Genomic DNA, 288,358 nt, shown 5'->3' with positions numbered 1-288,358 from the left:
GACCAGAATGAAGACTGTGACATAGGACAACATATCCCCACAATGCGTCATGGTCTCCTCCTCTCTGTCCCGGAGACAACCTGAGGAGCAATCCAATTATCTCTGAGGACAAAGGGAGATCGCCAACACACATGTGAGGACAACAGAACAGACATCACCATTTAAACACACAATGGGACAATGGCACAATAGAAACACACCCAGCATTTTCCTCCCAAGCTGACAAGTTACACTTATTATAAATTGTTACAACTTTGTGAGTTTACATTGGCCATACATATAACTTACATTCATTTAAACAGTATAACTTGGGGACAAACCTATCCAAAATTCACTTGAATAGGTTCAGGGGTTTAAAAGTTAGTATATGGCCCATAATCCAGGGGCAAGAGGCCAGCAGCCAGTCCTCTCCAAAACCCAGTGGCGAGGTTGGTTTCGCCACAATGAGTATGGGCAAGTGTGGGCATTTTTTGCAAGCAGGGTGAGCGGGTAAGTGGCCGCTGAGCGGACTTATTAAACTTGTGAGCGGGGGCACAATAATTGCTGCGCGGCCGCGCACCCGCGCAGCTTATAGGGAACACTGCTATCCACCCATCCATTCAAGGCTATTTTAATCAGGGCAGAATATAGCTGGATCCCTGAGCTCACTCAGAGGCCTAGGCCAAGGAAAGGTGAGTTATTTTAGTGTAGGTCACATCTGTAAGAAGTCACCTTGCTGAGCGAATGGGCTGATTTATTATTTTTAAATAACTAAAATATTTCTGTATTGAAATGATTTATTAAAATGTAAAATACAAGTGCAATAGCACTCTGCAACCAGCATTCTGCCCTGCCTCTATGCTGGATGAGGCATTGGTGTACATTTTGGCCAAAGCGTAACAAGCCACTCACCACGTCAAGGTCGCCTCTATGAGTGGTCCCTAACACTAGTTCCTACCTGTTTATGGGCCATGACAGCCACACAAAGTCCAGGGAATGCAGGTGCAGCATGCACGCCAAGCACACTCTGCTTTTAACCCTGTCCGGTGCCATTACAGCTTTCATCAGATCCAGGGATACAAGTACCAACATGCATGCTGAGTCCACTATATACTTCTCCTGGAGCCAAATGGCTACTGGTAGGTAGGCCATAGCGATGTGCACCTGCATACAGGGTTGTGCTGACTGAATCACCCACATTTATTAAAATGTATTTAAATATTTGCTAAGTACCTCACGTTCATTCATATAGTGTATATTATATACATATATATATATATATGTGTCAAATTTATAGTCAATATAATTAATATTGGCAGGGTGCTACAGCACCTTGCACGGCAAGATCAGCCAACAGTTTCACGTATATAGGGGTCTCTCGACTTTATCCCAATGCCAGATTTTGGGAGTAAGAGGGATTGGGCAGTTGTATTTGTAGTTACTGTATGTCCAATCTTTTGAACCTGTGAGACAGCAACTACTGCCAGAGGTGACTGGGAGAGCCTAAACACAGCAGACAATTATTGGAAACTAACCGTTTGTTATACCTGCTCAGCAGAGGAGGGGAGAGCTGCATTTACATGCAGCAATAACCTTGACTGTATGGGGACGAGGGATTACATAATTTTATCTAGGCATCAGATCACTGTTTCGACAGTACGTTCTGCTTCCCAAAAACAATGATTTAGTCTGCAACAGTGATGCCTTCATACAATTAATGAGCATTTGCTTAATTACGGGGTGTTGGGGCAAAACCCCTAGCTCTATGATTGTCGGGGTCCCAATTGAAGTTTTGTTTATGAGCTCTCAAGAGATCTGACACAGGCACACTGCTGAATCAGATTCTCTCTCTAATTTATTCCACACAAGCATACATTTTTATAACACTACAGATAAGCATAGACAAATCTGGCACACCACCAAAGGGGTGGAAAACAAAACTAATGATTTGATTGGTTATTCATAAAAGGCAATACTTCCGCGCCATACTAACAGAATTCTACTAATTAAAAGTTTCTGCAGCATCTAATCTCAGAGTTGACATTTTTCAGCAGTACATCCCAAACTCAGAAGGAACATAACTCTCTCTTGTATGTCAAACTCTGATAAGGAAGCGAGGGGGCTGCTTTCCTTGGCCTTGCAGTTAGGAACATTTGATCTATATACACAGAGACTCCCTACATCCTTCCAGTTGGCTAATGTTTATACAAAATGGATTCTCATCCCTCACAGGGGTGATCATCGATACCTTAACACTCCTTCCTGATCATTACCCCAGCCATACACATTAGGTAGCTGTTGGCCAAACACTTGTTTGGCTTGCGTCTCTTTCTTCTGACTCCTCCTTACACATGCAAGCTCGGCTCAGGTAAGTTTAACTAGAAGTGGGGAGAAGACCGCTCGTAGGCTCATCTGAAATCCTTATAAATTTACTCATGGAATTAGAAAACTTATTCCACTCTGCATGGTAAAATATAACTTTTTATTTCATAGTATAAATTAAAGAATATGAGAAACTAAAAAAAAAGTGATACTAAAAGTTGGAAATGCTATCCAGTTATTATAAACATTTAGGAGTATATGTCAGTCTTTTTTCTCAGGGGAGCGTTGCCTGGCCTATAAGACTTCATATGCCTACTAGGCACTCTCCAGAAAGAAAAATAAAAAAAATTCTATATACCCCAAGGCCTGTTTAAAAGGTTGAACATTGACTTACCTTACAACTAGTGTGACCAGAGGCACAGGTTCCATTTCTTGATTGGAAAGAGAGCTTATTTGCAAACCTTTTTTTAAGGGGAAGATTGCATATCATATAAGACTCCTTTCACCTACTAGGTGCTCTCCACAGGAAAAATAGTACCTCTCCATATCCTGACAAAGGCCACTCACTGTGGTAATCCAGTTATCTCTATTCTGCACTGCTTAAAAGCAATCACCTCGAAACAGCTGTCAGCAGATGAGATACTGGCTTAGCTATAATCCTAAATTATGTCTCAAAGCCTGTTTAAAAAGTTGAACACTGATTTACAGATTATTGAACTTACAACAGGTCTCGAGGCGCAACTTTATTTTCTTGATTAAACAGAGAGCTAATTTGCAAATATTTTTCACAGGGGAGCATTGCATGGCCTTCAAGACTCCTTAGGTGCTCTCAACATGGAGAAGTAGCACTCTCTGAATCAGTATCAGCTGGTAGTCCATGCTATTCAACTGTATATTACCAACTGTGATGCAAATCACTATTAAAATATCCTTCCATGATAACCCAAACAACATGCTTCACAGTGGGATCAGCGTCCTCAGTGGCATCCCCTGTTATCAGTGGCAGTATACACTGGACTTAAAGATATATGCAGTGGATATAAAAAGTCTACACACCCCTGTTAAAATATCCGGTTTCTGTGATGTAAAAAAATGAGACTTTACCACTCAATTGAAAAACAAACTAAAATATTTTAGGTGGAGGGAAGAAAACAAAAAAAAACTAAAATAATGTGGTTGCATAACTGGGGATAAAGCACTGGGAGCCCCATTTAATCAATTCTCCAGTATTCCAATCCAAATTTGGGGAATGGTTCTTTAACCACCTCAGCCCCCAGTGCTTAAACACCCTGAAAGACCAGGCCACTTTTTACACTTCTGACCTACACTACTTTCACCGTTTATTGCTCGGTCATGCAACTTACCACCCAAATGAATTTTACCTCCTTTTCTTCTCACTAATAGAGCTTTCATTTGGTGGTATTTCATTGCTGCTGACATTTTTACTTTTTTTGTTATTAATCGAAATTTAACGATTTTTTTGCAAAAAAATGACATTTTTCACTTTCAGTTGTAAAATTTTGCAAAAAAAACGAGATCCATATAGAAATTTTGCTCTAAATTTATAGTTCTACATGTCTTTGATAAAAAAAAAATGTTTGGGTAAAAAAAAAATGGTTTGGGTAAAAGTTATAGCGTTTACAAACTATGGTACAAAAATGTGAATTTCCGCTTTTTGAAGCAGCTCTGACTTTCTGAGCACCTGTCATGTTTCCTGAGGTTCTACAATGGCCAGACAGTACAAACACCCCACAAATGACCCCATTTCGGAAAGTACACACCCTAAGGTATTCGCTGATGGGCATAGTGAGTTCATAGAACTTTTTATTTTTTGTCACAAGTTAGCGGAAAATGATGATTTTTTTTTTAATTTATTTTTTTTCTTACAAAGTCTCATATTCCACTAACTTGTGACAAAAAATAAAAACTTCTATGAACTTACTATGCCCATCACGAAATACCTTGGGGTCTCTTCTTTCCAAAATGGGGTCATTTGTGGGGTAGTTATACTGCCCTGGCATTTTAGGGGCCCAAATGTGTGGTAAGGAGTTTGAAATCAAATTCTGTAAAAAATGACCTGTGAAATCCGAAAGGTGCTCTTTGGAATATGGGCCCCTTTGCCCACCTAGGCTGCAAAAAAGTGTCACACATCTGGTATCTCCGTACTCAGGAGAAGGTGGGGAATGTGTTTTGGGGTGTCTTTTTACATATACCCATGCTGGGTGAGATAAATATCTTGGTCAAATGCCAACTTTGTATAAAAAAATGGGAAAAGTTGTCTTTTGCCAAGATATTTCTCTCACCCAGCATGGGTATATGTAAAATGACACCCCAAAACACATTCCCCACCTTCTCCTGAGTACGGCAATACCAGATGTGTGACACTTTTTTGAAGCCTAGGTGGGCAAAGGGGCCCATATTCCAAAGAGCACCTTTCGGATTTCACAGGTCATTTTTTACAGAATTTGATTTCAAACTCCATACCACACATTTGGGCCCCTAGAATGCCAGGGCAGTATAACTACCCCACAAGTGACCCCATTTTGGAAAGAAGACACCCCAAGGTATTCCGTGAGGGGCATGGCAAGTTCCTAGAATTTTTTATTTTTTGTCACAAGTTAGTGGAAAATGATGATTTATTTATTTTTATTTTTTTTCATACAAAGTCTCATATTCCACTAACTTGTGACAAAAATTAAAAACTTCCATGAACTCACTATGCCCATCAGCGAATACCTTGGGGTCTCTTCTTTCCAAAATGGGGTCACTTGTGGGGTAGTTATACTGCCCTGGCATTCTAGGGGCCCAAATGTGTGGTAAGGAGTTTGAAATCAAATTCTGTAAAAAATGACCTGTGAAATCCGAAAGGTGCTCTTTGGAATATGGGCCCCTTTGCCCACCTAGGCTGCAAAAAAGTGTCACACATCTGGTATCTCCGTACTCAGGAGAAGGTGGGGAATGTGTTTTGGGGTGTCATTTTACATATACCCATGCTGGGTGAGATAAATATCTTGGTCAAATGCCAACTTTGTATAAAAAAAATGGGAAAAGTTGTCTTTTTCCAAGATATTTCTCTCACCCAGCATGGGTATATGTAAAATGACACCCCAAAACACATTCCCCACCTTCTCCTGAGTACGGAGATACCAGATGTGTGACACTTTTTTGCAGCCTAGGTGGGCAAAGGGGCCCATATTCCAAAGAGCACCTTTCGGATTTCACAGGTCATTTTTTACAGAATTTGATTTCAAACTCCTTACCACACATTTGGGCCTCTAGAATGCCAGGGCAGTATAACTACCCCACAAGTGACCCCATTTTGGAAAGAAGAGACCCCAAGGTATTCGCTGATGGGCATAGTGAGTTCATGGAAGTTTTTATTTTTTGTCACAAGTTAGTGGAATATGAGACTTTGTATTAAAAAAAAAAAAAAAAAAATCAGCATTTTCCACTAACTTGTGACAAAAAATAAAAAATTCTAGGAACTCGCCATGCCCCTCACAGAATACCTTGGGGTGTCTTCTTTCCAAAATGGGGTCACTTGTGGGGTAGTTATACTGCCCTGGCATTTTCCAGGGGCCCTAATGTGTGGTAAGTAGGTAAATGACCTGTGAAATCCTAAAGGTGCTCTTTGGAATGTGGGCCCCTTTGCCCACCTAGGCTGCAAAAAAGTGTCACACATGTGGTATCGCCGTATTCAGGAGAAGTTGGGGAATGTGTTTTGGGGTGTCATTTTACATATACCCTTGCTGGGTGAGAGAAATATCTTGGCAAAAGACAACTTTTCCCATTTTTTTATACAAAGTTGGCATTTGACCAAGATATTTCTCTCACCCAGCATGGGTATATGTAAAATGACACCCCAAAACACATTCCCCACCTTCTCCTGAGTACGGCGATACCAGATGTGTGACACTTTTTTGCAGCCTAGATGCGCAAAGGGGCCCAAATTCCTTTTAGGAGGGCATTTTTAGACATTTGGATACCAGACTTCTTCTCACGCTTTGGGGCCCCTAGAATGCCAGGGCAGTATAAATACCCCACATGTGACCCCATTTTGGAAAGAAGACACCCCAAGGTATTCAATGAGGGGCATGGCGAGTTCATAGAAATATTTTTTTTTTGGCACAAGTTAGCGGAAATTGATATTTTTAATTTTTTTCTCACAAAGTCTCCCGTTCCGCTAACTTGGGACAAAAATTTCAATCTTTCATGGACTCAATATGCCCCTCACGGAATACCTGGGGGTGTCTTCTTTCCGAAATGGGGTCACATGTGGGGTATTTATACTGCCCTGGCATTCTAGGGGCCCTAAAGCGTGAGAAGAAGTCTGGAATATAAATGTCTAAAAAATTTTACGCATTTGGTTTCCGTGAGGGGTATGGGGAGTTCATGTGAGATTTTATTTTTTGACACAAGTTAGTGGAATATGAGACTTTGTAAGAAAAAAAAAAAAAAATTCCGCTAACTTGGGCCAAAAAAATGTCTGAATGGAGCCTTACAGAGGGGTGATCAATGACAGGGGGGTGATCAATGACAGGGGGGGTGATTAATGACAGGGGGGTGATCAATGACAGGGGGGTGATCAGGGAGTCTATATGGGGTGATCACCACAGTCATTGATCACGCCCGTGTAAGGCTTCATTCAGACGTCCGTATGCGTTTTGCGGATCCGATCCATCTATCAGTGGATCTGTAAAAATCATGCGGACGTCTGAATGGAGCTTTACAGGGGGGTAATCAATGACAGGGGGGTGATCAGGGAGTCTATATGGGGTGATCACCACAGTCATTGATCACGCCCCTGTAAGGCTTCATTCAGACGTCCGGATGCGTTTTGCGGATCCGATCCATCTATCAGTGCATCCGTAAAAATCATGCGGACATCTGAATGGAGCTTTACAGGGGGGTAATCAATGACAGGGGGGTGATCAGGGAGTCTATATGGGGTGATCACCACAGTCATTGATCACGCCCCTGTAAGGCTTCATTCAGACGTCCGGATGCGTTTTGCGGATCCGATCCATCTATCAGTGCATCCGTAAAAATCATGCGGACATCTGAATGGAGCTTTACAGGGGGTTGATCAATGACAGGGGGGTGATCACCACAGTCATTGATCATGCCCCTGTAAGGCTTCATTCAGACGTCCGGATGCATTTTGCGGATCGGATCCATCTATCAGTGCATCCGTAAAAATCATGCGGACATCTGAATGGAGCTTTACAGGGGGGTAATCAATGACAGGGGGGTGATCACCACAGTCATTGATCATGCCCCTGTAAGGCTTTATTCAGACGTCCGGATGCGTTTTGCGGATCGGATCCATCTATCAGTGCATCCGTAAAAATCATGCGGACATCTGAATGGAGCTTTACAGGGGGGTGATCAGGGAGTCTATATGGGGTGATCACCACAGTCATTGATCATGCCCCTGTAAGGCTTCATTCAGACGTCCGGATGCGTTTTGCGGATCGGATCCATCTATCAGTGCATCCGTAAAAATCATGCGGACATCTGAATGGAGCTTTACAGGGGGGTGATCAGGGAGTCTATATGGGGTGATCACCACAGTCATTGCTCATGCCCCTGTAAGGCTTCATTCAGACGTCCGGATGCGTTTTGCGGATCCGATCCATCTATCAGTGGATCCGTAAAAATCATGCGGACGTCTGAATGGAGCTTTACAGGGGGGTAATCAATGACAGGGGGGTAATCAATGACAGGGGGGTGATCAGGGAGTCTATATGGGGTGATCACCACAGTCATTGATCACGCCCCTGTAAGGCTTCATTCAGACGTCCGGATGCGTTTTGCGGATCCGATCCATCTATCAGTGGATCCGTAAAAATCATGCGGACATCTGAATGGAGCTTTACAGGGGGGTGATCAATGACAGGGGGGTAATCAATGACAGGGGGGTGATCAGGGAGTCTATATGGGGTGATCAGGGGCTAATAAGGGGTTAATAAGTGACGGGGGGGGTGTAGTATAGTGTAGTGGTGCTTGGTGCTACTTTACTGAGCTACCTGTGTCCTCTGGTGGTCGATCCAAACAAAGGGGACCACCAGAGGACCAGGTAGCAGGTATATTAGACGCTGTTATCAAAACAGCGTCTAATATACCTGTTAGGGGTTAAAAAAAACACATCTCCAGCCTGCCAGCGAACGATCGCCGCTGGCAGGCTGGAGATCAACTCTCTTACCGTCCGTTCCTGTAAGCGCGCGCCTGTGTGCGCGCGTTCACAGGAAATCTCGGCCATCGCGAGATGACGCGTATATGCGTGACTGTGCGCAGCGCTGCCACCTCCGGAACGCGATCCTGCGTTAGGCGGTCCGGAGGTGGTTAACCAGGGTAACCCCAAAACAACATCAGCAGATAAATTATGCAAAACAAGAAATGAACTTTTCTCAGAATGAATAGCACCCACCGTCATAACTAATTCAATAGTCTGTAAATCATTGTACCCTCCGGCCAATGGTGTGGCGTAAATTCTAGAAACCGGAATGGGTTCAGATAATTTACGTACTATGGGACCCAGAACAGAAATAAATTAATGATTAACAAGATTCACAGCGGACCCTGAATCAACAAATGCATGACCAGTAACAACCCTTCCCTGTGAGAATAAACTTACAGCAGTAGTAATCTAGCACACTTGTCGGGAAATACTTATGCGTCTGAGTGAACTCCCCGAACTTCACTCAGACGCTGAAGTTTTCCGCCTTTGTTTTTTTTAGGACAGGATCGTATCTGATGTGCAGGGCTGCCACAGTAGAAGCACAGACTGTTCTTTTGGCGATGCTCCGTCCGCTGTTGAGATGCCGCAGCGCCAACCTGCATAAGAACCTCGGATTCTTCAGGTGCTCTAGTATTACTGACAAAGGAAGAAAAAGAGGGATAGACACTAACAAACCTCTCACCAGGGGCGTTGCTAGGGTCTGAAGACATCCGGGGCACGAGCCCACGTGAAACCACGCCCCCATCCCATGAAACCACACCCCACCCCATGAAGCCACGCCCTCATCACAACCAAAAAAGGGGGGGCCTTCACAGTAGTTATTAACCCCTTTCAGCAGTCCCCCCTTCAGTGAATGGGGGACTGCTGAATGGGGTTAATAACTACAGGGAAGGGCCTAGCCATCTGGGCAACCCCACAGATCATCCATAACAGTGCCATCCACAGATCCCCCTCCCCATAACAGTGCCATCCACAGATCCCCCTCCCCATAACAGTGTCATCCACAGATCCCCCTCCCCATAACAGTGTCATCCACAGATCCCAGCCCTCCCCATAACAGTGCCATCCACAGATCCCCCTCCCCATAACAGTGTCATCCACAGATCCCCCTCCCCATAACAGTGCCATCCACAGATCCCAGCCCTCCCCATAACAGTGCCATCCACAGATCCCCCTCCCTCCACATAACAGTGCCATCCACAGATCCCCCTCCCTCCACATAACAGTGCCATCCACAGATCCCCCTCCCTCCACATAACAGTGCCATCCACAGATCCCCCTCCCTCCACATAACAGTGCCATCCACAGATCCCCCTCCCTCCACATAACAGTGCCATCCACAGATCCCCCTCCCTCCACATAACAGTGCCATCCACAGATCCCCCTCCCTCCACATAACAGTGCCATCCACAGATCCCCCTCCCTTCCCATAACAGTGCCATCCACCATAGATCCCCCTCCCCGCCACATTATTTTAAACTGTAATCCTTTAACTTAATTTGCTCATAGTGATGATAAATGATAGTAACCTAGTCTAGTCTTACTCAGTCAGAGAGTCTCCCACAGCTAGTCAGCTCCAGCCTCCAGGCAGTGTGGGCGGTGCTCACTCACTGACGTCACGAGCCTGCATCGCCTAGTGAGAGGAGCAGGCGCCTGACGTCAGTGAGCGAGCGCTGCCCGCACTGCCTGCTGTTACCGGAGGCGGAGCTGCAGTAGGAATCACCTGCGGGCTGCGGAATCTTCGGATAATCTTTCAAGTTAAGTCTCTGCAGGCGGATTAGGACATGAGCGGCGGGGCCGGTGTAGTGCAGGAGAGTCAATGCGCCGGCTGGCCCTGCCAATGCACTGCCAGCAATACATTCGGGGTACTGGTCAAAACATCCGGGGCTCAAGCCCCGAATGTTTTGACCTAACGACGCCCCTGCCTCTCACGTTTGCGTTCTCCTATACGCCTATTGAGGCGAATAGCCAAAGACATCGCATCTTCAAGGCAACCTAGGGTGGGATATTTAACTAACAGATCTTTTAGTTTGTAAGACAGACCCGGCCTGAACTGAGACCTCAGGGCTGGATCGTTCCACCCGGAGGCAGCACACCATTTGAGGAATTCTGCACAGTACTCCTCCACAGGTCGCTTGCATTGAGTAAGGGACAAAAGCTGACTCTCAGCATAAGCCGCCCTATCCGGCTCATCATATAACAAGCCCAGAGATTTAAAAAAAACAATCAACCGAACATAATTCAGGGGAGTTAGGTGTCAGGGAAAATGCCTACTCTTGAGGATCTCCCTGTAACAAGGACATAATAATGCCCAACCTCTGAACTTCCGACCTAGAGGAGTAAGGCCTAAGACGAAAGTCCAGTTTACAACTCTCCCGGAATGTAACAAAATTTTTACGATTCCCAGAGAACCTATCAGGAAGCTGAATCTTAGGTTCAACTGACCTAGGAGCAGAAAGGGTAGGGGACTGAGATTCCTGCTGATAAACCCTCTGCGCTAAGTCTTGGACTAGCTGGACAACACCCTCCATCTTGTTGGCTAGGGCTAGCATGGGATCCATAACACCAGCACCCCCGTAGTGGAGGGAAAAACTTTTATGGCCAGTTATACTGTCATGACTGTAGGCAGGGACACGCACACACACAGTGAGCCCTAACTTGAACCCAGCCGCTGACCCTGCCTATTTGCAAAACAAGTCCTAGACGACAAGTCCACAACTGTCGTATACTGGTAAGTGCAAAGATACAATCCAAGTGCCCATGGAACCGCAGGCACCTGTTCACACACAGGACAGACAAACAAATGCCAAGGGAAGTCGTACCAGAAACAGTCAAACCAGGAGATCGATACCAACAGAATGACAAGGCGGAAGGAGGGAGCAATAACAAGCCAAGGGTCAATACCGGACAGGAAGAAGGTACAGAATCGCTAAGCAGAGAGAGAGGTCAAGGTATAGCCCAAGTCAAATCCACAAGCAACAGTTCAATACACACAGGTAGTAGAGCACAGCAAGGGAAACCTGTAACTGGCAAAGGTGATTGCCAGTTGCAGCCTTAAATAGGGAGCTAATCACCTGAGTGCTGACATCACCGGGGGGTGTAGCTCAGGTGTGACCTAAGGGGGCGTGACCAAAGTGGGCGATCGTGAGGGGGCGTGGCCTATACGGCATTGATGCCCATGTTTATGCAAATTAGTTTTTACATGACAAAACTGTATAGAAAGGTTATTGAATATTATGTTAGGACAATCAGAAAACTTTTTGTCGTCCTAATGATATTGATCTAGGTGTGCAGGTCCACCTAAGCCATCCAACAGATGCAAAATAACTTTGAGGTTTACTGGTTCTCAGTCAGATGAGAGCTGGTTTGAAATATCTCATAGTGCACAAGGCTGCCATTGTAAGGTATGCTGGCTGTTATCTGTCTCATGGATAGATTGATGGCTTGCACATACCTGGCTTTTGGCATATAGTCTTTGTGTGGTTGTCTATTGTATGTCGTACATAATAGGAGTCTAAGACGCATCCAGCTATCCTCTTAATGCTGTTTTCAAACCATTTTGATGAGGTTTCCATCAATTTCGAACCTTTTTTTATGAACCAGACACCCTCTTCTCTTCCGAGAAGGGGGTGCCTGGGGTTCTCCTATTGAGTTCCGTTGTGCTCGGGTGCTCGGTAGAACACACGAGCATACCGATGTGTTCGGCCAGAGCACACGAGCAATTTGGTGCTCGCTCAACTCAAATAACTACAACTCCCAGCATTGCTCTGCCTTTCCCTTCACTTACCTCTCCTCATGTAGCAGACATCACCTTAGCTTCTTCCCAGGAATTCTCTTCACTGCTGAGCCCTCCTCCCCTGCACTGGTCACATGATGGTGACATAATCGCAGGTCCTTTTCAGCTACTGCATTTAGAACTGATCACATGGACTGTAATGTCATCACAGGTCCTTCAGCTCTTGCAGGGCATTAGATTCAATTGTATTGCCGTCCTGAGGATGGCAATACAGTTGGATCTATCTGGCAGGTAGGACATTCGGGGCCTGGGACAAAACATCAGGGGCCCAGGCCCCGAATGTTTTAACCTAGCAACGCCCTGTGTATATATATATATATATATATATATATATATATAGCCTTCAGTGATGTCACTAGAGGAATGCCAAGTTGGTGGACCAATCAGAATCCACCTAAGGGCCATGCCTCAAATGTAAAGGACACATGCTTTCTCGGCTGACCACACTATATTGTAGAAGCTTTGGTTTAAGAATGGTGGATGATTTGTGGATTGGAATTTCAAATAATCTTAAAGCTTATTTACAAGGAAATGTGTTCCTGTGTGGAGGAGAAACCATGTGTGGTGAACATATGTCATATTATTTATAAATCTAGAATGTGCGTCTTTAATGGAGATACGGAGTGCATGCATTAATTATCATAAATATATTAAAAACTCTTCTCAGGGTGACACAGTTTTCTACTCTATCAAAACCAAGCACAAAGCAACAGAACAGCACACACAAAATACACAATCACAAAACATAAACTGATGCTATACTCGCTATATAAATGATTGTGAGGTACCTAGCAAATACATTTTGATCAAAATTATTTGTGCCCATCTACCATGGTAAGATGACTTCTTTTAGATGGGAGTCTACTCTAATCGTTACCTCTTTTGGTACCGGCATGCATCCAATGAACTAGGGGAAGGCAAGTTCCAAATATACACTGAACCCACTCTGTATTTTACCTTTCCTGGTGCCAGCAGACCTCCGATGAGTACAGAGAGAGCAGGCTACAGCTTTTATACTACTCTAATTAAAATTAACCAGTGAGAAAGATGGGTTAGTCAGGAATATGTGACCAAGATGCAGATAGCCAGACCTCCAAGTGCATACTGCAAAGAAAAATACAAAGTTATGTGCAGGTGTGCATCACCATGGCTAAAAATACAAAATCAAACACAATGCAACAGGCTTATTTAAATCAGTGTAGTACAAAGATGGAGCCTGCTCCCTCTGTATTCATTAGAGGTCTGTTGGCACCAGGAAAGCCAAAATACATAGTGGGTTTAGTCAATATATATGTGGAATGCATGGCATCCCACTCTTCTTGAAGGGCAGTCCTCAGGTCATTGAAGTTCTGGTGTACAGAGTAACGAGCCTCTACACGGCGACTCACCTGATCCAATAGGTTTCCAATGGGATTCAGGTCTGGAGAAAGTGCAGGCCACTCCATTTGAGGTACCCCAGTCTCCAAAAGCCATTCCCTAATGATGCTACCTCGATGAGCTGGCGCATTGTCGTCCATGAAGATGAAATTAGGCCTGTATTGTTCATGCAGAGGCACAATAACTGGATTAATGATGTCATCGAAGTAGTATGGGCTTGTCACTGTACCATTCACAAAGTGTAGGGCAGTTCCACCACCACCAAAGGCTCATCTGGTGACAACAGTTAGCGCTCTCCTTGACTTCTCCAACATCTTTGGCCGCCATAATTTCTGCTCAGCGTGAATCGACTTTCATTAGTGAACAGCACTGAGGCCAACTGGTCCCTCGTCCAGCGTAGATGCTCCCTGGTCCATAATAGGGATGACGCATGTGCCTGGTGGTGTGGTCAGGTACCCTTGCAGGTTGTCTAGCACGCAGACCACGCTGATGTAAACAGTTTTGAATGGCCTGACGTGACACTTGGGTGCCTCTCACTTCCTTTAAATGTGCCTGGACTTGTGTGCCATTCATCATCCGGTTTTGCAGGGCATTGTTCACAATGAAGCGGTCATCAGTGTGGGATGTGGCCAGAGGACATCCACTTCTATGCCTTTCTGTGACTCTTCCAGTCTCTCTGTATCTCTGATACAACCTGCTGATGACTCTGTGATACTCTCAGCTCAGTGCCCACATCCGTCTGAGAACATCCTGCTTGAAGCCTCACAATGGCGAGGTACTGTTGGTTAATTGTTAGGTGTCGTCTTGGTCTCATAATGTCAAAATGTGAACAGCATGATGAGGAAGACTCTTTAAATACCAGTTCTAATTGAACCAGGAAATCTATTGGGAGATTCATGGATCAAACACCTATTGGGAATTTTGATGTTAAGCTCCCTGTTAGAGAACAGCAAGTTGTGCAAAAAGTACGGAAACATTGAACAGTTGGACATTCAAAAGTTTAGAGAAGGTCACATTAAATTCACCTGTAAAGGTTAAAGTCCATTTTAGGTTCATCTTGAAATGCTACCCACAAGCCAAATATTCCTAACTTTTTGTGAGTAGTGTATGTGATATATCATCTGGTCGATGAAATTCAAGCACTACCAAGTATAAAAGACTTTCAACCAATAATTCATTAAAATCTCCAAATGACTTACAGGAGGTTCCAAAATTCTCAGCTTCCTCATCAAGATGGTGCTGTTTTATAAGACATACTGTCACTGAGCTAGGAAACAATGCAGTAATGTCACTGGTATATCATGAGAGCCGCACGCATCAGACTTCTCAGTAGGAAAGGCTCATGAACATGTCAGCTATCTCACTGTGCTCCAAATGGAATTCTACAGTAGAAAGCCTCTGGGGAAATAGTGCGCCATGGCAATCCATTGATCTCTGTGCCGTGTCCAGACAAATGGCAGTGACAGATATGCGACACATGGGTTATTAGAACATTTCTAATTTATGTCAACTTCTTGGTATTCAGTCCTCTATCCCCATGATCTGTATGTACGCTATGAATAAACCTACATGCATATCTTTATAAAATATGTAAAATAAAGCTTCATATAAAACATTAATCTAAAGTTGTCCACTCCACGGAAAAGTCTTACATGTTGTCTTTGGCATGACATTGCTACGATGTGGGGCATACATTACTATGTAGTGATAGTGGCTAGAAAAAGATGTTCTCACTGTGGAGGACATGGCATTTTCATGAATTCGGAACGAGAAGAGAAGATGAGGGAGTGCTATGCTTATTGGTGGATGAAAGGATCGAGGTAAGTATATTGATTTTAATGTTCTTTATTGGTAAAATGACACGTTTCTGGGCTGTAGCGGCCCCTTCATCAGATTAAACACCAGTTGGAGGCCACGGTTTAGGGTAGGACAGTGCTGTGGGTAGAAGTCAGATCTGCATTGTTTCCTGCATGACATGACACATGCATTAATTTGAATGGCCACTATCATAAATTATATTTTCTCTGCAGGGTGGCTGCATAATGAAGCATGTTGAAGGGGTTGTTTTTTTTGAGATAACTCATGTAGAACACATAATGCTTCATAATGAAAACACCAATATGTATTGCTTGTAATCTCATGTTTGGTGTGCAATTAAGAATTGTGACCAGAGGAGTAACAAGTCACTATATGACAATTTTAATGCACAGGTGTAATGCATTGACATCACAGTATATGGCTAATGTCTGTTAGGTTCTCATTTATCCAGGTCATGGTATATCTGTAAAGAATAAATCAAGGCAACTGGACGTACTGTAGATTTCTTGAAAACGTTTCACTCGTTCTTCCAGAATTGAGAAAGCTCCTTGGAAGAACGAGTGAAACGTTTTCAAGAAATCTACAGTGAGTCCAGTTGCCTTGATTTATTCTTTACAGATATATATGGCTAATGCACACTGTGGTGTCACGTAGGTTGGATAATGTGCTTCTTGATGTCACAGGAGCAATTATGAACACAGTGATGTAATGGCAAGATTATGTAATGTCACAATTAAGCAATATTTGACTAAGACTAATTTCACTCTTGCGGTAGCAGGGTCCGGCAGGCTGTTCCGGTGGGGGAACAGCCTGCCAGATCCGTGCTAACACAAGTGTGAAAGTAGCCTCAGCAACATCAAGAAAAAGGGGCGCACCACTCCAAAATAGGTAGTTAGCAATGCTACATGCTTAATCCAAAGCATGCAAAACCAAAAAACAGAAGACAATAGCAATGCTACCAAAAAATACCATGCAAAATAAATATGCACAAAAAATGACTAAAATGTTTTTAGGACACACCAAAAAATCCAAGATAAATGCAATTAAAGGATAAAAGTACACTGGGTGCACAGGGATGGCATTGCACCATTGTGTACCCAGTGCATTATTGGGGCAGCAGTGGCAGAGTTGCGGTGCTACTCATGTCTTGGGGACTTTCCCACTCCTTACAATGGTACATGGATAATGCAAAAAATAATGAGGCATAATGTGCACAGCAGGGGTAACCATAGGGCTCCATAATAAATCTTAAAATGAGATCACATACAATTATTCATGCCATGCATCATCCATAGTCATCACAGGCTGTACATTAGCTCCTCTAAGTATAGTTAGGCCCCATTATCTGTTGGGTCCTATAGTAACACCAATGCCTGCTACCCTGGTAGTTATGGCCATGCATGTGACGTGTAGCAGTTTCCTTAAAGGGGTTGTGCAAGAACGGATGGGGTTTTGCCAAACCTCCCACTTTATCGGACCTGTAAAGGGAAGATTACCAACATGCTTTCTGGCACTGGTTCCCTGCTCCTTCTTCTCCCAGTCTGCAATGCTCTGCTGGGCTCCCTTGATGTAAACATTCGGTTTGACATAGCTGCAGCCAATCAATGGCTGTGGCGGAGTCCGACTCCCCTTATGTCATGACGAATGGTCCCATGACACAAGTGTCAAACCCCAGAGTGGTATTACCATTCCTACACCCTGCCACCGTCTCTAATGGGCTAACCATAATGTCATCTGTGTATTTATTCCAGGTCCTCTTACGCTGTGCATTAATTATTCTGCCATGAAACTGTTTTGTACATGTAATATGCCTGGTTCACCAGTAGGTGGAAGGCGGATATATGGCAGAGAGATCTTTAGATAGAATAGAACTTACCATTCGGTTCTCACCCTTTTGGGCAGAAGGGGGCTAGTCCTGCTTCCTACCAAGGGGGGTGCTGCAGTAAGTGTTAGTTCAGTTGTTCTAAGCTAGCATTGGATGCAGACATGCCAAGATGTAGCAGCGAAGGGAGGATTCCCTCCTGCAGCAGAAGTCCCTCCATAGGAAAGCAGCTCATAGAGCACCATGACTCCATAACGATTTACAGACAGAATATTGCAAAAGGGTCAACAGCCCAAGGCACCCCACTCCAGAGGTGACAGAATAGTCCTGAAGTCCAGCTGCAAGACTAAAGCCGAGTTTAGCACAGCAGAGAGAGATAAAGCAGAAAACTCAATTTTGCCTACCAGTTTATGCCAAAACTTGCTGGAACAAAGAAAAAGCCTGAATATTGACTTTATTCAAGTTTATTTAAAGGGGTTATCCCATCTTAGACAATGGGGGCATATCGCTAGGATATGCCCCCATTGCCTAATAGGTACGGGTCCCACCTCTGGGACCTGCACCTACAAGGATAACGGAGACGGGGAGAGTTGTGGCTGGAGGACCCCGGGTTTCCCGGGGTCCGTCCACCACCAGGCACAGCTCCCCGCCTCTCCCATTGAAGTGAATGGGAGCGCACCGCGCATGTGCGGCCACCGCTCCCATTCATTTCTATGGGGCCGACGGAAATAGCCGAGCCAGCGCTCGGCTATTTTCGTTGGCTCCATAGAAATTAATGGAGGGTGGCTGCGCATGCGCAGTGCGCCCTCCTCTACTTTCTCCGCTCCGTTCTCCGTGCAGGTGCGGGTCCCAGCAGTAGAACCCGCACTTATCAGACAATGGGGGCATATCCTAGCGATATGCCCCCATTGTGTAAGATGGGATAACCCCTTTAAGTAAATCTAGACTCGACTTATTCTCCATCTCCACCATTACTCTCCCCTTTAGTGCTTCGGAGCCTAACCATGGGGAGCGACAGTATCCAGGTAGGAGCATTGTGACACGCACACAGCACTAGTAAGGACACAGCACCACCACTCGGCATTCCTATAAACCTGGGACACGATAGGCCCTGGGAGGTGGCACGTTGCACAAGGTTATCCGGTCTCCGCCGGCCAGCGACTCGCTGCAGCAATGTCAAACCGGATGTTTAAAGCAAGGGAGCGCAGAAGAACATGACAGACCTGGAAGAGAAGGAATGTGGAATCAGCGACGGGCAGAAGGTAAGTAATCTTCCCTTAACAGGTCTGGTCAAGTGCGTGTGTGTGTGGGGAGGAGGGGGGATTGCATAACCTCTTTAATCTATTCCAAAGCATCTTCTTTCCATTCCCATTTGCATTATATATTGCTGCTTTTACATCTGTAAGAGGGCCACATACAAGGGCATAGCTATAGTGAAAGCAGGGGAAGTGGCTGCTATGGGGCCCAAACAGAGAACATTTTATTCTCAGGGCCCTCTAAACAGTATTATACGCTGACATTTATAGACAGTGGCAGTATATACGTGTAGGAAACAGAACAAGTGGCTGCCTGGACTGGTCTGAAAGAACAATCTTAACAAGATGCAGGAGTGAGGGTTACACGGAAGGAGGGGGTTGGTGATGGGACCCAGTTAAAAAATTTGCTGTAGGGCCCAGTCAGTTCTAGTTACGCCACTTGCTACATGCGTACTCTGGCAAAGGTACCAGTGCCTGTACATTACTGCAAGCTATGCACTCTCCGTAGTTTGTAAACTACACTAGGATACATACTGTATATGCCATTAATGTTTATACAATATAAAAAGTCCTTGACCACATTTTTTAGTTCACAGACTACTGTGTAGAGATGGCCTTACGGTTCGCCCGGTGGTTGTTTCGCAGCGAACTTTGCTAGTTCGCGATTCACCGAACATGCGAACATATGGCAATATTCGCACGCACCATATTTTTTTGCATAGCGCCGAACTTTGACCCATGACACATCCATCAGGTGGGACAGGACAGCCAATTAAGACGTTTCCAACCCTATAACAGAACCCAATCTGGCAGCCATTTTACATTATGTGTTTTGCCAGTGTAGGGAGAGGTTGCATTTTGGAGCAGGGACAGTTAGGGACACCAAACGCTAGCTAATATGGCCACAAATAGGTGGTATAGGTGTGCTATCGAGAGGTGTGATATAGAGGGGTGTGATATACTTATAATATACTTTCTAACATAGAAATTATATTATATTGTATTTGTATTGCGCAGCAATTGTGTGCGGTTCTGCTGCGATACTGCAGCTAGATACGTAGAGGGACAAACGCTATTGGAGTAACTAATTGCAATGGGTGTGATATACCTGTTGCCCCAAAAAAAACTGCTTGAGGGCTGCGATATACCTTCTTTCACAAAATCCTGATTGAGGGGTGCTATATACCTGTTTCCGCCAAATACTGATTGAGGTGTGCTATATAGCTGTTTCTGCCAAATATTGATTGAGGGGTACCATATACCTTCTTCCACAAAATACTAATTAAGGGGTGCTATTGCTATATACCTTCTTCCACAAAATACTGATTGAGGGCTGCGATACACCTGCTTCCACAAAATACTGATTGAGGGGTGCCATATACCTGTTTCCGCCAAACACTGATTAAGGGGTGCTATATACCTTCTTCCACCAAATACTGATTAAGGGCTGCGATACACCTGCTTCCACAAAATACTGATTGAGGGGCGTCATATACCTGTTTCTGCCAAATACTGATTGAGGGGTGTCATATACCAGTTTCCGCCAAAATACTGGTTGAGGGGTGCTATATACCTTCTTCCACCAAATACTGATTGAGGGCTGCAATACACCTGCTTCCACAAAATACTGATTGAGGGGTGCCATATACCTATTTCCGCCAAATATTTATTGAGGGGTGCTATATACCTGTTTCCGCCAAATACTGATTGAGGGGTGCCATATACCTTCTTCCACAAAATACTGATTGAGGGGTGCCATATACCTTCTTCCACAAAATCCTGATTGAGGGGTGCTATATACCTGTTTCCACCAAATACTGATTGAGGGGTGCTATACACCAGTTTCCACCAAATACCGATTGAGGGGTGCTATATACCTTTGTAACGGATCTCCTGGCACCCCGACCGGGTACCTCCGTTGATAGATGCTCCTAGTGCTTCCCGAGGACTCCAAGCACTCCACTTGACACCATAACCGCCACAGACCCCACGAACCGCCGAAGCTTGGTTGAGGTCTCACCGTCTCCTACCCACCCTGGACCTACGACAAGGCTCCAGGCTCCAGTGGGTGAACCTCTCCTAAATCCAGAAAGCAGGAACAGCTCTTACAAGAGCTAATAGTATAGCCAGGGGAGTATAGCAAATCTTCAGCGTATAGCAATCCCCAGTGTCGATTAGTTACCCAAACACCAGCCTCAACATGATGAAGGGTAAAACAGGAACTCTTTATTGAACACACAAGCATTGACTTATACACATTTTCCAACAAGGTTACCACCCACAGGGTTTTGTAAAACAACCAATAAACACGTACAATACAGTAAAACACTCCCACACAAAATCCTCCACTCTGCCTGTGATACAATTACCTCACATGGGTTAATGTAATCATCACAGGCAGGAGAATACACAATGTCTTCTGCCCTGGAGACAACCGAGGAGTAATTTAATTATCTCTCAGGACAAAGGGAAATCGCCAATACACACGTGGAGACAATAGGACAGACATCACTACTCAAATATACAATGTCTCACCCTTTACAGTACACATAGACATTTAATATATCCCAAAATGGCACGAATTAGACCAGGGATTCAAAGGTTTAGCATGGGCTGATGAGAGGGCCCATAATCCTGGGGCAAGAGGCTGGCAAACAGGCCCCTCCAAAACCCAGTGGCGAGGTTGGTTTTGCCCCACATCTCCCCCTCCCAGGGAAGACTAACCGGATACCTGACCTCACGCCGGTCAGTATCTGAGTTAGTCTGGCAGTCCACCCACCACCAAATACTGGACCTGTTGAATTTGGTAGCCTGTCTCTGTACAGTGAGTCCACCAAGGTTATGTTGGTAACTGGTACTCCCGGTCTCTGTGTTGCTCCCTGGCTTGGAGTGGAGGTTGCTTTGTGGGCAGGGATCAGTGCTACTCTGCCCTGGTGCCAGCGCTACCACGGAAGAAGCCTGGTTGGAGCCTGGTTGTTGGAGGGGGAGACCGACTGTCTCCCCTTTGGATACCCAGCTCTGCTGCTGGAGGGGGAGACCAACTGTCTCCCCTTTGGCTAAACAGCCCTGTTGCTGGGGGACAGGACCGACTGTCCCTACCCCCTGTGCTGTAAGTGCAGAGACCACGGTCCCATCTGCACAATTGTGGGGCTTACTGTCTCCCCCTGGTAAGTTAAGCTGCCGCTGGGGAATGGAGACTGGGCTCTCAATTCCCAATAAATCACACAGCCACTGGGGAATGGAGACTGGGCTCCCAATTCGATGTAAATCACACGGCCGCTGGGGAATGGAGACTGGGCTCCCAATTCCCTGCAATTCACACTGCCAATTGGGAAAGGTGGTAGCAAGCTCCTCTCCCATACGTATTTCCAGCCTCTAGGGAGGGAGACCGACTGTCTCCGCTCCCAATACAGTGTCCTGTTGCTGGGGAAAGGAGACTCGGCTCTCTATTCCCTGTAGGACACTCTACCGCTGAGGAATGGAGACTGGGCTCCCAATTCCCTGTAAATCCCACTGCTGATGGGGGACAGGACTGACTGTCTCTGCCCCCTGTAACTCAGCCTGCCACTGGGGAATGGAGACTGGGCTCCCAATTCCCTGCAGGACCGGTGGAGAGACCTCGGTCCCATCTCCATCGGCCACCTGGGTTTCTTCCCAGTAAACATCCACAATATCCTCCCAGCTGAAGGGCTCTGGACCTGGGTCTGACTTCTTGCTGTCCTGCTGAGCCTTCCCAATGGAGTGGAAGAGATCTCGGTAGTCCTGCTCCAGTTCCCACTCCAGGGTTGCTAGGTGAGCCAGGTCTTTCTCTACCTCATGGGGGTAATCCCAATCCTGCCTAGCCTCCCTCTCGTAGAAAATGTCCTGAAGTCTGGAGTGTGCAGGGCTCCCGAAGTCAGGCTCTGCAAAGGACTCCCATAACAAGCCAGGACCATCAAACTCCTCTCCCTCTGGCTTGTCATGCTCAGCTGCCCAGGGTATATACTGTGCCATATACCACCAGAGCGCCTGGTAGGCATCCTCCAGCATTAGCTCCTGCCATACCCGGTGCTCTAGTTCCTTCACCCATTCCTCCAGGGGCTGCTCTCCCAGGAAGGGCATCCACAGAACCACTTGCTTCTGCAATCACTGCTCTCCACTGGGGAGACTCTTGCCTCGCTAGTATTGTACATTATCCAGGGCCTGGTACCAGATGCCTTTCGTTAATGCATCCCGGCCATCCAGGTCTTCCTCATCTGTATCCCCAAAGGATTTGAAGGCTGCATAATTTACCTTCCGTGAGCGGCTCTCTGTACCTCCAGGGGAATGTAAAACGTCTCCTTGTAAAGATCCTGTTCTGGATCCCTGCGCCAAGTGAGTCCTGTTGGTATAATTTATGATTTGAATCACTGCCTCCGGTGTAGGATTTGGCCCCAACAGGCTGATGAATAATCTTAGTTTCCTCTCCAACTCACTGTGCTCTGCGTCTTCTCCTTCCATGCTGCTGTTGCCAGGGGCGCTGTACGGATACTAGCGTTGCCCTCAATATACTCCACGAACACTGTCTCCGAGCTGCTTCTCCTCACACTAGGACGCCATCCCACCGCTTGCCACCAATGTAACAGATCTCCTGGCACCCCGACCGGGTACCTCCTTAGAATGATGCTCCTAGTGCTTCCCGAGGACTCCAAGCACTCCACTCGACACCATAAACGCCACAGACCCCACGAACCGCCGAAGATTGGTTGAGGTTTCACCGTCTCCTACCCACCCTGGACCTACGACAAGGCTCCAGGCTCTAGTGGGTGAACCTCTCCTAAATCCAGAAAGCAGGAACAGCTCTTACAAGAGCTAATAGTATAGCCAGGGGAGTATAGCAAATATTCAGCGTATAGCAATCCCCAGTGTCGATTAGTTACCCAAACACTAGCCTCAACATGATGAAGGGTAAAACACGAACTCTTTATTGAACACACAAGCATTGGTGCTAATCTGCTGATCGAGCTCAAACAGGGCAAAATGACACACGTGCCGTGCATGGCACACGTCATGAACTTAGTCGTGCAGCGATTCGTTGCCAAATACCCCATGGTGCCGGACGTCTTGCGGCAGGCCAGGAAAATCTCTGGACATTTTAGAATTCCTCTGCGGCAGGACAGGTTCTGGGGAGCTTGGTTTATTTTCACCGCGTCAGTGGCTGCTCATGCGCGACACATGCAGACTTCTGCGGCCATTTAATGAGATCACCAAACTGGTCAGTCGCAGCCAGGTCACCATCAGTGACATCGTACCTTACACCTTCTTTCTGGAGCGTGCATTGTGTCGTGTCATTGATCAAGCTGTCGAGGAGCAGGAGCTGGAAGATGAGGAAGTCGCAATGCTGAATGAATTCCCAGGGGGGCGACTCCATCTAAAACAAGTCAGCAGGAGTCTGAAGAGGAGTCAGAGGAGGATGGTGGCTGGGGGGAGGAGGAGGAGGAGGATCAAGAAGAGCAGGCTTTAAACTTTTCGTGGATCCCTGGTGTTGTCCGTGGCTGGGGGGATCGTGACCGATAAGCACACTCGCCTAGCTCATGAGTTTTTTAAATGAATGAGGCATGGATCTCGGAGGAATTCAACACCTATGATTACCACGTGTAATTGAATTTCCTCATGCCAGCCCACACATATCCGCCACCACCCAGAACAAAGAATGGTCCTTGCCTTATGTATATACAGCGGCATAAAAGGCCTTTTATGTCAGGTGAATGCCTAATTTTTGGGGCCTATACTGGCCGACAGTTACATATTTATCCTGTGACCGCCTAATGTACCTCCAGCCACAGAATCCAAAGTTCTTTGCTGTCAGGTGAATGCCTATTGGCTAATTTTTGTGGCCTGTACTGGCCGACAGTTACATATTTATCCTGTGACCGTCTAATGTACTTCCAGCCACAGAATCCAAAGTTCTTTGCTGTCACGTGAATACCTATTGCCTAATTTTTGGGGCCTGTACTGGCCGACAGTTACATATTTATCCTGTGAACGCCTAATGTATCTCCAGCCACATAATCCAAAGTTCTTTGCTGTCAGGTGAATGCCTAATTTTTGGGGCCTGTACTGGCTTACAGTTACATATTTATCCTGTGACCGCCTAATGTACCTCCAGCCACAGAATCCAAAGTTCTTTGCTGTCAGGTGAATCCCTATTGCCTAATTTTTGGGGCCTGTACTGGCCGACAGTTACATTTTTTATCTCTATCCACATAATCACACCCTTGTCTCACTCCTCTGCCTCTCATTATGGTGGCGTATGAACCGCATTCACCATAAGGACCTTCTAATGTCACAGGGTCATGTGACTGTGCCCCCCACCCCGTACTGTGCCCCTCACACCTTTACTGTGCCCCCTTATACCCTGCATTGTGCCCTCTTACCACACCCTGTGCAGTGGCCCTAGACATTCCCTGTGCTGTGCCCTCTTATACCCTTTTATCCGGTCACGGTATGGCGGTATTATCCGGTCACTGTACAGAGGTGTTAACCGGTCAATGTATGGCGGTGGTATCCAATAACTGGATGGCCATAACTGTATCCCTTTCCCTGCCCACCCCATCCTTTTTTAGACCTGGCATGAGTGGGAAAAATATGCAGATTGTGACGCTAAGGACCTTTGCGCCACAATCTGTATTAGAATTACGCCTAACATAGACGTATTTCTATATAATAAATGACCACCTATCTGTATTATTATTCGGGGATAGGGCTAATATCTTTATATTACATAGATTCTAGTGTATTATACTGTGCCCTGTATTTCCCAGTAGAAAATGATCCTTGGGAAATACAGTCCTCATCCCTGACCACCAGGACCAGGAAGCGCTCTGTCAGTACATGGGAGCCTCCCCTCTCTGCCACGCTGCTCCGATGTGTACTGGTGCTTATTCTGACACTAGGGCTGGGTTCACATCCTATTATTACCATCCATTTAATGCATACCAAAAATTTATGCGTTAACAGATGCCTCAGACTGATGCCGTACAGTGGCGTCCGTTCACCATACAGTTCCATGGTAGAAAAAAAAATTATTCAGGTTTTTCCGGGCGCAGATCGTTTGCCGACGCCAACTCCACGTCATTTCCAGTTGCTGATGGATTAGTTGCACATTTCGCTGTAGCCAGAAGCCTTATGGCTAAATCATGGTCCACTAATACCCTTAGGACATATAAGACGGCCTGGAACTTGTTTAGTAAATTTAAACATACCTACCTGCCTGCGGGAGAGGGGCCCTTAACTTACCTACTCGCATTTGTTGCTTTTTGCCACTCTCATCTACACTTGGCCCATAGCACTATTAACCCCTTTAGGACACAGCTTTATTTCACCTTAAGGACCAGGCCATTTTTTGCAAATCTGACCAGTGTCAATTTAAGTGGTGATAACTTTAAAACGCTTTGATTTATCCAAGCCATTCTGAGATTGTTTTTTCGTCACATATTGTACTTCATGACACTGATAAAATGAAGTTAAAAAAAAACTTTTTTATTTATAAAAAAAATACAAAATGTAACAAATTTCTCTACTTCTATAATACATAGCAATACCTACAAAAATAGTTATTACTTTACATTCCCCATATGTCTACTTCATGTTTGGATCAATTTGGGAATGATATTTTATTTTTGGGGGATGTTACAAGGCTTAGAAGTTTAGAAGCAAATCTTGAAATTTTTCAGAAATTTTCAAAAACCCACTTTTTAGGGTCCAGTTCAGGTCTGAAGTCACTTTGTGAGGCTTACATAATAGAAACCACAAGAGTTAATGGCAAATGGTGATAAAATTTCAGAATTTAGATTTTTTGGCAAATTTTCCATTTTAATCCATTTTTTCCAGTAACAAAGCAAGGGTTAACAGCCAAACAAAATGCTATATTTATTGCCCCGATTCTGTAGTTTGCAGAAACACCCCATATGTGGCCGTAAACTACTGTACGGGCACACAGTAGGGCGTGGAGTGAAAGGTGCGCCGTATGGTTTTTGGAAGGCAGATTTTGCTGGACTGTTTTTTTTGACACCATGTCCCATTTGAAGCCCCCCTGATGCACCCCTAGAGTAGAAACTTCATAAAAGTGACCCCATCTAAGAAACTACACCCCTCAAGGTATTCAAAACTGATTTTACAAACTTTGCTAACCCTTTAGGTGTTGCACAAGAGTTATTGGCAAATGGAGATGAAATTTGAGAATTTCAATTTTTTGGCAAATTTTCCATTTGAATCCATTTTATCCAGTAACAAAGCAAGGGTTAACAGCCAAACAAAATGCTATATTTATTGCCCCGATTCTGTAGTTTGCAGAAACACCCCATATGTGGCCGTAAACTACTGTACGGGAACACAGTAGGGCATAGAGGGAAAGGTGCGCCATATGGTTTTTGGAAGGCAGATTTTGCTGGACTGTTTTTTTGGACACCATGTCCCATTTGAAGCCCCCCTGATGCACCCCTAGAGTATAAACTCCATAAAAGTGACCCCAAAACAGATTTTACAAACTTTGTTAACCCTTTAGGTGTTCCACAAGATTTAATGGAAAATAGAGGCAGATTTTCCATTTTAATAATTTTTTTCAAGTTACAAAGCAAGGGTTAACAGCCAAATAAAACTCAATATTTATGGCTCTGATTCTGTAGTTTACAGAAACACCCCATATGTGGTCGTAAACTGCTGTACGGGCACACGGCAGGGTACAGAAGGAAAGGAATGCCATACGGTTTTGGAAGGCAGATTTTGCTGGACCGTTTTTTTTGCCCGCAATGACGCCAGCCCCGCCCTCCCTGCCGCACTCCCCGCAACCCCCCCCCCCCCGCTGCGCCTGCGGGCAGATAACAAAGAGGGCAGCAGGGGGGGGTTAAACATTAAAATAAAGCTTATTTGAAGTTTGTGATCAGAAACTTCCAAAACCGCAGCAGACCGCAGGTCTGAATTGACCTGCGGTTTGCTGCGATCGCCGACATGGGGGGGGTCACAGGACCCCCCGACGCATCTAGCCAAGGTGCCTGCTCAATGATTTGAGCAGGCACCGGGTTCCGATCACCGCCCGCCGGGCGGCGGTGATCGGAACAATACATGACGTACCAGTACGTCATGTGTCCTTAAGTACCAGGACAACATTAATTGACCTGCGGTTTGCTACGATCGCCGACATGGGGGGGTCACAGGACCCCCGGCGCATCTAGCCAAGGTGCCTGCTCAATGATTTGAGCAGGCACCGGGTTCCGATCACCGCCCGCCGGGCGGCAGTGATCGGAACCAAACATGACATACCAGTACGTCATGTGTCCTTAACCACTTAAGGACCACAGGTTTATACCCCCCTAGTGACCAGGCCCTTTTTTCCAAATCGGCACTTCACAACTTTAACGGTTTATTGCTCGGTCATGCAACTTACCACCCAAATGAATTTTACCTCCTTTTCTTCTCACTAATAGAGCTTTCATTTGATGGTATTTCATTGCTGCTGACATTTTTACTTTTTTTTTTATTAATCGAAATTTAACGATTTTTTTGCAAAAAAATGACATTTTTCAATTTCAGTTGTAAAATTTTGCAAAAAAAACGACATCCATATATAAATTTTGCTCTAAATTTATTGTTCTACATGTCTTTGATAAAAAAAAAATGTTTGGGTAAAAAAAAAATGGTTTGGGTAAAAGTTATAGCGTTTACAAACTATGGTACAAAAATGTGAATTTCCGCTTTTTGAAGCAGCTCTGACTTTCTGAGCACCTGTCATGTTTCCTGAGGTTCTACAATGCCCAGACAGTACAAACACCCCACAAATGACCCCATTTCGGAAAGTAGACACCCTAAGGTATTCGCTGATGGGCATAGTGAGTTCATAGAACTTTTTATTTTTTGTCACAAGTTAGCGGAAAATGATGATATTTTTTTTTATTTATTTTTTTCTTACAAAGTCTCATATTCCACTAACTTGTGACAAAAAATAAAAAGTTCAATGAACTCACTATGCCCATCACGAAATACCTTGGGGTCTCTTCTTTCCAAAATGGGGTCACTTGTGGGGTAGTCATACTGCCCTGGCATTCTAGGGGCCCAAATGTGTGGTAAGGAGTTTGAAATCAAATTCTGTAAAAAATGACCAGTGAAATCCGAAAGGTGCTCTTTGGAATATGGGCCCCTTTGCCCACCTAGGCTGCAAAAAAGTGTCACACATCTGGTATCTCTGTATTCAGGAGAAGTTGGGGAATGTGTTTTGGGGTGTCTTTTTACATATACCCATGCTGGGTGAGATAAATATCTTGGTCAAATGCCAACTTTGTATAATAAAATGGGAAAAGTTGTCTTTTGCCAAGATATTTCTCTCACCCAGCATGGGTATATGTAAAATGACACCCCGAAACACATTCCCCAACTTCTCCTGAATACGGAGATACCAGATGTGTGACACTTTTTTGCAGCCTAGGTGGGCAAAGGGGCCCATATTCCAAAGAGCACCTTTCGGATTTCACTGGTCATTTTTTGCAGAATTTGATTTCAAACTCCTTACCACACATTTGGGCCCCTAGAATGCCAGGGCAGTAAAACTACCCCACAAGTGACCCCATATTGGAAAGAAGACACCCCAAGGTATTCCGTGAGGGGCATGGCAAGTTCTTAGAATTTTTTATTTTTTGTCACAAGTTAGTGGAAAATGATGATTTTTTTTTTTTTCATACAGTCTCATATTCCACTAACTTGTGACAAAAAATAAAAACTTCCATGAACTCACTATGCCCATCAACGAATACCTTGGGGTCTCTTCTTTCCAAAATGGGGTCACTTGTGGGGTAGTTATACTGCCCTGGCATTCTAGGGGCCCAAATGTGTGGTAAGGAGTTTGAAATCAAATTCTGTAAAAAATGACCAGTGAAATCCGAAAGGTGCTCTTTGGAATATGGGCCCCTTTGCCCACCTAGGCTGCAAAAAAGTGTCACACATCTGGTATCTCCGTATTCAGGAGAAGTTGGGGAATGTGTTTTGGGGTGTCTTTTTACATATACCCATGCTGGGTGAGATAAATATCTTGGTCAAATGCCAACTTTGTATAAAAAAATGGGAAAAGTTGTCTTTTGCCAAGATATTTCTCTCACCCAGCATGGGTATATGTAAAATGACACCCCAAAACACATTGCCCAACTTCTCCTGAATACGGAGATACCAGATGTGTGACACTTTTTTGCAGCCTAGGTGGGCAAAGGGGCCCATATTCCAAAGAGCACCTTTCGGATTTCACTGGTCATTTTTTACAGAATTTGATTTCAAACTCCTTACCACACATTTGAGCCCCTAGAATGCCAGGGCAGTATAACTACCCCACAAGTGACCCCATTTTGGAAAGAAGAGACCCCAAGGTATTCGCTGATGGGCATAGTGAGTTCATGGAAGTTTTTATTTTTTGTCACAAGTTAGTGGAATATGAGACTTTGTATGAAAAAAAAGCAAAAAAAAAAAAAATCAGCATTTTCCACTAACTTGTGACAAAAAATAAAAAATTCTAGGAACTTGCCATGCCCCTCACGGAATACCTTGGGGTGTCTTCTTTCCAAAATGGGGTCACTTGTGGAGTAGATATACTGCCCTGGCATTTTCCAGGGGCCCTAATGTGTGGTAAGTAGGTAAATGACCTGTGAAATCCGAAAGGTGCTCTTTGGAATGTGGGCCCCTTTGCCCACCTAGGCTGCAAAAAAGTGTCACACATGTGGTATCTCCGTATTCAGGAGAAGTTGGGGAATGTGTTTTGGGGTGTCATTTTACATATACCCATGCTGGGTGAGAGAAATATCTTGGCAAAAGACAACTTTTCCCATTTTTTTATACAAAGTTGGCATTTGACCAAGATATTTATCTCACCCAGCATGGGTATATGTAAAAAGACACCCCAAAACACATTGCCCAACTTCTCCTGAGTACGGCGATACCAGATGTGTGACACTTTTTTGCAGCCTAGATGCGCAAAGGGGCCCACATTCCTTTTATGAGGGCATTTTTATACATTTGGATCCCAGACTTCTTCTCACGCTTTAGGGCCCCTAAAATGCCAGGGCAGTATAAATACCCCACATGTGACCCCATTTTGGAAAGAAGACTCCCCAAGGTATTCAATGAGGGGCATGGCGAGTTCATAGAATTTTTTTTTTTTTGGCACAAGTTAGCGGAAATTGATTTTATTTATTTTTTTCTCACAAAGTCTCCCTTTCCGCTAACTTGGGACAAAAATTTCCATCTTTCATGGACTCAATATGCCTCTCACGGAATACCTGGGGGTGTCTTCTTTCCGAAATGGGGTCACATGTGGGGTATTTATACTGCCCTGGCATTCTAGGGGCCCTAAAGCGTGAGAAGAAGTCTGGAATATAAATGTCTAAAAATTTTTACGCATTTGGATTCCGTGAGGGGTATGGTGAGTTCATGTGAGATTAAATTTTTTGACACAAGTTAGTGGAATATGAGACTTTGTAATAAAAAAAAAATAATTTCCGCTAACTTGGGCCAAAAAAATGTCTGAATGGAGCCTTACAGAGGGGTGATCAATGACAGGGGGGTGATCAATGACAGGGGGGTGATCAGGGAGTCTATATGGGGTGATCACCCCCTGTCATTGATCACCCCCCTATAAGGCTCCATTCAGATGTCCGTATGTGTTTTGCGGATCCGATCCATGTATCCGTGGATCTGTAAAAATCATACGGACATCTGAATGCAGCCTGACAGGGGGGGTGATCAATGACAGGGGGGGTGATCAATGACAGGGGGGTGATCAGGGAGTCTATATGGGGTGATCACCCCCCCTGGAAGGCTCCAGGGAGACGCCTGTATGTGTTTTGCGGATCCGATCCATCTATCAGTGGATCCGTAAAAATCATGCGGACGTCTGAATGGAGCTTTACAGGGGGGTGATCAATGACAGGGGGGTAATCAATGACAGGGGGGTGATCAGGGAGTCTATATGGGGTGATCACCACAGTCATTGATCACGCCCCTGTAAGGCTCCATTCAGACGTCCGTATGCGTTTTGCGGATCCGATCCATCTATCAGTGGATCCGTAAAAATCATGCAGACATCTGAATGGAGCTTTACAGGGGGGTGATCAATGACAGGGGGGTGATCAGGGAGTCTATATGGGGTGATCACCACAGTCATTGATCACGCCCCTGTAAGGCTCCATTCAGACGTCCGTATGCGTTTTGCGGATCCGATCCATCTATCAGTGGATCCGTAAAAATCATGCGGACATCTGAATGGAGCTTTACAGGGGGGTGATCAATGACAGGGGGGTAATCAATGACAGGGGGGTGATCAGGGAGTCTATATGGGGTGATCACCACAGTCATTGATCACGCCCCTGTAAGGCTCCATTCAGACGTCCATATGCGTTTTGCGGATCCGATCCATCTATCAGTGGATCCGTAAAAATCATGCGGACATCTGAATGGAGCTTTACAGGGGGGTGATCAATGACAGGGGGGTAATCAATGACAGGGGGGTGATCAGGGAATCTATATGGGATGATCAGGGGTGATCAAGGGTGAATAAGGGGTTAATAAGTGACAGGGGGGGGTGTAGTGTAGTGTGGTGCTTGGTGCAACATATTACTGAGCTACCTGTGTCCTCTGGTGGTCGATCCAAACAAAGGGGACCACCAGAGGACCAGGTAGCAGGTATATTAGACGCTGTTATCAAAACAGCGTCTAATATACCTGTTAGGGGTTAAAAAAATCACATCTCCAGCCTGCCAGCGAACGATCGCCGCTGGCAGGCTGGAGATCCACTCTCTTACCTTCCGTTCCTGTGAGCGCGCGCGCCTGTGTGCGCGCGTTCACAGGAAATCTCGGGTCACGCGAGATGACGCCAATCGGCGTTAGTGTGACCTGGGAGCGCCGCAGAGATGACGCCTTTCGGCGTTAGTGTGACGGTAAGTGGTTAAGTACCAGGACAACATGACGTACTGGTACGTCATGTGTCCAGAAGAGGTTAAACTGTACCTCGCTGGTATTCAACATTATTGGTATGGCCAGTATCCCGATCAACCGTCTCTGTTCTCAGCCCATCCTGTTAAGGCGTTATTGATGAACGTATGCATTTTTTTAATGGACTCTGCAGGATACAAATACGTGGTGCTGCACATTTGTATACATCAAACCGATAGGAAATAAAACATTTCTAGGCTCCGGCAGGGGACATTTTTGAGAGTTTCCCTTTAAGACGCAAAAAAAATGACCCCTGATTAAAATATATATTTTTAGTGGGAATTTTTGCCAATAATCCCCCTCTGGTATATCACTGTCCATGTTGTCGGACTATTTGCGTACTTCTAGTAAGTGTTTGCTGGCTGCAAATATGACCTGAAGATTTTTTTTAGATTCTCCTGCCATTAAAGTGAATGGGGCCTGCAGCGAACGCACGATTCGCGAATCGTCCCGGCCGATGTTCGTCCATCACTACTTCTGTGAAATAAGTGGTCCAATCTCAGTGTGTAAAAAATGCAGGTTAAACTCAAGCCTTTAACTTCTATCCAAATGAACAAATGAGATGCAGGGAAAGCGAGAAATCATCTGTGTGGATGGAGTTAATACTCCTGGCTTATTTCAGGAAGATTACAGCGACAGCTCAGTAATGCCACATACTTGTCCCATCGATATATCTCTAATGATGTATTTTGCTGTGAGCTCCATATTCCCTACATGAATCCTCCTCACTTAAAGTTGCATGATGAAAACAAGGAGATGCTTTAAAGATAACTGCTGTTTTACAGCATGTTCCCTATTAAGGACTAATGCTTCACAAAAGCCATATGCACGTTTTAGACGACTGACAAAAGTATCATCCATCCAACTCACTAGAGGAAGAGAAGTTATGGTACACAATTACATAGTTCATACGGCTGAAAAAAGACATAAGTCCATCAAGTTCAACCAAGGGAAAGGTGGGAACGCGAATCCCAGAAGGAAGTGAGACTCTACACATTTTCATAAGCATGTTCTTTTGAAGTAATTTAGGAAATAATTAGCATTGCAATTTTTATACATTTCCAGATAATGCATGTTATAATGTATATGAATAATTCTACTGCATCATGTTAAAAGAGAAAATAATTTCGTAACTTCTACACTTCCAGATTGCTTCTGTGTGGGAGTGGAAATGTATTTTGGTCAGATTTATGAGCACATGGCTAGTGGCTTACTATTAATGGAATCAGACCATGCAGGTTGAGGGGCCCAGCCAGGCCATTTGGCCTTACCCCCTTTCTGATGCTGTAAGGAGTCCCTTCTCTTCTTGATGGAGTCACCGTTCAGTCCCTCACCCTTTCAGATTCTGCTTCTTTGGGGTCCAGGCATAGACACTATGACATGAAGGAAGATGGGCCTTCAGCATTCTGATAGTGCTTGAGGACACTCCTGTATGCTTGTTAGTACTTTTTTTTACATATTGTCTCTGCCAGGTTTTGAACCCAGGAGCTGCTGTATGGGAGGCAGAAAACTTCCTACGTTTTGTGGTGGATCAAGGAAACATGTTTGTGTGCTGATATATATATATATATATATATATACATATATATATATATATATATATATATATATATATAAAACCTTTGCTATGGGGACCCATGATTTCTCTGTATGCCAATGCACCTTCAATAGCTATTGGACAAATGGCAGCTCAGCCGCAAGCTATTCCTTGTGATCTATACACATGCATGGTGAGATCAGTTGAGTATGTATATGTTTTTAATGGTAAGAGAGGTGAAAGCCCTTACCAGGTACTTCTGGTGTTGGCTATTCTCTACCAGAACAAAAGAATGGGGAATGAAAATTCAACCAATGATTTTAAGTGAGTTGTATGGCCATATATATATTAGATAGTTATCAGGCCCCAACTAAATCTGCAAGTCCAGTAGATGGTAATCTAATGTGCATAAAGACAAATACCGTATTACAGACCTACAAATAGAAAACAGAGATACAGTTTGCTTAAATGAAATGTCCAGTCACAAGAACCTATCCCCTGTCAGATCAACGGCAATAAATCTACAAATCTGCAAGGGTCAGTCTTAGATTTCTGCCTTGGATTCGACCGTGTTAAAGGGGTTGTCCCACGAAAAATATTCGACAGTTTTCAAAACAGCACCTGGATCTGAATACTTCTGCAATTGCATGTAAGTAAAAATTTTGCATAGTCAGTGAGTTATTCAATAAAACCTATCTGTATAGCGCCACCTGCTGTTTGTTTTTATATTTATTTCTTTGTCCTGCTCACTAAGAAGGCCGCAAATGCTCAGATTCATCCTTCAACTGCCACCTGAGCTGTGATAGGGAGAGCTGACACACGCCCCCTTAGCTCCAGCAGAAAGGACACTCCCCTGAGCTGCCAGCTTGATATTAATCTAGCAGAGTAATGAAATGGGAGATCTCTGGATCCATGTGAGGTACAGGGCTGGTTCTAGCTTTGTTAGAAAGATATTGTCATCTACTATATGATGTCATCAATCATGGAATAACCCTTTTAAGATAACCCAAGATATCCTTCTGAAGATGACTGCTATATCTCTCACTTTTACAGTAGGCATGGGATAGTTGTAGGGGCTTCTAACCTCTAAGGAACTCTTAGTGCAATGTCTAATCCTGAGACCTTATCCCCTTGTGTCATGTGACCATTTATCATGAGGTTAGTGGAACCGGTCACAACTACAGCCAGGCAATGTCAAAACAGATACAGAACCTACAAAAACAGTCCCCGAAAGAAACAGAGGCAACACCCTTAATTTGTATAAAAATATAAAATCCAATTTTATTGAAAAAGTAAGATTATATAATATCACCGTACATAATAATGGAGATATAATCAAAACATAGAGACAATACTGATAAAATTGCTGTGCCAAGTACATCACTCCGGCATCAGAAACAATCCCCCAATATAATAGAATAACATGATGTCAAACCAGATGTTTACAGCGAGGGTGCCCATCGCAGACCTAGTACAGGCTTTAGCTTATTACTGCAATAGAACACCTTCCCCGATCTCAGACATGGGGAGGCGTTCCTGCCCGGAAACAACGTGCTTCCTGTTTTTTTGCCATGGCATCTGAGGGGTTAAATGTACTTGATTGGCATAACCGCCGATCGCAGACATTAGCCCTGGGTGTCTGCTGTGTGAAACTGTCACCACCAGACATCTGAGAAGCTCTGACAGACGTCCTTCAGAACCTCCTCCTTGAGGTTCCTTTTGTTTTGCTTTAATTTTCTCATCTCGTTAGCCTCTCTCAGCTGTCATGTAGTTGCACTGATTGCATCCCTTTAAATCCCTTCCCATACTGCATCACTTTGCGGTTTATACAACTTCCTGGAGTATATGCATGCTGGATGCTACTACTGAGTCTTCTACAGATAAGTTTTGTTTATTCATTTGTATTTTCCTGTTTGCTGGATCCCAGGAGACCTTGACTCCCTCCGTATCAAGTGTAGGGAGCCGGTGGTTGTGTCCCCTCACTATTATAGGGTGTTCAGGGGTTATTCAGTCGAGGTACGAGGATATGCGATCTTCTACCATTGAGAATTTTGCATAGGCTGAGCAGTTTAGGGAGAGAGTCGGGTCTGTTGCAGGGCTATCCCTTTGGTTCCTCAGTTTTGGATCCAGTCAGCCGGATCTTCCTTTTGTGTCTTCTAGTTTGCTGTACACCTTCCGTGACATTATAAACCGCCAAAACCGTCTTAAGCATGAATCCGGTTTCAACCTTGATTGACCACATGCAGGGTCTTTCACTGGAGGTAGAAGATCTCCGGAAAACTGTCTCTCAGTTTGAGGTGACCGTTTCTGCTTGCGTTCATGGAGTTTGTTCTGAGCCTAAGATCTCGCTTCCGGATACGTTCTCCGGGGGTAGTGAGAATTTTGTTCGTTTTAGAGAGGCTTGCAAACTCCATTTTCGCTTACTTCCCCATTCCTCTGGTGATGAGGAGCGGAGGGTGGGGATCATCATCTCGCTGCTCAGGGATAACGCTCAGTCTTGGGCTTTTTCATGCCGGTGGGGGCACGGCCCCTCCGTTCAGTGGATGAATTTTTTTTAGCCCTGGGTCAGATATATGATGATCCGGATCGTATTGCTCTGGCTGAGTCTAGACTACATCTTTTATGCCGGGGTAAACAATCCGCAGAGATATACTGCTCAGAATTTCGGAGATGGGAAGCTGATACTGGTTGGAATGATGCTGCACTCCGAAGTCAATTTTGCCATGGTCTTTCAGAGGGATTGAAAGATGCATTTGCCTTTCATGAGAGACCTACCTCCTTGGACTCTGCCATGTCTCGGGCCATTCGTATTGACAGGCGTCTTAGAGAGAGAGGAGAGATCACTCCTTCATGTCATACTCAGTCCAAGGACAGTGCGGCGGTCTCATTCAGTGCACAGGGGTCTCAGTCGCTCTCAATCCCTTCTGAGCAGGGGCCCATGCAGCTGGGTTTGCTTGCCTCTGACAATAGGGGATTCAGCTCTCATGGGAAGCTTTGTTTCTGTTGTGGAGGTATAAATCATTTGGCAAATGTTTGTCCCTCTAGGAGATTCAGGCAGTTTTTTGAAAGTAATAAAGAAACAAAAAGAAAAAAATCCTCTAAAAACGTTCCATCTGTTACTATTGGCAAGGTTGATGCGGAAATTGAAGGTTTTCCATTTGCTTGTAGTTCGCGTTTTGTCCTTATTAAAACCTTATGTCCAACCCATTGTACCCTCGTCTTTGCCTCCTCCTCCGATTATGGTTGATGGTAATCTTGAATTTCAGGTCTCTAGGATTGTGGATTCTCGTGTTGTCCGCGGTTCTCTCCAGTACCTTGTTCATTGGGAGGGTTATGGTCCTGAGGAGAGGATGTGGGTCCCAGTGACGGACATTAAGGCCACTCGTCTCATCAGGGCTTTCCATAGGTCCCATCCTGAGAAGGTGGGCTCTGAATGTCCGGAGTCCACTCGTAGGAGGAGGGGTACTGTCACCACCAGACATCTGAGAAGCTCTGACAGACGTCCTTCAGAACCTCCTCCTTGAGGTTCCTTTTGTTTTGCTTTAATTTTCTCATCTCGTTAGCCTCTCTCAGCTGTCATGTAGTTGCACTGATTGCATCCCTTTAAATCCCTTCCCATACTGCATCACTTTGCGGTTTATACAACTTCCTGGTGTATATGCATGCTGGATGCTACTACTGAGTCTTCTACAAATAAGTTTTGTTTATTCATTTGTATTTTCCTGTTTGCTGGATCCCAGGAGACCCTGACTCCCTCTGTATCAAGTGTAGGGAGCCGGTGGTCGTGTCCCCTCACTATTATAGGGTGTTCAGGGGTTATTCAGTCGAGGTACGAGGATATGCGATCTTCTACCATTGAGAATTTTGCATAGGCTGAGCAGTTTAGGGAGAGAGTCAGGTCTGTTGCAGGGCTATCCCTTTGGTTCCATAGTTTTGGATCCAGTCAGCCGGATCTTCCTTTTGTGTCTTCTAGTTTGCTGTACACCTTCCGTGACAGAAACAGCAAGCACCTAGCAGTTATGGTGATGGCAATGCTCGGCTTTAAAGACCTGACATCTGCTGTATATGTACAGCAAATGTTGGGACGGGGTTAAATAAAACAGGTCACCCACTAGCACCTGATTGTCATTACATTGATTTAAAACACCTGACTGTAATTTCACCTTTACATTATCTACCATTCCTAAAGGTTCACATACTTTTGCCATTCACAGACATGTGATATAAGATAATTTTGCTCACTAAATAAATGCCCAAGTCTAATGTTTTTGACTCATTTGTTTGATTTGGTGATCTTAATATGAAGGGTTTACAAACTTTCAAACACCCCTGTAGCATAGACTGTAAAACAATTTGTAGCAGTATCACATGCACAATCCTTATTTGCAGGTAATATTTAACTATTTATTAACAGTGTCTTGTATAGTACGGTATCTTAGAGAGTGATTATAGCAGCAATACCTATTGTAGAAGTGTGTATCAGATCTGCTATGGCAGCACGGATTGCCAAGTAGCTGAGTAGTTGAGATGCAAAGTAGCATCGTTAGCATACCATAAAAGCATGATTACAATACACTTGCACAGGTACCATCATCTCCAAATTGGATTCATTGTCTATTTCGATGATAGATTCAAATTAGAGTGGAGTGGTGACCCGGTGAGCTGCCTAGTAAGATGGTGAAGAATTGTCAGAGAGTAACAAGATATTTATTAAACTTAAAATAAGACGCTCTTTTTCTTGTTTTGGTTTTATTTTAAACTTTAGTTGCTCATTCCCTTTTACAATGACATTTATTTATCAACTATATGTGTACATGTATGACGATATCATGTAGACACAACACAGTGGACAGCATTATAGTGCCTGGAAGTGATTACTGTTTGTTAGAGATGAGCAAATTGATTCAAAATTAATAAAATTAATCTCAAAATTTACCAAAAATTCTGATTCCTGCAGAATCCTTATCTGTTATTAAACAGGCTATTTGTTAACACCATCTACCATATATCCATAGTGATGTTTGTTGCTGTTACAGTAACATTAGTAATACTGTCTTGGCATTAAGTAGCTTGAAAGGGGTCGGATACTGTCCTACTAGACCACAGAATGTCATAGATAACTTTTCAGGGCAGTATGCGCACTTTCGATTTGGGTTGAATTTACAAAGGATTTGCAACCAAGTATTAAAAAGTGAAAGTTTGATTTATGATTATTATTATGTCCCATTACTTTTGGTCCCTTAACAAGTGGGAGGCACATATGCAAACTGTTGTAATTCCTACACCGTTCACCTGATTTGGATGTAAATACCCTCAAATTAAAGCTGACAGTCTGCAGGTAAAGCACATCTTGTTCGTTTCATTTCAAATCCATTGTGGTGGTGTATAGAGCCAAAAATTTTAGAATTGTGTCGATGTCCCAATATTTTTGGACCTGACTGTATGTACTATATGATGGTAGTAGATTGCAGTGATTGGTAATGTTATGTGCAGATTATATTGCAGCATTATACAGGCCCTAAACATCAATATTATATGTGCGCTGTAACAGTATGTGTAGTGGGTAGTGGTTGATCATATAACGTGAGAAATGTATGGCACTGTTATACAGGTATATGAACCCTACAAAGAACTACCATATCACTGTATGTGCATAGCTTGGATTTGAAGGGTTGGCCTATATTGTTTAACGTACTTCACTACATGGAAAAAAAAAGATTTCCCAGAAAATATGCAGCATCCCTCTGCAGAGCAGCAGTACACTACAAATGGGTTAAAATGTAATTTTGTATGTACTAGGTGTTAATAGGTCATAGTATCCACCCCACTCACTAGGTGGGGCTGTTTTCCTTTCACCATAGGGAAAAATGAATCAGTTAGAGCCAGAGTAGTCTATTCTGAGCCAGTGAAGAGAACAGAGGCAAGAATGTTGGAGCTGACAGAGGAGCCAGCCCTGGATTAGGTGGCAGCCAGGGCCAGGCCAGAAAAGAACTTGGGAATTTGAAGAGTTTAAAGTCTTCTGGTGCCTGGATGCACATGAAAACAGATTGATCACCCATATGAAAAGATCCACATCCTGCAGAGGACATTTTAGATGTGTACGTTGTAAGTATGACAACCTGTACAAAGAAAAATGTAGAGCATAGTCTGACATTAGGGTCTGACCTGAGGTTGCATTACAGAAAAAACTGTTACACCACATTACTGAATGCTTGTGCATGATTCAGCTACGGATGTGCAGTGTACGGAAGACTGCTGTAAAAGAGACACCTTGGGCCTATTAACTTCCTGTGCAGCCGTGTCACCTATAAAGAGAACTGTGAAAAGTGCATTTGTGTAACATCTGCCAGTCCATGCATATTGAAAACTATCAATACTGAATACAGGGAGTGCAGAATTATTAGGCAAATTAGTATTTTGACCACATCATCCTCTTTATGCATGTTGTCTTACTCCAAGCTGTATAGGCTCGAAAGCCTACTACCAATTAAGCATATTAGGCGATGTGCTTCTCTGTAATGAGAAGGGGTGTGGTCTAATGACATCAACACCCTATATTAGGTGTGCATAATTATTAGAGGCAGGCTTTTGAGTGTCCTTGCAAAGAAAGGTGGCTATATTGGTCACTGATTTGTTTTTGTTTTGTTTTTGAATGTCAGAAATGTATATTTGTGAATGTTGAGATGTTATATTGGTTTCACTGGTAAAAATAAATAATTGGAATGGGTATATATTTGTTTTTTGTTAAGTTGCCTAATAATTAGGCACAGTAATAGTCACCTGCACACACAGATATCCCCCTAAAATAGCTAAAACTAAAAACAAACTAAAAACTACTTCCAAAAATATTCAGCTTTGATATTAATGAGTTTTTTGGGTTCATTGAGAACATGGTTGTTGTTCAATAATAAAATGAATCCTCAAAAATACAACTTGCCTAATAATTCTGCACTCCCTGTACTTTTGTAATCGTAATTTTTGTAACCGCTGGGTTTCTCAATGAAATCTACCTGTATAGTGCCACCTGCTGTTTGCTCTTTTTCCAAATTCTTTGTCCAGCTCACTGAGATTGACATACATGCTCAGTTTCATCCTTCACTTGTCACCAGCTGCAGCAGAAAGATTACACCCCCCTTGGCTGCCAGCTTGAAATAAATCTAGCAGAGCAATTGAAGCAATGAACGGGGAGATCTCTGTATCCATGTGAGGTACAGGGATGGTTGCAAGTTTGTTAGAAAGAGACTATCATGTACTATATGATATTAAATTTTTATCTCTACACTGCACGGCCCAGGGGAGCGACAGAGTGAGTGAGTACTACTACCACCAATCTTGCTACTATCACTTCTCTTCTCTGCTCTCCTGGGCTCCATGCAAATATTTTAGGTATGCTGATAAGTATGATAGTAACCTTATGTTTATTTTTTTATTACAGCATTTCCTGTATTTTTTAGGTATTTATAAACCCCACTTCTAATATGGTAGAATACCCTTCCCTTGACCCATATGGAGCACTTGATGTACGAATTTCTTGTGCTCCTTTTCCCATGTAAGTCTCTGTTCACATTTGCATTCGAGGCTTTGCTGAAAAGTCCATCAGGATTCATAACAATATTCTGAATGAAGCGTTACTCTTCTCATGAAAATAAAGGACACCCTGGTGGAACCCAACAGACTCCATTATAAATCAATTGGATCTTTTTTTGTTTTCCATTAGAAACAGGAACCATGACGCAAGTGTGAACATAGCCTTCGATTTGTGTCACTAAACAAAACCATTCAAGCCAATATATTTGTCCCAGTGGACAACTTTGCTTAACAAACCAGTGAATCTGATCAATAAAATAACTCAATGTGGATTTTTCATGTTCATTCAGCAGAAAAACTGAACAGGGATTTCAATTAGATAAACTTTGCCTTCATTTTCAAATGATAAAGTTCAATTCAAATGGTAAAATGATCAATGAAAAATTAATCAGCAAGAGGGAAGATAGCAACTGTTGTATGGTGGAAATGTGTGGATAATGGGAAATCACATCCAACGCTTAATAGTCGACTATTACTAAAATTATGCTAAGGCTGATTAAAAGGATTTTCCAGTTACACAAAAATAAAAACACCATCATACAGCCTCACTGCATTATATAAATCAGATGATGAAGTTCTGAGTGCATTTTCACTGTGTTTACATCCTGGAAGAAGACTCACAGCAGTGTCTTTACCATCAGGTCTCTGTCTCCACTTCCCAGCTTGAATGTGACAGATCCAAGCCTGCTTGAAGCCCTGCTAAAAAAAACCTGTCCTAAGGCACGGCCTGATGTGCTGACATCATGTCTACAGGGCATGGTCCAGGAGAATGAGCAGAACACCGCCTTCAGAGTCATTTGTCAAAGGTAATTAATGATGTTGGGTTGACAGGGCAGAGCCTTACAAGCCTTGCCATGCCTCAGTCAAATGGCGACGTGATGTCATCAGGTTAGGGAACCAACACAGTGGAAAATGTCACATGACCACGATGGAGTGCAGGAAAACGGCGCATTACAGATAAAAAATAATCACTATAAGTAAGTGATTATGTGTTGTTTCCTGTCAGTTGATGCTGAAAATTGCAAAAACTGAATACCACTTTAAGATAAGATGGTGTAGTGCCCTGGAGCAGGGAGTACTTTGACATTTGGACATTTTTGGACATTTTCCTATTTCCCTTTATTTCACCTAAAAGGGTTAACTTGCACTGTTACTGTGTAACTGCATTTTATATATACAGGGAGTGCAGAATTATTTGGCAAGTTGTATTTTTGAGGATTAATTTTATTATTGAACAACAACCATGTTCTCAATGAACCCAAAAAACTCATTAATATCAAAGCTGAATATTTTTGGAAGTAGTTTTTAGTTTGTTTTTAGTTTTAGCTATTTTAGGGGGATATCTGTGTGTGCAGGTGACTATTACTGTGCCTAATTATTAGGCAACTTAACAAAAAACAAATATATACCCATTTCAATTATTTATTTTTACCAGTGAAACCAATATAACATCTCAACATTCACAAATATACATTTCTGACATTCAAAAACAAAACAAAAACAAATCAGTGACCAATATAGCCACCTTTCTTTGCAAGGACACTCAAAAGCCTGCCATCCATGGATTCTGTCAGTGTTTTGATCTGTTCACCATCAACATTGCGTGCAGCAGCAACCACAGCCTCCCAGACACTGTTCAGAGAGGTGTACTGTTTTCCCTCCTTGTAAATCTCACATTTGATGATGGACCACAGGTTCTCAATGGGGTTCAGATCAGGTGAACAAGGAGGCCATGTCATTAGATTTTCTTCTTTTATACCCTTTCTTGCCAGCCACGCTGTGGAGTACTTGGACGCGTGTGATGGAGCATTGTCCTGCATGAAAATCATGTTTTTCTTGAAGGATGCAGACTTCTTCCTGTACCACTGCTTGAAGAAGGTGTCTTCCAGAAACTGGCAGTAGGACTGGGAGTTGAGCTTGACTCCATCCTCAACCCGAAAAGGCTCCACAAGCTCATCTTTGATGATACCAGCCCAAACCAGTACTCCACCTCCACCTTGCTGGCATCTGAGTCGGACTGGAGCTCTCTGCCCTTTACCAATCCAGCCACGGGCCCATCCATCTGGCCCATCAAGACTCACTCTCATTTCATCAGTCCATAAAACTTTAGAAAAATCAGTCTTGAGATATTTCTTGGCCCAGTCTTGACATTTCAACTTGTGTGTCTTGTTCAGTGGTGGTCGTCTTTCAGCCTTTCTTACCTTGGCCATGTCTCTGAGTATTGCACACCTTGTGCTTTTGGGCACTCCAGTGATGTTGCAGCTCTGAAATATGGCCAAACTGGTAGCAAGTGGCATCTTGGCAGCTGCACGCTTGACTTTTCTCAGTTCATGGGCAGTTATTTTGCGCCTTGGTTTTTCCACACGCTTCTTGCGACCCTGTTGACTATTTTGAATGAAACGCTTGATTGTTCGATGATCACGCTTCAGAAGCTTTGCAATTTTAAGAGTGCTGCATCCCTCTGCAAGATATCTCACTATTTTTGACTTTTCTGAGCCTGTCAAGTCCTTCTTTTGACCCATTTTGCCAAAGGAAAGGAAGTTGCCTAATAATTATGCACACCTGATATAGGGTGTTGATGTCATTAGACCACACCCCTTCTCATTACAGAGATGCACATCACCTAATATGCTTAATTGGTAGTAGGCTTTTGAGCCTATACAGCTTGGAGTAAGACAACATGCATAAGAAGGATGATGTGGTCAAAATACTCATTTGCCTAATAATTCTGTACAGGGTGTATGTTGTGATATATATCCTGTTCATTATCACTGTATTTACATGGCTCTGTGGAAAGGGTTAATGTATACTGAGAGACTGTTAGGGCTTTGATTGAGAAACTGGTAATTTTCCACAGCTGCCATAGGGTTTAAAGAAGACCATGTTTTGGAGGGAAGAGCCCAAACTTGTTTACCGTTATGTTTTGGAGGGAAAACCCCAGATTTGTTTACCACCATGTTTTGGAGGGAAAACCCCAGATTTGTTTACCACCATGTTTTGGAGGGAAAAACCCAGACTTGTTTACCACCAAAAGCAGACAGCCTGACCTTTTAAATGTCTGGTTTTAGCTCTGTTGTTATGTCTGGAAACTTGTTTTTGTCTGGAAAACCTGCTGTGTCATTGCTGTTGAGTATCATTGAAGCTTTAATGTAAGTCTATACCAGACAGGAGCTGAAACAATGTATCTGTTTGTGCTGAGTTTCTCCACTCCACCCCTCCCACTAGAAGGTTCTAGTCTAGCAAAAACTGTATATAAGGAAAGCAGTCAGAGCCCCTAGTGTGCTGCAGTTAGGGAACAGTGCTTAGAAGAGGAGACTCTGCCAGACTAATGAGTGACCAGAAGAAGACGCTGAGACGGGGATACACTGCCACAGACCCTGGATCACCAGCGTTGGACCAGGGTATCAGCCTTCTGAAGAGAAAGAGGGACAGCCAGCTCAGGCCTTTTCTCAGCATCAAACCCTGAAGAGACTGAAGAAGCCAGCAATGCCTCGCCTATATTGTTTTGTACCTGAATTTTTCACGTAAAGAAGCACCCTGGTTTACTGCAAACCCTGACTCTCTGGACTTATTTCCTATTGTGGTGCACCACGCCTTACCATACGTTCTGGAGAGCAGCAACACCTGGTGACACCTCAACGGTGTCCGGGGGACCCAGCGTAGCATTGGGGCCACCCCAAACCTGGCCACTGCAATAGGAAGACCACTTTAAAATTGAATGTAACAATGAATAAAAAAATTACTGGTAGAGCATAAGGACATCTTACACAGTGATCATCCACTTTGAATCTTTCTCAGGCAGAGAGGAGACTCGGAGAATAGAGTATCTCCTACTGTGGTTGACTCATGGATTATATGCATATAATTAAAATACAACACTACATCATGTGTGTCATGTAGGAGCTGCCACCCACTGTTTCCTTTTGGCAATATCAGCTGATCAGTAGCGGCTTCACATTTAGAAAAGGTTTTTGTGGATTCTCTTTTAATTATAAACCTTGAAATTTTTCAAATACATTTTAAAAAGAAAAGGGTTTGCCCTGAGTGGAGCATAAAGAACATTAAAGGGGTCATTTACTAAGCTGAAATACACCTAAATTAGGTGTATTTCAGGCACAGATAGTGGCACAATGGTTAGTTGTGCCGCTATCCGCAACTTCACCCTCTCTCACGCCAGTATTGCGGCCTAAAAAATCCTTTTATGTGTGTCACGGTGCTCCTACCTTGATACACCTGGACCCCAGGCTTTGGCTCCGAAGCAATAAATGGGGAGAAAATTAAGGGGTTTTGAAAGAATAACTTGAGTCCAGATCCTGAGATGAAGTTAACGGCAGCTTTACTTCGAATAAACGTTTCTTCAAACAGTCTTTAGGCTTTGTCTTGGTTCCAGCAGGATTTAGCATATAACTGGCAGGCAAACTCAATTCTGCTCTCTTTCTCTTTGACTCTACTGTACTGACAAGCTTAAATAGAATCTTTGCTTTCTTCTTGATGCTGCACTTTCTATCTGTATTCTGACTCCAGGTTATGCCAGGGAACTTTCCTCCTCGCTCCTGAGGCTTCAAGCTTTGGTCTCCATGGCCAGCAGAGCTTAGGGTACTCTGGCTGGATTCGGGAAGTCCAGCAGAGACATGCCCCTATACACCCTTCCCCTGTCTAGGGAAGACCTAAACTGGAAATAACTGGTCCCCACCCTTCCTGTAGGAAGTAGGGCTAGCCCACTTCTCAACAGAGGGGGGTTAGAATGGAATGGTACGTTCCATTCTCTCTAACTATAGCTCTGCCGTGTTTGCTGCCACCTACTGGTGAACCAGGCACATTACATGAACATAACAGTTGCAAACAGTGTAGACATAAAAACTTCAGCACTCCAATGAATATGGTGATATCAAGGTGTCAACTTAAAGGTGACAGTGTGACGTTTGGGTCAACTTAGACCATTTTCAAACACTAAAACAGAAATTAAACATTAAAGTTTACATGGTGGTTTTTCATACAGAACAATGATAGTATACAGTCAAGTATCAGATTGACATCGTACAATGTATATCAATAGTACAAAATGATAATATAAGGATTCTTCATGTTAAACAAAAGGGTTAAACATATATAAAGAGGTGACATGATGCAGGGATATCACTCTTAGGTGGCAAGGTAGGTAATAATTAATAAACATTAAAGTCCACATTACGGCTGTTCTGAGCAGGTATCTGTGTAATTGAGTTAAAGGGGTTGTCCGAGTTATGAAAAAAATATATATAGCACTGCAAATCTGAGCAGCAATATATAACTAAGCAAGTTTTATGCAAAAAAAATATATATATATTTCCTCATTTCCCTGGTTCTTTTCTGGCCCTTTGTTTGCATGCAATAAAAACAATCTCTGCCCCGCCCCCTGCTCTGCAAAGGGAGTGGATGCAAGAGCTGCCCGGAGTGACATGTCTGCCTGCTGGGAGACTCATCAGCATGTTGTATGTGTAGGACTACAAGTCCCAGCTGTATAATGACACTGCTAAGGGAGTGGATACAAGTGCTGCCCTGAGTGACATGTCTGCCTGCTGGGAGACTCTGCAGCATGTTGTATGTGTAGGACTACAAGTCCCAGCTGTATAATGACACTGCTAAGGGAGTGAATACAAGAGCTGCCCTGAGTGCTGGGAGAATCAACAGCAACTTGTAAGTGTAGAACTACAAGTCCCAGCTGTATAATGACACTGCTAATACACACAGGATCTTCCCCCTACCTTCTTGTGCAATGCTCTCTCTAGTCTGTCAGATCCTGTGCCCAGAATTGTCACTGCTGCAGCTACCCAGTATGTGCAGCTGAAGGGGTTAAGATTCTTAGGAGAGAGCAGCCCGGCAGTGAAGGGGGGCGTGGCCAGCACAGTGACATCTAGTTTACAGGCTTGTAAACAACCTTTATCAGAGCAGGGAGAGAAGCTGATTAAATTCCAGCGGGTAGAGGTATAGGATTATAATGGGTCAAGAAAATGAAGAAGTACTAATTCCAGCAGAAATATTAACCCTTACAGAGAATTATATTTATTGATAACTTTACATAAATGATGGACAATCATCAATCACTCCGGTAGGAATACCACCATCTAAGGCTAGCCACTGATGGGTGGGGGAGGTTTGGGAAATATCCCTAAACTCACACCCTAATCTGCACCTTAGCCCAGGGACGGCCCTTAATGGTGGGGACTCCCTGTCCTCGAACCTCAGCTAGCACCTCCTACTAAACCCTCAGAAACTGACGACGGCTAGGGTACTGGCCTGGTGGTGGACTACCGAACGGACATACAGACATACACAACAAAGAGATGAACTATGTATACAACCCTAATGATACTGGTGCTGATCAGAAGGTACAGAGTGCATCAAGAAATCTAAAAGCACACCCTATTACGAAAGTGTGATACATACACTAATTATAGCGAGAAAGACCCCAACGCGTTTCCCCCACGGTGTGGGATCATCAGGGGGTGGATAAAGACAAATAATCAAATCAATATGGCGGAGAACCATAGTATAATGCGAGCTCCGCGAAGCGGGTGTAAAATACCGATTTTGATACACCGGTATAACTCAGTATATGATACTAGATAGTTAGGACCCACAGATAATAGTGAGAGGAGGAGAGAGGCCGTCCAATTCTGCGACCCAAGAATAAGAAGATATTTACTTACATACAGTCATAAGTATAGGGGAGCCTCTGTGGAAGAAGAACATAGACAATTGTATACTGATAGTCATTATCTGCAGATTAAAAATAGCCGCCACCAATTAACACCTTGATCACATACATGACTCACTCTGAATCAAATATGGTGAACAGAAATGACACGGGGTGCTGGAGTGGCACAATAGGGCACAATCACATTCCCCAGCAATTCAAGCGCCGGGCCAGATCAATGAGTTGTAACCTACAGCTGTGGGAAAGAAAACAGCTAGTGCCGGCAGTATATACAGTTACAAACAGAGGCCACCACCTTGAAATACCCAGGGGAAATAGCGGTACCTCAGGATTGACTGCTAGGTGGTCAACAATCAAGTGGACTAGTCCCCACTTCAAGTCACCTGCATTGTACAAGAGAACATATTAAATGAAGCTAGTCTATCTTGGAGTAGGGCCACACTATACGTGGTAGTAGATAAATATGTATTAAGAAAAAGACGAAGTTGTCAAGGGTATCTTGAATGATTCCAGCTTTTTCAGATATATACTTCTTAATCCTGCAGGATAATTTATTTGGTAGTTTGGTTCCTTTAGTCCGCCAGACGCGTTTCGAGGTGACCTCACCTCTTCCTCAGTGGCTTTTTTTTTTTTTAAGCCACTGAGGAAGAGGTGAGGTCACCTCGAAACGCGTCTGGCGGACTAAAGGAACCAAACTACCAAATAAATTATCCTGCAGGATTAAGAAGTATATATCTGAAAAAGCTGGAATCATTCAAGATACCCTTGACAACTTCGTCTTTTTCTTAATACATATTTATCTACTACCACGTGGGACGCCGACAGCTGAGCGCCATAACCACACTATACGAAAAGAAAAGACAAAAGTTCTGGGTCTGGGTGAGTAGCTGAACTGTGAGAGGGACGCCTCTACAGTAAGCGCTATCGAATTTTATACGAACAATTGACTATCTGATCTTATGCAAGACAAATCGTATTATTAATTTGAAAGTTACCCATTGATATAACTGCACAGCCTTAGTGTCCTATTGAAAATAACAGACACTTCAGTGCATAAATTAAGGATATCTGCGATAAAAGACCGATCGAAATTTGGTCGATTATATATTGCAATCGTGCACTTTCTGTAAAGAACTTTGTATTGGATTGTCAACAAGGACATATAGACAAGTACACCTAGTGGACACTTGAAACTGTATTCGAATATCATCATGTGATATTTCATCCGATTTTCTATTCGATTATTATTCAATTCTATAACATCTGATACTTTTATCCATTTGTAATTGGTTATATGGTCATTAATTTTATTTTTTATTTTTTTATATATTGTATGTAAAGTTTAAGATATATTGCAGTATTATCCATAATATTTTATCCATAATATTTTATTTAATCAATCATTATATTAAATGTGTTATATATGTGAAATTCAGATGGTGAGTGCCTGCTGATTATTTTATATTTGTTTAAATTAAGAGAGTAGGTGACAAGTGGAGTGAGCCACTATAACTTACAATCATAGTAACATAGTACATAAGGCCGAAAAAATACATTTGTCCATCCAGTTCGGTATGTCATCCTGCAAGTTGATCCAGAGGAAGGCAAAAAAAAACACTCTGACTTACAGAGGGGAACTGCATGCTACGGTATTTTCTCCGGCCAAATACCGTAAGAGGGACTGAACTGAAGACATCCTGATGCTTTCCATACAGAATGCATTAGGCCCCTTTCACACGGGCGAGTATTCGTGTGATGCGTGAGTTGAACGCATTGCACCCGCACTGAATCCTGACCCATTCATTTCTATGGGGCTGTGCACACATGCAGTGATTTTCACGCATCACTTGTGCGTTGCGTGAAAATCGCAGCATGCTCCTCTTTGTGCATTTTTCACGTAACGCAGGCCCCATAGAAATGAATGGGGTTGCGTGAAAATCGCAAGCATCCGCAAGCAAGTGCGGATGCGGTTCGATTTTCACGCATGGTTGCTAGGTGACGATCGGGATGGGGACCCGATCATTATTATTTCCCCTTATATCATGGTTATAAGGGAAAATAATAGCATTCTGAATACAGAATGCATAGTAAAATAGGGCTGGAGGGGTTAAAAAAAAATAATTTTTAACTCACCTTAATCCACTTGTTCGCGCAGCCGGCATCTCTTCTGTCTTTATCTTTATCTGTGAGCAATAGGACCTTTGATGACGTCACTACGCTCATCACATGATCCATCACCATGGTGATGGATCATGTGATGGACCAGTGATGAACGCAGTGACGTCATCAAAGGTCCTATTGCTCACAGATAAAGACAGAAGAGATGCCGAGCTGCGCGAACAAGTGGATTATGGCGAGTAAAATTTTTTAAATTTTTTTTTAACCCCTCCAGCCCTATTTTACTATGCATTCTGTATTCAGAATGCAATTATTTTCCCTTATAACCATGTAATAAGGGGAAATAATACAATCTACACTACAACTAACCCAAACCTGAACTTATGTAAAGAAGTTCGGGTCTGGGTACCACAGTCGGTTTTTTATCACACGCGTGCAAAACACATTGCACCCGCGCGATAAAAACTGAACATCGGAACGCAATCGCAGTCAAAACTGACTGCAATTGCGTTCCTACTCGCGCGGGTTTGCCGCAATGCACAGGGACTAGTGTTGAGCGAACTTCTGTTTTAAGTTCGGTGTCTAAAGTTCGGCTTCCGGGTTAGCGGAGAATCCCGATATGGATTCCGAATTCCGTTGTGGTCTGTGGTAGCGGAATCAATAATTGGCCATTATTGATTCCGCTACCACGGACCACAACGGAATTCGGAATCCATATCGGCATTCTCCGCTAACCCGGAAGCCGAACTTTAGACACCGAACTTAAAACAGAAGTTCGCTCAACACTAAGGCTAAGTTCACACGAACGTGTGTGATCTGTGGCCGTATTGCGGCCCGCAAATCGCGGGCCGCAATACACGGCCACAGTTCCGTGTGAATTCCGCATCACGGATGCGGACCCATTCACTTCAATGGGTCCGCTAATCCGGAATCGCGGAACGGCCGCACGGGACGGGACCCCTCGGAAGCACTACGGAGTGCCTCCGTGGGGTTACGTCCCGCACTTCCGTTCCGCTTAAAGATAGAACAAGTCCTATCTTTTAGCGGAACGGCCGGCTCGCGGACCCATTAAAGTGAATGGGTCCGCGATCCGAGGCGGCTGACCTACGGCCGGCGATCGAGCATTGCGGCCCGCTATTTGCGGGCTGCTTCACAGGCACGGGTCACACACGTTCGTGTGAACCCGGCCTAACCGGGACGCATCCGGACCTAATCCGGACACGCCCGTGTGAAAGAGGCCTTAGGATAAAACTGAAGCGTTTTTTTCTGGTATTAAGCCCCTGTGACGGAACTCAATACCAGAAAACTTTAGCGCTAGTGTGAAAGTACCCTTAGCTATGTTAATTATGTGTGCAGCAGATTTATCAGCTGCAAATTTTTAAAAAGTCGCAGAAACATCTCTAGACAAAAAAGCACTAATTTATCAAAGTTTGATCACATTTGGTGGAGATTATGGTAATGCAGGCTCAAGAACAACTGTGTTCCAAAATTCCTCCCTATGTACTATGACACCCGACCTGTTCTTCCCAACAGTTCAAGCATGCAACTGAGTGATTCCTCCAACGCATATCCCTGGGAGTGTCCCACATGCATGCTATGACTCAAAAGGCTCATACAGGGATCACCTGGAGCACCATGAAAAGTGCAGAAAAGAGAGGGGGCACATTTATCAATCTCGCCTGTTTTTGGCCACAAAATTAGACTGGTTGCCCTGCTGTTGATGAATTGAACTCGGCGTATTGTTATTAGTCTGACCTCTGGTGGTTGTTTTTTCAGTTAAGCCTCATGCAGACGTCCGTGGAACACGGTCCTTGAGATACCGGACTGGCATTGCAGGAGCGCACGGCATCATTGGTTTCTATGACGCCGTGCGCTCCTGCAATGCCAGTCCGGTATCTCACGGACCGTGTTCCACGGACATCTGCATGAGGCTTAAGTAGGGTTGCCACCTTTTCTTAAAGCCAAACCCAAACAGAAGTCAGCGCCGCCCTGGGCTAGCATCGCATCACCCCCAACTGTCCGGGTCATCTCCGTATGGGTGGCAATCCTAGGCTTTAGACAGGTTCATATTCACTTAGACTGGTCTAATTAGTATGTGTTTGACAAAAGTTGCATTTTTGCAGAGAAAAGTCGTATGTCTCCCAGAAAGTGCAGCTTTTGCTGCCCAAAAAGTTGCAACCCACCCCTGAAAAAAGACTAAGAAAAGTACGCCATCCCCAGGGTGGCGTAAAAATTTGACATTTTTTTTTGCTGCAAATTTAGTCGCATTTACATAAATAGGTCAGAAAGAAAGTCGCAAAAGTTAGAAAACTTCTGACAGTCTAAAAAAGTCTAAATAGTCGGATGAAGCGCAAAAGCCTTCAAAACAGGTTCAATTTCAGTAGTGAATGCGACTAAAAAAATAAGACAGTCTAAGGCCTCCTGCACACGAACGTATTTTTTTGCGGTCCGCAAAAACGGGTCCCGTTTTCCCGTGATCCGTGACCGTTTTTTCGTCCGTGGGTCTTCCTTGATTTTTGGAGGATCCACGGACATGAAAAAAAAGTCGTTTTGGTGTCCGCCTGGCCGTGCGGAGCCAAACGGATCCGTCCTGAATTACAATGCAAGTCAATGGGGACGGATCCGTTTGACGTTGACACAATATGGTGCCATTTCAAACGGATCCGTCCCTATTGACTTTCAATGTAAAGTCTGGAGTCCCTTTTATACCATCGGATCGGAGTTTTCTCCAATCCGATGGTATATTTTAACTTGAAGCGTCCCCATCACCATGGGAACGCCCCTATGTTAGAATATACTGTCGGATATGAGTTAGATCGTGAAACCTCATTTCCGACAGTATATTCTAACACAGAGGCGTTCCCATGGTGATGGGGACGCTTCTAGTTAGAATATACTACAAACTGTGTACATGACTGCCCCCTGCTGCCTAGCAGCATCCGATCTCTTACAGGGGGCCCTGATCAGCACAATTAACCCCTTAAGTGCCGCACCTGAAGGGGTTAATTGTACTATCATATCCCCCTGTAAGAGATCAGGGCTGCCAGGCAGCAGGGGGCAGACCCCCCCCCCGCCCTCCCCAGTTTGAATATCATTGGTGGCCAGTGCGCCCCCCCCCCCCTTCCTCCCTCTATTGTAATAAATCGTTGGTGGCACAGTGTGCGCCCCCCGCCCCCCCCCCCCTTCCTCCCTCTATTGTAATAAATCGTTGGTGGCACAGTGTGCGCCCCCCCCGCCCCCCTTCCTCCCTCTATTGTAATAAATCGTTGGTGGCACAGTGTGCGCCCCCCATCGCCCCCCCCCCCCTCCCTCTATAGCATTAACAACATTGGTGGCCAGTGTGCGGCCTCCCATCCCCCCCCCCCCCCGATCATTGGTGGCAGCGGGTTACTAGCAATAGTACAATAGTAAAAGATTCATACTTACCTGGGACCTGGGAGCTGCGATGTTCGTGTCCGGCCGGGAGCTCCTCCTACTGGTAAGTGACAGTTCATTTAGCAATGCGCCGCACAGACCTGAGGCTGTCACTTACCAGTAGGTGGAGCTCCCGGCCGGACACGAACATCGCAGCAGCCGGTAAGTATGAATCTTCTACTATTGTACTATTGCTATGTAACCATGGCAACCAGGACTGTAGTAGCGTCCTGGTTGCCATGGTTACCGATCGGAGCCCCAGCGATTAAACTGGGACTCCGATCGGAACTCCGCTGCCACCAATGATGATGGGGGGGGGGAGATGGGAGGCCGCACACTGGCCACCAATGTTGTTAATGCTATAGAGGGAGGGGGGGCCGATGGGGGGCGCACTGTGCCACCAAGGAATTATTACAATAGAGGGAGGGAGGGGGGGCGCACACTGTGCCACCAACGAATAATTACAATAGAGGGGGGGGGGGGGGGCCGCCCTGGCCATCAATGATATTCAAACTGGGGAGGGGGGGGGGTCTGCCCCCTGCTGCCTGGCAGCCCTGATCTCTTACAGGGGGATATGATAGTACAATTAACCCTTTCAGGTGCCGCACCTGAAGGGGTTAATTGTGCTGATCACGGCCCCCTGTAAGAGATCGGGTGCTGCCACGCAGCAGGGGGCAGTCTTGTACACAGTTTGTAGTGTATTCTAACTAGAAGCGTCCCCATCACCATGGGAACGCTTCTGTGTTAGAATATACTGTCGGTTCTGAGTTTTAACGAAGTGAAAACTCAGCTTTGAAAAAGCTTTATACAGACGGATCTTCGGATCCGTCTGTATAAAAACTAACCTACGGCCACGGATCACGGACACGGATGCCAATCTTGTGTGCATCCGTGTTCTTTCACGGACCCATTGACTTGAATGGGTCCGTGAACCGTTGGCCGTGAAAAAAATAGGACAGGTCATATTTTTTTCACGGCCAGGAAACACGGATCACGGATGCGGCTGCAAAACGGTGCATTTTCCGATTTTTCCACGGACCCATTGAAAGTCAATGGGTCCGCGAAAAAAAGCGGAAAACGGCACAACGGCCACGGATGCACACAACGGTCGTGTGCAGGAGGCCTAAGGTCCCTTTCATAGGAGCGAGTTTTTCGCCCAGTGCAATGCATGAAGTGAACGCAAAGCCCCCGCACTGAATCCTGACCTGTTCTTTTCAAAGGGTCTGTGCACATTTTTTCACGCATCATTTTTGTGTTGCGTGAGAATCACAGCATGTTCTATATTCTGCGTTTTTCATGCAGCCCTGGCCCCATAGAAGTGAATGGGGCTTCAGTGAAAAAATGCATTGCATCCGGATGTAGTCCTAATGCTGTCTGGGTGCAATCTGTTTTTGCACACGACCGTGGTGTGTTTTGCGGTCCGCAAAACACGAAAGCCGCCCATTGTAGAAATGCCTATTCTTGTCCGCAAAACGGACAAGAATAGGACATGTTATATTTTTTTTTGCGGGGCTATGGAACGGAGCAACGGATGCGGACAGCTTTTGCGGCCCCATTGAAGTGAAAGGGTCCGCATCTGAGCCTCAAAAACTGCTGCTCGGATACGGACAAAAACAACGGTCGTGTGAATGAGGCCTTTCAGTGATGGTTGCTAAGAGATGTTGTTTGTAATTCTTCCGGGTTTTTTTTCACGCGAGTGAAAAACGCATCAAAACTGATTGCACCCTCACGGAAAAAACTGAAACACCTAACGCAATTGCAGACAAAACTGACTGAACTTGGTTTCCGAAATAGTGCGAGTTTCACTGAACGTATCCTGATACACTCCGTATTGTTCGCGTGAAAGAGGCCTAAAACAGCATTTTGAGACTAAAAACAGGCGCAAGCACTTTAGTAAATGTGCCCCAGTGTGACAGCTCACGGAACTCCCAAAATGCACGAAGCGAGCAGTCTCTAAACTGGAGCAGCATGTCTCTTTCAGAACATCACCAGGGCGTATGTTGCTCAACATGGCTGCCATTAATTAGCAAAAACAACTTGTCTCTGAATCACGTCAAGAAAACAAAATGCTTCTTTTCAGGCTTTCGCACAGCATATGCTTCTGCTTCACAGTGGGTAGGAATGAAATGTACATTAGCACATCATTACAGCGGCTATTTACATCGCATCCTTTTTTTTTAAATATATATATATAAGAAACTATTCAGCAGGCCCGATAAGAGACAGGCGCTAAATATATTTGATGTGCCTTAAAGGTTATTGGATGGATTATCATCTTGGACAGGGCACCTCCATTGTGTTAGCCGTGCGACATTTAACAAGAATCTCCCCTGGGGTGCATGTAACATCCTAAATGAACGCAGTTTGGTGTAATCTACGGCTGTTAGATGGCGAAATTCTCCCTTTTCTGTGTCCCCTGCTATCATAATAGTTACAGTATAACCATTTTATTCTATTTACTTCTTGTTACTGAAGACACCTGCAGACAAAGAAGCTCAATAATGCGCATGCAATGTGCCAATTCGACTTCAGGAAATGTAGCACCATTTCAGCACCATCGCTTCTTCAGCTCAGCAGGCAGTCGCCTTTCATTCATTGAACTTGATTGCCACCTAGTGGGCAGATATGGGAACAGCATGAACAAAAAAAAAATATGGAAGCTAAAGCCAATCCGCACAATTCATCTTGCGGTGATTGAAAGTCTAATCAGAAATTCTTTTTTTTAATTTCAAACATTCGAGCCTTTGTAGGATGTTACAACCTCAAAGTGATCGCGTCAAACCGTGTTGTCTTTCAATTCGATGCATTCAATTAGCTACGATGATTTCTTTAAAAAAAAAAAAAAACACAAAGAGAAGTACTTCAAAAAGACACCTCTTATTAATACAGGTTACCGCGGAGCAGGTAGCGTGCGCAACGATGCTTTTTTTAAACACTTCAAATAATAACCTGCTAAAAGTTTAAAAAAAAATTTAAAAAAACGAGACGCTGCGAATGTTTGAATTAAAAAGCGTTAGAACAAAGTCACATTTGACTGCAGTTCATGTTGTGATATGGAAATGTCACTTAATTAGTTTCACTCGTTTAGCCCTCTTGCACACGAACGATGTATGCCCCATGGCCGTATTGCGGCCGCACATGGCGGGTCCGTAATACACGGGCAGCAGCCCGTGTAAACTCCGCAATCACAGAGATGCAGAACGGAAGCATGGATCGGAACCCCACAGAAGCACTACAGAGTGCTTCCGTGGTGTTTCTGTCCATGCCTCCGCACCGCAAAAAAATATAGAACTTGTTCTATTTTTTTGCGGTGCAGACGGATCACAATAAAATTGGATCACAAATTGCGGTCCCCAATTCACAGAGCGGCCGCCCAACGGCCATGTGAACAAGTCCTTATAAAGTGTTACTTCACATCTGATGTTGATACATTTATTACCTATAGGCCTCATGCACACGGCCATTGTTTGGGTCCGCATTCACTTCAATGGGGCCGCAACGGATGCGGACAGTACTCCGTGTGCTGTCCGCATCCGTTGCTCCGTTCCGCGGCCCCACAAAAAAAATATAACATGTCCTATTCTTGTCCGCACTTTGCGGACAAGAATAGGCATTTATATTGACGGTCGCCCATTCTGTTCCGCAAACTGCGGAAGGCACACGGGCGGCTTCCCTTTTTTGCGGACCGCAAAAAAACGGCACGGTCGTGTGCATGAGGCCTAAGGGTCCATTCACACGTCCGCAAAATGGGTCCGCCTCTGTTCTGCAATTTTGCGGAACAGGTGCGCACCCATTCATTTTCAATGGGGCCGGAATGTGCTGTCCGCATCCGCATTTGCGGATCCGCACTTCCGTTCCGCAAAACAATAGAACATGTCCTATTCTTGTCCGCAATTGTGGACAAGAAAAGGCATTTTCTATGAGAGTGCCAGCGATGTGCGGTCCGCAAAATGAGGAACGCACATTGCCGGTGTCCATGTTTTGCGGATCTGCAAAACACATACGGACGTGTGAATGGACCCTTAAGGGCATCTGTCAGCAGATTTATCCCTATAAAACTGGCTGACCTGTTACATGTGCGCTTGGCAGCTGAAGGCATCTGTGTTGGTCCCATGTTCATATGTGCTCGCATTGCTCAGAAATATATATATTTTTTAAATATATGCAAATGAGCCTCTAGGAGCAAACGGGGTGTTGCCATTACACCTGCTCTCTCTACAACTGCCGCACCCTCTTTGATTGACAGGTTGATCACATTTTCACTGCCTAGCCCTGTCAAAGTCCAGGTGCAGAGAGAGCTGAGCCTCTAGGAGCAATGCCTCCATTGCTCCTAGAGGCTCATTTGGGACCAACACAGATGCCTTCAGCTGCCAAGCGCACATGTAACACATGCCCTTTAAAGGGGTTCTCCGGGCCACAGATGTTGATGACCTATCCTCAGGTCATGTAGGTGACATGTATGTATGTTTGACCAAGGACTACATCTGCATGGAGTTTGTATGTTTTTCCCGTGTTTACATGGGTTTCCTCTGGGTTCTCCGGTTTCTTCCCACATCTCAAAGACATACTGATAGGGAACTAAGGCCTCATGCACACGACCGTTGTTTTATTCCGTGTCCGTTGACTTTCAATGGGTCCGTTGAAAACTCGGCTAATGCACCGTTTGTCATCCGCGTCCGTGATCCGTGGTTCCAGTCCGTCAAAAAAATATAACCTGTCCTATTTTTTTCATGGAAAACGGTTCGCGGACCCATTCAAGTCAATGGGACCGTGAAAAAACGCGGAGGCACACAAGATTGTCATCCGCGTCCGTTTTCTTCCTATCATTTGCATGGCAAACTTGACTTAGACTTTTTTTTACTTTCCTTCATGTCTGGTGATCCTCCAAAAATAAAGGAAGACACACGGAAACGGAAGCGGATCACGGAACAACGGAACCCCATTTTGCGGAACGGAACACAACAACGGTCGTGTGCATGAGTCCTTAGATTGTGAGCTCACGGAGACAGTGAGTGATTATAATGTCTGTAAAGCGCTGCAGAATATTTTGGTGCAATATAAGCAAATAAATATGTATACTTTTATATATATAATTAACCCATACTTACTGTCTGGTAGGGTTGATCCTGCTGATTAGTGCAGCGTCCCAGAGAAAGAAATCGTTTTATTCTTTTTGCAAATCAGTGCACCTTGGCTTTCCAGTGCTGGCCAAACCTCTCAGTGCACTGAAGTCCTCGTTTGCATAAATAATATATTTTTTTAAAGGCTGCAACTGATTTTCACAAGACAGGCATAGGTGTAATCAGCAGGATCAACCCTATAAGGCAGTATGCCTGGTTTTAATAGAGTTGATCCTGCTGACTGGTGCTCTTTAAGTTGACACATCACATAATGCCATTCATCTGAGTCTTTGAATGGGAATTTCCACTGACAGCATGGCTTGTACAGTAGTGTTGTGTACAGTCCATGCGTCCTTTTATCTTTGCATGCTTCATGTCCGTGCACATTTCAGAAAAGTTTTAGCAGTGAGGTATGACCAGATTTAATGGCTTAGAAAAGTAAGAACATCAGATAGTTGGTGCACGGAGCTGTGTCATCTCATACTCTCACGGCATTTACTATTTAATCTCCTGCCTCTCAAGTGTAACACTAGTTACTGGAAAACCCACAAAAACTACAAAGCATAAAAAAGGGACAGCGAGGACACGGTGATAAGAACTGTAATAAAGAGGGACTATTTGTAGCCGCTTCAAAATTATTTCCTTAAAGGGGTTGTTTCACAGATGTACAGTCGTGGCCAAAAGTTTTGAGAATGACACAAATATTAGTTTTTTACAAAGTTTGCTGCTAAACTGCTTTTAGATCTTTGTTTCAGTTGTTTATGTGATGTAGTGAAATATAATTACACGCACTTCATACGTTTCAAAGGCTTTTATCGAAAATTACATGACATTTATGCAAAGAGTTAGTATTTGCAGTGTTGGCCCTTCTTTTTCAGGACCTCTGCAATTCGACTGGGCATGCTCCCAATCAACTTCTGGGCCAATTCCTGACTGATAGCAACCCATTCTTTCATAATCACTTCTTGGAGTTTGTCAGAATTAGTGGGTTTTTGTTTGTCCACCCGCCTCTTGAGGATTGACCACAAGTTCTCAATGGGATTAAGATCTGGGGAGTTTCCAGGCCATGGACCCAAAATGTCAACGTTTTGGTCCCCGAGCCACTTAGTTATCACTTTTGCCTTATGGCACGGTGCTCCATCGTGCTGGAAAATGCATTGTTCTTCACCAAACTGTTGTTGGATTGTTGGAAGAAGTTGCTGTTGGAGGGTGTTTTGGTACCATTCTTTATTCATGGCTGTGTTTTTGGTCAAAATTGTGAGTGAGCCCACTCCCTTGGATTAGAAGCAACCCCACACATGAATAGTCTCAGGATGCTTTACTGTTGGCATGACACAGGACTGATGGTAGCGCTCACCTTTTCTTCTCCGGACAAGCCTTTTTCCAGATGCCCCAAACAATCGGAAAGAGGCTTCATCGGAGAATATGACTTTGCCCCAGTCCTCAGCAGTCCATTCACCAAACTTTCTGCAGAAGATCAATCTGTTCCTGGTGTTTTTTTTGGAGAGAAGTGGCTTCTTTGCTGCCCTTCTTGACACCAGGCCATCTTCAAAAAGTCTTCGCCTCACTGTGCGTGCAGATGCACTCACACCTGCCTGCTGCCATTCCTGAGCCAATTCTGCACTGGTGGCACTCCGATCCCACAGCTGAATCCTCTTTAGGAGACGATCCTGACGCTTGCTGGACTTTCTTGGACGCCCTGAAGCCTTCTTAACAAGAATTGAACCTCTTTCCTTGAAGTTCTTGATGATCCTATAAATTGTTGATTGAGGTGCAATCTTAGTAACCACAATATCCTTGCCTGTGAAGCCATTTTTATGCAACGCAATGATGGCTGCACGTGTTTATTTGCAGGTCACCATGGTTAACAATGGAAGAACAATGATTTCAAGCATCACCCTCCTTTTAACATGTCAAGTCTGCCATTTTAACCCAATCAGCCTGACATAATGATCTCCAGCTTTGTGCTCGTCAACATTCTCACCTGAGTTAACAAGACGATTACTGAAATGATCTCAGCAGGTCCTTTAATGACAGCAATGAAATGCAGTGGAAAGTTTTTTGGGGATTAAGTTAATTTTCATGGCAAAGAAGGACTATGCAATTTATCTGATCACTCTTCATAACATTCTGGAGTATATGCAAATTGCTATTATAAAAACTTAAGTAGCAACCTTTCCAATTTCCAATATTTATGTAATTCTCAAAACTTTTGGCCACGACTGTATATACACTGCTCAAAAAAATAAAGGGAACACTTAAACAACACAATGTAACTCCAACTCAATCACACTTCTGTGAAATCAAACTGTCCACTTAGGAAGCAACACTGAGTGACAATCAATTTCACATGCTGTTGTGCAAATGGGATAGACAACAGGTGGAAATTATAGGCAATTAGCAAGACACCCCCAATAAAGGAGTGGATCTGCAGGTGGTGACCACAGACCACTTCTCAGTTCCTATGCTTCCAGGCTGATGTTTTGATCACTTTTGAATGCTGGAGGTGCTTTCACTCTAGTGGTAGCATGAGACGGAGTCTACAACCCACACAAGTGGCTCAGGTAGTGCAGCTTATCCAGGATGGCACATCAATGCGAGCTGTGGCAAGAAGGTTTTCTGTGTCTGTCAACGTAGTGTCCAGAGCATGGAGGCGCTACCAGGAGACAGGCCAGTACATCAGGAGACGTGGAGGAGGCCGTAGGAGGGCAACAACCCAGCAGCAGGACCGCTACCTCCGCCTTTGTGCAAGGAGGAACAGGAGGAGCACTGCCAGAGCCCTGCAAAATGACCTCCAGCAGGCCACAAATGTGCATGTGTCTGCTCAAACGGTCAGAAACAGACTCCATGAGGGTGATATGAGGGCCCGACGTCCACAGGTGGGGGTTGGGCTTACAGCCCAACACCGTGCAGGACGTTTGCCATTTGCCAGAGAACATCAAGATTGGCAAATTCGCCACTGGCGCCCTGTGCTCTTCACAGATGAAAGCAGGTTCCCACTGAGCACATGTGACAGACATAACAGAGTCTGGAGACGCAGTGGAGAACGTTCTGCTGCCTGCAACATCCTCCAGCATGACCGGTTTGTCATTGGGTCAGTAATGATGCGGGGAGGCATTTCTTTGGAGGGCCGCACAGCCCTCCATGTGCTCGCCAGAGGTAGCCTGACTGCCATTAGGTACCAAGATTAGATCCTCAGACCCCTTGTGAGACCATATGCTGGTGCGGTTGGCCCTGGGTTCCTCCTAATGCAAGACAATGCTAGACCTCATGTGGCTGGAGTGTGTCAGCAGTTCCTGCAAGACGAAGGCATCGATGCTATGGACTGGCCTGCCCGTTCCCCAGACCTGAATCCAATTGAGCACATCTGGGACATCATGTCTCGCTCTATCCACCAACGTCACGTTGCACCACAGACTGTCCAGGAGTTGGCAGATGCTTTAGTCCAGGTCTGGGAGGACATCAGTGGCGTCTCTAGCTTTCAAATTTTGGGGGGGCACACTGGGGGCCAGGACAAAAGTAGGGGGGCAGCTATAACATTGATACATTTACACAAGTACGCTTAGAAATGCTGCAATACTTTACCCAATACCTAAAACCGCAACAGGGAAGAAAAGTCCAGCTGTCTGTGGATGACACTTTTATAGAGAGGGGGATCTGTGGATGACACTGCTATGGGGGGGATCTGTGGATGCCACATACCGTATATAGCATCTTATGCTATATGTGTCATCCACAGATCCACCCCATGACAGTGTCATCCCCATTTCCCCCTCCATAACAGTGTCATCCACAGATCTCCCTCCCCGCCTCTCACAGGAGTGTACATATATAAAATAAACATATTTCACATGAACACTTACAGTTACTTGGCTTGGCCCTTGGGGATCTCGGACGCCACTTCAACACTTTGGCCGGGGGCTCGGCGGAGCTGATGTTGTGTTTTATCCTAATGAGAAAGATTTCATAATAAGGATTTGGAGAAGGGGCAGAGGGATAGCAGAGCAGGGAGAAGTTGGTGCTGCTACTAGGGGGTCATTCCATGAGGGAGTAATAAAACCCACCATAATGCCCGCCAGTAGGAATAATTCTCTTTATAATGTGCAAAACATACCCCCTTATGCCCCCAGTTGAGCTAATGTCCCCCATAATGTGCCAGTATAAAATACCCCTATATAGTGCCCCAGTAAATGCCTCCATAGTGCTCCTCTCCCCCCTCCCTGCTAGTGCCCCCATAATGTACCAGTATAAAATGCCCCATATATTGTGCCCCAGTAGATGCCCTCAGTGTCCCCCATAATTTGCAAGTATAAAATACCCCTTCTTAGTGCCCCCCGTAGATGACTCCATAGTACTCCTGTCTCCCCTTCTCCATAGTACCCACCATAATGTGTCCCAGTATAAAATGCTACTGTACAGAGCCCCCATATAAAACACCCCTTCTTTGTGGCCTCAGTAGATGCCCCTATAGTGCCCACCAATAATGTGCCAGTAATAAGTGCCCTCAATAACGTGCCACTGCCAGTAACAAGAGCCCCCCAATGTGCCAGTAATAAGCCCCCATCACGTGCCAGTAACAAGAGCCTCCATCACGTGCCAGTAATAAGCCCCCCATTACGTGCCAGTAATAAGCCCCCAATCACGTGCCAGTAACAAGAGCCCCCATCACGTGCCAGTAATAAACCCCCCATCACGTGCCAGTAATAAGCCCCCCATCACGTGCCAGTAATAAGCCCCCCATCACGTGCCAGTAATAAGCCCCCCCATTACGTGCCAGTAATAAGCCCCCCATTACGTGACAGTAATAATCCCCCCCATTACGTGCCAGTATTAAGCCCCCCCATCATGTGCCAGTATTAAGCCCCCCCATCATGTGCCAGTATTAAGCCCCCCATGTTCCAGTATTAAGCCCCTCCATCATGTGCCAGTATTAAGCCCCCCATCGTGCCAGTATTAAGCCCCCCCATCATGTGCCAGTATTAAGTCCCCACCATCATGTGCCAGTATTAAGTCCCCCCATCATCATGTGCCAGTATTAAGCCCCCCCATCATCATGTGCCAGTATTAAGTCCCCCCATCATCATGTGCCAGTATTAAGTCCCCCCCCATCATCATGTGCCAGTATTAAGTCCCCCCCATCATCATGTGCCAGTATTAAGTCCCCCCCATCATCATGTGCCAGTATTAAGTCCCCCCATCATCATGTGCCAGTATTAAGCCCCCCATCATGTGCCAGTATTAGGTCCCCCCATCATCATGTGCCAGTATTAAGTCCCCCCCATCATCATGTGCCAGTATTAAGTCCCCCCATCATCATGTGCCAGTATGAGGTCCCCCCCATCATCATGTGCCAGTATTAAGTCCCCCCCATCATCATGTGCCAGTATTAAGTCCCCCCCAATCATCATGTGCCAGTTTTAAGTCCCCCCCATCATGTGCCAGTATTAAGCCCCCCCTCATTGTAATAAGCCCCCCAATGTGCCAGTAACACTATTGTAAAAAACAAACAAAAAAAAAACGCTTATACTTACCTCAGTGTCAGCGATGCGATGCAGACTCTTCCTGTGTCCTGCGCTGTAAGGCTCAGGCGGCGCGATGACGTCATCGCTCCGCCTGCGCGGGCCTCTCATAGGCTGCCGGCCTAGTGCCTGCAGCCTATCAGAGGAAGGGACATGCCTCTCCCTCCCCTGCACCTCCGCTGGCACAGGCAGGTTACAATGGAGATGAGCGCAATGGAAGCGCTCATGTCCCTGTGCCCGGCGGCAGCGGCAGGGCCGGTACAAGGCAGGGGCCGAAGGAGCGGGTGCCCTGGGCGCTACCATTTGCGGACAGGAGGGGGGCGCAGGTGAAGTGCCAGCAGCAGTGGCGTCGCCAGGGGGGGGCCAGAGGGGGCCACGGCATCCCCTACATCATGCTGTGCCCCCCCATCTAAAATGACCCCCCCCCCCCCCCCCCCCCCAAGTGAGCAGCCGCCGCCGGGCACAGGGAGATGAGCGCTTCCATTGCGCTCATCTCCATTGTAAACTGTCTGTGCCAGCGGAGGTGCAGGGGAGGGAGAGGCGTGTCCCTTCCCTTTCCTCTGATAGGCTGCAGGCAGGCACCGAAGTGGAGGAGAGGCCCCGCCCCCTAATTACTCCTGTTTACCTTTCTAAAGCTAAAGGACCTTTGATGATGTCATCACAGGTCCTGTAAGGGAACTGCACAGTGTAAAGTGTAGTTCCCAGGTTAGAACAGTGCATCTGCCAGGACCTGTGATGACATCATCTTCAACATCACAGGTCCTGCAGAATCTAGCAAAGGAACTGCACCAAAAATGGTGTAGTTCCTAGGTTTCAAAGGTACATCTGCCAGGACCTGTGATGACATCATCACAGGTCCTTCAACCCCTAACAGCAAGTATTAAAAGTTCACAAGCAGCTCTGTATTGATCCATACAGACTGGAATGGAGAGGTAAGAGGAGGTCCTCCACTTTTCATCATTTACCCCCCCCCCCCTCCATGCCCTGTTTTTACTCATTGCTCACTCATGTATACTACTTCAGACAGTTACCACTACCTCATGTACCTCACAGTGACTATAATGCATAACTGACCACATATTTCTATAAACACTGCATCTACAGTATTATACCTTCTATGTGTCACATCAATACACTGCTCTGTATATATATATATATATATACACACACATACATGCACACACACTGTATATACTATATATGTGAGGTACGAGGTATAATAGATGCAGTGTGTACAGATATATAGTATATACCGCAGTGCACTGATATGTGAGGTATGAGGTATAATAGATGCTGTGTGTACAGATATCAGTACACTTCTGTATATACTATATATGTGAGGTACGAGGTATAATAGATGCAGTGTGTACAGATATATAGTATATACAGCAGTGTACTGATATGTGAGGTACGAGGTGTCAATACACTGCTGTATTTACTATATACCTGTACACACTGCATCTATTATACCTCGTACCTCACAAATTACACTACTGTATATACTGTATACACTGCATATATTATACCCCGTACCTCACATATCAGTACACTGCTGTATATACTATATACCTGTACACACTGCATCTATTATACCCTGTACCTCACATATCAGAACACTAGGGAATATACTATATACCTGTACACACTGCATCTATTATACCGCGTACCTCACATAACTGTACACTGCTGTATATAATATACATCTGCATCTATTATACCTCTTTTGTGTGCCAGGGCTGTTTTGTAATCCCATTCCGGCCCTGATGGCATAAATTATAAAACGCAGCAGCAAGAATAGTTCATGGAACAAAGGGAGGGGCTATAAAAGGGGAATGGGGGCCCAATTTAGATTCCTGCTATGGGGCCCAGTGATTTTTATGTACGCCCCTGGCTGCAGGCACTAGGCCGGCAGCCTATCAGAGGCCGGCGCAATGACGTCATCGTGCCGCCTGAGCCTTACATTACAGCGTGGGACACAGGAAGAGGCTGCATCGCATCGCTGACACTTAGGTAAGTATAAGTGTTTTTTTTTTGTTTTTTTTTACAATAGTGTTACTGGCACATTGGGGGGGCTTATTACAAAACTGGCACATGATGATGGGGGGGACTTTATACTGGCACATGATGATGGGGGGGAACTTTATAGTGTCTGTGACTTTCAAAGTCCCACAGTCCTTTGTTCTATTGCTTTAAGTATATTCTTGTTTTGAAACAACATTGATTCTTTCTTAAAAACGGGGGGGGGGCGCAGTTTGCCATCTTCGCCCTGGGCACCAAATGGCCTTGTCCCAGCCCTGGGCAGCGGCTCACTTAAGGGGGGGGCATTTTAGTTGGGGGGGCACAGCATGATGTAGGGGGGGCCGTGGCCCCCTCTGGCCCCCCCCCTGGCGACGCCACTGGAAGAGATCCCTCAGGAGACCGTCCGCCACCTCATCAGGAGCATGCACAGGCATTGTAGGGAGGTCATACAGGCACATGGAGGCCACACACACAACTGAGCCTCATTTTGACTTGTTTTAAGGACATTACATCAAATTTGGATCAGCCTGTAGTGTGTTTTTCCACTTTAATTTTGAGTGTGACTCCAAATCCAGACCTCCATGGGTTGAAAAATTTGATTTCCATTTTTTTCTTTTTGTGTGATTTTGTTGTCAGCACATTCAACTATGTAAAGAACAAAGTATTTCTGAAGAATATTAAATTAATTCAGATCTAGGATGTGTTATTTTTGTATTCCCTTTATTTTTTTGAGCAGTGTATATATATCCTATTAAAGGGATTGTTTCACAGCAATATACAGTGTATGCCCTATTAAAGGGGTTTTCCAGGCTTTTAATATTGATGACTTATACTCAGGATAGGTCACAAATATCAGATTGGCAGGGGTCCGACCCCCGGGACCCCCTCCGATAAGCTGTATAAGGAGACGAGGCGGGCAGGGCACACGTGCCATCTCCCTTCTCTCTTCCTGTCTGCTGCTGCTGTCTCATAGACATACAGCGATGAGCAAGAAGAGAGAAGAGAAATGGCACGTGCACACTGCGCTTGCCATCTCCCCCTGCAGATAACTACATACATAGAATTACAAGTAACAGCACACTGCTTAATGCACAAAGACATAAGTAAATGGTCAATTCATGAAAAAAGCCAACTGTGTAACTGCTATACTAACTGTAAGAAAAAGTAGAAGCTCTTAGCGCATATTATTGATCAAAAATATGTCGGGCCCATCTACCATCGACAAGGTGGCTTCAAACAGACGGGGGCTACTCTAACACATGCTTCTCCTGTGCTATCAGCCTACAATGTGGGCAAAGTAGGATCCAGGTATGTGATACTACTGTTTAAAAGCAGCAGGTAGATGGTCAGGAGTGCACGTTCACAGGAGACTCCACTCCACCATACACCAAAAAAAAGGGAAAATTAAACCAGCACCTCCATAATATATTTAGAAAAGAACACAAGTGTATGATACCTTGGCTGCAACAAAATACATACATAGAACTACAAGTAGCAGCTGATCGGTGGGGGTGCAGGGTGTCCCTTTAAGCCCTAATAGGTACAGTGATACATGTATGGAACACCTGCTGCTGACTCCTGGTCAGTAATTTGAATGTTGATTTGCATTCCCCCACTGTGCTCCCGCAAACCACCCATAGAGTGCATTGAGAGGACTCTTGTGCACGTGCACATAATAGAGAGGACTCCAGGAGAAGTCCTCTCTATGCATTCCACTGCAGGTGAATGAGGGTGAGTGTCGACATACAAATGACTGATCTGGAGTTAGCAGCAGGTGTTCTAAATATGTATTATTGTTAGGGTCGAGCGAAGCACGCTTTGGATCACAGATCCAGAGTCGCTTCATTCAAAACTTTGTTTGAATGCTGTACCGAGACCCATCTCCATACAGCATTCAAATGTATGGGCTTCGCGGAGGAGAAATTTGTTAAGTGCAAAGTCTTACGAGACTTTGGTGAAGAACTTCGGCATTCGATTCTACAACTTGAAAACTATTCTAAAACTGCAATCCAAAGTCAGCTTCGGTACCAAGGTACCAAAGTCGGTACCGAAGCTGACTTAGGATTGCAGTTTTTAAATGGTTTTCAAGTTGAATAATCGAAGTCTGAAGTTATTCAACAAAGTCTCGGGAGACTTCGGACATAATGAATTTCACCTCTGCAAAGCCCATACATTTGAATGCTATATGGAGACGGGTCTCCGTACAGCATTCAAACAAAGTTTTGAATCAAGTGACTTTGGATGTATGAACCGAAGTGCTCTTCGCTCAACCCTAATTATTGTAATAGGACTTGCCGGAGGTGATAGATTCCCTTTGTGTGCTCTGCCCCTGTCAAAAATCAGTAGACCTGTAGCATAATTGCCAATTTTTGAAAGGTGGGATCTGGGAACAAGGAGAGAGTGGTGCACATAGAATTTTTTTCAGGCATTCACATGCCCCTTTTCACACAGCACATCCCTTTTCATGTTGGGTCCCCCTTAATGCAAGTTTGGGCGATGGGGGGTGTCTGATGACACAGCCTCCTGACACCACATTCAATTAAAGTTCATGGAGGGCTGGTCTCTAGGAGACCTCCTTGCAGCGCCCTGGAGTTTAGCCAGCTCTTTCAAGAGTCTAGGAGTCTAAGAGGTCTCCCCCTTTTTTTCAGGAACCTCCTGGATGTTCAAGGAGAATTTGAACAGTGCAGCGTGAAGATTTGGGCCTGTATCTTTAAAGGATCACAATTCACTATAAATATCAGCAAATGTTTTTTACACTAAACAGGTCCTTTTTTATTGATCTGATGTTCTAAGTCTCCTTTAGGTGTTCTCCTATAGAAAAGGTGGGTGGGACTGAGCAGTATGAAAACTGTCCCCTCTGCCCACCATTTAGGATTTGAAAAGTTACAATGTATGATCAAACCAAGTTTGGATTAATTATCTCTTCTTCTTCTCCCTCTTCTTCTCCTTTAGGTGTTCTCCTCCTATAGAAAAGGTGGGTGGGACTGAGCAGTATGAAAACAGCCCCCTCAGCCCACCACGTAGGATTTGAAAAGTTACAGTGTATGATCAAACCAAGTTTGGATTAATTATCTCTTCTTCTCCTTGTTCTTCTCCTGCTTCCTACTCTCTACTTCTTCTGCTTCTACTTCTTTGTCTCCTTCTTTGTCTTCTCCTTCTTCTTTATCTTCTTTTTCTTCTTCTTCTCATTGTTCTTCTTATCTTTCTACTTCTTTAGCTTCTTTTTTTTCTTCATCTTCTTTCTATTCATCTTTTTGTCATTCTTCCCGTCCACTATCTCCGGTGGGGAATTTCCATTCAGGCTGAAGAAGATGGAAAGCCATGTTTGTGTTTGGGCAATGGAAAGTGCATTAATGTAACATAGACAAGGTAGGCAAATAGAATTTATACATGTTAGTTAATAGACATATCTTCAGGAGAACCTCAAAATAAGAAGTGTTGGATATACACTCACCTAAAGAATTATTAGGAACACCATACTAATACGGTGTTGGACCCCCTTTTGCCTTCAGAACTGCCTTAATTCTACGTGGCATTGATTCAACAAGGTGCTGATAGCATTCTTTAGAAATGTTGGCCCATATTGATAGGATAGCATCTTGCAGTTGATGGAGATTTGAGGGATGCACATCCAGGGCACGAAGCTCCCGTTCCACCACATCCCAAAGATGCTCTATTGGGTTGAGATCTGGTGACTGTGGGGGCCATTTTAGTACAGTGAACTCATTGTCATGTTCAAGAAACCAATTTGAAATGATTCGAGCTTTGTGACATGATGCATTATCCTGCTGGAAGTAGCCATCAGAGGATGGATACATGTTCTCATTCTGCCAAATTCGGACTCTACCATTTGAATGTCTCAACAGAAATCGAGACTCATCAGACCAGGCAACATTTTTCCAGTCTTCAACAGTCCAATTTTGGTGAGTTCGTGCAAATTGTAGCCTCTTTTTCCTATTTGTAGTGGAGATGAGTGGTACCCGGTGGGGTCTTCTGCTGTTGTAGCCCATCCGCCTCAAGGTTGTGCGTGTTGTGGCTTCACAAATGCTTTGCTGCATACCTCGGTTGTAACGAGTGGTTATTTCAGTCAACGCTGCTCTTCTATCAGCTTGAATCAGTCGGCCCATTCTCCTCTGACCTCTAGCATCCACAAGGCATTTTTGCCCACAGGACTGCCGCATACTGGATGTTTTTCCCTTTTCACACCATTCTTTGTAAACCCTAGAAATGGTTGTGCGTGAAAATCCCAGTAACTGAGCAGATTGTGATATTCAGTTTGGAGTTCAGGAGATTGTCTTGACCAGGACCACACCCCTAAATGCATTGAAGCAACTGCCATGTGATTGGTTGACTAGATAATTGCATTAATGAGAAATAGAACAGGTGTTCCTAATAATTCTTTAGGTGAGTGTATATCAGGTTAAAACATTCTCTTGCTGAGTTTATGTCCGAATCTTGGTATGTAACATGCATCAGTTTTATTTCTTGATGGATCCCTGCGTGGATCATGATAATGGTATTGCCATTAATTTTATGTTACAGATGTGATTGTAACTTAGATACAATAATAAAAAATAAAAAAAATTTAATTATAAAAAAAACATTCTCTTGCAAGAGTGTGATTGGCTGGTATCAATATGGCAGACACATGGCCAGCACTCTTTGGATGTCCAATCTGTAAGTAGAGGTGGCCATGGATAAGTGGATATCTGAGTGATGTACAACTAGTTATTTGCATCTCATCTGTTTAGATTGCATTGATGTTAATGTTGTTTATAACAATGATGATTAACCTTAGGATTGTGTAACCTCTACAGTCGGACAGCATCTGTCATTACTGATGGGGGCACCACTGGCTTTGATGGCCCGAGCACCCAGAGCTTGCACTTCCAATACCAGACTTAGTACAGAAACTTAACTAAAGGCAGCTGCGTGGCATGGAAACACAACTGTGCTACCTTCCCCAATTTTTAGGTTGGATGTAATTGGATGCAGTGTCATTTAGGCAAGGTGCTGGCAGGGTCCATTTGACAACTCTGAGCCATGTAATTTGTGACTATATATATATATATATATATATATGACTAGCTTAATATCTGAATGGCTCTAAGTGCTAGGTTCCATGTATACTACAGCACCAGCCACCTCTGCAAGGACTATACAGTAATCTGACCATCTTGACACACAGTGCCATCCATAGGCAGGGGCACTAATATAAAATCTAGCTCTTAATTCTATTGTGTGTGCTAAAACTTGGTGGTTTAATGGCAATCTGCATAGAGCTAGATGCCATGTATCCTACAGCACCAGCCACCTCTTCATGAACTATATAGTAGTAATCTAGCCATCATGACCCACAGTGCCAACCATAGGCGTGGCCACTAATGGAAAAGCTAAGTCTAAATTAAGTCTTATATGGCAGGCATCTTTTTTTTTTTGCAAGAGCACAGATATTTAAGTGGGATAGCATATATAGAACAGCAGGAGGACTAGTGCCAAAACTAAGCAACTGATGAGGATATTTGTGATATGTCGGTGAGTCATGCATTAGAATTACTGACTCATTGGAAAGGGGTTTAAACCTTTAATTTAAATCCCAAGAGTCTTCCTTGCAGTTTTAGATTCCAGCCAAATAGGAAATTCTATTTTTTGCTATGTTCTAATATCCTTCATAGATGCTTTGGCACTGAAGTAGCTTGACTCTCTTGGGCCCTAGTGGAAACGATACTGCTATGCGTGCACTTCAACCTGTAAAACTGAGTTCTGCCAGATGACTCTTCACGGCTACAATATAAATAAATAAAAAAAGGGCCAGTAAATTGCTATATTGGTGAGGTTGTAGGAAACAGTGACCTTCAAGATCATCAGATCCTCGGTGAAGATAGACTGCAGGGAAAGTGTCTCTGTGCAGAGACTGCAGAGAACTAGCTACATAATGCAGTAGCAGCATGCACCATTTATAAACTGTCCTTAATAAATAAAAAAAATCTCAGGAAGTAATATTGTCAAACTTTTATTTGCCATTTAATATGTACCATCCAGAAAATGAACACCTCCTTTGTAGACTGAAATGAACTGCTTCAGGCTGACCTTTCTGCTTATTCAGCTAATGGCTCTTTATTGCAAATTCAATCACTCGTTTTATGCGTTGTTACAGTAAAAATCAAACTCGATCCATACATTCAGGAGGTGTCAGATCGGTCGAGGTATAAAAAACAACATACAGGGATTTGGATGGAGTTCAGATATAAGTGCTTTGACTTGGGATCCAAAAAAAAACCAAAACAATAAAAAATTATCAATTTCAAATATCTATTTCAGCCAAGTGCAGAGATTATTAAGGGAAGAGCGGGAGCTGATATTCGGTTGGGGTTGTCAAAAAATGTCCAGATGAAAGCATATTCTCGGTAAAGAACTTAAACACCCATGGGATGCGTCAATCATTCAATCCGAGCTGAAAAAATGATTGTGCTATTTCTTTGGCACAATGTCTTACGTCTCCACGTTACAAAGCATCTTTCAGGCAATCGCTGTAAAGCTTCCAATGTCAAGTCAACTTACAGAACAAGATTTGGGCCAAATAGAATAGACTATTCATAATGCCAGGTAATAGCACAGACTTCTCACTTCCCATCTACTACTGGTTGGTTAGTATTCTGAAGGGAGCTGTGGATTCCTGCTTGAACAAATAATTTTTATTTAAATTTATACAATGTCTCTTTTATGTGTTTTTTTTGTCAGAATTTCTAACGTCCCAGTAAATCCCTTGTGTATTGGAAGCTTAAACTTCAATGCATATGTGAGTTTCTGAGAACTTCTGCCATCGCACAACAAAAAAGAAAATAAATCTAGGACACATACAAACAGGACATCATTGGGGAGTTCTGTTCCCTCATGCACATGGATATTTCTTGGTGGGCGCTTCTTCAATTCCATCTTATTCCTTTCCATCTGTCCCTTTTTTTCAGCCCACAGCGCAAACCTTCTCTACTGGTTTATACACGATCTCCTCAGCTACTGTACACAAAGCTACCATACCAAGGCTACAGTTATAAAAGCATGTACCCCAAAAGGTTTTGCAGATATTATACTTATCTTACTCCATTTATAGAATTATGGCTTCAGTGGTCTACAGTGCCTTTTATCTGTTCCTGACAGATAAAATGCTAGTAGCCAGTATCCCTTCCCACTAGGAACATAACTATGGGGGTGCGGATGTAGCAATGGCTCCTGGGCCCTGGTGCCTGAGAGGGTGTAAAGGCCCCTTTGCTGAAAAGACACCAGTATTATAAATGGAACATGGTAGGGGAGCAGTCCTGTAACAGATTTTGTATTGGGATCCAGGAGCTTCAATTTATGGGTCTGCTCCTCACCTTGCCCTATCGGTACCTATTGCCCTGTTCCATTAGCGATGCAGCCTTAGATACATCCATCTTTGCTATTAACATTTAGGGTAAGGGTTGAAGCTTTGGCTGGCCACATGCTGCAAAGCCAGGCCAACTTTTGAAAAACAAAGTCATGTGTGGCTAAACAGTGAAACAGTCCCTTGAGGCTTGATGTTTAATTCAGCTTACTTTTACTATAAAATGTGACAGCACTTCATGGGGACAACCCTAGTCAGATTATTAGATTTTACTTTTGGCTGTATAGTTCACTTCTATGCCTTGAGTATGGCCAGAAATCCCACTGTATACATTATTTATCAGCAAGGTCTATCCCTGCAAGATATTTGATGGCAGAGTTTCTAGAAGTAATATTCAAGCTCTGAAGAAGCATAAATGATTGTTCCAGAAGAAATAAAAATTTCCATGAAATTCCAGCATTGTTCTCAGCTCTGTGAATTCCTGTAACTAGTCATCTTACAACGAGACTGAAATGAAGAGAAAGAGACTGGGCTGATGCTGAACAATTTAAACAATTGCTCTGGGCCACTGAGTCAAACGTTGGTATTTTTGGCTCGAGCAGGGGGTTGTTTGTCCGTAAGCTTGCTCAGCTGTGGTTTTGAAGACTTGGAACAAGCAGATTCTCATCCATCATCAGGGAGATGTCTAATCATTGAATTTAATCTGTAACAAGGCCTCTACCAAACTGCCAAAATCACACATGGGATCACCTGGAAAAACCTACCCAATCATTTCACAGTTCAAGTGCCGAAACACGAAAACTCTTCTCCTATATCAAGCACAACAGTGTTGGGATCTGGAACTGGGGCTGACATCTGAAGATCAGGGCACATTTTAGCAATAAAGGATATAAGAAAGTGAACTCATTTTGAATTACCTTTGCAGTGAGCCCATGGGGGCAAAGAAAGGTAGTGGCAGAGGCCCTGATGGTGATGTGTCACGGTGTACTCCCTCAGGCCATCACTTCCTGGGGTCAGTGCAGTCAAGAATGGGCAACCTGTGTTCCCTTGAGGCACTCGCTGTAGTCATGGACTCCCTACCTGATGGTAGCTTAGGGGTGACCTTGATGTTAATGTCCTTGATGTTAATGTCCATGTGACAGTCAGAGATAAAGCCATATTAACAAAAAGAAAGTTACTCTTTATTGTGTGCAAAATAGGAGTTGTAGCACATCTAGTAATTATCTGGAAACTGCGCAATTTCCTCCCAGATGTCCAAACATGAGCTGGGAAAGCAGCTTGTAGCAACAGCCCTCTAATCATTTCTCCTCTGGCTAAAGTCTCTGTTTCTGGCCTCTCTGGCTAGCAATTAAAATCTTTAGTCTGTACTGTCCTCTATTCTGGTGTATATAGGGTGTCTTAACATGGTATCCATTTTCAGCAGCAGGGTCTGGAATGCATAAAGCTGGGTTATCTTGCTGACTCTCACGCTGTGGCCATGCAGATGCTCCTTAAAAATGTTTTCTCTTTCATCTTCTGGAGCTCTTGGTGATATAGAAAGCTTTGGGGCTTGAAGCTGGTGTCTGGCAGAGAACAGCACGTCATGTCTGCTTCGTACCTCCACCCTTCTTACAACTGCTATAACTAAAAATGTTCTGGAACCAGGGAGAGGGCCAGTTCCCATCCTAAGCTCCAGAGAGGGCTAGACTAGGATTGTTAGTTCTGGCCATGTCTAGCTCATGCTAGAACATACTGAGTTCAAGGTGCATTACATTAACATTACAAACCAATTGTAGATACCACCTGTTGTACTGCACACTTATACAAAAAATATTTTTTTCCTGCGGGAAAACCAATTAAATGTGTAAAAACTATAGTCCCCTTCACTATTTCTTAGACACATTGGTGGTGAATGTGCTTCGTACTACAAATCAGTCCTGGCCGAGCTCCAAGCTCACTACAATAAGTAAAGGGGCCTCTTCAGTCAGATGATTGTCAGGGACGCATTGAGACAGACCTTTACCAATCTAATATTCATGACTGGTCATCAGGACAAAGTTCAGTTAACCCCTCTTTAAAGTTTGTTATACCTAACCCAAAATATGAGGAACTAGAAAACAAGATAAAGAACTAGACTTTCATAAAGAAATATAAATTCCGCAAAAATATTTTCTGCACTGGACATCAGTTCCTAAAATGTAAAGTTTTCGCTAGATTGCAGTTTTCTAGAATGTAAAACTTTATGCCCTGATGTATGTAGACAGCACAGCACAATATAAAATTAATGACCTTACAGAGAAACAAAAAGAGAATCAGATAAGTGAGGGTATTCCCAATATGGAAGAAATGCAAATCACCAAAGGCAAATTATTACCCACTTATATAGTAGATAGTGTAAAATAAGAGCAATTATTTCCCTTCATTCTTAAAGAGGACCCATCATGAGTTTAAGAAATGTAATCTGCATATCTGGCATTATTCCCACCAGCCACCAGAATATTTTGATATGTTTTTCTGATCAGATCCACAGTTCGCAAGATGTGTCCCCTGGCGCCATATATGCTTCTTGATTGTGGCTTGCTAAAGGAGTGGCAACCACATATTTTCTTCAAATGTGTAGTCTCTGGGCATTGTTATGCTTTGACATTGCAAAAATCATTGAGGAATGATTTGAGAGAATCTATCAGCTTCTAAACACCCCCCAGACTAGAGTAAGGCCTGTTTCACATTTGTGTTAGACATCTCCGGCAGGCTGTTCTGGCAGGGAGCAGCCTGCTGAAGATGTCTGGATCTGGCACTGTCGGATGCTACCTGACATCTGAGATGTAGTCGCAACCCAGCAAACATGCCAAGAATTGGCGAGATGAAAACCTGTGCAAACAGTGGTTATCGTCCAGCTGATTCTCAGCATATTTGACAGGTGGAGGCTAGATTGCCGCCGGTCTCCATTATAGTAAATGGGACCCTTTTGCGGTAGCTTCTGACAATGCCGGATAGCAGAGAGATCCGGCAGGCTGTTCCCTGCTGAAACAGATTGCCGGCTGTCAAAGCGCTAATGCGCAAAGTGATGTATAGTGTAATTGACGCTGAGTCTGGTTATGTAAATGTTATCTTCATACTCACTTGCATTTTTGGCTCATTAGGTGAGGGGACAATATGCATATTATTGCTGTTCTTGCCTGCAATCTCCTGCACGTTATTTGACAGTAAACACTGAATCAGCTCTGGCATACCCACTTCTGCAACCCCCGTGCTCTTCTACCCTACAGGTAGGAGCCCTTCTTCTGCCATCTGCTTTTCCTCCTTATCTAATATCGATGAGAATATGTCATCAGGAACATCCAGCTCCTCCTGTCTCTGCATCTTGCTGACTTTTCTAGGACATGGGAACTTTGAAGGATGATTTGGAAGAAGTAAAGCCAGCAAAAGATGAGGATGGTCATCATTAAGACCTGCCTCCCCCCAAGGGGTACAGACTGGATGGTAGTGGATGGCACATTGGCACCAGAATAATAAAGGCTTCCATCTTATTGGTATTGAATTTGTAACAGTGGTTGCTCACTGCTGATGTTTCCCTACTCACCACCATGGTCTCTGGCTCTGTGCTCGGGCAAACACTGTCCTCACTGGCTGCCCCCATCATTGTCCACGTCTGGCTGCATTGCATTGCAGGTAACGGCAGTGGTCAGCTGCAGGTGTCTTCCCATTCACCGCTGAGGTCCTGTGCTCTGTCCTTACAGACACCCTCCTTCCTGGAATTCGCTTCATGGTTTCCTTCTAGCCCTGGACACAACATGCCTTCCAGCCTGTTTCCTGTAGCACCTCGTTAAGGGCCGGCACATGTGACTTCCTATGATTTGAGGGTTTTGCACATGTGACCTATGCGACCAATCACAGCCATCCTTCACCTATATAAGTGGTCCAGCCCCCTTCCCAGGGGGAAGCGCCAAAGGTCCTTGTGTCCTGCAAAGGTTGCAACTCGTCTGCGCTTGAGTTCCTGTATTCTTCACCTGTGCTTCTCTTCTGGATTACGCTTCCTGGCTGATCCTTAATTGCTTAATTTCGACTCTCCTGTTGCTGACCCGGATTGACTGACCTATATCTATGCCACCTGCCCTGACCCATTGCTTGTACGATTACGCCTCTGCCTCATCATCAGTCCTGCACTGTCGCTCCTGGTTATGACTCAGCTTGACTACCCTGCTCTGGTACCCCCTGGTCCGCCTGGAACAGCTGCTTCATGTACCAATCCACCTCAAGAGGTAGCACCATGTGTTCCCCTCTGGAAAGTCTATCCCTACTATCAGGGGTACTGTGAAGAACGAGGGGTTCACTTAGATAATACTTTTAGAAGAGGTTGGTCACGTGACACAGTTGGTTCACACCCGCTGGTTTGTGACAGAATTACATTTATGGCTGATGTAGGAATAAGTAAATGTAGGAATAAATAAATAAAACTGACGCAGCATAAGTTTCTCTGCACTCTCCCTGCACTCTTCCTCTCCAATATTCTTCTATTAATAATTTTAAGCAACATTGTCCTTAGCGCATGAGTGCTTGCCATGTCTCTCTCTATGCTCATCTCACAGGACAAAGGCGGAGACCACGTGGGATGAGGGTTTTATAGGGCTGTGACAGGGGATGGCTACCTGTGGATTGGCTGGCTGCACGCCATTATGGGGGAATCTCGTGTTACTTTCACTTTGTAACATGTGCAGCTGCCATTTTAGGAAAAACTGATTCGTTACCACGAAGCGCGAGGAAATTCAGATTCATTGCAAATTGATGTTTTCCTAAACTTCGAACCAAATTCCGCTTTAAATGCTTTGCTCCGCTCAACACTATTGCTCAGTATCTGAACCCAAGTGGGTATAAAGATAAAAATTACATAATCTGACTCTTACACAATACAAAGCACCATTTACACTATATTATGCCTATTCTAGTTTTGGTGGAGGTGACAGATTCCATTTAATATATGGGCTTGGCTTCCAAATCCGGTTGAGCATCTGTGAAATGTGTTGGAAAAATAAGTCTGATGCATGGAAGTCCCACCTCACATGGACCTGCTGCTAATGTCTTGGTGCCAAATACCACAGGACGCCTTTAGTCCTCAAAGATTTAGAGCTGGTTGGAAGCACAAGAGGCACCTATATTAGAAGGTACTTTTAATGTATATTAATGCCATTGGAGTACATAAGAGGCTCTTATAACTCTTCTTGCAGGAACCGTCTCTTACAGATAGCTAACCTCTGCCAGCTAAATGTAAGAGGCCCTTTCACACGTAAATACTAAGTCATATCATATCAGCCATCCACGGTAGATAAAATAAAACATGATTCATCGGAACAGGCCACCTTCTTCCAGTTCTCCATGGTATGGTCCAGTTTGGATGGTCACATGTCCATCTTTGGTAGTGCACAGGGGTCAGCATGGGCACCTTGACCGGTCTACAGCTATGGTAGCCCTTCTGTGTGGTTGGCCCCCATGGGCTACCCTTCACTCTCCATCAATGGGACTTTGGCATCCATGCCCCTGTTGGCATTTCACTGTTTGTCCTTCCTAGGACCACTTTTGGTAGGTGGGAGCACCCTACGAGACCCATTCTTGACAAAATCTTGACAAAATCAGTAGATCTTTAGAATTACCAAGTTTTCCTTCATAACACAGCTGTCAGTTCATTTGTTGCCAGCCCTTGTTCCATTGTCATGAGATAACCAATGTCCCTTCATACTTTATTTTTATATTACCACATATCAGTATTGGCTTTCAGTAAATAATAATTCCAGGTTTCATGCTCTAAAAAAATAAAATAATGCCACATAGGAATTTACTTGTTCCCATGTCACCACCGCCCCCACACCTTTGTGATCTAGATATTTAATATCTGCTGTTCCTTTATGTCTGCGTTTCTGTAGTAATTGCCCCAAATACCACACTTTTTGTCTACAGCAAGCTCACCTATTTTTTTCTCAAATAAAGCCACCAACGAGATTGCTTTTTGGGGCTAAAGCATGCAACACATTTAGAAGAGAAATTGCACCTGTCAAGTAGCAATGGGTATGAAAGCCTGCATAGTTTTACTTTTCACCTAGTAAATATCAAATAATTATTTTCCAGAATCAGCCTTTCCAGAATTCTAATCTGTTTCCATTAATATCAAAAGTTTGAAAGGCTAAGGAAGCAGGAAGTAACAGACTGAAAGCAGATGCTGTTCATTAGTTCGCTAATCACAATCTTGACCACAGCCTAAGTGAAGGTCAGGGAGGGACCACGACGAAAACAAAGGTTTCATTTGCTTCATTTCAAGATAAGATGAAAGTTCACTTCCTCGACACAATTTAGTGTACAGTAAGACATTTCGATGAGGCATTGAACACCAACTTTATCTTGGCTGGGTCTAACCATCAGTCTTGAGGGTTTATACAACTTGTGACCATCAAGTGTACAATATACATCCATAACCTTTCCTGCGGTGTCCTGTTGCTTGGTGGTCTCTCCCAAATGCTACTTTTAGAAACTATCAAGAAAAGGCTTGGCTGTTATATTATTGTATGTTGTGAAGGTCTTGCCTGCCTGTAGTTCTACCTGGCTAACTCATTGTCATTTAGGTCTACTTTAAATTGGTTCTGCACTTGGTTGCATGGATTATGACAACCAGCACAGCCCAATAGTGTCAGGATCTAAGATGACATCTAAAAAACAATACTTGCACAAATATAACTTACTAGACCAGTTTTAATGTTCTAGACTGACTGAAGACTTGGTTTTTAGCTGCCTTGCAGATAGACCATTGAGATTTCTGGTTCTGGTTCTGGTTCACTCTCTGCTTTCATGTATTTTTTTGATTTGTTTTCTGGTTAAACATGGATCGCACATCCACATGCTATGCATTGTTTTATAACTGCTTCTCAGCAAAATTAACATCACTTACATCAGCATAATAAATAATATACAGCCTCCTATGTTGCTCATTGAACATTGATCAAAATGCATAAGCCCACTCACCACACCAAGGTTGCCTCCTTGAGTGGGACCTACTCTAATTTGGCGCAGCACCACGCGGGACCACTGACGCTGCAGCACTGCACCAACAGAATGCCAGATCAAACTTCCTAGGGTTTGTTTGTAATCTCACCATGAAAATACATAGGTCTATATAATCTATATATTATGCCTCATTCACACAGCCAGTGTTTTGGTCAGTGATTTCCATCAGTGATTTTGAGCCAAAACCAGGTGCGGCTCCGCTGCGAGGAGGTGCGCAGCCACCCTCCATTCATTTCTATGGGGCTCCCAAAAATAGTCGAGCTTGGCTATTTCCGTCGGGCCCACAGAAGTGAATGGGAGCAATGGCCGGTTATGCGCGGTGCGCTCCCATTAATTTCTATGGGGAAAGTGCTTGGTGGTGGCCAGACCGGAGTCCTCCAGCCACCACTTTGGCCCACAGCGTTCTCAATATATCCTAGCAATATGCCCCCATTGTCTCAGATGAGACAACCCTTTTAACAGAAAATACTTGAAGTACAATATCGGAGGTAAGTAAATAGGGTTTCCTCTGGGGCACATATATAACCATTGCTGAAACATTCTGGACTAGAAGTACATTGTACAAACGGTGTTATTTTCTTTCTTTGTAAATCCACCCTTGATGACAGAAGATACACAGAAACATGGCAGAAAAAGCTGAATATGCTGATTAAGTGATCCAGGGGCGAGGCTTGTGTCAGACACAGTACATGACCAGACCTGTGGGATATTAAGTGCTTAGTTATCTGCCCACTCACAGTCTGATATGCACTGGGAAATTCACACAGTCTGCTTTTTGCAGGAAATTGTTCTCTTTGCTTTTTTTTTTTCGCTTTTTTTTTATTCTCATGCATATCACAGTATTTTTATTTTATTATTCTTTACTTTTCTTTTGCACTTTTCTTTTTAGGAAACATTTTAATGATTTCTGGTAGAGGTCATGGGAAGGTGAATAGACATTGAGAATTTTTCCTGCCTCACACTTTGCACGTGTTACAAGTTTGTGGGAAATTTTCACATACGACTGAACAACTTCCTTAGTTTTCACCTTTGACTGCAGCATGCATGGGAAATCGACTTACTCATATTAAAACAGCCCCTATGATACGGACAATGACAAAGAGCTAATTTTGGAAACATTCAAGTTGTGATGAAATAAAGTATTTCTACCTGCGCTGGAGACATAAAACATATCTGTAATGTTATGTAGATTTCTGGAAAAAAGGACAAATGTAAAAACCTAATACAATGTTGATTTGCGATAGCTGGTGACTATAGGATTTCAAGCTGAGGAAGACGATCTTTAGGTTAAGCTGAAAAAAACTATAGAAAAAAAATTCCCTAATTATTCATTAGGGGGTCCTCCAAACTCACTTCCAAAAAAACTACTCATTGTCCAGGTCAGTTGCCCCTGCCCCACTGGCCCTGCTGGTCCCAGGTCTTCCAATGTCAACATCCGGTTGTGACTGGCAAAAGCGATCAGGCATCACCCATGTGTCATGTGACCCAGTGACATGAAACATGGGTGACACCTGACCGCTGTGGCCAGTCATTGGTTGACGTGGGGAGATCTGGGACCTGCAGGGCTGGCTGGCTAACGATTGAGCTAGAACCCAGCTTACAGGACCAGGTAAGTACGATTACCACCACGAGTCCAGCCATGCTGTGGGGTCTGTAAAAAAAATAAAAATAAAGTCCCCAGGAACAACCCCTTTAAATACTGGATAACGACCACCACAGATAAATTTCAGGTACACCTGAAACTTTAACAAAACTATTACACAGCATGCCTGTGGGTTCATAACATCATGTCATTTCACCTGTATTTCTAACATAAGACATGTACAGTTCTAAATGTTGAATATTAAAAGTCCTCATCCACATGGTAATTCGCAGCATTCACATTTTTTCCAGCCACTTTTTTTGGACCGAGCTATCTAATGAATTGCTTTCTTAATCCTGTCTTTAAGTACTCCTCTGCCTGAAGCCAGGATTTGTGAGAATTCCTGAGTGACTACAGGTGCATTAATGTAAACGGAAAATCAATGTTTTTCAATGATGTCCTCAAGTCAAACTCTGGAGTGGATGTAAATCACATCTAATGCAGCCTACAGAGCTACCCAACAAGTCTAGTGTAAGTAGTCGAGGAGTAAGCAAACAGTAATAGGAACATTCTGAACTAGTTGTGTCGTAGAGAAGTAAAATAATGAGATGTCCGAGACAGGCTTCCAATTTTGTTCTCCAAGAGATATTGTAGAATACCCAGGCATACCTTAAAGGAGTTGTCAGCTTTGGCCAATCCCTTTTTTTTTTTTTTAAAAGGGACGGCCAATAAGCGAATTGCCGTTTGCCCAGCTGGTGGTACCACTAGCACTGTTCAGTTTCTCTGGAACGCCACAGGGGAAATGAAGCATCGAAAAGTTCTTGTTGAAGTGACTGGGCTGTCCATGTAGTTCAGAGTACAGGGGGGTCTTTCTACAGAAGTTGCTTTCCACTCTTGCAAAGGCTGACCATACACATACAACTGTAGTCCCAACGATGACTCGGCCTACTGCCATCTCTCCTGACACCTCCATATACATGCAGTCTCTGCCTCGCCAAGTCTGATGAGTCCCGAATGCAGAGAGGAGACAAAGCTGCAGCCAACACACATTTTATTAAGACGTCCAGTTGGCTATGAGATTATAAAATATAGCAGAATTACAGTATTCTCCCGTGCATAAGGCTGGCCAATCCCATAAGATAGCTGTCAGCCGGACGCCGATTTTGCCAACAGCTCTCACTCCCAATTCCCTCATACACATGCCTGCTCGGCTTGGCCGGGTAAGCTTGTGTTCTTACTAGGGAGAGGATGCTGCTAGACACTTCTGGCAGCAGCTTACCTCTGTAAGAACGAAAGTTAAGGGAGAATCAGAAGGTCCCCATACACAATAGATAGTTGGCCGGTTCTTCTGACCTTCATCTACTTCAGGTTTGTTTTATTTGCTGCAAGGAATAGCACAGCTTCTATGTATATATACATATATATATTTTTTTAACATATATCCCTATGGGTAGCAGATGCCATGTATGCATTTGTAACCTTTCCCAGGGTATATACTAGGGGTAGGCAACCTCCGGCACGCCAGCTGTTGTGAAACTACAACTCCGAGCCTGCATACTTCCTCTGCTCTTCTCAGAATTCTCACAAAAATGAATGGAGCATGTTGGGAATTGTAGCGTCACAACAGCTGGAGTGCGAAGGTTGATGATCCCTGGTATATATTTTTTATGTAAATAGGTCCACAGTACAGCATTGATTAATCCCTTAGCATACCATTATGGTGGTCATAGTACTTTCACTGATCATAGAATAAAGACCAGCATGGTGGTTATCTGCACCCACGAAAAGGGCATTTTAGGAACTTATGATTTATACATTTAAGGAAATCTGTCACCAGTGACCTCCCTATCCAACCGTCAAATAGCCGTGGTTCCCCTGATTAAAATACTGCTTTTTTTTGTTGATTTGAGGCTCCATTACAGAGTTATGAAGCTTTTTCCTAATAGGCAATTTAGGTGTTTGGTGCAATGGAGGCATAACCATTGCTCTTGTTGCACCCAAGCTTCACTCCTTCCTTTTTATGACCAGCCCCTTCCTGGCTGCTTTGATTGACAGGGCCAGGCAGTGGCAAAGCAGCAAGGTAGGGGCTGACCAAAGAAATCAGTGGAGCTTGGGTGCAACAGTTAAGCCCTTATTGCAAGAAACTGTTCATTTGCATATTTGGAAAAAGTATAACTCAAGAACAGAGTATGCGGTCTTTTGCTAAGCTCCCCCTAGTGGCAACTGCAGGCACCAGAATTTTAGCAAAAAAACATATGGCTATGCAGCAGATTTAAAGAAATAAATCGGTACAAACAGACCTAGAAATGATACTGTGATAAAAGGTGGAGATTCACTTTAACCATATTGTAGCCAGCTCTCTTGAAATTAGCCTTGATCCAAACCCAAAACGCAGCTATTGCACAAAAAGTACAGTAATTACTTGGTTTAAATTTATGTGAACATGTTCATAGCATTCTCAGCGCCACTCCTGCATAAATGCCTATCTCATGTGCTTCGTGAAAGGTTGGGAGTGCAGAAATGTTTTTGATGGACTTGCAAGTGTTTATAAGACTTCAGTTATAGCTGGGTCATGCAGCTGCATAGTGCCTCTATAAACACAACCCTGGCTTACACGCCTTCAGCAGAGGACATCACTTGGGAAAGGTAACAGGACTGCATAAAGCACAACAAAAGTGATTGTTCATGATATGACCTCATTTATTCATTCAAGATATACTTTTGTTTTATTTAATACTGCTGGCTAAGATAGAATGATAGATTTCACAAACTGATGTACAGTTGGATGGCACAGGCACAAGGGTTGGTATATCTCTACTGCTGATTGCCCACTCCGATGACTAGAATCAGAGATAACTCTGACCACTGAACTCACTAGAGCGTGAGAGGATTGGAAATAACTGCACACCCTATTACAAGAAAAATGTATCCTTTACATTTATGGTTCATGTCTATCAATGGCCCTGTTATGGTGGCAGTACCTCCCATGTTAGACTGAGTGTGACTGTTGATAACATACCAGCAAAAGTATGATTACTTTGTGACAGGATACCTTAGTTATACGTTTCCCAAGCTTAGATGTGCCATGTATGATACATTATGTGGACATGTACAACTAATGTACTTTGATGTGCCTTATGCTGCTGGGAGATGCTGTAACTGGAGGAGAAAGCAAGGCAAATTTGAGTGGTAGTTAGCTAGCAAGTAGAGGTGAGTGGTGCTCACTAACTAATGCGACTCCTTAGGGTATGGAGATGGTCTGAGTAGCAATAACACCCACAGTGTTGAATCACCACTGCAGTGTTATTTCCCAGGAAGTTAAGTGCAATGCCTGCTGGACAGAGTAAGCCTCGGTGCATGAGAGCTACAAAAACAGAGTAGCACGGCAAACTATGCTATTTCCTAATTAGGGACACACCATAGATTGCTGTGCTGCACTGTTTCCGTAGCTCTCATGCACCACATTGGGAGCAGCTACTGAAACAGCATGTGCCAGGGACCGGGTTGCTCTGCTGTTTCACAGCTGACTGGAGGTCGGGACGGTGTATAATCTCACCTTAGTAATGGCGAGACGAGATAACCTCTGTAAAGAGACTATGTATATGCCCAACTTGTTCCCGCTAAGGATATGCCCTCATTGAGAGACCATAAGGCTGTCGCTCCATATGAGGCTGTAGCTGCCAAGTTATTTGCCTCTTCTGAGTATTCTGTAACTAAGCCAGTTGTTTCCTTGGAGAACCATCCAGTTTTCAGTCCCATGTGTGAACAGTAAAGCCATTGTTCAATTTGCTTCAGTGTGTTCGCCTGTTTCCTTATGCCATCCTTGAGTGAAGCAGTGTGGAGGCCTAACAAAAGCCTCCAGGCCAGTCAGGGCTGCAAGCCTATTAGGGCTCATGCACACAAACATGCCCATGAAGCGGACCACACATTCACTTAGATGGGTCCGCGATCCGCAAGTCAGTCCACACTGCAAAAAAACAGAACTTGTTCTAGTTTTTTTTCCCCAGTTGGGAGGCACGGACCAAAATCTGCATCTTGTGGACCCATTCAAATGAATAGGTCGGTATCCGTGATATGGAGTGCACATTACCGATGCCTGTATATTGCAGATCTGCTGTCTGCAGGCCGCACACATTCATGTTCATGAGTCCTTAGGCACATCAAGGGTTTCTACACTTTTTTGCAGACACACTCGAAAAGAGGCTGGGCTTAGATGCACCATTTTGCACCAAAATTGCTCCACGATTCTGGCATAAAAATCTGACTGAGATGAAGCCAAACAATAGTTTGGATAGAGTCAGAGAAAAGGGTCTCTCCCAGCACCAGGTTCATCATCTGGCCTGAGCCCCTGAGATAATTCTGGTGCAGATCTAGAAGTTTACACCATCTTCAAGGCCTTTGTTCACAATTAGACTGACATTAAGACACTAATTGAAAGTCTACAAATATCACATTTAACACTTAAAAAATGATTATTCTGCACCATTTTGTACACGCTTCTCCCCAGCATCACTGGCTTTTAGGGAGGATATCCATGTACATACAGCACTTGACAAAGACTGTAGGACATAACATGAAGCATGTGCGGCTCCATACCAAAAAGCTTTGCAGCCTCTGCCATGTGCATGAGTCCTTACACTACTGTAAAAAAATATATATATATTTGATCTGTCAAAAATGAAAATCAGCTATAGGCGTTTCCCATTTCTGTGTAACTGCACAGTGAGATTTACTAATCCTGTCTAATAGCATAAACTAAGGATGCACCAGTTTGTTAGACTTTTAGACATGTCCACCTAAGAGTTAGCTTACCTTGCAAATTTGGCACATCTGTGTCACATTTTAGGTAATGACTCCTTTCCCCCAAAGTCCTGCCCATGTTCGAGTAAGGTGAAGAAAAAAAAAAAAAAAAAGTATCTAGTGCTGAGTGCTTTTGTGAGGTCCCATCTGTCAAAGGGGAACCATGGTCATCATGATGCTAGGTTTCACATTAGGGAGACAACGAACGCCTCCCCATTTGTCAGGTGCTGAAGAGATCAGCTGTTCATTTGGGAGTTTTGCAATCAAAGCATCCCTCCCACAGGTCATTGCACAAGTAAAACTGCTGGGCCACATGCTGAGATCACCATGACATGCAGCAAATGCCACTTTTTAAGGTCAGTATAATTAAAGGGGTTGTTTCCTGAAGTCAACTCTTGTCCATTAGACCTATAAAGGCATATGGACATCATATTGGACAGCATGGTGGCTCAGTGGTTAGCACTGGTGTCTAGGTTCGACTCCAACCAAGGACTACATCAGCATGGAGTTTGTATGTTCTCCCCATGATTGCGTGGGCTTCCTCCCACACTACAAATACATACTGATAGCGCCGGCCCTGCATCTAAGTTGCCTATCATAAGGCAGACCAAGCGTCTGCCTTAGGGCGCACCCGGCGCCGCAGAAGGAGTGGGCGCCGCGCGCCAAAAATTAACCCACTTTGTTTTTTGTTGCCTTAACCAAATTAAAAATGATCATAATCACCTATTGTTTTTCAAGCGGCTGCAGTGCCGCTGGGCACCCGCCTGTGTGTGTGCCGTGCGTGCGGCCCTAAGCAGCACGGTCACATGGTCAGGGCAGGGAGGCGTGACTGGCCAATGGCGCCGCAGCGGACGGCAGCAGCAGCAAGGAACTGTCTGGAGGCGGAGCTGCTGTGTGAGCTGGCCTGTTAAAGCTGCCTCACCTGGCCGGCCGAGTAGACTGAGCTGAGGAGTTGGGCCGACTGGAGTGGCGACAGCGACTGAATGCAGAGCTGAGAACCCTCAGGGGGGGGGGCTGGACTTTACCAGAGGGGGAGAAATAATGGAGGACAAAATGTCTGTGCCATGGAGCCTGGAGGGGAAGAAAAGAAGGGGGGGGGGGGTGTGATGGTGACATGATGAGGGACAATGTTGGAGTCTGTGCCATGGAGGTTGGGGGGGGGGTGTGACATGACGAATAATATTGGAGTCTGTGCCATGGGGGGTGACATCATGTCACCCCCCCTCCATGTCACAGACTCCAACATTGTCCCCCATCAGGTCACTGACATGATGAGACAATGTTGGAGTCTGTGCCATGGAGGAGGGGGGGGGGGGGGGGTGTGTGACATGATGACTGACAATGTTGGAGTCTGTGCCATGGGTGGGGAAAAGTGGTGAAGACATGGTTAGCAGACAACAACATTAACGTTTTGGAGTGGCCCAGCCAGAGTCCAGACTTGAATCCAATTGAGAATCTGTGGAGGGAGCTAAAGATCAGGGTGATGGCAAGAAGACCCTCCAACCTGAAAGATTTGGAGCTCATTGCTAAAGATGAATGGGCAAACATACCTGTGGAGACATGCAAAAAGCTGGTCTGCAATTATAGGAACCGTTTGATTGCTGTAATGGCCAATAAAGGCTTTTCTATTGATTATTGAGAAGGGTATGAATAATTTTGGACTGGACACTTTAAGCACAAATGTTAATAACAGCTGAGAAATGTATTTTTTCCCCCCACAATAATGCCTCTTGTACATCGTCTTATCTTTTGGGAGACACCTATGTCATTTCCCGTAAAAAAATTACTTACTGGTTGAATAAAAGTAACTAAGTCAAAATTTGCCAGGGGTATGAATAATTATGGGCAGCACTGTAAGAGCACACTTTTTTTTTTTTATCAATGTGGGATCCCCACTTGGGACCTCATCTATGAGCTGCTCTGTATAAATACAACCCCTGTTCTCTTACACGCAAGCTGTTATTGTAATAGCAGGACAGTGATCCCTCTGAATGGCTGACATGTAATACTGCATTTCCCGCTGCAAGGGAAATGCCAGGCTGGCTGCAGCTTTCCGAGGACCCAGGGCAGCATTCAGAAAGTGGCCGACAACTCCTTTGGAAAGCAACCAAAGTGCATTTATAACAAGCCAAAACCCTACTGGTTTACAAAAGTAAATAATGAGCTCTCCAACATTCGAAGTACTGATTCGCTGTGCAGGATTTAAAGCATATCTTGAATGTACAATTCCAACCTTACTTTTGTAAAGGTATAAAAGTGTATATTAAAAATAGTCATGACACTTTATTACTGTTAAAGGTGATCTTGGGCACTTTATGCTGCAAGCGTATTGAGGAGAGCAGTGCACGTGCCCATCTACCTGGGCTGATGGCAGGCAATAGACCTTGTGTGAGCTTCATTTACATGTAGCAATAATCCCCTGTGTATAGGGATGAACGATCACAACTATGATTGTTTGTTCCCATACATATTCCTGATGTGCTGCTGACAATGATTTTATGAGCTGCATAAACAATTGGGTCACCTGACAAGTGTTTTGCTCATTTATCAAGTAATCGGCAGCACATTCAGATGGGCCCCTTCTTGTGAATAATCATTTGTAGCAACACTCGTTCTTGACAATTGTCCGATTCTCAGCCTACGTAAAAGGCCCTTAAAGGGATTGCGTCACTGACATTTTTTTTCTTCCCATATCCTTTTGTAATATTATTTGTGGTAATGTTTTTCACCATGGGCTCCGGGTCTCGAGGGATTAGAAAAACTGTGATATCATCTATTGTGAATAATAGATCATGTGTTATCCATATATGGAGGTGTCAGCTGGCATTCGAACCCTGCCTGTAATAAGCAGATAACTGCAGCAAAATAGATTATAGCCCAAGAAGTGGTGCATATTATTAGGCACAGTGGCCAGTGGGAAAACTGCAGGATACTGGAGTTTTTTTTCTAATAGATATTGACATAGAAAATTTAAAATAACATAAAAAAAGTCTTTAAAAGTGTGTTTAACATAAAACATGATTTAAACAATAGGTCATTTTATAAAGATACATTCCCTTTAGGTGTGTATACTTTGCAATTAGAGTTGTTGCGATACCAAAATTTTGATTCGGTTTCGATACCATAAAAAAGTATTCCAATACTCGATACCACGCAAAAAAAAATAAAAACACCAAAAAAGCCCTGTCAGAGGCAGGGTGCCGGCTATGCGATTTTGCTGCCGGCACCTGCCTCCTGTATTAAAAGTTAAAGATGACCTTTCATTAACAGGCTACATAGAGCGGCGCCCAGGGATGTCCCTGCACTTACTCCATTCGCCCGCTGTGCCCCAATTACTGTCTCCTGCTCCGTATGCCAATTACTACAATTGGAGAGATGGGCAGGAGACATCAGCTTCTCTTCTGGGCATTCCTTCTCCCTGGCTGTGACGCTGTGACGATTGGACAGCGCTACAGCAGGGAGAAGGAACGCCCAGGAGAGAAGCTGATGTCTCCTGCCCATCGCTCCGATAGTAGTAATTAGCATACGGAGCAGGAGACTGTAATGGGAGCACAGCGGGCGAACAGAGCGGCACCCAGGAATAATAGTAAGTGCAGGGACATCCCTGGGCTCCGATCTATGTAGCCTGGTAACTTAAAGTCTGGACCCATTTAAAATCCTCCTATCATTGGTGGCGCAGTGCGCCCGCCCCTCTCTCCTCATTGGTGGCAGCAGCACGGGGGGAGAGAGAGACTGCTTCCTTCTCCCCTGTGCTGCTGAGCGAACATAAGCGCGCTGACAGCAGCGCGCTCATGTTCAGAGATACTAGACTGCGCAGTCCAGTATAGAAAAAATGGAAATCCTGGTATCGTATCAATACCAGGACAAAAGTATCGATTGGGTATTGGAATTTCGATACCCGCAACAACCCTATTTGTAATATGTAGTTACACCTTGGTCCAGGGACTGTAAGTAGTTAAATTTGAAAAAAATATACAGTAACCATGGAATATAAGATTCCACATAAGGCTGGGTTCACACGAGCGTGTCCGGATTAGGTCCGGATGCGTCCCGGTGTGTTGCGGCAAACCAGCGCGAGTAGGAATGCAATTGCAGTCAGTTTTGACTGCGATTGCGTTCCGATGTTCAGTTTTTATCGCGCGGGTGCAATGTTTTTTGCACGCGCGTGATAAAAAAAACAGACTGTGGTAGCCAGACCCGAACTTCTTCACAGAAGTTCAGGTTTGGGTTAGTTGTAGTGTAGATTGTATTATTTTCCCTTATAACATGGTTATAAGGGAAAATAATAGCATTCTGAATACAGAATGCATAGTAGGTGATCAATTGAGGGCTAAAAAAAAAATAAAAAAATTAACTCACCTCCTCCGCCTACCACGGTGATGGACCATGTGATTGGAGCATGTGATCTGACGTCAAAGGTCCTTTAGCCGACAGCTCATCAGAAGAGACTGGGAACTACGCGATCAAGAGGAGAAGGTGAGTTAATTTGTTTATTTTTTTAACCCCTCCAGCGCTGTTTTACTATGCATTCTGTATTCAGAATGCTATTATTTTCCCTTATAACCATGTTATAAAGGAAAATAATACAGTGAATAGACTGTCACCTAGCAACCATGCGTGAAAATCGCACCGCATCCGCTTGCGGATGCTTGCGATTTTCACGCAACCCCATTCACTTCTATGGGGCCTGCGTTGCGTGAAAAACGCAGAATATAGAGCATGCTGCGAGTTTCACGCAACGCACAAGTGATGCCTGAAAATCATCGCTCATCTGAACAGCCCCATTGAAATGAATGGGTCCGGATTCAGTGCGGGTGCAATGCGTTCACCTACCGCATTGCACCCGCGCGGAAATCTCGCCCGTGTGAACGCAGCCTAAATGGTTTTCAGGCACATTTTTTGGAACTAATAAAAACAGCATTTATTTTACGCAATGTCACGCTGTCTGGCCCCAACTGAGCTTCTCAAGCCAACAAAAGCATAAATAGACACAAATCACCACACAGGAAGAAAACGTAATTCCGTTTATTTAATTTGATTCTGTTGGAGCATATTGTCCAGGTGTTTAATTGCGGGAACGTTTGACAGTAAAGAACAGATTGTACAACATGCACATTATAACTGAAAAAGACACAACCTAAACATCAAAATAATGGAAATATGCAACAATCTGCATATATATATAATGTGTGTATGTATTGACTGTACACAAGCACCTTTCCTTTTAAATTAGCAAACTAAAAGTTGTCCAAGTGAAAGTCAAGTTTCATATGAATATATATTTATTTTTATATTTATTTTTCTCTCAGCTGGTTAGGTTCCCTAAAAACTTATTTGCACAAATAATGAACAGGAAAAAACACTTTCTTCCAATTGAAATTTGAAAAACTTGGCATAGTCTATTTTTATTCACTGATGCGGATATAAAAAAATACAATGTTAAAAAAAAAAATCTACACACAAAAATTAAGTTAATTACTGTATATTGGAGAAAAAAAAAAAATACAGAAAACATTTGACCCTCCCAACCATCCAGCTAACCAGTTAATGAGAATTACTGATGAACTATTGGGGAAACATTAAAAACTTCCAGATTTGATAATGCAACCCAAATACACTTACACGTGGGTCAAATAATTTAGAGAGTACAACTGCTTTAACCACACAATTCTTGGCACATATATAATGTTTCCGATAAAACCTAAAAATACTTACAAAAAAACCCTGCAAAGGCCGACAGTCTTACTTTACTAAATTATTTTATAGTTACTAAGTAACTGTGTCATGTTTTGGTTTGTGCAAATTAATTCGGCAAAAGTTGATTCCACTTTTGTCCATAATGGAAAACAAACGCCGAAATTCAACTTTTTTCAGACTTAGTGCATGTTCAAAAAATAAAAATAAATGGGGAAGAAAATAGAGTATTAAATTTATCCAAACCGTTCACATGTGTAGTTTTCCTAAAGTCTGCATATGCTTTATTCATAAAAAATAAAATAAAAAACATAAAATAGATCAAGACATTTTGGTGGAAAACTGTTAAATTGAAAAGGGGAAGCTATCATTAGTATGGCTTTAGTAGTGAACCCCAAATGTGAATCGCCTACAAACCCCTTGTATTTGTAATATATATATATAAAAAATGGCTTGTCTTCATTTTAAAAAATTTGCATTTTTATTTTATTTTATATAGCATGGCCGCCACAACAAAAGCACACTTTTATACATTTAAAGGCACATTTAGTAAAAAATAAAAAAGTAACAAATGTAAGGCAGAAAGACCAATCATGATCACCGCTGCATGACAGAAAAGTCTGCCGTGTCCGCCACCTCCTGATCGTTAAGCAGTTTGCGCAATGAAGGATAAAATAAACTTTTATAGATATTTTGTATGAACATACATAAAAGGATCCGCAAGTCACTCCGTATGCATTCCGCTTCCGTATGTCCGTTCCGCAAAACAATAGAACACGGCCTATTATTGTCCACATTACGGACAAGGATAGCACTGTTCTATTAGGGGCCAGCCGTTCCGTTCCACAAAATACGGAATGCACACAGAGGTCATCCGTACTTTTTGCAGATCTGTGTTTTGCGGACGGTCGTGTGCATGAGCCCTTAGATGCACAAGTTTCTTCCCACGGTGGAAAAACGTATCGAGAAATTAATTGGCGCTTCATAAAATTGGCAGCATCGGAATCGGGTAACAATCTCCACTAGCGTATGTAATGTAATGCACTATTGAATGCTGTGTCCATATAAATGATGGATATGTCCAAAAAACATTCACCCCAAAAAATTTATGATTTTTCAAAAACAACTTCTCTTTAGGTTTTACATTATGGAATACACCTTAGAAGTAACATACTGTTTTATATCCATGTTAGTTGGTAATAATGCATATCTGGATTACATTTATAAAAAATTATATTCACACCTAATTTACCATAGATTAATATACACCTACATATGCTTTCCTTCATAGCTTAAATAAATATGAGCTAAAGCAGACATGGATATTTGACATGTGTCTGCATTTGCCCTTTATCCCCAGGATCACCAACCTGCTACCATTTTCAAATTCTACAGAGACCTCTTTACCATTAGAAATTGCAAAAAAAAAAAAAAAAACAGCTCTCATTTACTTACAAATTCATTTTTATATCCTTGCTTATTAAAAAGAGAAAGTGTTTACAAATGTATTTTTCCATTTATATATTTAATTCTATAAAAAAAAAAAAATATATATATATAATGTAAATAAAGTGTACCATTAGTAGACCTTACTATGAAATGGCAAGAATGGTAAAGAAAAAAAAAAAAAAAAAAAAAAAGTATGACGAACATAGAAATTATATCCATTAACTTCAGCAATAAGGATTTTTGGGTTATTTGTACCAATTGTTATATGTTCTCCATTTTATACAGTCCTTGGGTGTATAACAAAGGCGATAATATATAATTTGCACCCTCAAAAAATAAAAAAAATATCTACTTTTTACATACAAACTAGGTTAAGAAAACAAATAAGCAAAGTAAAAATAAAATAAAAAAAATCTTAAGAACTGATGGAAAGAATTCAGTGCTGTGTGTGAAAAAAAAAAAAAAACCTAACTAGGCCTGTAGGGATAGCTGTACTAGTTCCATTATGGAGGCACAGACCACTAAAAGTAATAGCCCTCAAAGCAAAAAAAAAGGGAATTCCTCAGAATTGAGGTAGTTATTACTAAGTATTAGCACGCTGTTTCTTCTCCCATCTAAAAAAATTTTTTAAATAAAAGTTATTTACAATGTCTCAACCAATTTTTTTTGTCATTTTTCTGTATAGTTTCCTTTTTAATTAGAAAAAAAAAACTAAAAAACCCCATGCCATGAAAGTTTTAATAAATAGCGTGTTAAATTATGATTAATCTGATTATCTCAAAAAAAGCCAGATAGCTTGAATATTCTAAAAGAAATCTGTTGGCACTTTCCCGTGGCTGAAATCAAAATTAATTTGTTAATGTTTATTCTAGACAAACTTACAAAGATCAGGCTCCTCCACATAACAGTAGGTTTAACTAACTTTGTACAAAAAAAAAATAATATATATATATAAAAATTACATCCCCTTGAGTTGGGTCACATTTACATTGACAGATTCTATATTTGAATATTTTAATTTATATAGACAAGATAGTATATAAAAATTTCCTTACTGAACATTGCCAATGAGTAATACTTGTATTGCTAGACGTACCATTAAAACTGACCAACGTCACAGAAGTATGTATATTCAAATGTAAAACATCTGGATGTTAAAAAGCAAAAAAAAAATAAAAAATACACAAAATGTATACAAATGGATATATTCCTAAAAGCTTAAATAAAATGGAAATGAATGAAGATCATATTCTGAAGGATGAGGTGTGACCATAAAAAAAAAAGGCTTCCTACACAACTGCTTTCCAGGACTATGCCATTAGATAATCAAATGTTGCATTCATCAACCAACAACCCTTCGGATGGGGTGTAGAATCGTAAAAGTCGTGCTTAATAAGTTACCAATGGGCAGATTTAATACTGCATGAACGTGCAGAAAACCCTCACCAAAGGACACTTACATTAACAAGTTGACCAAGCTTCGATAAACCATGTATTCTGCTTCACAGAGGATTAACACACAACATACAAAAACAAATGTACCAATGAAAAAAACAAAAACACTGACATAGAAAATATTGTGAACGGTAAAATTTTCTTAATGGAGAAACTGTAAAGATGATCCATGTAAATAGGCTTTTAACATAAGAGGACTCGTCGGGGAAAAAAAAAGTTTGACACTTGGTCGACGTACCAAACACATTGCGGCCTGTAAAACGACATTAGGCAAATCCACAGACTCAGCTTTGTAAAAATATATTAAAAACAAGGGTATAACACTAAATAAAGCGTTACTTTTTGTTGGCTGCTTGGTCATTTTATCCCAAATTATAACATGATAAATAAAATTAGCTTCTGTACAGATAACACTTGAAAAAAAAAAAAAAAAAAATGTCTAGCCGTGGGATTAATGACACGGAGAGGTGACATAAAACACTAAAGCTCAGCTACCTACACATCTGTATATACAAGCCTGCCACGATCATCTTTACGAGTCCACGTTTTCCAGCACAGTGAAGAATAAGAATGAATCCAACACTTGACTCGGTGGCGCGGTGTTAAAAAACAAACAATACACCTTTGTCCATTCATGTACAAAGAGATAAAAACTGTTCGATGGATTTTTAAGGAGGAAAAGGTGCATTTTCCATTTTGATTTAAAAAAAAAGTCTTTTATTTTTGCTAGAATTGTGAAAAACTTGCATTATCTGCAAAATCTCACCAAGAGCATAATACTTGGTACAATGACTGTGAATGACACAGTGCTGGAATGAGCACCACTTCCCACTCTCACAGTGTTATCAGAAAAGAAGATCTTTGGTTTAATTTTGCCTGGATCGTCTGTAGATTTGAGGTCAAAATCATCTGGGCATTTTTGTGGGTCACATTCACCGCTTCCACTACCTTCTCCACTGTTCTCCTCACCTGCATAACCAAAGCAGAAACTTGTTACTAAAATAATTGTAAAACAAGCAAACATGTAAAAATGTTTTTTTAAAGACATACTATGGATGAAGATGCATAAAAGTCACTTTTTGGATTTGAGGGGAGTCAAGTCAATGATCAATATATTTAAAGGGGTCGTCCGGGTTCACAGCTGAACCCAGACATACCCCCGTTATGAGCATTGGAGCATTTCATGCTGTCCCTTACCCTGATTGCACAGGACAAGGGCTTTTATGTTTAAAACAACACACTGCTGGGCAGAAGCTTCCGCCTAGCAGTGCTCCCCGTGACTACATCGGCTCTGATGGGTGGGCTTTAGCACTGCCCTAGCCGTTTTACAGGCTAGGGCAGAGCTAAAGCCCGCCCATCAGAGCCAGTGACGTCACCGGGCTCACTGGGCAGAAGCCTTCGCCTAGCAGTACTTATGGAAAGCCTGGTATGTCACCACAACTTCATAAAATGCCTTTGCATAGGACAGCATCGAAGCAGGAAATGTTCCGATGCTCATAACAGGGGGGCTGCCTAGGTGAAAATGTGGGTATGTCTGGGTTCAGCTCTGGTTGTGAGAAGTTACCCCGATCCACAGGTTAGGGAATAACTATCAGATCGGTGAGGGTCCTACCTATGGGACCACCACCAATCACAAAAATGGAGTCCTAGTACCCCATGGGAGGCCTTTGAAATGAACAGAGGAACAAGTTGGGCATGCACATTGCAGCTCCTGCAGCCCCATTCATCTCCACAGGAGTTCTGGAGACAGCAGAATACAGCTCTCAGCAATTTCTGGAACTCCCATAGAGTTGAATAGAGCGGCAGATTGCACACCTGACCTGCCGACCCATTCATCTGGGGGGAAGGGGGGGGGGCACCGAGGGGTATGGAGATCCCATCAGTGGGGGTCTCAGCAGTAAGAACCCCAACAATGGCATTCAGCAACTTCTCACAATGAGGACTGGGGCTTACTTCAATCTTTAACATCAGCTTTGAATCGTATCCGTACAGTTTCCAGCAGGAGGAAATCCTCACCATAACAGGAGTGGAATATAGTTTTCTAAATTTCTCAAATTGGTAACAAAACTTACTTGGGTCAAGGAAATTCACATCATTCCCGTTATATGCGCTTCTCAATGCGCTTGTCATAGTACGCAGCGCCACCTTCTGACGACGAATCATTATGTCTGGATTTGTGACATCCACCTGCACATCTGGATTATTGACCTGATTATCCAGACCATTGGCCATGACTGAATACAGGTACCTAAAATAAAAGGTAGGGAGAATAAGAAAACCAGACGCATTGACGTGAAAACAGTTGACTTAGGCTACTTTCACACTTGCGTTAGGAGCGGATCCGTCTGGTGTCTGCACAGACGGATCCGCTCCTATAATGCAAACGCTTGCATCCGTTCAGAACAGATCCGTTTGCATAACCATGAACAAAAATGATAAGCAAACGGATCCGTTTTGACTTTACATTGAAAGTCAATGGGGGACGGATCCGTTTGAAAATTAAGCCATACTGTGTCATCTTCAAACGGATCCGTCCCATTGACTTAAATTGTAAGTCTGGACGGATCCGTTTGCCTCCGCACGGCCAGGCGGACACCCGAACGCTGCAAGCTGCGCTCAGGTGTCCGCCTGCTGAGCGGAGGACAAACGGAGCCAGACTGATGCATTCTGAGCGGATCCGTCCAGCCCTAATGCATTCTGAGTGGATGCGGATCCGCTCAGAATGCATCAGTCTGGCTCAGTTTGGGAGCCTTTGAGAGCCTTTAAACGGAACTCACAAGCGGAGCCCCGAACGCTAGTGTGAAAGTGGCCTTACTTGGACACTTAATACAATGGAGAAAAAGAAGATTTAATAAAAAAAAAATACAATCAACCCCTTGGCAACATCCACCGTAAATGTAAGATGGAGGTTGAGGTTTTAAACAAGGCATCCAAACAGGAGCAGAGCGGGCACCATACTGTATCTGGCTGTTCTATACAGCAGACATCTGCCATCAGCGTCTGCGATCAGAGACAACTCTAATCACGGACATTCAACCCCTCAGATGGCGGTTGGTTGCTATGGGAGCCTTCGTCCTTCTGTAGACACCTAGGCCTGCCACAGTAAAGTGACTATTAACCCCTTGATGACCAGCAGTGTATATGTACAGAGGACATCATTGTTTAAAAGATGGCACCCTCTCGGGAGTGCAGCGACTGCTGTTTCACATGGCAGACAACTGGGGGTAATGTCTGAAATCAGCAATAACGCTGACAGACATTTAAAGGGTTTCTGTCACCCCACAAAACTCTTTCTTTTTTTTTTTTGGATAGTTAGATTCCTTATAGGGCGATATAGGAGAATATAATAGTCTTACTTTCATGCGGCCGATTATTTATAAAACGAAGTTTTATAATATGTAAATGAGGGCTCTACCAGCAAGTAGGGCGTCTACTTGCTGGTAGCCGCAGCAGCAATCCGCCCCCTCGCCGTGTTGATTGACAGGGCCAGCCGGGATCTCCTCCTCTGGCCGGCCCTGTCAGTAATTCAAAAATCGCGCGCCTCTGGTCATTCGGCGCAGGCGCTCTGAGATGAGGAGGCTCGTCTCCTCAGTGCGCCTGCGCCGATGACATCACCGAAAGAGAAGAAGACGTCATCGGCGCAGGCGCACTGAGGGAGTGCTCATCTCAGAGCGCCTGCGCCGAATGACCAGAGGCGCGCGATTTTTGAATTACTGACAGGGCCGGCCGGAGGAGGAGATCCCGGCTGGCCCTGTCAATCAACACGGCGAGGGGGCGGATTGCTGCTGCGGCTACCAGCAAGTAGACGCCCTACTTGCTGGTAGAGCCCTCATTTACATATTATAAAACTTCGTTTTATAAATAATCGGCCGCATGAAAGTAAGACTATTATATTCTCCTATATCGCCCTATAAGGAATCTAACTATCCAAAAAAAAAAAAGAAAGAGTTTTGTGGGGTGACAGAAACCCTTTAACCGCTCAAATCCTGTGTTTAAATGTGACCACAGCACCTGAAAGCTGAAAACCTAGGAGCGGTGTGCTCCCGGGCCCTGAACGGCTCCCATGCATGGTGAGCAGGAAAGCCATTGGTTGTATGTGAAAGCTCTGGTCTCTCTGAAGAAACCAGGGCTTTTAGACCTGTAAATCCTATGGTGCCCTGCAGGCAGGGCTTTCTATATAAGAGTTTTATCTCTCTGTGCTGATTGCAACTGGAGATTTTGTATTAATTTTCAGTAGCATAATACTGCTGAAATGAAAACAAAAAAACAAGGCCTCATAACTATCTGAATGTAAAAGATAAAAGTTATGGCTCTTAGAAGGCAGGGAAGAAAAAAAAAAAAAGGGCTTAAACAGTCACAGTTGCCCCAAATATTTAATTTACAAAAATGTATTAACTGCATGCTCAATTTAGATCTGCATTTGGGAGTTCAGCTGCTCTGCACCACAAATCTGCAGGTAACTGCAATGCAATACATAAGGATTGGAGTTTTAAAATCCAAATCCACATGAATTAAGAAAAATCTGAATGGTGACATCTGCGGCAGAAAAAAATTCCAGCACAAGTTTACTCAGATCTACAATTTCCACTCTACATTGAAGGCTTTGAACACTGGAAACTGCCACTTGGATAACGGTCGCATAGCAGATACCAGTGTGCCCCCATAACGAGAACAGAACAGAGACCTGCTTTTCTCGCTTCCATTCCAGCAGTCATCTTCATTAACACCGGATGTCCTGTTTTTGCAAATGTTATTGGGCAGAGAGGACCAAAACTTTTTGGCTGCCTTCAGCTTTTGTTTCACATCAGACACCTGTAAAATTAATATTTGAAAATTAAGGGTACATTTTTCAAAAAATTTGCAAAATCAAAAGAATATATATTTATTTATTTTTGGGGGGGGGGGGGGGTTTTGCCCATCTCACACATTGGTGGCATATCGCAAGGATATGCCACCAATGTCTGATAGGTGCAGGTCCTACCTGAGTTACCCACACTCTCTCTACAACAGAGCCTGCAAAGTGAAGGAGGGCGGACCGCGCATGTATAGCCATCCTCCATTAATTTCTATGGGAGTGCCCAATAGAAATGAATGGGAAGCGCACCGTGCAAGCGCGGCCACCACTCTATTCACTTCTATGGTGCTGATGGAAATAGCCAAGCCAGTGCTTGGCCATCTTCGGCAAGTCCATAGAATTGAATAGAGGGCTGCCGGAATTCACCTTCGCTTTATGGACTCTGTTCTACAGATAAGATGCGCGTGCCGGGGTGACCCTAGCAATATGTCACCAATGTGAGAGATGGGCCAGTCCCTTTAAGCCGTACACAAATTAGTGCAATGGCTTACGTTCATAACGGAGCCATGACTACTACGACTGATCAGTTTCTTTAAAGTGAATCTGTCAACACATATCCGGATATCCAACCAAATAAATTGCTCGGTGTGTGTGGGCCCCTGAGCAAAAAGCTATTTTGGAACTGCAGGGCCTACAAGCAGGTAAGTTAATAAGCATGAATAAGGCATATTAAATCATTGGAGGCGGTGGTTTAATAACGCCTATTATTACATGCGTACGTGCAGCTAGTAATAGATAGTGGCCAATCTATTTAAAGGAGCTTTCCCACATCACTACTCCCCTATGTGTATGGTCTGATTTAGATCACCATGGACTCACTCTTTGGATTTTTGAACAGAGGCAACCATAGAACCATAAACTCACCAGTCTATCCAAACTTGTCCCAGCAGCAGTAGTTGGCCGTTCTTCTGGGCTGTATGATCTAAATCGATGATTGATGTTACTGTCTGATATAGAACGGGAAACCCTTGTATTCGAGAGAATCTTGGGCGGTCCACAACCTTCAAAAACCTATTAAAAGAAAGAAAAGTCACAGCATTAAAGAGTGTACAAACATGAGTACGGTGAGGCGTTCCCTCTGGAGAAGAGCCTGCTTGTCAGTGATCTCCATCGCTCATCTACATAAAGACTCGTCGTTTGCTGGCAGCACGATTTGCTGCCGGCAACTGACGATTTAGGTCCTGTTCATCCAGTTCGATTCGCTCGTTTATCGGGTAATCTGTGGCACCTTTACACTGCCAGAAAATCTCTAACAAGCGTTCCTATGAGAGCTAGTGATTATCTGGCGGATTCTCAGCTTGTGTTAATCTTTACGGTGCACTAAAATACTATAAAATAGTATCTTAAGGGGGATTAAAGGGGTTGTGAAGGCCATATATATTGATGACCCATCATCAGGACAGGTCAATATCTCATCGGTGTCCGATTCCCACCACCCTACCGATCGACTGTTTGAAGAGGAGGCAGCGCTCCATGCAAGTGCTACCTCCTGTTCATTACACTGCCTGTCGTCTCGGAAGTTTCGGCAGTGTAGTGTGATGACAAGTACTCGCTCCATTTACATGAATGGAGCGAGTACCTGCAATTACACTATGCTGCAGGTCCAGAAGAGTCTATGCGCAATGTAATAAAAAGGAAGCAGTGCATGCAGCGCCGCCTCCTCTTCAAATAGCTGAGGGGCCGGGTGTCAGACCCCTGCCGAGCAGATATTAATGACCTACCCAGATGACAGATTAGCAATATATATGGCAGGACAACCCCTTCAAGTCAGTTACTTCACTAGAAACATCATATTGCATATCAACTGGATCTATGGGAGTCTGACCGATTAAATCTGCATCTCTCATACACTATGGCACGACCACTAGAGATTTTCCCAAAAAATTCACTTTGGGTCCAATTTGGCTGTCAGATTTGATTCTGCCCTTTAAAGTTGTGTAGGACACACTGTGGTCTCCTAGGACTGTATCCAACCCTTTCAAGCTCTTTAAAGGCAAGACAGCATTAGTAATGTCAAAGTGACAATGACCTATATGGGAGTGGGCAAACGGATGGCCGTGGGTGGCAGATGCCTTCTTCTCTGTCTTCTGATCTGTAAAATTGGTGGCCATGATTGTGAACGATTTGTGCAGAGTGAACAACAAGAGTATTGGATTCACCAAATATAGAATGCTTCGGGAAATTTGTTCATCTCTAATGATCACCTTTTTTTGGGGGGGGAATAGGAAATGTAAATTTGCCCTGGGTTTGACTGCTAGGACACCCATTAATCAAACATTTGTGGCACATGCAATTGATGGCGCCATCATTATATCTAGTGGGAACGATCACCCAATATCTTGACAACATATTATAGGTATTGCATGTGCTTTTTAACCCTAAAACAGAACTACTCTTGTCCATGAGCTACGTCTGAATGGTGGTCAGCTGCAATACCAGGCATAGCCCATAGACCACGGACAAAAGTGTCCCACAGAGAAAAGCAGACCCTTTTTCCAATCTCATTATCTCCTTAATTCCTTTAGAGATCTATATTAAAGTGTGGCCCCACGAGCACAACTCCTGCCCATACTCCATATTAGGGTCATATAGACATTCCAGATGGAAAGTATGAGAAGGGTGCAGCAGATGAAAGCCAAGAAACAAACCTTCACAGACACAGGATTGCTGTTTTCCTGCATGTTCATTATAGCCTCTGAAATTTTGACATCAATGGGATCCATGACTGATTCAATGTTGAATGGACCCTCCAGTCGTTCGGCCACCATTAACATGGAATCTAATTAAACGGGGGAAAAAAATTAAAAATTTAAAAAAATGAAATTAATATCAGGCAGCAGCCCGTAAAGCATTTTAATAGCAAATCTTTCAATTCTGTTATTTCTACTGGTATTAACAGCAAGCTCATAGCAAAGCTAGACTTGATTCTTACGAGAACTGACATTTATTAGAACGCATTGATTATTTTCGTTCCAGATTCTGAAACCATTTTGCAATGTTTGCTCCTTAACGGAATTCATTCTTAAATGAGGCCGATCACAGAAATTTTCTTTACTGAAAGGCCACTTTGTGAAGCTTCGTTACTAGTATTCCAATGCAAACTGTACATTTTGTTAGAGCAGGAAATCTACACTGGCAGAATGTCAGCCATTAATGCAGCCAAGACCATGAAGGTCTGTTGGAATTCTTACCAGAAAGAAAAAGGTCAAACCCATTACCCAATTCTAAATTGCTAAAGTATTTTTAAGAGCAAAGTTTGGACATTTTCTTTTTTTTACAAAGACATTTGAGCAGTGTGTATTTTGTATCAAACCATACAATGCTGATCTTACCGACAGAGGAAGAACGCTGAGAACGTTATGGTTCCTAAAGCTAAACTATTTCTGAAGAGATTTTTGTATATGTTCCTTTTCAACAGATCCCTGAAAACGACGCCTCGAGTTTCTCAGATAACAGCCTCCGATAAAACAGGAATAGTGCTTTTATTAAATGCGCTGTGGTTGCATTTTATTGATCGGGTGACATGGCGGTTAAACGTTGTATATTTTATCACAGCCACGTTACAGATCTTGCTGGACGCATCTATAATAAGGGGACCACTGTCTTACTCTATACCGAAAAAGCCAATCTCTCTTACCTGAGCTTAAAGGGGTATTCCTGTTATGTACCAACCAATGATCGTTCCGGAGACAGCAGATTACAGCGCTCGGCTATCTCTGGAAAGTCCATCAAAATAAATGGGGTGGCTGGCCGCTCAGTTAATGTCTGAAGACTTCAAAGGGTATGGGGTCCACGTCCTTGTAATCGTCATTACACAGTAAATGCAAGTAGTTATTAAAACAGACATGTCAGGAGTGGTAACAGGTCCTCGTTAATTATGTAGAGCACACATAATGAAGACATGGGAAAATGATCACTGTAATAAACTGCAAATCACCAAGGCTACTTTCACGCTCACGTTTTGGGCGGTTCCGTAAAAACGGATCCGTTACAATAATACAACCGCATGCATCCGTCATGAACGGATCAGTTTGTATTATCTTTAACATAGCCAAGACGGATCAGTCATGAACCCCACTGAAAGTCAATGGGAGACGGATGCGTTTTCTATTGTGCCAGATTGCGCTAGAGAAAACGGATCCGTCCCCATTGACTCACATTGTGTGCCAGGACGGATTCGTTTTGGCTCAGTTTCTTCAAGCAGACAGCTGGAGGGAGACTATACTATCGTGCTGACAAAGGGGGGAATATTGTTCTGTTAGATCAGGAACCATATGTGAAGATGTGTAGGGACATCCTTAACTATAAGGATTGTTACAACATTCTGAGCACTACTCAATAGAACTTAAGTACATTTTGAGCTCAGCCCTTGAAGCACGCATGATCAGCAAAGCAGAGTTTGAGACGCTTTTACCCAGACATGCTCAGGTGGCATGTTTTTATAGTCTGCCTAAAGTGCATAAGGGCCAACATCCCCTTAAAGGCAGACCCATTGTGTCTGGCACTAATAGTCTCACTCAAAAAGTGAGTACCTATGTTGACAATCTTGCGTCCGTTTGTACTGGCATTACCTTCTTACGTGAGGGACTCTATGGAAATTGTCAATAAAATGGATGGCCTCCACATCGATAACATCCTCCTTGCCAGTCTCGACGTGGAGGCCCTCTATAGCTCCATACCTCACGCAGAAGGTTGCAGGGCTGTACAGCCTTTTTTTTTTACAAGAACGTGGTGGTGAGTACACCGTGCACCATGAATTGGTCATCAGATTGCTCGACTTCATCCTACACCATAATGTCTTCCTGTTTAACCGTCGTGTTTACCACCAGCTCAGGGGCGTGGCCATGGGTAGTCCCTGCGTGCCATCGTACGCCAATCTGTACCTGGGCTGGTGGGAGAGGGAGACAGTTTTTGGAGACGAGATAAATGTCTGGTCAGGTCATATCACATTGTGGGTGAGATACATCGATGACGTGCTGATATTCTGGAATGGGACTGTACAAGAGTTCAACGAATTTGTCATGGCCCCTAATGTAAACAACTACAGCCTGTTTTTCACTTCCGAAATTAATTCCACTAAGATCACGTTTCTTAACCTAACCATTATGAATGCGGAGGATGGCAGACTACATACTAGTCTGCACAATAAAAACACGGCAACAAACACTGCTGCATTGAGAGAGTTGCCACCCGTATCTGTCGAATAAGGGAATACCAAAAGGGGCAATTTCCTCAGGTGCATCACAACTGCTCATCCCTTTCAGACTTAAGCTAATTTGACCAATAGATTCATCAATAGAGGGTACCCCCGGAAGGTACTTTCTTCGGCTTACCAGCATTCATTACCCCGTGCCCGTGAATCACTCCTTAACCCTCGTGAGAGGGAGAGTATTCAGGGACAGGTTCAGCTAATTGCCACTTTTGATGTGGCAAATGGTCCGATACGGGAGATTCTTCACAAGCATTGGGGGATTCTGCAGATTGATCCAGACGTTGGTAATCTTGTCAGTCCCACTCCTGTGGTAACGTACCGAAGAGGATGCAACCTGAAGGATAGCCTCTGACACAGCTTTTTTCAGACTTCCATCCCATCGACTTGGTTGGTGAACCCCCTAAAAGGGACATTTTGCTGTGGCAGCTGCATTGCTTGCGACTCCATCAAGCCCAGGTCTACATTTTGTAGCACGGTTACTACAAAATCATATACCATCCGTACGTTCATCAACTGCAGATCATCTGGGCTTGTATATCCGATTAGTTGTACCTACGGCAAACAATATGTGGGGAAAACTATACGCGAGTTCCAATGTCGCATAGAAGAGCATCTCAATGACATCTGCAAAAATACTGACACTCCGGTTGCCCGTCACGTTAATATCCATCCTTCAGGGGACACACGGGCAATAAATTTTTAGGGGATTGAGGTGGTACGACCCTCCCCTAGAGGGGGTCATTTGGATCAACGAGTCCTTCAGAAGGAGGCCCAATGGACCTTCAAATTGGGGACATTGCGGCCTCGTGGACTCAACGACCACATCTCGTTTGTCAGTTTTATTGAATAAATTAGTACAGAGCGGTTTGTCATTGTCTGACTAGGCTACTATCCCCAGGTATCCAATTTATGCATATCAACAACTGCTTCATTCTATATACGGATACTATTTGTGGGACGGTGTCCTTCTAGGTACATCATCCCTTGATTGTCTGTCTGCCCTACTTGGTACAATCATGCCACCTAGGTTTGCATCTTATCCCCCATTATATATTTTTTCTACGCTGTCATCTACCACTATGTTCGTTATGCCCAAGATCTGTTTTACGGTGTTGGTTTTGATCTGCCAGACCATCAGGCGGTCTTGCTACCGCACGGTTTGTTTGCCCTTTTTTTTTAACCCAGTTTAGTAGTCTTAATCCTGCCTTTACGCATGTCCCTATAACTATTATTGATTACCTTACGTGGGAATTCTCCATCTTATGCGGACGATCGCTGTGCCAGGCATTGAGAGGTGGGGACACGCCCCCGGCTTGCGATTCGTCCGCATTGGAATCCCCACGTCATTGTGAGGGAGGGACTTCTCCTTCAAAACCAAGTGCGTTCGGCCGCCGCTTCAAGACCGAACTAGCGCCGGAGGCTGTCACCATGACAGTGGTACAGCAGTACTCAGCAACTTAGTACACCTACAGGCAGATAGGATAGCTCCTGACGATTCAAAATTGAAGAAACGCATTGAGCCCAACAGTGCTGCTTGATGTCTATGAAGCTGAGCTAGTGTTATAGCCCTCCGAGCCCGATCGTAGCGAGGACTGATATCCCTGCTTCTGAGTTCCAAACTGATTAACTCATTGATGCATTGGGACTCTCTCCTTTTATTACACGTGCAGGGTTACTTTTCAAATCCCCTAGTGCATGTGGGGTACCCTTGTAGATCTCTACTATTGGCTCGTTTGTTCACCGTACCAGTCTAAGTTTCAGGTGTAGGTGTTCATCTATACACCTTTACTTTGTTCCCCCTAATACATAGAAGGGGTTATTAGCTCTAGATGCGGTGATTAACTTCTCGTTCACCTGTGTGTCAATTTTCCAATCACTGGGGGTTTGAGAGATTATATATATATATATTATATATCAATATATCAAACACCCAGGGCTCCGTGTATTTAAATCGACAATCAGCGTGTAAGAAACCCCCTGTGGCAGCAACAGGTGGGAGTGATCCACATTCATCACATATGGTTCACCCCTGTCGCTCTAGATCTATTAGAGTCTTCTGAGCGCAGGTTAAGTTGTTTTCGCCTCCTGACAGGGGTTCCCCTTAGTACTTCATTCCCTCCCCCTTTTTAGAGTATATCCAATAAAATTTTTAGTTTTTAGCCTCTCCATACTGTTCCATGACTTCACTACTACCGAGACGCGATATCCCTTGGTATGTCCGTTAAAGGAATCCGCACCGTCGCATTTACAATCACAAAATTTTGCACAGCCGGCTCCTGTGACGCGGGGAACGTCACAGACTATGTTTTGAGGGGAAATTTTCACCACGCACTTTCCGATTATTTGCAAAAAAATACACTTAGCAACCTAACCGCCAAACTACAGCAGCCATTGTCAGTTGTCTGTTGTGGCAGTTAGCTTGGATATTCATCAGGCTTCATACAGCAACCAATCACAGCTCAGCTTCTATTATGCTACAGGTCATTAATATGAGTTCTGATTGGTTGCTATAGGCAACGAAGGACATTCTTAGTATAAGACAGCTTATGTGTGAGTTAATACGTTGTTGTAGAGGCTGATGTAACTCGCATGACCTTAAGTGTATACTAATTCTGTGGGGTTTTATATACTGTCAATTAAAGACAATAATGCCCCGTATGAAATGGAATTTGATTGGACGTCAGATGCTGAGAGAAAAGCCGTATAATGGGTGGGTTATTATGGAAATCACCGTTAATGAGACGGGGTACTGTGGAGGCAACAAATATGGGGCGGGACGCTGTGGATGTTACTGTTAAGGGTGCGGATTATGGAAATCACTGTTAACGAGACGGGGTTCTGTGGAGGTCACTAATAAAGGGGCGTTCGCTGTGGAGGTTACTGTTAAGGGGGCAGGGGACTGTGGAGGCCACCATTAAAGGGGCAGCTGCTGTGGAGGTCACTGTTAAGGAAGCAGGGTACTATGGCAGTCACTGTTAGGCTACTATCACACCTGCGTTAGGCGCGGATCCGTCTGGTATCTGCACAGACGGATCCGCACCTATAATGCAAACGCTTGTATACGTTTAGAACGGATCCGTTTGCATTATTCTTTAAAAAAAAAATTCAAGTCAAAACGGATCCGTCCTGACTTACATTGAAAGTCAATTGGGGACGGATCCGTTTTCAATTGCACCATATTGTGTCAGTGAAAACGGATCCGTCCCCATTGACTTACATTGTAAGTCAGGCGGACACCAAAACGCTGCAAGCAGCATTTTGGTGTCTGCATCCAGAGCGGAATGGAGGCTGAACGGAGCAGAACTGATGCATTCTGAACGGATCCTTATCCATTTAGAATGCATTGGGGCAGAACTGATCTCACAAACTGAATTCAAAACGCCAGTGTGAAAGTAGCCTTAAAGAGGCAGGCGCTGTGGAGATCTTTTTTAAGGGGGCAGGGAACAGTGGAGGTCACAGTTAAGGGGACGGTCTGCTATGGAGGTCAGTGTTAAGGGGCTGGCCCCTGTGGATGTCACTGTCAAGTGGGTGGGGTGGGGTGCTTTGAAATTCACTGTTAAAGGGGCGGGCTGCTGTGAAGGTCAAAGTTAAGGGGGTGGGCTGCTGTGAAGGTCAAAGTTAAAGGGGGTGGGCTGCTGTGGAGGTCCCATTTTAAGGAGGCAGGGAGCTTTGGGTGGGGTCAGGGTTAAGGGGTGGAGGTCACTTAAGGGGGCAGGGGGCTGTAGAGGTCACTCTTATGGGAGATCCTGTCGATATATTTTAACACAGAGAAACATTAAATGAAATAGATAAAATATACCAATATAAAGCCGGGTCCTTCTGCTAGTTAAATAATAAAAATGGAAAATGTCTACAATTTAGTGCACAGATGTCCTAGTCCTATCTGATTCTCGGGCCGTGTAACTGCACCTTTAGATGCACTGGGGCAATACAATGGTTACAAAGTATACATACCCTTTAAGCACTTCACCCATTATCAGGCTGAGCACAAATATTCATCTCTACTAAACTGGTAACCGCTGGGAAAGTCATCAAGTCAGTGTTCATGTCACCGTGCAAAATGACCCCAAGAATTCACTGACCAACGTAAAGGCCAACAATTTGAGAGCAAAAGTAAAAAATGTTTCTCTTTTTACTTAGAAAGACAATTCCTTGAATCGGATTTCAGAAACAAAAATTAAAGTCTTAATAGGAATGGCAATACCTCTCGCTATGGAATTCAACAGGCACAACCTGGAGACAGGAATCTGGCTAAGTGCATATTTTGTTGAAGGCAAGGTAATACAATAAAAAAAAAAAAAAAAAAAAAAAAAAAAAAAAAGACAGCCATTTTTGTGATGGCCTTCAATAAATAAATAAAAAAATTAAAAAAAAGTAGCTCAAATCCCTGAGCAAAGGCCATTGGCATGAATATACCATTGTGATACAGGAGGTGGAAAATCCCTTTGATGTATCAAACCAAACGAGACTTGGTAAATAGTAACACGCAAACCTAACCAGCTCACTGTTGTCCGTTCCTTCTCCTTACAAAAAACACAAAACTTTGGTATCTGAAAAACTGAAGAAAAAAAAACAGAAAACTAAACTTTGTTTTATTGACCATCATAAATGTGCCAGGTACAAATCAAGTTTTTGTTTTTTTTCCCACCTCCCATGTCAGCTATGAGAGCAAATTATTTAATCTGGTAACTTTGTATTCCCTTAGGGGCCACAAAAGGCCCCAGATTAATAATGTGTTAGTGAGAGCCTGAAAGGAAACACAAACCCCCGATTCTTCTGGCTGTTTGGTGTCTTTGTAAACTCAGAGTTATCCAGGCCATACACAAGAGCATGGGAATTGTGTATGAACCGGCTCCTTTGTTATTCCCGATGCCATGGCAGTACATGTATCACAGCTAAAGAATGTAAGGGTGTTTTTTTATCTTCCTTTTGACTGTTGATTATAGCAAATGCATTTGGCCTCCAGCTGAGCTACAAAAGTAAGTTATAATTGATACGAAGTATAATAATTGGCTCACAAGAATATACTCAACTGTAGCAGATAGGCAGGGACACGGTGCAAAAGGAGAGGAACTCATTAAAAGTATAGTATGCACCTAGGATACCGTATTTTGCATATATGGGCCAGAATTTCTTTCTGGCAAATCAGATACTACTGGGAATTTAATTTCCCTACTAACATGGGATATGTAAAACCACAGGAGGGACTGAAATAGATGGACATTAAAAGGGGTTGTCCACAAAAAAAAAAAAATCTACATTTTTCAAACCAGCACATGGTTCTGAATAATTTTGTAATTACATATAATTAAAAAAATTTGTCAAGTCACTGAATTATTCAATAAAAGTATCTTTATAGCATTGTTTGTTCTTGTCCACATATCTGCGTCCACCTCTCTGAGGTGGTCGCACGTGCTCAGTTCCATCCTTCAACTGCCACCAGCCCCTATCTTTTGTTAGATGCTGTGACAGTTAAAGGGAGAGAGCTGCAGCTGAAAAAAAAGCAGGCACCCTAGGAAAGGAGACTCCCCTATGCTGCGATATGGAAAAAACTGTAGCAGAAAGAACACACAAAATCTAGCAGAGCAACTGGAGCAATGAATAGGGAGATCTCTGGATCCATGTGAGGTACAGGGCTGGTTCTAGCTTTATTAGAAAGATTGTCATGTACTGTATGATGTCTGGTTCTTTTAAAATGATTGCCAATACTTTACACTGCCACTCCTCTCTATCCCAGAGCAGAAAGAGAAACTTCAAAATATTTTCCCCAGACACTGCGGGCACCCAAAACACAAAGTATAATGCAGGGAAATAAATGGAAAAAAGAAGCAGACTTATCTGATACCAATTACAGATTTGCCCAAAGGTCCCACAGAAAAGGAAGCCTCAGTGAGTGTACTATGTAAGGTCGCTTCTATTTAAAGGATTTGCTCGGCTTATAAATATATATTTTAAAAAAAAAGGGGTCAAAAATGGCATTAAAAAAATGCTACCCCACCGATCCCCTTCCAACAGTTCCTGGGGTCTTGGTCTCTTTTTCCTGGTCCCTTTGGACACAAAAGAAATGACCGATTAGCCAATCACAGTGACCTACCTCATGTAGTGACTGATTAAACTGTCATGTCGTGTTTTTCAAGAGGGAACAGGAAATAAAGGCCAGCAAGGACATGAGAAGTGATAGGGCTCTATGAGCGTACACCTTATATAACATTTTCCTGGCCAGACAACCCTTTTAAATAATTGGCACCCTGGAGCTGGAAAAAGTACAAAGAAGAGCAACCAAACTGATAAGGGGCATGGATGGTCTTACGTAAGGGGAAAGATTAAAAGAATTACATTTATTGAGAAGAGGCATCTAAGTGAGGACGAATAACCCATACAAATATATAAATGGCCTCCTCTGGATAAGAAAAGGTTCAGTCCTCCAGAGGCGATAAGGCTTCTTCACCATAAGAACGGTAAATCTGTGCAATGGTTTACCTGCGAATGTGGTCAAAGCAGGTTTAGATGAATTCTTAAAATTAAAGTGTCTAGCTCCTCTTTCCTAAAATTCACATGCAGGTCATTGTGCAGGGAGGGGGGGTAAGTAAGCGGTGACATACCACATTATAAATGGCGGATCCCGTTTTATCGATACAGAGGTGTTACAGGTCAACAGAATTCTGTCTGTGATCAGAATGCAATGAATGCTGAAAAGCGATTTCTACAGAACATCAAGCAGCCAGTGTGAAAAACGTAGTAACATAGAAAACTAAAAACAACCAGCTAAAATATAGAATAATGTTCAACTTGATTTAAACAGGTAATTTTCCGACGAGACATTCTTTTTAAAAGCGCTTTCGCCGTCTTCACTAGGACATGTCAGTTTCTTACAGATTTAAGACAACGAAAGGGTTAATCCAATAAAAAAAGTTCTGCAATCTGCTGGTTGGCCACAAACTGGTTAATACATGCACTCTTCAGGAAGTATACCACATTCCTTGAAAATGTATTTAATTAGTTACAAAAAAAAAAAAAAATCTACCAAAAAGAGACAAAGGCATGAAGAAAGGATCTGAAGCAATAAAGTGAAAAAGGGGGGCGAAACTCGCAAGCGGAGCACTGATTAATTAAAGCATTTTGTTAAATTCATGACATGGTTCTGGGGATTAAAGCATTGTTCAATGCCTTGGGCGTCTGAAACCTGACGTGCATTAAGTAACAAGAGCATATACCAGCAGGGCAGCAAAAATACTTCCACACAGACATCATCTCAGAGAAACGCCTAATAGAGCCGGCCAGAAGAATTAGTTTACAATTACAGTATTCTCCAATGTATAAGGGGAAAAAAATAAAAATAAACCACTCAAAGGCTGCAAACCCTGGAAAAAGCAGATAACTAATATCAGACAAGACTCTTAGAATAGATGTCATAAGGATAGCTTTCCTCTACAAATAGCACCACTCTTATTAATAGGCTGTTTGTGGTATTGCAGCTCAGTCCCACAATTTGGGAAACAAGGACGTGGGCAACCACTGCAAAAAACCTGACTCGTGGCAATGAAGCAATGTTACAGAGAATTTCGGTGAAGATCGCTCAGAATTAATGTAGCACAGGGGTACAAGAACATACTCTGAGTATTATTGACTTTAACAAAGAGGCTATACAGATTTGATGACTGTGGCGAAACCAACCTCGCCACTGGGTTTTGGAGAGGACTGGCTGCTGGCCTCTTGCCCCTGGATTATGGGCCATATACTAACTTTTAAACCCCTGAACCTATTCAAGTGAATTTTGGATAGGTTTGTCCCCAAGTTATACTGTTTGAATTAATGTAAGTTATATGTATGGCCAATGTAAACTCACAAAGTTGTAACAATTTATAATAAGTGTAACTTGTCAGCTTGGGAGGAATATGCGGGGTGTGTTTCTATTGTGCCATTGTCCCATTGTGTGTTTAAAATGGTGATGTCTGTTCTGTTGTCCTCACATGTGTATTGGCGATCTCCCTTTGTCCTCAGAGATAATTGGATTGCTCTTCAGGTTGTCTGGACAGAGAGGAGGAAACCATGATGCATTGTGGGGATATGTTGTCCTATGTCACAGTCTTCATTCTGGTCCTCTGGGGGCGTGAACGATTGGTTGCTGTTGTATCATTGTATGTGTTGTAAATTACTGATTGGTTGTATTTCAAACCCCTGTGGGCAGTACTATGTTTGTGGTTTATGAATAAAAGAGGCTGTACGTGAAGTACAGGCAGACCACTGCTTGACCCTCAACACGGAGCCTTGTCTCGTTATTGGGGGGATTCACTGTATGCTGTTAGAAGACTGATTGCCAGAAGTGTAAGCTGATCCCTGTTTGTCTGCTAGCAGCTATTCGTGAGGTTCCAGTTTGGAGTGCTATTTTGCATCCAGTTCGGGAGTTTGGTGTATCCTGCAGTAGCTGTGCCTGTCTCTCAGAAAGGGGCTTATCGCCTAAACGGATTTTAACCCCTTGTCTGCTGAAACGGTCCGTTACAATGACCATCGAACGAACCTGGTTGACCGTCTAATGTGCATGGGGATGTTATGACTTTTTCCAGCCGATGTTGGGGGAAAGAAGGATTGGTACGTCACTGTTCACAAAGGAGACAAGCCTTCGCCAAAGGTGGTATTGCCCTCTCAGGGTTGAATGCACATGCATACTTGGTCAAGCCAAGGGTAATTTGTTTTCATTCTTACATTTAAACCTTTTTACCATAGATTTAAAAAAAAAAAAAAATACTTTCCTTTAGAATTTATTACCGCTCCCTCAGTATAGAGGTTTAGGTTCCTTCCTTATATTTTTGTTTATAAACCTGTTTATTTGGTGAATGGGCTGCAGTAGTGACATGTCAACCATAGCGAATGACACTTTTGTGATATGGTTTTCGAAGACAAAATGCTGCAACATATGGTGTAACCCAAAAAAAAAGCATAAATAAATGAAGTATGCTCACAGTGTGGAGTTGCGCTAGAAGCACTTCAACCCTGTAGGCATGTATGATGCCGAGGCTACAGCCCGAGGTCCTACAGGGAACTCTGAAGGTTCCATTGGGAAGACTTAGCAAGGAGAAGAAAAGGGACTAGACCAGGCCTTGCAAAAGTAAGGAGGTCTGGAAACGGGATTCTTTACCTTTTATTGTAACGTGTAAAAAGCAACGCGTCTCAGGACCGGACATCGCCTGATGAAGGGACCAGTTCCTTTTTAAATGCTAATTCTACAATCTAATATACTCCTTCTGGCTTTCCTTACTTCTGATTCCAATTGCTGCTTTCAACATAGACGTCACTTGTGCGCATGACTGCTTGGCCCGCACGTCTGCTTCCGCCCATTCTCCGCCTGGATGCGATGGTGGCGACGGCGATCCACGTCATCGGGGTGTGACCGCCCTCTCCTCCACCGGCCTCCGGGGAAGGGCGGAAGCTGTACGACACGGCGGGTGTTGATTGGTCATGCGCCGTTTGTGTGGCGAGGACACCTGTGAGTTATCACATGTTTATGGCTCTGTTCACCCATAGGTAGGCTTGCCTTTTTAAACCTGTCATTTTCCCCTGACCTTTCACTCCTCCTGAGGAAGCGATCACACGCGAAACGCGCGTCGAGGAGCGCCACCACCCTGTCTTTACCTCTCTTCCCATTGGTATGTTGCCATTCATGTCGCATTTGTAGGTTAGCGAGCATACTTGTTTGTTATTTCGCTGCTCTTAATATGCACTGGTCACTTTTTGGCACATTTTCTATGCACTTTATATAAACTTGACCGCTTTACCCTGTATTGGGATCTGTTATTAACATCTTTAGAGGTCGTTTCCATTGTTGAAACTTGTTATAGCTGAGAGTCCACAATTGAGGTGGTGTGCAACTGAGTTTTTGTCCCTGCTCATTCACAAGATAGTATTGCGAATATCATTTTTAACTATTGTTATCAATAAATATTACATTTTATGATTCATTAATGGTGTGTTTTGCACTCTTTTTTTGTGGTTAATAAAAGGTAAAGAGGATAATGTCTCCAGGCCTTCTTACTTTCCCAATGCCTTGTCAAGTCCTTTTTTTTCCTCCTTGCCAAATGCTCTTGCGACATACTCTTGCCAAATGCTCTTGTGACATGTGTAATACTGCCGCCGATCGCACGCTTAACGGCTATCCAGATGTTTAAGCATGCTGAAAGATCAGGATTTTTCGGCAGAAGATCGTGCTGTCTAATTACGATCTGCTGCCGGCAAACCACTGTACAGCATGGGGAAGAGCAGTGGCATAGCAATTGATCCTCCCCATGTTGCCGAGGAGATCTCTGTATGTAATAGCAAGTGAGCAGGCGGGTGACGCTAGGAAGGGTTAACCTGCTAGTCGTAGCCTGCTATTGGCTGCTCCCCCCACCCCCCCCCCCGGATGCTTTAATCCGCATGATGGGGAGATGCAGTGGCGGCCATGTGGGCATCATCCACGACGCGGGTGCTGAGGAGCAGGGTCCGGGCATTATAGGGGTTGGGTAAGGTACTTTCACACTTGCGTTTTTCTTTTCCGGCATAGAGTTCCGTCACAGGGGCTCTATACCGGAAAAGAACTGATCAGTTTTATCCCCATGCATTCTGAATGGAGAGTAAGGGCTCTTTCACACCTGCGTTCTTGTCTTCCGGCATAGAGTTCCGTCGTCGGGGCTCTATGCCGGAAGAATCCTGATCAGTTTTATCCTAATGCATTCTGAATGGAGAGAAATCCGTTCAGGATGCATCAGGATGTCTTCAGTTCCGGAACGGAACGTTTTTTGGCCGGAGAAAATACCGCAGCATGCTACACTTTTTGCTCCGGCCAAAAATCCTGAAGACTTGCCGCAATGCCGGATCCGGAATTAATGCCCATTGAAAGGCATTGATCCAGATCCGGCCTTAAGCTAAACGTCGTTTCGGCGCATTGCCGGACCCGACATTTAGCTTTTTCTGAATGGTTACCATGGCTGCCGGGACGCTAAAGTCCTGGCAGCCATGGTAAAGTGTAGTGGGGAGCGGGGGAGCAGCATACTTACCGTCCGTGCGGCTCCCGGGGCGCTCCAGAGTGACGTCAGGGCCCCCCAAGCGCATGGATCACGTGATCGCATGGATCACGTCATCCATGCGCATGGGGCGCTCTGACGTCATTCTAGAGCGCCCCGGGAGCCGCGCGGACTGTAAGTATACCGCTCCCCCGCTCCTACTATGGCAACCAGGACTTTAATAGCGTCCTGGGTGCCATAGTAACACAAAGCATTTTGAAGACGGATCCGTCTTCAAATGGTTTCAGTACACTTGCGTTTTTCCGGATCCGGCGTGTAATTCCAGCAAGTGGAGTACACGCCGGATCCAGACAACGCAAGTGTGAAAGAGGCCTTATCCGTTCAGTTTGCATCAGGATGTCTTCAGTTCAGTCGTTTTGACTGATCAGGCAAAAGAGAAAACCGCAGCATGCTACGGTTTTCTCTACGGCGAAAAAAAACCTGAAGACTTGCCTGAATGCAGGATCCGGCATTTTTTCCCATAGGAATGTATTAGCGCCGGATCCGGCATTCAGAATACCAGAATGCCGGATCTGGCCTGCGCATGCACAGACCGGTAAAAATGTGAAAAAAATGTACAAGACGGATCCGTCTGTCCGCATTACAAGCGGAGAGACGGATCCGTCCTTGCAATGCATTTGTGAGACGGATCCGCCACACAAATGCTTTCAGTCAGCGGCAGATCACACTGCCGCAAGTGTGAAAGTAGCCTTACCCCTTTAAGGGCCCTATTACAAAGGCAGATAGAGCAGACGATTGTCCGGAGGGAAGCATTCCCTCCCGTCAATTGCCTGCTCGCTAGAGGAGGAGACTGGCGCTATTACATGCAGCGATCTCCTTTTCAGTATAGGGACGATCGCTCGCCCCAATGTGTCTCATTGTTTGCCGGCAGCAGAGCGCTTAGTACCGCCGGCAAATCAGAATTTTTTTAATATGTTAAAAGATCCCACGGCAGTATTACACTGCCACATGACCGCTAAAGAGAACGCTCGTCAGCGATCATCTTAACGATAATCTGCCCGTGTAATAGGGCCTTAAGGAAGAACTAGATGTTTTATTTTTGTATCTCTGGAAAGTCTGATAAATTATTTGTTACTATTTATCTGTCGCAATAAAAATATATTAAAGCCAACGTCCAATCAATACTGCTACATAATAAACCAAAGAATAAGTCGGAGGGGGGAGGTGACTACTTCTTATAAGTACTGGAGATGTCAAACAGAACCCCTAAACCTGAAAAGCTGACCAGTCTGGAGACTTCTAAACCTTATTTGAACTCTTGAACATTTTTCACATTATAATTTACTTTACTGTTTGAGACATTGTCCTACATATTAAATAGGAAACAGATATTCCACCTGAGGGCGATAATGTTCTGTAAAGTGGAGAAAAGCAGATAATGGAACGGCGCTTCCTGATCCTCAGTAAATATCTGCACTGTCCCTGCGTACTCGCACACACAGCAATATTCAGTTTATAACAGCTGAGCTCTTCGAGAAAATTAATGATAACGCATTACAGTTAAAGTACAAAGGGAAGGTAATGAAACATCAGCCCATCAGCCCTCAATAAAAGCCAATTGTGTCCGACGAATCGTTAAAGCAGCAGCTAGTTTCTGATAGTTATTAAATATAAAATACTATTATTTTATTATGGTTCTGAAAAAGCTCTTCGCGAATAACTGACTTCGGCTCATCGAAGCCCATACATTTTAATACTGTTCGGAGACTGATCTCCATACAGCATTAATCCGAAGTTTTGAACGAAGCGACTTAGGATGTAGCTTCCGAAGCTCGCTTCGCTCATTACTAGTCAAGGAAGATCTGTCACCAGATTTCCAAATACAAAGTGTATAAATTGCTAAATTGATCTCTCAGACCTGATGAGGCTGGTGAACTTACTTTGAATCCTGTATAATCCTTTTCAAACATTTTCACACCTAGTGCTAGGCTCTCAAGCATATTGTAATGTCAGGGAAGAAAACTTTTGAAAAGGATTATACAGACATTGTGACATGGATTTTCATAGTAAGTACACCAGCCCCAGCAGATCTAAGATGTATTTAAAGTGGTCGGCTATTTTATAAAGATATTCCCTAAATTGTCACACAGCATATGGCAAAAAAAAAAAAAAAAACAGCATGGTTTTAGGAGGTCCAGAACCAGCTCAGAAAAGTATGCAGCCATGGCTAGCTAAGAAAGTAGTCGTGAGTAAACCACATAACCACCACTATTTCGATTCCCATGTATGGCCAGTGGAGAACCTCTTTACATCAGGTTTACTGTGCTTCAGCATGGACTGTATGGCCATTTAGGGTATATCCTTACAAAGCAACAAATCCCTTTAATAATGACATCTACTAATGTTTTTTTTTTTTAAGAAGGAAACAAGTTCTGAATTACCAAACTTTTTGGATTATCGGATGGAACTTTGTCTGAACCCTTAGTTCGGATTCACAAATTCTAATGAACTGATTAGCATTGAGCAAAGCGAGCTTCAGATACTAAATCCAAAGTCACTTCGGTCAAAACTTCGTTTGAATCCAAATGTATGGCCTCCAGCGAGGCGAAGTGGGTTATCACCAAAGTCTCGTGAGACTTCAGGATTTGATCTTTAAACTTTAAAACCATTTCAAACATAGATCCGAAGTCCAGTGCACCAAGGCACCAGTCAGTAGTGAAGTCGACTTTGGATCCTTGTTTTAAAATAGTTTTAAAGTATAAAAATCGATGGCCGAAATTATTCACCGAAGTCTTGAGAGACTTTGGCAATAACTCACTTCGCTTTGCTGCAACGCATAAATTACAACAATGTTTTGGAACGAATCGTCCAACACTCAAACTGATGATTCTGTAAGACCGCGTTCTCAAATGTCGTCCCGGCCCACTTTCCTTTAGAACAATACACCCTAATCATCTATGCAGTAGTTATAATCTGCCCAGTCCCCGGAGAGAGGCTAATAATGATGTCACACAGTGGGCAAGGTGTCATGATCACGAAGGCGGCAAACCTAAGACAGGTGGACTAACGTAGTGAAGACACAGTTCTATAGGCCAAGTCTACTTTCACACTCGCGTTTTAGCTTTGTTTGTGAGATCCGTTCAGGGCTCTCACAAGCGGTCCAAAACGGATCAGTTTGCATTCTAATGCATTCTGAATGGAAAAAGATCCGCTCAGAATGCATCAGTTTTGTCTCCATTCTGCTTTGGAGACTGACACCAAAAGGCTTGCAGCGTTTTGGTGTTCGTCTGATGAAACTGAGCCAAACGGATCCGTCCTGACACACAATGTAAGTCAATGGGGACGGATCCGTTTTCACTGACACAATCTGGCACAATAGAAAACAGATCTGTCCTCCATTGACTTTTAATGGTCAAGACGGACCCGTCTTGGCTATGTTAAAGATCATACAAACGGATCCGTTCTGAACGATTGCAGACGGCTGTATTATCTGAATGGATCCGCACAAAACGAGAGTGTGAAAGTAGCCTAACTTCTATATCTTAAAATTGTTACCCACCTATAAAGTTGTTCCATTCGACATCAAGGTCACCGGTATTGGCCAGGCATCCTCCCAAAACATTCAAACAGTATTTATTACAAGGCTTGACTGTAACAAGCCCCCGGCAGTAAGGACAGTACGTCATCTTCATCACCGCCCGTACACAATGAGGAGTGGGGTTTACCTACAACGGAAAAATAAAAAAATACATATTAATATTATGAACATGAAAAATCTAATAACCCACACACGTGCTAACCATGGTGGATGTGACAAAAAGCATCATAGCAAATAACATACTAGCAAATTACATATAATGATGGGTTCACTGCAACGCCCATCATTGATCTGTATTCTATCCCGCAGCTGGAGGGCTGACGGCTTACACGCCTGTAATGTACAGTATATCACCCTTTACCCTAAACCCTCACCATAGTAACAGTTCTCATTTGTGTATAGGCTTCTAGGGTCTGGAAGTGTTCAGGAGCACAATGCATTTCACTTGGTAGAGTCGCAGTAACCAGGGGAAGCTGAAAACAGCATTGTGCGGCACTGGAATAGATTAACATATTTACTGATCAGATTATCGTGCCATACTTCATCAGTATGCTTACCAGGAATTTGACTTTGGAAAGCATGACAAGGCTGTGACAGGACAAAGGAGAACCCATAGCTACCGAGGGCTGTGCAATTCAGAAACTCCGAGATGGTGCTAATACCGCTACCAAAGTGACACATAAGATAAAAATAAGGGGGTTACGAAAGGTTACTGCAATGGTAGAGTTACTTTGTAAGGGCTCAACCGTGGCCAGTATAAAAAAAATAAAAAATTCAGCTTTACAATTTGTCTACTATATATGTCACTTATCTGCAAAAATGGTGAATAGGATATAAATAGGAATCTATCCTTCAGAGACACATGGCTGCGGTTCCCCTGATTAAAACGCTGTTTTTCTTTAGTTGATCCGAGGCTTTGCTCCCGAGTTATGATACTTTTTCTTAATATGCAAATTAGGGCTTTGGTGCAATGGGGTTATCAGTGTTGCTCTCGAAGAAGCCCCTCCCTCATTGTTTTGATTGACAGGGCCAGGCAGTGGCAGAGCAGCTAGGGAGGGACTGGCAGCTTTGAGGGCCAACAGCGAGGGAACAGGGGGCAGTAAGAAAATAAAAAATGGTGATCTGGACTCCTTATCCTCTCTACTACTCATGTATTACTGTAGATAACAGTTCAGAATCGTGGTGACCCATTTTCTTTTTAAAAGGCCCATTACGTGGACTAATGAACAGAACAATGATCAGGAATGAACCTGTCACTCCTAATCACTGTCTCGCTTGTTCAGCTGCAGCGATTATCCTCTCAGAATGGGGATGAACAATCGCTACTGCGATCATTCATCCACAGATTTGTTGTCTGCGAGCAGCAGATCCCAGTTTACACAAACCTATGTGCTGCCAACAAACCGTTTTAGGTGCCGCATGAAAGATGCCTTCACCCAACAAACTAGCTTTTGCTCTCTGACTTGGTGGTCGGAGCGTTCATACAAACCGTCGTCCCTGATATTTATCCCAGTCCTCGACCTGTATAAAAAGGGTATTAAGCTAGCCACTCACAAGTCTCATGGATCAAAGCTCCACTTTCTGCAATGACCGTTGTACAAGGTTAACTACATGGAATATATAATATGTTGGAAACTTTGTAAAAAAAAAATATATATATATATTAAAACTGATGCCAAACGGTATTGTTTGCAGACACAGACAACAAACACAACTAGATTTGGGTCACCTTACCCCAGATAAACACTGGTTACCTAGTTACAAAAGTGAAATAACAGGACACAGACACGCCAGGTTCTGCCTTTATCATGTTGATTCAGGGGAAGGCAAACAGAAACCCATTTGTGCTATCGACAACCTTGTGTCGGGATGACAAAATTCCCACAATGGCCGATACCACCCTTGATTAGCCCTTTTGCCATCAACTCGGAGGCTATACAAACACTAAGGCTTTTATTGCACGTAGGTTTCAGGTCAACACTGCAGAGATGCCCCATGTTGTGCAGGGTCGGGTTCACATTGCCAAACCACTGCTTTCTGTGGTAGCCTACTGCAGTAAGACATTTTTCATGAATTGACTGCAATGAAAAGAAAAAAAAAAATAATCGAAGGGAAAACCACGTCTTACATAACTAAGAACATTTTAATTACTATAAAAGATTTTTTGAAATAAAAGCAGCTTTCTTTTTACAGTGCGCTTCCATAAATGCTCAGGGCGAGACATCACACATAGCAAAAAAAGTTATAGCGAGCAATAAAGAATCCCATTCAAGGATCACAAGCAGAAAACCAAAAGGAAATTATACACAGTGTACCGAAAGAGCATTTTAAAGGGGTGTTCCTATTGTTACAAGTTATCCTCTAACCACAGGATAGAAGATAACTATTAGATTGGTGGGGGTTCAACCGCTGGGACCATCTCAAGAACTGGGCCCCCCGTACCCATCGGAGCCTCCTAAAACTAGCAACAGGTCGGCAAGAGAACTTCCGCTCCCTTCATCTGTACTCGGCTGTATCTGGAACTCCTGTAGAGATGAATGGAGCGGCAGGGCGCATGCCTGACCTGCTGCTGCACCAATTGTTCCGTTGGGGCTGGAGGGGTACGGAATCCCTGTTTTCGTGGTCAGAAGGCGTTACAGCCGTAAGACGCCCACCAATCTAATAGCTATGCCCTTTGCTATAGATGTGGATAACTTGTAATATCCAGAATAGCAAATGAAGAAAAAAGAACTACCATCACCCCATAAAATGGCTTACAACCTACCTCCACCAAAAACCCACCATTGACCTCATGCACATTAACATACTGCGCATCTACAATATGGCTCTCGTGGAAATCTATGGGGCCCATACAGTACAACAGCATGCCATATTAAAAGGTATTCTCCCCTATAGAGGAATTTCTTCGAGGGGGAGATGTAGTACAGAGGCACCATGTGGTTGTAGACACGTGTGTTCTGTGTTTTTGATCCGCATCTGGTTTTGGCTTACAATAACCGATGGAAATAACTGATCAAATAACTGACGTGTGAACAAAGCCACAGGTCACAGAACATGCCTAGAAAACTCTCCTATAGAAGTCAATGAGGTCCCCTCCTGTCCATTGTGTCTATGGCCCATGGGGCTGCCGTAAAGAAATGCAGTGTAAATGCTGTTAAAGGGGTTTTGTCATCACATACAATTGGGGCATATCTCTAGGATACGCCCCCATTGTCTGATGGGTGCGGGTCCCACCTCTGGGACCCGCACCTACAACAAGAACAAAGCGGGTAAATGAATGGAGGGCGCAGCCGCCCTCCATTCATTTCAATGGGGCTGCCGAAAATAGCCGAGCACTGGCTCAGCTATTTCAGTCTGCTCCATAGAAATGAATGGGAGCAGGGGCCGTGCACCCATCAGACAATGCGATATGCCCCCATTGTATGTGATGGGAATACCCCTTTAAAGGGGTTTCCCCACGAAAATATTCTACAGTTTTCGAACCAGCATCTGGATCTGAATCCTTTTGTAAATGCATGTAATTAAAAATTTTGCAAAGACACTGAGCTATTCAATAAAATGTATCTGTATAGCGCCACCTCCTGTTTGTTATTTTTCTTATTTCTTTGTCCTGCTCACTGAGATGGCCGCACATGCTCAGTTTCATCCTTTAACTGCCTCCTGAGCTGTGATAGGTAGAGCCGAGACACGCCCCCTGAGCTGCAGCAGAAGAGACACTCCCCTTGAGCTTTCAGCTTGATATACATCTAACAGAGCAGCAATGAATGGGGAGATCTCTGAAACCATGTGAGGTACAGGGCTTGTTCTAGCTTTGTTAGAGAGAGAGAGAGAGAGATTGTCATTTACTATAGGATATCTGATTTAAATTTTTTACATTAGTCATGGTATAACCCCTTTAAGAACCGCTCAGGCAAGATGGCCGCCCCCCATAATCATGCTTAGGAAATCAAATCAAATAAAAAAATCTACAGTAAAAAAATAAAAAGATTAGAAAAAAAGGAGATGTGTCACTGTCTGGTTTTAACTGGCAGATAACATTTTTGGTGACACATTTCCGCAGTCAAGTTAACAATTAGCCAATGCAGTAAACACAAGTCAAGGGTCATAAAACTGTGCGAGCCGATGCACAATGGCACATCTGGGATTGAACCAGACCAATCGCCTAATCTTATCTGTTCTGATAAACCGTCCCCTTAACCATTATCAATATAAACGTCTTGTCACCTACTTTTATACCAGGCAAATCGTTAACCGGATTATAAAATGGGTTCCTGGAGCAAGGATAAGTTCACACCAGCCATTTATGTGGCATGGCTCGTCACACTTCACTAAAAGATTGGGGGGAGGGGAGGATTGGTGAACACACACTTTAATAACAATTGCAATTACTTGCAAAAACATGTCCGAACCCTTAGCGGCATAATATGACAAGGCCACATAGTTTGATCCTTACATGAACCCTAAGGCTAAATGTACACGATCAGGATTGCGTGTGGATTTTCCGCGCGGAAAATCAGCACCGTAGGTCATGTATATTGTATTCTATGAGAATTTGAAATTCTCGATGCAGATTTTTTTTCCACGCAGATTTTGACCTGAGGTGCGGATTTTAAAATCCACAGCATCTCCATTTATTTTATTTTTCCTGACTGGATTTTCTTCATTTACTTAGTAAAATCCGCATGCGGAAAATCCTCACCAATTGATGCGGACTGACCGCACAGATTTGCCTGCGAACACCTGAGGATTCTCCGCCCATGAATCATGAACGTGTGCATGTACCCTAAGGGCTCATAAACACGAATGTATCTAACCCTAACCCTGTACATTCAGCTTCCTTATGTCCGTATTTCCGTTCCGCAAAAAAAAAATAAAAAATAGAACATGTCCTATTATTGTCCGCATTACGGACAAGGATAAGACTGTACTATTAGGGGCCAGCTGTTCCGTTCCGCAAAATACGGAATGCACACGGACGTCATCTGTATTTTTTGCGGAAAATGCTAAATACATGCGGTTGTGTGCATGAGCCCTAAATGTACATTTTTTTTTTTGCTTTCAGAGACATGCATATTAATAGTCTCAAGCATGTTCAGCATGTGACCTGAAACCTTATCAGAGGGCTATTCATTCAGGACTCATGCTCACTAATAAGCGGTCTGTTTGCCTTACCGTTGACATGACATGGACCATACCCAAATGCATATTACACATTCAGAAAATGTAAGCGCCGCCCGTATACTGCCGACGGCTCCTGCTCGGCGACCACATGGACTCCGAAATTCCCTGCAGGTCTGCAATGCTATTAAACATACAGGGGGAATTTATCATGAAGGAATGCTAAAAGTCCCTTCTGAAGGAGTCTGAGATGCTGCGATAGTGTTGAACGAAGCGAGCTTCGGACGCTTCATTCAAAACTTCGGAATAATACTGTACGGAGATCCGTTTCCGTATAGTATTAGAATAGATGGGCTCCGATAAGCCGAAGTAAGTTATTCGCGAAGCCGCACGAGACATCGTTGAATATCTTTGGTAGTTGATTTTTAAAGTGGAAAACCACCTTAAAACCTAACTCGGCTCCTGTTCCGAGGTACTAGTCGGACCCGAAGAAGAGTTCAGTTTTAAAGCAGTTTTCCACTTTAAAAATCAACTACCAAAGTTATTCAACAAAGTCACGCGCAACTTCGCAAATAACTTACTTCGGCTCATCGGAGCCCATACATTCTAATACTGTACGGAGACGGATCTCCGTACAGTATTATTCTGAAGTTTTGAACGAAGAAACTTCGAATGAAGCATCCGAAGCTCTCTTCGCTCAACACTACTCATGACCTTTGAAAATCTCTCAATGTCAGGCTACTTTCACATCTGCACTTTCCCTTTCCGCTATTAAGATCCATCATAGGATCTCAATGGCGGGGGAAAATGGAACTGAACTGAACTAAACAGAATGCACCAGAATGCGGTTCTGTCCGCGATGTGGTGCGGAGCAAGACGGATCTTTCATGACTCACAATGTAAGTCAATCGGACACAATAGAAAACGGATCCGTCCCCCATTGACTTTCAATGGAGTTCATGACCGATCCTCTGTCTTGGCTATTTTAAAGAAAATACAACAACGACAGATGCAGACGGTTGTATTATCAGTAACGGAAGAGTTTAGGCTGATCCGTGACGGATCCAGCAAAAACACTGGTTTGAAAGTGGGCTTAGCCAGTAAATAGAAAAGGAAAAAAATTAGATTCCTCAATGGTTAAAGGGAACTTGTCAGCGGCAAAAGCCATCCCAAACCGCCAGCAGTACCTTCAAGTAGCCGGCAGTGAATGATTATTTTCTTACTGCATTCTGATGAGGCAGAAGTAAAACGTTCTTTTAGCCTCCGTCCGCGCTATTTTCCAGTCAGGCTTGAAGTCAGGGGGGGAGCGGCCTCCTTGCTTCAAGTCAAGGTAACCACGCCCACTTTAATAACGGCTAGCTGAAAACATCAGACAATTGCAAGCTTTCAGGACTATTCAGGCCTCTTCCTTAGGCATCTTTTAAGACAATATCTGAAGATTCACATATTTATACACCAAAGTACCGTACATGGTAGGGTTGTCAGTGCGATACCAAAATTTTGATTTGATCTCGACACCATAAAAAAATATTGCGATACTCAATACCATACCCATAATCGAACAGTCCTATACTATTTTCTGGGGTGACAAGGTGACTAAAAAAATGGCGAATCTCGCAGTTTTTTATTAAATTTTTCTGTTACAGCGTTCACCGCATAAGAGATTTTTTTAAATATTTTAATAGTTTGGACTTTGAGCGTGGCGAAATGTAATGTTTATTTATTAGTTTATATATTTTATATGTAAAATTGGGAAAGGGGGTGATTTATACTTAATATTTTGTTGTGTTTTTTTTTTTTTTTTACTTTTTATTTAATAACCATTTCCCCCCTTAGGGGCTAGAACCTGGGATCTTTTAACACTTTGAGGACCAAGGAAGGGACGTATTTGTCCCATGTTTTTAATTGCCTGTATCATATGATTAAGAACTTAAAATACTTAATTTTTTTGTTTGAGTCAAAATATTAGTTCTCATCAACAAATGGATCTAGCTTTATTTATTGTTCAAATACATTCTTAAAAAGGGAAAAAAATATAATTCTTTTTATATTGACGACTGTAATCTTATGGTCCTCAAAGGGTTTCCCTTGTCCTATTCACCCTGATAGAGCTCTATTATAGTGAATAGGACTTCACACTCTCCCTGCTGCCCTGTGCATAGTACACACAGCAGCAGGGAGCTTACCATGGCAGCCAGGGCTTCAGTAGTGTCCTGGCTGCCATGGTCACTGATTGGAGCCCCAGGATTACACTGCTGGGGCTCCGATCACAACTGCCACTGCGCCTCCAATGAAGAGGAGGGAGGCGACCCTGTGGCCACTGCCACCAATGATTTAATACTGGGGGGAGTGCACTGCGCCACCAATGTTTTTAAACCATTAATACAAATACAGGAGGCGGGTGCCGGCGGCAGAATCACACAGCCAGCACCCGGCCACTATGACAGGGAGCTGCAATCAGCGGCAGTTAACCCCTCCCCACCTCCTCCTCTCTCCTCATTGGTAGCAGCAGCACAGGAGGAAAGGAGAGACTGCGCAGCCTAGTATCGGTAAATGGCAAATCCCGGTATTGAATCGATACCAGTACAAAAGTATTGATTGGGTATCGATATTTCGATACCCGAGGCAACCCTATCGTGGACATGGGCCAAAATATCTGCCCGCTTCATTTTGACATACTATACTTATGACATATGAGTAATGCTGTCATGACAGCATTTGTACCAATTCCCAGAGGAAATCAGTCTCCTCTCTCAAGGGACAACGGCTGCTTTCTTCAGAAAAAGGTATTTTTTTTTTTTAACTCTACTGTTTTTCTTCTGCTATTGAAAATGAAATACAAAATCTTGTCCTTCTGTGGCAGTCAACTCAAATGACAAGACGCCCCATATAGATCTGTAATCTATTTTCAGTTTACTGCCGCTGTGACCACCTTCTCACAGATTTGAGCACGGACACGAACGTGTGAATGAGGCTTTTTGTAGGTATTGCCTTGGTTGGACCAGTGCATGCTGACTCAAGCTGGTTTGACAACCTCCTAAAGACTACAGCGATTGGTCTGACCTAATGGGTCACACACGTTATCTGCCACCAGCATATGCCTTTGCCGTTTTCAAGGTCGTTTTAGCATCCTTTTAGCTGGATTAGAGGCTCTATAAAATAAGCATGCACAAGATTTAAACTGGTTTCTGAGCCCTGTAATCCCGAAAGCCTGCTGGGCCAAACTGGAAAGTCCCGACTCCTTTTGTCTAGACTGAATGCGGTCCCTGAACTTGTCCCATTGCAGTGGAGCGGAGAACTCTGCAGTACATCTACGATAGGACATAGGTGTAGCGGCACGTCTCAGACAGCATGGACAACGTAGACACTCTGGCCTGAGAACCCAACTGCTCAAGGTCCGCTTAGCCTAATTTCAGTATGAAATGGCCCGGCAGATGAGGAGTTAATGTCTAAAATACCAGCGCGCACAAATTCCACTTCATGATCATTCTTGAATTTTTTGTGTTTCTGGCTCTCCCCCTCCCTAATTTCCTAGCAAAACAAGCATTCTGTAATGACGAAAGTGCCGAAGAAGCTAAATCAGCTCCATATGTAGGCATCTGCTATTTGACTTCAAATTTGGGTTCCTTGGAAATGTATCTGATAAGTTCTTACCTTTGCGCATAGATCACATGCAGCCCGTGGCTGGCTATACATTCTGCATGATAGCCAAAGCTTTCCATTCATGTAATTCTCAGGCTTGGAAGTCCCCAATATCATCAGAAGCTGGATCTGTCATTTTGCATGCAGGGACTCTTGGGGGAATCCGTCCAGTGCAGCACTCCAAAATTCTGTCTTTAAAAACAGGGCTTTGCGACTTTTTGGGCTTATTTGTGCAATTATATTGAGACGTATTGCATTTTTACTTTACTCCGGTTTTTAAAAGTGGGTGGGAAAGAGGGTGCGATTAGGCCGTCAAGCTGATTTAAGCCAGATGTAGCAACTGAGACTTTTTGAAATATCTCAAAAAATGTTCTCAATCTTACTCCCGTAAAAAGACTATCTAGAAAGTGGCGCAACATCTCAACTTAAAGGTGCACCAAATGTATCAACCGTCACGAAAGATAAAAAAGAAGTTGAGATTCCTCAGTGGTTGATACATTTTAATGGCTACCTGAAAAGATGATGCCACAATTGCAAGCTTTCAAGACTATTCAGGCCTCTTCCTCAGGCATGTTCTAAGACCAGACCTAAAGTTGCGCTTATTTATACAGCAAAGTACATAGGAATAATGAGGTAGGCGTGGAAGGAGGAACAAACAGCTGTAGCAGTAAATTGTTTTAGTAATTAGGCTACTTTCACACTCGCGTTTTGTGCGGATCCTTTATGGACGGATCCGTTCATATATTACAACCGCATGCATCCGTTCAGAGCGGATCCGTTTGTATTATCTTTAACATAGCCAAGACGGATCCGTCTTGAACACCATTGAATGTCAATGGAGGACGGATCCGTTTTCTATTGTGCCAGATTGCGTCAGTGAAAACGGATCCGTCCCCATTGACTTACATTGTGTGTCAGGACGGATCCGTTGGGCACGGACACCAAAATGCAGCAAGAGGCGTTTTGGTGTCAGCCTCCAGAACGAAATGGAGACGGAACGGAGGCAAACTGATGCATTCTGGGCGGATCCTTTTCCATTCAGAATGCTTTAGGGCAAAACTGATCCGTTTTGGACCGCTTGTGAGAGCCCTGAACGGATCTCAGAAACGGAAAGCCAAAACGCCAGTGTGAAAGTAGACTTCTAGATAAGGAGTGTGAAAGTTCTGTTGTTCCTGTTGGTGAAACTGGTCAAAAGCTAAGCCCTCTTTCACACGAGCGTGTCCGGATAAGGTTTGGGTTCAAGGTTGTGTAGATGTAATTATTTTCCCTTATAACATGGTTATAAGGGAAAATAATAGCACTCTGAATACAGAATGCATAGTACAATAGGGCTGGAGGGGTTAAAAAAATAATAATTTAACTCACCTTAATCCACTTGTTCGCGCAGCCGGCATCTCTTCTGTCTTGTTCTGTGAGGAATAGGACCTTTGATGACGTCACTATGCTCATCACATGGTCCGTCACATGATCTTTTACTATGGTAATGGATCATGTGACGGACCATGTGATGAACGTAGTGACGTCATCAAAGGTCCTATTCCTCACAGAACAAGACAGAAGAGATGCCGGCTGCGCGAACAAGTGGATTAAGGAGAGTTAAATAATATTTTTTTTTAACCCCTCCAGCCCTATTGTACTATGCATTCTGTATTCAGAATGCTATTATTTTCCCTTATAACCATGTTGTAAGGGAAAATAAAGATCGGGTCCCAATCGTCTCCTAGCAACCGTGCGTGAAAATTGCACCGCATCTGCACTTGCTTGCGATTTTCACGCAGCCCCATTTACTTCTATGGGGCCTGCGTTGCGTGAAAAACGCACAAAATAGAGCATGCTGCGATTTTCACGCAACACACAAGTGATGCGTGAAAATCACAGCTCATGTGCACAGCCCCATAGAAATGAATGGGTCCGTATTCAGTGCGGGTGCAATGCGTTCACCTCACTCATTGCACCCGCGCGGAATACTCGCCCGTGTGAAAGGGGCCTAAGAATAAGATTGAACTCTCATCGCCACACAATAACAGAAGACAGGAAAGGTCTGCCCGTACCAAAAACACTTTTGCAACAGAGACTACAACATCACAGACATGAATTTCAAATCTGGAAATACAAGCTCCGGAGAACCTTTGACAAGCTCAGATCAGGAATGAACGCGTCTCATGGATTTATGTCCTTCTACATCTCTTAAGGAATGTGCCCCTAGGACATCTTCATTACATTCAAGAACTGAATATCTATTAGAGGACAATAAAACTTTCACTCTCCTTATCTATAATTGCTACAAAAATTTACTGCTACAACTGTTTGTTCACTCCTCCACTCCTATTGATCTGCTTTACATAACGTATCTCATTCACTTCATTATCACCATGTACTAGGGTTGCACCGGGTATCATAATATCGATACCCAATCGATACTTTTGTACCACTATCGATACCGGGGATTTGCCATTTACCGATACTAGGCTGCGCTACTGCACAGCCTAGTATTAGAGAACATGTTCCCTCAGCAGCACAGGGGAGAAGTAAGCAGTATCTCCCTTCCCCCTGTGCTGCTGCTGCCACCAATGAGGAGAGAGAGGGGACGAGGAGGGGACGAGGAGGGGAGGGGCTGTGGCCACCAATGAAGATAAGTAATCCATTAATACAGATCCAGGAGGCGGGTGCCGGCAGCAGAATCACATAGCCGGCACCCGCCTCCTGTATTTGTATTAATGGTTTAAAAACATTGGTGGCGCAGTGCGCCCAACCCCCTCAGTATTAAATCATTGGTGGCAGTGCCCTCCCCCCTCTTCATTGGTGGTACAGTGGCAGTTGTGATCGGAGCTCCAGCAGTGTAATCCTGGGGCTACGATCGGTTACAGTATAAAATCACCCCCTTTCCCAATTTCACATATAAAATATATAAACAATAAATAAACATATTACCTATCGCCACGTCCGAAAAGTCCAAACTTAAAATATTTAAAAATATCTCCTATGTGTTGAACGCCGCAACAGAAAAAAAAAAAAACTGTGCGATTCACCATATTTTAGCCACCTTGTCCCCACAAAAAATAGGATAGGACTGTTTGATTATGGGCCGGACATCCAATGAAATGCGGAAATGCACGCAGCTTTTTTGGAGTTTTTTCTTTCACGTGGTATCGAGTATCGCAATCATTTTTTATGGTATCGAGATCGAATCAAAATTTTGGTATTGTGACAACCCTAGTCCATGAGCCGTGTTTGGGTATCAGGAGCCACAACGAATGCGCAGAAAAATCTGTACATGTTACTTGCAGATTTTGAGGCAGATTTCATTTCAAAGGGTGAAATCTATACGGAAATCCACAGCATAAATGGACACGTTGTGGCTTTAAAGCAGGTCAAGCTATGTGCGAATTCCATTGCAGATATTTTCACCAATCCGTGGATGGAAATTTTTTAAGATTACATCCACTTTACTGCTACCCGAGATTTTCCGCAAGCAATTTCACCATGACAAAACCACAGCATATTGGCTGTATCCTACATGGACTTCCCTGGGATGTGTCTGGTATTGCACAGCCCGTGGAAACGTGTGGCGCTGGTTCCAGAACAGGGGTCAGCAACCTCCAGCTGTTGTGAAACTACAACTCCCAGAATGCTCCATTCACTTCTATGGGAGTTCTGAGAACAGCCAAGCAAGTGTACATGCTGGAAGTCGTAGTTTCACCACACCTGGAGTGCCGAAGGATGCCGATCCCTGTTCTAGAAAAATATCAGACCCTGGACAAACCTCTTTGATACATAGACATCACCTGTAGAACGTTGTCCTCAGGGAGACATGGACTACATGTGTCACCAGCATAAGCCTAGGGTCTAGATTTTGGGTGTTCTTTTCAGGTTCTTTCTGTCCACTAAAAAGTCAGGAGTGGCCTAACTGACTCGAAAAACGCGCAACATCTTGGTACACCTCTGTGATACACACTTGGCTCTCTATGGAGAATCTTCACAGATTTCATCAATTGCTTCTAGAACATCTAGATCCAAACATATTTGCCAAGGCTATGAAAATACAAAGACGTTAGATCCTCGGCAAAGTTTTCTTCAGTCAGGTCCTACAACCCAAAGATGACTAGGAAGCTCCTAACTTTTTAGTATTTTGAGTTTAAATCCAGAAAGTGTCAGACTTTTAGCGAGGGAGGAGGTATCAGGTAAGGCAATTTAGCGTGGATTTACACAGGATGCTTCCCTGGTGACTCACTGGTCTGAGTCACACTATTCAGAGTTTCAACACCTTGCCCCATGACTGCTCTACAAGTGGGAACAAAGGGAACTGACTAATTATGACTTTGGGCAACGGGAGGCATAATCATTAACTCCTTCACGTCCCCCAGTTGCAACACTATAAAGCCAATGTGTAAAGAAGGATTGAAGACGTTTGACATTTTACAGGATTTTGCGCTTTTTAGGCAAGTACAATTAACATCTGTGCAGCCAATGACTAATTTCTTCCTACGACTATATTGAGTGATTTTTAGGTCATTTGCCCTCCTTACTTTTACAGATTTCATAAAACATATGGGTTTATTTAACATACTCTGCAGCTACAATCAGCGGCTCACAAAAATAAACTGTAAATTGATGCAGCGGACAGAAAAGTTAGATGCTGAAGATCAAACAATGAATACCATTTGCAGATTTCACAATGTAGCATTGTACGTGGCAGGAGTCCTATGTGTGGTATACAATCTTTAGTCATTTAAAGTGACCTAATAATCATTACTTGTTGGCTGATGTAGATGACGTCAACCAATTCATCCAAACCTAGACTAGGAGCTGATCAGGTTATTCTCCTATGCTCACACACATCAGATAAATGTCGGTCAAATGTCCCTGGACTGGTGAACTGCCTAAGGGCTCATGCATACAAACGTATTTTTTTTCTGTGTCCGTTCTGTTTTTTTCTGTATGTAGAACTATTCACTTTAATGAGGCCACAAAGAAAACGGTTATGCCTCAGTGTGCATTCCGTGTTCGTATGTCTGCATGGCCAATCCATTTAAAGGAGTAGAAGAACGGAAATAACGGAAGTGCCACATTCAGCATATAAGGCCTCATGCACACGACCGTTTTCAGTTTTTTTCACGGACCCATTGACTTTCGATAGGTCCGTGGAAAAATCGGAAAATGCAACGTTTTGCAGCCGCATCCGTGATCAGTGTTTTCTGTCCGTCAAAAAAATAGGACCTGTGCTATTTTTTTTGACGGACAACGGTTCATGGACCCATTCAAGTCAATTGGTCCGTGAAAAAACACGGATGCACACGAGATTGGCATCCGCGTCCGTGGCCGTAGGCTACTTTCACACAGACGGATCCGCAGATCCGTCTGCATAAAAGCTTTTTCAGAGCTGAGTTTTCACTTTGTGAAAACTCAGATCCGACAGTATATTCTAACACAGAGGCGTTCCCATAGTGATGGGGACGCTTCTAGTTAGAATATACTTTGAACTGTGTACATGACTGCCCCCTGCTGCCTGGCAGCACCCGATCTCTTACAGGGGGCTGTAATCCGCACAATTAACCCCTCAGGTGCTGAACCGTTTCCATTGACTTGCATTGTAATTCAGGACGGATCAGTTTGGCTCCGCACGGCCAGGCGGACACCAAAACAACTTTTTTTTCATGTCCGTGGATCCTCCAAAAAACAAGGAAGACCCACGGATGAAAAAACGGTCACGGATCACGGACCTACGGACGCCGTTTTTGCGGACCTTAAAAAAAAAAAACGTTCGTGTGCATGAGGCCTAACTGACACAAACGGAACCTATCGACTATAATAGGGTCCATTCCATTTCCGTTTTTTAGCAGAGAAAAAAAGTCCTGCATGCAGGACTTTTTTCCTCTGCTATTTCCAACAATTTCTGTGACTGACCTATGCGGCTTGTTTGGTCCACACCACAGACCAAAGTAAGGCATGTCTCCATTGTTTTTCCACCGACCCACAGTATCTGAATAGAAACGTTAAAATGTATACGTGTGCACATGTCCGATTCACTGACATACGAATAAGGCCTTACAAGACACCCTGAAGTCAATGATCTTCCACTGTGATCAGTAGTGCACTGGGCACAAATGTGGCATGACCACAGTTAGTGCAGTATGCATCTAATATGGGATGTCTAAAGCAAAATCGCCCCTTAAAATTAACATGAACTAATAAAAGTACGGAAAAGGTAGGAAGTAGTCGTATAGAAATCCGTCCATATTCTGACTCTGGAATAAGCACAGATTCCGGATGATATACCATCAAGATTGCCATCAGTAATTCATCTGGATTTACTGCATATTCCTTCCTTTTTGACCCGCTTCCATAGAATATGATGGGCGTATTTGGAGGCAAATACGTACAAAACTCTGACATGCTGCAGATTTTAAATACCAACAGAAATTAGATGCCCATATTTATTAACATTAGCAGCGATTCTGGTACATAAAATATGCACCACATCTATAGATTGCAAATACGCTTGTGTGAAAGAGGCCAAAATGATATCTCCCAAAATATGAGCTGGAAAAAAAAAAAGATAGCACGGCAAATGAGGTATTAGACAGACCTAATCTTAAAAAAAAAGTGCCTCCAAAGGCAACGTTAGACTTCTAAGGATCAGCAGACTCGTATTATCCCTCATTTTTCATTATACGCGTAAATTCCTACACCCAAAACATGTTTATAGAACATTTTTTTTTTTTTAATCTAAAATTAGGCCTGAATGACAAACAGGACGGATGTCCTGGAATCAATTTATTCGGCAGATGTTCGGCAGTACAAATACTGCTCTCAAATATTCGTCCAAATTTGGGATGAATATGTGGTATCACTGAAATATGTAAGCAATGTGTTATGGCTGCAGGAGACGAGTCCAAAGCGCTAGAGCTGCAGGAGACGAGTTCGATGACGAGACAAGACCTATGCGCCGATGTCCAGATGATGACTGACAGTTGTAATTCTTTTGTGTAAGGGGGGGGGGGGGGGGGGGGGAACTGTCAATCATTGTCCGGAGGGCTGGCCCACTTCTGCTCCAGAATTGATATTACATGAAGAATTAAAGTAAAGTAGTTACTAAAAATGACATGTCAGCAGAGGTGACAAATCCCCTTTAAAGGGGCTTCCTAGACGCTCAACCTCAGTGGCTGGATCCCCCACGATCACACATACCCTAAAGATAGGCCACCTTTCAATAGGCAATGTGAATGCAACCACCATTCTTAACAGAACTCATAAAAACTAAAAAAAATCGCTATACTATCCAGGGGAAAGGCTTCAGCATCTTACAATGATTGCAGTTCTATAAAAATAAATCTGCACACGCCTGAAATACAGAACATTTTTGTAGCCAGATACATCCTGCACATGTGCCCTCAAGCAGCTCGCAGGCTTGGAGTCTCTTCAAGACTTTAGCAATGTTTAATTAGCAAGATCCTGGGCTCAGATCCTCAGATCTCTGATGGCATAGGTGTGTCTATGGACGTTATACAAGCAGCATCATGGGATTTTTTTTACAGTGCAAATGTGCCCCATTGTAGTCCACGGCTAATGCAAACAGCAGGTCCTGTCCCGATGCTGACCTTAGGTAGGTTGTGATTTCTGACATACAATGCCTGGAAGAAGACGGCTGCATATTCCAACAGAAGTATACATGACTGGAGCTGTCCTACGAGCTTTACATACATTTCTATGAAAATGCCAATCCTGCACACCGTCGGAGAGGACCACATGTATCGAGTCCTCTGAAGATTTTGGTGAGGAAACACTGTGGATGCGTCGCAGATTTCACCTTCTGTATTGCAAAGGATGAAATCTGCGGCGGGTATCCGCAACTTAAATTGACAAGCTGCAGATTTATTGAAAGGAAGTCGATAGAGTGTCTCACCCCCCTATAGCTATGGATAGGTGCTTCAACCTAAGATTGAATCACCCTATTCAATACATAAACACTAAAATTTGAATGGATAGGCAAGCACTCAACCACAATATTTAATATAGGGTATAGGTACAATAAAATGGAATAAAATACACTCTAAAATAGAATAAAACTCAAACACACTGTAAAACTAGCTGGGAATAAGAAGCAAATTCACGTTACAACAGATAATGTCCTTTTCAACTGATATCAGTGTTGAATGGCCGACATCTGCATCCTTTGATGTAACGTTACATCCGAAAAATCGCAAAAAAATATTGCAAGTTGCAATAGTCCTATATTCAATTGGTATATAACAAGTCAGTGGTTGCTACTAGAACCCCGCCTAACCTGTTGGTAAGGGTTTTTTCACACTAACTAGTGTGCATTCCAATGTATTTTCGGGTGGGTAGTTACTTATATTGGCGGCAACCTTTGCGTTTGGATATAACGTTGCATCCACCAAAATCGCATCTGAAGGGGGCACAAATGATTATATTGCCGCACTATGATGGTGTTATGCGGATAACACGGGTACAAATGCACCCTGAGAATATACACCGGAGCGCTCAGTGAGCAATCGATTATCCGCATAACACCATCATAGGTCATCAATATTGAACTCCCGGAAAACCCCTTTAAATTTAAAACTGATCATCTTTGCACAGTTATAGGGAAAAAGAAGGACGCTCGTATGTTCCATGCTATAAACTATTTAAATCAAAAAGCTTCACCCATAAGTTGTCAGCAAAAAAAATGCTAACGTTTTTTGCTGCCATGTCTAATAATAATAACTAATTTTACGGAACAGAACCTGCCTACAGCACAAAGTTCTCCTTTTCTAACACTGCCATACGTATAGCTGGCGAGCGTGTGTGGTCTCTGTATATCTGTGCCAGGCCAATTCCATGAACCTAACAATCTGTGCACAGAGCAGCAGTCATTCGATGGAATGAGTCACGAGAAGAAGCAATCCGCTGACATGTACAGGAACCAATGCCAATAATATCTGAAGACTGCCAAGGCAGAAAAGTAAAAGCTCTTACCATGGACACCTTGTTGATCACATCCCTGGCCATGGCTAGACCTTGTGCAAAGGTGCGGGCTGCCACAAAGGAACGGGTCACGTGGAGCTTAAGCTTACGTGGTACATCTCCAAATGGTTTAAGCTGGTCAATGTACTTGCTGACACACTCCAGATACTCATCGGTGAAGTGATACTGTGGGTTTAATAGCGGGAACATGCGCTCCAGCAGCCGAGCCCAGAAGTCATTGATCATTTCTTCCAAGTTTACGTTCCCTCCGACGTAGTACTTCCTCAGCTCCACAAAGAAGTCCTTAAAAAGTTCTGAGTTCTGCATGTACAATCGCCCATAAGTCCTCACAAACATGTCATTCAGTGATGATTCCGCATTCTTAAGAAGTTCTTTAAAAAATTCTATGATGGAAGAAAAAAAAACATTTCTTTTAGAAAAAGGACCAGAATATAGTTTGACTTACCAATTACCATATGTCTAAGAAAAACAATTAAAGAAGGGTTAACAGCAATGTACCCCCCGTCAGTGTGCAGCTGGCCATACACATTAGAAGTACATCGGCTGAACATCTAATGTGTTTGAAGGGCCTCCTCACTCTCCTCCAATGGCAAATGTAGGGGGGAGAGGAGGACTGGGCTGTTGACATTCAACATGCGTAATCCTTTTATTCTGGAGGAGACCAGATGTGTATGGCAGTGGCTTATTACCCCTCTGCCAACACTGAAGACATGTATCTATGGTGGCGTTTGGTTGACAGGTACTTAACCAGACCAAAATGTAAGCCGCTAATGCACTGTCAGCAGATTTGTACCTATGACACTGGCTGACCTGTTACATGTGCACTTGGCAGCTGAAGACATCGGTGTTGGTCCCATGTTCATATGTGTCCGCATTGCTGAGAAAATTATGTTTTAATATATGGAAATGAGGTTCTAGGAGCAACGGGGGCGTTACCATTACACCTAGAGGCTCTGCTCTCTCTGCAGCTGCCACACTTTGATTGACAGGACCAGGCTGGCATTAAGATGTTGTCACTGCCTGGCCCTGTCAAAGAGCAGTTGCAGAGAGAGCAGAGCCTCTAGGTGTAATGGTAACGCCCCCGTTGCATATATTAAAACAACATTTTTCTCAGCAATGCGGACACATATGAACATGGGACCAACACAGATGTCTTCAGCTGCCAAGTGCACATGTAACCGGTCAGCCAGTGTCATAGGTACAAAACTGCTGACAGATGCATTTCCGGTAACCTCTACTGACAAGTCTGTTTTAGTAACTCCTTGCTTTCCCCATGCAATAATTCTGGAACATCTATTATTAGGACTCTATAATGTGCTATTCCTTCTAGAAGTTATAAATCAATTACTAGCAGTTTGCAATGAAGGTCCAGATAAGTGTCACTAGTTGGGAGTGTTGCAGGGACTCACCCCCAAATGCTAACCCCCACCTGGACCTTGTAAGTAATTCATTCATAACTTTGAGCCGGAATAATAAAGGAAAGGCTCATTATAGTCACAAGACTAGATGCTCCAGAATCTTTATTACACGGGGAGTGCAAGTAGTTGCTAAAACACATGTCAGGAGAAGTTAGAGGCCCTCTTTAACATCCTGGCTTCCCTTTATTCAGGGCAGCTATGCTAGATCTGTTTTCAAATATATACCAACCCTGACAGATCTCAGGAAATTAAAATGAAGTCTTGCAGGTGTCGGTCAGGAATCCAGCCGCTTTGCCCAAAAGGCTAGCCTGCGTTACCAAAAATGCCTAAAACTCTGACAAACGTGCGTGTTCGTTCCTGCCACATGTAAACATGCCCAGCGATCAAACAGCAAGCGATCAAACACTCATTTATTAATGATCGCATCTTTCTAAACATGGGGTGTGCTGCCAACAATAACGCAAACCGTACGTGAAAGAACAATGGATCGCACTGCTTGCTACATGTATCAGAGCTCTGTGAACCAGGTCAGATAGTCTTCCTGTGGAAGCGAACAACGAAGGTTACCATTCACTGACAGCAAGCAGAGATACTGAAACTGATGAGACCTTGATGGAAATTATTTTCAAAAACTGTATAACTTTTAAAGACACAGCAAATAATTTTTTTTTATTTTTGGAAACCAGTTAACCTCTTTAAAAAATGCTAGCCAATACAAATAATCAGCAATTCTCACATATTTGCTGCATAAATGTGAACTACAGCTCCAAGAAAGTTCCTTCCTGTGCATATGAAATCAGTACAATCTAAAACAAAGTTACTAAAAATAAAACCCCATAACAAGCGATATTTGCTGCCTGAATGAGAAAAGTGGGGTTTCTTAGAGAATGTTCGGAATTTGTGCAGCGACACAATCATCTGGAAATTGCTCTACACCAAAAAGTCAGGGCTGTGGTTTGACAAAATAAAAAAAAAAAATATATATATATATATATATATATATATATATATATATATATATATATATATATATATATTTATATTCGTGTAATACCACCCTTGCCCTGTCAAATGTAGAGGGGCGGAGGGTGCATCTCGGGAAGACAGATTGCATTTTCCATCGCTAAAAGTCCACTGTGGTTTTGAAAATTAAACTCCTAAATTAAGATCTATGAGAAATATATATTCGAAATATGAACAGTGGGCGATGCATTTGACCACGTTCTAGATTATTCACATAGGGGTTATAAACAGGAAATGCTAAATAAATGAAAAAACACTGAAGTCCTAAAATAGGCTAGTTCTAATGTGTGCAGGTATTGGAACAAAGCCACAAAAGCAAAAATAAATACAATTAAAATATATAAAGTCAAAAGAAAACACCATACAAACATTTATCTAAAAAATGGTGGTGTTCTATAAGTCTTCACCGCTTCAAGCCAATCACCGCTCCTGACATGCCCGTTTTAATATCTACATACATACCCCATGTAATAATTCTGGAGCACATAGTCTTATGGCTCTATGTTGTGCCATTCCTTTATTATCCCTGCTAAAAAGTTATGAATGATTTGCTAGCAGTCTGCAGTAAGTGTACAGGGGGGTGTTAACTAGTTGGGGGGGGGAGGGTGTACCTGCAGTGTTTGCAAACCACCCTCCCCGATTCTTGCACAACCTCTTTAAGGTTATACACGGTATAGCTACCGCATCTTTAAGTATAATCTGCAAATATGAATGAAGAAGCGAAGTCAGTGTCATAAAGAAAAACACAAAGACAAGAAGAAGTTCTCTCTTTGCCTGAAAAGAGAAATGGATGTTGGCTTGCGCCGTCTGGACTTTTCAGTTCCATAAATTAACACCTCTGTTGCAAGTCATTCGAACAAAGTCCTACACACAAACACACACACAGAGGATTACTTTCCCGTTTTAGCCGTGCTGTAAAAACATGTTTTATGGCAGCGCGACAAATACACTACACTCATTAAATCACTACATCAACACAAGTCCAGTGTATGACAGTCACACCAAGAACTCAAGAATGACAAATCATACCTTGCCTCCCTCTCGGGACACCAAGAAAACTTCTGCTGGCTCACAATGCTACAATACATTATTATTTGAAAATAAAATAAAGCGAGATATATGTCTCTACTCTTCTATTCCATACAATAAAACCAAAGGTTTCTCTCGGTTAGATGATTTGTAGAAAAATTGGGGCAAATCGGAGTCATCTCAAAAAGTTGCAGTAGCAGCATATACACTATATCTGGAGCCAAAAAGTAGGAAAGATCTGCCAGGAACAAGCACCTCTAGAAAAGGTGTTAGTTGAGCCACTGGCAGCACCGATTGGATAATGTCAGACCGTGCAGAGACAGATCCCCAACTCGTAACACCCAGGTGGACCTTCACTGCAATATGCTAGCGATTCATTCATAAATTTTGGAAGGAATAACAAAGGAATAGCAGATCAGTCAGAAGAATAGATGCTCCAGAACTTTAATTACTTGGGGAACGCAAGTAGCTTCTAAAACAGATGTCAGAAGAGGTGACAGGTCCTCTCTAAACATCGGCTCACCTAGTACATTTTTAAGGGTGCTGGTTCCTGTCAGATGTTTCCTACTTTTTGGCTCCAGATATAGCATACATGTCACTACTGCAACTTTCTGAGATGACTCCCATTTGTCCCAATTTTTCTACAAACATTAAACAGACAAGGTAGGAAAGCTTAGGAGCTCTTTAGGTTCTACTTTTAAAAATGCCAGTCAAACCCAATGATTGATTACTGTTCCATCACACAAAACACAAGTTTCTGAAATTAGGATATATAATTTTTTTTCTAAGTTTGACGAGTTTCATGTGTTATATTCTTGTTATGGCACCCACAAATGCCGGCTTTTGGCTGGACCAAAAACCGTTGAATGCAACCCGGCATTTATGGTGGAAAGCGGCCGGTTTAATGCTGAACCTTATTACAACGGTGAACTATAGATTTCAGCAATGCCGGATCCATCGAAATATGGAAAGTTGCTAATGCTGGAACAGCCTTGCCAGATCTGCTGCCAGAGATGTGAACAAAGCCTTATGTGTAAGGTGCTAGCGAGAATATGCTTTTTCTACTGCACTAAATCTTAGTCTGGCCTGTACAATAAAAGCAATCAATCACTCTGCCACCCATGTACAAGAGGATCCAGACTATCTGATTAACCTACTAAGCTTGTCTGACCACCGGCACTGGACATACTGGGTAGATGTTCTGGGAGGGAATAAAAAAAACACAAGGGGGCACCATAACAAGTATGCATGCGAGAAACCGGAGAATTATTTAATGACTCCAATTGATAGTTTGCTATGGTTTGTGTGTTCTAATAGATAACATGATGCAAAGAAAATTAAAGGGGTTGTCCCATCTCAACATTTATGGTATATCACTACGATATGCCAGTCAGATAGGAGAAGGTCCCAGAGGTGTGACCAATGGGTCCTTTGAAGGGACCCATGTCTGCATGTGTGGTGTACTCTCCATTCAGTGCTATGGGACATCTGAAAATAGCCCAGCAAGCATGCGTGGCTATTTTCGGAAGTCCTATTGGAATTGATGGAAGGCAAGCTGAGCAAGTGTGGCCACCGCAACTGGACTGATAGAAATAGCTGAGCCAGCGCTCAGGTATTTTTGGAACTCCACAGTGGTGAATGGAGGGTGTCCCGCATGTGCGGCTGCTCTCTCTTCACCTCATAGGCCCCGTTCTGGAGACAGGAGCAGGTTCCGGAGGTGGAACCCAAACCTATAGATATTTGTGGCATATCCTGTCAACATGCCATAAATATTGCGATGGGAGAACTTCAATGCCAACAATTTACCTCCAGACTTGCTGACATTATTCCTTCTCTATGTGGTCAAAATTGAAAATTATGTAAAATAACTTCAGAAACTAGGTCTTTGGAAACAGAACTATTCTACCAATAAACTGATGTCCACTCTGTCAACAAAATGCAAGTCTACATCTGGTTTGCATGCCGTGAACCAAAATTTACAAAAAAACGGGACAACTTGCTTCTCTACCACTGTAAAATTCGGAGGAAAAGGCCCTTGAAAAAGCATAAGGCATAAACAATAGGTAGACATTAGTTCTTTGCAGATTGGAAAAGAGCAAGATCCCTTCCTAACCGTTTTACCAGAAACTGTAGATGTAGTAAAACTATAAAATCAGACATGGTGGTCTCCAAGAAGCACATCCAGAACCAAAGGAATGTGATGGGTTATAATTATATTCCCCTGGGGGCCTTCACAAGAGAAAGACAGCTGTAAGTCATCTACCTATGATCGTTAGGATTAGATCAAAAGTATAGCATGTAACCCATTCAGTATGTATAAACGTGGCCATACACAGACAAAAGTTGGATGAGCGCTAAACAATCTTTGCAAAGAATCATTGTTCACCAGATCTATCTTTCAGTCATATACCTTTTAGTCCACAACTGGCCACCACTGTCGTTCTAACTGGCTATACATGTTCAATAACACCAGGCGAACCATGAATGATCATTTGTGGTCTATTAGACGAAAGTTTCAAACATGGTCTACTTCAATTTAGACAATGACTGTGTCCTTGGTTCTAAAATGATTTTGTTTGTCCACAGATCTCTCTTGACAAATTATGGTTAAAGTTACCCATTTTCATCAACTTTAGTCTAATATGTATGGCCACCTTAAAGCGGTTGGCCACCTTTTGGGTGTTGGTGGTTAGTAACCCCCCTTTCTTCTGGGCAGACCTGCAAAGAGAAGCATACTTAACTGCTCTCTGGCACTGGGCCCAGGGCTCCTTCACTCTCCGGCCTTGGCTGCCTGCTCTGGTCCCCCCCGCTGTCAACATCTGCTTTGACACCATTACAGCCGATTGCTGCCCTACTCTCCTTGCATCATATTAATTGGTCACATGATGAAAGGGGATGAGGTCACCTCTGAGGCCAGCAATTGGCAGCAGCAGCGTCAAAGTAGATGTTGACAGCAGAGATCCCGAGTGAGTGAGGCAACTGAGGCCGAGAAGAAGGCAAGTATGCTTCCCTTTGCAGGTCTGCCCCCGCTCCAAAGGTGGCCAAACCATTTAAATTATGCATGACCTATGTCCATGCAAACTAAATCCTAATCTGAGCTGCAGGAGGAAATTAATTCTCAGCGGTTCCAGAGACTACATCACAGATGTATAAATGCTAATATATAGGAAGTATAACATTTTCATTTTATTCACTTAAACATACAGACAGTAAAAAAATAAAAATAAAATTGAGAATACTCCATTTAGTGATGGGGACTTGATCTCCTTTAAGGCACATACAGGTACTCGATCCCAAAATGAATACCTGCAAGGTGTGGCCCGATATTTCACGCCAGAGCAGCAGAAGCAGTCATTCCTCGGATTGTGTGTGCATGTGCTGCGCCGGCTTTCCCAAGAGACAAGGTGTATGAGAACTTCACCCAACCCCACAGCTGGCGCTACACAATAAAACATCAACTAGCAGCTTGAACTGGGCAGATTAAAGGGAAACATGAAGGGACGAAAGTAACAAGACACCAGCGTGGGGGGGTTTTCAGTCTCATATTGCAGCTATATAACCGGCAACATAAGTATATGCTGGTAACAGGAAGGCAGGGAGAATTATATGTGTGTGCACGCGCAATATGCTTCATTTTTTTTCTCTAGGTGGAGTTAGATCCCTACTGCAAACCACAGCGGAGCAGAAAAGGCTTGCTGGATGCACAATGCAAGATAAGCAAATTAGAAAGCGTTCCGAATTTTATGGGAAGCAGGCATAAAAAGGTATGAAGGTAAGAGTGAAGGCCCATCTACATTAATCGAAACTCTAAATTTAGTTCAACAGTACAGCCGTATATAGCTGTCTAAATATTGCCACAGAGGGGAGAGGTAACCCAATTTACCCGGCTGGAATCCTAATGTACTCCAAATATGTACATACAACCCCCTCAGCTTTCACTTCAACAATACCTCTATAAGTAACTGCCGCCAGCTGCCAAGGTCACATCCCCTCACTGCTGTAATGAGCAACATCTATACAGACGCCCATTATAGTCTCCTGACACGTTCTCATTTGGAGGTTTATGATTAGGACAATCCCATTTTAAAAGGAATTCATTCTTTGGTTGGAAGCTGAATCTGATTTGGTTAAATAGCAATTAAGAGCACTTAAGGTTTGGTGGCAGTCAGGGGAAAGGTCAGCAGGCCTCACATGAAAGCTCAATTGCTACGCCAGACGTCTAGAAAAAAAAATAAAAATGTCCTTCTTATAAAGAATGCTTGGGGCTACAAAACCTCAGATCTCTAGTGGAACAGGACACTTGAAAAAGCAGGGAACAGAAACCGGTTAATATATAAAATATAAATATATCTCTATCATATTTTTCAGACTATAAGACGCACTTAGGATTTGGAGGAGGAAAATGAGAAAAAAATATTTGTCATCAGATTTCAGATCAGACCCCCAAATCACCATGAGCCCTCAGATCAGACCCCCAACCCCCATGAGCCCTCAAATAAAAATATTTACCTTGCATGCTCTAGATGGCGTGGCCACCGACTCACTGCTCCCTGTCATGAATACAGGTAACATGTATTGATCCTTATTGGGGGAGTACAAGTGTGATGCCTGGTCTCTAAGTTTTCATGCAGTTATATTATTGAATAAAGATTATTTGCCATATTGTACTTGGAGTCTTTGTGGTTTGTTTCCACAGGATACAACTATCACAGCTACTTAAAAGGCAGCATAAAGTAGAGACAGGCGAGATGATTTTGTCAGTCTTGCATTTAAAAGTGGTTGCCGAGAACCAACATCACAATCATTGCAGACTGGGACTGGAAAAGAGTCCCGTCCACCTGAGAAGAGTCCTGGTTATTCATGACTTCCTGCTCTCCTGCTGATGACTGACCGTCTTCTACCTAGTTTTCTCCCTTTCTCTCTAGGAGAGAACTGCCAACCATCAGCAGATGGGCGAGGAGAGCAGGAGATTATGAATAACCAGGACTCTTCTCAGGTAGATTTGACTCTTTTCAAGGCCTGGGCTGCAATCATTATGATGCTGGTTCTCAGCAACCACTTACTTTTAGCTCATGAGGGACACAGCGCTGACATCAGAGCATCGGTCACTATTTTATGCTGCCCTCAGTGAGATCAGCATAAAGTTGATGACAGGTTCCCTTCATAGAAGTTGTGCATGGTGGCAGTTAAAGGATGGAATTAAGCATGTGCATCCACTGAGGTGGACGGAGAAAGGGGGAATAGAATAAACAGCAGGTGACGCTATACAGATAGATTTTATTGAATAACTCACTGCCTTTCCTAAATATTTAAATACATGCAATCAGAAAAATATTCAGATCCATGTGCTGGTTTGAAAATGTTGACAAGCGTTTTAAGCTACCTTGCATGCAAACATCATCACCTTAGGGTACTTTCACACTTGCGTTGTTTGATTCCGGCAGGCAGTTCCGTTGCCTGAACTGACTACCTGATCAGGCAAACTGTATGCAAACGGATGTCCTGCATGCGCAGACCGGAAGGACGGATCCGGCATTCCGGTATTTTGAATGCCGGATCCGGCACTAATAAATTCATATGGAAAATTCAGGTAAGTCTTCCGTTTTTTTCGCCGGAGATAAAACCGTAGCATGCTACGGTTTTCTCTTTTGCCGGATCAGTCAAAATGACTGAACTGAAGACATCCTGATGCATCCTGAACGGATTGCTCTCCATTCAGAATGCATGGGGATATGCCTGATCAGTTCTTTTCCGGTATAGAGCCCCTGTGACTGAACTTTATGCCGGAAAAGAAAAACGCTAGTGTGAAAGTAGCCTTAGGGTACTTTCACACTTGCGGCAGAGTGATGCCGGATCCGTCAAAACGTATGCCAACTGATGGCATTTGTAAGACTGATCAGGATCCTGATCAGTCTTAGAAATGCATTGAAATGTCGGATCTGTCTTTCCGGTTTCATCCAGAAAAAAAACGGATGCAGCATTTATTTTTTTAACTTTTTTTTCGGAAGGACGGATCCGGCACTAATACATTCCTATGGAAAAAAATGCCAGACCCAGCATTCAGGCAAGTGTTCAGATTTTTGGGCCGGAGATAATCATAAAACCGTAGCATGCTGCGGTTTTCTCTCTGTCCTGATCAGTCAAAAAGACTAAACTGAAGACATCCTGAACGGATTTCTCTCCATTCAGAATGCATGGGGATAAAACGATCAGTTATTTTCCTATATAGAGCCCCTAGGACGAAACTCTAGGCCGGAAAAGAAAACCGCTAGTGTGAAAGTACCCTAACTTGAGTTGTGGAGTGATGTCCTAACAGCCACCAAATGAGATACAGACAAGGGCAGGATTTTCCCAGTGAGCCTTCTTTTTCTTTAAGGGAGAAGCAATCTACTAAACAATTGCCAAGCAGGGCAATCAATATGGTCTACAGGATTTTATTATAGACACCATTGACTAGAGAGCAAGCCACTCATGGTCAACCATCCATCTCTTAAGAGTGCAGTTGCAAAAGGTAATTGTGTCAATGTCATGCTCCTCCTAATTGCCCCTTAAAAAAGGGTTATGCCATGATTGATGTAAGAAAATAAAAACCAGGCATCATATAGTACATGACAATCTCTTTCTAATAATGCTAGAACCAGCCCTGTACCTCACATGGATCCAGAGATCTACCCATTCATTGCTCTGCTACATGTATCTCAGGCTGGCTGCTCACGTTGTGTGTCCTTTCCGCAATATGGCTGGTGACAATTGAAGATTTAAACCAAGCACATGTGACCAAGACAATGAGGTGGGCAAGAAAGAAGGAAAAGAGCAAACAGCAGGTGGCGCTATACAGATAAAAAAATTTTAATAGCTCAGTGGCTATACAAAATTTGAATTACATGCAAATGTATTCAGATCGATGTGCTGGTTTGAAAAATATAGAATATTTTTCGTGGCACAACCCCTTTAAGAATGGAAACCGATTAAGGCATGTATTACACCAACAGATTATCTGACCAATCATTGGTCAGATGGCAGTTTACTCTCATGGATCTTTTGTTATACACACTAACTATTGGTCTGATGAGAATGAAATTGGTCAGATAATCTGTTGGTGTAATCCAGGCATAAGTATCAGTAAGCGGGCACCATGCATATGTAGATCATAAACGTCACATCATGCCGTCAGGAAAATAAAGACCCTACAGGACCTGCTCCAATACAAACGGTGAGAGGTCGGATTTTATCGAGGGAGAGAACTCTTCACATAAAAAGGAGCTGTTCTTCCACGGCACCTCTTCACTAATAGTACTATTCACTTACCATCAAATTTATTGTATCTGGAAGAAAATATATTCTGCAGCGTACTACATGGCTCTGTGACCGCAGCCTTGAAATCATGTTTACTTTGCTGGCTGTATTTCTCCTCCATCGCTTGAGAGCAACACGTGTGTCCTTGTGAACAGACCTTCAGATGGTCACCTGAAAAGAAAAATGGTAAAAACGGATGAGAATCCTATTTGGATATAACACAGAGGTTCATGTTTAATAAGACATTTGGGGGGCATTTTATCATTTAATTTCCACCGATTTTCGACCATAAAAAAAAAAAAAAAGCTGCCGCACCGCTGGGACCAGCTCCTATCTGCAGAATAAGGTTCCCTCAAGGAGAGTGCGCCGCGCATGTGCAGGATGCTCTCTGCTCACTTTTATGGGCATTCCGAAAATAACCGTGCTCAGCCAACGCTCAAACATTTTTGAAAGTCCCTTAGCGGTAAATGGAGAGCGCACTACTCACGCAGCGCCACCTCTCCATTCAACCCTATCGGGGTTGCCTATTTTTCGGACTCTCATAGCAGTGAAGGGAGGGCGGTAGTGCTCTCCTCCTGGTTTTTACTTCAAAAACTGCATTAAAAAAACTTGAAGGTGTGGCAGCACCTTAAGATAGCAATAAAATCCATGGGTTTGGCCAACTTTATGTATATAGTAGACACCTTTAGCAAGATCAAGGGATGACTAGGTAAGTTACAAAGAATAACCAGAGCTGCTTTAGAGAGAAAAAAAAAAAAAAAGGCTCTTTTATGGCAGTCTAGGAGTTAACTGCAGAGGTAACTCGGTCTGATCATGATTTGGTAGGTCAGGGCAAAGGTTCATTCAATAAAGAAAAGACAGCAAGCACATTTTTAAAGTCACGTCTTTTGGTTAGGGGGCAAATTCAGAAATCCTCAGCTGTTCGGGGGTCTCAAAGGATCATTTGTGTTGGTAATTGGCAGATTCACTGTACAGACACGGTCAAATGAGAGTGTCCTTTTTAACTGCTACTGAAAATAGGCATTTAAATCTTTAGGCAGGTTGTTCACTTTGGAGCAACCCCTTATTAAACTTTACACCCAGTCTGGAAAGCCATCATGACTACAGAGACCATGTTTACTCTACCCTCACTCTAAATTGTGGCAATGCGGCGCATGTTTTTCTAGGTAAATACAAAAGTTGTTCATATGCTTCTTGTATCTACATCACTTTGATCTATTTATCTGGAACACAGCCATAATCTCTACACTGAATGATGCAAGGTCATTTCTGGCAAAAACATTCACTTTACTATGAAGATAGAAGGTTCTTCTATCTTCATTCAGCAGGACCTGCACATGGTGAGCGCGACGACATCAGCGCAGGTCCTGCAAGAAGAAGAAAGACGATAACGGCTGCGCGATAAAGTGGATGAGGTGAGTAATTATTTTATTATTTTTTAACACTCAATGGTCATTTTACTTAGCATTCTGTATTCAGAATGCTATTATTTTCCATTATAACCATGTTATAATGTAAAATAATAAAATCTACAGAACACCGAACCCAAACTTCAGTGAAGAAGTCCAGGTTTGGGTACCAACATTCAGCTTTTTATCACAAGTGTGCAAAATGCATTAAAACGCTTGGCACTTGCGCCAAAGAAAAAAAAAAAAACAACGCAATCGCAGACAAAACTGACTGAAATTGCGTGCGCTCTTGTGCGGGTTTCCCGCAATGCACCTGCAACGTATCCGGACCTCTTCCGTGATGCCCGTGTGAAATGGGCCTAAGTGTTTATACAGTATAAACAATGTAAAAAGACAAAGGTCTCCTAAGGTTTCAGTGTAAAAGGATTATTATTTTTTTGCTTACATAATCTGTAATGACTTAAATTGAATTACTAGGAAGATACTAACATCCTTCCTAGCATATGGCTGAAAACAAGGAAACAACGATATGCCGAGTAATTAGATTAAATAGCTAGAAACTCGTTCATAATTCTTGATTATGACGTGCAGCTGCCTGGGCCAACATGACTTCATGAGCAACACGTTAAATGCAATAATAGGTCACCACCAATATGCACAAATTTTTTTTCAATCCTTCAAAATTATTCATGAATATCTGCCTATTAAAACGCGTAGGAGGCGTATAAGACCCCATAGCGGTACCTTATCAAAATAATCAATAAAACATACTAAGTAAAAAAAATATATCAGACCTGCATTACTGTTTGCCATGTTTTGGGTTGCAAAGTAAAATAATAAGTCTTCTGGTATATTTGGACCGCAAACTACATATGGTCATGTGAATGCCCCCTTAGAGTGTCACACGTCAGTCCTGTTGCTGACCGATTATCATATAAAAATGGCAATTTTTTTGTTTAATTGCATCATCCACAAGAGCAATTTGTCCTTGTGAATAGGGGAAAGCTCTTCAGCTTTGTTCTCTAGACACCCGACTCTTGAGCAAGTGAATTACTATAAACCTGATCTCACAGCTGTGCGACTGTGTAGAACAACCACAAGTGCATGGTGTGAAGCTTCTTCCCCATGTTCTATTAAGGCAATGGCTTCATATGTCCAATCAGCTCTCCAAGCAATTACAGCATTAATTGTCTGGTACAAAATGACACTGTTCAAAGAAATCCGACTCTTTGGGAAAAGGTTTTGTCGTGGGCCAGTAACTTGAGCCGCAATGTGTTCTGAAGGATTTAGAAATTCTCATTTTCCAAGCGAAAGCCAAAGAAGAATACATTAAAAACCGCCAGACAGATTATTTTCAGAGGGCTACAATAATAAAAGCACTCAAAAACAAATGGGATGTATATTTTGGCCGCATTGGGATTTAATAAATTGATATGTCAGCTGGACGTTACCAGTAACACCCTTTGCCTGATGCTGTATCATCCATATTTCGTTAATAAGGTGCCAATACAAACACTTTAGAAAAAGCACTGGTCCAAGGCAGCATTAAGAAAGGCCATTAGAAGTGATTTGCACGATTACCACAAGCACCGTTTCCCTCCAACACACAAGAAAAGCTTTCAGTGAATTTGTTTCTAACTGGAAAGGGACGTGAGAAAATATTTGGTTTCGTAAAGTATACAATTCATCGGTTTCAACTTAAAAAATGTACAATACATTAATGCTGTTCAGTACGAGCCAACACAAGTCTAAGGGCGCCATATTATGTCTTCGTACAATCAGGACATAGCATGGAGTCAAAGCGGCCCGAAGAGTGTTTATCTGTTCAATAGCTTATAGAATGGAAGCCGTATTGCCACGCCATAAAAACAAGGCCTAACAGAATATGCAGAAATATAACTATTTCAATTATATCAGACTGACCATACATCTCAGACATTTTTAATCTATGGATTGAATGTAAGCAGACAGCACAAGTTTCTGAATCGTCTCACAATGATTTAAAAAAAATCCGGATCCTTTGCATTCAAGGGACAAAAACAGCACCATAAAACATCAAAGACTAAAGCCTCATGCAGACGTCCGTGGAACACGGTCAGTGAGATACCGGATTGGCATTGCAGGAGCGCACGGACGTCTGCATGAGGCTTAAGACTGCGTTCACATCGCTGTTGATATGTCCATCGGAAACCCAGCATTTATGCTGGAAAGCGACTAGATTACCACCTGTTCCCATTATAGTCAATAGGTATCCGGCGGTGATCTGTTGAATCAGGCAATGGCAGATCCAGTGAACTGCTCTGCTGGAACACCCTGCCGAAAACTGTCACCTACCCTAAGTGAGCCCAATTTTAGGGACACTGAGAAAAGAGACCACTTGACAAACATAAGCATCTTAACAGGTGGACAAATTAGGGTCCTTCAACACAAGTCAATATAGTGGGCAATGATCGAGGAATAAAAGGACCCTGCAACCAGGTCAGTAATTAGGAATGAGGGCCCTTTTACATGGACCAAGGAGCCAATTAGACATTTGTATGAGATTACGTTCCAGATAAATAACCCGTCTCAATGTGCCACATCACTCAGCAAAGGAGCACACGCTGTGTCCCTGGTAAACGATCGTAGTAACAATCGTACATTCCATTCCCAAGCGCTAGTGATCATTGCTGCATGCAAGTGCAGCCAATTAGCGGAAGATGCAGGGCAATTATGAGGAAATGGCATTTGTATGAAAGTTTTCTCAGTAAAGTCGACTGATCCTTGGCCTGTGTAAATAGGCACTTACTGAAGATTTTTGTAGAAGTCAGTCATTTACTACTGACCACTCCAACCCTGAAAGTAGGAATACTTCAGCCATCAACAGAAAGGAAAAAAGCTTGTAAAAAATCTAGGTTTAGGAAGGTCCAAAGAACAAGAGATATCTGAAACCTAACTATCAGTTCAGTAGGCTGTAACATATACATGGTGAGTTCCATAGGAGGTCAGAAATGCCGAAGCTTAGACAGGTCCTGTCAACATGTCTCATACTATATTTCATTTGTGCCATCTTCAGCAGGTCACCATCTCAGGCTGAAGTCTCTTCTTCCATACAGACTGCTTTGCCTGCAGTATGACTAACAGGTCCTTGGTCAGACTGCCTGGTCTGAAGTTTCTATCACATATAATTGATAGATAGATAGATAGATAGATATACACACACACACACTTACTAGCAGAAGGACCCGGCTTCGCACAGGTATATTTTATATATTTCATTTAATGTTTGTGTGTCATTGATAGACAGTTTTCCCCATAACAGTGACCTCCACAGCGCCCTGCCCATTTAATGCTAGGGCTACACGACAACATGTGTGACACAACATTTTGTCGAAAGGCTATGGTGTCGCACTGCGACATGCTGCGACGCGACAGTCGCAAAAAATCCATCCAAGATGGATGCATGTAGCAGCGTAGTTGTGCGACTTATTGTAGTCCTAGCCTAAAGCTAACCTACAGCAGTGAAGAAAAATGGCTGGGTTGTTATGGAAACCTAGAATAAAACTGTGTGTATGGCAGTTGGGATTTGAAGAGAAAGATTTGCAGGCTTGTATTGACTAACGCAGGTCATTTTTTGGGAATCTCAGGAACGGTAAGTCCTAGAGAGCCGAGCCGGTCTAAAACCTTCCCGGACACCTGATGTACCTGTGTGCCAAATCTGGTGAAGATCGGTCCATTCGTTTGGTCGCACATAAAGAACAGACAGATAGACGTCCAGACAGACACTCATTTTTTAAATATATATATTGTGAGACAGTAACAGGTCTCACGCAGGTTGGAGGCAAGGAAGAGGTGGATAGTGCGGTCCACACCCTTGTTCCACCACAGGTGAGACAAGCTGGATGTAATCAGGCTGGCACAAAGCACCTCCCAGGGTGTCAGGAAGGGGGAAGTGTGTTACCTGTAGACAGAGGCCTGGAGGCTCTGTCTGTGTGGTCTCAGCTGGGCAAGGCTGAGGGACCACAAGGCTGGGAGATAGCCTGGAGTTGGAGGACGCAGCGACGCCAGGGTTGAGGGTCACAGGGCTATAGTCAAGCGGACCACTACAATCCCCCACAAGAAACAATGAACTAGAGACAGTGGGCATACTGTGCTCTGTACAGCCAGGAGGCTGTGGGACATTGGCTGACAAAGCCGCATGGGTTCACAGGGTGTGAACTGTGACCTAGGTGAGTCAGGAAACTCTGTGTTAGTTAGAGCCTAGCCGGGCAAGTGTTTATTATTTTATGTGGATGTCACATGTGTTAGGTGAAGCTGCGACTTCATGATGACATGTATTGGTTGGAGTGTAAAATAAATGCACTGTTTGGACCTGAAACCTGGTGTCCTAAAGTCGTATCTGTGAGAATGACCCCCGGAGAAGAGCTAACCCCCCACAGTGTAATGTAATATATTAGAGAGATTATATATACACATACATATATTCTATATACTATAACTATAACTATATATATATAGATATATAGATATATATATATATATATATATATATATATATTACACACATACACATATATCACAGCACATTGAATTCCACCTGTTATTTGCCCATGATCTCCTGTAGAACCAGGACAGAAATACATTGTGTGTTTGGGGGAGTTTTACAATGCATCTCCATCCATCACATTTTACTAACTTTTTGGACTATAAATTCCACCACACTCAGCATGATTACATCTGGAGCAATGTTATTTTTTAATATAAAAATAAAAAAAAATATGTACGGTACATGGTCAGAAGTTCAGAGCATTTGGTGCGTTGGCAGAACACCAGTGCTGACTTTATGAAAGTTATTGCATCAGTTTTATAAGGCATGAGAGCAGAATGCTCAGCTAAGCTTTAATTTTGCTTTTTTTGAACCAACTGCAACACGAGGCGATCGGGAGAGCGGGCACATTTACTTATAATGGCAGACTAGCCATGGGTACCGTATTCCCCTCCACATGCTAAAGAGCAGCCTGGATTTACATGGTGCTCACAACAGCTACTTGTAGAATACGACCACACAGGACAGAAGGTCCGCTGCAGATGTGCCACACAAAAATCTGCGGCAGCAAATCGGAAGTTTATCTACTCCATGTGGACATACCTTGAGTCATATTTTTCTTCCTTTTTTGTTATACAAACTTTTCTGTCATTTTAAATTTTCCGTCCTCGATACCCCACTCCTGGCTGCAAAATGTTAACCATTGGCCACATATCGGCTCACTGAGTATCACTGTTGTATTGCAGTACTGGGGGAACCAAGAACAACATCTCCAGGAAGTTTGTATGCTCTCCCGTTCCCATGTAGGTGTGAGTTTCACATCGGTTCTCCACTTCCCTCCCATATTTCAAAAACATACACAGTCATGTTAATGTAGATGACACACGGCACCTCTGCCGATCAGCTGCTAGAGGAGGCCACTCTGGTGGGCAGCTTACCAAGCACACCTATTGGATAACAGCTTTGTTTGCTACTGGAGCTCAGCCTCATTTACTTGAATGGGACTGAGCTGCACCAAGGCCATGTGACTGATGAACATGACATCATTGGCCTAGGGAAAGGCTACGGCGCTCTCTTCAAACTGCTGGTTGGCAGGGTTCTGGAGGTCAGATGGCTGCCGATCTGATATTTGTGACTTTCTCCTGAGGATAGGCCATAAAAATCAAAATCTCAGACAGCCTTTGTATGAAATTGGCCCCAGTGTGACTATTTTTTGTTCAATTTAAGCAACTAGAAATAAAAACTATAACCTAACAAAATTAGATGTGAGGCAATTATGTTCATCGTATGGTGGAATAATCCCTAAAGTTATGTCAACCTGACATCAGCAGCTGAAATATTCTCATCTGCAAAGCCTCAAAGACTGCAGTTTCTATCAGAAACCTAGTTTATTCAGCTAAGAGCAGGTGAATATGTTGGTGGGAGAAAAAAAATAAAGCTAACAAGCAAAAAAATTTAATTAAATTGCTGTAAATATTTGAATTTCTGCTCTGGTTTACATTAATTTCGCATCTCATGGATCAAGTCACCTCAAAGTCAACTTCATTGTAGATTGCTTTGCTGATCACATCTGGGAAAAACTCATCAATTGCACACCTGAGATATTTTTACCGACACCTTATTAAAAGCATTGAGTGCTGCCTGCTTCTCCCAAATAATTAGTAATGCTTCTATAAGTCTTGTTAGCCGTCATGTCTGCCTCTTCGGTTAGCATCAGAACTTATTAAACAGTGGGGAAGGTAGAAGAGTGTATGAACTGTATCATATACACATTCAAAGTAGATTTACACTGTCCAAAAATCAGGCAGATTATCAGGGACGAACCTGGGAATTAATCTATTCATCTAAATGTGCCGCTGATCACCGATGAACAAGCAACACGTTAGGGTGACCCTGTCGTTTGTATATAGCGCTGACATATTCCACAGTGCTTTACAAGCAGCACTGTCCACTGTGGAGCTCAGAATCTAAATTCTCTATCAGTAGGTCTTTGGAGTGTGGAAATAAACCTATCACCTATACTGATTAATAGCGTTTAGCGAAACGAGCTTCGGATCATAGATCTGAAGTCAATTCGGTCAGACACTTCGATTTTAATGCTGTCTCAGTAAAGCATTAAAATGTATTGCCTCCGTGAAGGCAAAATTAGTTTCAGCCAAAGTCGCGCAAGACTTTGGTGAATGAATTCGGTAATTACTTCTGAGTCTTTAAAAACATTTTAAAACAGCAATTTGAAGTTGGGTTTGGCACTGAGGTACCAGCCGGTACCAAACCCAACTTCGGATTGCTATTTTAAAATGGTTTTAAAGATGCAGAAATAAATAACGAATTCATTCAAAGTCTCACGCAACTTTGGCTGAAACTAATTTTGCCTACATGGAGGCAATATGTTTTAATGCTGTACGAGAAATGTCTCCATACAGCAACAAAGTGTTTGAGTGAATCGAATTCGGATCTATGATCCAAAGCCTAATTTGCTCAAGCCTAATGGTGACTAGTGTTGAGCGAACTTGTGTTTTAAGTTCGGCGTCTAAAGTTCGGGTTATCGAAGTATCCAGTTATGGATTCTAAATTCCGTTATGGTCCGTGGTAGCGGAATCCATAACGGGATACTTCGATAACCTGAAACCGAACTTTAGACGCCGAACTTAAAACAAACACTACTGATGACCTATCCTCTGCATAGGTCATCAGTATCTGATCGGTGGGTGTCCGATCGCTACATGACCTTCAAGCAGCTTTTCCTAGGCCAGCTCAGCAACTATACAATGTACGGCGCTGTGCTTGGTAAGCAGCAAGGAGGCCGTGGTGCTCACAGGAGGGGGTCCTAGATGTCAGACCCACACCGGTCAAATGCTGATGACTGATCAGTATCAGTTAAATCATAAAATACCAAAACCTATATTGCCACTTTGGTATACAAAAGGAAGTGTTCATTAATAGGAAGGAACATAATGATGAGGATCAAGTTGGAGCCACACAAATAGGTTGAAAATTGAATCCACCTCTAAACTAGCCTGAAATAAAGCAAGTAAATCTAGCCAAGAATGACAAGTATGAACTGCAACTTTTACAAGTAGGTAATCTTTGAGAAAGCAGGCTATAATATAAAATGATTTACCAGAAAGAGTACACTAAGAATTAATCTATCGATCTTTACTTTAAAACAAGCTTCCGAATTTACTCGTGCAGAGAACATGAATGGCCTCGTCTTCTCCTCGAGAATCCACCATTCTATTTTAATTTGGGAAACTCACAAAAAGCCCCATGACACAATTAAACTCTCTGTAATAGGAAAAACTATTCTGGATCTCGTTTTACATTGAGAATGGAATTCCACTGGAGCAATGACCAGGAGAGATATTCTTTCTAGATCACAGTGTTTGAAAAGTGAGCTCGCAGCAGAAGGGAAGTCTAATTACTTTGTGAAGCAGAGCAGAAAAATGATAGGAGATCCAAGCATACTTAATTTGCTATGACACAGAAATTTCTTTTATTCCTTTTGTGGTCCTGCACATACAGAAAACTTTGCTAGAAGGTCAGGTCATAAGCCCAATCACCGTGTGGTCAGTGCCTCCAAATACCATTTACTGAAAAATGTTTTTGTTTTCCTGACAAGGAAGAGGACACATAAAATATTTAGATTTAGCTTAGCACGAATGGAATGTTCTGAAGGAGCTCCTACATCTTCAAGGCATTCTGAAGCAACAAAAGCCCCATGAAAAGGTTATAAGCTTCAAGGTGGAATGGTCTACTGTAGGGACATCGCTATTTGGCTGTCAATGTACAGTCATCCATGTTTTCAGTGACAATACATCCCCTTCCCAAAATGTTGCCTGACTCACTTATAAACATGCACATTCATTATAACCAAGCATTTAGAAGGGGCAACATTCCTTCCCAAGGGGAACATGGCAGACAAGGCAAAAAGAACAAAAAACAGGCGTTCGTAGGGTAATACTTGGACTAGCAAAAACTAGTGGATCGCAAGTGGCATATGAAGCCACAGCGATGTCCAGAACCCCTCTGATACACGCCAGGGACACAGGTGGAAGAGAACCACTTGGAACTGCAGGACCAGCACAAGTTCTTCAATAAAGAGATACAGACTGCATTTACACTGTATTTTGGTGCTCCTTGTGCCCAAAATATCCCATTATCTGTACTGATCCTACACTGGGGTCCAGCAGGTCCAAGGTAAACATTACATCTGATAGTTTAAAATCAAAACATGTCTATTTTTGACAGCTGATACATTCAGCCACAGATATTGCCAAAAGTAGTTTGGCATATATGCAGCGAGTCACAATCAACATCTATTGCAAATTGATGCAAAATTTGCATGCCTCAAGTGTTTGGAAATCCACAGCATCCTTAACCCCTTAAGGACTCGGCCCAATTTCACCTTAAGGACCAGGCCATTTTTTGCAAATCTGACCAGTGTCACTTTAAGTGCTGATAACTTTAAAACGCTTTGACTTATCCAGGCCGTTCTGAGATTGTTTTTTCGTCACATATTGTACTTCATGACACTGCTAAAATTGGGTCAAAAAAGTAAATTTTTTTGCATAAAAAAATACCATATTTACCAAAAATTTTGAAAAATTTGCAAAATTTCAAAGTTTCAGTTTCTCTACTTCTGTAATACATAGTAATACCCCCAAAAATTTTGATGACTTTACATTCCCCATATGTCTACTTCATGTTTGTAGCATTTTGGGATTGATATTTTATTTTTTGGGGATGTTATAAGGCTTAGAAGTTTAGAAGCAAATCTTGAAATTTTTCAGAAATTTACAAAAAACAAATTTTTAGGGACCACTACAGGTCTGAAGTCACTTTGCGAGGCATACATAATAGAAACCGCCCAAAAATGACCCCATTCTATAAACTACACCCCTCAAGGTATTCAAAACTGATTTTACAAGCTTCGTTAACCCTTTAGGTATTGCACAAGAGTTATTGGCAAATGGGGATGAAATTTGAGAATTTCATTTTTTTGCCTAATTTTCCATTTTAACCCATTTTTTCCACTAACAAAGCAAGGGTTAACAGCTAAACAAGACTGTATCTTTATTGCCCTGACTCTGCCGTTTACAGAAACACCCCATATGTGGCCGTAAACTACTGTACGGCCACACAGCGGGGCGTAGAGTGAAAGGTGCGCCGTTTGGTTTTTGGAAGCCAGATTTTGCTGGACTGTTTTTTTGACACCATGTCCCATTTGAAGCCCCCCCTGATGCACCCCTAGAGTAGAAACTCCATAAAAGTGACCCCATCTAAGAAACTACACCCCTCAAGGTATTCAAAACTGATTTTACAAACTTTGTTAACCCTTTAGGTGTTGCACAAGATTTAATGGAAAATAGAGATACAATTTCAAAATTTCACTTTTTTGGCAGATTTTCCATTTTAATGATTTTTTTCCAGTAACAAAGCAAGGGTTAACAGCCAAACAAAACTCATTATTTATGGCCCTGATTCTGTAGTTTACAGAAACACCTAATATGTGTTCGTAAACCGCTGTACGGGCACACGGCAGGGCGCAGAAGGAAAGGAATGCCATACGGTTTTTGGAAGGCAGGTTTTGCTGGACTGGTTTTTTTGACACCATGTCCCATTTGAAGCCCCCCTGATGCACCCCTAGAGTAGAAACTCCAAAAAAGTGACCCCATTTTAGAAAGTACGGAATAAGGTGGCAGCTTTGTTGGTACTAGTTTAGGGTACATATGATTTTTGGTTGCTCTATATTACACTTTTTGTGCGGCAAGGTAACAAGAAATAGCTTTTTTGGCACTTTTTTTTTTTTTTGTTATTTACAACATTCATCTGACAGGTTAGATCATGTGGTAATTTCATAGAGCAGGTTGTCACGGACGCGGCGATACCTAATATGTATACAATTTTTTTTATTTATATAAGTTTTATACAATAACTTCCTTTTTAAAACCAAAAAAAGTTTTAGTGTCTCCATAGTCTAAGAGCCATAGTTTTTTCAGTTTTTGGGCGATTATCTTGAGTAGGGTCTCATTTTTTGCGGGATGAGATGACGGTTTAATTGGCACTATTTTGGGGTGCATATGACTTTTTGATCGCTTGTTATTACACTTTTTGTGACGTAAGATGACAAAAAATGGCTTTTTTTACACCGTTTTTATTTTTTACGGTGGTCACCTGAGGGGTTAGATCATGTGATATTCTTATAGAGCCGGTTGATACGGACGCGGCGATACCTAATATGTATACTTTATTTTTATTTATGTAAGTTTTACACAATGATTTCATTTTTGAAACAAAAAAAATCATGTTTTAGTGTTTCTTTAGTCTGAGAGCCATAGTTTTTTCAGTTTTTGGGCGATTATCTTGGGTAGGGTATGATTTTTGCGGGATGAGATGACGGTTTGATTGGTACTATTTTGGCGTACATATGACTTTTTTGATCACTTTTATTACCTTTTTTGGGAAGTAAGGTGGGCAAAATTTTAATTTTCTCATAGTTTTTATTTTTTTATTTTTATGGTGTTCACCGTGCGGGGAAAGTAACATGACCGTTTTATAGATCAGGTCGTTACGGACGCGGCGATACCTAATATGTGTAGTGTATTTAATTTTTTTAATTTTTATTCAGTGATGAATGTTTTTTTTTTTATCTTAACTTTTTTCACTTTTTTTAACTTTTTTTTTTACCTAGACCCACTTGGTTCTGGAAGATCCAGTGGGTCTGATGTCTGTATAATACAGTACAGAACAATATATATTGTTCTGTACTGTATTTTACTTACACTGAACAGATCTATGCTTTTAGCACAGATCTGTTCAGCACCATGGACAGCAGGACGCCTGAGCAGGCGTCCTGTTGCCATGGGAACCCTCCCCGTCTGCTCAGAACTTCGCAGACGGGGAAGGGTAAGCACAGGGCTGAGGGGGGCTGTCGGGGGGCTCTCTCCCTCTCCATCGGGGGGCTGCAAAGGCACAGCAGCCCCCCGATGGAGAGGGAGGGAGCTCCCTGACCGACGACAGTTAACTTTTTCCATACAGCGGTCCGTACGGACCGCGGTATGGAAAGTGTTAAACGGCTGACATCTGCACAGATGTCAGCCGTTTATACCAGGGTGCCAGCAATGTGCTGGCACCCTGGAATAACCACTAGACACCAACGATCATTCATGGGGAGGCGGGCGGGGGATTGCGATCCCGCCTGCCGCACCGCCCGCCTCCCGCAACGCCCCCACCGCATGCGACACCCCCCCCCCCCCCGCACCACCCGCCGGCATAAAATCGTGCAGGGGTGCAGGGGGGGGGGTGAAAAATATAGATTATAGGCACTCAAAAGTTTCTGATCCCCGCGGTCAGGGACCGCGGGCATCAGAAACTGCAAAAAGCGCAGCAAACCGCAGGTCTGAATTGACCTGCGGTTTGCTGCGATCGCCGACACGGGGGGGTCACATGACCCCCCCTGGCGTTGTCACAGGATGCCGGCTGAAGGATTTCAGCCGAAATCCCGTTCCGTTTAACCCCTCGGGCGCCGGAATACTGATTTCAAGTTAGGACGTACCGGTACGCCCTGAGTCCTTAAGGACTCGGGAAATAGGGCGTACCGATACGCCCTGCGTCCTTAAGGGGTTAAAACACTCAGACTTATCCAGGCCATTCTGAGATAGTTTTTTCGTCACATATTGTACTTCATGACACTGGTAAAATGAAGTAAAAAAAATTATTTTTTACCAAATTTACCATGTGATATGTTTATAGAGCCGGTCGATACGGACGCGGCGATACCCAATATGTATATCGTATTTTTCGCCCTATAAGATGCACTCCCCCCCCCCCCCCAAAGTGGGGGAAAAATAGCAGTGCGTCTTATGGGGCGAATGCTGCATTTTGCCGAACTGTCAATGATACGCTGCGTGGCGGGTGTATCAGCTGAGAGGGAGGAGGGGCTGGGGGCCGGGATCTGGTTTTATAATGACAACATAGAGCCATAAGAATAGAGGCTCCAGAATTATTACATGGGGAATGCAAGTAGCTATTAAAACAGACATGTCAGGACTGGTGAAAGGTCTTTAAAATCTGCAAGGATCTTTTCCACTACATTTAAACCCACTTATGTATTGTACTTTGAATGTCAGGATCCCGTATATGACAATATGGAGGGATCCTCATGGGATTAGGATCATCCCTTGTTAGCCGGCTATTCGTTTTGGCAGGAATTTTTCCCGCCGACATGGATGGTGAAGGTGGCTAAAAATAGCCTTGTATCTAGGGTAGGGAAGGTTAGGCTTGATTGGCAAGTTCTATGTCCTATCGTGGGATTGTTGCTGGGCTAGGAAGATTAGGACCCCCAGCAACAGTTAGGGGTAAAGTCGCTCGCCGTCAAGTGGCGAGTGGATGAGTTGATTATGGTATTTAGGCCGAGCTTATGGCTGGTCTAATCTGTGGTTTTAAAGTTATTTGGTTATCTATTGTGTAAGCTATTCTTTAATAAAGTTGGCCGTGGCCTAATTTTATCCATGCATTTATGTGTCCACGTGTCTTATTCTAGTTTATAGTCATTGGTTTAAGTTATTTAATTGGAAGGTTATATGATCTATAATCTCATGAAATCCACACATCTAAGCATGGCCTAAATGTCCTGAGCTACAGCAGTTTCACATAACTGGCCTTATTGCTACAGTATTAATATCCTTCATACATGATCAATTTTCCCCCAAAAAATGTTTTAGCACCTTTGGGATAATTATGACGACGTTCATCATCATTCACACTGGACCAATACTTGTCCTTTGTACAAAGGCCTTTGGCAAGTCATCTATACACACATTTTCCAATTCTGGCAGCATCTTCTATATACCAAACGTATAAATTCCATTATATACTCATGCCCAATGAACGTATACCGACACACTATACCTCGGCTTTCATGTAGAACAGGTGATGCCCAAATGGGCTCCACAAGAAGAGCACGAAAATGAATAAAAAACGCCTTTAGAAGGAGACTGATGACAAACAGATTTATGAGAAACACGGCACTGAGACAGATTCTAAACCTTGAGACAGTGGCTCATTACTAGGAACAAATCAGCAATGATTTCATTTCTAGAGGCTGGGGTCACAAGCAAAAAAACACCCTCTAACATCCGCTGACATTTCCCACAGTACAAGGGAGTCAAGATTGTGGAAACAAACCACACAACGTGACATTAAAATATGCATATGGCGGAAATCAAGGATTACTGGTCCCCTTCCCACAATGTTGAGGAGGCTAGATAACCTCCAGACTATTTCTCACGTCCCCACCCTCCCCCTGAAGACTGGCACCTCATCTTTCTTCCATTAAAATGGACTGCGCTATGAATTCCATACATTTAAGGAATGCTTCCTTTGACACATTTAAACTTCAAGATGGAATCAATTCATGCTCTCCCTTGAGCAGTCCAAAACCCGCAGACAAGAAATATTAAACTAGAAAGGGTTTAGAAGTGGGCAAGTCATTTAAGGACAAGATGAGATGACGTTTCCTACAGACTTCAATTTAAAAAAAATTAAAATTAAAAAGAATGGGGGAAAAATGTGTGGGTTCTTTAACGCAGATTTCTACTCGTATCGAGTGCCGATCAAATCCAATAAACAGATCACTGGATGCTTGTTTAAGGTCCTCTTAGGTAGGTTTCATTTAAAAAAATAAATAAATGGACTTTGATTCGAATTTCAGGATAAATTAGACTCCCTGCGAAGCCAAATTTCTTTGTGCTCGCCACTTCCTGTCATTGTACCCACTCCTTTAAAGAAATGCGCTCAGTGACGAAATAATTCGCCATGAAGCAAATTATTTTTTTTTTTTTTTATTCGGCAACGTAACTGAATCGAATTTTTGAATACTTTGCTGATCTCTATATGCAGTGTTTACACTTGAAACACAATTATTTAACATGTTTCACCTTTAAAAAATGTAATTGCGGTAAAAAAACGCATGTGTCTTGGTCCCCTTAGGTTCCATGCACATGGCAGTGTAGTTTACGTGGATCTTCGCAGCCTTTATTTTGTTGCAGATTTTGATAAAATTGGCCAGATATCTCACTCTTTGCACTGCAAAGTGTGAAATTTGCACTGAAAATCCACACAATTGACATGCTGTGGATTTCAAAAATGTCTTCACAGTGTAGGTTTTGAGTGCATATAACCTTAGGGGACTTGAACATGCAATTGTTTGATCACTTGTACTATACACTTCTGTATAGCTGTCTATAGTAATTTTACCAATCTTTTTTTACACAATGCCTCTGACAGACCTTGGGAGCCGTCAGCTAGTTCCCAGCAGGCATGACCACGGCTTGGCACACGACGGAAAGGGGTGAGTGGAGAACAGAAGGAGCACCATCCCTCAGTTCTTACCACACAGATGCAGTGGTTGCTATTAATCTGTGGGGTTTACTGACCAAAGTGAGAATTATGGCCGATCCTGGTCTGTGCAGGTGGGTGTCAGCTGGATTACATATTTTTACTGTTGCATAAAAGATGTGATAGACAACAAACAAAAGAATGCTCATTTGTCAGCTGGATGTTTACAAGTGTCAATGGTTGGGACTTTATGACCGCGGGCCTTGTAAAATGCCCTTTACATTCACTACAAAACCTTCCTGAACTGTTGATCCTCAAGAATAAATTTATCCTCAAGAGTCAAACATGTCTGCTAGCGGTCCTTGTGCCATCAAATTCTTAAATGTATTGATTTTAAGTAAATCGATCTGAGTCTTCCAGTCACTTGGTCACCAAGGCTTCCTAGAAATAAAATTAGACTCTTGGGTGAGAACTCCTCTCTGCCCACTCTTTATCAATCGCTGAAATGTTGATCTCTCTGCCATGCCATTGTACCTTCTTTGCCTACTTGGATATGTACCCAAAGAAAATACATTTCTATACTAAGAATGGAATGTCCACCTGACAGCAGACCATGGCATCTAGAAATGCAATACATGCATTACATTTTTTTAATGGGCAGTAGAGTCTAAACCTTAATCATATGCTATAAATTATACATAAAAATATAGAATAAAAAAATAAAAATAAATAAAAACTACCAGACAAAAATGTATACAAAAAAAAAAAAAAATCCCTACTTTGATTCGTGGAGGATTGCTTAAAGTTATAGGCCCACAACCTGATTATTGACGCTGAACTGACTATCTAATGTGCATGTCTTGACTGGTTGAGAAAAATGCAATAGCTCCCTCTTGTGGGTGAGACTCACTCACTGTAAACTGAATATAAAAAGGATATTTTTCTATATGGGCTTTTGGCTTTCAGCCACAGCTGAACAAATACACAACCAAAGCCAGATATAAGAACAGGCACATAAGACCGAGCACACATGTTCCAACGTAATGCATGTGTTGAGCGAGACACTACTAAAGGAAATACATAAACACGTTCCGCTACAGCTGGAAAGTTACATGTCTGTTTCACATAAAAGCAAAAAAGAAACTGATAAAAAGTATACACGTCAAATGACGTACAACATAAAACACAGCCCTCCACATGAAAAGCCTGCAAAGTTAAGCATGCAATCCCACATTTGAAGCTATGCATAATCCACTTCAAAAAAAAGTATATAATGTCTTTAAAAGTAGTCTGTCAGCAGTTCTGACCAAGCAAGAACTGTAGACAGCACTAGGTGGGTGCCAATGAGAGCATGGAAGACATTCCTTTTACATAGCGTTTATCAGGAGTAGGGTGAAAATGAACTTTTATTCTGATAGACACTTGCATGAGCAGAGCCTAAGATGAGGTGTGTCACTGGGAAGTGCTCTCTCCATTGAGAGTTGCTTAACAACCCCTCCCCTCTGCGCTGAGTGGCAGATGTAGTGGTCTCCTGGTAGGATTCTACAAATGTCACTCAGAGGAGAGGGGAAGACTGTGATGAAGCTCAAAGCTGAGAGCACTTCACAGTGCAACAACCTCTTTGGCACTTGCAGGAGCAGAAACTGGAAAGATAAAAAAAAAAAACTTTTGCATAGTCAAAACTGATGGCAGACTCTCTTGATGTCAAAGTTACTGTATTTTAATATGAACTCAAACATGTGAGACTTCACAGAAGTCAAAACTTGCTTTCATGAGAGTCACCATCGTGCACTTTTTAGGAGGCACTGCTCAAACTCAATTGCACTTTTAAAAACATAGAAGACCAAGAGAAAAAGCTGAAAAAGACCACATGGTCCATCTTTTCTGCTCTTACACTATTACTTATATAAGGATAAAGAAGTGTTCACTTACTGTTGATTTCCCAACCACATCCCATGGTTGTTTGTTCTCGAACTGAACTATTTCGGTGTAAAAATATTTTTTGACATTGGTTCTGATCTTACCCCCAAACTAATTTTAGATTGTGCCCCTTGTTCTTGCGTTGATCTTTTTTAAAAAAAACAAAAAAAAAAAACAAAAACACTTTCCTCCCGAACCTTTTGTATGCCTTTAACATAATAAAGGTTTCAATCATGTTGCCCCTTTCCCTTCTTTCCTCAAGGCTTTACAGATTAAAAGGGGTTATACTGGAACTTCTATTGATGACCTATCCCAGTGGTGGCGAACCTATGGCACGGGTGCCAGAGGCAGCACTCAGAGCCCTTTCTGTGGGCACCCACACCCTGGGAAAAGTCTATGATGTACCAATATGCCTTAGACTTTTCCTGCCATTCATCAGCGCCGCACTATGAATGGCACCGGCAGTGCACTGAATGCAGGCAGGCTATTACAGCTACATGATAAAGTACATGGAAGATATACTATATTGGACTGTAGTATTCAGGGTAAATTGCCGTGTTGGCACTTTGCGATAAATAGGTGGGTTTTGGGTTACAGTTTGGGCACTCTGTCTCTAAAAGGTTCACCATCGCTGACCTATCCTATGGATAGGTTATCTTTAAGTCTATCCCGATGTTTATTGCTTCAGATCCTCCACCATTTTTGTACACATTCTATTTAATCTTTATCTTTTTGTAGGTGGGGTCTCCAGAACTGGACAATGTATTACAGTTGTGGTCTCAGTAGTGCTCTACAACATGGGATCACAATTTTTCTCTCTACTGGTTATACCCCTAGCTATACAGCCAAGCATTTGACCTGCTTTCACAACTGCCTGCCCACACTGTCCACTTATGAAGCTGTCTGATATCAGTACCCCTAGATCCTGCTCTTCTGAAGTCTTAGCTAACACAGAACTGCCAGATATAGGCTTCCTTCTCTCAAAGTGCATTACTTTTGAACACATTGAACTGCAGTTTCCATTGTTTGGACCATTTATCCAAAGAACTTAAATCTTTTTCCAAGTTAATAATCCCTCCAAACATTTCTACCCTGTTACAAACTTTTGTGCCATGTGGCTATATTGGTTTCACGGACCACGAACAAAGCATATATGATGCCATTGATCCCAGTGGCTAAGCTATTGAGTCAAGTTCTCACAGGTATTCATCCTATCGATAGGACATCTCAAGTTTCTCCTTTCTGGGAAACAATTTACACATCTGAGAAGATTTAGTTAGTAGCACAACATAGCAGTGCTGCTCAGAAATAGGAACCATAGTTTTATTACCCTTGCTCTTCAGAAGAAGGCACACATGAATGTCTAAGATTATAAACCAAGCTCCCTCCAAAGAAAAGAGACAGTCTGTAGGAATGATATACTTAAAAGGGGCTAATCAATCTGGGACACTGATTGCATATCGCTAGCATATGCTATCAATGTCAGATAGGAGCTGGTCCCAGAGGTGGGACCTGCACCTATCTAGATAATGGCGGCATTGGAGTAGAGGAGAACACATGGCACATGCTCTTCATTCATCGTTCCAGGGTTAGAAAAATAGCCGAGCAAGTGAGCTCAGCTATTTTCAGAAGTCATATAGTGGTGAATAGAGAGTTAACCGTGCAAGTGCTGTCACCTCTTTATTCACCTCTATGGAACTACTGGAAACAGCCAAGCCAGTGCTAGGGTATTTACGCAACTCCCATAGCGGTAAAAGAAGGGTGACCACACATGAAACGCTGCTCTCTGTTCACTTTAGAGGTCCCAGATGTGGGACCTACACCTTTCTGACATTGATGGAATATCCTAGCGATATGCCATCAATGTCTAGATGGGAATACCCCTTTTACAATAGTGTACAATTCTGATGCTAATCTAAAACATACAGGCATCACAAATACTCCTTCCAAGCTAGTAGAGGAGTGGAAATTTCCAATTTCCAACCTTATATCAGATTATAGCAGTCACGTCATTGGATCCTTTTATCTCCGGGGAGATGGCTCCAAATGACGATATATAACCCTAAAAATCAAACTCTATACTTACCAAATCTTGAACTTAAGACCAATACAAATTGAAAAGTAAAATGTTAGCAGCTTTATAGTCATAAAACTAAAAACTGCAAGAAGGTGCACACGTGTTAAACATATGAGTCCCCTCCAAAGAGAGGAACAAATATAAATTCTTGAGAAAGGTGGACTTCAAAAGAACAATTCATGAAGATAGGACCATCTGTGTTTTGAAGCTGCGCATCTACTTAGCACAAATCAGAAGAAGTTCACTCCAGTACAGCCCTGGCCTGGAACTTTTTGGGTCAAATAAGCACATGGCACAATTCAGGAGTCTCTGGAGGGTGATGACAACATCCAGCAGAGAGAATAAAACACAGACATTAGGAGCCTACAGAGATACAAGTAGAAGGGCCAGCACATACCAGACTTGCATTGGCATCCATAAATAATTGTCAAGTGAAAGTTAATCTCTAGTCTCTGCTGGGACAGATGGTTGAATATGTCAAAGTAAGCACTTCAAGCTTGTTGGTCAGTTTTTACATACGAACGTCAGAAAAATTTCTACTTTGGGTGTTAGGTTCGAGACAGTTTAAAGGTTGCTGTTTAACACGAAATGCAGAAAATCCCAGCAATTAATATCTTGAAAGATGTTGTCCCAACTGGACTACTTCTTAAAAGGTAAGTAGTCATCGGTCCAGCTGCTAAAGCCCCTGCAGCAATCAAATGATCATTGAAAGGGAAAGCGGAGACTGTGACAATTCCCTCAAACTCTCAAAGCGGCCTCTACTTCAGAACACCAGGCATACTGTACCTTTAATTAAAACAGATAAGTACGAACAATAAGTACATGAAAACAGATCTGTAAGAGGACAAGTGTCAGATGGTCGTGCATCATATGCAATAACTTACAATGCTAGTGGTATTTATTTTTGGAAATCATACAAGAGGTAGGAGCTGAGGAATCACTGGACCACATTCAAATGGATTTCCTGAGAAAAGGCTATATGGGTTTTTATCAACAATGTCTTCTACAACAAAATCAACCATACACAGCAAAATTGCATTAATCTGGCACATGATGATGCAGAAACCCAACAAAAGTATGGTTCCATATTCAGTTATTATTAAGTCAACTAGTATTTTAGTATTTGTAGAAGTATTCAGGACCCAGGTTAGATACAAAAATGTGTAAAACCCAAAAAAAGGTAGCCACCAAAAACATTCCAAGACAAACCAATGGCAATCAATGAAGCAGGAAGGGTCTTACTAAAGTTCCATGCTGGTACGTTCAACTGAAGATATTTAGATACTAATAAAGGAAGGTCCATTGAGGAATTTGCTGCTTAAGAACAAGACGTCTAACACATGACTGCCTTGATTAAATCATCCTTCGGCAGATAACAGCTATAAGCAGACATTTTCAGTGTTCTTTATCTTGTGTTTTAGAAATTCAGACATACTTTCCAATAATCCTGCTGTCCAAAATGTCTCAACAACTCTTCATTATGCCATTCATAAAAGGTCAGCAGCGTCTTTGGTGGGATTTACTGAACATATGTGGAGACCAGAATTTCAACACAGTTCTAATTGGCAGAAGAAAGAAGAAAAAAAAAAAATCCACCTGGAAAGCCAAACCCAAGAATATCCAACTACTAGGAGGAATGGTTTATTTTTCACCACTTTATTAAATTGGTGCAAGTTGAAGAAGAAATGCAAATCCATATCGACACTGGTCAATCTTTCAAAATGCCATGAGAGAATAATTTTTACCAGCCTCAAAGACAGGCAAATTCTATTTATACAGTTTACCTTGGTAGCAAAGGAATGGAATATAACAGGACTAGATTAACAGCCTAGGACAGGTCTAAATATTTCACACACTAAATATATATATTTTATACTGCCCGAATATCAGGCAGATTATTGGGAACTAAAGTTCCTGCGAATGCCCATTCCCAACAATTTGGCCATGTAAATGTGCTGCCGATCACCCGATAAATGAGCGTTCCTGTTCGTGCAGGCACATCAATCATCGTTCCAGGGCAGCAGATTGTGCTGTCTAAACAGTGATCTGGTAGCCAAAAACAAATGATTCTGTATGAGTATGAGCGATCACAATAGTCAATCGTTGACCAGATGCTTGTTCGTTCAACTGCTGTTCAGCCATCAACCAACTTCCATCAAATACGTATGGCCGCCTTTACTGCCAGGTTACCCCACAGATTAAAGTTGATTGCTTGGTGCCCCAGCAGGCAGAGACTTTATAATCTTCGCCTTGTCAAGAAAACTTTCTACCAAGTAGGGAGACTGACCAAAGAGTAGCCCTTTAATAATTTGCGGTGACTACCTTACAATATTCTTTTGCTCACTGTAGGGCTGCAGCCAACGATTATTTGAATAATCGATTAGTTGTCAATAATTAAAAAAAATCGGGGGAAAAAAAACACCAAAATTACAAAACAAAGGTTTATATGATTTTACTTGAAAAATTATGTTCAAAGGCTATATTAAAACAAATTGTGGATGGCACTGTTATGGGGGATCTGTGGATGACACTGTAATGGGGGGGAATCTGTGGATGGCGCTGTTGTGGGGAGGGGGATATCTGTGGATGGCGCTGTTGTGGGGAGGGGGGGTGGATCTGTGGATAACACTGATATGGGGGGGGGGGGGGATCTATAGATGACACTATATAGCATCTTATGCTATATGTGTCGTGCACAGTTCCCCTCCCCATAACAGTGCACAGATCCCCCTCCCCAATAACAGTGCACAGATCCCCCTCCCCAATAACAGTGCACAGATCCCCCTCCCCAATAACAGTGCACAGATCCCCCTCCCCAATAACAGTGCACAGATCCCCCTCCCCAATAACAGTGCACAGATCCCCCTCCCCAATAACAGTGCACAGATCCCCCTCCCCAATAACAGTGCACAGATCCCCCTCCCCAATAACAGTGCACAGATCCCCCTCCCCAATAACAGTGCACAGATCCCCCTCCCCAATAACAGTGCACAGATCCCCCTCCCCAATAACAGTGCACAGATCCCCCTCCCCAATAACAGTGCACAGATCCCCCTCCCCAATAACAGTGCACAGATCCCCCTCCCCAATAACAGTGCACAGATCCCCCTCCCCAATAACAGTGCACAGATCCCCCTCCCCAATAACAGTGCACAGATCCCCCTCCCCAATAACAGTGCACAGATCCCACTCCCCAATAACAGTGCACAGATCCCACTCCCCAATAACAGTGCACAGATCCCCTTCCCAATAACAGTGCCATACACAGATCCCCCTCCCCATAACAGCCCCGGCCCCGCTGCTCACAGCAGACTATTCTGGCAGTAACTTTTACTCAGCGCATCTTTATCACCTTACAATGAAGCTCAGGTAACAGGCAGAGCGGACGGCGGCGTAACGTCACTCAAGTGACGCACCTGCTCCGCCCACTTTATGAAGGAAGGAGGCGGAGCAGGCGCGTCACATGAGTAAGTGACGTTACGCCGCCATCCGCTCTGCCTGTTACTGGAGCTTCATTGTAAGGTAAAATAAAGATGCACTGATTTAAAGTAAACCGCACGCCCCGCGCATCGAATCGGCGATTATTCGATAACTGGATTCGTCGACAACGAATCCCGTTATCGAATATTATTGATAAAGTCGATTAATCGTTGCAGCCCTGGCTCACTGGTAGTTTAGAAATCTGTACATTATAATTACTCTGCTCTTCATATGTTGGAAACCAGTTCTCCATGCACTGACTGCCTGGTGACATGTGATAGACTTGTGTTTATACACATCAGCCAATCAGAAGAGGCAGGGGCGTGTCTCAGACTACCCCTAGGCTCCCTGTAGGTGTTGTCACCAAGCTGTAGTCACAGATCCCAGTCTTGTCCTAATGGAGCTCCAAGGAGCAAAATCTGAGAATAAATAAATACCAGGTAATCCTATCCCATACGTACTGACTTCCATATCGTGCTTTAGCTTCTGACTAGACGTTCGCTTTAATTGCACCTTTGGGGAAATGCCCTCTTTACGCCAAGCAGTGTACAATCGTTTGACAAAGGAAAAAATGACTCACTGTATTATGAGATCGCAGGTAGGCTTATGCGTCTGAAGAAATGTTTGTCTGACGTTTCCAATCACGACCTGTACACTGAATGCAGCTTAGGGCTATATTACAGGCTGTAACTCCGGATCAGACAAAGACAAGCAATGCTATGTATACCTCACATTCCTTTACGGATAGTTTGTCTTGGTAAGTAAGGCTGGTGTCACATCGCCATTTATTTTTCCGTTCTTCTGATAAAGAAAAACGGGTCCTGTGAGTCAGTTACGCACATATGGAATCCGTTTTAGCCATTTCCATCTGAGATCCGTTAATTTAGTCGGAAATAAAACATCCTGCAAGCGTTCAAAGAGGACGCATTCTTCGATTACATTCATAAATAACGATAAATTAGCTAAGGAATTCTCCTGAGGCAGAAAATTATAATCGAGGTTAATGCAGTGCATTCATTTTACTCTAATTAGCAGGAATTGTGATGTGTACGTTATCCACGCCGGAGCTATACTTTGAGAGGTGACAAATGAGATGTTGATGTTTGTTTACTGTGCATTAAGCTTGTCAGGACAGACCGCGCCGCACCTACATAATTGGGATGCTAAAAAGTTTTAGTGTCATTGATCTGAATTGATTTCTTTTCTTGAGCTGAATACACAAAAGAACGAATTAACTGCCAAAGCTGATAATGTCAGAAATTCACAGCCAACACAAAGCACACCGGCAGCACTAAGGCAAGAGTGCCTGTCCAAACACGCCAACACTCGGGAGCTCGCCGAGCTGCAACATCTGCAGGATACGGTGTGGTGAAAGTACAGAAAATGAAAAACAATGACGAGCTTCTGACAAATCTGCTTTAGTAATTACTTGCATTTCCAGTGTAATAATTCTACTCCGTATGCATTCCGTATTTCCATTGAAAGATAGAACATGTCCTATTATTGCCCGCAAATCACGTTCCGTGGCTCCATTCAAGTCAATGGGTCCACAAAAAAAAAAAAAGGAACACATACGGAAATGCACCCGTATGTCTTCTGTATCCGTTCCGTTTTTGCGGAATCATCTATTGAAAATTTTATGTCCAGCCCAATTTTTTCTATGTAATTACTGTATACTGTATATGCCATATGGGAAAAACGGAACGTAAAAATGGAACAGAAACAAAAAAAAAAATGGAACAATGGATCGCAAAACACTGAAAAAGCCATATGGTCGTGTGCAATAGGCCTTAGCCTGATTCTGCATCAGAAAATCTGTTTAGGGCCTCTGTCCCAGATTCCTTAACTTTTCTGTATTTAAAAAAAAAAATATTTAAAATTAAAAACCACACACACACACCCACCCCTCTATTTCCAATAAAGTGACGGACACCATGACAAAACCTAATAGACCCCATTATAAGTCAGTGGGAGTCCATCGAGCACCATTGGTGGATGTCATTTGAGTGATCCCTCACAGCTCCTAAGACGTAACAGAAAAAAGGAATTCACAGCGCAGAAGTGAACTGGCCCAACGTGCAGTAATCATTTATAATTTTCCATCCAACAGAAGTAAAAAGGTAAAAACAAATATAAATTCAAACTATAAAAATATATAAAGTTCCACTTTTCACATATCACATGAATGACCTCATGCCCTTCGACTGAATGATTCTAGTAAAAAAAAATATATTAAAATACAAAATCTAAAAATACAAAAGAAAGGCTATATTTTGAATTTATTACACATCTATACTTGGCTATATCGAACTATTTACTAAAGGCTTAGGGTTTGACTTTGAATTACTTACCAATAACCACTAAAACTAACACGAGCTACAAAATACAAGTACAAAGAGCTCTGCCTTACAATTGCTTGCCATAAACATAAAATCCACGAGACAATTCTCTTTGAGCAGAGAATGCATTTGCGTTTTAGATGAGCAGCCAGGCATGTTCAAAGCTTGACCCACAAGACCAACATCAGACTTGCAACCAAGACCCATTAATACATTCCAAAAAAAACAGGACTTCTCCTCACATTCCACAACCTGAAAGATAAAGTGACTGGCTGACCAAAAACTAAAACTGACTGCTCCACCTCCGAGCCCCTGGACAACAGCTTTTATTTCCAAATTCTTCTCTGAAGCTATAGTAAAGCCCAGGTAGATTAAGCTCATATTTCCTGGCAGCTTAATCAAACATTCTTCCATTATCTTCACATTAACATCTCTGACGGATATAGAATTTGAGAGTGTCCTATACACTAATATCACCCAATCAAGAAGCCACCAATATACAACCTATCAAGAAGTTGCGTAAAATAGCACCTTAAACCATTTAACATGATAACCATCCAGTTTCACCAGTCACACTAAAGTCAAATAAGGCAGTCACATAGGACATTTGGAATTTAAATAATATCATGAACCACTGGGTGTCCCGACATTCAAAAAGTTAAAAGAAAGTTCTCAGGCAGCAGAACTGACAATTAGCCCAAATGATCCATACTTCAAAAAAAATGTTGGCCATTGTAAAATAAATTGTGTCCTTGAGACCTGTTCTCTTGGTTAGTGTTGGCATACCAATGCAAACTCTATTTTTATTATCCAGGAGGAGGGGGCCATCCCACAGTAGAGTTACCACTTCATAGGTCCAATAGCAGCCACAAAAGACCAAAGACAAATAAAGTGATGTCACCACAGTGGGCACTAGTTGGGTTCTCAATTCACATGGTGAAGGAGAACAAGTCCCCGCTCGGGTATAACAGGTGAGGGACACCGATGACCAGAGGCAGAAAAAATAAAAGATATCCTGTATAGATTTTAGTAGGTAATCAATTCTTAGGGGTCAGAACACAGTGTCACAAAAGTTACCATCCAGTCTGATCGAGACCTTTTGAGTTTTTAAGATCAGATTCCCACATACATTACAAAATCCTGTATTTAAAGTGTTTGCAAAAAGTAAGAAAAACGTTCACACTTCATGTCGAGGTCTGGCTGCGAAACGGACAAAGCCATTTACTGCAGCAGAGGTACCATCCATGAAGTTCAGCTGTGCTTCTAAACGTCTGTTTAGAAGGGAAATAAAGCTAGGGATCACTGCCAGGTTTTGCTCCTGATAAAAGTGGAATGCCAAGCTGTCAGCCATCTTGTTATCGTCGGAACCGCTGAAGTGTCTTTGGCCAGAAGAGTAAAATGACTATTGCTTCAGGGAATGGAGGCAGGAAAGTAATCATTTCTCCCAGGCATTCACTTTCAACACAGGAGGGGCGGGCTGTGCTGTAAAAAAGCTTCCCCAAAGACAACCCTACCTCATCACAGAAGACCTTCTTGTAATCAAAAAGACTTCACACCAATGACAATCCTGTGCAAGACAAGGCAATAAATGGCCAATTTGCATTTCCGTTCTGCACTGACAAAGGTCCACCACGCGTGTGCCATAGGAAGACTAAGGACTTGTTTATGGTTTAGCTGTATTTTGGGAAATTGATTATTTTAGTTACTTGTGATCCTTGCTGTTACTGATGGTAAGCCAGAAACAAAGTATCAGGTTTGTCATTGTGTCATGTTTGTTTTTTCCTTTGCACTTTGAGGTGATGCAGTGCTGGCTGTGCGCCCGAAAGGATTAAAGGGGTTGTCTCACTTCAGCAAATGGCATTTATTATGCAAGTTAATACAAGGCACTTACTAATTGATTGTGATCGTCCACATTGCCTCTTTTGCTGGCTGGATTCATTTTTCCATCACATTATACACTGCTCGTTTCCATGCTTAGCGGTGAGCTCTCTGGTGACTGTGGGAGTGCACATAGGCCGGTGCTTTTTCCTAAAGTCTGCAAACACGTCCACCGCTGCTAGATTGCTGGGTGGTCGTAACCAGGTAAACGAGCAGTGTATAATGTGATGGAAAAATGAATCCAGCCAGCAAAGGAGGCAATATGGACAATCACAGTACATTAGTAAGTGCTTTGTATTAAAGGGGTTGTCCGGGTTCAGAGCTGAACCCAGACATACCTCCATTTTCACCCAGGCAGCCCCCCCCTGACTTGAGCATTGGAGCAGTTCATGCAGGGCAAAGGCATTTTCAAGAGTTCTGGTGACGTACCGGGGCTCTCCATGGAGCTGCCAGGAAGCCCGGTGACGTCACCGGCACTCATAGGTGGGCTTTAGCGCTGCCCTAGCCAGTAAAACTGCTAGAGCAGCGCTAAAGCACGCCCATCAGAGCACACGACGTCACCGAACACACTGCCGGGCGGAAGTTTCCACCCGGCAGTGTGTTGTAAACAAAAGAGCCCGTGCCCTGCGCGATCTAGCGCAGGGCAAGGGAGCGCATCGGAGCATTAGATGCCCCGATGCTAGCAATCTGGGGGGGCTGCCTGGGTGAAAATATGGGTATGTCCGGGTTCAGCACTGAACCCGGACAACCCCCCCTTTAACATTCTCTACATAATGTATGCCATTTGCTGAAGTGAGACAACCCCTTTAATTCTTTCGAGCACACAGCCAGCACGGCTTCACCTCTAAGTGCAAAGCAAAAAAAAAACACAATGACAAACCTGATACTTGTGATCATTGAGCCAGAAACAAAGTAACTAAAATAAATCGATTTCCCAAAATACAACTAAACCCTCCTAATTTTGCAGGCCTATTTTAGAAATGTCCAATCTTAGAGGAGTACACTAACAAATACTCGGAACGCATGAGGTCTTTAATTTAACATTTACACTATTTAGCTATTTAAATATCATTTAAAGGTCAGCAGCAAAATATTTACTATAACAGAGCAAATGTTACATCTGGTACCCCTTATCTACAGATGTAATTAACTAATTTTATTACAAAACACCATCCAAGGCCAACTCCAATGGACGCAGAAAGGGGAAAAAAAAATAAGAGGCTCCTGATGATCCACAGGAGCTGAAAGCGACAGGAACCAGGTTACCAGTGAATCTACTGCTGCTACTTTTAGATCTGTTTTTGCCATGCTGGACCAGAAACAAATCTTTAAAGGGGTTCTCTGGGAGTCTGATATTGATGGCCCAGCCTCAGGATCCGGGAAGAGGCTGCGGCACTCTGAGCGTTTAGGCCTTTTCCTAAGCACTTGATGTCACCGTACATCGGTCACATGGCCTAGGCAAAGCTCAGTGTCATTCAAGTGAATAGGCCTGGGCTGCCATACCAAGCCATTTTATTTATCCTAATGATTGCTCCCTAGACAAAGTGAACCATTATAGCTAATAAATGGTATTTGGGAATATATTTATAATAAAAGGAATATTTAAGTATTTTCATTTTCCTAATTCCCAGAGAACGCCTTTAAGTCGGCTCCACAGAGATCGCTCCCGTATTACCAAGGTAGGAACGCAGCCTACAGTTAGGCCTCTTTCACACGGGCGTTGCGGGAAAAGGTGCGGGTGCGTTGCGGGAACACCCGCGATTTTTCCGCGCGAGTGCACGCGCGTGAGAAAAATCATGCATGTTTGGTACCCAAACCCGAACTTCTTCACAGAAGTTCGGGCTTGGGTTAGGTGTTCTGTAGATTGTATTATTTTCCCTTATAACATGGTTATAAGGGAAAATAATAGCATTCTGAATACAGAATGCATAGTAGGTGATCAATTGAGGATTAAAAAAAAAATAAAAAAATTAACTCGCCTTCTCCTCTTGTTCGCGTAGCTCCCGGTCTATTCTTTACTTCTCAAAAGATGAACTATCGGCTAGGACCTGTGGTGACGTCAGATCACATGCTCCAATCACATGGTACATCACCACGGTGATGTACCATGTGATTGGAGCATGTGATCTGACGTCACCAAAGGTCCTTTAGCCGATCGTTCATCTTTTGAGAAGTAAAGAATAGACCGGGAGCTACGCGAACAAGAGGAGAAGGCGAGTTAATTTTTTTATTTTTTTTTTAACCCTCAATTGATCACCTACTATGCATTCTGTATTCAGAATAACCATGTTATAAAGGGAAAATAATACAGTTTATAGACTGTCACCTAGCAACCATGCGTGAAAATCGCACCGCATCTGCACTTGCTTGCGGATGCTTGCGATTTTCACGCAACCCCATTCACTTCTATGGGTCCTGCGTTGCGTGAAAAACGCACAAAGAGGAGCATGCTGCGATTTTCACGCAACGCACAAGTGATGCGTGAAAATCACCGCTCGTGTGCACAGCCCCATAGAAATGAATGGGTCAGTATTCAGTGCGGGTGCAATGCGTTCACCTCCCGCATCGCATCCGCGCGGAATACTCGCTCGTGTGAAAGGGGCCTTATGCTCCACTACGGGAATTACTATATAAGAAGTGCCGTAAAATACTGTTTAAAACCAACTCCAAAGACTGAGATTCCCCAGATTTACTAAGCACAGATGAGAAAAATAAAAGTTCAAACTTAGACAACCCTGTGGATTCACAAACAGGAATGGGAGGGAACGCCGGAATAAAAGGGTCTTTTTTTTTCTTCCCTCTTTAGCGTCTCCCCACTGACAAGGCCAATTACAGCTAAATGTCTAAAAATGCAGAGATCATATCTGGTCACAGGACAGGCTTAAGCACTGATCGCCGCACCATAAATCTTCTTTTATTGTCTCCCCCCCACAAGTCTAAGTAAAACCAATCTACTGCTGGTCGGAGGAGACAATTACACAAATCAAGGGATAATTTGTCATAGATCAATGCCTGAAAGCAAAGACACTGCAGCCGGGGCTTTGTAATCCACTTTGCACGTAGGAATCCGAGGTGGCTCTCGGCCCCAGGATAAGCAGCATTCAGTTCTTATCAAGACAATTATGACAATGGGGCAATAACTTGACAATACATTGGAGTGAATAAAACAACTGTGTATTCTGACCAAAGGACCTTCGCTTCTTCTGAAGCGTCTGCCAATGAAAACTAGACTCCCACTAACCGGACAAATGAAAGCCGCCACTGTTACCCACAGGATAAACACTGCAGTGTGTGAGGGCGCGAGCGTCACCCGTAATCAACCACTCTGCAGCTCCGAAAATACAAAAACGTAAGAAAAGTCATTATGTACAAATCAGGAAAACAAAAAACAACAACAAAAACAAAGAGGAAACGCTGATCAGCAGATAATGGATCTCCGCTGACAATAAGGCGGCCTTAATTGCTTTCAGGGTTAACAATACAATGTGACCATAGGAGACAAGTGACAAAGTCTTTAACCAAAACAAGATAAAGGGTAAAAAGGAAAAAGAAGTTAAGAATAAATATTGAAAGAACGAACGTATTAGAAAATTAAAAAGGAGATAAAAAAGATCCTCAGGATAGGTCATCAATATCAGATCAATGGGTGGCCAACTAGAGGCACCCCTGCCGATCAGCTGTTTGAAGAGAAGGCAGCGCGCGTACGAGTGCCGCTTTCTCTTCAAACAGCCGAATGGTGGGGGTGCCGGGAGCGAGACCTCCGCTGACCTGATATTGATGAGCTCTCCTGAGGATAGGTCATCAATAGTGAAAAGCAAACTCTCGGGGTCCCCAATGGCTCTGTTTCAGGGCCTGATCTAGACACAGAGTTAATGCCTGCACTGCCAATCACATGCCGCAGAAATCAATCTTAGCCAGCGATTGCTGAGTGTGGATTTCCTGTCTGTTGAGTAGAACCAGGGGGAAAAAAATGACAACCCCTTTAAAATAGCACAGAAACATAGTAACTTCTATCACAGGGATGGTCCCGTAACCAAGACTCTTCCCTAGTCCACAGTATATAAAATCGCTGTTGCCGATCATGAGTACAGTGGGCTATGTACCCCCTTTGAATACTGCAGCAGTCACGAACACATTGTACTCAGCAGTCCCATACAGATGAATGGAGCGGCAGCGCCCATGCATGACTGCTGCAACATTCAACCAGGGGAACACTGTGCACCGTCTATGGTCACAGGACCCTGGTTTTCCAAACAATATGCAAGCAATGTCTGCTAGATTTAAGCCCCACCAGTGGGACGCGCACCATCAATATGTTTGATCCCCTCCTAACCACCTGGTGAGATCCAGGAGCAGAACAAGCGGGCACACGTGCATGTCTTTCCATTCACTTGGGAGTTGAGCAGGCATACTACGGATATGTCACTAATGTCTGGAATTGAAAAACTCTTTGAATAAGTTGATATTTTAAACCTAGTTGATGGGACAAAGCTGCTAATGAATGTAGTGTTCCGAGTATGAATAGTAGGGATGAGCGAATCAACGTCAGATGAAACATCCGAAGTCGATTCGCATAATACTTGGCTCCCATGAATGTATTGGCTCCCATGAGCCGAAGTTACTTCGAAGTCTCGCGAGACTTCACATAAACTTCATAAATCAATTTCTACTGTAAAAAAAAAAAAAACATTTCCCCAGAGTTCGGGAAATGTTTTTTTACAGTAGAAATTGATTTATGAAGTTATTATGCGAAGTCTCGTGCGAAGTCTCATGGGAGCCAATACATTCTAATACTGTACGGCGCACTTACAGCATTTAAACGAAGCATTATGTGAATGGACTTCGGATGTTTCATCTGAAGTCAATTCGCTCATCCCTAAGGAATAGCCTCTGGACCAATGTTAACGATGAAGAGGCCGCCGCTCTTGCCCAGGCACCATTGCCCCTTCAAAAAGCTGATAATCAGGGGTGCCAAAAATCAGACCACAGATCCTTAGGACAGGCCATCGATTTTAAAAGCATGGATAACGCAAACATTTTAGATTTTTTGGGGAGTTTTTTTTTGTTTTTTGTTGTTATCCTTTTCATTGTCACTATATGTTTTCAATGTTGACACTTTGTCTTTTGAGAGCATCTACCTGGGCCACAGACACAATGGACAGGAGAGGCCCTCATTGACTTCCATGGGAGAGTTTGAGACATGCTCTGCGAACCGTGAAGAGGTCAGGAGGGAGTAGATAAGCTGTAATATCACCTATTGTAAATGGTGGACCCAGGTGTTACTTGTCATTGTAATTCTGATGATGATAATGATGATGCCTACTGAAAAGTTACCTGAACAGAACAGGAAATCGTGACCTACTATCGGCCCAGTGGCCAGTGTAAAAACTGCAGGATTATATATAGATTTTTTATTTTATTTTTTTATATATAGACAGGTACATGGAAAAATTAAAATAAGCATGTTTTTTAGAATATCTGCAGTGGTTAACAAAAATTTGATTTAAACTATCGGTCATTTTCTGATGACACATTCCCTTTAACACTTGGGACATTCAGAATTTTAAAACCTAGATATACGGTAAGGCCTAGTTCACACGAACGTGTGTGATCCGTGGCCGTATTGCGGCCCGCAATACACGGCCACAGTTCCGTGTGCATTCCGCATCACGGATGCGGACCCATTCACTTCAATGGGTCCGCAAATCCGGAACGGCACCCCTCGGAAGCACTACGGAGTGCTTCCGTGGGGTTGCGTCCTGTACTTCCATTCCGCAAAAAGATAGAACATGTCCTATCTTTTTGCGGAACGGGCGGATCGAGGACCCATTAAAGTGAATGGGTCGGCGATCCGATGCGGCTGACCTACGGCCTGCGATCGTGCATTGCGGCCCGCAGCACGGGCACAGGTCGCACACGTTCGTGTGAACTCGGCCTAACTTGATGGTGTAAACTCTGCCATGTATTATCGAGAAGGTTCATGCCAAGCATTACTTTCACTGGGCTATAGCATGGTCTTTTTTAGTTTGTTTTGTTTAAATATCTGGCCTCAGTAAGTTCCTAAGCCAGAGGGGAGATCATTTCAACTCTGACGTCTCTCAAAGACAAAGATTGGTTGAGGTCATTGGACTGTATTATGGCAACGGAAACCGTTTCATAGATAAAATTAAGAAGAGCGGGTGGAGAAGTGTTTGACAGTTCACATGAACTCATCATGATCCAACAGCACAAATATGCCCAATTTCTGATTCCGTTGAGAGTCATCGAAGCTGGACAAAGTGTGAAAGATTGAGGAACAGAGATGAAATATTTCAAGTGTTAGTGCATAAGGCATGTCACATTCAAAAAAAAAAAGTCTAAAGTGCTCATGAGAGACATCCCCTGTGCAGCCACAGTTACAGAGAACCCGCAGTGGGAGAGGGAGAGGGCTTCACAGATGATCAAACTGTTATTATAAGCGCTGTAACACCCTACGAACATTTCACAGCTGTTCCACATGACAACACATTCCCTACGCTCAGTAGTTCAATAGATGTTTTAAATCAGAGAAAAGATGGCCGACGTGACCGATGCAGGACATCTCCCGTTAAGCCTCACAACCTACGCCCGCATAATACAGCAGTGTTGAACATTCAGAAATATGAACAGGGCTCCTTTCAAAAAAGTTAAGGACACGGCAAAGTCTTCAGCATTTCTAAATTAATATTTACAAAACCTTTAGAAGAAGACGACGACTGTGTACTGGGAGAACAAACAACCCCACACTTAAAAAGATCCGAGGAACTTGGCACCAGGCTGCTCTTCATTTGGAAAGACATTTTCCCCAATGTATCTTGGCATGGATAGATAAACGTGAATTTACTTTACTTAGTCGAACCAACTGTGATTAACCATCTCTAGTTATCAAAAAAAAATAAAAAATCTGCATATAGTGCTGAATAATCTGAATATGGTGGGTGTAATAATAATAATAATAATAATGCACCCAGCAGAACACACATTATGTAATACCTTAATTATCCTAAATTACAGATTCTGAAAACCATTATTCCACTTCAGGACAGGTTATGTAGTCACGATTCAGGAGGACGTTCCTTCAAGAGCTCTAAAAATTCTCCCAATAAATTACGCCATAGCAGTGGTTGAAAGCTGCGGGCCAACGATGGTTTGGGTGACTCTTGTAGTGAACATCATCAATAGCTAACCATAGATACTATAGTCTACAAGCAGAACAGGCCACCTCCAGTCAAAAAACATTGGGGGAGATTTGTCAGAAAGGGAATTTTCTGTCATTTTTGCAGGAGTCTGTTGCCATTATTTGGGCAGAATTTATCAAATGTTACATGTTTGATAGATTTGGTTAATCTTTAAAAAGGGGTTATCCAAAGTCTAAAACATGCCCCCCAATGGCCGGGCCCCTCATATAGATTATACTTTCCCCGCTCCCTGGCACCCGTGTCGCTCCTGACCCCCGAATGGCCGCCTCATCTCCCCATCGCACAGATCAAAACGGATCTGGCGAGGCAGGTAGTAGCCAAGAGCAGGCCCCAATGGGGACAAGACTCCCTAGCATCACCCACGATGCTAGGAAGGCAGCAGAGGCCGTGCGGGGATCAGGAGTGATGCGGGAAGCAGGGTAAGTATAATTTATATGAGGGGCATGTTTTTAAATTTTGGATAACCCCTTTAAGTCTAATAGTGGGTTTACATGGTTCGTGGAGCAACCAATTAATCGGGAAGAAAGTGTTCCTTTCCTCCTCCACAAAAAAGTTTACAAAAGATGGCTACTGCCATCGCTTGTCCACATATGGCTGCATTGTTTCTGGACAGCAGAGTGCGATTTAGACAGCAAGCTCTGCTTCTCAGAAGAAATCATTTACTTGCCTGCACCAACAGCAGTTTCGGGCAATTGGCTGCACGTTTAGATGGTGTTAGATGTGTTTCTTGCAGTTTTTGGTGCAGATTTGATGCGGTTTTGCAGCAGATCTCACCCTTCCATTGAAAAGTCTGAAATCAGCACCAAAAAAAATAAATATTAAAAAAAATATAAAAATATCGCAAACATATTTGGCATGCTGCAGATTTCTAAATCAGCACAACAGGTAAATTTCCACAAAGAATAAAAAATCAAAAATGTACATGAGATTAGACTAATCTCCTACACTTTGCTGGTACTACAATGCGCAACGTATGCAGGTAGCCTAACATTTCTGTGTTGAGAGGTTACTACACTTTCTTTGACACCGCTTTACTGGGGTAAGAATGCAACAATTTTCGCAACTCTTTAAAATGCCTCAGTTGATAAACGGCCACGATCCAATCCACTTTTTAAAAGTGGGGCGACTGGAGTAAAAATTGCGAAAAACTGTCTTCAAATAAGCCCAAAAAGCAATAAAGGAGACAAAATTCTTGACTGGAGGACTTGTGAAACTCCCAACAAATTTTAATGTACCATTAGTAGATGGCAAAAAGTTGCAATACATCTCAAAAATGGTCAATAGTGACATCACTTGACCATGTGGCTTCCTAGAATAAAAAAAAAAGAAGATAAGGCCAAGCAGTGATGAAAACAGGTGATAAAAGTACAAAAGTCCCACCATATTACAAAGCAAAAAAAAAAAAAGTACAATACAATAGAGATACAAGAGGAGCAGGCAGTCATATTCTTCCCGTTCACAGGTGGGTGACAGGGTAGGTTGATAAAAATCAGGGCAGACTGAAAACAAGCAACGTTTCGAACAGCCTCAGGCAGCTCCTGACATGAGCCGTCATAAATTATTGCTGGGCTGGAGCACACCTCAATAGAAGGAAGTATCTCCTACAGTAATGTATATGTGCAGCCTGCAAAGGCAAGAAGTGGGAGGGAAAGAATTTTTTTTTTTAAAGCAACGAACATGTGCAGACGGGAAGAGACTAGAACATATGAGCAAACAAATTTTACAAATGAAAAAAAAAAAGAAAAAGGTACATTATGTAACTAAAAATATAAATTGTTTTGATAGCATTAAACGTCACCATGAGGTGCTGTTCTCCAGATACATGGTATCATGAACATAGCAGTGCGGGGGAGGAAAAGTAAGAAAAGTAGATTCAGAATCAGGCCTCATGCATACGGCCGTATGTATTTTGCGGTCTGAAAAAAAACGGATGACGTCCGTGTGCATTCCGTATTCTGAGGAAAGGAACAGCTGGCCCCTAATAGAACGATCCTATCCTTATCTGTAACGCAGACAATAATAGGACATGTTCTATTTTTTGGCGGAACGGAAATACAGACATAAGGAAACGGAATGCACACAGTAACTTCCGATTTTTTGGCGGACCCATTGAAATAAATGGTTTCGTATACGGTTCACAAAAATAAACGGAACGGACACTGAAAGAAAATACGTTTGTGTGGATGAGGCCTCAAAGAAACCAGTGAAGTGTGCGCCTTTAAAGGGTTCCCATACACATTGGTATGTTGTCAGCAGAATCCACCCAGAAGAGCGGTTTCAGCAAACAGTCTAATGTGTATGGGGAGCTCCTGACAGATTTGCATTTTTTTAAAAATTTTATGGGAGAGAAAATCCAGACAAAATGAATATTTTCACCCAATCCTTTTGTTCTCCCATGAGATAAGCTGCCACTAGTGGTATCTGGCAGTGGCTCTCCCCACTCTCCGAACGTGTACGTATGAGGAAGCAAGGAGGTAGTCAGGAAAGAAAGCTGTTGGATGACCTAAGCTACACAGATTCTTCCTAGTCAAACACTCCAGCAACTTAAAAAGGATGTGATCCATCAACAGTTAATGAAATTTAGGGCTCAAATACTAGTATGGGATTGTACTGGACTACAGAAAGCCTGCACCACTACATTAGCATGAAGCCATACAACCTCTGCTCATACGGAGTCTCAAAGAGTGCGACAGAGTTGTCTTTCAGATTTGTACAGAACCCAACAAAAAAAAATCTGGATGCCTCCATATAAAGCGGAAAGCATACCGAGGCGCAGTAGAGGTCTCATGCATCTCTACTCAGCTCTGAACAAAATGAAGCCATATTAGCGCCGAATGCACAAACCTTTATGCAGTCAGGATTACACCCATAGATTTTCTTTCCAAATATGGAAGGGGGGAAAAAAAAAAAAAAAAAAAAAAAAAAGGGAGATGCCTGGTTTCTGGATCCAAAAAATATGGTTGTAGACCTTTTTGTGGGAAATTTTATACACAAAAAAGTTTTTACATACAATGGTCAAATACATGCACAATAACCCTAAAAACATCCTTCACATACTACAGTATATACGTAGGTCACAGGAGAAAAGGGAAAAAAAAAAACTTTTGTAGTCCGCTGCCAGAAATCATCTATAGATGGGTGTCAAATTGCTATGAGGCCTGTACAATAAGGTCTACTTTTTGGTCTGTCACACACAGTAAGAGAAAACTAGACTAACAAGTTTCACAAAACCGCATACAACTTTATAAAAGTTAACCTCCTCAAAAAGAACGCAGGGATGAATGATATTTCTGGTAAAGGTCCAATGGATCAGATTTGTTTTGGAGCATGTGGCTGAGAACGCGAGTCATATGTGTGTCATACTAGCGACCGTAAACACTTAGACTCCGTTCTATTTTAGCCGCCTAGAGGTATTTGCCTGGGTCTGTCTGTGTTGTGACAGTGCTCTGGACTTAAATCAATGCTTCCACCACTCCACATTTTTGAGCCAGTCATGCATTTTTCTTATTGTTGAATTTTTCTTATTGTTTCAATGCAAAAGCTCAGAGTCCTTGGTGGTCTCCCAAGATTTCTGGGCTAAAAAGGCATCTCTTTTGTTCTGTAACATAAAGCCGTCCAGTAGGTCATTCAAAAGTCCAAATAAAGGCAGCGGCAGCCTTGGGAGGGGAGATGAAGGATGGGACAAGAAAAAATTTGAACGTTGGGTGAACACATCAGTAACTATTCCCTTTAGAAAGTAATTTGTCCAGTTCTCCAGCTCAAGAATATGTCAGATGTAACATAAGACCTGATCTGTTCAATCAACGTAGAGACAATACTAAATGACCATGACCCCACGTAAATAATTTCACTCTTTCCCCTGTGCAAAGCGCCAAACTGTAATGTTAATAAAACGTCTTGTGCAGGTACGAAGACATGAACCCAGACAAGCAAATAACTGAATGTGTCCCAAAAGGAATCAATCGCAGCATTATGAAGCAGGAAAGACGGCACCAGACTTTCCACTGCTTACGCATCCCTGGTATGAAGGGAGCCGTCCAAAATTCTAAAATATTACCGAAAATGTAAACGGTTCTTTTAGACCAGGATTTCCTGAGAAGAAAAAAAAAAAAAAAAGTTCAATTAACACAAGATGTGTATGTGACAGAGCCAGCAAACATCTCTAGATCTCTGCCATTCCAGGAACGGTGGGGGGGGGTTCCCAGGTGTGTGTGAAGAGTTTCGAGGTTGTCAAATATGTTCACATTACACATTAAAAAAACGGCAACGGAAAAGGTTACATCGGGATAACGCGAGTTACAATTTACAAACAAGAGAGAAAAACATTGCTGCCGCTGAGGGTTACCAATCAAGGAGCTTCAAGAAGGAGCTCTAGACACAAGGTCTATGTAGACTGCTACGTCGAGAGCATGGTTAAACACACTAAAGCCCTGGTGATACATACAGGGAGTGCAGAATTATTAGGCAAGTTGTATTTTTGAGGATTAATTTTATTATTGAACAACAACCATGTTCTCAATGAACCCAAAAAACTCATTTATATCAAAGCTGAATATTTTTGGAAGTAGTTTTTAGTTTGTTTTTAGTTTTAGCTATTTTAGGGGGATATTTGTGTGTGCAGGTGACTATTACTGCGCATAATTATTAGGCAACTTAACAAAAAACAAATATATACCCATTTCAATTATTTATTTTTACCAGTGAAACCAATATAACATCTCAAAATTCACAAATATACATTTCTGACATTCAAAAACAAAACAAAAACAAATCAGTGACCAATATAGCCACCTTTCTTTGCAAGGACACTCAAAAGCCTGCCATCCATGGATTCTGTCAGTGTTTTGATCTGTTCACCATCAACATTGCGTGCAGCAGCAACCACAGCCTCCCAGACACTGTTCAGAGAGGTGTACTGTTTTCCCTCCTTGTAAATCTCACATTTGATGATGGACCACAGGTTCTCAATGGGGTTCAGATCAGGTGAACAAGGAGGCCATGTCATTAGATTTTCTTCTTTTATACCCTTTCTTGCCAGCCACGCTGTGGAGTACTTGGACGCGTGTGATGGAGCATTGTCCTGCATGAAAATCATGTTTTTCTTGAAGGATGCAGACTTCTTCCTGTACCACTGCTTGAAGAAAGTGTCTTCCAGAAACTGGCAGTAGGACTGGGAGTTGAGCTTTACTCCATCCTCAACCCGAAAAGGCCCCACAAGCTCATCTTTGATGATACCAGCCCAAACCAGTACTCCACCTCCACCTTGCTGGCGTCTGAGTCGGACTGGAGCTCTCTGCCCTTTACCAATCCAGCCACGGGCCCATCCATCTGGCCCATCAAGACTCACTCTCATTTCATCAGTCCATAAAACCTTAGAAAAATCAGTCTTGAGATATTTCTTGGCCCAGTCTTGACGTTTCAGCTTGTGTGTCTTGTTCAGTGGTGGTCGTCTTTCAGCCTTTCTTACCTTGGCCATGTCTCTGAGTATTGCACACCTTGTGCTTTTGGGCACTCCAGTGATGTTGCAGCTCTGAAATATGGCCAAATTGGTGGCAAGTGGCATCTTGGCAGCTGCACGCTTGACTTTTCTCAGTTCATGGGCAGTTATTTTGCGCCTTGGTTTTTCCACACGCTTCTTGCGACCCTGTTGACTATTTTGAATGAAACGCTTGATTGTTCGATGATCACGCTTCAGAAGCTTTGCAATTTTAAGAGTGCTGCATCCCTCTGCAAGATATCTCACTATTTTTGACTTTTCTGAGCCTGTCAAGTCCTTCTTTTGACCCATTTTGCCAAAGGAAAGGAAGTTGCCTAATAATTATGCACACCTGATATAGGGTGTTGATGTCATTAGACCACACCCCTTCTCATTACAGAGATGCACATCACCTAATATGCTTAATTGGCAGTAGGCTTTCGAGCCTATACAGCTTGAAGTAAGACAACATGCATAAAGAGGATGATATGGTCAAAATACTCATTTGCCTAATAATTCTGTACAGGGTGTAGAGCCCCAACAAAGGCATTGAAACCAATGCAGAAAAACTCCAAAGAAGTTTTTGATTTTTTTCTCCCGATGCTTTCACAGGAGAAAACAAGATGATCTACAAGCAGCACAAATCTGAACCAAGTAAAAAATAAAATAAAAATAAAAAAAAACACCAGTTTACTTAAAGGGGATGTCCAGTCGATTAAAAAATTAATATAGATACAGTGAGGTCCCGAGACATAGCTACAGGCATAATGGCTAAGGAGTGATGCCAAAAGTATGGCACGTGACCGCTTTGGCCACAGACTTGGCTGAAGCGGTGGCATGCCTGCAGCTTGTAAACAAAGTCCTCAAGGAACACTGGAGCATCTGTGTTGAATCGGTGGGGGATTAAGAGGCAAATAGTTTTTTTCTTTTCTTTATTACATATACAGAAATTTTTTATTTTTCAGCACGCCGAGCTCCTTAAAAGGTCCATGAATTGCACTCCATGTGCCACATTATGGACCTTTTGTAAGACGACATACAATGGACGACGCCACCATTTTTTCCCCCCATAAAAAACCGAGTAGCACGAAGACCATCTGGCTGCACGTTGCGGTTTTTGTCCGGCCGCATGTCGGCATGGGTCTGGACGTACTTCCGGCAGCACGAGTGTGCAAACGATAGGGGAACAGCCTGCTGGATCCGTACTGTCAGAACAGCCTGCCGGGAAAGTTTACGTGAGCAGTCACACCTAACACCACAGAATGAACATGGCCTAACTTTCCCATATTGCAGCATACAAGACAGTTGTCAGAAAGACGGAAAGCCACATAAGGAAGCAAAAAATGCATTCGTGTTTTATAGATAAAGAAAAAAAATAATAATTTGCATCGTCTCTTTAGAAATGATCAGACTGGACTGCTAAGCAAAATTAGCATGATCTTCTCTGAAGATGGTCTTAACGTCCAATAAACTGTCCCATGAGACTTGGTTTCAATTGTTAGTATGGTTTCTACACAGGCACCAACTGTCAGCATGGGTTGTACAAATTGGCAGTATATCAATGGCAATAAATTATGTAAATCTAGCAAAATATCCACATTGTGTGCCTTTGAAACATGGTAGATGTGGCAAGCTGCATAGGGATGGGGGAGGAAGCTGCAGAATCAACAGGGTGCGGGGGAGGAGGGTAAACAATTAAAGTCCAGACTTGCCTCCCTAGTGATCTAGGACTTCCAACATCCTAGAAATCCACCCTGCAATGCTAATGTATTAGCTCCAGGGAGCACACCATTTATGACCACCACATGTCCCCATATACTTCTGTAAACACTGTTCTTCCTAAGAGAACAAAATGTTACAAAAACATTAAGACATATGACTAAATAAACCCATATGAGCATACTAAATGAGGAAGAAGTGCTGAGCTCATCACTGGAGCCTCCCTTCCTTTCCTATCTCCAGACAAAGAAGATTAAGATTTCCTGAGAAAACAGTAAACTTGCTGACACCTAGGATAACATGGTGATAAACAGATTTTGTACAAAAAAATAAAAAAATAAATCCAAAATGAAAATAAGCCCAAAGAAGGGCGGTTATCAAATGATCAATTTTGGTAGGCTACACCAACAGGCTAAGAGGATAGTCCAATTGTCTGGCAATGTCTTGAGGAAATTAAAAGATAAGTGACTGTCATTTATATCCCTTTATAGAGGCCATGATGCACCAATTAAAACCACTAATTCAGTCGAGAGGCCTAGTTGTCTAATAATGCTCTGATCATGTCTGGTGTTGGGTGAAGCTTACATTCTATCTCCAGTAATGTAATTTGGCCATGCCACGTTGTTGGACACATTTGCAGAGGTGACTACCTCTAAAAGGCCCACGTACACATTAGTGTATCATGAATCGAACCTCTGAATTTTGGCAAGACCCAAAAACAATCTAATGTCTATGAGGGAAGCTTCAACTCAACTGGAGACAGAAGAATCATGCATATATAACATTTTCACCCAATGCTTTTGTTCTCCTGAGGGACACGCCACCGCCAGAATTGAAAACACGTACATGGTAGGCCAGTCAGAACTTGTATGTGGGCATCAGAAAGATAGCCGGCGGCAAAACGATTATTCAGCCATCAGATATTGAAGGTATACAGGTACCTTAACTTAGGTAAAGGTTGTAGGGAGACCTTAAAGGGGTTGTTCCAAGATTTAAATGTATACTCTATCCACAGGTTTAGGGGCACCATGACACCCAATGAATGTGAAAATGGGGGGTAGTGGGTCTCGCTTATGAATAGGTTGGTAATCAAGCATATGGGCTGCCACTCCATTTATCTTTGAGTGGTAGAGCTTGATCATCTACAGTAATCCCATAGAGATAATTTAAGAAGCAGTGCATATACTCGCCTGCCAATCCACTCTTTGGGAGGGGGGGGGCTCAAAGGAAATGTGTTCACACCTATAACCAGACACTTGGGACATACCTTACAAGTAAGGGCTCATGCACACGACCGTATGTATTTTGCGGTCCGCAAAAAATACGGATGATGTCCATGTGCATTCCGTATTTTGCGGAACAGAACAGCTGGCCTCTGATAGAACAGTACTATCCTTGTCCGTAATGCGGACAATAATAGGACATGTTCTATTTTTTTGCGGAACGGAAATACAGACATACGGAAATGGAACGCACACAGAGTAACTTCATTTTTTTTTGCGGACCCATTGAAATAAATGGTTCGGTATACGGTCCACACAAATAAAAAAAAAAGTTATCCAGCAGAAAATTTTAAAAAAGGGGTAGAAAAAAGTATCACCGCACCGATCCCCCACTGCTGCCATTTTGATGCTTACTGATTCCAGCTGGTTACCGCTCCTGGTCCAGTCTGGACACAGAAAATTAGAAGAAATGCTTTCTCAGCCACGGGTCACCAGTGATTGCTGGGGATTCCATTTCATGCCATTCCTGTGTCGAGACGGGACAGGAAGTGGAGACCCAGTAAGTCAATAGTAGTACTGGTGGAATCGGTGAGGGAAGGCGAGTAATGTTTCTTCTATTTTGACTCATTCGGCCCCTTTTCTAAAAAGGTTTTATCCCACATTTTTAGTCAAACATTGTTCTTGCGTTTCTTCATACTTTCTCTCCTCTAGAGAAGTCAGAGAAAATGTCTGAAAAAAGGCACACCCAGTGCATGCTGCGATTTAAAAAAAAAAAAAAAAAAAAAAAAAAAAAACACTTAAAGAATGCAAGGAAACCATCTCAAAAAAACACTACAAAAAAAACTGTTTGAAGAGTGTTTTATAATTTCCTATTGGCCAGCATGTAACATCTGGTTTTGGATTTTTTATTTATTTACTAAATGCTTTGAAATAAAGTCACACAAGCTACCCGAAACCGGAGGCACAAGTGCTAAGAAACCATCCAATTTCAACCTAAAAATCTAAGGTCTAAGCTGGTTACTGGAACTTGTGTTCCATTGCATTACTACCCACAAAGGAGAATAGAGCTCCTAAGATTAAAAAATAAACACACAAAACCAAAGTTATTAGGAAAAACCTAAAACTATAACCGAAATGTCAAATCTCTCCCCCCCCCCCCCCCCCCCCCTCACTACCACCTTTCCTCAAAGTACAGATTCTGAGTGCATTTTTCTCATTCTGAAGGGTACAAATATTTCTGGTGGCTCAGATCAAATTTCGGCTGGAGAAATTCAGTCTTTCCGGCCTCCTTTACAGAAACAGAAGAAACTCTGGAAAAAAAAAAAAAAAGGGGGGAGGGAGGTCTGTTTGTAACCTTTACGGAGCATCAAGAGGTGGTATGAAAGCACTGACAATGTACACGAGGGCCACAATGCACAGAACTGCTCAGTTGTAAAACAGGCCCTTAAATCTGACTCCAACAGATTTCTGGCCTGATGCAAAGGAATCAGCTAATTGAGAAGACGGTACAAGGTTCCAAAGAGTAAAGGAGGCTTTGCAGGCAGCATTTTATAGAGCAGGAGGAGCTGAGCTAATTGATATTTAGTTTTACGGGAAAATATTCAGTATATCTTGTATTTCATTTAAATTCCTGCTCATTCTGGGCTTTGATGTCCAGGAGACGGTCCAATCAGTAACATAACATAGTAACAGTTTATAAGGCCGAAAAAAAGACATTTGTCCATCCAGTTCAGTCTGTTATCCTGCAAGTTGATCCAGAGGAAGGCAAAAAAAAAAAAAAAAAAAAAAACACAACTGAGGTAAAAGCCAATTTTCCCCACTCTTAAGGAGAAAAAATTCCTTCCCGACTCCAATCAGAATAACTCCCTGGATCAACGACCCCTCTCTAGTAGCTATAGCCTGTAATATTATTACACTCCAGAAATACATCCAGGCCGCTCTTGAATTCCTTTATTGTACTCACCATCACCACCTCCTCAGGCAGAGAGTTCCATAGTCTCACTGCTCTTACCGTAAGGAACCCTTTTCTATGTTTGTGTACAAACCTTCTTTCCTCCAGACGCAGAGGATGTCCCCTTGTCACAGTCCTGGGGATAAATAGATGATGGGAGAGATCTCTGTACTGACCCCTGATATATTTATACATAGTTATTAGATCTCCCCTCAGTCGTCTTTTTCTAAATTGAATAACCCTAATGTTGATAATCTTTCAGGGTACTGTAGTTGCCCCATTCCAGTTATTACTTTAGTTGCCCTCCTCTGGACCCTCTCCAGCTCTGCTATGTCTGCCTTGTTCACAGGAGCCCAGAACTGTACACAGTACTCCATGTGTGGTCTGACTAGTGATTTGTAAAGTGGTAGGACTATGTTCTTATCACGGGCATCTATGCCCCTTCTGATGCAACCCATTATCTTATTGGCCTTGGCAGCAGCTGCCTGACACTGGTTTTTACAGCTTAGTTTGCTATTCCCTAAAATTCCTAGATCCTTTTCCATGTCAGTGTTACCGAGTGTTTTACCATTTAGTATGTACGGGTGACTTGCATTATTCCTTCCCATGTGCATAACTTTACATTTGTCAGTGTTAAACCTCATCTGCCACTTATCTGCCCAAGCATCCAATCTATCCAGATCCCTCTGTAGTAGTATACTGTCCTCTTCAGTGTTAATTACTTTACACAGTTTAGTGTCATCTGCAAAAATTGATATTTTACTATGCAAGCCTTCTACAAGATCATTAATAAATATATTGAAGAGAATAGGGCCCAATACTGACCCCTGAGGTACCCCACTAGTGACAGTGACCCAATCTGAGTATGTACCGTTAATAACCACCCTCTGTTTTCTATCACTCAGCCAGTTACTTACCCACATACAGACATTTTCTCCCAGTCCGAGCATTCTCATTTTATATACTAACCTTTTATGCGGTACAGTGTCAAATGCTTTGGAGAAGTCCAGATATACGACATCCATTGATTCGCCGCTGTCAAGTCTAGAACTTACCTCCTCATAGAAACTGATTAAATTAGTTTGACATTGATTGACAGCCTTCCCTTTATGACTGTGTATACAGAGAGAGCTGTCAATCACTGATAGGATCGCCTGCTTGACTTCAAAGCTCAGAAAGAGCAGAGATTTGAATGGAAAAAAAATAGTATAGCGAAACTTTTCCCACAAAACGCTACATCAATCTGCTCAGCTGCCTCCGCTCTATTACATTATGCTGGGAGATTACATTGCCTTTTCCTGGTAAACAGGTTCCCTGAAGGTAAACATACTTACCTGCTCTCCACCGCTCATTTCTGGCTCAGTGGGCACCAAGCATTACTGCACTTCCAGTCTCCATATTTAAACTTCTTGAACAGACGGGGTCAAGTGAGTAAGTCACTGCAGTCAATGACTGACTTCAGCAGTGATGTGTCCACACGCGGCATGTGACTAGTCACCGCTGAGGCCAGTCAATGGCAACAGATCGCACATAAAGTGCTGTGAAGACAGGAGCCAGAATTGAGCGATGGGGAGCAGATAAATACATTGACCTTCACAGGGCCAGCAGGGTAGGGTTTTAAAGGGGTTTTTATTTCTGATGATCTATCCTCTGGACACCAGGGACCGCTGCCGATCAGCTGTTTGAGAAGGCAGAGGCGCTCCAGTAGTGCCGCGGTCTTCTCACTATGTACCGCAGGCCCAGTGTGATGTCACGACTAGTATAAATGGCTGGGCACGGCTTAGCCCTGTTCACTTGAAAGGAGCTTAGCCGTGGCGGACCTCTGCCGATCAGATGCTGATGATCTATCCAGAGGATAGATTAGAAATAAAAATTAAAAAACTGATGTTTTTTTCAGCCATGATGAAAGAGCAAGGTAGGGGCTGGGGAGGACAGTACAAACATACCATCTGTGGAGCTTTTATATTCTGGAGGAGTGAGAACATGAAGTTTTATTCTGACAGCGTCTGTTCTTGTAAGTGTAAAACTTCATATTCATACTACCCCTGATTATACACTCCAGAGCCCCTACCAAGTGCCGTCAGCAGTTCAGCATGGTCAATGCTCCAGAGAGACTCCCTAGAATTATAAGTTATTTTTTTCCACAGATGTCTTTGAAGACCTTACCCGGCTCGCTACTTATCAGCCATACTGGCTCCTAAAGTCTACAGTAATGTGTCCACCCCACCATACAGTGTGCCTTCTGCAAATTCCTGGGGCCTTATAATTAATTCAACAGGAACAGCAATAAAACCACAAGAACATCTGCTATTTAACCTCCAAATGTGGGAAGTCAAAGAATACCCATCACAGAAATGTATCTGATCAGCACCCACAAAACTCAAAAGGAAGTCAAATAAATGCAGACATGCTTTATTGGAAGCTACAAATGCCCTTTTTTCTAGGACCTTAAATTGAATGGATGCTTATTTATTAACCGCAACAACTGGTGACAAAATCCCAAAATTATGACATTTCTAAAAGCTTAAAAAAAAGTGGTAAAGATGTGAAAATGTACAGTAACGCTACTGTGTACAGTAGTGGGGGGGGGGGTGTCGGTGTCATATAGAGGAATATAACCGTTTGCTTGAACAAAAATGTATGACATAGTGCAGAAATAAACAGACCGATTGAGTGACACTTCCCATTTTTCCACCGCGGCCTATTTATGGCCCAAATGATGTCCCTGGAAAAAAATAAAAAAACACAGGAGCCTACCAGCTGCTCTGAAAAGCACACCTACAGAGCAGAACACTGGAGGATCTGTGCTCCTAGGAGTTTCCATCTTGATTGGAAGCTTTAATGGAGAATGATTATGTTAATTTCTTCTCGTATTAACTGGCAAGCGTGTCTTCAGAGGTAATTGGACAGGTCCATTCCCTTGGACAATTATACAGTTCTAAAATGATCTCCTAGGTGAACACACCACCCCAGACATCAGGAGCAGATTACAAAGTCTAAGCCAACAAGATTTTTTTTTTTGTAGTGGGACATTTAAAAGACTTTCCAAAAGTTTAAAATAAAAATGAAAACTTTTTTTTTTTTTTTTGGAGGGGGGGGGGGGGGGGGGAATCCTCAAACTTTTCCAGTCTTGTAATATTGCTGAAATAAATTCTGAATGAGCAAGGCAGATCTTTTAATTGTATAAACTCAAGTAAAGTACAAAAATGTCTATACCAAGTCTACAAACAGTAAAAAAAAGACTAAAAAATAAGTTACAGAAAGTCTTCTGAAATTCACTATTCTGATCAGGTCTCCTAAACAGGTAACAACCCCTAATGGACTAATGCACAAACTATGAATAGCATGGATATCACTACTGTAATGCAGAATCACATTACATAATCCACATTTATACGCCATTTAGAATAAGGACCCCTTAAAGGGTGCTGTAGTGGCTGCCACCCACCAACCATTATTAGTGGAGGAGACCACAAATAACATAAAAAGACCTTAAAAGGCCAAATTGACAGAGGACAAAGCAGGGGGGGGGGGGATGTGCTAAAGTATGAAGGTATACATACACACTAGGCACCTTCAGATGGAAAGATAAGGAATCGCACCTCATATTTACACCAACATCACAGTTATGTGGTCTACAACTTCACACTAAAAGGGTAAACTCAAGACATAAAACCAATGCAACAGTACCTAAAAGACACCCACAAGGCAATTGATTTATCACACTAAGAACCCAATGAGATATCTCCTGATAATCTGCCTTGAAACCACAAGTGAATTCATTTCCCACTTCACGAGAACCTCTAAATTTGATCCTATAAAAAGGATAAGTGCCCACTCCTTGGCAGAGAGTACCTATTATTGAATAACTGAATCCAAAAATTCCCTCTGCCGTATTATTCTTAGGACTCCAGAACGTCGCTTCAGGTCCAGATTCCACAGTACTGTTCTAGTGGAATACTTCTAAACCAAACATTTTGAAAAGGAACGAGAAGGTGCCAGACATAACTTGTGTAGGACTAAGACCATCTGTAGGACTGAAAGGGTTATTGTAGCAGGGTAGATGATTAACCTGCTTCAGAGACGAGAAACCCTACCTGGCAAAAAGTCCTGGGTAAGACGCAAAAGACAAAATCTATATACCGAAAATAAATAATAAACTTGTACAACCTGAACCTATTGAGATACATGAGATGGAAACATTGAGACAACTCAATCATCTTCTTGTAGGGCCTCATCAGCATCTAGATACCACCTACTCACAAAAGGAGTATAAAGCCCCTGAACAAGAGTATACAAGGGGGCTCAGCAAACAAAACACAGTAAAAGCTGCACATGGCACAATGCATCAGCCCAAACAATGGGGAAGGAGCGTCGTCCAATAAAGGTAATAAAAGGTAGAGTGAGGAAATCCTGCCCCAAGGGGCAATTAAAGAGTGTGAATGCAGGCGCACACCACGTCTGCATAACACATGCTTGATGGGATACTTGGATGACTGAACCCAATCCAGACCTCGTTTCCTGTGCCTGAATCACCATAGCCGTCCCTGACCCATACCGGCACAGTACAACCATTAGTGAGACCACCCCCCCCCCCCCCCCCCCCCCTCGCCCCATCGTGATGATAAACCTTGCTCCTACAAACATATGGTCATGGGAGAATTGACATATGGGACATCTGACCAGTTGAGAACTTTGAGGAAGTTGAACAAACTTGACCAGGATTTGTAGGACTATTTATGGGATGGTTGGTCAATTCAAAATAATTAGATTTTTTTAATTTTTTTAAGGAAAAAATAAAACCTACATCTATGATCTTCTTAGCATATGGACGGCTGATCCCATACTAGTCCTGATGCTAAAAGTTCTGCCCTGGGGGGCTCCATACTCTAGAGGCCAGAAAAAAGTTCTTCCATAAGGGCCCCAACTTCTAGCCTTGATATCGCTCCAATCACCCCCTATACAGCCCAACTCCTAGAAGATCTCACCCCAAGCTCCCCACTCACCATTGATTTCATGGACTGGAGCATCATTCAGGTTGAAGCCTTTGGACTCATAAAGTTTCCGGACCTCCACACAACTTTTCGTCTTGTCAGCCCGGACGGTCAGGCTGCAGGCGGCTAAAGTGCAAAGCAGCAGAGGGGAGAAGGATATCCAGAGCATGATGCAGGCGGAGGACAAAGAGTGCTAGGAGAGGGGAGTCCTGTGATGACGGCCGCTGGATACCAACTATCTGCTCCGCTCCCTCTCTCCTACCGGGTGGCACAGGTAAACTTTTTGCCTGGCACAGAGAAGTTTTGCACCCAAAAAAAAAGTGCCGTGCACCCCAAGCTCTGCCCCCGCTCCTGAGTGATTGGCCGCAGCACTGCGCTCTGCTCGCTAGTCCCCGTCCTCCGAGTCCTATGTCCGGGGCGCACTGCGTAGGGATCTGGCACTCGGCGCAAGGGAAGGCGCATGCGCAGAGCTGGGAGCGAAAGCCTGGAATGCTGGAGGGAGGGCGCTCAGCTGTTTAACCCCTGCAGGGAAGCGCCCTACGTGTGTGCAGCACAATACGTGTAGTGTTTAACACATTCAGCAGGAATGTGCACTTAACCCATTCACTTTTGGGTGCCATGGAGATTTTAACACCTGCGTGGCCGGAGTGCATTTACATAATCTAGCTGGGGCCTGACTGACTCCGGGGGGGATTTTCTGGGTAAAATATTGATTTGGGTGCAATTTTTTAGAGAAGTCAGGAAGACTTGGACAGATTTTTTGCAAAACTTGCAAACTTTTTTTTTTTAATATAAAGATCTGCTTGGACCCAAAAGGGTTCCCCGATGACGTGCGTACAGATTTTCATGTGGAAAACCGCAGCGTAAAGGCTCATGCACACAAACGTATTTTCTTTCCGTTTTTTTTTTTGCAGACCGTATGTGGAGCCATTCAGACCAAAGTTGCTCCGTGTACATTCCGTTTCCGTATTGTCCGTTCCGCAAAAAAATAGAACATGTCCTATTATTGTCCGCATTACGGAGAAGGATAGGACCGTTCTATTAGGGGCCGGCTGTTCTGTTCCGCAAAATACCGAATGGACACGAATGTCATCCGTATTTTTTGCGGACCGCAAAATACATACGGTCGTGTGCATGAGGCCTTACATTGGTTTTTTAGCAGCATTTTTTTTTTTTATGACTGTGTGAACCATGGTTTTCTTTCTGACTTTTATTCCTATAGAAAAGTAAATGCCAAAAGGAAACATGCTGGTTTTTTTTGTTATTTTTTTTAAAGGCTAAATAAAAAAAAACGCTTGCATGTCCGACATTTCATATTTCTAGAGATAGTGTTTTTCCCACAAAAAATGCACTAAAGCACACAAAAAGCGCCATTAAAAACCTATGTGTGAACCCACCTTCAGGTTGCTGCCACAATATGTTTTTTTTTTTATTGTGCTTTTTTGGCTTGTAAACAATACCATTAAATTGTTGCATCTTTTACGAGCTTTTTAGGGGTTGACATTTTTAGTCACATAATATTTTTCTAGTGACTTCTTTTTCTATAAAGAAATCTATAGAAAATTGCCTGAAAAAAAACATCACACCCAGAGCACTGGACAAAAGGTCAGAAAACGCAACTACAAAATAAGGTTTGAAGGGCTTTTATATTTGACGGCCGCCCAACTTGTAATATCTGGACACTGAGGGGAAAAAAATACTGCGTTTTAGAAAAAGAAAAAAAAAACATAGTGTTACACGACCTTAAAGAGGACCTTTCACTTGTAAAAACTATGTGAACTAAGTATGCTGACATGTAGAGTGGCGCCCGGGGATCTCACTGCACTTACTATTATCCCCGGGCGCCGCTCCGTTCTCCCGTTATGCCCTCCGGTACCTTTGCTCTGTAAGCTATAGTAGGCGGAGTCTGCCCTTGTCCTGTGGGCGTCTCCTTCTCCTAGGCTGCAGCGCTGGCCAATCGCAGCGCACAGCTCACAGCCTGGGAGTTTTTTTTCTCCCAGGCTGTGAGCTGTGCGCTGCGATTGGCCAGCACTACAGCCTAGGAGAAGGAGACGCCCACAGGACAAGGGCAGACACCGCCTACTATAACTTACAGAGCAAAGGTACCGGAGGGCATAGCGGGAGAACGGAGCGGCGCCCGGGGATAATAGTAAGTGCAGTGAGATCCCCGGGCGCCACTCTACATGTCAGCATACTTAGTTCACATAGTTTTTACAAGTGAAAGGTCCTCTTTAAGCCATTTTCTGAGGAGCGTGTTCCGTGTGGGAGTGTGAATTTCTGTAGTGAACTCTGCTTCTTTTGACTGGACCGCACGGCAATATAATGATTTGTAATGCTGTGTGTCTCTGCCTGACCTCTATTGTAATTGCAATGATTGGTACAGACATAATGCCATCACTACAAATCATTACAGTTGAGGTTGGGGGCGGAGACACATTATAAATTATTATAATGCAGCGTTCACTACAGGAATTAACGCTTCAGTGAAAACTCTCATCTGAAACTGGCCTTAGACTGAGGCCTCATGCACACGACCGTGCAAACCGCGGATCCACAAAAAACGGAAGCAGCCCTTAGTTGCCTTCCGCAATTTGCGGAGCGGAACGGGCGCCGGCAATATAAATGCCTATTCTTGTCCGCAAAGCGCGGACAAGAATAGGACATGTTATGTTTTTTTAGCGGGGCCGCAGAACGGAGCCACGGATGCGGACAGCACACGGAGTGCTGTCCACATCTTTTGCGGCCCCATTGAAGTGAATGGGTCCGCATCCGAGCCGCCAAAACGGCCTTAAATGGTCACTAACTTTTCACACAACTTTGCATAAGTCAATAGTACAAGCGACCACAATAAACTTTGTAATATGTATTATCAGTAAGAATTATCTAGTTCTTATGTTATCATCTGTTCCCCTCAACCACTTGCTAATTGATTTTCATCCAAGAAGGACCAGCTCCACAGGAGGATCATATTACACATGTCAATGCAAGCTTATGGAGAGGAGAGGGGGAGGACTGAGCAGGAGCACACATAGACAAGCAGACTGCTTGGGTTGATAAACCTCCAAATTGCTTTATTCACAACCATACAGGTTAGTACCTCTCTGTCATGTCCTCCATGATCCTGTTTCTTAGTGCATAAGAGAAGCTTAGGAAGCAGATTCGCTTCTTCTTTCTGTGTGCAGTGGATGGCAGCTAATCTCCACCCACCATGTCTGAGAGAACTGCAAACTAGAGATTCACTATGCAGAACTGCTATGAATTGACACATACTAGTGATATTATGACCAGAAATAGAGTTACCGGATTTTTCGCCATATAAGGCGCACCTAGGTTTTAGAGGAGGACAATAAGAAATAAAAAATATTTTTGTAACTGTGAATAACACCCAATCAGACCTCAGATAAGAGCCCTCTAGCAGCTTTTCATCAGCCTCCATATGCCTCTCATCAGCCCTCAGCAATCTCATATCAGCCCCCAGCAGCCCCCATTGCCTAATATCAGCCCCCAGCAGCCCCCATTGCCTCATATTAGCCCCCAGCAGCCCCTATTGCCTCATATTAGCCCCCAGCAGCCCCCATTGCCTAATATCAGCCCCCAGCAGCCCCTATTGCCTCATGTTTAATAAAATAAAACACTTCCCTCTCCTGCTCCGGACGCCGCCGCTCCTCTGTTCCAGCGCTCTTCCTCTTCCTCCTCCATCGGCTGTGCTGTGATCTGACGCGCACAGTGTGATGTCACAGAGCGCCCTCACGCTGTGCGCAGCCACAGTAAAGCCGACAGCGGAGGACCAGGAAGCGGTGAGTACAGAGCCTTCATCACTTCCCGATCCTCCAGTACTAATGAGCTCTTCCATAATGGAAACGCTCATTAGTATTCATAAGACGCTGGGACATTTCCTCCCCACTTTTGGGGGGAAAAAATGCATCTTATGGGGTGAAAAATATGGTATTCCTCATGTGCACACACTGTACTATTGATTAATGTAGAGTTTGTTGAAAGGTTAGTGACGCTTTAAAAATGCACCAAATTTATCAAATATCATGCAACATTTGATAAATGTATAAAAATTTATAGCAATGCAAACTAATACAAATCTGAATTGAAAAATTCCCATTTTGATAAATCTTCCCCATAGACTTCCCAGGAGCTGAGTGAGCTGGTCAGTATGCCAGGAATCAACAAGATGGCTAGACCAGGGTATGGCAGGCTGGCACGCTCTACTCACAGACTATTGAGGTGTGCCAGCTGAAATGTAGAGACAGCTGGAACAGAGCTCACTGATGGGAGCAAGGTTAGGAATGAGATGGGCCAGTAACAGTTAATCCACATGAGAACTGAAAAAAAAAATGCCAGGAATACAATACCATGGCCCTGAGCAAGGAGCAGAGGAAAGATTTTTTTTAAATTTCTAAATCCCTGGTTATCGAGTAACATCTTTCCGACTTGACCCCTTAAACAGGACCTGTTGCCTCTCCTGACCTGCTGGCAATTTATTTGTAAGCTTCTAGCAGTAATAATAGAGGAACGGCACAACAAAGAGTCAGAAGAATAGATGCTCCAGAATTTTTATTACATAGGGAATGCAAGTAGTTACTAAGACATGTCAGGAGAGGTAAAAACACTACACGATATGGAAATCTGACTTCACGAATGATACGGATTGTGTTCGGATCTGTTCAGAAAAAAACGGATGGTTTTTTTTGCACACAAGTTCAGTCAGTTGTGTTTGCGATTGCATTCAGTTTTTCAGTTTTTTCCATGTCTGTGCAATCAGTTTTGATGGGTTTTTCACACGCCTGGGAAAAAAAAAAGAAAAATTACAAACGACATCTCCTAGCAACAAGTATGGGAACCAGAGCTGCGTGAAAAACGCAGAATATAGAAACATGCTGCGATTTTCACATAACGCAGAGGTGACACGTAAAAACAACACTCATGTATACAGAACCATAGAAATGAATGGGCCAGGATTCAGGCACGAATTGAACGGAAAACGTGATTGTGTGAAAGAGGCCTTGGGGTGGGTTCACACACAGGTTTTTGCTGGCATTTTTTTTTTAACGCTTTGTGTTAGCTGAAGGGCTATGGGAAATATGAAACCCAGGACACACAAGTGTTTTTATGCTGCAGGCGGTTTTGTTAATTAGGTGGTGTTTTTTGTCTTTCTTGCTTCTTTTTAAAAGTGCAGCATGCTGTAGCTCATGGCATTTTTCAGGTGTTTTTACACCCCCCTTCTCTGTAGGGCAAAATACCAAGAAGAAAATGCTAGCGGGGAGATAAACTGTTTGCAAAAAATGACACATGCCTTTAAATAAGAAGAAAAAAAAACACCAGTGCAAATATAAGGGAGGAATTTATCATTTTGGTATTAAAAGTCTCAAATGTAGATGCACACCATTTTGTGTCATTTTATACCACAATCACCACTTTTTAAAAGTGGTTGGGAAAGTGTGCATGATTAGCTACGTTAAAGGAGTTATCGGATGACAAATGTAAAACATGAAGCATCAGATATCATATAGCACATGACAATCTCTTTCTAAGGGCTCGTTCACACGACCGTTGGTGTCCCGTTCCCGTATTGCGGACCGCATTTGCGGATCTGCAATACACGGGCACCGTTCCGTGGTCATTCCGCATCACGAATGCGGACCCATTCATTTCCATGGGTCCGCAAATCTGGAGATGCGGAACAGAAGCACGGAATGGAACTCTACGGAAGCACTACGGAGTGCTTTCTTTGGTCCCGTTCCGTGCCTCCACACCGCCAAAAGATAGAACATGCTCTATCTTTTTGCGGAACGGAGAGATCGTGAACCCATTCAAGTGAATGGGTCTGCGATCCCCATGCGCCTACCCCACGGAAGATGCCTGTGCATTGCAGACCGCAATTTGCGGTTCACAGCACGGACACGAGACACCGATGGTCGTGTGAACGAGCCCTAATAAAGCTAGGACCGGCCCTGTACCTCACATGGATCCACAGATCTCCCCATGTATTGCTCTGATAGCTTTATATCAAGCTGGCAGCTCAAGGGGGATTGTCTTTTCTGCTGCAGTTCTCTTCCTCTCAGCTCAGCAGGGCCGGTTCTAGGTCAAATGGGGCCCTGGGGCGAAAAACAATAAGGGGCCCCCCCATGACACTTGATGACTTTTACAGAAGAAACTGTACATTGTGTGGCACAGTGTAGGCTATATGTGTATAACAAACATATTTCATATGAACACTTACAATTACTTGGCTTGGCCCTTGGGGATCTCGGACACCACTTCCACACTTGGCCGGGGGCTCGGCGGAGCTGATGTTGTGTTTTATCCTAATGAGAAAGATTTCATAATAAGGATCTGGAGAAGGGACAGAGGGATAGCAGAGCAAGGGAGAGGCTGGTGCTGCTACTAGGGGGTCATACCATGGGGGAGTAATAAAGCCCACCATAATGCCCCCCAGTAGAAATAATTCTCCTTATAATGTGACAGTGCAATAAATACCCACTTATAATGCCCCCAGTTGAGCTAATGTCCCCATAATGTGCCAGTATAAAATACCCCCATATAGTGACTCCAGTAAATGCCCCCAGAGTGCTCCTCTCCCCCTCCCTCTTAGTGCCCCCCATAATGTACCAGTATTAAATGCCCCATATATAGTGCCCCAGTAGATGCCCTCAGTGTCCCCCATAATTTGTAAGTATAAAATACCCCTTCTCAGTGCCCCCGTAGATGACCCCATAGTAGTCCTTTCCCCCCTTCCCCATAGTACCCACCATAATGTGTCCCAGTATAAAATGCCCCTATACAGAGCCCCCATATAAAATAACCGTTCTTTGTGGCCTCAGTAGATGCACCTATAGTGCCCACCAATAATGTGCCAGTAATAAGTGCCCCCATAGATGTCCCCCAATAATGTGCCAGTAAAATGTGCCCTCATAGATGCTTCCCAATCATGTGCCAGTAATTAGAGCCCCCACACCATCATGTGTCAGTAACAAGAGCCCCCCCATATCATGTGCCAGTAGCCAGGGACCCCCCCATCACGTACCAGTAGCCAGGGACCCCCCTATATCATGTGCCAGTAGCCAGGGACCCCCCCTATATCATGTGCCAGTATCCAGAGCCCCCCCTATATCATGTGCCAGTAGCCAGGGACCCCCCTATATCATGTGCCAGTAGCCAGGGACCCCCCAATATCATGTGCCAGTAGCCAGGGACCCCCCTATATCATGTGCCAGTAGCCAGAGCCCCCTCTATATCATGTGCCAGTAGCCAGAGCCCCCCTATATCATGTGCCGGTAGCCAGAGCCCCCCTATATCATGTGCCAGTAGCCAGAGCCCCCCCCCTATATCATGTGCCAGTAGCCAGATCCCCCTCTATATCATGTGCCAGTAGCCAGATCCCCCTCTATATCATGTGCCAGTAGCCATAGCCCCCCTATATCATCTATATCATGTGCCAGTAGCCAGAGCCCCCCCCCCCTATATCATGTGCCAGTAGCCAGAGCCCCCTCTATATCATGTGCCAGTAGCCAGAGCCCCCCTATATCATGTGCCGGTAGCCAGAGCCCCCCTATATCATGTGCCAGTAGCCAGAGCCCCCCCCCCTATATCATGTGCCAGTAGCCAGAGCCCCCCCTATATCATGTGCCAGTAGCCAGAGCCCCCCCTATATCATGTGCCAGTAGCCAGAGCCCCCCCTATATCATGTGCCAGTAGCCAGAGCCCCCCCTATATCATGTGCCAGTAGCCAGATCCCCCTCTATATCATGTGCCAGTAGCCATAGCCCCCCCTATATCATCTATATCATGTGCCAGTAGCCAGAGCCCCCCCTATATCATGTGCCAGTAGCCAGAGCCCCCCTATATCATGTGCCAGTAGCCAGAGCCCCCCCTATATCATGTGCCAGTAGCCAGAGCCCCCCCCCCTATATCATGTGCCAGTAGCCAGAGCCCCCCCTATATCATCTATATCATGTGCCAGTAGCCAGAGCCCCCCCTATATCATGTGCCAGTAGCCAGAGCCCCCCTATATCATGTGCCAGTAGCCAGAGCCCCCCCTATATCATGTGCCAGTAGCCAGAGCCCCCCCTATATCATGTGCCAGTAGCCACAGCCCCCCCTATATCATCTATATCATGTGCCAGTAGCCAGAGCCCCCCCTATATCATGTGCCAGTAGCCAGAGCCCCCCCTATATCATGTGCCAGTAGCCAGGGCCCCCCCCCTATCATGTGCCAGTAGCCAGAGCCCCCCCATCATGTGGCAGTAGCCATAGGCTCCCCCTATCATGTGCCAGTAGCCATAGGGCCCCCCTATCATGTGCCAGTAGCCATAAGGCCCCCCCATCATGTGCCAGTAGCCATAGGGCCCCCCCTATCATGTCCCAGTAGACATAGGCCCCCCTATTATGTGCCAGTAGCCTGAGCCCCCCATCAACATGTGCCAGTAGCAATAGGGCCCCCCCTATCATGTGCCAGTAGCCATAGGGGCCCCCCCTTTTATTTCCCAGTAGCCATAGGCCCCCCTGATCATGTGCCTGTAGCCTGAGCCCCCCATGATCATGTGCCAGTAGCCTGAGCCCCCCATCAAGTGGCAGTAGCCACCAGTATTGTACACAAAAAAAAAAACACTTATACTTACCTCCTTGGCAGCGATGCGATGCAGGCCTCTTCCGGCCTGTGTCCCGCACTGTACGGCTCAGGGCTCAGGCGGCGCAATGACGTCATTGCGCCGCCTGCACCGGCCTCTGATAGGCTGCAGGCACTAGGCCGGCAGCCTATCAGAGGAAGGGGAAGGGACACACCTCTCCCTTCCCTGCCCTGCTGCACAGCCATTTGTATCGCTGTCCTGAGGACGGCGATACAGATGACTATGGAGATGAACGCTTCCACAATGGAGGCGCTCATCTCCGTGTGACACTGACTGTCCTGCCTGCCTATAGTTAGTTGCGGGCCGGCGTTGGGGGGCCCCTAAGGACTCGGGGACCCGGGGGCAATTGCCCCCCTTGTCTCTGAGATTGCCCCCCTGCAGCCCAGGAGGCAGTTGAAGGAAAGAACTGAGCATGTGCGGCCATCTCAGTGAGCAGGTCAAAGAAATAAGAAAAAAAAGAAACTGCAGGTGGCGCTATACAGATACATTTTATTGAATAACTTAGTGGCTATGACCTTTTTTTTTTTTTTTATTACGTGCAATTACAAAAATATTCTGATCCAGGGGCTGGATTGAAAACTGTAGAATATTTTTCTTTGGACAACCCCTTTAAGTAGTTGCTTGGAAGATTTATGAATTGCAGCTTTTTTAACCACCTCCGGACCGCTGTACGCACAGACGCGTCCTGGAGGTGGTTGATTCATTCCTCCTGGACGCGCCGGCGCGTCATCTCGCGAGACGCGAGATTTCGGTCACAGCCGGCCCGCGCATGCGCATCGCGGGCCGGCAAAAGTTAGAGGAGTATTTCATCAGCAACCTGCCAGCCAATGATCGTCGCTGGCAGGTTGCTGATTTTTAAAAAATCGAATCACAAGCCAGATAACAGATCATATTAGTAAATATGATCTGTTATATGGCTTCTCTGCTTCTCTGCTGGTCCTTTTCGTCGGTTGGATCCAGCAGAGAAGCAGACATCACTGTGAGTACACACCAAACACTGCCCTTAGCCCCTGATCACCATCCATCACCCCCATCATCCAAATTAACCCCTTGATCGCCCCCTGTCAATCACTTAGTGAAAGACAAAAAGTGATCAGTGTAAACTGACACTTTTTTTTTTCACTAGTATTGGCTGTTAGGTTTTAGGGATAGTTTAGGCCCCTTGGTTAGGTAGTTAGCGTCAGTTAGCGCCCACCCCACCGCACCGCAGTCACTTTTATTCGCTGTTTAGCGTATCGCTAATCAGCAGTTGTACTTTTATAGTATCTGTAAGTGATCAAAACTGATCACGGTCAGATCTATAATAGTATTAGTGTCACTTTAGTTCGCCCTCCACCCAAAACGCAGTGTTTGCCCGATCAGGCCTGATCGGTCGCCCACACGTGCGTTCACCCACGCCCGCCCCACCGCAGTGACAAAAAAATTTTTTTTTTTGATCACTGCACATTCACTTTACACGCTCTGCGGCGATAAAAAAATCAGTTTTGATATTTTTTATCAACCGCAGCGGCCTCCGGTACTTCGCTAGCCTCCCCTTTGTAAGACAGGCTTGCTTTTTTTCTTGGGTAGTCTCAGGGAATACCCCTAAATTTAGTAGTCCAAATGTCAAACAGGGGGTATTCTTCTGAAGAGGCCTACAGGATTCTGACCCAGTCGGATGAGGAGTGGGAACCCTCATCTGATGAATCTAGCGGGTCAGAATATGAACCTGTAGAAAGCAGTGGCTCTCTGACCCAAAGTTCGGACGAGGAGGTTGAGGTCCCTGGCAGCACCAGGCGTACCCGGCCCCGTGTCGCTAGACCACAGGTTATGCAGGATCCGCTTCAAGAGCAGCAGAGTGGGGCTGTCGCTGCCGGATCACGTGGTGAGGCATACACCAGCAGCGCAGCCCTTCCTGGACCTAGTACCAGCACTGCCGTACAACATGGTGAAGTAGCGAGCACCAGAAGGGCAGTTGAAGCTGGTACGGTGGCACGTGCACTAGTTACCCCGTCGCAGCCACCGCACAGACAGGCCCGTAGAGCCCCTAGAATCCCTGAGGTGCTGGCAAACCCTGATTGGCAGTCACCAACTTCAGCCGCACCAGTAGTTCCCCCTTTCACCGCCCAGTCTGGAGTTCGGGTTGAGACGGCTCAGATCAGTACGGCCCTGGGATTTTTTGAGCTGTTCTTGACTGCGGAGCTCTTGGACTTAGTCGTGGCAGAGACCAACCAATATGCCACACAATTTATAACCGCAAACCCGGGAAGCTTTTATGCCCAGCCTTTCCGGTGGAAACCAGTCCAAGTTTCCGAACTTAAAATTTTTCTGGGCCTTCTCCTCAACATGGGCCTGACAAAAAAGCATGAATTGCGGTCATATTGGTCAACGCACCCAATTCATCACATGCCCATGTTCTCTGCTGCTATGTCCAGGACACGATTTGAGGCCATCCTGCGTTTCCTGCACTTTAGCGACAACACCACCTCCCGTCCCAGAGGCCACCCAGCTTTTGACCGGCTCCACAAAATTCGGCCCCTCATAGACCATTTCAACCAGAAATTTGCAGATTTGTATACCCCTGAGCAAAACATCTGCGTAGACGAGTCCCTAATACATTTTACCGGGCGCCTTGGCTTCAAACAGTACATCCCAAGCAAGCGTGCCCGGTATGGGGTCAAATTGTATAAGCTCTGTGAAAGGGCCACAGGCTATACCCACAAATTTCGGATCTATGAGGGAAAAGATCAGACCCTGGAGCCGGTCGGTTGCCCTGACTACCTGGGGAGCAGTGGGAAGACAGTCTGGGACTTGGTGTCACCCTTATTCGGCAAGGGGTACCATCTTTATGTGGACAATTTTTACACAAGTGTGGCCCTCTTTAGGCATTTGTTTCTAGAACGGATTTGCGCCTGTGGCACCGCGCGAACTAGTCGCGTGGGCTTCCCCCAACGGCTTGTAACCACCCGTCTTGCAAGGGGGGAGAGGGCTGCCTTGTGTAACGAAGAACTGCTCGCGGTGAAATGGAGAGACAAGCGTGACGTTTACATGCTCTCCTCCATTCACGCAGACACGACAATACAAATTCAAAGGGCAACCCGTGTCATTGAAAAGCCCCTCTCAGTCCACGACTATAATGCGCTCATGGGAGGGGTGGACTTCAATGACCAGATGTTGGCTCCCTATTTAGTTTCCCGCAGAACCAGACGCTGGTATAAGAAGGTGTCTGTATATTTAATTCAATTGGCGCTCTACAATAGTTTTGTTCTCTACAGTAAGGCTGGGAGAACACGATCCTTCCTCAAATTCCAGGAAGAGATCATCGAGAACCTCCTTTACCCAGGAGGTTCCGTGGCCCCATCCACCAGTGTAGTTAGCCGTCTACACGAGCGACATTTCCCCAGTGTCGTTGCTGGTACCTCAACCCAACCGCCACCCCGAAAAAAATGTCGTGTCTGTAGCAGGAGTGGAATAAGGCGTGACACCCGCTATTTCTGTCCTGACTGTCCGGACCACCCTGCCCTATGCTTAGGAGAGTGTTTCCGGAAGTACCACACACAGGTACACCTAGCATAGGGATCACATCTCACCAGGACAGGCACACAGGGCTATTAGGGCCCTTTCTCTCACAGCTGCTGCAAACCTCTCCTTTCACCTGGGATAAAGTGCATAACGTACTTCGCCACATCTTTGGGCGATTTGCGCTTTGCACATTGTCCCATGGGGAAGGAGAGGTTTGTTCTATAAAGGTAAAAAAAACAAAACAAAAAAAAAATTACCGGTAAGTAAAAAAGTTAAAAAAGTTTAAAAAAGTTAATATGTTCTGTTCTAAAGTTAATAAAGTTATTGCTTTGCGGCCTGGTTTTTTCTTTTTTGTTTTGTTTTTTTTACCTTCCAGGTGGACCATCCGATCGACCAGCTGCAGCACTGATGTGCATTCGGACAGAAGCATTGCGCTGCTGTCAGATTACACGCAAGTCGGTGTATGCGGCGCTGCAAGACGAGATTTCTCCTCTGCAGTAAAAGATATGTTTGCCAAGGCATATGAGCTGAGGAGGTGGCGGTGTTCATATACTTTGGCAAACACTTTGTATATATAAAAAAAAAATCCCGGCAATGATTTATTCATCCACATCGATTGATGTGAATGGAGAAATCTGGTTTGCCAGGGCATACGAGCTGAAGTGGGTATGGATGTTGGGCGGAGCTCCTATGTCCTGGCAGACGCCTTTCCCCTCCTTTTTTCTTTTTTTGGCCGAGATTTTTTCATCCACATTGATCGATGCGAATGAAGAAATCTGTGCCGTTCATTTTTTTCTTTCAGCCCAGAGGCTGAACGGAAAAAAAAAATCTCATTACCCGTATGCTCAATATAAGGAGAATAGCAGAAACTCCTAATGCTGGGCATACATGTAATGATTGCGGAGACCCTCAAATGCCAGGGCAGTACAAACACCCCACAAATAACACCATTTTGGAAAGAAGACACCCCAAGGTATTCGCTGAGGGGCATATTGAGTCCATGAAAGATTGAAATTTTTGTCCCAAGTTAGCGGAAAGGGAGACTTTGTGAGAACAAAATCAAAAAAATCAATTTCCGCTAACTTGTGCCAAAATTTTTTTTTTTCAATGAACTCGCCATGCCCCTCATTGAATACCTTGGGGTGTCTTCTTTCCAAAATGGGGTCACATGTGGGGTATTTATACTGCCCTGGCATTTTAGGGGCCCCAAAGCGTGAGAAGAAGTCTGGTATCCAAATGTCTAAAAATGCCCTGCTAAAAGGAATTTGGGCCCCTTTGCCCACCTAGGCTGCAAAAAAGTGTCACACATCTGGTATCTCCGTACTCAGGAGAAGTTGAGGAATGTGTTTTGGGGTGTCTTTTTACATATACCCATGCTGGGTGAGATAAATATCTTGGTCAAATGCAAACTTTGTATAAAAAAAATGGGAAAAGTTGTCTTTGCCAAGATATTTCTCTCACCCAGCATGGGTATATGTAAAATGACACCCCAAAACACATTCCCCACCTTCTCCTGAGTACGGAGATACCAGATGTGTGACACTTTTTTGCAGCCTAGGTGGGCAAAGGGGCCCACATTCCAAAGAGCACCTTTCGGATTTCACAGGTCATTTACCTACTTACCACACATTAGGGCCCCTGTAAAATGCCAGGGCAGTATAACTACCCCACAAGTGACCCCATTTTGGAAAGAAGACACCCCAAGGTATTCCGTGAGGGGCATGGTTAGTTCCTAGAATTTTTTATTTTTTGTCACAAGTTAGTGGAAAATGATGATTTTTTTTTTTTTTTTTTTTTTCATACAAAGTCTCATATTCCACTAACTTGTGACAAAAAATAAAAACTTCCATGAACTCACTATGCCCATCAGCGAATACCTTGGGGTCTCTTCTTTCCAAAATGGGGTCACTTGTGGGGTAGTTATACTGCCCTGGCATTCTAGGGGCCCAAATGTGTGGTAAGGAGTTTGAAATCAAATTCTGTAAAAATTGACCTGTGAAATCCGAAAGGTGCTCTTTGGAATATGGGCCCCTTTGCCCACCTAGGCTGCAAAAAAGTGTCACACATCTGGTATCTCCGTACTCAGGAGAAGTTGAGGAATGTGTTTTGGGGTGTCTTTTTACATATACCCATGCTGGGTGAGATAAATATCTTGGTCAAATGCCAACTTTGTATAAAAAAATGGGAAAAGTTGTCTTTTGCCAAGATATTTCTCTCACCCAGCATGGGTATATATAAAATGACACCCCAAAACACATTCCCCACCTTCTCCTGAGTACGGAGATACCAGATGTGTGACACTTTTTTGCAGCCTAGGTGGGCAAAGGGGCCCATATTCCAAAGAGCACCTTTCGGATTTCACAGGTCAATTTTTACAGAATTTGATTTCAAACTCCTTACCACACATTTGGGCCCCTAGAATGCCAGGGCAGTATAACTACCCCACAAGTGACCCCATTTTGGAAAGAAGAGACCCCAAGGTATTCGCTGATGGGCATAGTGAGTTCATAGAACTTTTTATTTTTTGTCACAAGTTAGTGGAATATGAGACTTTGTAAGAAAAAAAAAAAAAAAAAAAAAATCATCATTTTCCGCTAACTTGTGACAAAAAATAAAAAGTTCTATGAACTCACTATGCCCATCAGTGAATACCTTAGGGTGTCTACTTTCAGAAATGGGGTCATTTGTGGGGTGTTTGTACTGTCTGGGCATTGTAGAACCTCAGGAAACATGACAGGTGCTCAGAAAGTCAGAGCTGCTTCAAAAAGCGGAAATTCACATTTTTGTACCATAGTTTGTAAACGCTATAACTTTTACCCAAACCATTTTTTTTTTACCCAAACATTTTTTTTTATCAAAGACATGTAGAACTATAAATTTAGAGCAAAATTTCTATATGGATGTCGTTTTTTTTGCAAAATTTTACACCTGAAAGTGAAAAATGTCATTTTTTTGCAAAAAAATCGTTAAATTTCGATTAATAACAAAAAAAGTAAAAATGTCAGCAGCAAAGAAATACCACCAAATGAAAGCTCTATTAGTGAGAAGAAAAGGAGGTAAAATTCATTTGGGTGGTAAGTTGCATGACCGAGCAATAAACGGTGAAAGTAGTGTAGGTCAGAAGTGTAAAAAGTGGCCTGGTCTTTCAGGGTGTTTAAGCACTGGGGGCTGAGGTGGTTAACAAGTCACAGAGCCTGAGCCGTACAGCGCGGGACACAGGCTGGAAGAGGCCTGCATTGCATCGCTGCCATAAGGAGGTAAGTATAGAGGGGGGGCACTTGTTACTTGCACATGATTTGGGGTGGGAGAGGTACTTGTTACTGGCACATGATTGGGAGGGGAAGAGGCACTTGTTACTGGCACATGATTGGGGGGGGAAGAGGCACTTGTTACTGGCACATGATTGGGGGAGGAGCGACACTTCTTACTGACACATGATTGGGGGGCATCTATGGGGGCACTTTTTACTGGCACATTATTGGGGGCCACTATGGGGACACTTACTGGCACATTATATGGGGGCACTTCTTACTGGCACATTATTGGGGGGCACTATGGGGGCACTTTTTACTGGCACATTATGGGGGGGCATTATGGAGAAGGGGGGAAGGATCACAATGGGGGCATCTACTGGGGGCCCTATATACTGGCACACGATATGGGGGGCACTATGGAGAAGTGTGGGGGAAAGGAGCACTATGGTGGCATCTACTGGGGGCCCTATATACTGGTATGCATTATGAGGGGGCACTATGGAGAAGGGGAGAAGAGCACTATAGGGGCATTATATAGGGGCATTTAATACTGGCACCCATTTTGGTGCCACTTTGGGAAGGAGGGGAGAAGCATTATGGGGGCATCTATGTGGGGCAGTCTATAGGGGCATTTTATACTGGCACATTATGAAGGGCACTATGGGGACGGGGGAGGAGCACTTGGGGGGCATCTTCTGGGGGCACTATATAGGAGTATTTTATATTGGCACAAATTATAGGGGCACTACGGGCACCTTAGCTTAATTGGGAGCACTAAGTGTTTTTTGTAGTGGCACATAGTACAGGTCATTTGATCACATGAGGGCACTCTGGGGACATTGGCTCTACTGGGGGCAATATGAGGAGTTTTTTTGTTTTTTTTTTACTGCCACACAACAGGGCATTTTTTGTACTGGCACACATTATAAGGGGGCTTTATTACAACTAGGGGACTATGGGAGCATTATTACTTCTGGGACACAATTACTATTGGTGGCACTGTAGGAGCACTATTACTACTAAGTGCACTCGGGCACAGAATTATTACTATTGCTGGGATTTTGGAGAGCACTATTACTATGAGGGCGCCCTGGCACAGTATCAGCTTAGCACAGTTATTTTTGGGGGACATTATGGTTACACTATTAGTGTCAGGGGCACTATTTGCTGGGTGCAGTTATTTTTTAGAGCATTGTGTTCCTATAATTATTGAAGGGGGCGCTATCTGTGTGTAACTAGTATTTTCAGGGGTTTATCTGTTTCTACAGTATACACTGCGTGCAGAATTATTAGGCAAATGAGTATTTTGACCACATCATCCTCTTTATGCATGTTGTCTTACTCCAAGCTGTATAGGCTCGAAAGCCTACTACCAATTAAGCATATTAGGTGATGTGCATCTCTGTAATGAGAAGGGGTGTGGTCTAATGACATCAACACCCTATATTAGGTGTGCATAATTATTAGGCAACTTCCTTTCCTTTGGCAAAATGGGTCAAAAGAAGGACTTGACAGGCTCAGAAAAGTCAAAAATAGTGAGATATCTTGCAGAGGGATGCAGCACTCTTAAAATTGCAAAGCTTCTGAAGTGTGATCATCGAACAATCAAGCGTTTCATTCAAAGTAGTCAACAGGGTCGCAAGAAGCGTGTGGAAAAACCAAGGCGCAAAATAACTGCCCATGAACTGAGAAAAGTCAAGCGTGCAGCTGCCAAGATGCCACTTGCCACCAGTTTGGCCATATTTCAGAGCTGCAACATCACTGGAGTGCCCAAAAGCACAAGGTGTGCAATACTCAGAGACATGGCCAAGGTAAGAAAGGCTGAAAGATGACCACCACTGAACAAGACACACAAGCTGAAACGTCAAGACTGGGCCAAGAAATATCTCAAGACTGATTTTTCTAAGGTTTTATGGACTGATGAAATGAGAGTGAGTCTTGATGGGCCAGATGGATGGGCCCGTGACTGGATTGGTAAAGGGCAGAGAGCTCCAGTCCGACTCAGACGCCAGAAAGGTGGAGTACTGGTTTGGGCTGGTATCATCAAAGATGAGCTTGTGGGGCCTTTTCGGGTTGAGGATGGAGTCAAGCTCAACTCCCAGTCCTACTGCCAGTTTCTGGAAGACACCTTCTTCAAGCAGTGGTACAGGAAGAAGTCTGCATCCTTCAAGAAAAACATGATTTTCATGCAGGACAATGCTCCATCACACGCGTCCAAGTACTCCACAGCGTGGCTGGCAAGAAAGGGTATAAAAGAAGAAAATCTAATGACATGGCCTCCTTGTTCACCTGATCTGAACCCCATTGAGAACCTGTGGTCCATCATCAAATGTGAGATTTACAAGGAGGGAAAACAGTACACCTCTCTGAACAGTGTCTGGGAGGCTGTGGTTGCTGCTGCAAACAATGTTGATGGTGAACAGATCAAAACACTGACAGAATCCATGGATGGCAGGCTTTTGAGTGTCCTTGCAAAGAAAGGTGGCTATATTGGTCACTGATTTGTTTTTGTTTTGTTTTTGAATGTCAGAAATGTATATTTGTGAATGTTGAAATGTTATATTGGTTTCACTGGTAAAAATAAATAATTGAAATGGGTATATATTTGTTTTTTGTTAAGTTGCCTAATAATTATGCACAGTAATAGTCACCTGCACACACAGATATCCCCCTAAAATAGCTAAAACTAAAAACAAACTAAAAACTACTTCCAAAAATATTCAGCTTTGATATTAATGAGTTTTTTGGGTTCATTGAGAACATTGTTGTTGTTCAATAATAAAATTAATCCTCAAAAATACAACTTGCCTAATAATTCTGCACTCCCTGTGGTTTTCGGGGGAACAGCGTCTCAGTGCATGATGGGATGTTGAGAAGGTGGAAGGAAAAGTAGGAAACTAAGATGTCTGTCTGTCAAACTCTGCAGAGATGAGAGATAGCTGAAATAAATCATTGCGGTCTGGTCTGAATGGAGAAGAGGAAGAAAGAGAACATCTATATCAAAGGAGACATCACTGGATGTAAGAGGTATGTGGCGCTGTATTAGGCTGCCTTCACATATGCGTTAGTGATTCCAGCAGGCTGTTCCAGTTGAGAACAGCCTGCTGGAATTTACTGCATCTGGCACTGCTTTAATTTTGATTTCTTTCAACATATTTTTGTTATATGGCTAAAAAATGATTGCTTCGGGGGGTGACACTATTTTCTACCGCACCGGGTGACATCAGCCCTAGCAACGCCACTGGGCCTTGCTCTGGCTCCCACCCGACACCGCCACAAGTACAATTATTGGCTTCCGCGGGTGGCCTAAGCGGACTAATGGAAGAGCCACAGCGGGACCCTCTGAGCGCCCCTCTCTGCCTCTTTAACGTCTTCTGAACGTTGCCAGCCCCGCCCCCAGAGCGCTGCGCAGCCACGCAGGGGAGAAGAATAAGGAGCCAGGGCCTTTACCTCAGTCAGGAGCTGAGCAGATTAGTATATATGTTCATGGGAAAATATTCTGTAAAACTTGCAATTTATACATTTATATCTCTGCTTATTCTGGGATTTAAAGTCCAGGAGGCGGTCCTATCAGTGATTGACAGCCTTCCCTCTATGACTGTGTATACAGAGATAGCTGTCAATCACTGATAGGACCACCTCCTGGACTTCAAAGCTCAGAATGAGCAGAGATATAAATAAATTAAATATAAGTTTTACTGAATCGTTTCCCACAAACCTACATATCGATCTGCTCAGCTCCTCCTGCTCTATACCATGCCTCCTGTATCTTATATTGAATTTTCATGGTGACAGCTTCCTTTTAAAGAAAAACATTTATTTAATGCATATCGCCACTCATCCAGCTGTTTGAAGAGGCTGCGGCCCTCCAGTAAGCACTGCAGCATCTTCACAGCATACCAAGTACAGCGCTGTACATTGGATAGCGGCTGCGCTTGGTTTTGCAGCCCAGGCCCATTCACTTGAATGGGACAGAGCTGCAAATAGGCAATGTGACCAATGAATATGACGTTATTGGCCTCGGAAGAGGCTGTAGCGCGCTGGAGCGAGGCAGCCTCTTCATATATTTGGTCAATGGGTGATGGAAGTCAAACCTCAACTGATCAGATATTGATGACCTATCATGAGGATAAGCCATCAATACTGAACTCTCAGAAAACTCCTTTATATCCCAAGATCTCCTGTTGCACAATTCCAAGAGTTTATCCATGAGCATTCATACATAACTCGTCTGCTTCATAGATGGAGGTATTGTGTTCATGAATCATGTGAGGCATTTCCTTCATTCTTCTCATAGCTAGTGAATAACATTTTAGTTCCAAGTGTTCTTCTGGAAAAGAAACAAAATAAGTAAAAAACTGTTGTTTGCCCAATGAGAGTTAATCATTGTATAACATTTACCTAGAATATGTCATCACCGTATGGTATGGGCTAAGGGGAATGTGTGACCAGAGCAGATTCTCGTAAAGGGGTTGTCTGGGTAGAAAGTTTTTATGTGCAAACTGCAGACAGGCTGATAAAATAATAAAACAACTTAAACTCAACATCCATGGCTCCCTCCGATTCAGCGCTGAGGCTGTGTCCTCTCAACCGGGCTGCAACCATGATCAGTGGCGTACCGCCCATAGAGGCAGACCACGCCACTGCTATGGGGCCCGCGGCACTGGGGGGCCCGTAGCGCAGAGAAGGCCCCGTCCACACTATTTGGCCCCGCCCACTCATGACCTGCTGCAGCCGGCTAATTGCTTTTTTCTTCCCAGGGTCCAGCCCCAACATCAACTCATCTTTGCCTCGCCGCACCCCCCCCCCCCCTCCCCTGACCTGACCTCCTCCTGACCGTCTGCCGGAATCAGGCGCTCGTGCCGCTGGCCAATCAGCACAAGGCAACTCTGTTGAGGCAGCTGCTGATTGGCCAGTGGCGCAAGGGGGCGGGCGGGAGAATCGGCTCGAACTTCGCCGTCGGGCCGGCCCTTCACCAGAGACGAGTCAGTGCCTGCCCTGAGCTGAGGAGAGAGAGGGAGTCCGGAGGAAGATTCTGAATAGTGATGTCGCGAACATAAAATTTTCAGTTCGCGAACAGCGAACGCGAACTTCCGCAAATGTTCGCGAACTGGCGAACCGGGCGAACCGCCATAGACTTCAATAGACAGGCGAATTTTAAAACCCACAGGGACTCTTTCTGGCCACAATAGTGATGAGAAAGTTGTTTCAAGGGGTCTAACACCTGGACTGTGGCATGCCGGAGGGGGATCTATGGCAAAACTCCCATGGAAAATTACGTAGTGGACGCAGAGTCGGGTTTTAATCCATAAAGGGCATAAATCAACTAACATTCCTAAATTGTTTGGAATAACGTGCTTTAAAACATCCAGTGTGTGTATACGATCAGGTATGATGTTGTATCGATCAGGTAGTGTAAGGGTTACGCCCGCATCACAGACATTGACAGACCAAACTCCCCTTTTAATGCACCGCAAACAGTTCATTTGCACAACCGCAAACTCCCCATTTGCACAAGGTTGGATACCAAGCTAGCCACGTCCCGGTGATGTCATTGAAGGTTTCTTCCTCCACCCAGCCACGTACAACACCAAGGGTCCCCGAAAGGTCAATTGAATTGATTTTTCGAACGGGGAGATGGTTAAAAAAACGCTGGCTCCCTCCCCTTTGTTTTTATCCACGGTGACTGCGTCTGCGCCGTGCAATTTACTGTCACACCCGATATGAGTGGTATTTTCTGTAGTACTATTCTCATCAGTTTAATCCCTCTAACGTCCCCGACTCCCCAATCTGGGGGCCATTTATTAAACAGATTTTTCGGACGGGGAGATGGTTAAAAAAACGCTGGCTCCCTCCACTCTGTTTTAATCCACGGTGACTGCGTCTGCGCCGTGCAATTTACTGTCACACCCGATATGAGTGGTATTTTCTGTAGTACTATTCTCATCAGTTTAATCCCTCTAACGTCCCCAATCTGGGTGCCATTTATTGAATAGATTTTTCGAACGGGGAGATGGTTAAAAAAAACCTGGCTCCCTCCACTCTGTTTTAAACCACGGTGACTGCGTCTGCGCCGTGCAATTTACTGTCACACCCGATATGAGTGGTATTTTCTGTAGTACTATTCTCATCAGTTTAATCCCTCTAACGTCCCCAATCTGGGTGCCATTTATTGAATAGATTTTTCGAACGGGGAGATGGTTAAAAAAACGCTGGCTCCCTCCACTCTGTTTTAAACCACGGTGACTGCATCTGCGCCGTGCAATTTACTGTCACACCCGATATGAGTGGTATTTTCTGTAGTACTATTCTCATCAGTTTAATCCCTCTAACATCCCCAATCTGGGGGCCATTTATTAAATAGATTTTTTGAACGGGGAGATGGTTAAAAAAACGCTGGCTCCCTCCACCGATATGAGTGGTATTTTCTGTAGTATTATTCTCATCAGTTTAATCCCTGTTACGTCCCATATCAGGAATTGCCTTTTATGAAAAAAAATTTAGGCCGGGTACCTTCGACTGCCTTCACAGTGACAGACCAAACTCTCATACACTAAACTGAATTGATTTCAGGAACCGGGAGATGGAAAAAGCAGCTTGGTCGGTCCTCTTACTCCCAAATTGGGGCACTGCGCGTGCACAGAGCAATGTGCTGTGACACCCTATATGAGTGGTGTCTTAACTAGTACTATTGCTATCAGTTTAATCCCTGTTACGGACCCTATCCGGTCGAATTGATTAACCATTGTCGAATCCCCCATTGACATCCCCCTTATAAGCTGTGTAAAGCATATTTTTTAGTTTGGTTTTGAACTGCTGCATCCTTTCCGACTTTTGGTAATTTGGTAACATTTCTGCCACTTTCTGCTTATACCGGGGGTCTAGTAGCGTGGCCACCCGATCGCTTTTGGTCTGACCATAATGAAGCAACGGCCTTATCATCTGGGGTGTGGCAACATTGCCAACACACTTTTATAGAGGTGATGATGATTGCTTCATTGTGATACGCAAGCCCCTTCACCACAACAAGGTAACGATCACGAAGGGGAATTGACACTTGTATGTGCCTTTTTTTTTTGGTTTGTTTTTGCAGCCACAGTGCTGCACCATAGGACAGAAAAATTAGGCATGTACACATGCCTGAAAAATAATGGCACTGTTGCAGACGCTATTGTAGCAGCGGCCGGAAAAATTTATGTTTTCCAGGCAGAAAAGTGACTAAAACATTACGGCTTGAACCCTAGTTGGTGGTGGAGAATTCACGAAAGTCATCCGGTATGCAGACATTAAATACAGCAGCGTGGGGACCATTTTGAGGCCAAGGCATGTAATCAGGCCTTTTGTTAGTCAAACGTATCCCCCACTGTCAGTCCCTTCGGGATCCATGCCTCATTCATCTTTATGAAGGTGAGGTAATCAACACTTTTTTGACCGAGGCGACTTCTCTTGTCAGTGACAATGCCTCCTGCTGCACTGAAGCTCCTTTCTGACAGGACACTTGAAGCAGGGCAGGCCAGAAGTTCTATCGCAAACTGGGATAGCTCAGGCCACAGGTCAAGCCTGCACACCCAGTAGTGAAGGGGTTCATTGCTCCTCAGAGTGTCGATATCTGCTGTTAAGGCGAGGTAGTCTGCTACCTGTCGGTCGAGTCGTTCTCTAAGGCTGGATCCCGAAGGGCTGTGGCGATGAGTAGGACTGAAAAAGCTCCGCATGTCTTCCATCAACAACACGTCTGTAAAGCGTCCTGTCCTTGCCGCCGTGGTAGGAGGAGGATTACACTCACCTCTTCCCCTGTTAGATTCCCGTTGTGCTGTGACATCTCCCTTATAAGCTGTGTAAAGCATATTTTTTAGTTTGGTTTTGAACTGCTGCATCCTTTCCGACTTTCGGTAATTTTGTAACATTTCTGCCACTTTCTGCTTATACCGGGGGTCTAGTAGCGTGGTCACCCAGTACAGATCGTTCTCCTTTATCCTTTTTATACGTGGGTCCCTCAACAGACATGACAGCATGAAAGACCCCATTTGAACAAGGTTGGATGCAGAGCTTCTCATTTCCCGTTCCTCGTCCTCACTGATGTCATTGACGGTCTGTTCTTCCCCCCAGCCACGTACAACACCATGGGTCCCAGATAGGTGACAACAACGAGCACCCTGGGGTGCCTGCTGTGGTTGGTCTTCCTCCTCCTCAAAGCCGCCACATTCCTCCTCTGACTCCTCTTCCTCATACTCCTCTTCCAGCGTTGCTGCAGGTCCGGCAAGCGATGATGACAAGGCTGTTTCTGGTGGTGATGGTGACCACAACTCTTCCTCTTCCTCTTCACGCTCATCTACAGCCTGATCCAGAACTCTTCGCAGGGCACGCTCCAGGAAGAAAACAAATGGGATGAGGTCGCTGATGGTGGCTTCGGTGCGACTGACTAGGTTTGTCACCTCCTCAAAAGGACGCATAAGCCTACAGGCATTGCGCATGAGTGTCCAGTAACGTGGCAAAAAGATTCCCAGCTCCGCAGAGGCTGTCCTAGCACCCCGGTCATACAAATACTCGTTGACGGCTTTTTCTTGTTGGAGCAGGCGGTCGAACATTAGGAGTGTTGAATTCCAACGTGTCGGGCTGTCGCATATCAAGCGCCTCACTGGCATGTTGTTTCGCCGCTGAATATCGGAAAAGTGCGCCATGGCCGTGTAGGAACGCCTGAAATGGCCACACACCTTCCTGGCCTGCTTGAGGACGTCCTGTAAGCCTGGGTACTTAGACACAAAACGTTGTACGATGAGATTCAACACATGTGCCATGCACGGCACATGTGACAACTTGCCCAAATTTAATGCCGCCAACAGATTGCTTCCATTGTCACACACCACTTTGCCGATCTCCAGTTGGTGCGGGGTCAGCCACTGATCCACCTGTGCGTTCAGGGCGGACAGGAGTGCTGGTCCTGTGTGGCTCTCTGCTTTCAGGCAAGTCAACCCCAAGATAGCGTTACACTGTCGTATCCGGGATGTGGAATAGCCCCTGGGGAGCTGGGGGGAATCAGTTGATGTGCAGCCAGACGCCGCAGCAGAAGAGGACTCAGCCGAGGAGGAAATTAAAGAGGATGGAGTAGGAGTAGAGGAGGTGGCAGTAGGTCTGCCTGCAAGTCGTGGTGGTGTCACCAACTCCGCTGCAGAGCCACGCATTCCATGCTTGTCAGCCGTCAGCAGGTTGACCCAATGCGCAGTATACGTGATATACCTGCCCTGACCGTGCTTTGCAGACCAGGTATCAGTGGTCAGATGGACCCTTGCCCCAACACTGTATGCCAGAGATGCCATGACTTCCTTTTCAATGACATGGTAGAGGTTTGGGATTGCCTTTTTTGAAAAAAAATTTCGTCCGGGTACCTTCCACTGTGGTGTCCCAATAGCGACAAATTTTTTGAAGGCCTCAGACTCTACCAGCTGGTATGGTAAAAGCTGGCGGGCTAAGAGTTCCGTCAAGCCAGCTGTCAGTCGCCGGGCAAGGGGGTGACTTTGTGACATTGGCTTCTTATGCTCAAACATGTCCTTGACAGACACCTGACTGTGGGCAGATGAGCAGGAACTGCTGAAGGTGAGAGATGGAGTGGCGGGTGGTTGAGAGGGGGCAGGGAGGACAGCAGTGGTTGACGTGGCTGAAGATGCAGGACCAGGAGGAGCATGGTGGCTTTGAGTTTGTGTGCTGCTTGTACTCATGTGTTGATCCCATAGGCGTTTGTGATGTGAGATCATGTGCCTTCGCAAAGCAGTTGTACCAAGGTGGGTGTTGGACTTCCCACGACTCAGTTTCTTTTGGCACAGGTTGCAAATGGCATTGCTTTTATCAGAGGCAGACACACAAAAAAAATGCCACACTGCTGAGCTTTGCAATGACGGCATTCTAGTGGTGGCAACAGCATGCGTTGACTGGCGTGCTGTCTGGCTGACCCCAGGTGCCGATACATGCTGTCTGACTGTGCCACTAACTCCTTGCGACGACCTCCCCCTGCTTCCAACTCGTCTCCTCATTCTCTCTGTCTCCCCTTCAGAACTTTCCCCCTCTTCTTCTCTTCGAGCAGGCACCCACGTGGCATCCGTGGACACATCGTCATCATCAACCGCTTCACTTGTATCTGACACCTCAGCAAAGGAAGCAGCAGCGGGTACAACATCATCATCATCACACTGTACGTCCATGTGTGTAATCCTGCCTGACTGAGACATATCCCCGTAATCTACATCATCTGGCAATAATGGTTGCGCATCACTAATTGCATCCAACTGATGTGTAAATAACTCCTCTGACGGATCAAGTGAAGCGGCTGTGGTGGCTGTGGTGGTAGTGGCGACGGGCGGGTGCGTGGTAACTTGAGAGCAGGTGACCGAAGCTGAGTTGGAGGAGGATGGTGCGTCAAGGTTCTTAGCGGAAGCTGTTGAAGATTGGGTGTCCTGTCTAAGCCAGTCAACTACGTCCTCTGAATTTTTCGGGTTCAGGGTACGTGGCCTCTGAAAACTGGGCATTATTCCAGGGACAGTGGAAATCACAGCACCACGACCACGACGGCCCCTGCGGGGTGGCCTGCCTCTGCCTGTCATTTTTTTTTTAGATAAGTGGTACTACGCGTGCTAGGTACTGTGCCACCCGGTATGAGTGGTTGGCACTGGCAGTGGGCACACTACAGTCTGTGGAAGTGGGCCTGACACACACTGGCAGCAGGCAAGCAACTGAAATTACACTAAAGTGTAAAAATTAAATGCCTTATTTATCGGCAAGCTACTGTGCCACCCGGTATGAATGGTTGGCACTGGCAGTGGGCACACTACAGTCAGTGGAAGAGGGCCTGACACACACTGGCAGCAGGCAAGCAACTGAATTTAGACTACTGTCTAAAAATTAAATGCCTTATTTATCGGCAAGCTACTGTGCCACCCGGTATCAGTGGTTGGCACTGGCAGTGGGCACACTACAGTCAGTGGAAGCGGGCCTGACACACACTGGCAGCAGGCAAGCAACTGAAATTACACTAAAGTGTAAAAATTAAATGCCTTATTTATCGGCAAGGTACTGTGCCACCCGGTATCAGTGGTTGGCACTGGCAGTGGGCACACTACAGTCAGTAGAAGCGGGCCTGACACACACTGGCAGCAGGCAAGCAACTGAAATTACACTAAAGTGTAAAAATTAAATGCCTTATTTATCGGCAAGCTACTGTGCCACCCGGTATGAGTGGTTGGCACTGGCAGTGGGCACACTACAGTCAGTGGAAGAGGGCCTGACACACTGACTGGCAGCAGGCAAGCAACTGAATTTAGACTACTGTCTAAAAATTAAATGCCTTATTTATCGGCAAGCTACTGTGCCACCCGGTATCAGTGGTTGGCACTGGCAGTGGGCACACTACAGTCAGTGGAAGCGGGCCTGACACACACTGGCAGCAGGCAAGCAACTGAAATTACACTAAAGTGTAAAAATTAAATGCCTTATTTATCGGCAAGCTACTGTGCCACCCGGTATCAGTGGTTGGCACTGGCAGTGGGCACACTACAGTCAGTGGAAGAGGGCCTGACACACACTGGCAGCAGGCAAGCAACTGAATTTAGACTACTGTCTAAAAATTAAATGCCTTATTTATCGGCAAGCTACTGTGCCACCCGGTATCAGTGGTTGGCACTGGCAGTGGGCACACTACAGTCAGTGGAAGCGGGCCTGACACACACTGGCAGCAGGCAAGCAACTGAATTTAGACTACTGTCTAAAAATTAAATGCCTTATTTATCGGCAAGCTACTGTGCCACCCGGTATCAGTGGTTGGCACTGGCAGTGGGCACACTACAGTCAGTTGAAGTCGGCCTGACACACACTAGCAGCAGGCAAGCAGCTGAAATTACACTAAAGTGTAAAAATTAAATGCCTTTTTTATGCAAAGTCCTGTGCCAGCCGGTATGAGTGGTGGGCACTGGCAGTGGGCACACTACAGTCAGTGGAAGTCAGCCTGACACACACTGGCAGGCAACTAACCTTAGATTAAAGTGTAAAAATTAAGTGCCTATTTTTTAAGCAAAGTCCTGTGCCACTCGGTATGACAGGGGTGGGCACTGGCAGTGGGCACACTACAGTCAGTTGAAGTCGGCCTGACACACACTAGCAGCAGGCAAGCAGCTGAAATTACATTAAAGTGTAAAAATTAAATGCCTTTTTTAAGCAAAGTCCTGTGCCAGCCGGTATGAGTGGTGGGCACTGGCAGTGGGCACACTACAGTCAGTGGAAGTCAGCCTGACACACACTGGCAGGCAACTAACCTTAGATTAAAGTGTAAAAATTAAGTGCCTATTTTTTAAGCAAAGTCCTGTGCCACTCGGTATGACAGGGGTGGGCACTGGCAGTGGGCACACTACAGTCAGTTGAAGTCGGCCTGACACACACTAGCAGCAGGCAAGCAGCTGAAATTACACTAAAGTGTAAAAATTAAATGCCTTTTTTATGCAAAGTCCTGTGCCAGCCGGTATGAGTGGTGGGCACTGGCAGTGGGCACACTACAGTCAGTGGAAGTCAGCCTGACACACACTGGCAGGCAACTAACCTTAGATTAAAGTGTAAAAATTAAGTGCCTATTTTTTAAGCAAAGTCCTGTGCCACTCGGTATGACAGGGGTGGGCACTGGCAGTGGGCACACTACAGTCAGTTGAAGTCGGCCTGACACACACTAGCAGCAGGCAAGCAGCTGAAATTACATTAAAGTGTAAAAATTAAATGCCTTTTTTAAGCAAAGTCCTGTGCCAGCCGGTATGAGTGGTGGGCACTGGCAGTGGGCACACTACAGTCAGTGGAAGTCAGCCTGACACACACTGGCAGGCAACTAACCTTAGATTAAAGTGTAAAAATTAAGTGCCTATTTTTTAAGCAAAGTCCTGTGCCACTCGGTATGACAGGGGTGGGCACTGGCAGTGGGCACACTACAGTCAGTTGAAGTCGGCCTGACACACACTAGCAGCAGGCAAGCAGCTGAAATTACATTAAAGTGTAAAAATTAAATGCCTTTTTTAAGCAAAGTCCTGTGCCAGCCGGTATGAGTGGTGGGCACTGGCAGTGGGCACACTACAGTCAGTGGAAGTCAGCCTGACACACACTGGCAGGCAACTAACCTTAGATTAAAGTGTAAAAATTAAGTGCCTATTTTTTAAGCAAAGTCCTGTGCCACTCGGGATGACAGGGGTGGGCACTGGCAGTGGGCACACTACAGTCAGTTGAAGTCGGCCTGACACACACTGGCAGGCAACTAACCTTAGATTAAAGTGTAAAAATGAAGTGCCTTTTTTTTAAGCAAAGTCCTGTGCCACACGGGATGACAGGGGTGGGCACTGGCAGTGGGCACACTACAGTCAGTTGAAGTCGGCCTGACTCACACTAGCAGCAGGCAAGCAGCTGAAATTACACTAAAGTGTAAAAATTAAATGCCTTTTTTATGCAAAGTCCTGTGCCAGCCGGTATGAGTGGTGGGCACTGGCAGTGGGCACACTACAGTCAGTGGAAGTCAGCCTGACACACACTGGCAGGCAACTAACCTTAGATTAAAGTGTAAAAATTAAGTGCCTTTTTTTAAGCAAAGTCCTGTGCCACACGGAATGACAGGGGTGAGCACTGGCAGTGGGCACACTACAGTCTGTGGGCCTGCAGCTCCTCACACACAGGCAGGCCAGGCAACTGCAATATGTATATAAAGGAGAAAAAAAAAGCAGACTAATGTTGCAGCCCTAAAAAGGGCTTTTTGGGGTGCTGTCAGGACGCTGTCCTTACAGCAGAGATCAGATGAGTCTTTCAGGACTGGAGTGGACACTGAATTCACTAGCCTAGCTATCGATTTCCCAATTAAATCAGCAGCAGTTACAGTCTCCCTCCTCTCACTAAGACTGCAGCTTCAGAATGAATCTAAAATGGATGCTGTGCAGGAGGTGGGAGGGTCTGGGAGGGAGGGTATGCTGCTGATTGGCTGGAATGTGTCTGCTGACTGTGAGGTACAGGGTCAAAGTTTGCTCAATGATGATGTATAGGGGGCGGACCGAACATCGCATGTGTTCGCCCGGCAGAGGCGAACGCGAACAAGCTATGTTCGCCGGGAACTGTTCGCCGTCGGATAGTTCGGGCCATCTCTAATTCTGAACTCTGAAGCAGTGGTGAGTAGTACTGTGAGTGAGCACTGAGCAGTGCACCGGTTGTGTCCCTGGCTGGCCTGAACTTGAGTCTTGAAGTAAGTCACTCGTCTCAGAATCAGTCAAGTGAAGTACCGTTCGTTCGTCCCACTCCCTGCAGCAGTGCCTGGCCCGGCCGACTAGCAATTTACCCTTTTTTTTTTTTTTTCATGAATCCATGTTTAACAGAGTACCTTTTTTCCATCTGTCTTGTTCTTTTGATTGTCAGTCCTGTCATTTCTTCAAAAAATCGATTCTTATGATATGTAAATGACGCTGTAAGGAGCCCAGAGGGGCGTTATTCTTTCTCCACGGTGCCCAGGAACGCCCCTCTGAAGTGCCGTGCCCGGCTAAATTTGAAAACTAATAACGCCTCCAAGACATTTTGCGCGGGATTTGGGATGCCGGCGAAAGGAGGATCGGGGTGTTTGCAGCAGAGCGCGGCGCTGAGGAGGGGGGGTGTTGAGCACTTAGCCGCGGCTCTGGGAGGCGATTTAGATGAACTTGTCTTGGAGGCGTTATTAGTTTTCAAATTTAGCCGGGCACGGCACTTCAGAGGGGCGTTCCTGGGCACCGTGGAGAAAGAAGAACGCCCCTCTGGGCTCCTTACAGCGTCATTTACATATCATAAAAATCGATTTTTTGAAGAAATGACAGGACTGACAATCAAAAGAACAAGACAGATGGAAAAAAGGTACTCTGTTAAACATGGATTCATGAAAAAAAAATTTGGATAAATTGCTAGTGACAGATTCCCTTTAACAGGGCACCCCAAATAAGGAGACCTGCAGGCTGCAGCAGATATCCCATGTGACAGGTCACCCCCAGGAAACCCCTAGGCTCCATTCACACGTCCGCAATGTGTTTTGCGGATACACGGAGCCACGGATCCGCAAAACACGGAAAATGACAATGTGCGTTCCGCATTTTGCGGACCGTACATTGCCGGCACTAATAGAATATGCCTGTTCTTGTCCGCAATTGCGGACAAGAATAGGACATGTTCTATTTTTTGGCGGAAACGGAAGCACGGATGCGGAAGTGCGGATCCGCAAATGTGGATGTGGACAGCACATTCCGGCCCCATTGAAAATGAATAGATCTGCACCCGTTCCGCAAAATTGCGGAACGGATGCGGATCCATTTTGCGGACGTGTGAATGGACCCTAACAGTTTCTGTAGGTCATGTATAAATTTATTTAATGGGGGTGTGGCACGGGAGGAGCCAGGTCAGGAAGTGGGAGGGGCCATGGTGGGTAGTGGGCGGGGTTAAGGGGCCCAATTCAATTGCTATGGGGCCCAGTGATTTCTATGTACGCCTCTGACCATGATCTATTATTTTGGCTGCAGCAGTAACATCACGTATACTGCTGCAGCCACTCACTGGCCTTAGCAGTCTTGTGCCCACCGATGGAGCTGACCATCTAATGTGTATGTTGCCTACCAACCCTCCTTTGGCAGCAGATGTCAAAGGAGATAAGGATTAGATCAGATAGATTTCAACTTAATGGGGCCGGCAGACATACAGTCCGCATCCGGCAGTGCTGGATCCAGAGATTCCGGCAGGCTATCGGTATTCAAACCGGAGATGTGAAAATAGCTTTAAACCAACAGTTATCTCATGAGTATGCCTGGCCAAGGCCACTGCCAGATACCTTTAACAGTAGCTTATCTCCCTTGAAAACAGAAGGACAGGACACCATGTTGATGCTCAACATGCCCATCCATTCTTTCTCCCATCTGCCTCTGGGGGAGGGTTGCGACAACCAAATACACATTAGATGGTTGGCTGATCACACTGAAAAAGATGTGTTTGGACAACATTAATGTAATGTATATGACCACCTTAACCCCTTCAGGCCCTTTTTCACCTTAAGGATGAATTGGCCTAGAAAAAGGCCGTAGCGCGCACTGGAGCGAGGCAGCCTCCTGAAATAGTTTATCAACGTGTGATGACCTATCTTGTGGATATGCCATCAATATTGAAGTCCCAGAAAAACCCTTTAATATCCTGAGATCTCCTGTTGCACAATTCCAAGAGTTTATATATATCACCTTTATTTATAAAAGAAATCCCAAATTTACCAAAAATTTGGAAAAACTTGCAATTTTCTAAATTTCTATTTATCTGCTTTTAAGACAGATAGTGATACCTCATAAAATAATTATTACTTTACATTTCCCATATGTCTTCTACCCCATTTTAGAAACTATACTCCTCATGTTATTCTTTATGTGTTCCACAAAAATTAAAGGAAAGTAGAGGAGAAATTCCAAAATCTCACTTCTTTTTGCAGATTTTACATTTTAATCAATTTTTCCTGTAAGGCAGCAAGGGTTAACAACAAAACAAAATTCTATATTTATTACCCCGATCCTGAAGTTTACAGAAACACCCCATATATGGTCATAAACTGCTGTATGGGCACACAGCAGAGCACAGATGGGAAGGAGCAACATATGGATTTTGGAGGGCTGATTTCTCTGGGATAATTTTAAGTTGCCATGTCGCATTTGAAGACCCCCTGATGCACCTCTACAGTAGAAACTCCCAAAAAGTGACCCCATTTTAGACACTACAGGATAAGGTGACAGTTTTATTGGTACTATTTTGGGATACATGTGATTTTTGATCACTCAATATGACAGTTTTGTGATGCAAGGTAACCAACAAATTGCTGTTCTGGCACCATTTTTATTTTTTGTTTTTTACAACATTCACCTGACAGGACAGATCATATGTTATTTTAAAAGAGCATGTTGTTATGGACACGACAATTACAAATATGTATATTTTTATTTTTTGTTTCAGTTTTACATAATAAAGCATTTTTGAAAAAAAATCATGTTTTTGTGTCTCCATTTCCTGAAGCCATATTTTTTTCCAATTGTCTTGTGTAGCGGCTAATATTTTACGCGAAGAGTTTACATTTTTATTGGTACTATTTTTGGGTCTCATCAGCCCCCTGCAAGACTGCAGCCAAAGACAAAAAAGATAAGGTGAGGACTGATAGAATTGCCCACCAACAGCTGCTTACTATCATAAGAGGTGTGAAGTTTGAGGAAAATGGTTTTGTGAGATGTCTCCCTGGTGCTACCGCTAGCAGGGACAGACGACGTATCCTTAATATTGTTAGGCAAGCAAAGCAGGAAAGGGAGGTGGATGTTATTGTCCATCTTGGGACAAATGATCTGGCTTGCAATGAGGTTTCAAAGGTGAAGGAAGCTTTTCACACACTTGGTAATGATATACGGGAGGTTGCATCGACTGTTTCATTCTCTTCAGTTTTGCCTGTGCATAACCTTCAGCATGACAGGAAGATGTGCATTAAGGAATTCAATGTATGGCTTGGTGAATGGTGTCTGAACCAAGGGTTTGGCTTTGTGTCTCATGTTAGCTCTCGTTGGAAGGGAAAAGAACTGTACAAGAAAGATGGTTTGCATCTTTCTCTCAAGGGAACGAATGTCCTCAGTGAACAGTTCAAAGTATTTGCTAAGGAGCATTTAAAATAGGAAAGGGGGGGGCAAAAGAGTGATAATCCAGCAGTCCGACTGCCCCCCGAACAATGCTAGAAGATGCCAGTAGCACATAGGTTAAGAAATGACAAGCTCAGAGTCTTGTCTACAAATGCTCGCAGTTTAGGGAATAAGATCAATGAACTTGAGTCTTTAATGGCATCTGAGAATATAGATTTACTTCTGTTCAGTTTTTACAGATACTTCTGTTCAGTTTTTACAAAGTAAAATGAAGGAAAAGGACCTCGGTTAGGAAGAAAGACTAATGAATCTTTTGATGCATGTCTTTACAGAGGAAGAGGTTCTAAGTCAGCTGTCTAAAATTAATACAAATAAGTCACAGGGGCCTGATGGGATACACCCAAAGCTATTAAAAGAGCTTAGCGGTGAACTAGAAAAACCATTAACAGATTTCTTTAACCAATCACTGGTAACAGGAGTCGTCCCAAAAGATTGGAAATTAGCAAATGTTGTGCCCATTTACAAGAAAGGTAGTAGGGAGGAATCAGGCAACTATAGGCCAGTAAGCCTGACATCAATAGTGGGGAAATTAATGTAAACCATACTTAAGGAGAGGATTGTGGAACATCTAAAATCCCATGGATTGAAAAATGAAAAACAGCATTGGTTTACTTCAGGGAGATCATGTCAACTAATCTTATCGATTTTTTTGATTGGGTGACTAAAATAATAGATGGCGGGGGTGCAGTAGACATCGCTTATCTAGACTTTAGTTAGGCTTTTGATACTGTCCCACATAGAAGACTTATCAATAAATTGCAGTCTTTGTGCTTGGGATCCCATATTGTTGAATGGATTAGGCAGTGGCTGAGGGACAGACAACAGAGGGTTGTAGTCAATGGAATATATTCAAACCATGGTCTTGTTACCAGTGGGGTACCTCAGGGATCTGTTCTGGGACCCATATTGTTTAATATCTTTATCAGCGAAATTGTAGAAGGCCTCAATGGTATGGTGTGTCTTTTTTCTGATGACACAAAGATTTGTAACAGGGTTGATGTTCCTGGAGGGATACACCAAATGGAAAAGGATTTAGGAAAACTATAGGAATGGTCAAAAATCTGGCAACTAAAATTTAATGTTGATAAGTGCAAGATAATGTACCTGGGGCGTAAAAACCCAAGAGCAGAATATAAAATCAGTGATACAGTCCTAACCTCAGTATCTGAGGAAAGAGATTTAGGGGTCATTATTTCAGAAGACTTAAAAGGTAGGCAGACAATGTCATAGAGCAGCAGGAAATGCTAGCAGAATGCTTGGGTGTATAGGGAGAGGCATTACCAGTAGAAAGAGGGAGGTACTCATGCCGCTCTACAGAGCACTAGTGAGACCTCATTTGGAGTATTGTGCGCAGTACTGGAGACCATATCTCCAGAAGGATATTGATACTTTGGAGAGAGTTCAGAGAAGAGCTACTAAACTAGTACATGGATTGCAGGATAAAACTTACCAGGAAAGATTATAGGACCTTAACATGTATAGCTTGGAAGAAAGACGAGACAGAGGGGATATGATAGAAACTTTTAAATACATAAAGGGAATCAAGAAGGTAAAAGAGGAGAGAATATTTAAAAGAAGAAAAACTGCTACAAGAGGACATAGTTTTAAATTAGAGGGGCAAAGGTTTAAAAGTAATATCAGGAAGTATTACTTTACTGAGAGAGTAGTGGATGCATGGAATAGCCTTCCTGCAGAAGTGGTAGCTGCAAATACAGTGAAGGAGTTTAAGCATGCATGGGATAGGCATAAGGCCATCCTTCATATAAGATAGGGCCAGGGGCTATTCATAGTATTCAGTATATTGGGCAGACTAGATGGGCCAAATGGTTCTTATCTGCCAACACATTCTATGTTTCTATGTATGTTTCTATGTCACCGCAGCGTTGGGGACTATGGAGAGGCAGAGGTAGCCCCCTCCCTCTGCGATCTCATATAGAGAGGTCATCGTTGGCTTTTACAGAGATGCCGGCGGATACAGCAGGGGCCTTACTGTCAGTCACAGCCAGGCCCCTTCACTGATCAGAAGAGATGAGCGAAGTTCTTAAAAATTTGATTCAGCTGCTTTGCCGAATTGAAAAATAAAAATTTGCTTTGTGACTATTTACTTCATTATGAAGCGCATTTTTTGTAAGTAGCAGGTGCAATGACAGGGAATGATGATTGCACCAGCCCCCGTCATTGAACCCCTCAGATCCCGCTTTCGGTCACCACATAGGAAATATTTTTTAATATTTTAATAGTGCACACTTTTTCGGTCGTGGCGATATGTAATATGTTTATTTTTTATTGTTTGTAAATTTTATATGTAAAATTAGGAAAGGGGGCAATTTAAACTTTTAGTATTTCGCAGTTTTTTTTTACTTTTTTTTTTTTACTTTTAGCCCTTAGGGGCTAGAACCTTTGTCCTATTCACCCTAATAGCTCTATTAGGGTGAATAGGATCGTACACTCTCCCTGCTTCTCTGTGCTTTGTGCACACAGCAGCAGGAAGCATACCATGGCAGCCAGGGCTTCAGTAGCAACCTGGCTGCCATGGTAACCGATCGGAGCCCCGCGATTACACTGCTGGGGCTCCGATCGGATCTCCCACTGCCACCAATGAAGAGGAGGGGACGGGACCCTATAGCCACTGCCACCAATGAATATAGCAATGGGGGAAGGGGGTGCACCTGTGGCCACTGTGCCACCAATGATACTAATACTAGGGGGGGCACACTGTGCCACCAATGATACTAATACTAGGGGGGGGGCACACTGTGCCACCAATGGTTATAATTTATAATACTGGGGGGTGCACTGCGAAACCAATGAATGTAATTAAAACATTAATTTAAGTATAGGGGGAAGCGGTTGCCAGCGGCGGTATCACATACCCAGCACCTGGCCTCAATAACAGGTCATGCGATCCGCCAAACCGCGGCAATTAACCCCTCAGGTTAATTTATTGAGGCCAGGTGCTGGGTCTGTGATACCGCCACTGGCACCTGCTGCCTATACTTGAATTAATGTGTTTTACATTTATTGGTGGTGCAGTGGCGAAAGTCCCTCGCCTCCCTGCTATCTCCCCATTTGAGGCAGTGGCAGCCGTGTCACAGTGGGAAGGGAGGGACTGCCTCCTTCTCCACTGTGCTAGTGGAGAGAACATGGCGCGCGCTGAGAGCGGTGCGTGCCATGTTCTTTAACTGATACTAAGCTGCGCAGCAGCGCAGCCTAGTATCGTTAACTCGTAAGACCCGGTATCGTATCGATCCGGGTCTAAAAGTATCGATTGGGTATCGATACTTTGATACCTGGCGCAACCCTACAGGATAGGTCATCAATATCTGATTTGTGGGGGTCCGACAACCGGCACCCCCGCCGATCAGCTGTTTGAAGAGGAGGCGGCACTCCATACAAGTTCTGATGCCTCTTCATTACAGTACGGGTTAATCAGTTTTGCAGAACGGGTGCTAACTCATTCATTTCAATGGGGCGGCAAAAGATGCGGACAGCACACTATGTGCTGTCCTGATCCGTAGTTCTGTTCCGCGGCCCAGCAAAAAATATAGAGCGTGTCCTATTCTTGTCCGCAATCACGGACAAGTATAGAAATTTCTATACTGGGCCACCTGTTCCCTTCCATAAATTGCGGAACGCACGCGGGTAGCATCCGTGCTTTGCAGATCCACAATTTGCGGACTGCAAAACACGGTGCAGTCATGTTAATATGCCCTATATGTCGTTTCCCTGTATTGTCGGCGTAGTGTAATTACAAGTACTCGCTCCATTCAAGTGAAGGAAGCGAGTACTTGTAATTACTCTATGCTTCTGAGATGACAGGCAGTGTAATGAAGAGGAAGCAGCTCTCACATGGAGCGCCACCTCCTCTTTAAACAGCTGATTGATGATAAGATATTGAAGACCTAGCCTGAGGATAGTCCAAGTAATAATGGCTCTTCAGCCCAATTAATAATAATGAGTAATAATTTTGTGGCACACTTCTTAATGCACAATGAGTCATGTTTATTAGATAACAAAAGGGTTGATCCATACTCTCAGCTCCCATGTGGCCGTCCCGGCCGCTCACTCCTTCTAACCTGGCTTCTCCAGATTCGGCTTAATAAAGGTCTATATGTGACCGAAACGTTGCCTTGAAGAATCTGGTTTCCTGTTTCATGCTGGGAAAGAACTTTATTTGTTATATAGATTAACCCTTTTGTTATCTCGTAAATGTGACTCATTGTGCGTTAAGTGTGCCGCAAAATTATTAATCACTATCCTGAGGATAGGTTATCAGTATAAAACCCCTGCACACCCCTTGAAGAGCAGAGATGTAAATGTATAAATTACACGTTTTACAGAATCTTTTCCCACAGACCTATGTATCAATCTCCTGCTCTATACTAGTGATGAGTGAAACAAAGTGGACTTCGATCCGAATTTCAGCCCCCAATACTTACAAAGAAATGCGCTTCATGACTAAGTAATTTGTCACAAAACTGATTTTTGGGTAAAATTCGCCGAAGCAGCCGAATCAAATTTTTTAGTGATGAGCGGCAGGGGCAATATTCGAATTCGCAATATTTCGCGATTATTTGGGCAAATATTTGTCAAATTCGCGATTATTTTATATATTGTGAAAAATCAGCAGAATGCGCACACAAAACATGCGTGGGTCACTGTTGCTCCATTTTTCAAGCTGCTAGAAGTTTCCTGAGACTGGAGAAAATGGTTGGCACGGCAGAACATTACAATAGCTTTATATGCAGATAGAGTGCACAATATATTTGTGATCAAATCGGCAATTAATGATGCGCATATTTTTACGCAATACGTGCAACTTCACATTTTAGCAGGTCTGACTACATATTACTGATTGCACTAAGTATTGTTGTGAACTTGTGACTTCACAGCACTATATCTGTAGCATGTATGTATGTATGTATGGACAGCAGAACCTATCACACTACCTAACACCCTGCACTGGAATCTATCAGCTACACTATATCACGATCTAATCTACACTAATCTCCCACTATCTGTATTATAACTAACTAACTAACTAACTACCTAACTAACTATCTAATGTAATTAAAGGGATTTTGTCATCAGATTTAACCCCTCTAACCTAAACATATGCTCATGTCCAGACTAATAAGAAGAATCCTAAGCTGACCTTATTAAATCTCACTGTGGCTCTATTTGCCAAAAAAACTGGTTTTTATAACCTGTCAATCACTTATTTAAGGTGCTCAAGGGGAGGTCCGTTAATACAGGGTGCCCGTCTGGTGCCCAGCGCCGCCTTCCCTGTCTTCAGCGCCGCCTTCTACAGCTCAGCGCCTCCGGATGTCATCCGGAGAAATGGATCTGTTATATATTTTTTTCACACGTTTACCGGTCTGCGCATTTTTAATACATTTCAATGTAAATTCATGCCGGATCCGGAATTCCAGCAACTGATCCGGAATTTTGGACGGAGATAATACTGCAGCATGCTGCTGTATTTCCTCCGTCCAAAACGCCGTTCAGTGACTGAACTGATTTCATCCTGATGCATCCTGAACGGATTTCTCTCCATTCAGAATGCATTGGGATAGAACTGATCAGTTGTTTTCCGGTATTGAGCCCATATGACGAAACTCAGTGCCGGAAAAGAAAAATGCTAGTGTGAAAGTACCCTAAGGAGTCCCTGCTCTGACTCCATATATAGCTATGTCCATATATGGAGTCAGTGCTTGGGGACACCCAGTGTATTTAAATCTAATTTAGCCTGATTTTCTGAAAAGTTTCTGGTGGGATTCGAACTCACAACCTTCTACATTACAGCCAAGAATCTTATCCACTAATACTTACTACTAGTAAGTATTCCTATACAGCAGAAGTCTCATATTTCTTTTTACTAACTGGCCATGCAGCTCTATAGTGTAGTGGTTAAGATTCTTAGCTATAATGTAGAAGGTTGTGAGTTTGAATCCCATCAGAAATAGAGGCAAAATTAAATTTAAACATATATATAAGTTTTTAGCCATAATATATTTACATATATTATTATATATTTAGAATATATAATATATTATAATATATGTAAATATATTATGGCTAACACATCAGTAGTAGTTTCCCACATATTATGCATTCATATATATCAGAAGTATGATTTTTTTATATATATATATATATATATATATATATATATATATATATATATATAAAAGAAATGAAGACACCGCAGCACATCCGTTGGTGAAAAAGAAAGTGTGAACCAAAAAAACTAAATATGAGACTTACTAGTAAGTTGTTTTTTTTAAAGTACCTGGCCATGCAGCTCTATAGTGTAGTGGTTAACATTCTTGGCAGTAATGTAGAAGGTTGTGAGTGCAAATACCGCCAGAAACTTTTCAGAAATAGAGGCTAAATTAGATTTAAATACACAGACTCGAGCACACGCGATATTCGGCCGAGCATAGCGATGCTCGAGCCGAACTAGTATTTGGCCGAGCATGCTCGCCCAACACTGGTGACAGGTTCTCTTTAAGTAATGACATATCAGTGCATGAAAATAAGGGCTCTTTCACACTTGCGTTGTCCGGATCTGGCGTGTACTCTATTTGCCGGAATTACACGCCGGATCCGGAAAAACGCAAGTGAACTGAAAGCATTTGAAGACGGATCCGTCTTCAAAATGCGTTCAGTGTTACTATGACAGCCAGGACGCTATTAAAGTCCTGGCTGCCATAGTAGTAGTGGGGAGCGGGGGAGCAGTATACTCACAGTCCGTGCGGCTCCCGGGGCGCTCCAGAATGACGTCAGGGCGCCCCATGCGCATAGATGACGTGATCCATGTGATCACGTTACCCATGCGCGTGGGGCGCTCTGACGTCACTCTGGAGCGCCCGGGGAGCCACACGGACGGTAAGTATACTGCTCCCCCGATCCCCACTACACTTTACCATGGCTGCCAGGACTTTAGCGTCCTTGCAGCCATGGTAACCATTCAGAAAAAGCTAAACGTCGGATCCGGCAATGCGCCGAAACGACGTTTAGCTTAAGGCCGGATCCGGATTAATGCCTTTCAATGGGCATTAATTCCGGATCCGGCCTTGCGGAAAGTGTTCAGGATTTTTGGCCGGAGCAAAAAGCGCAGCATGCTGCGGTATTTTCTCCGGCCAAAAAACGTTCCGGTCCGGAACTGAAGACATCCTGATGCATCCTGAACGGATTTCTCTCCATTCAGAATGCATTAGGATAAAACTGATCAGGATTCTTCCGGCATAGAGCCCCGACGACGGAACTCTATGCCGGAACAGAACAACGCAAGTGTGAAAGAGCCCTAAGACCAACTATAGAGTCAGATAAAAAGAAACACTGTGTAAGAGTGAAATAGGAGATGATGTTGCGAACACTTAGAAGATATAACTGAAAATGAACGTGTACGATGCAGCCACAGTTAACAACATATTATCAGAAGAGCTGAATGATCTGGGTGCCTTTCCACCTGTTTGGAATCAGATAGTCGGGTAATCTTGGTAATCAATGTGCTGATAAGGAGTATTGTCTTGATAAGTTCATTGCATTCTGTACAGATAGCGCAGCGCTCAATCTATTGTATTTTGTCACAAGTTTAATTGCTGAAGCATTGAAAACTTCCAGTAAAAGAGAACAATGCTGGTGACTGGCGGCATGGATTATTTCTTTATTTCGTTAACAGATGTGCTTGATTTCTAGCCTGGGTTTCATCTGTTTTCAAAATCAATGTCAATTTGTCCCATTAATTGCCAGTGCTGTGAATCAACACTGCCATACCGAGCAAGATAATAGCTTCTGCAGCTTTGTGTTTTGCATATGACGAATAAGAAAAAATATGTGTTTCTTTGTATAATGTCAGATGGCGGGAGACTGCAACTGGGGTTGATATTTTAGATTGTCATGTATATAACAAAACATTTATGAGCCCAAATAGGACTTGTAATAGAGAGGGCGGATAGTGTTTGCCTGAGCAGTCACAGTAGTGGCGTCTGGTGTGGCGAACTGTGATAATTTGTATTTCAATCCCAATTTAGGAAAAACATTGACTGTAAATGTGCAACACATCTGCAAGGGTTGTATATGACCCCGACTCTATACCACATACACATGACTTTGTAAAAACATACAGTACTAATCAAGCACAAAATGCAACAACTGAGTTTTATATTTCTTAAAGGGGTTTTCCGGTTTGCATCAACATCCTTTAAAATAATCCTTTATGAGGGTAGCTGTAATTTTGTAATGTATTTCTTTTACATTTTTCGCTTCTATCTCCCGTTCTGGGCTATAATCACATGACATTATTTCCTGTGATGTCATGTCCATGGGAGGGGCAGTGATAGGGACTGGCTATGTAACTAGCTGAGTGGGAGGAGCTATAAAGTATCTGGGCATTGTTAGGGGCAGTGATAGGGGAGTGTCTATGTAACTAGCTGGGTGGGAGGAGCTATAAACTAGTGGGGCGTTGTTAGGGGCGATGCTGGAGCTGTGGCAGAGAAAGGAGAAGTGCATCATGGGTTTGTTTGGATAAAGCAACAGGAAGTGCTACATACAGGATGTGAAACCAGAGAAATTAGTTTACATGGTAAAAATAATTCAGGAGTAGAGATGAACAAATTTAATATTTTGAAATTAGTTTGCGCTTAGTTTGGTGGTAAAAGCAGAATTGCGTTATGGATTCCGTTACCACGGACCATAACGCAATTCTATGACGGAATGCCTTTAGAGACATTCTGTTATACATTCCATCATAATAGAAGTCTATGGCCTTCATAACGGATCCGTCCCGTTTCCGTTATGCAGGGGAGTCCAAAGTGAAAATAAGCATGGGGAAGATGTGCATGAGCTAAGTAACTACTTGAGCATATCTGTTAAAAATAATAGCAATCTAGTAAAGGAGTTCCCTGGGAATTATTTAAAATGACCAGCAGCAACGTGTACTAGATTGTGAGCAGGATTGGTTGCCTCCACTTGCAGAGCTCCTAGGCAGCTGTGCAAGTAAAGGCAACCAGTCCTGCTCACATTCTAGGACTGGTGGCTTGGACCCATTTTAAATCCTTCCAAGGGAACCCCTTTAAGGCCCTCAGGCTTACACAGCAGGCAATTATCGGGAACAAACTGGTTGTTCTCAAAAATTGCCTTCTCGTCACAGGAGGTGAGAGTCGCATTTACAGTCAGGTCCATAAATATTGGGACATCGACACAATCCTAACATGTTTGGCTCTATACACCACCACAATGGATTTGAAATGAAACGAACAAGATGTGCTTTACCTGCAGACTGTCAGCTTTAATTTGAGGGTATTTACATCCAAATCAGGTGCAAACTGTTGTAATTCCTACACTGTTCACGTGATTTGGATGTAAATACCCTCAAATTAAAGCTGACAGTCTGCAGTTAAAGCACATCTTGTTCGTTTAATTTCAAATCCATTGTGGTGGTGTATAGAGCCAAAAATGTTAGGATTGTGTCGATGTCCCAATATTTATGGACCTGACTGTATGTGCTGCAATCATCTCCTTTTCTGCGATTTGTCATCCCCATCGCGAGCCATTGCTTCTGGGCAGCAGATCGCTTTCAGACAGGACAATCGGTGATACAGGTAAATGCCAAGCTCCATGAAAAGGGGTCTTTTCTGATTCATGTCTAGCATGTTGTAGTATCAGAATTTACAAAATATGGCATTTACCCAGGAGGCGCTTAGATCTTTACTATGGTTCAGTTTACAGGACAGGCCCTATATGTGGGTTTTTGGGCATCAGAGCCACAGTGTCGAACCCTTTCTACGGCACTACAACTCCCAGCATGCACCACTTCCTCTGCTCTTCTCAGAACTCTCCCAGAAATGAATGGAGCATGCCGGGAATTGTAGTTTCACAACAGCTGGAGTGCCAAAAGTTGCTGACCACTGTGATAGAGCATGGTCTGATTTGTTAGATATAGACTGTGTCTAGAAATATGTCAGTTTTCCTAGCTCCAAGGACTAACATTAGGTCTGTATCTGCACACAATTCATGGAACCTGAATGTACTTGTGTATACGAGCCTCAAGGGTTGAGACACATGAGATGCTTTTAGTTAATATGAAAACAGTATGTTCATTTCGCCATGCTCTGCTCAGCATTTTATTAGTGCACTATAGGCAAGGTCCTAAAACATCAAGTAACATTTCGAGTGTCACAAAAACAAAACACAGTAATGGACAAAACATGAACCTGATGCAGTTTAACATATGCTGTTTGTGTCAGTATGATACAACAGATGATAACAAACGTAAAACAAGCTATGCAGTAGTTCTGACCCATTGTACGCATGCATTACTTCTCAGACTTCGACCTTTGCTACAATCCAAATCCCCAAACATCTCAGCAACAGTTCCCTCTGATAAATCTATTGAGCGTTTTGCAACTATTTTAGAGCATTTTGAACCCAACCTAAATATATGTACATCAGATGTTGCATGAATATATAATCTAGTTTTGACTGGAAATATAATTGCCTCTCCTTCTTTAGTATGAATCACCCAAGATTTGATTGAGTCCACTAATATTTCTATTGCCTCAGAACAATCACTCACATCAGCCTGGCTTGATCACTTAGTTATCCCAGAGAATGGACTTTAATGTAGCTAAGCCCCCTGTGCTCTTTATTGCTATGTTACAGGAAAGGACTTCAACATAATTAAGCCCCTGCATAGCCAGTTTTGTGTCACGGTCTCTGTGTGGTTTACTGTGACACGGGTTCCATGTTGCTCACTTTTGTGCTCTGGCGTACTGGCTGCGGTTAATGTCATGTATGCTGGTTGGCGACATGTAGTTTTGGTAGCCTGTGTGTGCACTGCTCCTTGAATCCTTGCTCCTTCCCTGTCTGGTGCTTGTGGGGCTAAGATTAGGGATGAGCGAATCGACTTCAGGTGAAACATCCGAAGTCGATTCGCATAATACTTTGTTTGAACCCAAGTTCGGGAAATGGTTTTTTTACAGTAGAAATTGATTTATGAAATAATAACTTTGGCTCATAGGAGCCAATACATTCTAAAACTGTATGGAGCGCTTGCTCCGTACAGTATTCAAATGAAGTATTATGTGAATCGACTTTGGATGTTTCACTAAGCCGGATGCCAGTCCGGTATCTCACGGACCGTTTTCCACGGACGTGTGAATTCGGCCTAAGAATGCTATTCACCTTAATAGGTCTCTATTAGGGTGAATAGGACAAGGGATCAAAAGATCCCAGGTTATAGCCCCCTAAGGGGGCTAATAGTTATTAAATAAAAAGTAAAAAAAAAAAACACCAACATATTTAAAGTATAAATTGCCTCCCTTTCCCAATTTTACATATGAAAATATATAAACAATAAAAAAAATAAACACATTGGGCCAGATTTATCATTACTCTGACAGCTCACTCCACTTTCACATATGGCTAAAGTCAGTTTTAGCCAAGTCAGATTTATGATCGGCCCTTTAAGACTGTGATAAATGTGGTTTGACGATAGTAGTTTATCCGTCAGTAAGCAGCTTTGCAAATGTCGCACATCTTTACGAAAAAGTCGCATGTTTTTACGAAAAAGTCGCATGTTCTATTAAAAAGTCTCATAAGATAAGCATGGTCCTCACTGGAGTGAAATTGCGCATTTTTTTGCGACTTTTTAAATAGTCCCAATAGTAAATCTGTCTAGAGATTCATTTACATAAGAAAACACACACACTTTCAGAAAACTGGCGAGCATAGTGCAGAGCAGAAAAAAGTCACAAATTTGTGCGCAGTTTTAGCGTTTGCGCATTTTTTTGCGACTTTTTCACTCCATTATTTTGACTTGAGCTAATGATAAATCTGGCCCATTAGGTATTGCCGCCTTCGAAAATGTCTGAGCGATTACAATATAAAAATAATTTCCTGTGCAGTGAACACCATAATAGAAAAAAGAAAATGAAAAACACGATTCACCATTTTTAGTCATCTTGTCCCCCCCAAAAAATGGAATAACAGTAATTAAAAAGACATACATACCACAGAAATGGTACCAATAAAAATTACAATTCATTACGCAAAAAACAAGCCCTCATACATCTCGTCACACCAAAAAATAACCCCTTATATAGCTATGTGAACAGAAAAATAAAAAAGTTACGGCTATTAGAACGTGAGGAGGAAAAATCAAAAATGCAAAAATGAAAGTAGGCCCAGTCTTTAAGGGGTTAAAGTGACATAATTAAAATAGCAAGTTGCAGATGTAAGAGGCATAAGCTGAAATACACGAGCAGAGCCTCATTTCAAAGAGATTGGGCTCATAATCTTAAATGATCTCTGTACTTTTCATAAGTACCCCGTCTTGCATGTGTAAAGGGGAAGGGGGGTGGGGGGAATGATCCTCATTTTATGCATGTAGTGGTTTCCTAAGGCAACAATGACCTACGAGGGCAGGGGTTGCTGCCTGACTTTAAAGGGCTTGAATGAGGAGGACCATGTAATTGCCATTGGCAGAGCTGACCTTTGTTGGCGGCTGACAAATCCCTGACCCAGTCCTTCCTCTCTTGCCACCCCTCTGGATCCCAGCCCCCTATCCTTTCTAGCCACAGCATCTGTTCCACATTCCTCACTAATCTCCTATCTCCCCTCCAGCTAGACCAAAGGAGGATGGAGCCAGAGCTTAGGGGATGGAAAGTTTTGCAAGTAGGAAATGCTGTCAGGAGTCAGGACCACAGAGCTGCTCGCAAGGCAGCTGCTTGTGGGACATGGGTCCTCTTTGCTGATTTAAAAAACCTTTTCAGTCTGGCACAGCTTTCTGTAAGGGACCGGGCAGACCAAAGTATGTGCCATGTGGCCATTTTATCCAACGACTAGATAGAGTGACAACATTTGTATGTGAGTGCGACAACCTGTTATTCAAATGAGAGAAATAAGGCTAATTATAAGGCCTCCCTGTGTGTCAGAGATTTTGTCCTATAGGAATAATGCTCTTAGTTGTAATGTGTCCGAACTGGGGTATGGTAGGCAGGAGGGCTGAAATGGCACAAGAGATAAGACGGAAGCATAGTTCTTGCAACTGGCATGGTGGTTATTATAACAAAGCTTAGGCTTGGCAGTTATAAGTCTGTCTAAGGGGGTAGTCACATGGTGGGGGTCGTTTATTAACACTGTAATTTTTGGCAGCATTTTTGGATCTATTATGCTGGTATTGTTGCCAGAAGATGCACCTAAATTATGACGGAAATTGTGCCTTGTCATAAATTAGGCACATCTTTTAGGGTGCCTTCACACGCGACAGATTTTGTGGCAGAAAATTCCGCTACTGACAATCATTTCCCTTCACCTCAATGGGGCTTGCAGAAATCCTGGAAATGAATGGAACTGATTTTCAGTCATGGAATTTTCTGCTCCAAAATCTGCTACATCCAGGCCGAGATACAGCAGAGCGCTCCGGCGTTCGCTGTCTCAGTAGCTCCCATATACGGAAACAGGGTAGCACAGAAAGCTATGGTGTTTCCCTAAGGGCTCATGCACACGACGGTATGTATTTTGTGTTCTGCAAAATACGGATCCTCAAAAAATACGGATGACGTCCGCTTGCATTCTGTATTTTGCAGAACGGAACAGCTGGTCCTATCCTTATCCGTTATGCGGACAATAATATGACATGTTCTATTTTTTTGCGGAACGGACATGGGGACATACGGAATGCACACGGGGTAACTTCTGTTTTTTGCAGACCCATTGAAATGAATGGTTCCACATACGGTCCGCAAATAAAACAAAATGGACACAAAAAGAAAATACGTTCGTGTGCATGAGCCCTAACACAGAAACACCATAGCTTGTTGTGCTACACTTTTTCTGTAGCTCTCATGCGCTCTGGTGTTTCCCGGCCGGGAGGTGGTCAGGACTGTGTCTCATCTCGCCTTAGTAACAGCAAGATGAGACAACCCCTTCAATAATAATCTTTATTTATATTTCTATACACTGCTCAAAAAAATAAAGGGAGCACAAAAATAACACATCCTAGATCTGAATTAATTAAATATTCTTCTGAAATACTTTGTTCTTTACATAGTTGAATGTGCTGACAACAAAATCACACAAAAATAAAAAAATGGAAATCAAATTTTTTAACCCATGGAGGTTTGGATTTGGAGTCACACTCAAAATTAAAGAGGACCTTTCACTGATTCTTACCCTATGAACTAACTATACAGATAGGTAGAGCGGCACCCGGGGATCTCTCTGCACTTACTATTATCCCCGGGCGCCGCTCCGTTCTCCCGCTATGCCCTCCGGTATCTCCGCTCACTAAGTTATAGTAGGCGGAGATACCAGTCCCTAAGTTATGGTAGGCGGAGTCTGCCCTAGCGCTGGCCAATCGCAGAGCAGAGCTCACAGCCTGGGAGGTTATTTTCTCCCAGGCTGTGAGCTCTGCAGTGCGATTGGCCAGCGCTAGGGCAGACTCCGCCTACCATAACTTAGGGAACGGAGATACCGGAGGACATAGCAGGAGAACGGAGCGGCGCCCGGGGATAATAGTAAGTGCAGAGAGATCCCCGGGTGCCGCTCTACCTATCTGTATAGTTAGTTCATAGGGTAAGAATCGGTGAAAGGTCCTCTTTAAAGTGGAAAAACACACTACAGGCTGATCCAACTTTGATGTAATGTCCTTAAAACAAGTCAAAATGAGACTCAGTAGTGTGTGTGGCCTCCACGTGCCTGTAGGACCTCCCTACAACGCCTGTGCATGCTCCTGATGAGGTGGCGGACGGTCTCCTGAGGGATCTCCTCCCAGACCTAGACTAAAGCATCTGCCAACTCCTGGACAGCCTGTGGTGCAACGTGACGTTGGTGGATAGAGCGAGACATGATGTCCCAGATGTGCTCAATTGGATTCAGGTCTGGGGAACGGGCAGGCCAGTCCATAGCATCAATGCCTTCGTCTTGCAGGAACTGCTGACACACTCCAGCCACATGAGGTCTAGCATTGTCTTGCATTAGGAGGAACCCAGGGCCAACCGCACCAGCATATGGTCTCACAAGGGGTCTGAGGATCTCATTTCGGTACCTAATGGCAGTCAGGCTACCTCTGGTGAGCACATGGAGGGCTGTGCGGCCCTCCAAAGAAATGCCACCCCACACCATTACTGACCCAATGCCAAACCGGTCATGCTGGAGGATGTTGCAGGCAGCAGAATGTTCTCCACGGCGTCTCAAGACTCTGTCACGTCTGTCACATGTGCTCAGTGTGAACCTGCTTTCATCTGTGAAGAGCACAGGGCGCCAGTGGCGAATTTGCCAATCTTGGTGTTCTCTGGCAAATGCCAAACGTCCTGCACGGTGTTGGGCTGTAAGCACAACCCCCACCTGTGGACGTCGGGCCCTCATATCCCCCTCATGGAGTCTGTTTCTGACCGTTTGAGCAGACACGTGCACATTTGTGGCCTGCTGGAGGTCATTTTGCAGGGCTCTGGCAGTGCTCCTCCTGTTCCTCCTTGCACAAAGGCAGAGGTAGCGGTCCTGCTGCTGGGTTATTGCCCTCCTACGGCCTCCTCCACGTCTCCTGATGTACTGGCCTGTCTCCTGGTAGCGCCTCCATGCTCTGGACATTAGGCTGACAGACACAGCAAACCCTCTTGCCACAGCTCGCATTGATGTGCCATCCTGGATAAGCTGCACTACCTGAGCCACTTGTGTGGGTTGTAGACTCTGTCTCATGCTACCACTAGAGTGAAAGCACCGCCAGCATTCAAAAGTGACCAAAACATCAGCCAGGAAGCATAGGAACTGAGAAGTGGTCTGTGGTAACCACCTGCAGAACCACTCCTTTATTGGGGGTGTCTTGCTAATTGCCTATAATTTCCACCTGTTGTCTATCCCATTTGCACAACAGCATGTGACATTGATTGTCACTCAGTGTTGCTTCCTAAGTGGACAGTTTGATTTCACAGAAGTGTAATTGACTTGGAGTTACATTGTTTTGTTTAAGTGTTCCCTTTATTTTTTTGAGCAGTGTACATCTTTGGTAGTCCTTGCATCTGGAGGAAAATTCACACCAGCAACTTTTACACTTTTTTCCTGCTTCAAAATTTGTCAATTTGCTGGGTTCGGAGTACTGGCCATGCCCCTAGCACTCCCTCAACATTCCTATTTGTTGAATACTGCGTTAAAAAGTCACAAAAAAAGGGGTCATGCAACAATTTTACCCCAAAAAGAGGTGTAAAACCGTTCGTAAATGTCCTTTGCAGGCAGAATTTTACATGGATTCCGTGCCAAAAATTCACTGGATGGCATTATTTATGGTCAGGACTATGTCAAGAAAGAACATGTTCTTTCTTGGTGTGGTTGTGACAATCAATCACGGCCACATGATCAGCCGCACAGTATCCCATTGAAAACAATGGGAGGTAGTCACTGTGCAGTTAGCTAGTGGCTTTTTGGTGTGGAATCCGGGCCAAAAACCACTATGCGAACAGCCCCGTTCGAAGACACAATACGTATGCTTGGTTTCACAGTAGGCACAGTTTTTAGCTACAGCCTCTTGCAAGCACTTCTAGCATCTAACCCCAAATTTAGGCCTCACACACTTGCTACATGCTGTGGCCTTCTGCAGCTAATCAGTTGGAGCCTACTCTTTGCAACACCACCACAAACAGCCTCAATCAATCTATCTCTCAGGTCACATGGCAAGTCTATCGCCACCTCAGACACTTGGACCCCATTCACATCATGTAATCTCTGACCCTATCATATCTGTCCTTTATGCCTTCTCTCCTTGTATGATCCACTCCTGATTTTGGCTTCCAAAACTGCATCAGGAAATCTGACCGTGTGACTGTACCCTTACAGCAGTGTACAACTCAGTAGTTGTACAGAGCCGGAATACATCCATGCACGTGAGTTAAGGTGGCACATGAAGTTATTTGGAAACCGCAGTTCTTGTTAAAAATACACTACATCAATTAAACACTTAATTGCTTTCCATATTAGAGAGACCAAAAAGTATCAGAGTTTGCAAAGTGAATAGTTTGGGACATTGAGTTACTCTCGACAGTTGCACTGACAGCAGTAGGATAGTAAATCACTAATGTACCTAGTCCCAAAGGAATACATATGTTCCAGAGTCATTGATCATTTATTTTTATTATTAAACATTTTCCAGCAACTTTAGACCTGAGATTGCTTTACTAATGTGTAACGTTAGGCTGGCCATAGACATTCAATAGCTGTCGGCCGTGTATGTGCTGTCAATGAGGACAGAGGAAAAAGCCACCCCAATACTCTTCTGGTGGCTTATTTCCTGGGAAGACAACAGGATCTGTTGGGGGAAAAAATGCAGTTTGCCCGATCCTTCTCTCCCCATCATCATCTGTCTAGGTAGTTGAGAGCTCCACATACAGATTAGACTGTCAGCCAAACCCACGGTTCTTGGGCAGGTTTTGCTGACAATACACTAACATGTATGGGGGACTTTAGGTCTAATACAAGCTTCCATCCAGGGGTGTAGCTATAGTGGAAGCAGCTTCTACGGGGCCCTAACTCAGAAGGGGCCCACCCAGGAGAAGGACTAAAAGATTTTATTGTCATTTCCCCTCAACAGTATTATACAATGACATTATATTCATTGACAGTATGTATGTGCAGGTAATGGGTGGACTGGCTGCTGGGCCTGGTCTGAGAGAGCTATCTTGTCTAGCCACAGGAGTGGGGGTTGCACAAAAGGAAAGGTTTGCTAAGAAGTTGTTGGGGGGTAGGGCGTTCAAAAATTTGCTGTTGGGCCCAGTCATTTCTAATGACGCCACTGCTACCATCAAAGATTGCATTTAGATTGTAAGTTGTTATTGGCAAAAGCCTCTCCACTTTTTGTCTTGCATTTTTTTATTTTACTAGTCAATTTGCTTGTTTTTTGCTTCTGATTATGTTGGCGCTATACAGAGATCAATATGACTTTAAATGCAAATGCTTTGGTCCGTATGATACTCTAGCAATTATGCTTATACTGCATCACGGTTTGGGTAGGAGAATCGAGTATTCGGAGAACACTTATCTGGACAAAAATACAATATACTGTCCAGAATATGTAACCACCGAAACATCTGTGAACATGTATCTTACAAGTAGAAAACTTCATCCATGGTGATCCAGGTGCACCTTGTAATGCATGGTCCTCACTCTTTGCCCTTGATCTGCCCATTACACAAAGCTGGCACTAACATCTGCACTCAACCGTAGAAGTCAATTTAGTCCCAGTAGCCAAAACATTGGACAATCCAGTAGTCAAAACATTCCACAGTCCCAGTAGATCATCACACAGCTTCACACATTTCCCAGCCCGAGACAATACATTACCCAATCTCAATAGGTAAAACTGAAGGCATAGCACAATGTCTTTAATGCACAACAAAGGACTAGTAGCTCAAATTCACATAGACTAGAAGAAACAAAACATGACGTAGTCCAATAACATGTTCCACAGTCCCTGCTCTATTATCTTGTGTTGTGAATCCTGGACAACTCTTCTGGCACTTGTGGTTAAAAACTCCAAATCTTTATTTCAAATGCATAAAAACATCATTATGCAATAAAAAATAAAAAAATAAAAAAGCTACGCGTTCTGGATGAAACACACCATTCTTCATCATGAGGAAGGATGATGTGTTTCATCCAAAATGCATAGCTATTTTATGTTTTGTTTTGTTTTATTGCATGATGATTCGTCACAAATATATATAAAAGAATGGCTGGCTCACAATATGTAAGTACTTTTACTCAAAACATATATATATATATATATAAAACCATTTTGAACAATATATCATACTGTGAATCCGCAAACTATATTCACAATAAATTCATAAATTGATAAAACTGGTCCTTCTACAATGCGGAGCTCGCGCATAAAAAGATAAAAAAATAAAAACATATAGGAAATGGGAATTTTGCACCACTGAGGAAGGTACATACGTGTACCGAAACGCATCTGGTGGCGGTGGTGAAAGTGCAGTGTGTATGGGAACATATTACAAGCAAAGCGAACACGGACATTATCACCAATTGAAGTCGGCGTTCCAGTAATCTCAGAAAGCATGCGCTGGTAAAGACACAGCCGAGAAAGGGATAGTAGGGATCTGTGCTGCGTAATCAAAGCGACTGCAGCGAGCAATCCGTAGCAGGCTGTGAGATGCACAGCGAACGTTCACGCTGAGACACCGAGAGACCAGAACACAAGCCGGCTGAAGAGCTGCAGGAGGCCGTGAGTAATACCTGACATTACTATATACTAACGGCCACATATTGTGATCAGCAAGCTTGGATCATTCTAACCACCTAACAAGTTGACTGTGATTAGCAGTTGAATTCCAACACATGTATGTGCACTAATAGTTACAAACTGTCCTAATGTGAACAGACTGCAACAAAGAGTTACGGACATCGTATTGCTTGTCCACATCAGATGAACGAATTATTTTATAAAAAAAACATATTGCTAAAAATATATTGTTGAATCTCAAATCACACGCCCCAAATATCAGTGAACAACCACATTTTTATATGTTTTTATTTTTTATGCGCGAGCTCCGTATTGTAGAAGGACCAGTTTTATCAATTTATGAATTTATTGTGAATATAGTTTGGGGGATTTATGATATATTGTTCGATTAAATGGTTTAATATATATATGTTTTGAGTAAAAAATACTTGCAAAATATTATGAGCCAGCCATTCTTTTATATATATTTGTGACAATCTTTGAGACTGGTGGGTGGCCAGCAGGCCGGGCTCCAATAAGACGGTGAGCGTCCTCAATCTTTTTGTATAGCATGATGATTAGTGTTGAACGAACCCAAACTGTAAAGTCCGGGTTCGAGTTCGGTGTTCGGGCATTTAATAAAGCTTTTGAAAGGCTGCAGGGCATCCAATCAGCAAGCTTTTAAGCTGTGGGCACTTAGAAGCCATCACAGCCATGCCTACTAATGGCATGGCTGTGATTGGCTGGTGCATCATGGACCCAGCCTCTATACAAGCTGGATCACGTGTAGGACCGCTCATCAGCTCTGAGTAGTGCAGGGACAGGAAGCAGGCAGCTGAAGCGAGGGAGAGTGTTAGGAATCTGGCTATTTGTTTTGTGGGTGACCTATAATGATTTTTTGTGGTGCAATACACCCCTGACACAGAAATATAATAATAAATCTGACTGTTAATTCTGTGAGCGAACCTATCGCGATTTTTTGTGGGAGCAATGCACCATCTTTGTACCCCTGACACAAAAATATTATAGTTAATCCGTCTGTTAGTTCGATGGGTGACATATGCCCATTTTTGATGTGAGGTATACCTGCATTGCATACGTGAAAGGGAAATTAATATAGTTAATCTGTCCGTTAGTTCGGTGGGTGACCTTAAAGAATGAGGAGCGCATCAAATAAGGGACGTGGCCCAGGTCGTGGTGGTGCTGGTGGAGCTCCTGTTTGTCATGGTCTTACCTTCTTGCTGTTCTCCTTCGTTTGACATGTGCTGGCGGCCATCTTGGTTTCTGGGTTTCTTGTAGCCTTCCACCCTGCGGCTCCTCCTTCCCACTGGGAGGAGCTGGATGCCTAGCTCATATATATAGGAGGTCTGTGGCTTCAGTTCCTTGCTTGGTCCTCTTGTGTTCACATGCTTCTAAGACTGCTGCTGCTTCTGGTTCCTGATCCTGGCTTCGTCTGACTACCCTGCTGGTTCCTGATCCTGGCTTCGTCTGACTACCCTGCTGGTTCCTGATCCTGGCTTCGTCTGACTACCCTTCTGGTTCCTGACCTCTGGCTTCGCAAAGACTCTGTTCGGTTTCACCATCCGTTTGGACTTTTGCTTTACAGCTTTATTTTCAATAAAGCCTTCTTATTTTCTCTTATCTCTTGTTGTACGTCTGGTTCATGGTTCCGTGACATTAGGACCAAGCCATGAATTCTGACGGTACAGGGCCATCCTCGCTACCCACGCTGGTTGCCAGACTTGATCAGCAGGATCACCTGTTGGGTCGGTTCGCTGTGGCGTTGCAAACCCTGCTTGAACGCACGGCTTATTTCGCTCCCGTTGCCGATGGGTCGGTTGTCGCTCCTGGGCTCGCTCCTACTGCCGCTCCGGTTGTTGCGCCAGAGTCTACCCCGACACCTGTTGTTGCGCCTGCGGTGTTTCGGGGTATGACCGGTTCTGCCCCTCTTCCACAGCGCTTTGGGGGAGAGCCAACTCAGTGCCGAGGTTTCCTTAACCAGGTGGGCATTTATTTCGAGTTGCTGCCACATGCCTTTCCTACTGAGAGATCAAAGGTGGGCTTCTTGATCTCGCTGCTCTCGGACAAGGCCTTGGCCTGGGCCAGCCTTTATGGGAGAACAACAATCCGGTGGTTGCCGAGTTTTCCGGTTTTGTTGCTTCTCTTCGGAAGGTATTCGATGTGCCGGCTCGTGCTGCCTCTGCTGCGAAGCTCCTTATGTCCATCAGACAGGGTTCACGATCCGTAGCTGAATACGCCATTGAGTTTCGTACCCTGGCAGCAGAGGTGGGCTGGAATAATGAGGCTCTGGTCGCTGCTTTCTCTCATGGTCTCTCGGATGCCTTGAAGGATGAGGTTGCAGCTAAGGACCTACCAGTTGAGCTCGAGTCTCTTATTTCTTTTCTGATTTTGATTGACACCAGACTCAGGGAGAGACCTTCCTTTAAGGAGAACCTGCGGAGGTCTTCTAACAGATTGGTGCCTACGTTTGCTGTCCCACCCGTGCCTCCCTCTCCTCCCACGCCTCCTGGGGATGACTTGTCTGGGGGTGAACCCATGCAGCTGGGGTTTGCTCGCCTGTCCGAGGGGGAGAGGGCACTCCGGAGACGCGAGGGCCGATGCATGTACTGTGGTCTCGGTGGGCATTTTCGGTTGGCATATCCGAACCGTCCGAAACGCTCGTACCTGAGATCCTGTCGGGGGCAGATCTTGGGTGGAGTCTCCTCGTCCCCGGTTTCCCGTGTTGACAAACCACTGATCACTGTTGTCCTCTCCTGGGTCGGGGGCTCGGTGACGACCCAGGCGTTGGTGGACTCTGGTGCTGGTGGTTTGTTCATTGATAGTGTGTTCGCTGCCGCCAATTCCATTCCTCTGCAGGCTCGAGGTTCCCCACTGGCTCTTGAGGCGATAGACGGCAGACCCCTTCTGCCGCCACACGTGACTCATGAGACCCTTCCAGTGGGGATAGCCATTGGTGCCGTTCACAGAGAGTCGGTCTGCCTCCAGGTTATTTCGTCTCCACACTACTCGGTGGTCTTGGGGTACCCCTGGATCCAGAAGCATAATCCGACTTTCGATTGGAGATCGGTCGAGATCCTCTCGTGGTCACCGCAGTGTGGGGCTAGTTGCATCCATGGGTCTGTCAAGTTGCTGTGTACTTCCTCGGACTCTCTGTTGCCTCCTGAATACGAGGAGTACCGGGATGTATTCGATAAGGTGCGCGCGGTTGCCCTACCTCCGCACCGCCCATACGATTGTGCCATAGAGTTACAATCTGGTGCCGTTCCTCCTCGTGGCAAAGTCTATCCACTGTCGGTAGCGGAGAATGAGGCCATGGAGGAGTATGTGAGGGAGGCACTTTCACGCGGACACATTCGCAAATCTTCGTCCCCGGCAGGGGCTGGATTTTTCTTTGTGAAAAAGAAGGGCGGTGAGTTGAGGCCTTGCATCGATTACAGGGGTCTCAATCGCATCACGATCAAGAACGCTTACCCGATACCCTTGATTTCCGAGCTGTTCGATCGCCTTAAAGGGGCCACGGTCTTTACCAAACTCGACCTGAGGGCGGGATATAACCTGGTAAGGATCAAGGCGGGCGATGAGTGGAAGACCGCGTTTAACACCAGGACCGGTCATTATGAATCCTTGGTTATGCCCTTTGGGTTGTGCAATGCGCCCGCAGTCTTTCAGGAATTCATCAACGATGTTTTCCGTGACCTGTTGCAGCAGTGTGTGGTGGTCTATTTGGATGACATCTTGGTATATTCTGAATCCATGGAGGCCCACATTCTGGATGTCAGACGAGTGTTGCAACGGTTACGAGAGAACAAGCTGTTCGGTAAGCTTGAGAAATGCGAATTTCACCGATCCCAGGTAACCTTCTTAGGTTACATCATTTCCGCTGAGGGGTTCTCCATGGATCCTGAGAATGTTTCGGCTGTCTTACAGTGGCCCCAGCCCAGTGGTCTTCGTTCCCTGCAGCGCTTTTTGGGCTTCGCCAATTATTATCGGAAGTTCATCAGGGACTTTTCCATGCTGGCCAAGCCTCTCACGGATCTGACCAGGAAGGGCAGTAATTCCCAGGTCTGGCCGCTCGAGGCCATCCGAGCTTTTGAGGCCCTAAAGTCCGCCTTTGTGTCGGCTCCGATTCTGTCGCATCCCAACCCTGGGTTGCCCTTTGTCCTCGAGGTGGACGCGTCTGAGACGGGAGTAGGCGCCCTTCTGTCTCAGCGTAGAACACCAGAGGGTCCTCTGCTTCCTTGTGGGTTTTACTGACGGAAACTGTCTTCCGCTGAGTGCAACTATCAGATTGGTGACAGGGAGTTATTGGCCATCGTGCAGGCCCATAAAGAATGGAGGCACTTGCTCGAGGGTTCGGTGGTTCCGGTTCTCATCCTGACGGACCACAAGAATCTGACCTACCTTTCTGAGGCCAAGAGATTGACACCACGTCAGGCCAGATGGGCTCTGTTCTTGTCACGTTTTAATTACGTGGTCTCCTACCTACCCGGTTCCAAGAACATCAGGGCGGATGCCTTATCACGGCAGTACTCCGAGCTGTCCAGGGAGGAGTCGATTCCGACTTCGGTCATACCTCCGAATCAGATCCTGGCCGCCATTCGCACCAGCCTGACCTCTCCCCTGGGTGAGCAGATTTTGGCGGCTCAATCTGGTGCTCCCTCTGGGAGACCCAACGGCAGATGTTTTGTGCCTGAGGAGTTGCGCACTCGGTTGTTGCGAACCTACCATAACTCCAAGACCGCGGGGCATCCTGGAAAGAATCAGCTGTCCTGGGCTGTTTCACGTCTGTTCTGGTGGCCTTCCCTACGTTCCGACATCGCTGCATATGTAGCGGCATGCTCCGTTTGTGCCCAGAGTAAGTCCCCTCGGCACCTTCCGTTGGGCCTTCTGCAACCCATAGCCACCGGGGAGCGCCCATGGTCACACCTGGGGATGGATTTCATTGTGGACCTCCCTGCATCCCGAGGCCATACGGTCATTTTCATGATTGTGGATCGGTTTTCCAAAATGTGCCACTGTGTTCCTCTCAAGAAGTTACCCTCTGCACAAGAGTTGGCCACGATTTTTGCCAGGGAGGTCTTCCGGTTGCACGGTTTGCCCAAGGAGATTGTGTCGGATCGGGGGAGTCAGTTTGTGTCCAGGTTCTGGCGCGCCTTTTGCTCCCAGTTGGGGATTCATCTCTCCTTCTCCTCGGCCTACCACCCTCAGTCCAATGGGGCCGCAGAACGATCCAATCAGGCCTTGGAGCAATTCCTTCGTTGCTATGTCTCCGATCACCAAGACAATTGGGTTGACCTCCTGCCTTGGGCTGAGTTTGCCAGGAACACGGCGGTGAACTCTTCCTCTGGGACGTCTCCCTTCATGGCCAATTATGGGTTCCAACCTGCCGTGTTACCGGAGGTATTCTCTCCCCAGGATATTCCAGCTGTGGAGGATCACCTTTCCGTCCTACGTGCTTCTTGGGTACAGATCCAGAAGTCCCTTGAGGTCTCTGCGCAGCGCCAGAGACTCCAGGCTGATCGCAGACGAGCGCCTGCTCCTTCCTACCAGGTCGGAGACAGTGTATGGTTGTCCACCCGCAACCTCAACCTTCGAGTGCCCACTCCCAAGCTGGCGCCTCGCTTTGTTGGTCCCTTCCGAGTGCTTCGCAGGGTAAACCCGGTAGCCTATGCCCTTGCGCTTCCTCCTGGCATGCGGATCTCCAACGTGTTTCATATCTCCATGTTGAAGACACTGGTGTGTAATCGTTTCACTTCCTCGGTTCCTCGGCCTCGTCCGGTCCAAGTGGGCAATCGTGAGGAATATGAGGTGAGCAATATCCTGGACTCACGCCTGGTCCGCGGTCGGTTGCAGTTTTTGGTCCATTGGCGTGGTTATGGTCCAGAGGAGCGTTCCTGGGTTCCCTCCGCAGATGTCCATGCTCCTGCCTTGCTCCGAGCCTTCCACGCACGCTTCCCTCAGAAACCGTTTTGTGCTCCGTGGAGGAGGGGCCCTTGAGGGGGAGGTACTGTCATGGTCTTACCTTCTTGCTGTTCTCCTTCGTTTGACATGTGCTGGCGGCCATCTTGGTTTCTGGGTTTCTTGTAGCCTTCCATCCTGCGGCTCCTCCTTCCCACTGGGAGGAGCTGGATGCCTAGCTCATATATATAGGAGGTCTGTGGCTTCAGTTCCTTGCTTGGTCCTCTTGTGTTCACATGCTTCTAAGACTGCTGCTGCTTCTGGTTCCTGATCCTGGCTTCGTCTGACTACCCTGCTGGTTCCTGATCCTGGCTTCGTCTGACTACCCTGCTGGTTCCTGATCCTGGCTTCGTCTGACTACCCTTCTGGTTCCTGACCTCTGGCTTCGCAAAGACTCTGCTCGGTTTCACCATCCGTTTGGACTTTTGCTTTACAGCTTTATTTTCAATAAAGCCTTCTTATTTTCTCTTATCTCTTGTTGTACGTCTGGTTCATGGTTCCGTGACACTGTTGCAGGGAGAGGACGTGATCAATCTGTGCCAGCTACACGCCCAAATGAAACACCTTCCTCAGGTGCACGTAGGCGACAGGACATTCAGCGTCATTTTGTAGGCTCGAATACCGGTGTACAAATGGTGAGGCGAGAACAAGTAGAGGCGGTAGTAGATTGGGTGGCTGATAGTGCCTCCAGTTCAATCACATTGTCTCCCACCCGGTCCCCTGCTGAAACCTCAGAGTTGGAACCTGCAGCCCATGGGCATCTGTCTTTCACCTCACCCCTTTGCAAATCAGCCAAGCAGTCTGAGCCCCAAGTCATGCAGCAGTCTCTTATGCTTTTTGATGACTCTGCTGGTGGGATTTCCGTGAGCCATCCACCCAGACCTGCCCCAGAAGTGGAAGACATTGAGTGCACCGATGCCCAACCACTTATGTTTCAGGATATGGACATGCTTTCTGCAGTGTGCAGACCGGCAAGGATGGCAGGGGTGAAGAATGGGTGGAAGATGATGTGGAGGATGATGAGGTCCTAGACCGCACATGGAATCAAGGTCATGCGAGTGACATGTGCAGTTCGGAGGAAGAGGTGTTGGTCACACAGCGCCAGCCGCACAGCAAAAGAGGGAGCAGTGTGCAAAAGCAGAGTAACCGTACCCAAGCCAGTACGCCTGCTACTGCCCAGGGACTGAGCACACCAAAGCCAGCTCCAAGGAGTTCCCTGGCTTGGCAGTTCTTCAAACAATGTGCTGACAATTAGACGCGAGTGGTTTGCACGCTGTGCAATCAGAGACTGAAGCGAAGCATAAATGTTCTAAACCTGAGCACCACCTGCATGACCAGGCATGTAAATGCAAAGCACCAGCTGCAGTGGAGTAAACACCTCAAAAACCACGAAAGATCGCAGGCTCCTCCTGGTCCCTCTACTGCTGCAGTCTTGGCCTCTTCCCTCCCCTCTGGAGTGACAGTGGCACCTGCCACCCCGCAAACAGAGGATGTGGCAGCAACAACACCACCTCCACCACCATCAGCCAGCATGTCCACACTGTCCCATGAAAGCATTCAGCTGTTCATCCCTCGAACACTGGAGAGAAAGAGGAAGTACCCCCCTACCCACAATTCCTTGCCCTGAATGCGAGCATTTCTAAATTCCTGGCCTTTGAAATGCTGTCATTCCGTCTGGTGAAGACAAAGACTTTTAAAAACCTTATGGCAGTGGCTGTCCCACAGTACGTGGTTCCTAGCTGCCACTACTTTTGCAGGCGAGTCATCCCTGCCCTGCACAACCGAGTGGTGGACAAAATCAGGTGTGCACTGCGCAACGCCATCTGTGGCAAGGTCCACATAACTACCGATACGTGGACCAGTAAGCACAGGCAGGGACGTTATATCTCCCTAACTGCACACTGGGTAAATGTAGTGGCGGCCAGGCCTGAGGCGGATAGCAGTTTGGGGCATGTCCTACCGCCACCGAGGATTGCAGGACATTTCTCGTTGCCTCCTACTCCGCTTCGTCCTCTACCGCCTCCTCATCTGGTCAGCGTAACACCTTCAACAGCAACTTCAGCACAGCCAGGGGAAAACGACAACAGGCTGTTCTGAAACCCCACACCGCGCAGGAGCTGTGGATGGGCATGGAACAACAGACCGATGAGTGGTTGGTGCCGCTGAGCCTCAAGCCTGGCCTGGTGGTGTGCGATAACGGGTGAAATCTCGTAGCAGCTCTGGGGCTAGCTGGTTTGACACACATCCCTTGCCTGGCGCATGTGCTGAATTTGGTGGTGCAGAGGTTCCTGAAAAATTACCCCGATATGTCAGAGCTGCTGCAGAAAGTGCGGGCCGTCTCTGCGCGCTTTCGGCGTTCTCATCCTGCTGCTGCTCGCCTGTCTGCACTGCAGCGTAACTTCGGCCTTCCCGCTCACCGCCTCATATACGACGTACCCACAAGGTTGAACTCCACCTTGCACATGCTGGAGAAACTGTGCGAGCAGCAGCAGGCAATAGTGGAGTTTCAGCTGCAGCACGCACGGGTGAGTTGCTCTGGGGAACAGCACCACTTCACCACCAACGAGTGTGCCTCCATGCAGGACATGTGTGCTGTGTTGCGCTGTTTCGAGTACTCCACCAACATGGCCAGTGCCGATGACGCAGTCCTCAGCGTTACTATTCCACTTCTATGTCTCCTAGAAAAAACACTTCGGGCGATGATGGAAAAGGATGTGGCCCAGGAGGAAGAGGAGTAGGTTATCAAGCAAGTAATTCACAAGTGGCTTCCACCTACACCGCCACGTCCACCGCCTCCTCAACCTCCTACTGTACTTTGACCTCCGCCTCCTAGTTCAAGATTATTATTTAATATTCTATGTTATTTTAAGTCATTTCCCTATCCACATTTGTTTGCAGGGCAACTGTCCTGCTCTTATCCCCATTTTGCTTCCTTTTGCAGCCCTCTAGCTCTTACTACAACTATTTTACAGCCATTTTAGTGCACCAAACTTCAGGTCCCCATTGATTTCAATGGGGTTCAGGGTCAAGTTCGGGTCCCGAACCCGAACTTTGACCCGAAGTTCGGTCGAACCCAGCGAACCCGAACATCCATGGGTCCGCTCATCCCTAATGATGATGTTTTTATGCACTTGAAATAAAGATTTGGAGTTTTTAACCACAAGTGTCAGTAGATTTGTCCAGGATTCACAGCATAAAGGGTGGACAGAACTGACACAGCCAATGCTGGTTTCTTTCAGAGCACTGTTGAGAGCCAAGAGGTGCGGTACTGCTGCAAGGGTGAGCGAATACCTTGTCTATTTACTTTTTTTTACTTTATCTATTATGTTGTGTACTACTTGCTAATACATAGAACCAGAATACCAGGTAGTGTTTTTTTCAGACATTTGTTCTGCCATATGCCTCCAGGTCCTTTTAGATGGGGAAATTGCCTCGCTGATTGATGATGTACAAGACAATCGGCGCCCGATGCAAAGTCAAGCTTTTTAAGATAGTTGTCCTACCCTTCAGTTGACATATTGTCAGCAGCACATCCCCGACTCACACATGGTAATATTTGGTACCGTATGAAGGGTGCCATTAGCTAAGAAACAAGCTTTTGTCATGTGATCGATGGCACGTTTGCACAAGCCAGTTATCAGAAATCCGAATGCAATACGTTTTTACTGTTGGTTGCTAGGAGATGTAGATTGTTGTAGGGTATTCTTAATTTTTTTTTTAACGCACATGCAAAAATGCATGCAATTCGTACGGAAAAACGCACACAATGAACGCAATCATATGCAAAACTGATAGAACTTGCGTGCACAACCATCAGTTTTCCCCTCAGCAGATCCTGATACAATCTGTATCGCTCATGTGAAAGTGTATGCATAAAAGGGTTATGGGTTAAGCATACTGTATTGAGCATATTGACGGGATGTTGCATACCCCACTTTCACAGTCAGTGTTTGATCAGTGATTTCTATCAGTGATTGTGAGCCAAAACCAGAAACAGAGCCTATGCAGAAATAAGGTATAAGGATAGGTTCTCGTTTGTGTTAGGCCTCTTGCACACGACCGTATGCCCTCCGTGACATACGGTCCGTGAGCGGGCAATATGTCCTGGAGCGACATTGATCGTGTGCACGGGAACACACAACATCATAGACAGGGCCGGCGCCACCTGTACGGCGACCTAGGCAGCCGCCTAGGGCGCAATTTAGCAGGGGGCGCCGGAACCGTGTGGTTTAAAAAAAAAGCGTTGGTTAAGTGGCGGTCGGCTGGTCCTGGCGCGTCTATGATTGTGCACCGCCCGCCCCGGGCGCAGCCTGAAGAGAGGGACTGACAGGAGGGAAGCGCCTCTAATGTAGCGTGGCCGAGCTCTGTTCGGTCCGCGGTACAGGAGCTTTTGTTTCCTGTATCCGGCCGGACTGACAGGAAGTGCTCACATAGTGTGCACTTCCTTTCAGTCCAGCCGGGTACAGGAAACAAATGCTCCTGTACCGCGGACCGAACAGAGCTCGGCCACGCTACACTAGAGGTGGGGGAGGAAATGAGAGTGACAAGGGAGGGGGGGGGGATGAGAGTGACAAGGGAGGGGGAGGGGGGAAATGAGAGTGACAAGGGAGGGGGGGATGAGAGTGACAAGGGAGGAGGGGAAATGAGAGTGACAAGGGAGGGGGGAGGAAATGAGAGTGACAAGGGAGGGGGGGAGGAAATGAGAGTGACAAGGGAGGGGGGAATGAGAGTGACAAGGGAGGGGGGAATGAGAGTGACAAGGGGGAATGAGAGTGACAAGGGAGGGATGAATGAGAGTGACAAGGGAGGGGGGGGAATGAGAGTGACAAGGGAGGGGGGAGGAAATGAGAGTGACAAGGGAGGGGGGGAGGAAATGAGAGTGACAAGGGAGGGGGGAATGAGAGTGACAAGGGAGGGGGGAATGAGAGTGACAAGGGAGGGGGGGAATGAGAGTGACAAGGGGGAATGAGAGTGACAAGGGAGGGGGGAATGAGAGTGACAAGGGAGGGGGGGGAATGAGAGTGACAAGGGAGGGGGGGAATGAGAGTGACAAGGGAGGGGGGGGGGGGAATGAGAGTGACAAGGGAGGGGGGGGGAATGAGAGTGACTAAGGAGGGGGGAATGAGAGTGAAAAGGGAGGGGGGATAAGAGTGACAAGGGAGGGAGAAGAGAGTGACAAGGGAGGGGGGGGAGAAGAGAGTAACAAGGGAGGGGGGGAGAGAGTGACAAGGGAGGGGGGAGAGAGTGACAAGGGAGGGAGGGGGGGAGAAGAGAGTGACATCCATCACAATGCACCCCTTACATACACAGAAACACACCTTGCAGCCCTTACACATACAAACACAGATTCACACAACGCATTCCGTACACACATTCAGAAACACACAATACATACCTTATACACAAACACAAACTTCTTTCTATCCCTTACACGAAAACACACTGCAATCCACTACACACACACACACTGCATCATCTACACAATCTGGTATCCCTATACACTACATTCCATAAGCACACACATTAGATTCTCTACAGCAACACATAACACATCCCCTACACACTTCACCCACTGTGAACAAACTCATGGGTGGAACATGTAGGTGGACTTATGGGTGGGCCTTATGGGCATGCTCACCGTCAGACCCTGGGGCCCAGACCTTGAGCTGTGTAAAGGACCCCAAAAAATAGAGCTGCTTCCTGTTCTCCCAGAACATTGATTTTTGTGACCACAGTTACAAACAGCCTCCAGAGAGCCTGTTCTACACAAGACCAGTGGAGCCGAACTGCAGCTAGAGCCCATCATCATCCTCATCTGGTTGTAAGGAGGCAATCTAGTATATTATTCATGGCACTAATCTCTAATTTACCTCACATTAAAGAGACACTATAGTCCCCAGAACCACTGCAGCTTAATGTTCTGGATCCAGTGGACCATCATGTCAACGACACCCTGGATAAGGTAGGACCAGATTTTATTAGGACTGGGTGAGTGTAGTCATGAATTGGGGTTAGGGCTCTTTAACACGACCGGATGCCATGCGGGTAAACAAGAAAATGATGTTGTGCTGGACTGCTGGTATAATTACACAATGCTATGGGGCTGGTATGTAATTTTTTCCATGGCTGGTTTTCATACCCAGTCCGGCCCTGGTGGAGGCGGAGCTCTGCCGACTTGGATGGAAGGCTGGGTAGCTGAAGGGCACACAGTCGCGCACTGTGCGCCCTGATCTCTACGTTTAACCCCCCTGACCCCTCCCACCCTTGAGCACGCAGAGCAGAGAGGGGGTGGAGCGAAGAAGGAAGGGAAGGCCACTGAGTAGCCGAGCAGCCAGCTACCAGCAATTTCCTGCCTCCCAGTGCCTTCTGGGACAGAAGTGGGCTCCTGGATTGGAGTGCAGCTGCTTTCTTCTTCCCCAGGCCGACATTGTTGTTTGTCTCCAGTCCTCAGAGTCTCCAAAGCCAGACCAAGAGCCAGACTGCAGCCAGAGACCAGATCGTCTTATTGTCCTGGTGGTAAGTAGACAATGCAATATGTTTATTATTTAATTGTTTAGTTATTAATACTACATTGGAAACTAATTTACCTCACATTAAAAGAACACTATAGTCCCAGAACCAGTACAGTTTAATGTAGTGGTACTGGTGTCTATAGCCTGTTCCTGCAGAGAAAAGACCCTATGCAGTACTGGTATTAAAGGAGCACTATAGTGCCAGGAAAACAAACTCATTTTCCTGGCACTATATAGTTGTTAGGAATGGGGCACCCTCGTGTCCCCCTCCCACTGGGCTGAAGGGGTTAAAACCCCTTCAGCCACTTACCTTTCTCCAGCGCCGGCACTGGGAACTCTTCTCCCCGATCCTCCTCTCAGCTGTGAATGTGCATGCGCACGCATTCAAAACTATGTTCCGCGTCTTCCCTCTGTAATTTTTACAGTGAGAATCGCGGAAGCACCTCTAGCGGCTGTCAGGGAGACAGCTACAAGAAGCTTGATTAACCCTAAGGGAAACATAGCAGTTCTTTTAATTTAAATGCTGAGAAAGGGGTGGAACATATGTGATGTCATGATATGGGCAGATCATCTGATAAGGGGGGGGGGCGGCAATTTTTATCTTGCCTGGGGCGGCAAAAATCCTTGCACCGGCCCTGATCATAGATTAGAATGATGCTGTGCACGTCGGGCCGCCCGCGGTTCTATTGTCCCGCACTCATATGATCTTAGGAGTGCAGGACGATACCACCGCGGGCGACCTGACGTGCACAGCATCATTGTAATCTACGATGCTGTGTGCTCCCGTGCACACGATCAATGCCGCTCCGGGACATATGACCAGCTCACAGACCATATGTCTCGGAGGGCATACAGTCGTATGCAAGGGCCCTGACTGTGTGAAAGTAGCACATGGGTGCGGGCTGTCTTGCAGAAATTCTGCACGAATTTCCATGGGGATTTCTGTGCATTTCTGCACCAAATCTGCACAAAAATGCTACTTACGGTTTTTAGTGTAGATTTGTTCGGTTTTTGCCTTAGATCTCACACTTACATGGAAAAGATTGAAATCAGCACAAAAAAAAAAATCGCATAAAGAATTGACGTGTTGCAAATTAAAAAATTTGCGCAACAGGTCAAGTTCTGCATGGAATGAAAAGGCAACGTGTACATGAGATTTTTCTAATTTCATGCACTTTACTGGTACTGTATTAGGCCTCATGCACACGAACGTATGTATTTTGCGGTCCGCAAAAAAACGGATCTGCAAAAAATGCGTATGACGTCCGTGTGCATTCCGTATATTTTTGCGGAATGTAACAGCTGGCCTCTAATAGAATATTAATAGTAATACGGACAATAATAGGACATGTCTACTTTTTTGCGGAACGGAAATACGGACATACGGAAATGGAATGCACACGGAGTAACTTCCATTTTTTTTGCAGACCCATTGAAATAAATGGTTCTGTATACGGTCCGCAAAAAATATGGAATGGACACGGAAATAAAATACGTTCGTGTGCATGAGGCCTTATGCTGTGGTTTTTCCGCACGAGAATCCATACAGAAAATCCATGTGTAGTGGATTGCGCTTGGCTACAATGGATATTTCAACTAGACTGTTGATTGGATTTGCAATGTTATGTTTAATTCCCTATGGTTCATTACTTGTAAGACACAAAGTAATCAGTAACCTGCTGAGCATTGTGCGGTAGAAACACAATGGCAACAATGTATTTCTCAACTGGACTGTTGATTGAATTACTTCTCAGGCTGAGGGGAGGGGATGTGTGGGCTGTAACTAGTCTGTGATTAAAGAATGGATAATTTTCTGTAGGTGTCTCCCTTGCATGGGAGAGTGGCATAAAAGTAGGGTATGTGGCATTAAACAGGGTCCTGCTCCTGATACTGTCGTCCAGATATTGGGAAGAGTGATGGGATATTCGTAGAAGGTTTTATTTACTACTGATGCTGTGCTTCCTGTGCTAATAACCTGATCCTGAAGTAACCCTTGGAATACCGGCGGAGAAAGCCTATGTCGCGCTAGGTCCATGGAGCTGCTGCTGGAACAATTCTATGATGAGATAGCAACAGATATCCAAGAGTGGGTAAGGGACCGCAACCCTACGTCCCTCCCCGAAGCTGCCAGGAAAGCAGACGAATATATGGATACCTGCAGGAAACAGAAACCTGTACCAGCTAGGACAGTAGTAAGACCCGTCGTGGGGACTACCAACCCCACCGGCCCAGCAGCACCACCTCGGCAGCTTCCAACCCCAGCTACCCCACAACAGTGGTTCCGGCAACCCAACCCCGGACAGTGCCACCAGTGCCAGAAACGGGGGCACTACAAGAGAGACTGCCCGCAACTCTGAGACCACCATGGATCCGGCCAGGCCCACCACCACCCCAAGCAGCAGCACACTATTACCAGACCAAGACATTAGACCCAACCGTAGAACAGTGGGAAGTGCTACATGATGCCAATCCACTCCAGGCAGAGGCAAATAATAGCCAACACCATCAGCAGATGGTCTATTTGGAGGGAAAAGCAGTACAAAGTCCTTCGCTACTCGGGAGCCATCATAACACTGGTAAAGAGCCACCTAGTGCCCAACCACTCCAGAACCAACAAAACCGTGGCCGTAAGGGTAGCCGGGGGAGCAGTATACCGGCTACCCACAGCAAGGAAACATTTGCATTGGGGAGCGGGGTCTGGAAATGTGGAAGTGGGGTTAACGCCCCAACTACTGGCAGAGGTTTTGTTGGGGAATGATCTGGGGAAGCTCACCTCCACTTTTGAGCCCCAGGTCACCGCCATTGGAGAAGCACACTCAGTTGTCACCCGGGACCAGGACCACAACTCACACCCGGAGGTTCAGGTAAGAGATCCTTCCCCTTCCTTAGAGTGTGTCCCTTGGGCTCCCCCTAGTGAATTTGAGGCAGAGGTGATCACTGACCTCATGTTACAAGTATATAGAGATAAGGTCACCTCTGACCTACCCGGGGTTTAGGGGGAGAGATTTGTATGGGACAAGAAATTGTTATACAGGGAGTCTGAGAAAAGAGTAGGCGGGTCGGACCCGATTATCATTAGGCAGCTGGTGGTACCGCAATGGTACTGATCAGAGTTGCTCCGGATAGCACATGATATTCCGCTATCTGGACATTTAGGGGTCAGTCGCACCCGGTATCGATTGACCCAGAGTTTCTTCTGGCCAGGAATCAGTCAAGAAGTTAGGAAGTACTGCAATACCTGTGACATATGCCAGAGAGTGGGGAAGAGGGGGGACCGCCGGAAAGCCAAGGTACACCCCTTACCCATAATTGAGGAACCGTTCAGCCGAGTAGCGGTGGATATAGTGGGTCCCTTAACCAAGCCTAGCCCCTCTGGCAAGAGATTTATCTTGACAGTGGTGGACTACGCTACCAGATATCCAGAGGCGGTGGCTCTAACTAATATCCACGCTGAAACGGTAGCAGAGGCTCTCATGCAGATTTTATCCAGGATGGGGTTACCCAAGGAGATAATCTCGGATCGGGGTACTCAGTTCACCGCGGAAGTGACCCAGCACCTCTGGAAATTCTGTGGCATTAAGCCAATAGTTAGTGCCCTCTACCATCCCCAGACCAATGGCCTATGCAAAAGATTTAAACAGATGCTCCGAACCTTCGCCGAGACCCATCGCGACTGGGAGCGATTCCTGCCCCATCTCCTCTTTGCATACCGAGAGTTGATGCAGGAATCCACAGGGTTCGCCCTGTTTGAGTTGTTATTTGGTAGGCGGGTGCGAGGTCCCCTAGATCTTATCAAGGAACATTGGGAGGGAGGCCATAGCACAGACGGTACCCCAAATATACCATATGTGCTGGAGTTCCGGGACCGACTGGAGGAATTAACCAGGTCGGTACGGGAAAACCTTCAGGTGGCCCAGACTTGTCAGCGCAGATGGTATGATCGGGTTGCCAGGACAGAAGCTTTCAGGTCGGGAAGTAAGTTTTAGTCTTAAAACTGGTCCGACTTGATATGCTACTGGCTGCCTGGCAAGGACCTTATAAAGTGTTGGAACAGAGATGTGACACCACCTATATAATCGGTCCATGTGCAGGGTCAGGGGGGGCGACGCATGCTGAAGCCCTACCAGGAGCGCTCCGAGGAGGTGACTGCTATATGCGCACCAACATCTGAGGAGTTTGACAGCCTTCCCCTTCCAGACCTCCTGGGGGACAGAAGTTTGTCTAGTGACATAGAGGAGGTCAAACTAGGAGATCGGTTGAGCCCACAGGAGCGTATTGAGGTACAACAACTATTAAGAGAGAAGCAAGCCACCTTCTCTAATGAACCTGGCTACACTCCTCTGGCCACTCACTGAGTAGAGACACCAGGTCAACCCCCACTGCGGAAGACCCCCTACCGCATCCCTGAGGAGGTACGGGAGAACATGCGTAAGGAGATCAACGAGATGCTCCAACTGGGGGTGATTAAACTGTCGGACAGCCCCTGGGCCTCCCCAGTAGTCCTCGTACCCAAGCGGGACGGTACGACCCACTTCTGTGTGGACTACCGAAGGTTAAACGAAAAGACAGTGTCCAACGCCTACCCTATGCCGAGGATAGACGAACTGCTAAACCGGATGGCCAGGGGCCAATACCTCACTACCATTGATCTTTGTAAGAGGTATTGGCAGATCCCCTTGGCCCCGGACGCCATCCCTAAGTCCGCCTTTGTCACCCCTTTCGGTTTATACCAATTCAAAGTAATGCCGTTTGGAATGAAAAACGCTCCGGCTATCTTCCAAAGGATGGTTCCAGAGCTACACCTGTGCCTACTTAGATGACATCGCCATCTTTAGCAATACCTGGCAGGAGCACCTGGCCCATATAGGAGCGGTTCTAGACAGGATTAGGGAAGCAGGCTTAACGATGAAGCCTGGCAAATACAAGATAGGAATGGCCGAGGTCCAGTACCTCGGGCATCGAGTAGGCTGTGGGAAGCAGAAGCCTGAGCCCGCTAAAGTAGAGGCTGTAGCCCAGTGGCCAACCCCCAGAACCAAGACACAGGTTTTAGCTTTTCTAGGGACGGCCGGGTATTACAGAACATTTGTTCCCAACTATAGTGCCCCAGCCCAAACCCCTTACTGATCTTACCCGGAAAAACCTTCCCCGCCAAGTAACCTGGACCCCAGAATGTGAGCTGGCATTCCAACAATTAATAAAAATGCACTTGTAAATGTCCCTGTCTTGGCAGCTCCCGATCCAACCAAATGTTTTCCTGTTCACACAGATGCTTCTATGTTTGGATTGGGGGCAGTACTGAGCCAAGTCGGGGCCGATGGCGGAGAACATCCCATGGCTTATATAAGTCGGAAGCTGTTACCCAGAGAAATAATCGAGAAGGAGTGCCTGGCTGTGGTGTCGGCCCTGAAAAAGTTACAACCCTACTTGTATGGACAGCCCTTTTCTTTGCTCACGGATCACAACCCGCTGGTCTGGCTAAACCGGGTGCCTGGGGACAATGCCCGGCTGCTGCGCTGGAGTTTGGCGCTGCAGCCAATTGACTTCAACATCCAGTACCGCCCGTGAAAACAAAACGGAAACGCTGACGGGTTGTCTAGACAAACTGACTTTGAAAAATGATCCGTGAGCAACCCTGGACATCCCCAAGCCGATCCGTGATGGATCAGACTGTGTATGCCGACTTGTGGGTAAGGGGGAACAGCGTAGTGGATTGGCTACAATGGATGTTTCAACTGGACTGTTAATTGGATTTGGAATGTTATGTTTAATTCCCTATGGTTCATTACTTGTAAGAAAAAAAGGAATCAGTAACCTGCTGAGCATTCGTCTGGTTGTGCGGTAGAAACACAATGGCAACAATGTATGTCTCAACTGGACTGTTGATTGAATTACTTCTCAGGCTGAGGGGAGGGGATGTGTGGGCTGTAACCAGTCTGTGATTGAAGAATGGATAATGCAGTATGCCAGTCCTGCAGGGTGAGCGAATGTGAGGTCACAGGGGACAGCTTAACAGACCGAGGGTTGCTATTGGTACTCAGTTTTTATATACCCTGGTCAGGCGTATAGCAGTGATGGAGAGGCTGGCACATGGATCCTCTGGGGCACTCTCTGTGTATAGGGACCAGGCCGGGTGGTAGGTGAGGTGCCCTGGGTGTTGCAGGTTTAGTGTGCCTATAGCAAGATCCCTTATAGTTCGTGACGCCAGTGCCGGTAACGGTGGCACACCGATTTGTTGTAGGAATAATTGAGGTACACAAAGTTGCAGTGAACCAGAACTTCTTTTTACTGAACAGTCCAACTATTGTCACGGCTGTGTGTGAGCAACAAGAGCATACACAGTGAATAAGCTACTGACCGGACCCAAACTAGGGAGGATAAAGGGTGACCCCTGTCAGACCCTAAAAGCTCTCCCTATGCTGCTAAGCACATGTCCAGATCCAGATGGTGTATCGAGACATGCCCGCGTACCTAAGGCTGATGACCACTGTAACCCCTACAATAGTGGAAGGGGCACGGCCACCGGTGCCCTGCTCAGAATATGGACGGAACCGGGGTCGCCTCGGATCCAGTCAGCAAACAAACAGAAACACACAATGTCTGCACACTTAACTGAAGGAGCTGCAGCAGCAGTGAAAACAGATCCAAAGTCAGCAGACAATATCCGAAGTACTTGCTTCATCAGAACTCAGGTCCATAGAAAGATATCACAAGTGAAGATACTCAAGCGAGAGATACAGCTCAAATGAAAAGTATAATCCGCGCCCTACAAAGGAGGAGGGGTGATTTAAAGGCAGAGAAATCAAACACAGGAGGGACAGCTGGGAGGAAGGAAACAGAAAGTAAAGACCTCAACACAGAGGCGGAGAAACAGAGCAGAGAGAACTCCTCCAAGCTCTAGTAGTGACATCATCACAGGGGTGGAGAAACAGAGCTGTGAGAACGTCTCAAAGCTCTGGTAGTCACAACTATATACAGTCTTCAGTTAGTTCCATATGTATAATGTTGAAAACAGGCAGGCTTCATACAAATGGCAGGCAAAGTCTTTGCAAGATACTCAGAGGGAATAACACTTACAGATCAGGCTGTACTTTCCTCAGATCCTGTCTGGCTTTCACCAAGGCCAGTATGCCCTATTGCTGGCTTTATCCTTAGGTAGGGAAACTGTAAATATCCTTCTGCCCTTCAGCTTTCTATTTGGCTGGATAAAAGTGGCTCTGCACTGTACTTTTTTAAAGGTGCTATATATCTTCAGGAGGTAGCTTCTTCTCCGGGTGGCAAGCTAGGAGCCTGGGCTATCTAGCTGCATGTCAGAAACTGCTCTTCAGCTACCCTCTGGCTTCTGACCACTCCCCCTCTCTAGACTAGACCTGACTATATATACTAGGGGGTTCCCTAGCTTCCTCTACTGCCTAGGAGGAGGAACTACACCCCTAACAGGCCTGGTACACAGGAATTAACATGGCAACATACATTAAAATGCAATATAAAATACCATGACCATGTTCCACAAGACGTGGAGAACAACGTGACCCAATTGACCCTTACTACAATAATTTTCTGTAGGTGCCTCCCTTGCATGGGAGAGTGGCATAAAAGTAGGGTATGTGGCATTAAATAGGGTCCTGCTCCTGATACTGTGTGTCGTCCAGTTATTGGGAAGAGTGATGGGATATTCGTGGATGGTTTTATTTACTACTGATGCTGTGCTTCCTGTGCTAATAACCTGATCCTAAAGTAACCCTTGGAATACCGGTGGAGAAAACCTATGTCGCACTAGCGCTCCGCTACACCGTGTGTAATCCACAACGAGGGCAGGTGACCTTAGGGTGTATACTGATGAAGTAGCTATGCAGTTAACCCTCTCCTCTCATTCAGAATGGGGCCTAAAGGTCCCTCTTCCATTTAGGGTGACAGCAGTACTATTAGTGCCACTTAATGGTTGGGCTGTGGGGGGACTGATACAGATTTTGCATTGGGGCCTATTCCTGTAGTGTCTGCCTACTATAGCTCTGTGACTATGCTGACGAGATAAATCTCTTGAGTTGATTTTCAGCGGTATAAATATTTATCCTGCAAAACTCCCATTTCTCTAAAGTCAGTATTTCTTATCCAAATAACGTTCCATATTATCCTTCAGACTGTTCAGGATCATTTTGGGCGTGGAATCTGCTTGCAAGTCAATGAAATGTTATGCACACACAGTTTGCTGTACAGGACATACAATTAAGGTCTTGAATTCCAGCAGAAGGTTTGTTATTGCTGCAGCCAGAAGTCTTCTCCTGCCTGGGATTGATTGATCAGCAGAGGCGTTCATGCATAGCATTCTCTAAACAGCTTCTCTAATGCTCAAGCAATAACTGTACAAAGAATGTTTTTCAAGCTCCAAGACTTAAAAATGCCATTTGTTTTAGTAGAGCTCCATCTTCATATGGGATGGAAACTGTAGTTTAGGGTGAAAAAAACGTTCAACCTCTTGACATATGTAAAATTTCAAAAACAGGTTCACAAATTCCTCTGTTTGTAGCTTGTTAGGGATGAGTCTTGGTTCTAGTGGCCAGCTACTTCAGTATCCACAGTCTATGGCCTCAAAGGCCACAACTTCAGCGCTTCAGTACACTATAGCAGTACTAGTTTCAGAATAAAAATCAGACACGCACATGCTTAAAGGGGCTGTGTCACTTCAGCAAGTAGCATTTTTTATGTAGAGAAAGTTAATACAAGGCACTTACTAATGTATTGTAACTGTCCATATTGCTTCCTTTGCTGGCTGGATTCATTTTTCCATTGCATTATACACCGCTTGTTTCCATGGCTATGACTACCCTGCAATCCAGCAGCGGTGGCCGTGCTTGGACACTAGAGGAAAAAGCGCCGACCCATCTGGTGGCCTGGACCATGGGAGCGCACATAGGCCAAAGCTTTTTCCTATAGTGTGTAAAAATGAATCCTGCCAGCAAAGGAAGCAATACGGATTGGAACAATACATTAGTATGTGGCTTGTACTAACTTTCTCTACATAATAAATGCTATCTGCTGAAGTGAAACAAACCCTTTTAAGGCTACTTTCACAATCGCGTTTGGTGCGGATCCGTCTTGTATCTGCACAGACAGATCCGCACCGATAGTGCAAACGCTTGTATCCGTTTATAACGGACCCGTTTGCATTATTCATTTAAAAAAAAGTCTAAGTCAAAACGGATCCGTCTTGACTTACATTGAAAGTCAATGGGGGACGGATCCGTTTTCAATTGCACCATATTGTGTCAGTGAAAACGGATCCGTCCCCATTGACTTACATTGTAAGTCAGGACGGATCCGTTTGGCTCCGCATCGTCAGGCGGACACCAAAACGCTGCAAGCTGCGTTTTAGTGTCTGCCTCAAAAGCGCAACGGAGACCGAACGCAGCCAAATTGATGCATTCTGAACGGATCCTTATCCATTCAGAATGCATTGGGGATGAACTGATCCATTTTGGGCCGCTTGTGAGAGCCCTGAAACGGATCTCACAAGCGGACCCAGAAACACCAGTGTGAAAGTAGCCTAAGGCTGGTTTCACATTTCTCCCTTTAAGGACCTGTGCTTAAAAAATATAGATATATTTGGCCATACTAAGTATGTATATATGTGTCTGTGTATATCTATATCTATATCTTTAGACACACACACATGCCGTATTGTTCACCCTATAAGACGCACCGGCCCATAAGACGCACCTAGGTTTTAGAAGAGGAAAATAAGAAAAAAATATTTTTCTTTAGACATCAGATCAGCAATCAGACCCTTAATGTTAATCAGACCTGAGCTCACAGCTTCAATCAGACCCCCAATGTTAATAAGACCCTCAATCAGACCTAAGATCAGACCCATAGTCAGACCTCAACTCAAACCCCAATGTGAATGACCCCCAATCAGACTTCATAAAAGAGCCCAAATATAAATAAGACCCCCCTATTAAGACCTCAGATCAGGCCCTGGATCTGTTTACACTGCTTATTGTTATTGCACATATGTGTGTGTAAAAGGGACACTTTAAACATCTGCCTATTTATCTAATGTATTTGCAATGTATGGTATTTCCTATTTATTAGTCTGGCATTGTCATTGCACCCATTCGCCACTAGGTGGTGCTGGTGCCACTCATTTATATAGTTTGGGGTGTGTCTAGCTTAGAGCAGAGAGAGAACAGAATGTAGAGTAGAGTGTATTGAAGTGTTGTAGGAGGAAAACAAGTGTATGGAGGAGAGAAACAGGCATCGTCCACCATGTAGTCTGCTATTTCTACCTCTTGGTTCTGGCCAGGCTAAGGGAGTACAGCGAACATTTATCTACAGCAGCCAAGCACAAAACAGTAAGTCTATTTCTAAATATGAAGCAAGCCTAGTGAGGGTTACAGCTAAATCCAGCCTATGGACTTCACAAGCACAAGGGCCTAAGAGCAACTTTAGGAGTGTCGGGACACGAATGGATAATTAGTGCGCAGAATTGTCCTTATTCACTAGAAGCCTTCCGGGATATAGTGGAGACCTAAAAACCTGAGTCCTTCAGGAGAGCATCCTGCAAATAATGACGCAGAGAGTTTGCCTGCCACAAGGGAGAACGCCTTTATTGGATAGCTCAAGATAAGTAGAAAACAGCATATTTAGTACGAGAGTGTTATAGTTTGGACTTAGAATAATTACAGAAGTCTTGCCTGTAAAGTGTCAGCCTTAAAGAGAACTCCTCAACTGACAATTGCCTAAACCTGATAAAAGGATTACTATTGAACCTATTTCATAGAGTCATCACTCATGCCATACAAATAAATTGTATCTGTACTGACTACCGGAAGACAATTGATTCAGTAAATGTGCGACTGTTTGATTACAACTGCCACTTCATAATTTCTACTACTACACTCAACATTTGCACCTTACGGTGCTGGCGTCACGATCACAGGGGCCCAGCCACCAAAGCACCTTAAACACCTATACCATCAAGGGCACCTCAACTTCCATCTGGCTGGTGTTCCCTGCAATAGAGAGTGCCCCGGAGAATTTAGTGCTGTCTTCCCATCCACTGCACTGCCGGCCCAGGGAGACTCTGCTATCTGTAAGTACATAAACTACTACCCCCCATTGGCCCACCGTGAGCCTCACGTGTTTCCCCTGCGGTCCGGCTCACTGCATTATACCCAGCAGGTGTGGCGGCATTTTTTGCAGGATAATTATATTTACTTAGAAGAAACCACGTAAGTAAGACGCTGCAATCTTTTCAGGAAAATAATGGTACTCTGATAAATATGGATGATATATTCTAGATAAACATAGTGAGTAATGGTGCGTGGAAACGGTCAGCTCATCTCATTATAATCTGTGTCATCATCATATTCGAGCTGCGTAGAGTGCCTTCACACATGGCAGATTTTGTTGCAGAAATCTCTGAGATTGAAAATCTGTTCCATTCATTTGAACAGGGCTTGCAGAAATCCATGTGCTTCCTGACAAAACAACCCCTTTTAAATAAACAGAACTGTTTGAAGTCACCCTAATCAGAGTTTTCTCATAAGGTGATGACGTATCATTAGGATTGGTGGGCAGCCAACCTCTGCAGCCTAAGAATTAGGGTATCTGTAGACGGTTCAGATTTGTATGCAGGAAATCTGCTTGAAATTTGCACCAAAAACCTCACAAAAATCTGTACTATTTGGTGCGTTGTTTTTTAATTTTATGCATTTTTTTTTGTGGCTGATATTTGTGCATTTTTTCTGTTTAGGTTAACAGTCCCATTGAAGTCTATGGGAAAGACCTTTCTACAGAAGATGCAGAATCACACAAACAATTGACATGCTGCAGGTCAATTTCCTATCAGAGTCATGTCTCAAGGCCTATTTAAAGGGTCGAGTATTGACTTATAGGATAGCTGACTTACATCTGGTGGCATCAAAGGCAGAGCTTGTTAAGAGCTCATTTGCATCCCTTTTTCACAGAAATCCAGAGGAGCATGTATGGCCTATAAGTCTCCTCATGCCGATTAAGGCGCTCTCCCCAAGGAGAGATAGTACCCCCAAAATCCACACCTCAGCAAAAAAGCAAAATGTACATCAAATTTGTCTAGTTTCATTCACCTTGCTGGTACTGTATTACACTGCAGTTTTTCTGCACGAGAATCCGTATTGAAAAACCGCACGTAATCCACATCCTCTGCAGGTTCCCTAAGGCTGGGTTCACATGGGCGTTGTGGGTGACGTGCAAGAAAAGATGTGGGGGAAAATGCGCGATTTTTCCCCGCGAGTGCAACTTCACAGAAGTTCGGGTTTGGGCTAGGTATTCTGTAGATTTTATTATTTTCCCTTATAACATGGTTATAATGGAAAATAATAGCATTCTTAATACAGAATGCTAAGTAAAAGTGATGGAGGGGTTAAAAAAAAAAAAAATAATTAAACTCACCTTAATCCACTTGTTCGCGCAGCCCGGCTTCTCTTCTTTCTTCTTCTTTGAGGAAAAGGACCTGTGGTGACGTCACTGCGCTAATCACATGGTCCATCATAGGATCCATCACCATGGTGATATATCATGTGATGGACCATGTGATGAGTGCAGTGATGTCACCACAGGTTCTTTTCCTCCTGGACAGCAAAGAATAAGAAAGAAGAGAAGCCGGGCTGCACGAACAAGTGGATGAGGTAAGTTAAATTATTTATTTCATTTTTTTGACCCCTCCAGCGCTATTTTACTAAGCATTCTGTATTAAGAATGCTATTATTTTCCCTTATAACCATGTTATAAGGGAAAATAATAATGATCGGGTCCCCATCCCGATCATCTCCTAGCAACCGTGCGTGAAAATCGCACCGCATCCGCACTTGCTTTCAGATGCTTGCGATTTTCACGCAGCCCCATTCACTTCTATGGGGCCTGCGTTGCGTGAAAACGCACAATATAGAGCTTGCTGCAATTTTAACACAACGCACAAGTAATGAGTGGAAATCACCGCTCATGTGCACAGCCCCATAGAAATTAATAGGTCCGGATTCAGTGTGGGTGCAATGCGTTTACCTCACGCATTGCACCCGCACGGAAATCTCGCCCGTGTAAAAGTGGCCTAAGGGTGGTGTTGTTTTTTTTTGGGCAAAAAACACTGCAGTCAGGTGTTACCTGCTGAGTAGTAGGAAACTGTTTCCTTGTGTCTTTTCCTCCCTCCTACTGTGTTTGTGTTGCCTGGCCCTTCTGTAGGCAGTGTCTTCATCCACTCCACTTCATAGCCTTTCGGTGCATGTGCAGTGCAGTTGATGAAGACACTGCCCACAGAAGGGCCCAGATGGCGCAGGTGCAAGCACAGTAGTCAGGTGCACCTGTGTGATCTTCCCAGCAGTTGCTTGATGACGTTGGAAGAAAAAAGGAGTGGGCCTGCGATTCAGATGGAAGTGGCTGGGCTCCGTTGTGCATAGGGGCTCTTATGCTTATTTGCATACCAATATAAAGATGGTTTTCAGGGGCAATAAAGAACTAAAAAGGAACACAAAAGTATGTCTGGGATAGGGTATATGTGAGCTATAGGGCACCAGAGTCCCTTTAAATTGTAGCCATCATTTTCTCATAGTCTTCTCTGTATGGGAAAAAATGGCTGAAAAAAATTCAGTGTCCAAAAAAAAATATACCACCCCCAAAAAGCACTTATAAAAAACATGAATTTCATGAAGTTTTTTGAAAAGCCAAAAATAGGCCAATTAATAGACACCTTAAAGGGGACTGCAATGCTGTTTTAGGTTTGCGTCTGCTTCAAACTTTGCAATGTACGGCAGCATTCGCAGTGAACGGCTGTACAGATTACAGCCGCATTCCATTGAAGAGGACGATTTTACACATTACTGCACAGTGTGTGGCCAGGAGCACCATGACATAGCTTATGCAAAATGTGCATTGAGGCAGTGCCAGATTCCGACAGTATTTATTTCTGGTAGGCACAGGCTCCTCTTTTGGTGCTGTTATCTATGTTACTGACTTAATATACATCGACAGCTTAAAGGGACACTTCCATTAGAAAAGGGAATTTTTTTAACTCATTGGGGCAGATTTACTAATATTGTCTAAAAATAAAGGTTATTTTACACGGACCGATAATCAGGCCTATTATCTCTAATGAGCATCTGTGTAAACGCTTGTTTACGATAATTTGCCTGTGTAAAAGGTGCCAGTGATCACCCGATGATTCATTAGGAAATCATCATTCCTGTGCAGCAGATCGTGCTGTCTAAACAACAATCTGCTGCCCAGGAACAATGATTTTCTATGGAGACAAGCAATCGCTGTATTGATTGTCTCCATACAGCGGAGGTGATTGCTGCATGTGCTACCGGGTGCTTGCTGTTTTACGCTGTTTAACGCCGATCACAGACTTTTAACCCCTGGTCAATTGGCAGCCTTCTGAAGGCCTGCCACTGTGAAGTTCCCATGTATTCATCTGCAGGAAGGAGGAACTTGGCAGATTGATATCGTTTTATGGGAAAAGATTTTATTAATTTAAATTCCTACTTATTCTGTGCTTTGAAGTCAGGGAGGCGGTCCTATCAGTGACTGGCAGCTATCTCTACAGACCGCCTCCTGGACTTCAAAGCTCAGAAAGAGCAGAAATGCAAGTTTTACCGAATGTTTTCCAATAAAACTATATCAAATCTGCTCAGCTCCTCCTGCTCTTCAGCTCAGACACCATATTCAACAAGACAGGTTCCCTTTAAAAAAAAAAATATATATATAAAATAAAAATATAAAATAAAATATAAAAAAATGAAGGGGGTCAGAATGTGGCAATGCAAATTTTTTTTTTAATCATACTGACCTGCAGAATGAAGTTGACATGTCAGTTTTAACTCATAGTGAATGCCGTAAAAACAAAACCCATAAAAACCGTGTCGGAATTGTGTTTTTTCCCAATTCCACCCCAATTGGAATTTTGTTTCCAGCTTCCCACTGCATCGTATGCAATATTAAATGGTGATATTACAAAGTACAACTTCTCCCGCCAAAAACAGGCCTTTAATATGTCTATGTGATCTGAAAAATAAAAAAGTTATGGCTCCAGGGAGGCAAGGAGTAAAAAAAATTTAAATTGTTCAGTAAGGGCTTGTTCACACGACCGTGTGCTGCCCGTGACGGTGCTGTGGGCCACAAATTGCGGTCCGCAATGCACGGGCACTGACCTTGGGGCAGCCACATGTGGATTGAGTAAGTTATGAGTAAGGATCAGCACTACATGATCCGAAACGCGTAAACATGAATACCCTGTTTGGTTTTTAATGCACTATTTCCAATAAAAGCTGCCACTTTTTTGTACTGGAAGCTGGATTTCTGTTTCTTTGGATGTTACTTCCACGCTTTGTTCCCAGCATGCTCCGTGCTTCCTTCATTATCCAGGTGAGCGCACCCTCTTCCTTTTTTGTTCATTCACTTGAATGGGTCCGCAATCCATCTGTTCCGCTAAATGATAGAGCAAGTTTTATCTTTTTTGCAGTGCGGAGGCACGGAACGGAACCCATGAAAGCACTCCATAGTGCTTCCGTAGGGTTCCGTTCCGCACCTCATCTCCGGAATTGCGGACCCTTTCAAGTGAATGGGTCCGCATACATGATGCGGAATGCACAAGGCCGGTGCCCCGTGCATTGCGGACCTGCCGTATGCGAGCCGCAATACGGCAACGAAGGGGCAACAGTCGTGTGAACAAGCCCTAAGTAAGCGGTTAAAATAAACTGTGTTGACAACTGGTTCTGTTCTGTAATTGATGAGATTAGGGTTCTCGTAAATCTTACTTTTTCATTGAATGAACATGTATCCAGTTCATACGTAACATATTTTTCTAAAATTTCCTCTAAGATCTCCATAGTCCCCCCCAAAAAACTGCAGTGCTGCATTGATTGATTGCCTTTTAGAACAGCACCCCTAGTGGACAGATAATGAACATTATGCGATCAATAGTTTGATTTAGACCTCATTCACATGAAAGTTGTTTGTCAGATTTAAACTGAGGATCCCATTGCTTAAAGAGGATCAGTCACCACTTTTGTCTGTTTTAGTAAATGCCTTGTGCCATTCCTCTTTTATTCCTCTTCAATATTTATAAATGAATTGATAACTGGATCTTACTTAGTTGAGGGTGTGTCTAATACAGTCCAATCAGTGGTGCCATTGTCCGTATGGGAGAATATACCCCTTTTACAAGGTGAATGGTAACACCCAGTTGACAATTTGTTTATTGAATTCTAGGAGGAATAACAAAGGAACCATATAATGTAGAGCTCTAAGAAGAAATGTTCTAGTATTGTTATTTCACGGGTAATACAATTATTTACTTAGACAACTGTGCCAACTACCGAGCCACCATACTTTTAAGTGTTTTCCAATGAATATTTAATTTTTGGAGTCAGCTTTGCCAAACAATTTTCCCATGAATTTCACATGAGGTTTCATTTTATTTCATTTAATTTTTTAGAAATGCTCTAATACATTGAATAGCATTTGCCGTGCCATTAATTGTAAAATCTCATAATCTTTCTTTCATTTCAAAACTTGAAAAAGAGTCATTCACGTCTTGACTTGTGGGAACATGCTGGGACTTGTGAACCGAAGGGAGGAGAAGATGGATCTCAGTGGGAAGGCAACAATAGCCTGCTGTTGGGGGGAGACCTTTAGATACAGGAAAAGGTTATTTGTCCAGCATTTAGTTGCAGATTTGCAGGAGTGAAACCTGAGAACAAGATGTCGCCAAACAGCTTGAACTGGGCAAGGATATTGCAGGGGCTCTTTGTGGTTGGTAACATGGGAAGGTCAAATATACTGAGGAGATAAAAGCTGGTGGGACTGGGACTTCACTCACATTTCTCCAGCAGTAGTTCAGGATCAGATAATGCTGGCTCTCTCAGATTAAGGAAAGCATTGTTCTCTGGGCTAATCACCATCAACTCGCTGGCTTAATTTGTTTCTAATGTGACAGCCTGCAAGACAAAGTTGAAATTCTGGGAATAATGAGGGTAATTTATTAAGGGAGTTACCACTATTTTAGTCGGAAAAATAGTCGAAAGTCCTTTTTTTTACAGGCTGTGTGACAATATTTAGTCAAACGGCTGGTTTTTCGCCATGTTTGGTAGTTGGGCGGGACAGGGGTGGAGCAAGTGCATGCCAAGGGGCATGCCGGGGGCTAAGACTCTGGCCCCCGAGCAAATTTACTAAAATTTACAGGCGTAAATGTTGGCAAATAATTACACCAGCCAGGGGCTGGAGTAGTTTTTTCGCCGGGCGCAAGGACTGCAATAGATGCGCCTTAGTTATGGCGAGGCGCACATCTTGTCATAAATTAGACAAATCTTACGGCAGTGCAGGAGGGAATCTAATACCTGCATAAAAACAGGTCTTAGTAAATGTGCCCCAATGAGTGTTTAAAAGGGTGGCCCCAAAAGAGTGGGCGGACCTCCAGTAGTGATCATACTTCCTTGGTCGTCGCTCCTGGGTCCGGCTCCATTACTCCACTTCCAGCCCTGCAGGTCCCAGATGCGCTCACATCAACATCCTGTTGATGGGGGGCATGTGACTGCTGCAACCAAACAATGGCCGCAGTAGTGATGTGTCACCCATGCAGCATGTGACCCAGTGACATACCACACAGATGACATGTGACCGGTGAAGCCAGTGATTAGCTGCAGCAGTCACGTGCCGCCCATCAACAAGATGTTGATGCAAGCACACCCAAGAGCTGCAGAGCCAGCGGTGGAGCAATGGAGCCAGAAACCCAGTGGCAGGGACGAGGTAAGTATGATCACCACCACCGCGAGTCCAGCTACTCTGTGGGGTCTGAAGAAAGTTTGGACCCCCTTTAATGTGTTCATTGGAAATGTGTTGTTGGAAATCAAACTGGTCTATAAAGTCAGCTTGACAAATATATGTTGTAAATTTACAGTGGAGCAACCAACTTGTTGTGGGCCTTTATAAGCATTAGAAATGAGCAAATCAATTCTAACAAATCAAATTTGTTAAAAAAATCAGCCTACTGTGCAGCGGATCCTCTGAGCGTGCACCGCTACTCGGAGAAACGGAGCAGGGACAAGGTTGACAGGGCCAGGCAAGTTGTCTGGGGAGGAGACTCTTGTGAGGGGCTGGCCTTGCTGCTCAAGAAGGCAGATTTTTGGGATGGGATTCGTTACAATTCGTTACAACCTTGTGTCTGCTCCGTTTCTCCATCATGTGGCAGGTGTCGTGGCCAATATCATTGTGTAGCCCCAGCCTTAAAGGGTTATAAAACCTAAAGAGGAAAACTTGTAAATGTTAAACCTATGCACGAGGGGCTAATGTGACTCACAAGAATGTATATTAACGTTTCTGGAGGTTCCCAGAAAAGAAGATATATGGAATAATTAAGTGATCATGGGGGCAGACATTTTCCTGGACTTCCTGTCAGTAACCTAATTGCTGAAGAACAGCCTGAAATGGCAACGCATATTAGATTGCATTCAACTGCACAGTAAATGAAGAGAAGTGTCATGGTGGGGAGTGGGGGGAAAACCCCCACCGCACAATGTCTATATAGATATTGCCACTAGGCCTGGAAGCCAGGATAAGGAAGCAGGTCACCTCCTATGCATCCCAAAATACAATCCCTGAACTCCTTACTGTATGAGCCAACCCTGATGGTGGGAGGGCTCATACCAGGAACCTAGGACCCTAAATCGTCCTGAAGATCCCTTATGGTATTGTCAGGAGAAAGAGACAACCGGTTCCTCCAAGACACGGAAGAACTGGAGTCTCCCACAGGCCTAGCAACAATGAAGGAGAAGAGAGCAAGCATAAACACATAACAGCAGGTAAGAGCCCAGCGCAAACGACACGCACTGGAACAACCACCACTTACCTGCCACAAGGACTGGGTGGAACAACTACAGCTTGCTGACTTGTGGTTCACCCCTCCGGGAAACCATGGAGCCCACTTCCGCAGGCACAGACAGACAGGGGACATGTCAAACAACCATGCTGGAATACAAACACCAAATAGACCAGACATGAAACACCAAATGCCATACAACAAACACCCTGTACATAAACCCACGCCAAACATTATAAACAGGTGAGGAAGGGTAAGGGGACATGGGGAAACATCGGGATGACATTGCCAAAGACTTTGATGTTCCACAAGGAGGCCCTCACGGACAGGTGACATGTCCAGAGAGGAGCAAAGCTCCTACTCATACAAAAGGCAGACATACAACCAACCTCTCGCTCACAACTCCAGTATAAGAAGAGCCATGAGGCCACACCCAGCTCCACCTTGCACACTCCTTTAACCCTAAATAAACCAAAATGGGAAGGAACACCAGCCTTAAAGGGGAAGTGGAAAATCATGCTAACAACACGTTGCCACCAGCAACAAGCATGCACAGCAAAATGACCATGACAGCCGTGACAAGAAGAGGGATACCTGTCAACAGTCCTGATAGAGCTGGAAATTGGATAGCAAAAGGAGTTAGGGGGGCTGACTTGTGTTATAAAAGACCAGTCTGGGGGTCGATCTTAACTGGAACAGAGTCAGACTAAATCCCTCTTTTGACAGCGATAGTGCATGTCTACAGCACCATTTTTGTGCGAGTAGAGTGGAAGGAGAGGGGTTAAAGGCCACCAGAGCTCTTCTGGTCTACGAACCAGCTGTTACTAATAGGCAGAGTCATAGAAAGAAACTTCCTGGCTATTAACCCTTTGATTGCAACGGTGCATGACCTCCGCATGATCAAAGGGGACCCCCCCCTTTCCCAAATGATTGGGTCACTGAATTTCCTAGTGACCCGATCAGAAACTTGGGGGGCCTGTTAGTAGCCAGCCATGGGAACCTACAAAGGATGTCACTGCTGTCTGTTTAAGGAACTCTAGTGTTACCCTAAAAGCAGCCTGGGTCAAAAAGAACATAGGCCCTGATTTATCAAGACCTGGTGTATCTCAATGGGGTCTTCTCTTCCAGAGCAGGCATTTCATTTATGACGAGGTGCAGACCGTGTCTGTCTCTCCTGGTTTTGAGCCTGCTTGCTGACTTCTCTTTATATCTCCCTGGTCATTCTGGAAGTGTCACTAGTGTACCCACACCAGTTACCAACTCCACTGACATAACCTGGGTCCCTGGCAGCAAAGTCCACCTGGCCTTGCAATCGGCTCTGGTGAAGAACTTAGCTTCCTACCACCCAGATTGATTTTGAACGACTGGTAGCAGTTTTGGGGTTCATTGGCTGTGGTCCAGACGGTGACCTTAGTACTTCTTAACATTTTTGTTTGAAACGTGAACAGCAACAAAATATACAGAAATGCAGACAATTACTTTATTTGCTTGGCAAGAAATGACGTCATAATTTATATGCACCCCCCAATTATTGCCAAAAATAATACAATATCTCCTGCATAAAACAAGGCCCAATGTAACCCCATCAGTGGAAAATTAAGAAAGTTATTGTTGCTGAAATGTAGAGAGGTGAGAAACACAAAAAACATTTTGTTGATAATTTACAGGGTATTCCAGCTGTTTTATATTGATACCTCTCGATATTTCATCAATATCAGATCAGTGTTGGTCTCACAGGCGGCACTCTCCCAATTAGCTTTTTTTGTGTAGCTGTGGAGCAGGAAGCAGAAAGTTCCATCCTTTGTGTGGTGGCTGTTACGGCATACTGGAGCTCAGCTCCCTTTCAAGGGTTCCAGGTGTTGGACCTCCATGATCTGATAATGATGACCTATCGGGAGGAAATATGGAAAAGCTGGAATATACATTTAAAGGCGCCTATTGATAGGATATGCCATGAATGTCAGATAGTAGCTGGTACCACATCTGCGACTCTCTCCTATCTCAAGAATGGGACCCTCCAGGAGTAGTTGCACACATGTGGCCACCCTCCATTTGCCGGTATGGCAGTTCTGAAAATAGACTATTTTCGGAACTCCCATAGTGTTGAATGGAGAGCATGCCACACATGTATTTTGTGCTCTTCACTTCAGATGCACCATTCTCCAGATAGGAGAGGGAACCAGAGGTGGGGCCCACACCTGTCTGACATCAATGGCATATCCTAGCGATATGTCATCAATGTCCCAGATAGGCTAACCCTTTTAAGGCCCTTTTTATGGATAGTCATTTAAGGGTTAAAAAGTTCCATCACTTATAATTCAAATGTAGGTAAGTAAGGATGGTAAAATGATTAACTGCATAATTTTTCTATTCCAACCCCCTAAAAGAGGTTGTCTCATTTCAGCCAATGGCATATAGAGAAAGTTAATACAATGAACTTACTAATGTATTGGTAATGTCCATATTGCTTCCTTTGCTGGCTGGATAAATTTTTTCATCATATTACGCACTGCTCATATCCAGGGGTTACGACTACCTTGCAATCCAGAAGAGGTGGTCGTGCTTGCACACTATAGGAAAAAGCGCTAGACTTTTGATGACCGGGAGTGCCCATAGGTAGGCATGCGCAGCAACTCCTGTCCCGACCTCCTCGTATCTGCGCTGCATCAGTGGCCATAACCCCATGAAACGAGCAGTGTATAATACGATGGAAAAATGAATCCAGCCAGCAAAGGAGACAATATGGACAATCACAATACATTAGTAAGTTCCTTGTATTAACTTTCTCTACATAATAAATACCATTTGCTGAAGTGAGACAACCCCTTTAAGTACTAAGCCTGTTTTGACCCTGACACAGCCCCATTTTTCAAATCTGACTTGTTACTTTATGTGGTAATAACTTTGGAATGCTTTTACTTATCCAAGCCATTCTGAGTTTTATGGGTTTTTTTGTGGCACATTGTACTTAGTGTAAATTTTTGGGCTATATATTTTTTTGTTACATTTTGTCATATCTCACAAAATAGTTTATAATTAATATTAAACATATGTCCACTTATGTTGGCATCATTTTTCAAACTTACTTTTATTTTTTGGAAAAGTGAAAAGAAAATTTCCAAATCCTATTTTTGGAGCAACCAATTCAGTTCTGGAGTTGCTTTGAGGGGCCTGTATATTAGAACCCCCTGAACAGCCTGCCAGATCTGGTGCACCCGAAATAAATGTGTTTCACAGGAATTCATGCAAAATGGAGGTGAAATTGAAACTTTTTTTTCCAGTTTTTTATTTTCTTTTAAAGGAACGTTTATTCAACAGAACAATAAGACCATACATAAGACAAAGGATACATGTCTAATTACATGCAAATGGCATATAGTCAGTGCGCACAGGTACAATGTAGAGGCTTTACAAGATTGTAAATGCAAAAGTGCGTGTGGGGCACAAACTAATAGGTGTATGACAGTAAACATAACAGCATATCCATGAAAGTATTAATATTAAAAGGGAATTTCAAATCTCAGAAAGACAGGAGAGTGTGAGAATACAATCTCATGGCTACCTTTGACACGCTCAGGTTAGTAATGAATATGTCTCATGGATTTATGTCCTTCTACATCTCTTAAGGAATGTGCCCCTAGGACATCTTGGTTTCATCACATTCATGGACTGGAGGACAATAAAACTTTCACACTGCTTATCTTTAATTGCTACAAAAATCTACTGCTACAACTGTTTGTTTCCTCCTCCACTCATATTGATCACATAGTGGTGAGGATAGGTAATCAGTATCCAAGTACTGGAGCACCACTTTAAAAACTTTACAAACTCCCATCCTGTGCTCTGTCTGGAAAACTGGAATGTGAAGGTCCCTGCAGAGGTGCCCCTTTTGCCCTCCCTAAAGTGTTGCCCTGGTATGGCTTGATCTATATAAATAAGAAAACAGCTCACTATGATCAAGATGCATACTGTTAGTGGGTTCCATGTATGTATTTCTCCTTCACCTATAGGAGCATCTGTAGGTGCAGTTTCCAGAATTGGGTCTTGAGAACCAAATCATACATTACATGATGATGAACTGTATTTGTCAGGCTATTAGCACACTAGCGTCTTATAATGGAAGCCATGACAATAGTAACAGATTTTTCAATCTAATTTCCATCTTTGTTGGAAAGAATAGTGATACATTCTTTTCTAGCTGTAAGAAATTACCAAAAAGGTTCTTAAAGTGTAACTGTCATGTTTTCATTTTAAAAAAAAATCAATTTTAGCATATGTTACTGCTGCAGAAGCATTATGCATAAAGCAATCTTTGGTTTCTTCACATACCACTGTTTTCCTTGAGTTTTTCCATTAATTACGGCTGTTTAAACATTTACAATATGTGGACCTTCTCAAGATGGCTCCTCTGCCAGTTCTCTGAGACCAAAACTGCTTTCCCTCACTTCCCATTCACACTTGCTGTAGCCAGCAGCTCCCTGCCAGCCAATCAAATTGGATTACTGAGAGACACGCCTCCTCACTCTGAAGCCTAATGCATGCATGCAGGTATGCAGGACCGCCCCTCCATCTCCCTGTCTTCTTAGCCAGAGACAGACAAGCCATAGCAACTGTCTTTTAAGGGAGCAGTGGAAAGGGACAGAGGACATTAATGAAAGCTGTTATTATAAGGTAATTACAGATCCTTTAACAATCATTGACAGACTAACTCAGATACCGTATACAGTGCCTTGCAAAAATATTCACCCCCCCCCCCTTGACTTTTTTCGTATTTTGGTGCCTCACAACCTGGAATTAACATGGATTGTTTGAGGATTTGCATAATTTAATTTACAGAACATGCCCACAACTTTGAAGATATATATTTTTTTTTATTGTGAAGCAAACAAATAGGACAAAATAACAGAAAAAGTCAATGTGCATAACTATTCAATACTTTGCAGAGCCATCTTTTGCAGCAATCACAGCTCCAA

The 288,358-nt window shown here is 44.0% G+C and overlaps 1 protein-coding gene across 1 annotated transcript; it reads right to left on the bottom strand.

Annotated features, from left to right (window-relative positions):
• Positions 1-92,389: 92,389 nt before the first annotated feature.
• Positions 92,390-200,138, bottom strand: GPC4 (glypican 4). Its single transcript, XM_040442494.1, has 9 exons — positions 199,712-200,138; positions 149,166-149,324; positions 138,379-138,770; positions 120,601-120,766; positions 103,481-103,611; positions 101,697-101,843; positions 100,662-100,789; positions 98,050-98,225; positions 92,390-96,946 (listed from the first exon to the last, which is right to left on the bottom strand). The coding sequence occupies exons 1-9, from the start codon at positions 199,866-199,868 to the stop codon at positions 96,726-96,728; spliced, it is 1,677 nt and encodes a 558-aa protein (XP_040298428.1). The 5' UTR covers positions 199,869-200,138; the 3' UTR covers positions 92,390-96,725.
• Positions 200,139-288,358: the final 88,220 nt, after the last annotated feature.

Source organism: Bufo bufo, chromosome 8 (genome assembly GCF_905171765.1).
Source record: "Bufo bufo chromosome 8, aBufBuf1.1, whole genome shotgun sequence".
In the NCBI taxonomy this organism is placed as follows: Eukaryota; Metazoa; Chordata; class Amphibia; order Anura; family Bufonidae; genus Bufo; species Bufo bufo.
The sequence above is the reverse complement of the archived record's forward strand: the minus strand, read 5'-3'. Positions and strand labels throughout refer to the sequence as shown.

Excerpts from the sequence above, each read along its gene's own strand:
- GPC4 (XM_040442494.1), bottom strand. The coding sequence starts at position 199,868 with ATGCTCTGGATATCCTTCTCCCCTCTGCTGCTTTGCACTTTAGCCGCC. Across the intron at positions 120,767-138,378 it reads TGATCAACAAGGTGTCCATG|GTAAACCCCACTCCTCATTG; the intron begins GTAAGAGCTTTT and ends TTTCCGTTGTAG. Across the intron at positions 96,947-98,049 it reads TGTGAATTTCCTTGACCCAA|GTGAGGAGAACAGTGGAGAA; the intron begins GTAAGTTTTGTT and ends TTGGTTATGCAG.